Source organism: Durio zibethinus, chromosome 9 (genome assembly GCF_047325235.1).
Source record: "Durio zibethinus cultivar Kanyao isolate XHJ-2024 chromosome 9, ASM4732523v1, whole genome shotgun sequence".
Taxonomy (NCBI): Eukaryota; Viridiplantae; Streptophyta; class Magnoliopsida; order Malvales; family Malvaceae; genus Durio; species Durio zibethinus.
Window position 1 is genome coordinate 497,530 of NC_143170.1, and position 288,358 is coordinate 785,887.

A 288,358-nucleotide genomic window follows, 5' to 3' on the forward strand; every position below is an offset into this window, starting at 1 on the left:
TTTATGAGAAGACAAAGATCATAACAATTTTGATATTGATATTTGTTTAAATATTTATAACTATTTGAACTGGTTTGAAAAACAGCTTTAGTTTTTGAATCTTTTACTTATTAATTTTTGAAATATTAATAGGGTAGTATTATTTTATTTTGAATAAGTTTTTATGAACTGAAACAATTGTTTTATGACAAAACAAAAGGTTATAATGGCTTTAAATAGATAATTATTCAAATAGTCAAATCTATTTCAACTTGCTCGGTAAATAGATTTATTTGTTTAAATCTTTTGCTCATTAATTTTTTGAATGTTAATAAATTAGTATTATTTTACTCTAAATAAGCTTGTATGAACTTAAATAATTGTTTTATGACTAAATAAAAGGTCAGAACGATTTGAAATAGATAATTGTTCTAATAGTCTTAAGTATTTTAAATGGTTCAGTAAACACATTTATTTTTTAAATCTCTTACTTACTAATTTTTGGAATTTTATTAAATTAGTATTATTTTAATCCAAATAAGCTTGTATGAAAAGAAACAATTGCTTTATAACAAAATAAAGATCATAACGATTTGAGATAAATAATTGTTCAGATAGTCATAATTATTTGAACTATTTTGGTAAATATATTTACTTTTTAAATCTCTTATTAATTTTCAAAATATTATTATATCAGAATTATTTTAGTCTAAATAATTTTGCATGAACAAAAACAATTGTTTGATGACAAAACAAAAGGTCATAATGATTTGAAATAGATAATTATTCAAATGGACATGACTATTTGAACTTGTTCGGTAAAAATATTTATTTTTTAAATCTCCTACCAATTAATTTTTAGAATATTAATAAATTAGTATTTTTCATTTTGAATAAACTTGTATGAATAGAAACAATTATTTTATTACAAAACAAAAGATCATAACTATTTGAAATAAATAATTATTCAAATAATCATAACTATTTAAACTTGCTTGGTAAATGATTTATTTTTAAAATTTTTTACTTATTAATTTTTGGAATATTAATAAATTAGTATTATTTTATTTTGAATTTGCTTGTAACAAAAACAATTAGTTTATAATAAATACAAAAGGTCATGACTATTTGAAATAAATAATTGTTTAAATAGTCATAATTATTTGAACGTGTTCAAAAAACAAATTTATTTTTAAAATTTTTTTATTAATTTTTGAAATAGTAATAAATTTATATTATTTTCTTCAAAATAAGCTTGTATGAATACAATTATTTTATGAGAAAACAAAATGTCATAACGATTTGACATAGATAACTGTTCAAATAGTCATAACTATTTGAATTTGTTCAGTAAACAGATTCATATTTTAAATCTCTTATGCAAAAATTTTTGAAAAATTATTCAATTAGTATTATTTTATTTCGAATAAGGCTATATGAATCGATGCAATTGTTTATGACAAAACAAAAAGTCATAACAATTTGAAATAAATAATTATTCAAATAGTTATGACTATTTGAACTTATTTGGTAAACATATTTATTTTTAAAATATTTTACTTACTAATTGTCGAAATATTAATAAATTAATATTATTTTAATCTGGATAAGCTTGTATGAACAAAACAATTGTTTTAATACAAAACAAAAAGTCATAATAATTTGAAATAAATAATTATTCAAATATTCATAACTATTTGAACTTATTTGGTAAATAGGTTTCTATTTTAAATCTTTTACTTATTAATTGTCTGAATATTAATAAATTTGTATTATTTTAATTGTTCAAACAGTCATAACTATTCAAACCGGTTTGATAAACATATTTATTTTTTAAATCTCTTATTACTTTTTGAAATATTAATAAAGTAGTATTATTTTATTTCAAATAAGCTTGAATGATCAAAAAAAATTTTTTTATAACAAAACGAAAAGTCATAACGATTTGAAATAGAAATTATTCAAATGGCCATAACTATTTTATTCTAAATAAAATAGTGTGAATAGAACCAATTGTTTGATAACAAAACAAAAAGGTTGAAACAATTTGAAATAGATAATTATTCAAATAGTCAAAACAATTTGAAATGATTTGGTAAACAAATTTACTTTTTAAATCTCTTATTGCTTAATTTTCTAAATATTAATAAATTAGTATTATTTTATTTCAAACAAACTTATATAAACAAAAACAATTGTTTTATGACAAAACAAAAAATAATAATGATTTGAAATATATAATTGTTCAAATAGTTATAATTATTTGAACTAGTTTGGCAAATAGAATTTTTTTAAAAATCTCTTAGTTATGAATTTCCAAACTATTAGTAAATTAGTATTATTTTTTTCTAAATAAATTTGTATGAACAAAAATAATTGTTTTATGATAGAACAAAAGGTTATAATAATTTGAAATAGATAATTCTTCGAATAGTAATAACTATTTGAACTAGTCATAACTATTTAAATTGGTTTGGTAAACAGATTTATTTTTTAAATCTCTTACTAATTCTTGAAATATTAAAAAAATTAATATTATTTTATTTCAAATAAGCTTGTATGTTGAAAAATAATTGTTTTTTTACAAAAAGAAAGGTAATAATGATTTTATTTAATAAGCTTGCATGTTAGAAAACAATTGTTTTATGACAAAACGAAAGGTAATAATGATTTGAAATAGATAGTTGCTCAAATGGTCATAATTATTTTATTTGATTTGGTGAACTAATTTATTTTTTAAATCTCTTATTAATTTTTGAAATATTAGTAAAGTAGTATTATTTTATTTTTGGATAAGCTTTTATACTGAAACAATTGTTTTATGACAAAACAAAAATTCATAACGATTTTAAATATATAATTGTTTAAATAATCATAACTATTTGAACATGTTTACTAAACAAATTTGTTTTTCAAATCACTTGCTTATTACTTTTCAAAATATTAATAAATCAGTATTTTTTTATTTTGAAAGTTTTGCATGAACAGAAACAATTGTTTTATGAAAAAACAAAAGGTCAAATGATTTGAAATAGATAATTGTTCAAATGGACATGACTAATTGAATTGATTCGATAAACAAATTAACTTTTTAAATCACTTAGTTATTAATTTTTGGAATATTAATAAATTAGTTTTATTTTGTTTTTAATAAGCTTGTATGAACTGAAACAACTGTTTTATGACAAAACAAAAGGTCATAATGATTTTAAATAGATAATTGTTCAAATAGTCATAACTATTTAAATTTGTTTGGTAAACCAATTTATTTTTTTAAACTTCTTCTTATTAATTTTGGAAATATTAGGAAATTAGTATTATTTTATTCTAAATAAGCTTTTATAAATTGAAACAATTCTTTTACGTCAAAACAAAAGGTCATAACGATTTTAAATAAATAATTGTTCAAATAGTCATAACTATTTGAACTTGTTCGATAAAGAGATTTATTTTTCAAATCTTTTACTTATTAATTTTCCAATAAATTTAAATTATTTTATTTTGAATAAGCTTATAAGATATGAAACAAATATTTTTGACTAAACGAATGGTCAAGAAATAGGTAATTATCCTAATAGTTTTAACTATTTGAACTAGTTCAGTAAACACATTTATTTTTTAAATCTCTTACCTATTAATATTTAAAATATTATTAAATTAGTATAATTTTTAGTCGAATAAGTTCCTATGATCATAAATAATTGTTTAATGACAAAACAAAGACCTTAACGATTTGAAATTGATATTTATTCAAAGAGTCATAACTATTTGAACTAGTTTAATAAATAGATTTATTTCTTAAATCTCTTATTAATTTTTGAAATATTAATAAATTAGTATTATTTTATTTTGAATAAACTTGCATAATCAAAAACAATTGTTTTATGACAAAACAAAAGGTCATAACAATTTAAAATAGATAATCATTCAAATGGCCATAACTATTTGAACTAGTTCGGTAAATAGATTTATTTCTTAAATTTCTTACTTATTAATTTAAGAAATATTAATAAATTAGTATTATTTTATTCTATCTAAGCTTGTATTAACTGAAACAATTGTTTTATGACAAATCAAAATGCTATAAAGATTTTAAATAGACAATTGCTAAAATAGTAATAACTATTTGAACTTTTTTTGTAAACAAATTTATTTTTTTAAATCTCTTTCTTATTACTTTTTCAAATATTATTAATTGATATTAATTTATTTTGAATATGCGTGTATGAACTGAAACAATTCTTTTTTGACTAAACAAAAGGTCAAAATGATTTGAAATAGATAATTGTTTTAATAGTATTAACCATTTAAACGGATTCAATAAACAAATTTATTTTTTAAATCTCTTACTTATTAATTTTTGAAAAATTATTAAATTGGTGTTATTTTAATCCGAATAAGCTTGTATAGATAAAACAATTATTTTATGACAAAACAAAAAGTAATAACGATTTGAAATAGATAATTGTTCAAATAGTCATAATTATTTGAACTGGTTCGAAAAGTTATAATTATGTTTTTATTTAGTCAAATAATTATAACTATGTGAACAATTATCTATTTTAAATCGTTATTACTTTTTATTTTGTCATAAAACAATTGTTTTTGTTAATATAAGTTAGTTTGAAATAAAAGAATATTAATTTATTAATATTTAGAAAATAAATACGTAAGAGATTTAAAAAGTAAATCTACTTACTAAACCATTTCAAATAGTTTTGACTATTTCAATAATTATTTATTGCAAATTGTTATAACCTTTTATTTTGTCATCAAACAATTGGTTATGTTCATACTATTTTATTCAAAATAAAATAATACTAATTTAATTATATTTTAAAACTTAATAACCAAGAAAATTAAAAACAAATCTAATTGCCAAGCCAGTTCAAATAGTTAAGACTCTATGAATGATTATTTATTTCAAATCATCATGACCTTTTCTTTTAATGTAAAACAATTGTTTTATTCACACAAGCTTATTTGGATTAAAATAATACTAATTTAATAATATTTTAAAAATTAATAAGAGATTTAAAAAATAAATTTGTTTACTAAATTAGTTCAAATGGTTAAGATTATTAGAATAATTATCTATTTCAAATCATTCTAATCTTTTTTTTTTGTCATAAAGCAATTGTTTTAGTTCATACAAGCTTATTTAGAATAAATTAATACTAATTTATTAACATTTGAAAAATTAATAGGAAAGAGATTTTAAAAAATAAATCTGTTTACCGAAAAAATTCAATTAAGTGATTTAAAAAGTGAATATGTTTACCGAATCAATTTAAATAAGTAAGTCCATTTCAATAATTATATATTTCAAATTGTTATTACCATTTGTCTGGTCATATGACAATTATTTTTTATCATACATGCTTATTTGGAATAAAATAATACTAATTTATTAATCTTTCAAAAATTAATAAGATATTTAAAAAATATATATGTTTACCAAACTAATTCAAATAGTTATGACTATTTGAGCAATTGTATACTTCAAATTGTTATAACCTTTTATTCTATCATAAAACAATTATTTCTATTCATACAAGCTTATTCAAAATAAAATAATACTAATCTAATAATATTTTTGAAAATTAATAACTAAGAGATTTAAAAATAAATTTTTTTTAACTACTTCAAATAGCTAAGACTATATGAATAATTATCTATTTTAAATCATTATGACTTTCCGTTTTGTCATAAAACAATATTTTCAATTCATACTAGCTTATTCAAAATAAAATAAAATAAATTTATTAATATTTTAAAAATTAATGAGTAAGAGATTTAAAAAATAATTCTATATACCTAACCAGTTCAAATAATTATGACATTTGAGCATTTATCTATTTCAAATTGTTATGACCTTTTGTTTTGTCATAAAACAACTGTTTTTGTTCGTATAAGTTTGTTCGAAATAAAATAATACTAATATATTAATATTTTAAAAATTAATAAAAAATTTAAAAATTAAATCTATTTATCAAACTGATTCAAATTAAGACTATTTAAGTAATTATTTATTTCAAATCGTTTTGACTTTTTGTTCTGTTATAAAATAATAGTTTTTGTTCATTCAAGCTTACTCGAATTAAAATAACACAAATTTATTAATATTTTGACAATTAATAAGTAAAAAATGTAAAAAAAATAAATATGTATATTGAACTAGATTAAACAATCATGAATATTTGAATAATTATCTACTTTAAATGTTATGACCTTTTCTTCTATCATAAAAAAATTATTTCAATTCATATAAACTTATTAGAAATAAAATAATGTTAAGTTATTAATATTCTAAAAATTGATAACTAAGAGAATTAAAAAGTGTATTGGTTTACTAAACAAGTTTAAATAATTATGATTATTTGAATAATTTTCTATTTGAAATTGCTAGAACCTTTTGCTTTGTCATAAAATGATTTTTTTTGTTCATACAAGCTTATTTCAAATAAAATAATACAAATTTATTAATATTAAGACAATTAATAAGTAAAAGATTTAAAAAATAAATCTGTTTACTAAACAAGTTCAAATCATTAAGACTATTTGAACAATTATTTATTTCAAATTGTTATGACTATTTTGTTTTATCATAAAACAATTTTTTTTGTTCTTACAATCTTATTCGGGATAAAATAATATTAATTTATTAATATTTTAACAATTTATAAGTAAAAGATTTGAAAAATAAATATGTTTACCGAACAAGTTTAAATTGCCATGACTATTTGAATAATTATCTATTTCAAATCATTGTGACCTTTTGTTTTATAATAAAATAATTGTTTCAATTTATATAAGCCTATTTGAAATAAAATAATATTAATTGATTAATATTTCAAAAATTAAAGAGTAAGAGAATTAAAATAATGACTTTGCTTAACGATCAAGTTGAAATAGTTATGACTATCTAAATAATTATCTATTTAAAACATTATGACATTTTGTTTTGTCATAAAATAATTGGTTCTATTCATGCAAGCGTATTTTGAATAAAATAATATAAATTTATTAATATTCTAAAAATTAATAAGTAAAATTTTAGAAAATAAAGCTATTTTTTGAATACGTTCAAATAGTTATGATATTTGAAATAATTATCTATTTCAAATCATTATGACCATTTATTTTGTCATAAACTAATTGTTTCTGTTCAAACAAGATTATTTGGAATAAAATAATTCTAATTTATTAATATTCTAAAATTAATAAGTAAAAGATTTAAAAAAAAATTATTTACTGAGCTAGTTCAAATAGTTATGATTGTTTGAACAATTATTTATTTCAAATCGTTATGATCTTTTGTTTTATCATAAAACAATTGTTTCTTTTCATACAAGTTTATTTGGAATAAAATAATACTAATTTGTTAATATTCTAAAAATTAATAAGTTGAAGATTTAAAAAATTAATCAGTTTACCAAACAAGTTCAAATAGTCATGTCCATTTGAACTATTATCTATTTCAAATTGTTATGATATTTTGTTTTGTCGTAAAACATTTGTTTCTATTCATACAAAATTATTTATAATAAAATAATACTAATTTATTACTATTTCAAAAATTAATAAGAGATTTAAAAACTAAATTTTTTTACCAAACCAATTTAAATAGTTATGACTATTTAAACAACTATCTATCTCAAATCGTTATAATATTTGTTTTGTCCTAAAACATTTTTTTTTTGTTCATACAAGCTCATTCAGAGTAAAATATTGCTAAGTTAATATTATATTCTAAAAATTAATAAGTAAGGATTTAAAAAATAAATGTGTTTGCTGATCTAGTTCAAAGTTAAAACTATTAGAACAATTATCTATTTCAAATCGTTTTGACCTTTTGTTTAGTCATCAAATAATTGTTTTAGTTCATACATGCTTGTTCAAAATAAAATAATTATAATTTATTAACATTCAAAAAATTAATGAGCAAGATATTAAAAAAATAAATTTGTTTACGGAATAAGTTAAAACAGTTATGACTATTTAAATAATTATCTATCTAAAATCACTATGACCTTTTATTTTATCATAAAACAATTGTTTCAGATCATGAAAGGTTATCCCAAATAAAATAATATTACTTAGTTAATATTTTAAAAATTGATAATTTAAAGATTAAAACATAAATCAGTTTATCGAATCATTTAAAATAATTATGGCCATTTGAACATTTATCTATTTCTAATAATTATGAACTTTTGTTTTGTCATAAAACAATTATTTTTCATCATACTAGCCTATTCGTAATAAAATAATATTAATTTATTAATATTTCAAAAATTAATAAGTAAGAGATTTAAAAAATAAATTTGTTTACTGAACTAATTCAAATAATTATGACTTCGTATTTCAATTTCTTATAACCTTTTGTTCTATCATAAAATAATTATTTTTGTTCAAACAAGTTTATTCAGAATAAAATAATACTAATGTAATGATATTTTGAAATTTAATAACTAATAGATTTAAAAATAATTTTTTTTGCCAAACTTGTTCAAATAGTTAAGGCTATATGAACAATTCTTTATTTTAAATTGTTATGAAATTTTGTTTTATTGTAAAATAATTTTTTCAATTCTTACTAACTTATTTAGAATAAAATAAAAAAATTTATTAATTTCAAAAATTAATCAATAAGAGATTTAATAAATAATTTTGTTTACTGAACCGGTTGAAATAATTATGACTATTTGAACAATTATCTATTTCAAATTGTTATGATCTTTTGTTTTGTCATAAAACAAATGTTTTTGTTCAAATAAGTTTGTTTGAAATAAAATAATATTAATTTATTAATATTTTGAAAATTAATAAGTAAGAGAATTAAAAAATAAATTTGTTTACTAAACTAGTTCAATTAGTTATAACTATTTGAACAATCATTTATTTCAAATCGTTATGACTATTTATTTTGTCATAAGATAATCTTATTCAAAATAAAGTAATGCTAATTTATTAATATTTTAAAAATTAATAAGTAATGGATTTAAAAATAGAATCTTTTAGCCTAACCAATGCAAATATATATGACTATTTGAACAATTATTTATTTCAAATCATTATAACCATTTGTTTTATCACAAAATAATTATTTCTGTTCGTACAAGCTTATTTGAAATAATATAATTCTAATTTATCAATATTCTAGAAATTATTAAAAGATTTAAAAAATAAATCTGTTCACTAAACAAGTTTAAATAGTTATGATTATTTAAAAAATTATCTATTTTAAATCACTATAACCTTTTGTTTTGCCATAGAATAATTTATTCTATTCACAGAAGCTTATTTCAAATAAAATAATACAAATTTGTTAATATTCAAAAAATTAATAAGTAAAAAATTTTAAAAATAAATCTATTTACCAAATAAGTTTAAATAGTTATAACTGGTTGAACAATTATTTATTTTAAATTGTTATGACTTTTTGTTTTGTCATAAAATAATTGTTTCTGTTCATACAAGCTTATTCGAATTAAAATAATATTAATTTATTAATATTTAGATAATTAATAAGTAAAATATTTTTAAAATAAATATATTTACTGAACAAGTCTAAATAGTCATAACTATTGAATAACTATCAACTTCAAATCGTTATGACCTTTTGTTTTGTTATAAAATAATTGTACCGGTTCATATAAGCTAATTTGAAATAAAATAACACTAATTTATTAATATTCTAAAAATTAATGAGCAAGAGATTTAAAAAATGAATCTGTTTACGAAACAAGTTCAAATTGTTATAACTATTTGGACAATTATTTATTTCAAATCGTTATGACATTTTGTTCTGTCATAAAATAATTATTTCTATTCATACTACCTTATTCCGAATAAAATAATATAAATTTATTAATATTCCAAAATTTATTAAGTAGAAATTTAAAAATAAATCTATTTTTTGACACGTTCAAATAGTTATGACTATTTGAATAGTTATTTATTTCAAATATTTATGACCTTTTTGTTTTGTCGTAAACCAATTGTTTCTATTCATACAAGCTTATTTGAAATAAAATAATATTAATTTATTAATATTTCAAAAATTAATATGTAAAAAATTTAAGAAATAGATTTGTTTACCAAGCAAGCTCAAATAGTTATGATCTTTTGTTTTGTCATAAAACAATTGTTTCTACTCATACAAGTTTATTTGGAATAAAATAATACTAATTTATTAATATTTTGAAAATTAATAGGTAGGAGATTTAAAAAATAAATTTGTTTACCAAACAAGTTCAAATAGTCATGTCCATTTGAACAATTATGTATTTCAAATCGTTATGACCTTTTGTTTTATCATAAAATAATTCTTTCTGTTCATGCATAATTATTCAAAATAAAATAATACTAATTTATTAATATTTTAAAAATTAATAAGAGATTTAAAAACCAAATCTATTTACTGAACCAATTCAAATAGTTATGACTATTTGAATAATTATCTATTTCAAATAATTCTGATTTTTATTTTGTTACATAACAATTGTTTTCTTTTTTCATATAAACTTATTCAAATTAAGATAATACTAATTTAATAAAAAAAATAAATGTGTTTTATCGAACCAATTCAAATAGTTAAGACTATTAGAACAATTATCTATTTCAAATTATTCTAACCTTTTATTTAGTCATAAAACAATTATTTTAGTTCATACTAGCTTGTTTGGAATAAAAAATTAATTTATTAACATTAGAAAAATTAATAAGCAAGAGATTTAAAAAAATAAATCTATTTACTGAACAAGCTCAAATAGAGATCACTATTTGAACAATTATTTATTTAAAATCATTATGACTTTTTGTTTTATCATAAAATAATTGTTTTAGTTCAAAAAAATGTATTTGAAATAAAATAATACTACTTTATTAATATTTCAAAAATTATTAAGAAAGAGATTTAAAAACTAAAGTTGTTTTTTGAACCAGTTCAAATTGTTACAACTATTTAAACAAATATCAATTTCAAATCGTTATGATCTTTGTTTTGTCATAAAAACAAATTGTTTCTAATCATACAAGCTTATTTGGATAAAAATAATACTAATTTAATAACATTTCAAAAATTAATAAGTAAGAGATTTAAAAAATAAATATTGTTGGCCTTGAATTGATTAAAAGTTTTGATTTGACAAAACAAAATTTTGCCTAACTTGAATCAATCTCTCTTAATCTTAAATTGAACATTTTTCTAGCATTCTATCTTGCCAAAATTCATTTAGGAACTAAAACAAGACAAAATTCTCAAAATAAAATGAATTGAGGCATATTTTGCTAGAAGGGATCGATCCCCTACCTTACCAGATGAATCCCTTAGCAAAAGGGATTGATCCATTTTTTTTCCAGAAGCAGATTTCGTTAAGTTTTGGCAAGAATCAATCGATCCCCTCCCTGTAGGGATAGGGATAGTGTTTTTGTAGGTGGATGAGCATTGCTACAAAGCGAATCCAAGCAAGAACAATCCTTGGTACCTTGATAGTGGATGCTCAAAACACATGACCAAAGACAAAACTCTTTTTAAGGACTTAAAAGCTAAAAGTGGAAGAGATGTTACATTTGGTGACACGCTAAAGGCCAAATTGAAGGAATTAGCTCCATTGGTAACAATTCTTCTACTACTATTGAAAATGTTTTACTTGTAAAAGGACTCAAGCATAACTTAGTTTTAGTCAATTATGTGATAAAGGACTTAGAGTTGTGTTTGAATCCATGTGCTGTCAAGTGATTAATATCAAAACTAAAATACTTGTTTTTGTTGGACATCATTAAGGAAATATTTATGTAGTTCATCTAGATGATCTTTCCTCTAAAAATGTTTGCTTTATGGCTCAAAAAGAAAATGAAAGTTGGATTTGGCATAGAAGACTTGGACATGCAAGTATGAATGTAATTTCAAAACTTTCTCAAAATGATTTGGTTGTTGGTTTGCCAAAATTGAAATATGAAAATGACAAGGTTTGTGATGCATGTGCCAAAGGAAAACATAGAAATTCTCTTTCAAACCTAAGAATTGCATTTCAACTACTAGACTTCTTCAACTACTTCATATTGATCTTTTTGATCCTACTAGGACAATGAGTCTAGGTGAAAAACAATATGGGTTTGTTTTTGTTAATGACTTTACTAGATTCACATGGGTTCTTTTTTTGCATTCAAAGAATGAAGCTTTGGAAAAATTCATCACTTTTAGCAAACAAATACAAAATGAAAAAGGCTATTCAATTTCTAGTTTTAGAAATGATCATGGAAAAGAATTTGAAAATCTAGGGTTTAATGTGTTTTGTAGTGAAAATGGTATTAGCCATAATTTTTTTGCTCCTAGAACTCTTCAACAAAATGGGGTAGTAGAAAGGAGAAATAGAACTTTAAAAGAAATGGCTAGAACCATGCTTTGTGAAACTAATTTACGTAGATATTTTTTGGTGAAAGCCATAAATACTTCTTGTTATATTATAAATAAAGCTATGATTAGGCCAATTTTGAAGAAAACTCCCTATGAACTTTTTAAAGGAAAAATGCCTAACATAAGTTATTTTCATCCTTTTGGTTGCAAATGTTTTGTTTTGAACAATAAAAAAGATGATCTTGGAAAATTTGATGCAAAAAGTGTTGAAGGAATTTTCCTAGGATATTCTTTGAATTCAAAAGCCTATAGAGTTTTTAATAAAAGAACATTAGTTGTTGAAGAATCTATACATGTTATCTTTGATGAGTCTAATCCACCTCCGAGAAAGGTACCTCTTGATTATGATGATGTAGGTATACTTTAAGAAAATGTCTATGATGCATCAGTTGACATTGAGGAAAACAATCAAAAGGAAGATGATGAGTTTCTAAAGGAGCCACAACATATAGAGAAAGAGCCAAATCACCATAGAAAAAAGAGATATGTCAAAGATAGTGAAATTATTGGTGATCTAACTCAAGGGGTAAGAACTGGATCTTCTTATAATATGTGTAATTATGTTGCTTTCCTATCTCATATTGAACCCAAAAATATAGATGAAGCTTTAGGAGATGATTATTGGATATTGGCCATGCAAGAGGAATTGAACCAATTTGAAAGAAGCCAAGTGTGGAATCTTGTACCTAGGCCTAGCAATCATCCTATTATAGGCACCAAATGGGTTTTTAGGAATAAAAGGGATGAGCATGGGAATGTTGTTAGAAACAAAGCTAAATTGGTAGCTTAAGGCTATAGTCAAGAGGAAATAATTGATTATGATGAAATCGATGCCCCAATTGCAAGGTTAGAAGCCATTAGAATGTTACTTGCATTTACATGTTTCAAAAATTTTAAGCTTTTTCAAATGGATGTCAAGAGTGCATTTCTAAATTGTTTCATAAATGAAGAAGTGTATGTAGAGCAATCTCTCGGTTTTGAAAATCCAAAATTTTCAAATCATGTTTATAAATTGACCAAAGCTTTATATGGTTTAAAATAAACTCCTAGAGCTTGGTATGAAATATTGTCAATATTTTTAATTGAAAATGGTTTTAATAGAGGGAAGGTTGATAGTACATTTTTTATTAAAACAAAAGAAAAAGGCATTCTCATAGTGCAAGTTTATTTTCATGATATCATATTTAGTGCTACTAATAAAGTTCTTTGTCAAGAATTTGCTAAGACCATGCAATGTGAATTTGAAATAAGCATGATAGAAGAACTTACATTCTTCTTGGGACTACAAGTAAAGCAAACAAAAGATGGAACCTTCATCAATCAAGCCAAATACATTGAGGATTTGCTCATAAGGTTTGGATTGGAAAAATCAAAGCCTTGCACAACACCTATGAGCACTTTAACAAAACTTGACAAAGATGAAAGAGGTAAATGTGTTGACTCTAAATTATAGAGGTCTATGATTGATTCATTGCTATATCTTACTGCAAGTAGACTAGATATAATGTTTAGTGTATGTTTGTGTGCTAGATTTCAATCATCACCTAAAGAATCACATTTATCTACTATCAAAAGAATTTTTAGATACCTTAAGGACTTCCCTAATTTAGGATTATAGTATCCAAAAGGTTCACTTTTGCTTTACATGCCTATTCTAATGCGAATTTTGGTGGTTACAAAATTGATAGAAAGAGCACTTCCAATACTTGTCAATTGTTTGGAAATATGCTCATATTAGCGATCAAGTTCAAAAGGGTGATATTGTGCTTGAAAATGTTGATACCTTGCATCAATTAGCTGATATTTTCATAAACCCTCTTGATAAGGATAGATTTTATACAATTAGAGGTGAACTTGGTATGATGAATGCTCTTTGAAATGAATTTCTTGATGCTATGATGAATGTTGCAATCTTGATTAATCAAATGTATGTTTATCTAAATTTTTTTTATTTTAAGCTTGTGTATGATTGTATGATGCATGCTTGAATGTTCATATTGCATGGTTTTTTTTTTAATTAAAAAAAATGCTACAGTGAAAACCAATCGATCCCTTTTGGATTGGATCGATTGGTTATTCTTCCCATACCCAAATTGAAGGAAAAAATTAAGGAACCCATAGATCCCCTTTGGATAGGATCGATTGGGTTTCCATCCCGTAGCTTAACTAAGTTGAAAATGTGAAGAACTGATCAATCTCCTTTTATAATTGATCGATCGATCCAATGCAAAAACATAACTGATCGAACCCCCTCACAACTGCTTAATTAGGTCATGCATAATTGGCACTATGCCCATCGTTTTAGCTTGATAAAATCGAGTCCCTTCTCATTTGGGCAATCATTTCAACCCTTTCACCTATTCTTCTTCTTCTCCAAACTTATTTTCTTCGAACCCCAAGCATTCTCACTCCATTTCCACTCAAAAATTGATCCCTCTTAACAAAATCTCTTGCAAATTCCTTCATTTCAACTTGATTTCTTGCAAAAATCTTTCTTAAAAATCATCAAATCATTAAAAAATCTCCATTTCTTCTTCTCACTCTAAAAAGTTGATCCCTTTTTGAAACTAACACATTCATTCATCCTTCTTGCTCCTCTCAAACATATTTTACTCCTTATCACCTACAATTACCAATTCTCTCATCAATTTCTCATAAACCTACCTATTTTCATTATCCCATCATTTTCATGGTGCCCAAGACTAAAGCAAGTGTTGGAAAAAGGAGGAATCCCCCAAGGGAGGCTTTTAGCTCATTAATGAGGCCTTTTTTCAATCAAAATTTTACCAATCCAGATGCAAACAAAAAATATGAGGCACATTTTGCTCATAGAGAAGTCAAGCATGGAAGGGTAATTTCACTTGAATTCCTACAATCTATAGAATTCCCTTACTTACATACTTTTGAGAGATTTGGATGGCAAAATTACTTATGCATGGATGGACTTTTATTTAAGAATTTAGTGAAGGTGTTTTATAGCAATGCTAGTTGTATTCAAATTGAAGGGCCACAAATACTATTTTGATAAATTTAGAACATATGTAATGGGGAAAGAAATTATAGTTACCAAGCAATTGCTAGCTAAAGCATTTATGCTAGATGATGAGGGAGAAACCAATACTAGGTGTGACATGGTGGAACTAGCTTAAGATATTTTTAGAAATAATAGTTTACAAGTTTCTCCTACTCAAGCTTCTAGACTATCAATGCATGATAGGTTGTTACATCTTATTATCACTCATATTTTGGCACTGTTTGGCACTCAATACTCAACCATTAGGAAGCAAGATTATTGGTGGATGTATAAGATCAAGCATCAACAAAAACCTCAATTTGGTGCATGTCATTTTTAAAGATATGATGAGGGTAGTGCAAAATAGAGACTATACCTTGGTCTATGGATTTGCAGTCATTTTTGAGGAAATTGGATGTTAATACTAGAGGAGATAAAGAAATGATGTTCAATGATCCATTTATCATTTTTGGTGCTCCTACTTTGCACAGTATAGGATATGTTTAAAATACAGCCTATTTATGGGTTATAAAAACTGATATTGGGGCTATACAAGAAGAAGGGGAAGAGCATGAAATTTTAGATATTCTTGAACCCTAAAGAGAACCTTTTATCCCACCATTTGATACCAAAGGGGCCTTATAAATGCTTATGCTTCAAATGAACAATCTAAATTCTGTGGTTGGGACTATGAACACTCGATTGGAAAACATGAAAAAGACTCAAAATGAGCTAGTTTCCCAAGTTTGCTAAATTAGAGTAGATATTGAACAAATACGATCTATACAATAGCACATGGGGTAGCATTTTCCTTATTCTTCTCATTCTCCACCTCCTCTTCAATGATCCTTCCTAGTGCCATTCCTCATATGATTTCCCACATTTTTTTATGTTGTAAATTTGTCTTTAAAAACACTTTACATTGTGGCTTGTTATCAAACTTTGGTACTTGATGTTTATCTTAATGAAATCTATTTTTCATCTTCATTATGTTATGGCTTGTGACCTTTTGGTTTGTGAAATTGATATCTTGTTTGATGATTGGTATATTGCTTGCAATTGAGATTGGTGTGAACTTAAGTTGTCATATTGAGTTAGCGTGGCCTTGAATTGATTGTTATCTCACTTTGCTTCACTTCATCCTTTTTGCTATGACAAAAAAAGGGAGAGATAATGGTATGAAATTTTTTTTTTATGATTTTAATGGTATTGATGATCTTGATGATATTGATGATTTCTATGGTATGAACCAATTTTTACTTGATGATATTCACATTGGTTTTGTTTTTAAAAATTTATGCTTAAATTCAAAGGGAGCTTGTTTTTCAAATGGAAAAATGCTTTTAAGCAAAATTTTCACTAGGTTTTGTCATATCAAAAAAGGGGAGATTGTTGGCCTTGAATTGATTAAAAGTTTTGGTTTGACAAAACAAAAATTTGCCTAACTCAAATCAATCTCTCCTAATCTTAAATTAAACATTTTTTTAGCCTTCTATCTTGCCAAAATTCATTTAGGAACTAAAACAAGACAAAATTCTTGAAATAAAATGAATTGAGGCATATTTTGATAGAAGGGATCGATCTATTTTTCTTCCAAAAGTAAATTTCATGAAGTTTTGGCAAGAATCAATCGATCCCCTCCCTGTAGGGATCGATTGGTTGGGGTTTCAAGTATACTTAATCGATCTTTACCTTAAAAGGATTGATCACTTTTTTTACACAAAATGCTCTCCTCACCTAAAATTTCAAAAAAATGATCGATCCCCCTACATAAGGGATCAATCACCTAGGCATGGGATTGATCCCTCCCTTCAAGGGATGGATCAGTTGCTTAAACAAAATGTCTCCTTATTTGAAAATCCAAAAAAAGGGATCGATCCTCCCATGTAAGGGATCGATCACGCAATAATGGATTGATTAGGTGCATTACTTGATCGATCAGGTAAGGCATTTCATGCATGAATTTGGGCTGTTTCAAAACTAACCCAATCAATCCCCTAAAGGAGGGGATCGATCCCTTGATGCCCAAAAAGCCCCAATAGCTATATTTTGTCTGATATTTTTTATATGTTTGAAGCATTAAATGCAAGGTAATAGCTCTCAACTTCTTTTTACCTATAAATGAAGCCTTCCACTGTAGAATAAGAGTAAGAAAAGCTAAGAGAACTTATTGCTATTCACCAACCATCTTGTTCAAGCATTCAAAGCTATTCAAGGAGAGAAAAGTGTAGAAAATCCCACTTATATCAGTTTTTCTCTAAATTTCTTGTCAATACTATTGTGTACTTCAAGTTAGCAAACACCTAACCTTAAAGAGGTTCTTTAAGTTTGCAAAAAATTTTAGAAATTTTGTATTATGAGTTTGTGAGCTTAAGGGGTAGGATAACCTTTAAGAGTTTGTGGTGTTGATTGTGTAAAGCTTTGAGAAGCTAGGTTGTACTTTCAACACATAGTGGATTGAACTTCTTGGCAAGAGAGGCTAAGAGAGAGGACATAGGTGCTTAAAGAAAGGATCGAACCTCTATAAATCTTGGTGTCGAATTCTCTATCTCTATCTCTTGTTTACTCTCATTTATTGTGTTTATTTGCTTAGATAAGTTGTTTTATGAATTTGTGCTTATTAAGTATTGATTTTGAAAATTTTATTAAAACTAATTCACCCCCCTCTTGGTTTATTTCAAGTCTTTGAGCTAACAAATGTGTTTGCCAAATTAGTTCAAATGGCTTAGACTATTAGAGTAATTACCACAAATTGTTTTAACCTTTTGTTTAGTCAAAAAATAATTGTCTCAATTCATACAAATTTATTCGGAATAAAATAATACTAATTTATTAACATTCAAAAAAATTAATAAGCAAGAGATTTGATCTACTTATCGAACAAGTTCAAATAGTTATGATTATTTGAACAACTATCTATTTAAAATCATTATGAACTTTTAATTTGTCATAAAACAATTTTTGCAATTCATAAAAGCTTATCCAAAATAAAATAATACTATTTTATTAATATTTCAAAAATTAATAAGTAAGAGATTTAAAAAATAAATCAGTTTACTGAACAGTTCAAATAATTATGGCCATTTGAACAATTATCTATTTCAAATCATTATTACATTTCATTTTCTCATAAAATAATTGCTTTTCAATATACAAGCTTATTTGAAATAAAAATGTTATTACCTTTCATTTTGTCATAAAACAATTATTTTTCAACCTATAAGCTTATTTGAAATAAAATAATACTAATTTATTAATATTTCAAAAATTAGTAAGAGATTTAAAAAATAAATCTGTTTACCGAACTAGTTCAAATAGTTATGACTTTTTGAACAATTATCTATTTTAAATAGTTATGACCTTTTGCTCTATCATAAAATAATTATTTCTATTCATACAAGTTTATTTGAAATAAAACAATACTAATTTCATAATATTTTGAAAATTCATAACTAAGAGATCTAAAAAATAAATCTGTTTGCCAAACCAGTTCAAACAGTTAAGGCTATATGAACAATTATCTATTTCAAATCGTTAGAACCTTTGTTTTGTCATAAGATAATTATTTTGGCTCATACAAGTTTATTCAGAATAAAATAAAACTAATTTGTTAATATTTTAAAATTTTATAAGTAAAAGATTTAAAAAATAATTATATTTACCAAACCATTTCAAATAAGTATAACTATTTGAATAATTGTCTTTTTCAAATTGTTATTATTTTTTGTTTTGTGATAAAACAATTGTTTTTGTTCACATAAGTTTGTTCAAAATAAAATAATACTAATTTATTAATATTTAGAGACTTAATTAGTAAGAGATTTAAAAAATAAATCTGTTTACCAAACCATTTCAAATATTTTTGGCTATTTGAATAATTATCTATTTTAAATCGTTATAACCTTTTAATAATATTCAAACAATTGGTTCTGTTCATACTATTTTATTCAAAATAAAAATAATACTAATTTAATAATATTTCAAAACTTAATAACCAAGAAAATAAAAAATAAATCTAATGCGAAACCAGTTCAAATAGTTAAGACTATATGAACAATTATCAATTTCAAATCATTATGACCACTGCTTTTGTCATAAAATAAATTTTTTATTCGTACAAGCTTATTTGGAATAAAATAATACAAATTTAATAATATTTCAAAAATTAATAAGTAAGAGATTTGAAAATAAATTTGTTTACTGAACTAGTTCATATAGTTAAGATTATTAAAACAATTATCTATTTTAAATCATTATGACCTTTTGTTTAGTCATAAAACAATTTTTTATGTTCATACAAACTTATCTGGAACAAATTAACACTATGTTATCAATGTTTGAAAAATTAATAAGAAAGAGCTTTTAAAAAATAAATCTATTTACTGAACAAGTTCAAATAGTTGTTCCTATTTGAATAATTATCTATTTAAAATCATTATGACATTTTATTTTGTCATAAAACAATTGATTTAGCTAATACAAGCTTATACGGAATAAAATAATATTATTTACAATATTTCTAAAATTAATAAGTAAGGGATTTAAAAAATAAATTTGTTTACTAAATCAATTAAAAAAATTATGGCTATTTGAACAATTATTTATTTCAAATTATTTTGACCTTTTGTTTTGTTATAAAATAATTGTTTTTGATCATACAAGTTCATTTGAAATAAAATAATATTCTAAAATTAATAAGTAAGAGATTTAAAAAAATAAATTTGTTTATCGAAGCAATTAAAACAGTTAATACTTTATAAATAATTATCTATTTCAAATCATTGTAACCCTTTGTTTTGTCATAAAACAATTGTTTAAGTTCATAGAAGCCTATTCAAAATAAAATAATACTAATTTATTAATAAGTAAATGATTTAAAATGTGAATCTGTTTACTGAATCAGTTGAAATAATTATGGCCATGTCAACAATTATCTATTTCAAATCATTATTTCCTTTTATCTGGTCATATAACAATTGTTTTTGAACATTCAAGCTTATTTGGAATAAAATAATACTAATTTTAATCTTTCAAAAATTAATAAGAGATTTAAAAAAATAAATTTGTTTACCAAACTATTTTAAATAGTTATGACTGTATGAACCATTGTAAACTTCAAAATCATTATAACCTTTTGTTTTGTCATAAAACAATTATTTCTGTTCATACTAGTTTATTCAAAATAAAATAATACTAATCTAATAATATTCCAAAAATTAATAGCTAAGAGGTTAAAAAATAAATTTGTTTACCGAACAAGTTCAAATAGTTAAGACTATATGAACAATTACCTATTTCAAATCGTTATGACATTTTGTTTTGCCATAAAATAATTTTTTAATTCATACTAGCTTATTTAGAATAAAATAAAATGAATTTATTAATATTTGAAAAATTAATAAGTAAGAGATTTAAAAAATAATTTTGTTTACCTAATTAGTTCAAATAATTATGACTATTTGAACAATTATCTATTTCAAATCATTATGACCTTTTGTTTTATCATATAACAAATGTTTTTGTTCATATAAGTTTGTTGGGAATAAAATAATACTAATCCTATTAATATTTAAAAAATTAATAGGAGATTTAAAAAATAAATCTGTTTATCAAACCAGTTCAAATAGTTATGACTACTTGAGCCATTATTTACTTCAAATCATTATGACTTTTTGTTCTGTTATATGTTCATAAAAGCTTATTCGGGTTAAAATAATACTGATTTACTAAAATTTCAGCTATTAATAAGTAAAAAATTTTAAAAATAAATATGTTTATCGAACTATATCAAATCATTATGACTTTTTGTTGTCATAAAAAAAGAACTATTTTTGTTCATATAAGCTTATTTGAAATAAAATAATACTAAGTTATTAATATTCCAAAAATTAATAATTAAGAGATTTAAAAAATGAATCTATTTACTGAATAAATTTAAATAATTATGACTATTCAAACAATTATTTATTTGAAATTGCTATTACCTTTAGTTTTGTCATAAAATGATTTTTTATGTTCATACAAGCTTATTTCAAATAAAATAATACAAATTTATTAATATTAAGACAATTAATAAGTAAAAGATTTAAAAAATAAATCTATTTATCGAACAAGTTCAAATCATTATGACTATTTGAAGAATTATTTATTTCAACTTGTTATGACTTTTTATTTTGTCATAAAACAATTGTTTTTGTTCATACAAGCTTATTCAAATTAAAATAATATTAATTTATTAATATTTTGACAATTAATAAGTTAAAGGTTTAAACAAATAAATATATTTGCTGAACAAGTTCAAATATTCATAACTATTTAAATAATTATCTATTTCAAATCATTATGACCTTTTCTTTTATAATAAAATAATTATTTCAGTTCATATAAGCCTATTTGAAGTAAAATAATACTAATTTATTAATATTTCAAAAATTAATGAGTAAGAGAATTAAAAAAAGAATTTGTTTATCGAATAAGTTCAAATAGTTATGACAATCTAAACAATTATATATTTCAAAACTTATGACCTTTTGTTCTATCATAAAACAATTGGTTCTGTTCATGCAAGAATAAAATAACATACATTTATTAATATTCCAAAAATTAATAAGTAAAAGTTTAAAAAATATATTTGTTTTCTTAACACGTTCAAATGTTTTGGCTATTTGAACAATTATCTATTTCAAATCGTTATGACCTTTTGTTTTTTCATAAACCAATTGTTTTTGTTCATACAAACTTATTTGGAATAAAATAATACTAATTTATTAAAATTCCAAAAATTAATAAGTAGAATATTCAAAAAATAAATCTGTTTACCAAGCGAGTTCCAATAGTTATGACTATTTGAATAATTTCTTAGTTTAAATAGTTATAATCATTTGTTTTGTCATAAAACAATTGTTTCTATTCATACAAGTTTATTCAAAATAAAATGATACTATTTTATTATTATTATTAAAAAAAATTAATGAGTTGTAGACTTAAAAAATTAATTTGTTTACTAAATAAGTTCAAAGAGTCATATGTCCATTTGAATTATTATCCATTTCAAATTGTTATGACATTTTGTCTTGTTGTAAAACAATTATTTTTATTCATACAAAATTATTTAGAATAAAATAACACTAACTTATTAATGCTTCAAAAATTAATAAGAGATTTAAAACCTAAATCTGTTTATTGGACCAGTTCGAATAATTATGACTGTTTGAATAATTATCTATCTCAAATCGTTATAATCTTTGTTTTATCATAAAACAATTGTTTCTATTAAAGCTTCTTCAAATTAAAATATTACTAAACTAATAATATTCTAAAATTAATAAGTAAGAGATGAAAAAAATAAATATGTTTACCGAACCAGTTCAAATAGTTAAGATTATTAGAACAATAATCTTTTTAAAATCATTCTGACCTTTTAATTTAGTCATAAAATAATTGTTTCAATTCATACATGCTTATTCAAAACAAAATAATACTATTTTATTAACATTCAAAAAATTAATAAGTAAGAAATTAAAAAAATAAATCTATTTACAGAATAAATACAAATAATTATGACTATTTGAACAATTATCTATTTAAAATCATTATGACCTTTCATTTTATAATAAAACAATTGTTTCTGTTCATAAAAGCTTATCTAAAAAAAATAATATAACTTTATTAATATTTCAAAGATTGAGAAGTTTGGAGATTTAAAAAATAAATTAGTTATCGAATTAGTTCAAATAAATATGGCCATTTGAATAATTATCTATTTCAAATCATTATGAACTTTTGTTCTATCATAAAATATTAGTTTTTCATCATATAAGCTTATTCAGAATAAATAATATTAATTTATTAATATTTCAAAAATTAATGAGTATGAGATTTAAAATATAAATCTGTCTATAGAACCAATTCAAATAGTTATGACTATTTGAACAGTTATGATTATTTGAACAACTATATATCTCAAATCGTATAACCTTTTATTTTGTCATAAAATAATTATTTAAGTTCATACAAATTTATTTGAAATAAAATAATACTAATCTAATAATATTATGAAAATTAATAACTAAGAGATTTAAAAAATAAATTTGTTTGCCAACCCGATTCAAATAGTAAGGCTATATGAATAAATATTAATTTCAAATCATTATGACTTTTGTTTTATCGTAAAACAAATATTTTTGTTCAAATAAGTTTGTTCAAAATAAAATAATATTAATTTATTAATATTTTGAAAATTAATAAAAGATTTAAAAATAAATATGTTTACCAAACTAGTTTAATTACTTATAACAATTTGAACAATTATTTATTTCAAATCATTATGACCATTTGTTTTGTCATAAAATAATTGTTTCTATTAATAGTCTTATTCATAATAAAGTAATGCTAATTTATTAATATTTTAAAAATTAATAAGTAATAGATTTAAAAAATGAATTTGTTGACTTGACCAATGTAAATAGTTATGACTGTTTGAACAATTATCTATTTCAAATTGACTTTTTCTTTTGTCAGAAAATAATTATTTCTGTTCATAAAAGCTTATTCGAAATAACATAATTCTAATTTGTTAATATTTTAAAAATTAATAAGAGATTTAAAAATTGAAACTGTTTATTGAACAAGTTCAAATTGTTATGATTATTTAACAATTACCTATTTTAAATCACTAAACCTTTTATTTTGTCATAAAAGAATTTTTTCTGTTCATACAAGCTTATTTCAATTAAAAAAATACAAATTTATTAATATTTAGATGAATAATAAGTAAAAGATTTAGAAAATAAATTTGTTTACCGAGTAAGTTTAAATAGTTATGAATATTTGAACAATTACTTATTTTAAATTGCAATGACTTTTTGTTTTATCATAAAATAATTGTTTTTGTTTATACAAGCTTATTTAGATTTAACATTAATTTATTAATATTTCAAAAATTATTGAATAAGAGATTTTAAAAGTGAATCTATTTACCAAACAAGTTCAAATAGTTATAACTATTTGAACAATTTTCTATTCCAAATCGTTATGACATTTTGTTTTGTCATAAAATAATTATTTTTGTTCTTACAAGCTTAGTCTAAATAAAATAATATAAATTTATTAATATTTCAATAGTCATAACCATTTGAACTAGTTTGGTAAAAAGATTTAGTTTTTAAATCTTCTATTAGTTTTTGAAATAGTAATAATTAGTGTTATTTTATTTTGAATAATTTTGTATGAATATAAACAATTGTTTGATGACAAAACAAAATGTCATAACGATTTGAAGTCGATAACAGCTCAAATGGACTTAACTATTTGGACTTATTCAATAAACAGATTAATTTTTTAAATCTTCAATTTATTAATTTTTAGAATATTAATAAATTAGTATTATTCTATTCTAAATAAACTTGTATGAATAGAAACAATTGTTTTATGACAAAACAAAGGATCATAACGATTTGAAATAAATAATTGTTTAAATAGTCATAACTATTTAAACTCGCTTGATAAACAGATTTATTTTTAAAATCTTTTATTTATTAATTTTGAAATATTAATAAATTATTATTATTTTATTCTGAATAAGGTTTTTTGAATAGAAACAATTGGTTTACTACAAAACAAATGGTCATAATGATTTAAAATAGATAATTGTTCAAGTAGTCATAACTACTTGATTGTGTTCAAAAAATAGATTTATTTTTTAAAATTTTACTTATTAATTTTTGAAACATTAATAAATTTATATTATTTTATTTGAAATAAGCTTGCATGAACAAAACCAATTGTTTTATGACAAAATAAAATGTTATAATATTTTGAAATAGATAATTGTTTAGATAGTCATAACTATCTGAACTTGTTCAGTAAACAGATTTATTTTTTTAATTCTCTTACTTTTAAATTTTTGGACTATTAATAAATTAGTATTATTTTATTTCAAATAATCTTACATGAATTGAAACAATTATTTTATTACCAAACAAAAGATCACAATAATTTAAAGTAGATAATTATTCAAATAGTCATGACTATTTAAACTTCTTCAGTAAACATATTTTTTCAAATATTTTACTTATTAATTGTTGAAATATTAATAGAGTAATATTATTTTAATTTGAATAAGCTCGTATGGACAAAAATAATTGCTTTATGACAAAACAAAAAAGTCATAAGAATTTGAAATAAATAATTATGCAAAGAGTCACAATGATTTGAACTTGTTTAATAAACAGATTTATTTTTAAAATCTTTTACTTATTAATTGTCTTAAAATTAATAAATTTGTATTATTTTTTTAAATAAGCTCGTATGAATAGAAACAATCATTTTATGACAAACCAAAAAGTTATAGCGATTCCAAATTGATAATTGCTCAAATAGTCATAACTATTTAAACTTGTTCAGTAAATAGATTCATTTTTTAAAATATCTTGATTATTAATTTTTAGAATATTAATAGCATAGTATTATTTTATTTCAAATAAGCTTATATGAATTGAAATAATTTTTTATGAGAAAACAATAGGTCATAACAATTTGAAATAGATAATTATTCAAATAGTCATGAGTATTTCATCTACTTTGATAAACATATTTATTTTTAAATTTTTTACTTATTAATTGTCAAAATATTAATAAATTAGTAATATATTAATTTGAATAAGCTTGTATGAATAGATACTATTGTTTTATAATGAACACAAAGTTATAATGATTTGAAATAGATAATTACATAAATATTAATAACTATTTGAACTGATTTGATAAATAGATTTATTTTTTAAATATCTTATTAATTTTCAAAATATTAATATCTTAGTATTATTTTATTCCAAACAAACTTATATGAACAAAAATGTTTGTTTTATGACATAACAAAAATGTTTGTTTTATGACAAAACAAAAGGTCATAACGATTTGAAATAGATAATTGTTCAAATAGTAATAATTATTTGAACTGGTTTGACAAACAAAATTATTTTTTAAATCTCCTATTGATTAATTTTTGAAATATTAATAAATTTGTTTTATTTTATTTTGAATAAGTTAATAAGAGCTGAAAAAATTATTTTACAACAAAATAAAAGTTCATAACGATTTGAATAAAGAAGTGTTCATATAGCCTTAGCTATTTGAATTAGTTTGGCAAATAAATTTATATTTTAAATCTCTTAGTTATTAATTTTTAGAATATTATTACATTAGTATTATTTTATTCTGAATAAGCTTGTATGAATAGAAATAATTATTTTATTATAGAACAAAAGGCTATAACAACTTGAAATATATAATTGTTCAAATAGTCATAACTATTTGAACTAGTTTGATAAACAAATTTATTTTTTAAATCTCTTATTAATTTTTAAAATATTAATAAATTAATATTATTTTATTTTGAATAAGCTTGTATGATGAAAAATAATTGTTTTATGACAAAACAAAAGTTAATAACAATTTGAAATAGATAATTGTTTAAATGGCCATAATTATTTGAACTGATTCGATAAACTGATTTATATTTTAAATCTCTAACTTGTCAATTTTTATAATATTAATAAAGTAATATTATTTTATTTTAAATAAACTTTTATGAACTGAAACAATTGTTTTATGATAAAATACAAGGTCATAGTGATTTTAAAAAGATAATTATTCAAATAGTCAAAACAATTTGAACTTATTTGGTAAATAGATTTTTTTTAATTTCTTACTTATTAATTTTTTGAATGTTAATAAATTAGTATTATTTTATTTTGAATTAGTATATATGAGCTAAAGCAACTGTTTTATGACTAAACAAAAGGTCAAAATAATTTGAAATAGATAATTGTTCTAATAGTTTTAACTATTTAAAGTGATTTGGTAAACACATTTATTTTTAAATCCTTACTTATTAATGTTTAGAATATTATTAATTTAGCAATATTTTACTTTGAATAAGCTTGTATGAACAGAAATAAATGTTTTAGAATAGAACAAAGATATAAAGATTTAAGATGTGTTCAAATAGTCATAACTATTGGAATTGGTTTAATAAAGAGATTTAGGTTTTAAATCTTTTATTAATTTTTGAAATACTAATAAATTACTATTATTTTATTCAAATTAATTTTGTATGAATAGAAACAATTGTTTTACAACAAAACAATGAAATAGATAATATTTCAAATGGACATAACTATTTGAATTTGCTCGGTAAATAGATTAATTTTTTAAATCTTCAACTTATTAATTTTTAGAATATTAATAAATTAGTATTATTTTATTCTAAATAAACTTGTAAGAATAGAAACAATTGTTTTATGACAAAACAAAGGATCATAATGATTTAAAATAAATAATTATTCAAATAGTCATAACTATTTGAATTAGCTTGGTAAACAGATTTATTTTTAAAGTATTTTACTTATTAATTTTAGAATATTAATAAATTAGTATTATTTTATTTTGAATAAGGTTTTTTGAATAGAAACAATTGGTTTACGACAAAACAAATAGTCATAACTATTTGAAATAAATAATTATTCAAATAGTCATAACTATTTGAATGTGTTTAAAAAATAGATTTATGTTTTAAATTTATTCTTATTAATTTTTGGAACATTACTAAGTTTATATTATTTTATTTGAAATAAGCTTCCATGAACAAAACCAATTGTTTTATGACAAAACAAAAGGTCATAATGTCTTAACATAGATAATTATTCGGATAGTCATAACTATTTGAACTTGTTCAGTAAATAGATTTATTTTTTTAATTCTCTTACTCTTTAATTTTTGTAATAATAATAAATTAGTATTATTTTATTTCAAATAAGCTTACATGAATTGAAAAAATTGATTTATTACAAAACAAAAGGTCACAATGATTTGAAGTAGATAATTATTTAAATAGTTATGACTATTTGAACTTATTTAGTAAACATATATTTTTTAAATCTTTTACTTATTAATTGTCAAAATATTAATAAATTAATATTTTTTTAATCCAAATAAGCTCATATGGATAGAAACAATTGTTTTATGACAAAACAAAGTCATAGGAATTTGAAATAAATAATTATTTAAATAATCATAACGATTTGAACTTGTTCATTAAACATTTTTATTTTTTAAATCTTTTGCTTATTAATTGTCTTAATATTAATAAATTTATATTATTTTATTCGAAATAAGCTTATATGAACAGAAAAAATCCTTTTATGACAAACTAAAAGGTTATAATGATTCCAAATCGATAATTATTCAAATGGTCATAATTATTTAAACTTGTTTGGTAAATAAATTCATTTTTTAAAATCTCTTAATCATTAATTTTCAGAATATTAATCACATAGTATTATTTTATTTCGAATAACCTTATATGAACTGAAATAATTTTTTAATGACAAAACAAAAGGTCATAACAATTTAAAATAGATAATTATTCAAATAATCATAACTATTTGATCTAGTTTGGTAAACATATTTATTTTTTTAAAATTTTTTACTTATTAATTGTCAAAATATTCATAAATTAGTATTATTTTAATCTAAATAAGCTTATATGAACTGAAACAATTATTTTACATCAAATAAGCTTATATGAACTGAAGCAATTATTTTATTACAAAAGAATAGGTCAAAATAATTTGAAATAGATAATTACTTAAATAGTCATGACTATTTAAACTTGTTTGATAAACATATTTATGTTTTAAATCTTTTACTTATTAATTGTTGAAATATTAATAAATTAATATTATTTTAATCCAAATATGCGTGTATGAATAAAAAATATTGTTTTATAACAAAACAAAAAGTCATAACAATTTGAAATAAGTAATTGCTCAAATAGTCATAACTATTTGAATTAGTTTGATATACAGATTTATCTTTTAAATCTCTTATTAATTTTTGACATATTAGTATATTAGTATTATTTTATTCCCAACAAACTTAAATGAAGAAAAACATTTGTTTTACGATAAAACAAATGGTCATAACGATTTAAAATAGATAATTATTCATAGAGCCTTAATTATTTGAACTAGTTTGGCAAACAAACTTATTTTTGAAATCTCTTATTTATTAATTTTCATAATATTATTATATTAGTATTATTTTATTCTAAATAAGCTTGTGTGAACATAACTAATTGTTTTATGACAAAACAAAAGGTTATAATGATTTGAAATATATAACTGTTCAAATAATCATAACTATTTAAACTGATTCGGTAAATAAATTTATTTTTTAAATCTCCTACTAGTTAATTTTTGAAATATTAAAAATTAGTATTATTTTATTCCGAATAGGCTTATACAATGAAAAACAATTGTTTTATGACAAAGCAAAAGTTCATAATGACTTGAAATAAATAATTGTTCAAATGGCCATAATTATTTGAATTGATTCGATAAATTGATTTATTTTTAAAATCTCCAACTTCTTAATTTTTGAAATATTAACAAAGTAATATTATTTTATTTTGCATAAGCTTTTATGAACTAAAATAACTTTTTTATTATAAAACAAAAGGTCATAATGATTTTAAATAGATAATTATTCAAATAGACTTGACTATTTGAATTTATTCAATAAACATTTTTAAATTTTTTACTTATTAATTTTTTGAATGTTAATAGAATATATTTTTTTTACTTTGGATAAGTATGTATGAACTGAAATAATTAGTTTATGACTAAACAAAAGGTTAGAATGATTTGAAATAGATAATTATTCTAATAGTCTTAACTATTTGAATTGGTTCAGCAAATTCATTTATTTTTAAAATCTCTTACTTATTAATTTTAGAATATTATTAGTTTAGCTATACTTTACTCTGAATAAGCTTGTATGAACAAAAACAATTATTTTATGACAAAACAAAGATCATAACGATTTAAGATAAATAATTATTCAAATAGTCATATTTGAACTGGTCCGGCAAACTTATTTGGCTTTTAAATATCTTGTTAATTTTTGAAATATTAATAAATTAGTATTATTTTATTCTAAATAATTTTGTATAAATAAAAATAATTTTTTTACAACAAAACAAAATGTCATAACAAATTGAAATAAATAATTATTCACTATTTGAACTCATTCGGTAAATAGATTTACTTTTTAAATCTTTTACTTATTAATTTTTGAAATATTAATAAATTTATATTATTTTATTTGAAACAAGCTTGCATTAATAGAACCAATTTTTTTATGACAAAACAAAAGGTAATTATGTTTTGAATTCGATAATTATTTAGATAGTCATAACTATTTGAACTTATTCGATAAACAGATTTTTTTTTTACTTCTCTTTCTCATTAATTTTTAGAATATTAATAAATTAGTGTTATTTTACATCAAATAAGCTTACATGAACTGAAACAATTGTTTTATTACAAAAGAAAAAGTCAAAATGATTTGAAATAGATAATTAGTCAAATAGTCGTGACTATTTGAACTTGTTTGGTAAACATATTTATTTTTTAAATCTTTTACTTATTAATTATTGAAATATTAATATATTAATATTATTTTAATCTGAATATACTTTTATGAATAGAACTATTGTTTTATAACATAATAAAAAATCATAGTGATTTGAAATAAATAATTACTTAAATAGTTATAACTATTTGAACTGTTTTGATAAATAGAGTTTCTTTTTTAAATCTTTTTTTAATTTTTGAAATATTAGTAGATTAGTATTATTTTTTTCCAAACAAACTTATATGAACAAAAAATTTTGTTTTATGACAAAACAAAAAGGTCATAACGATTTGAAATTATTAATTGTTCAAATAGTCATAATTATTTGATCTGGTTAGGTAAACAAAATTATTTTTTAAGTCTCTTACTTATTAATTTTTGAAATATTAATAAATTCATTTTATTTTATTCCTAATAAGCTAGTATGAATTGAAAAAATTATTTTATGCCATAACAAAAGGTCTTAACAATTTGCAATAGATAATTGTTCATATAGTTTTAACTGTTTGAATTGGTTTGAGAAACAAATTTATTTTTTAAATCTCTTACTTTTTAATTTTCAAAATATTATTAGATTAGCATTATTTTATTTCAAATAAGCTTGTGTGAACATAAATAATTTTTCTTATGATAGAACAAAAGGTTATAATGATTCGATATACAATTGTTCAAATAGCCATAACTATTTAAACTAGTTTGATAAGTTGATTTATTTTTTAAATCTTATACTATTAGTTTTTGAAAGATTAATAAATTAGTATTATTTTATTTTGAATAAGCTTGTATGATAAAAAATAATTGTTATATGACCAAACAAAAGGTAAGAATGATTTGAGATAGATAATTATTGAAATTGTCATAATAATTTGAACTAATTTGGTAAACAAATTCACTTTTTAAATTTTCTACTTATTAATTTTTGAAATATTAATAAATTAGTATTATTTTATTTTGAATAAGCTTGTATGAACTGTAACAATTGTTTTATAACGAAACCAAAGGTAATAACAAATTTTAAATAGACAATTGTTTAAATAGTAGTAACTATTTCAATTTGTTTGGTAAATAAATTTTTTTTTATTTGGAATGACTTTTGATAAATGAATAAAGCTTCTCTAAATAGAGACTCAATGACTTTTTAAAAAGTAACTAAAGCTCTTCTAAGCAGAGGCTTAACGACTTTAAAAAATAAATAAGGATCATCTAAATAGAGGCTTAATGACTTTAAAAATAAATAAGGCTCATCTAAATAAAGTTTCACGACTTTTAATAAATGAATAAAACTCCTTTAAACAAAGGCTCAATGACTTTAAAAATAAATAAGGCTCCTCGAAGCAAAGGCTCAAAAACTTTGAAAAATAAATAAGGCCCCTCTAAACAGAGGCTCAATGACTTTAAAAATAAAAAGGATCCTTTAAGTAGAGGCTTAATAACTTTGAAAAATAAATAAGGCTCCTTTAAGTAGAGGCTAAATGGCTTTGAAAAATAAATAAAACTCCTCAACAATCATGTTTAAAGGTCTTATAGATTATCAAAAGAAATTATAGGAGATTATGCCTGGAGGTCTTACAAATCGTTTGTAATATTGAAAAATACTTCTTGGAACAAAGGCTTCATAACTTTAAAATTTTAAAAACTCTTTCTTGCCCATGACTGATTTTCTTGAAATATCCTTTTTCCAAGGGTCAGAATCTTACCTCATAGGTTTCTTTTCAAACAAGAATTTGAAATTCTTTCATTGGAAAGTTTTCATATCTATCTTCTCCATGTAGGATCTTGAAGTATCCTTACTTTCTAAATTCATGCACTAGACATTCTCAAATGCAATGCATGCTATGTACTAAACATTTAGAAATACAATGCATGTTATGTAAATGTCAATTAATTAATTTCTTTTCAATTGTGTACTCTAGTTTCTCAAGCTTTTTCCATGAATCTCAAACTTTTCAATCTTCAAGTACAAAGACCAAATCTATTTAATTCTTAATCATCCCTCTCATTTAACTCCCATATTCTCTTCTTAAAGAAATCTTTTTTTTCCAAATTCAATGTCCTTACCAAGAACTAAACATTTCATATTCGCCTTTATCACTCTCAACCTTTCCAAGGTAATGTTGAAATCTTTCATGCTATTATTCATTTATCAATCATTATTTCAATTTCAAAAAGTAAAAATGTAATCATACATTTCTTCCATTTTAAGGTATTAAAGGGAAAAACCAAGGGATGAATTAGGAATAAATGGGAAATAGTCAACAAAGAGAGACACAAGGAATGAAATGAAATGGTAGAACAACTTTGGTCATTAATAAGAAAGAACGGTTACAAAAATGGGCATGGGGTAATAATGCCCAAAATAAATAATCAAGTAATCATGATAATATATCTTGAAGTCTTTTTCGAAAACTTAACCACCTGATGCACCTAACAACTTAGAGCTTATCAGAACATGCTACCCTTTATGTTAGAGAATTCATAAATTCAATGCTGCACCCTTTTCATCTAAGCCACCTTTTCAGGTTTTCAACTTAAATAAACCCCATTTGACTCAAACTACCCTTTTAGGGTTTTTGATTTGAGTCCTCTTTTTGCATTTTTTCTTCATTTTTTCCTTTTTCCTTTTCTTTTTTTAAGCATAGTATTTCTTAACAACATCAAAATTTATAGGATTGGGCAAATCATCTCTATCCATTTTTACTAATATTAATGCTCTGCCTGAGAAAGCTCTTTTCACAACATATTGCCTTTCCAAATTTGAAGTCCATTTTCCTCTATTATCATGGTGGCTTGGATGAATTATTTTCAAAACTAACTCCTCTTCTTGGAAACAATGAGGTTGGACCTTTTTATCATGAGCTCTCATCATTTTTCTTTGATAAACCTGACCATGGCACAACATTGTTAATCTATTCTCTTCAATGAAATTCAACTGCTTGTAGTGCTCTTGAATCTTTTCTCTTTAATGACATGCTTATACTGAGCCAAGAAAGATTTGGCTAGGTCCTTCCACATATGAAGCATATGCCAATCTAACTAGATATACTATTTTGCTGTAAATCTAGTTAAACTATCTTGAGAACAATGTATTAGAAGCTTGTCATTATGAGTATTGCCCATCATCTTATGACAAAACATCATAATATGAGTAGATAGACACTTGGTTCCATCAAATTTCTCAAAGTTGGGAACCTTCAATTTTGCCCGTATAACCAAATTAGGCACCAAACAAAGCTCATTTACATCCATAGTCCCAAAGACATCATTCGCTTCAATAGCTCTCAGTCTTTCTTTAAACAAATCATACTTATTCTTCATCTCACCTCTCACTACTAGCGCAAATATGGCATGTAGTTTTTCTTATTCAATAGGCTCATTTGAATTTGATATAGTGATAGGATCAATTTCCACATGCATCTGAGATGGTTCAACAAAAGTGAAAGGCTAGGATTGATTAATAAAAGGTCTAGGAAAAGTTTATGTGGCTAGTGACTGTAAATAGATTCCTTGGGAGGTATGAACTTACTGTGGATTAACACATTTTTTATATTTATTTTAATGTAATATAAATATATAAAGATTACCCTTTTGAATAGAAAAATGTACGAGAAAAAAATAAATATCTACAAAGAATATAGCTATCTATAAGAACAATAAGCCATCTATTAGAAGCCATTATTCTATTGAAATTAAATTACATTTTGATTTCAATTGCCCTTGATATTTTCTTTACATGTTCATATACTCGTCAGTTAACTTGAAAAAAAATTTGGAGATCAAATTAACACAGTGAGAAGAATCACAAGTGTTGTAACATATAAGTCTATAAACTTGACTACTAAATATAAAAATAAATAGTTATCAATTTTTTTTATTTATGTGAAATTGGTCAACTGATTGAATTTATCTTATTTTAAAAAAATCCTAAGCTTAACTAGGAATATAAAAGAATAAATTATGGTTTTTTAAATAAAACTGAGTTCAAAAGTTTAATTATGTGTGAAAAATTAGTATCAGTTAATCATATATTATTCTAAAATTGATCTTAATTAAAATGATATTTATAGTCATTGTTTTTATCTTTTCTTAATTAAAAGTAAATAAAAATTCTTTTTATTGGAATATATTTTATATTTTATATTTTCTAAAAGCAATAATAATAACAATAATAAAAATAATAATAATAGTAATAACAATAAATTAATAAACAAATAATAATAATTAAAAAAATTATAAAAAAAAGTAAATGAATGGCAGGAAGGAAAGGAATGACAATACCAAAGTTGGGCAGATTTAAATTTTTAAGCTTGATATCAATTTCTTCAAGTGGACATTTCTAAGTTGTTGAATTAAAGGACTGGAAAGACAAATATCCAAGCTTTGGAGTGGCGATCAAGTTGAACAAACCTATTCCTTCATCTTCTTTTTTTTAATGATTTTGTACCTCCCACAAACTCTTGTTTCAAAGAATGTTCGTTATTCTAAAAATAAACCTTGATTTTTCTTTCCCTTTTTTCCCTTAAGTCAGATGGCACTTCCCCTAAATAAACAAAACACAAAATTCAAATTACTCATTAGTTAGACCTACTGGATCAACAAAATTTCAATTTAGTTAATGCTGAACCATACAATAAGTTTAGTTAATGATGTTTGTGTTAATCGAAGGTAAAATATGTTTATTTACTTACAAGTCAAATATGTTAATCATGTTTGTTATAGTTGTGATTTCAAATAGTGTATTTGATTAATTGAAGGTCATTTACATGTTCATATAGTCATTGCTATAGCCAGTTGTTTCATATGACCACCTTGTCTGCAAACAATAGAGAGCAGCCCATGTGGTGGAAAAAATAATTGTATGCATATGTAAAGCCTTTTATAATTGAGATCTTTCTAGAAATTTATCATAATATTTAAACTTGTTTGGTAAATATATTTATCTTTTTAAATCTTTTACTTATTAATTATCAAAATATTAATAAATTAATATTATTTTAGTCCGAGTAAGCTTATATGAATAGAAACAATTGTTTTATGACAAAATAAAAAGTCATAACAATTTGAAACAAACAATTGTTCAAATAGTCATAATGATTTGAACTTGTTTGGTAAATAGAATTATTTTTTAAATATTTTACTTATTAATTGTCTTAATATTAATAAATTTGTATTATTTTGTTTGAAATAAGCTTGTATGAATAGAAAAAATCATTTTATGAGAAAACAAAAGGTTACAGTGATTTCAAATAAATAATTGTTCAAATAATCTTAATTATTTAAACTTGTTTGGTAAACAGATTCGTTTTTAAATCTTTTACTCGTTAATTTTTGGAATATTAATAGCTTCATATTATTTTATTCCGAATAAGCATATATGAACTAAAATAGATAATTATTCAAATAGTCATGATTATTTGATCTAGTTCGCTAAACATATTTATTTTTCAAAATTTTTACTTATTAATTGTCAAAATTTTAATAAATTAGTATTATTTTAATCCAAATAAGCCTATATGGACATAAAAATATTGTTTTATAACAAAACAAACCGTCATAATGATTTGAAATAAATAATTACTTAAATAGTCATAATTATTTAAACTGGTTTGATAAACAATTTATTTTTTAAATCTCTTATTAAATTTTGAAATATTAATGGATTTTTATTATTTTATTCCAAACAAATGTATATGAACAAAAACATTTGTTTTATGATAGAAACTTATATTTCTATTAGCATAAAACTTCATTCTATGTTTTTTCAATTTGAAATAGATAATTGCCCAAATAGTCATAATTATTTGAACTAGTTAGGTAAACAAAATTGTTTTTTAAATCTCTTATTAAATTTTGAAATATTAATAAATTCATTTTATTTTATTCCAAGTAAGCTAGTATGAATTGAAAAAATTATTTGATTCCAAACAAAAGGTAATAACAATTTGAAATTGATAATTGTTGAAATTGCCATAATTATTTGCATTGATTCGGTAAACATATTCACTTTTTAAATCACTTTCTTATTAATTTTTGAAATATTAATAATTAATATTATTTTGTTTCAAATAACTTGTATGAACTAAAACAATTGTTTTATGATAGAACAAAAGGTCAAAATGGTTTTAAATAGACAATTGTTTAAATAGTCATAAGCATTAGAATTTGTTCAATAAAAAATTTATTTTCTTAAACTCTTGCTTATTAATTTTGGAAATATTAAGAAATTAGTATTATTTTATTTTGGATAAGCTTTTATGAACTGAAACAATTGTTTTATGTCCGAATAAAAGGTCATAACAATTTTAAATAAATAATTGTTCAAATGGTAATAACTATTTTAGGTTGTTTGATAGACATATTTATTTTTTAAAATCTTTTGCTTATTAATTTTTGGAATGTTAATAAATTTGGATTAATTTATTTTGAATAAGCTTGTAAGATATGAAACAAATATTTCATGACTAAACAAGAGGTCAAAATGATTAAAATAGATAATTATTCTAATAGTTTTAACTATTTGAATGGGTTTGGCAAACACATTTATTTTTTAAATCTCTTATTTATTAATTTTTGAAATATTTTTAAATTGGTATTATTTTTAACCAAATAAGCTTCAATGATCAAAAGCAATTGTTTTATGACAAAACAATTATTTTAACAATTTAAGATTGATAATTGTTCAAATAGTCATAACTATTTAAACTAATTTGGTAAATAGATTTATTTTTTAAATCTGTTGCTTATTAATTTTTAAAATATTAATAAAATAGTATTATTTTATTTCAAATAAGCTTGTATGATCAAAACAATTGTTTTATGACAAAACAAAAGGTCATAACGATTTGTAATAGATAATCATTCAAATGGCCATAATTATTTTAACTAAATCATAAACAGATTCATTTTTTAAATTTCTTACATAATAATTTAGGAAATACTAATAAATTAGTATTATTTTATTTTGTTTAAGCTTGTATTAACTGAAACAATTGTTTTATGATAAATCAAAAGGTTATAATGATTTTAAATTGACAATTGTTCAAATAATAAAAACTATTTGAACTTATTTGGTAAACAGATTTATTTTTTAAAATCTCTTTCTTTTTAATTTTTCAAATGTTAATAAATTAGTATTAATTTATTTTGAATAAGCTTGTATGAACTGAAACAATTATTTTATAACTAAGCAAAATGTCAAAACAATTTGAAATATGTAATTGTTCTAATAGTCTTAATTATTTGAACTAGTCCAACAATCACTTTATTTTTAAAATCTTACTTACAAAATTTTGGAATATTATTAAATTAGTATTATTTTAATCTAAATAAGCTTGTTTGAAAGGAAATAAATGTTTTATAACAAAATAAATATCATAACGATTTGAAATAGATATTTATTCAAATAGTAATAACTATTTCAACTTGTTTGAAAAATAGATTTATTTTTTAAAATTTTTATACAGATTTGTTTTTTAAATTTTTTATACTGATTTGTTTTTTAAATTTTTTACTTATTAATTTTTAAATTATTAACAAAATAGTATTATTTTATTTCAAATACGCTTGTATGATTAGAAACAATTGGTTTATGACAAAATAAAAGGTCATAACTATTTAAAATAGATAATTATTCAAATAGCCATAACTATTTGAATTGTTTAGAAAACAAATTTATTTTTTAATTTTTACTTATTAAGTTTTGGAATATTAATAAATTTATATTATTTTATTCAAAATAAGCTTGTATGAATATAACCAATTATTTTATGATAAAACAAAAGGTTATAATGATTTGAAATTGATATTTGCACAAATAGTCAAACTATTTGAACTTGTTTGTAAACAGATTCATATTTTAAATCTCTTACTCATTAATTTTTGAAATATTAATAAATTAGTATTATTATATTTTGAATGAGCCTGTATGAATTGATAGAATTGTTTTATGATGAAACAATAGGTCATATCGATTTTAAATAAATAATTATTCAAATAGTTATCACTATTTGAACTAGTTGAGTAAACATATTTATTTTTAAAATCTTTTGCTTATTAATTGTCTAAATATTAATAAATTTATATTATTTTAATTTGAAAAAGCTTGTATAAACAAAGATAATTGTTTTATGACAAAACAAAATGTCATAACGATTTGAAATAATTGTTCAAATAGTCATAACTATTTGAACTTATTTGATAAACATATTATTTTTAAAATTTTTTACTTATTAATTGTCCGAATATTAATAAATTTGAATTATTTTAATTGAAATAAGCTTGTATGAATAGAAAAAAAAATTATTTTATGACAAAACAAAAGGTTATAGTGATTTGAAATAGGTAATTGTTCAAATAGTCATAACTATTTAAATCTCTTTGATAAACAGATTCAGTTTTTAAATCTCTTACTTATTAAGTTTTGGAATATTAATAAATTAGAATTATTTATTCCAAATTAGCTTATACGAACAGAAACAGTTGTTTTGTGACAAAACAAAGATCATAATGATTTGAAATAGATAATTGTTCATACAGTTATAAGTATTTGTACTAGTCAAGCCAACAGATTCATATTTTAAATCTGTTACTTAGTAATTGTTGGAATATTAACAAATTAGGATTACTTTATTTTGAATAATATAGTATCAATAGAAACAATTGTTTTATGACAAAACAAATGGTTGTAACTATTTAAAATAAATAATCGTTCAAATTGTTATAACTAATTGAACTGGTTTGGTAAATAAATTTATTTTTTAAATCTCTTACTAATTTTTAAAATATTAATAAATTAATATTATTTTATTTCGAATAAACTTATATGAACAAAAACATTTGTTTTATGACAAAACAAAAAGTCATAATGATTTGAAATAGATAATTATTCATATAGCCCTAGCTATTTGAATTGGTTTGGCAAACAAATCTATTTTTTAAATCGCTTAGTTATTAATTTTCAGAATATTATTAGATTTGTATTATTTTATTTTGAATAAACTTGCAGGAACATAAATAATTGTTTTACGACAAAACAAAGGGTTATAATGATTTGAAATATATAATTGTTCAAATAGTCATAGCTATTTGAACTAGTTTAGTAAGCATATTTATTTTTTAAATCACTTACTTATTAATTTTTGAAATATTAATAAATTAGTATTATTTTAATCCAAATAGGCTTATATGATAAAAAAATTGCTTTAAGACAAAACAAAAGTTTATAATGTTTTGAAATAGATAATTGTTCAAATGGTCATAATTATTTCAATTGATTCGATAAACCGATTTATTTTTTTTTAAATCACCAACTTCTCAAATTTTAAAATATTAATAAAGTAATATTATTTTATTTTGGATAAGCTTTTATGATCTGAAATAATTATTTTAAGAGAAAACAAAAGGTCATAATGATTTTAAATAGATAATTGTTCAAATAGTCGTAACTATTTGAACTTATTTGGTAAACTTTATTTAAAATTTCTTGCTTATTAATTCTTTGAATGTTAATAAAATAATATTATTTTATTTTGAATAAGCATGTATAAACTGAAAAAAAAATTTTTATGGCTAAACAAAAGGTCAAAATGATTTGAAATAGATAATTATTCTAATAGTCTTAACTATTTGAACTTGTTTGATAAACACATTTATTTTTTAAATCTCTTATTATTTTTTTAGAATATTTTTAGTTTAGCAATATTTTGCTCCGAATAAGCTTGTATGAATAGAAACAATTGTTTTATGACAAAATAAATATCATAACAATTTGAGATAGATAATTGTCCAAATAGTCATAACTATTTGAGCTAGTTTGGCAAATAGATTTAGTTTTTAAATCTCTTATTAATTTTTGGAATATTAATAAACTAGCATCATTTTATTCTGAATAATTTTGTATGAATAAAAACAATTATTTTATGACAAAACAAAATATCATAACAAATTGAAATAGATAATTTTTCAAATGGATAAGACTATTTGAACTTATTCAATAAACAGATTTATTTTTTGAATCTTCAACTTATTAAATTTTAGAATATTACTAAATTAGTATAATTTTATTTCAAACAAACTTATATGAATAGAAACAATTGTTTTATGACAAAGCAAAAGATCATAACGATTTAAATTAAATAATTGTATAAATAGTTATAACTATTTGAACTCGTTTGATAAATAGATTTATTTTTCAAATCTTTTACTTATTAATTTTTAAAATTTTAATAAATTAGTATTATTTTATTTTGAATATGCTTTTATGCACAGAAACAATTGGTTTATGATAAAACAAAAGGTCATAATGATTCGAAATACATAATTATTCAAATATTCATAACTACTTGAATGTATTCAGAAAATATATTTATTTTTTATATTTTTACTTATTAATTTTTAAAATATTAATAAATTTAAATTATTTTATTCGAAATAAACTTGCATGAACAGAACCAATTGTTTTATGATAAAACGAAAGGTCATAATGTTTTGAAATAAAAAATTATTCAAATAGTCATAACTATTTAAACTTATTCAATAAAAAGATTTTTTTTAAATTTTGTTACTCATTAATATTTGGAATATTAATAAATTAATATTGTTTTACTTTAAATAAGCTTATATGAACTGAAACAATTGTTTTATCACAAAAGAAAAGGTCATAATGATTTGAAATTGATAATTATTCAAATAGCCATGACTATTTGAACTTGTTTAGTAAACATATTTATTTTTTTAAATCGTTTACTTATTAATTGTTGAAATATTAATAAATTAGTATTATTTTAATCCAAATAAACTTGTATAAACAGAAACAATTGTTTTATGTCAAAAAAAAAAGTCATAACAAGTTGAAATAAATAATTACTCAAATAGTCATAATGATTTAAACTTGTTTGGTAAATAGATTTATTTTTTAAAATCTTTTACTTATTAACTACCTTAATATTAATAAATTTGTATTATTTTATTTGAAATAAGCTTGTGTGAATAGAAAAAATTATTTTATGACAAAACAAAAGGTTATAGCGATTTTTAATAGATAATTGTTAAAACAGTCATAATTATTTAAACTTGTTAAATAAACAAATTTATTTTTTAAATCTCTTTATTATTGATTTTTAGATTATTACGAAAATTAGTATTATTTTATTTCAAATAAGCTTATATAAATTGAAACAATTCTTTTATGACAAAAACAAAGGATCATAATGATTTGAAATAGATAATTACTCAAATAGTCATAATTATTTGATCTACTTCAATAAACATATCTATTTTTAAAATTTTCTATTTATTAATTGTCAAAACATTAATAAATTAGTATTATTTTAATCTAAATAGCTTGTATGGATAGAAACAATTATTTTAAAACAGAACAAAAAGTCATAACGATTTGAAATAAATAATTGCTCGAATAGTCATAACTATTTAAACTAGTTCGATAAATAGATTTTATTTTTTAAATCTCTTATTAATTTTTGAAATATTAATAGTTTAGTATTACCTTATTTGAACAAAAATATTTATTTTATGACAGAACAAAAATATTTGTTTTAGGTCATAACGATTTGAAATAGATAATTACTATAATAGTCATAATTATTTGAATTGGTTAGGTAAACAGAATTATTTTTTAAATCTCGTACTTATTAATTTTTGAAATACTAATAAATTTATTTTATTTTATTCCAAATAAGTTAGTATGAATTCAAAAAATCTTATTTTATGACAAAACAAAAGGTCATAGTGATTTGAAATAGATAATTGTTTATATATCTTAAATATTTGAACTGGTTCGGTAAACAAATTTATTTTTTAACTCTCTTAGTTATTAATTTTTGGCATATTATTTGATTAGTTTTATTTTATTTTGAATAAGCTCGTATGAATAGAAATAATGGTTTTATAATAGAACAAAAGGTTATAATTATTCAAATAGTCATAACTATTTGAACTAGTTTGGTAAATAGATTTATTTTTCAAATTACTTATTAATTTTTGAAAGATTAATAAATTATCATTATTTTATTCTGAATAAGGTTGAGTGTTCAAAAACAATTGTTATATGACCAAACAAAAGGTAATAACATTTTGAAATAGATAATTGTTGACAGAGCCATAATTGTTTGAGCTAATTCAGCAAAGAGATTCACTTTTTAAATCACTTTGTAATTTTTAGAATATTAATAAATTAGTATCATTTTACTTTGAATAAGGTTGAATGAATTGAAACAATTGTTTTATGACATAAAAATTTGTTCAAATAGTCATAAGAGAAATAGATTTAGTTTTTAAATCTCTTATTAATTTTTGAAATATTAATAAAATAGTATTATTTTGTTTTGAATAATTTTATATGAATAGAAACAATTATTTTACAACAAAACAAAATGTCATAACAATTTGAAATAGATCATGGCTCAAATAGACATAACTATTTGAACTTGTTTGGTAAACCAATTTATTTTGTAAATCTCCAACTTATTAATTTTTAAAATATTAATAAATTAGTATTATTTTATGAATAGAAACATTTGGTTTATCACAAAACAAAAGGTCATAACGATTTGAAATAGAAAATTGCTCAAATAGTCATAATGATTTGAACGTGTTCAGAAAACATATTTATTTTTTAAAATTTTACTTAATAATTTTTGGAATATTAATAAATTTATATTATTTTATTTGAAATAAGCTTGCATGAATAGAACAATTGTTTTTATGACAAAACAAAAGGCCATAATGTTTTGAAATTTGAAATAGATAATTGTTCAAATAGTCATAACTATTTGAACATGTTTAATAAACAAATTCATTTCTTAATTCTCTTACTCATTAATTTTTGAAATATTAATAAATTAGAATTATTTATTTCAAATAAGCTTATATGAACTGAAACAATTATTTATTACAAAATAAAAGGTCATAATAATTTGAAATAGATAATTATTCAAATAGTCATGACTATTTGAACTTGTTCAAAAAACATATTTATTTCTTAAATCATTTACTTATTAATTTTCAAAATATTAATAAATTAATATTATTGTAATCCAAATAAGCTCATATAAACAAAAACAATTGTTTTATAACAAAACAAAAAGTTGTAACAATTTGAAATACATAATTCTTCAAATATTCCTAAAGATTTGAACTTGTTTGGTGAACAAATTTATTTTTTAAATCTTTTACTTATTAATTGTCTTAATATTAATAAATTTGTATTATTTTATTAGAAATAAGCTTTTATGAATAGAAAAAATCATTTTATGAACAAACAAAAGGTTCTAGCGATTTCAAATAGATAATTGTTAAAATAGTCATAATTATTTAAACTTGTTTGATAAACAAATTGATTTTTTAAATCTCTTAATTATTAATTTTTGAAATATTAATAACGTAGTATTATTTTATTTTGAATAAGTTTATATGAACAGAAATAATTTTTTTATGACAAAAAAAGTTAATAATGATTTGAAATAGATATTTATTCAAATAGTCATGACTATTTGATCTAGTTTGATAAACAAATTTATTTTTTAAATTTTTTACTTATTAATTATTGAAATATTAATAAATTAGTATTATTTTAATCTGAATAAGCTTATATGAACAGAAACTATTGTTTTATAATAGAACAAAAGGTCATAACAATTTAAAATAAATAATTGCTTAAATAGTCATAACTATGTGAATTGATTTGGTAAATAACTTCATTTTTTAAATTTCTTATTAATTTTTGAAATATTAATAGATTAGTATTTTTTTATTTCAAACAAACTTATATGAACAAAAACATTTGTTTTATGACAAAACAAAAGGTCATAATGATTTAAAATAGATAATTGTTCAAATAGTCATAATTATTTGAATATGTTAGGTAAATAAAATTATTTTTTAAATCTCTTACATATTAATTTTTGAAATATCAATAAATTCATTTTATTTTATTCCAAATAAGTTAGTATGAATTGAAAAAATTGTTTTATGACAAAACAAAAATGATATGAAATAGATAATTGTTAATATAGTCTTAATTATTAGAACTAGTTTGACAAACAAATTTATTTTTTAAATCTCTTAGTCATTAATTTTTGGAATATTATTATATTAGTATTATTTTATTTCGAATAAGCTTGTATGAATAGAAATAATTGTTTTATGATATAATAGAATGTTATAATGATTTGAAGTATGCAATTATTCAAATAGTCATAACTATTTAAACTGGTTCGGTAAACATTTTTTACTTATTAATTTTTGAAAGATTAATAAATTAGTATTATTTTATTCCAAATAAACTTGTATGATCAAAAACAATTGTTGTATGACCAAACAAAAGGTAATAATGATTTTAAAAAGATAATTGTTGAAATGGACATAATTTTTTGAACTGATTTGGTAAAGAGATTCACTTTTTAAATCACTTACTAATTTTTAGAATATTAATAAATTAGTATCATTTTATTTTGAATAAGCCTGTATGAACTTAAATAATTGTTTTATAACAAAACAACAAGTCATAACGATTTTCAATAGACAATTGTTCAAATAATCATAACTATTTTGATTTGTTCGATAAAACATTTTATCTTTTTTTACTCTTATTAATTTTTGAAATGTTAAGAAATTAGTATTATTTTATTTTGGATAATCTTTTATAAACAGAAACAATTGTTTTTATGTTAAAACAAAAGGTCATAATGATTTTAAATAATTAATTATTCAAATAGTCATAACTATTTGAACTTGTTCGGTAAATAGATTTTTTTTTTCACATCTTTTGCTTGTTAATTTTTTGAATGTCAATAAAATTGGATTATTTTATTTTGAATAAGCTTGTAAGATATGAAACAAATATTTTATGACTATAAAAAAGGTCAGAACGATTTAAAATAGGTAATTATTCTAATAGTTTCAACTATTTGAATTGGTACAACAAACACATTTATATTTTAAATCTTTACTTATTAATTTTTGGAATATTATTAAATTGGTATTATTTTTAACTGAATAACCTTCTATGATAAGAAATAATTATTTTATGACAAAACAAAGATCTTAACGATTTGAGATTAATAATTGTTCAAATAGTCATAACTATTTGAACTGGTTCGGTAAACAGATTTATTTTTTTAATTTCTTATTAATTTTTTAAATATTAAAAAATTAGTATTGTTTTATTCCATCTAAGCTTGTATTAACTAAAACAATTATTTTATGACAAATCAAACGGTTATAATGATTTTAAATAGAGAATTGTTCAAATAGTAATAATTATTTGAACTTGTTCAATAAATGCATTTATTTTTTAAAATCTCTTTCTTATTAATTTTTTGAATGTTAATAAATTAGAAATAATTTATTCTGAATAAGCTTATATGAATTAAAACAATTTTTTTATGAATATACAAAATGTCAAAATGATTACATATAGATAATTGTTCTAATAGTTTTAACTATTTGAACTGATTCGTAAATAAATTTATTTTTAAAATCTCTTACTTATTAATTTTCAAAATATTATTAAATTAGTATTATTTTAATTAGAACAAGCTTGTACAAACAAAAAAATTCTTTTATGACAAAAGAAAATGTCATAACGATTTGAAATAGATAATCATTCATATAGTCTTAACTATTTGAACTGGTTTAGTAATTAGATTTATTTTTTAATTTTCTTGGTTATTGAGTTTTTTAATATTATTAAATTAGTATTATTTGATTCCAAGTAAAATAGTATGAACAAAACCAATTGTTTGATGACAAAATAAAAGGTTATAATGATTTAAAATAGATAATTATTCAAAGAGTCAAAACTATTTGAAAATTGGTTTGGTAAACAGATTCACTTTTTAAATCTCTCATTGATTAATTTTATAAATATTAATAAATTAGTATTATTTTATTTAGAACAAACTTATATTAACAAAAACAATTGGTTTATGATAAAACAAAAAGTAATAATGATTTGAAATAGATAATTGTTCAAATAGTTATAATTATTTGTATTGGTCTGATAAATAAAATTATTTTCTAAATCTCTCAGTTATAAATTTTTGAAATATTAATAAATTAGTTGTATTTTATTCCACATATGCTTGTATGAGCTGAAACAAATATTTTATGAGAAAACAAAGATCATAATGATTTGAGATTGATATTTATTAAAATAGTCATAACTATCTGAACTAATTCAAAAAACAGTTTTAGTTTTTAAATTTCTTACTTATTAATTTTCAAAATATTACTAAAGTAGTATTATTTTATTTTGAATAAGTTCTTATGAATTGAAACAATTGTTTTATGACAAAACAAAAAGTCATAATGACTTTAAATAGTTAGATCAATTGTTCAAATAGTCCAATCTATTTGAACTTGTTCTGTAAATAGATTTATTTTTTAAAATCTCACGCTCATTAATTTTTTGAATGTTAATAAATTAGTATTATTTTACTCTAAGTAAGCTTGTATGAATTAAAATAAATGTTTTATGACTAAACAAAGGTCATAACAATTTGAAAGAGATAATTATTTCAATAGTCTTAACTATTTGAATTGGTTCGGTAAACACATTTATTTTCTTAAATCTCTTATTAATTTTTGGAATATTATTAAATTAGTATTACTTTAATTCGAATAAGCATGTATGGAAAGAAACAATTGTTTTATAACAAAATAAAGATCATAATGATTTTAGATAGATAATTACTCAATTAGTCATAACTATTTGAACTGTTTCAGAAAACATATTTAGTTTTTAAATCTCTTATTAATTTTCAAAATATTAATAAATAAATATTACTTTATTCTGAATAATTTTGCATGAATAGAAAACAACATTTTATGAAAAAACAAATAGTCATAACAATTTGAATAGAAAATTATTCAAATGGACATGACTATTTGAACTTGTTTGATAAATAGATTTATTTTTTTAAATCTCCTACCTATTAATTTTTAGAATATTAATAAATTAGTATTATTTTATTTCAAATAAACTTGTAAAAATAGAACAATTGTTTTATGACAAAACAAAAGATCATAACTATTTGAACTTGCTGGGTAAACATATTTATTTTTTAAATCTTTTACTTATTAATTTTTGGAATATGAATAAACTAGTATTATTTTATTTCAAATATGCATGTATGAACAGAAACAATTAGTTTATGACAAAACAAAAGGTCATTACTATTTCGAATACACATGTATCAATAGAAACAATTGATTTATGACAAAACAAAAGGTCATAACTATTTCAAATAAATAATATTTAATTAGTCATAACTATTTGAACGTGTTTTATGACAAAATAGTCTTAACTATTTGAACTGGTTCGACAAACACATTTATTTTTTAAATCTCTTACTTATTAACTTTTAGAATATTATTAAATTAGTATTATTTTAGTTTGAATAAGCTTGTATGAAAAGAAACAACTATTTTATGACAAAATAAAGATCATAACAATTTGAGATAGATAATTATTAAAATAGTTATAACTATTTAAACTATTTCAATAAATAGATTTAGTTTTTAAATCTCTTATTAATTTTCAATTATTAATAGGTTAGTATTATTTTATTTTGAATAATTTTGCGTGAACATAAATAATTGTTTATGACAAAACAGAAGGTCATAATAATTTGAAATAGATAATTGTTCAAATGGACATGACTATTTGAACTTATTCGATAAGCAAATTTATTTTTTAAATATCCTACCTATTAATTTTTAGAATATTAATAAATTAATATTATTTTATTCTGAATAAACTTGTGTGAATAAAAACAATTGCTTTATGACAAAACAAAAGATCATAACTATTTAAAATAAATAATTGTTCAAACAATTATAACTATTTGAACTTACTCGATAAACAGATTTATTTTTTAAATCTTTTACTTATTAATTTTTGGAATATTGATAAAATAATATTATTTTATTTTTATACACTTGTATGAACAAAAATAATTGGTTTATGACAAAACAAAGATCCTAACTATTTGAAATAGATAATTGTTCAAATAGTTCTAACTATTTGAATGTGTTTAGAAAACATATTTATTTTTTAAATTCTCACTTATTAATTTTTGGAATATTAATAAATTTATATTGTTTTATTTAGAATAAGCTTGTATAAACAAAAACACTTGTTTTATGATAAAACAAAAGGTTATAATGATTTGAAATAGATAATTATTCAAATAGTCATAACTATTTGAGCTTGTTCGATAAATAGATTCATTTTTTTACTTTTTTACTCATCAGAATATTAATAAATTAGTATTATTTTATTTTGAATAAGCCTATGTGAACTAATACAATTTTTTTATGATGAAACAAAAGGTCATAATAATTTGAAATAGATAATTATTCAAATAGTTATAACTATTTGAACTTGTTCGGTAAACATGTTTATTTTTAAAATCTTCTACTTATTAACTATCGAAATATTAATAAACTAATATTATTTTAATCTAAATAAGCTTATATAAACAAAACAAAAGGTTATGGCAATTTGAAATAGGCAATTGTCCAAATAGTTATAACTATTTAAATTTTTTTATAAACAAATTCAGTTTTTAAATCCCTTATTTATTAAATTTTGAAATATTACTAAATTAGAATCATCTTATTCTGAATAAGCTTGTATGAAAAAAACAATTGTTTTGTGACAAAATAAAGGGTCATAATGATTTAAAATAGATAATTGTTCAAACAATCATAACTATTTGTACTGGTCAAGCCAACAGATTCATTTTTTAAAATCCATTACTTATTAATTTTTAAAATATTAATAAATTAGCATTACTTTATTTTGAATAAGACTGCATTAATAAAAATAATTGTTTTATGACAAAACAAATGGCCATAAAGTTATGAAATAAATAATTGTTTAAATTATTATAACTAATTGAACTGATTTTATGAACAAATTTATTTTTTAAATCTCTTATTAATTTTTAAAATATTAATAAATTAATATTATTTTATTCTAAATAAACTTATATGAACAAAAACATTTGTTTTATGACAAAACAAAAGGACATAATGATTTGAAATATATAATTATTTATATAGCCTTAACTTTTTGAGCCGGTTTAACAAACAAATTTATTTTTCAAATCTCTTAGCTATTAATTTTCATAATATTATTAGATTGGTATTATTTATTTCGAATAAGCTTGCATGAACGTAAATAATTCTTTTATGACAAAACAGAAGGTTATAATTACTTGAAATATATAATTGTTAAATAGTTATAATTATTTGAGCTAGTTCAGTAAACAGATAATCTCTTAATTATTAATTTTTTAAATATTAATAAATTAGTATTATTTTATTTTGAATAGGCTTGTATGATGAAAAAAATTTGTTTTATGACAAAACAAAAGTTCAAAATGATTTGAAAAAGATAATTGTTCAAATGGCCATAACTATTTGAACTAATTCAATAGATTGATATATGCTTTAAATCTCCAACTTCTCAATTTTTAAAGTTTTAATAAAGTAATATTATTTTATTTTGGATACACTTTTATGAAATGAAACAATTGTTTTATGATAAAACAAAAAGGTCATAAAAATTTTAAATAGATAATTGTTCAAATTGTCCAAATAGTCAAAAGTATTTAAACATGTTTGGTAAATAGATTTATTTTTTAAAATTCTTTGCTTATTAATTTTTTGAATGTTAATAAAATAGTTTTATTTTATCACTAAACAAAAGTTTAGAATGATTTGAAATAGATAATTATTCTAATAGTCTTAACTATTTGAACTGGTTTGACAAATACATTTATATTTTAAGCCGCTTACTTATAAATTTTTAGAATATTATTGGTTTAGCAATATTTTACTCCAAATAAGTTTATATGGATAGAAACAATTGTTTTATGACAAAAAAAAGATCATACCAATTTGAGATAAATAATTGTTCAAATAGTCATAACTATTTGAACTGGTTTGGTAAATAGATTTAGTTTTTAAATCTCTTATTAATTTTCAAAATATTAATAAATTGGTATTATTTTATTTTGAATAATTTTGTAAGAATAGAAACACTTGTTTTATGACAAAACAAAAGATCATAATGATTTGAAATAAAAAATTATTTAAATAGTCATAACTATTTGAACTCACTCAATAAACAGATTTATTTTTTAAATCTCTTACTTATTAATTTTTGGAATTTTAATAAATTAGTATTATTTTATTCCAAATAAGCTTTCATGAATAGAAACAATTGGCTTATGACAAAACAAAAGGTCATAACAATTTGAAATTGATAATTGTTCAAATAGTTATAACCATTTGAACGTGTTCAGAAAATAGATTTATTATTTAAATTTTTACTTGTTAATCTTTGGAATTTTGGTAAATTTATATTATATTATTCCAAATAAGCTTGTATGAATAGAAACAATTGTTTTATGGCAAAATAATGGGTCATAATGATTTGAAATAGACAATTGTTCAAATAGTCATAACTATTTGAACTTGTTCAGTAAACATATTCATTTTTTTAAATCTCTTATTCATTAATTTTTGAAATAGTAATAAATTAGTATTATTTTATTTCGAATAAACCTATGTGAATTGATATAATTATTTTATGATGAAACAAAATATCATAATGATTTGAAATAGATAATTATTCAAATAGTTATTACTATTTGAACTTGTTTGGTAAACATATTTTTTAAAAATCCTATTAGTTCTCAAAATATTAATAAATTAATATTATTTTGATCCGAATAAGCTAGTGTGAACAAAAATAATTGTTTTATGACAAAACAAAAAGTCATAATGATTTGTTGTTCAAATAATCATAAGAATTTGAAATTATTTGGTAAACAAATTTGAAATAAGCTTGTATGAATAGTAAAAATTATTTTATGACAATACAAATGGTTATAGCAATTTGAAATAGATAATTGCTCAAATATCCATAACTATTTGAACTTGTTTAGTAAACAAATTCATTTTTTAAATCTTTTATTAATTTTTAGAATATTAATAAATTAGGATTATGTTATTCTGAATAAGTTTGTACGAACAGAAATAATTGTTTTGTGACAAAACAAAAGGTCATAATGATTTGAAATAGATAATTGTTCAAATAATCATAATTGTTTGCATTGGTCAGGCTAACAGGTATATTTTCTAAATTCATTACTTATTAATTTTCAAAATATTAATAAATTAGCATTACTTTATTTTGAATAAGACTATGAACAGAAAGAATTATTTTATGATAAAACAAATGGACATAACAATTTGAAATAAATAATTGTTCATATAGTTATAACTAATTGAATTGGTTTGGCAAACATATTTATTTTTTAAATCTTCTACTTATTAATTTTTGAAATATTAATAAATTAATATTATTATATTTTGAACATACTTATATGAACAAAAAAAAATTGTCTTTCGGTAAAACAAAAGGTAATAACGATTTGAAATAGATAATTGTTCAAGTAGTCATAATTATTTGAAATAGTTCTCCAAACAAAATTGTTATGTCTGGAAATAGATTATTATTCATATAGCCTTAACTATTTAAATTGGTTTGGCAAACAAATTTATTTTTTAAATCTTATAGTTATTAATTTTCATAATATTATTAGATTAATATTATTTTATTCCAAATAAGCTTGTATGAACATAACTAATTATTTTTTGACAAAAACAAAGGTTATAACAATTTGAAATATATAATTGTTCAAACAATTATAACTATTTAAACTGGTTTGGTAAACATATTTATTTTTTAAATCACCTACTTATTAATTTTTGAAATATTAATAAATTAGTATTATTTTATTCCAAATAGGCTTGTATGAGGAAAAACAATTGTTTTATGACAAAACAAAAGTTCGTAACAATTTGAAATAGATAATTGTTCAAATGGCCATAATTATTTGAATTGATTCGATAAATAGATTTATTTTTAAATCTCCAACTCTTTGAACATGTTAAAAAAATAGATTTATTTTTTAAATTTTCACTAATTAATTTTTGGAATATTAAGAAAATTAAATTATTTTATTCGAAATAAGCTTGCATGAACAAAACCAATTGTTTTTATGACAAAACAAAATGTCATAATGCTTTGCGATATTTAATTGTTCAAATAGTCATAATTATTTGAACTTATTCGATAAACAAATTCTTTTTTAATTCTCTTACTCATTAATTTTTAGAATATTAATAAATTAGTATTATTTTACTTTAAATAAGCTTCTATGGACTGAAACAATTATTTTATTATAAAAGAAATGATTATAATAATTTGAAATAGATAATTATTCAAATAGTCAGTACTATTTGAATTTGTTCATTAAATAGATTTATTTTTTAAATCTTTTACTTATTACTTGTCAAATTATTAATAAATTAATATTATTTTAATCTGAATAAACTTGTATGAAAAGAAACAAATATTTTATGTCAAAAAAAGTCATAAAATTTGAAATAAATAATTTTTCAAATAGTCAAAACGATTTGAACTTAATTGGTAAACAGTTTTATTTTTTAAATCTTTTATTTATTAATTGTCTTAATATTAATAAATTTATATTATTTTATTTGAAAAAAGCTTGTATGAACAAAAAATTTTCTTTTATAACAAAACAAAAGGTTATAGTGATTTCAAATAGATAATTATTCGAACAATCATAATTATTTAAACTTATTTAGTAAAGAGATTCATTTTTAAATCTCTTTATTATTAATTTTTGGATTATTAATAAATTAGCATTATTTTATTTCAAATAAGCTTCTGTGACCTAAAACAATTCTTTTATGACAAAACAAAGGTTGTAATGATTTGAAATATATAATTTTTCAAATAGTCATGATTATTTGATCTAGTTCAGTAAACATATTTATTTTTTAAATTTTTTAGTTATTAAATATCGTCATATTAATAAATTAGCATTATTTTAATTGGAATAAGCTTGTTTGAACAAAAACAATCATTTTAGAACATAACAAAATGTCATAACAATTTAAAATAAATAATTGTTAAAATAGTCATAACTATTTGAACTAGTTTGATAAATAGATTTTTCTTAAAAAAATCTCTTATTGATTTTCAAAATATTAATAGATTAGTATTACTTTATTTTGAACAAACTTATATGAACAAAAACATTTGTTTTATTACAAAATAAGAGGTCATAATGATTTCAAATATATAATTAATCAAATAGTCATAATTATTTGAACTAGTTAGGTAAACAAAATTATTTTTTAAATCTCTTAATTATTAATTTTTAAAATATTAATAAATTCATTTTATTTTATTCCAAATAAACTAGTATGAATTCAAAAAAACTTATTTTATGACAAAACAAAAAGTCAAAATGATTTGAAATAAAATATTTCTTCACATAGTCTTAAATAGTTAAAATGGTTCGACAAACAATTAATTTTTGAAATATTATTAGATTAGTATTATTTTATTTTGAATAAACTTGTATGAACAAAAATAATAAATTTATAACAAAACAAAAATTTTTAGCGATTTGAAGTTTACATTATTCAAAAAGTTATAACTATGTAAACTAGTTCGGTAAATAGATTTATTTTTTAAATCTCTTATTAATTTTTGAAAGATTAATAATTAGTATTATTTTATTTCAAATAAGCTTGAATGTTCAAAAACAATTGGTATATGACCAAACAAAAGATAATAATGATTTGAAATAGATAATTATTGACATGGCCATAACTATGTGAACTTGCTCAATAAACAGATTTATTTTTTAAAATCTTTTACTTATTTTTTTTTTGGAATTTTAATAAATTAATATTATTTTATTCTTAATAAGCCTATGAACAAAAACAATTGGTTTATGACAAAACAAAATGTTTTAACGATTTGAAATAGATAATTGTTCAAATTGGAATTGGTTCGATAAACAGATTTATTTTTTAAATCTCCTACTTTTTAATTTTTGAAATATTAATAAATTAGTATAATTTTATTTGAAATAGGCTTGTATGATGAAAAATAATTATTTTAGGACAAAACAAAATTTTATAACAAATTGAAATGGATAAATGTTTTAATAGCCATAATTATTTGAACCGTTTTGATAAACTGACTTATTTTTTAAATCTCAACCTATCAATTTTTGTATATTAATAAAGTAATATTATTTTATTTTAGATAAGATTTTATGAATTGAAACAATTGTTTATGATAAAACAAAAGGTCATATTTATTTTAAATAGATAGTTGTTCAAATAGTTGTAACTATTTGAACTTGTTCAGTAAACAAATTTATTTTTTTAAAATTTAATTTTCTAAATGTTAATAAATTAGTATCATTTTATTTTGAATAAGCTTCCATGAATAAAATGATTTGAAATAGATAATTGTTCTAATAGTCTAAACTATTTGAATTGGTTCGACAAACACTTTTATTTTTTAAATCTCATACTTATTAACATTTAGAATATTCTTAATTTAGCAATATTTTACTCCAAATAAGCTTGTCTAAATGAAAATAATTATTTTATGACAAAACAAAGATCATAATGATTTGAGATAGATAATAGTTTAAATAGTTATAACTATTTGAACTGGTTCAATAAACAGATTTAGTTTTTAAATCTCTTATTAATTTTCAAAATATTAATAAATTATTATTATTATTTTATTACGAATAATTTTGTATGAATAGAAACAATTGTTTTATGACAAAACAAAATGTCATAACGATTTGAAATATACATGTCCATTTGAACTTGTTTGATGAATAGATTTATTTTTTAAATCTCCAACTTATTAATTTTTAGAATATTAATAAATTAGTATTATTTTATTTCAAATAAACATGTATGAATAGAAACAATTATTTTATAATAAAACAAAAGATCTTATCGATTTGAAATAAATAATTGTTTAAATAGTCACAACTATTTGAACTTTCTCAATAAACATATTTATCTTTTAAATCTTTTACTTACTAATTTTTGGAATTTTAATAAATTAATATTATTTTATTCTGAATAAACCTTTATGAATAGAAACAATTGGTTTATGACAAAACAAAAGGTTATAACAATTTGAAATAGATAATTTTTTAAATAGTCATAACTATTTTAACATATTTAGAAAACAGATTTATTTTTTAAATTTTTACTTATTAATTTTTGGAATATTAATAAATTTATATTATTTTATTCAAAATAAACTTGTTGGAACAAAATGAATTGTTTTATGACAAAACAAAAGGTCATAATGTTTTGAAATAGATAATTATTCAAATAGTAATAATTATTTGAACATGTTTGGCGAATAGATTCATTTTGTAATTTCTTACTCATTAATTTTTAAAATATTAATAAATTAGTATTATTTTATTTCAAATAAGCTTATTTGAATTGGAACAATTGTTTTATTGCAAAACAAAAGGTCATAACGATTTGAAATAATTAATTATTCAAATAGTCATGGCTATTTCAACTTGTTTCATAAGCATATATATTTTTAAATATTTTACTTATTAATTGTCAAAATATTAATAAATTAAAATTATTTTAATTCAAATAATCTTTTATGAATAGAAACAATTGTTTTATGCAAACAAAAAGTCATAACAATTTGAAATAAAATAATTGTTCAAATAATCATAATGATTTGAACTTCTTCGATAAACAGATATATTTTTAAATCTTTTACTTATTAATTGTCTTAATACTAATAAATTTGTATTATTTATTTAAAATAAGCTTGTATAGATAGAAAAAATTATTCTATGACAAAACAAAAGCTTATATCAATTTCAAATCGATAATTGTTCAAGTAGTCATAATTATTTAAATTTATTTGATAAACAGATTCATTTTTAAATCTTTTAATTATTAATTTTTGGAATATTAATATATTGGTATTATTTTATTTTGAATAAACTTATATAAACTAAAGCAATTCTTTTATGACCAAACAAAATGTCATAACGATTTGAAATAGATAATTATTTAAATAGTCATGGCTGTTTGATCTAGTTTGGTAACCATATTTATTTTTAAAATTTTTACTTATTAATTGTTGAAATATTAATAAATTAGTATTATTTTAATATGAATAAGCTTGTATGAACATAAAAAATTTTACTAAACAAATGACCAAAATGATTCTAAATAAAAAATTGTTCAAATAGTCAGACTATTTAAACTTGTTCAGTAAATATATTTATTTTTTAAAATCTTTTACTTATTAATTATCAAAATATTAATAAATTAATATTATTTTAATCTGAATAAGCTTATATGAATAGAAACAATTATTTTATAACAAAACAAAAAGTCATAACAATTTGAAACAAATAACTGTTCAAATAGTCATAATGATTTGACCTTGTTCAGTAGACAATTTTATTTTTTAAATCTTTTACTTATTAATTATCTTGATATAATAAATTTGTATTATTTTATTCAAAATAAGCTTGTATGAACAGAAAAAATCATTTTATGACAAAACAAAAGGTTATAGTGATTCAAATAGATAATTATTCAAATAGTCCTAATTATCTAAATTTGTTAGGTAAACAAATTTGTTTTTTAAATCTCTTAGTCATTAATTTTTGGAATATTAATAGCTTAGTATTATTTTATTTCGAATAAGCTTATATGAACTAAAATAGATAATTATTCAAATAGTCATGATTATTTGATCTAGTTCACTAAACATATTTATTTTTGAAATTTTTTACTTATTAATTGTCAAAATATTAATAAATTAGTATTATTTTAATCCAAATAAGCTTATATAAACAGAACCATTGTTTTATAATAGAACAAAAAGTCATAATGATTTGAAATAAATAATTGCTTAAATAGTCATAATTATTTGAACTGATTTCATAAACGATTTATTTTTTAAATCTCTTATTAATTTTTGTAATATTAATAGATTTGTATTATTTTATTCCAAACAAACATATATGAACAAAAACATTTGCTTTATGAAAAAACAAAAGGTCATAACAATTTGAAATAGATAATTGTTTAAATAGTCATAATTATTTGAACTAGTTAGGTAAAAAAAATTATTTTTTAAATCTTTTACTTATTAATTTTTGAAATATTAATAGATTCATTTTATTTTATTCTAAGTAAGCTAGTATGAATTGAAAAAATTATTTGATTCCAAAAAAAAGGTAATAACGATTTGAAATTGATAATTGTTGAAATGGCCATAATTATTTGAACTGATTCGGTAAACATTTTCACATTTTAAATCACTTACTTATTAATTTTTGGAATATTAATAAAGTAGTATTATTTTATTTCAAATAAACTTGTATGAACTAAAACAATTATTTTATGACAAAACAAAACGTCATAACGATTTTAAATAGACAATTGTTTAAATAGTCATAAGTATTAGAATTTGTTCAATAAAAAAATTTAGTTTTTTAAACTCTTGCTTATTTAATTTTGGAAATATTAAGAAATTAGTATTATTTTATTTTAGATAAGCTTTTATGAATTGAAACAATCGTTATATGTCAAAAAAAAGTTATAACAATTTTAAATAAATAATTGTTCAAATGGTAATAACTATTTTGGTTGTTTGATAGATAGATTTATTTTTTTTCAAATCTTTTGCAAATTAATTTTTTGAATGTTAATAAATTTGGATTAATTTATTTTGAATAAGCTTGTAAGATATGAAACAAATATTTTATAACTAGACAAGAGGTCAGAACGATTTAAAATAGGTAATTATTCTAATAGTTTTAACTATTTGAATTGATTCGGTAAGCACATTTATTTTTTAAATCTCTTACTTATTAATTTTTGGAATATTATTAAATTAGTATTATTTTTAATTGAATAAGCTTCAATGATCAGAAGAAATTGTTTTATGACAAAGTAATGATTTTAATAATTTGAGATTGATAATTGTTTAAATAGTCATAACTAATTTGGTAATTTGGTAAACAGATTTATTTTTTAAATTTGTTGCTTACTAATTTTTGAAATATTAATAAAATAGTATTATTTTATTTCAAATAAGCTTGTATAATTAAAAACAATTATTTTATGACAAAACAAAAGGTCATAATGATTTGTAATAGATAATAATTCAAATGGCCATAATAATTTTAACAGATTCAGTAAACAGATTTATTTTTTAAATTTTTGACTTAATAATTTAGGAAATATTAATAAATTAGTATTATTTTGTTCTATCTAAGCTTGTATTAACTGAAACAATTATTTTATGACAAATCAAAAGGTTATAGCAATTTTTAATTGACAATTGTTCAAATAATAAAAACTATTTGAACTTGTTTAGAAAATATATTTATTTTTTAAAATCTCTTTCTTTTTAATTTTTCAAATGTTAATAAATTAGTATTAATTTATTCTGAATAAGCTTGCGTGAACAGAAACAATAGTTTTATGACTAAGCAAAAGGTCATAACAATTTGAAATATGTAATTGTTCTAATAGTCTTAACTATTTGAACTAGTCCGGCAATCACATTATTTTTTAAATCTCTTACTTACAAATTTTTGGAATATTATTAAATTAGTATTATGTTAATCCAAATAGGTTTGTATGAAAAGAAACAACTATTTTATAACAAAATAAATGTCATCATGATTTGAGATATATATTTGTTCAAATAGTCATAACTATTTGAACTTATTTGGAAAATAGATTTATTTTTTAAAATTTTTAAACATATTTGTTTTTAAAATTTTTTACTTATTAATTTTTGAAATATTAATAAATTAGTATTATTTTATTTCAAATATGCTTGTATGAACAAAAACAATTGGTTTATGACAAAACAAAGGTCATAACTATTTAAAATAATAATTATTCAAATAGCCTTAACTATTTGAACTGTTTAGAAAAAAATATTTATTTTTTTAATTTTTAATTATTAAATTTTGCAATATTAATAAATTTATACTATTTTATTTGAATATTTAATTATTTCAAATCATTATGACCTTTTGTTTTGTAGTAAAACAATTGTTCCAATTCAAATAAGCTTATTTGAAATAAAATAATACTAATTTATTAATATTTTGAAAATTAATGAGTAAGAAATTACAAAATGAATCTATTCACCAAACATGTTCAAATAATTATTACTATTTGAATAATTATCTATTTCAAAACATTATGACCTTTTGTTTTGTTATAAAACAATTGGTTCTGTTCGTGCAAGTTTATTTTGAATAAAATAATATAAATTTATTAATATTCCAAAAATTAATAAGTTAAAATTTAAAAAATAAATATGTTTTCTAAATATGTTGAAATAGTTATGACTATTTAAAAAAGTATCTATTTCAAATTGTTATAACATTTTGTTTTGTCATAAACCAATTGTTTCTGTTCATAAAGGTTTATTCAGAATAAAATAATATTAATTTATTAAAATTCCAAAAATTAGTAAGTAAAAGATTTAAAAAATAAATATGTTTATTGAGAAAGTTCAAATAGTTGTGACTATTTGAACAATTATTTATTTCAAATCGATAAGATCTTTTGTTTTATTATAAAACAATTTTTTCTAATCACACATGTTTATTTGAAAGAAAATAATACTGATCTATTAATATTCTAAAAATTAATAAGTTGGAGATTTAAAAAATAAATCTATTCATCAAACAAGTTCAAATGGACATGTCCATTTGAACTATTATATATTTCAAATCATTATGATATTTTGTTTTGTCATAAAACAATTGTTTCTATTCATACAAAATTATTCGTAATAAAATAATAATAATAATTTATTAATATTTTGAAAATTAATAAGAGATTTAAAAACTAAATCTGTTTATTGAACCAATTCAAATAGTTATGACTATTTAAACTATTATCTATCTCAAATCATTATGATCTTTGTTTTGTCATAAAATAATTATTTTTGTTTAGACAAGCTTATTTGGAGTAAAATATTGCTAAATTAAGAATATTCTAAAAATTAATAGGTATGAGATTTAAAAAATAAATGTGTTTGTCGAACCAATTCAAATAGTTTAGACTATTAGAACAATTATCTATTTCAAATAATTTTATTTATGCAAGCTTATTCAAAATAAAATGATACTAATTTATTAACATTTAGAAAATTAATAAACAAGAAATTTTAAAAAAATAAATTTGTTTACTGAACAAGTTCAAATAGTTACAACTATTTGAACAACTATCTATTTAAAATAAATATGACCTTTTGTTTTATCATAAACAACTGTTTCAGTTCATAAAAGTTTATCTAAAATAAAATAATATTACTTTATTAATATACAAAAATTGATAGGTTGAGATTTAAAAAATAAGTCAGTTTATCAAATCGGTTCAAATAATTATGGCTATTAGAACAATTATCCATTTCAATTTGTTATAAACTTTTGTTTTGTCCTAAAATAATTATTTTTCATCATACAAGCCTATTTCAAATAAAATTATACTAATTTATTAATATTTCAAAAATTAATAAGTAGGAGATTTAAAAAAAAAAATATGTTTATCGAACTAATTCCAATTTGAACAATTATCTATTTCAAATCGTTAAAATATTTTGTTTTGTCATAAACCAATTGTTTTTGTTCATAGGCTTATTAAGAATAAAATAATATTAATTTATCAAAATTCCAAAAATAAATAAGTAAAAGATTTTAAAAAATAAATCTATTTATTGAGCAAGTTCACATAGTTATAGCCATGTCAATAATTATCTATTTCAAATCATTATTATCTTTTGTTTGGTCATATACCAATTGTTTTTGAACATTCAAGCTTATTTGAAATAAAATAATACTAATTATTAATCTTTCAAAAATTAATAAGTAAGAGATTTAAAAAATAAATTTGTTTACCGAACTAGTTCACATAGTTATAACTATTTGAATAATGTAAACTTCAAATCATTAAAAAAAAAATTTGTTATAAATTTATTTATTTTTTCATACAAGTTTATTCAAAATAAAATAATACTAATCTAATTATATTTCAAAAATTAATAACTAAGAGAATTAAAAAAAATTTGTTTGTTAAACCATTTTAACTATTTAAGACTATGTGAATAAATATTTATTTCAAATCATTTTGACTTTTTGTTTTGTCATAAAATAAGTCTTTTTGAATTCATACTAGTTTATTTGGAATAAAATAAAATGAATTTATTAATATTTTGAAAATTAATAATTAAGAGATTTAAAAAAAATTTTGTTTACCTAACCAGTTCAAATAATTATAACTATTTGAAAAATTATATATTTCAAATGGTTACAACCTTTTGTTTTGTCATAAAAGAATTGTTTTAGTTTATATAAGCTTATTTGAAATAAAATATTACTAATTTATTAATAATCCAAAAATTAATAATAAAGAGATTTAAAAATGAATCTCTTTACTAAATAAGTTTAAATAATTATGACTGTTTGAATAATTATCTATTTGAAATCACTATAACCTTTTGTTTTGTCATAAAAGAAAATTTTTTGTTCATACAAGCTTTTTTCAAATAAAATAATATAAATTTATTAATATTAAGACAATTAATAAGTAAAAGATTAAAAAAATAAAATTGTTTACCAATCAAGTTCAAATCATTTTGACTATTTGAAAAATTATTTATTTCAAATTTCTTGATGTTATGATCAATAGTGCACTCTTGATTGATCAAATTGTGTTTATCTAAATTTTTTTGTGATTTGTGCATGATTGTATGCTTGAATGATCATATTGCTAGGTTTTTAAATCTTTTCATTAAAAAAAATGCTACAAAAAAAATCAATCGATCCCCTTTGGAATGGATCGATTAGTTCCTTACCCCTTAGCCAAATTAAAGAGAAAACATAGGGGATCGATCGATCCTCTTTGAACAGGATTGATCGATTGTGCTTCTAGTAGCCAATTTTAGTCGAAACCATGCAAAACTGATCGATCCCCTTAGGACAGGATCGATCGAGATTCAACCAGTAGCTAAAAGAAATTGGAAACGTGTAAAATTGATCGATCCCCTTCAAAACCAATCAATCAGTTCCATGCAAGAACCATAACTAATCGATCCCCTACTTCAATCAATCGATTGGGTCATGTCTTTTTGGCATGATAAACTCAGGTCTCCCGCAGTTTGATTGATCATTTCAGCTTTCTTCTCCTATTCGTCTTCTTCCTAAACTTATCTTCTCCAAACCTTAAACATTCTCACTCATTTCTCATCTAAAATTGATTCTTCTTAGCTACATCTTTTGCAAATTTCTTCACTCCAACTTGATCTCTTGCCAAAATTCCTCCTTAAAACCCATCAAATCCCATAAAAATTGATATCCATCTTTTCTTACTCTAAAAGGTTAATCTACCACACTCACTCACCTTCTTGCATTTCACATACATATTTTACTCTTTATCACCTACTATCACAAATTCCCTCATCAATTTCATCTCAACATGGCACCAAAAACCAAAGTCACTATCGGACGAAGAAATCCTCCAAGGGAGGCTTCAAGCTCAACAATGAAGCCATCTTTCAATCAAAATTTCAACAATCTAGATGCAAAAGACCGGTATGAGATACATTTTATGCCTAAGGAAGTAAAGTATGAAAGGGTAATTTCACTAGATTTCTTTCAATCAATAGATTTTTGTTACCTGTATGCTTTTGAAAATTTTGGATGGCTACATTATTTATGCATGAAAGGTCTATTATTTGAGAATTTAGTAAGAGTTTTCTATAGTAATGCTAGCTGTGTCCAAATTGAAGGATCAAATAGGCATTACCTTGATAGATTTAGAACTTATGTGATGGAGAGGGAAATATTAGTTACCAAACAAGTGCTAGCTGAAGCTTTTAATTAAATGATGAGGGGGAAACAAACACTAGATGTGACATGGTGCAACTTGCTCAAGACATCTTTAGCAATCACAATCTACAAGTTGCTTTCACTCAAGCTTCTAGGTTATCCATGCATGATAGGTTGCTACACCTCATTACTACTCATGTTTTAGCACCTTTTGGGACACAATACTCCACCATTAGGAAGCAAGATTATTGGTGGATGTATAAGATAAAAAATGGACAGAAAGCTAATTTGGTACACTTTATTTTTCATGGTATGATGAGGATAGTTCAAAACAAAGATTATACCTTGGTATATGGGTATGCCATAAGTAATCTTTTGAGGCATTTGGAGGTGAATACAAGAGGAGATAAGGAGATGGTATTCAATGACCCATTTAGAGTTTTTAGGGCTCCTACATTGTATAGCATGGGGTATGTTCAAAATGCAGCTGGACTATAGGTTAAAAAGGGTGATATTGAAGCTGCACAAGAAGATGAGGAAGAGCAAGAACCTTTGGATATGCCTGAACCTCAAGATGAACCCTCTACCTTACCATTCAATACTTAAGGAGCCTTAGAGATGCTTTTGCTGTAAATGAACAACTTGCATTCAGTGGTTGGCAATATGAACACTAGATTGGAAACTATAGAGCAAACTTAGAATGAGTTGGTAGCACAAGTCCGCCATCTTTGAGCTGACATTAAGCAAATGAGATCTCCACATCTGTAAATGGGGCAACCTTCTTCTCACTCTCCTTATCCTCATCAGTCTCCCCATTCTCCACCTCCACCTCAATGAGCTATACTAGTGCCACTATTTATGTTTTCCCATATCTTTGTATATTGTAAATCTATCTTTGCAAACTTTGCATTATGGTTTGTAAACTTTGATACTTGATATTTATATTAATGAAATTTCTCTTTCATTTTCATATTGCTTGTGGTATTGTGGCATGTGACATTGATGTATTATTTGATGATTAATATGAACTTAAATGGCCTTAAATTGATTGTTCTCTCATTTAGCTTTACTTCATCCCTTTTGCTATGAGAAAAAAGGGGGAGAAATATTGGTATGAAAATTTACTTTGATGATCCTAATGATATGGATGGTTTTGGTGATATGGCTTTTACTTAGTTGCCTTAAAACTTATGCTTAAATTCAGGGGGAGCTATATTGTTATTCAAGGGAAGTTTGTTTTTTATAAATTTAGGGGGAGCTTGTTTTTCAAAAGGAAAAATATTTTTAAGCAAATTTTTTCACTTGGTTTTGTCACATCAAAAAAGGGGAGATTGTTGGCCTTGAATTGATTAAGAGTTTTGATTTGACAAAACAAAAATTTGCCTAACTTGAATCAATATTTTCTAAGCTTAAATTGAACATTTTTCCACCTTTCTATCTTGCCAAAATCCATTTGAGATCTAAAATAAGTCAAATTCTAGAAACAAAACCTGATTAGTGCAAGTTTTGATAGAAAGGATAGATCCCCTAAAGGAAAGGATCGATCCCCTCCTTACCAGATCGATCCCCTAGCAAAAAGGATCGATTCTATTTTCTTCCAAAATCGAAAGTCTTCAAGTTTTGGCAAAAGCTAATCGATCCCCTCCCTGTAGGGATCGATTGGTTGGGGTTTCAAGTTGACCAGATCGATCCCCTCATTCAAAGGATCGATCACTTTTTCATACAAAAAGTTTTCATCGTGTAATTTTCTAGAAAAGAGATTGATCCCCCCCATATAGGGGATCAATCACCTAAGGTAAAGGATCAATCCCCTCTTAATGGGATCGATCGGTTGCTCAAACAGAATGCTCCCAAGTCTAAAAATTCAAAAAAATGATCGATCCCCCCACATAGGGGATCAATCGGGTAAGGCAATTTAGGCACAAAATCGTGCCTTCTCCAACATGAACCAATCGATCCCCTAAAAGAGGGGATCGATCCCCTGAAGGTCAAAAACTCCCAACAGCTATTTTTGTCTAAAATTTTTACAAGTTTGAAGCATTAAATGCAATCCAATGCCTCTCAACTTCTTCCTATCTATAAATAAAGCATTCAACTACAGATCAAGGTAACAAGAGCCAAGAAAACTTATTGCTATTCACCTACCAATTTGCTCAAGCATTCAAAGCTATTTCAAGTTAGAAAAGTGCAGAATTCATATCGGTTTTTCTCTATTTTCTTGTCTAAACTATTGTGTACTTCAAATTAGCAAACACCTAACCTTTGAAAGGTTCTTAGAGTTTGCAAAACACTTCAAAGATTTTGTATTGTGAGTTTGTAAGCTTAAGGGGGAGGATAACCCTTAAGAGTGTGTAGTGTTGAGTTTGTAAAGCTTTAAGAAGCTTGGTTTTAATCTTCAAATCATGGTGGATTAAACTCCTCGATAAGAGAGGCTAAGGGAAAGGATGTAGATGCCTAAGGAAGGACCGAACCTCTATAAATCTCGGTGTCAAATTCTCTAACCCTATCTCTTATTTACTTTCAATTATTGTGTTTAATTGTTTAGTAAAATTTGTGCTTATTGAATATTGTTTTTGAAATTTTCATTAAAACCAATTCACCCCCCTCTTGGTTTATTCCAAGTCTTTGAGCTAACATTAATAAATTTATTTTATTTTATTCTATATAAACTAGTAGGAATTGAAAATATTGTTTTATGACAAAAAGGTCATAATTATTTGAAATAGATAATTGTTCATATAGTCTTAACTATTTGAACTAGTTCGACAAGCAATTTTGTATTTTAGATCTCTTAGTTATTAATTTTTGGAATATTATTAGATTAGTATTATTTTATTTTGAATAAGCTTGTATGAACATAAATAATTGCTTTATGATAGAACAAAAAGTGATAACAATTTGAAGTATACAATTGCCCAAATAGTCATAACTATTTGAACTGGTTTGGTAAACATATTTATTTTTTAAATCTCTTACTTATTAATTTTTGAAAGATTAATAAATTAATATTATTATATTCCAAATAAGCTTGTATGGTAAAAACAATTGTCAAATGACCAAACAAAAGGTGATAACAATTTGAAATAGATAATTATTGAAATGGCCATACTTATTTGAACTGATTCGGTAAACATATTCACTTTTTAAATCACTTATTTGAATTTATTCGGTAAATAGATTTATTTTTTTTAAATCTCTTTCATACTAATTTTCCAAATGTTAATCAATTAGCATTAATTTATTCTAAATAAGCTTGTATGAACTAAAACAATTGTTTTATAACTAAACAAAAAATCAGAATTATTTGAAATAAATAATTATTCTAATAATCTTAATCATTTGTATTAATTCAGTAAACAAATTTATTTTTTAAATCTCTTATTAATTTTCAAAATACTATTAAATTAGTATTATTTTAATCCGAATAAGTTTGTATAAATAAAACAATTGTTTTATGATAAAAAGAAAAGGTAATAAGAATTTGAAATTGATAATTGTTCATAGAGTCTTAATTATTTGAACTGGTTTAGAAATTAGGTTTTATTTTTTAATTTTCTTGGTTATTAAGTTTCGAAATATTATTAAATTAGTATTATTTTATTTTGAATAAAATAGTATGAACATAACCAATTGTTTGATGACAAAATAAAGGGTTATAGTGATTTGAAATAAATAATTATTGAAATAATCAAAACTATTTGAAATAATTTGGTAAGTAAGTAGATTACTTTTTAAATCCCTTATAGATTTATTTTCTAAATATTAATAAATTAATATTATTTTATTTCGAACAAACTTATATTAACAAAAACAATTGTTTTATGACTAAACAAAAGGTAATAATGATTTAAAATAGATAATTGTTCAAATAGTTATATTATTTGACTAAACAAAAACATAATTATAACTTTCTAAACGAGTTTAAATAATTATGACTATTTGAATAATTAACTATTTCAAATTGTTATTACTTTTTGTTTTGTTGTAAAATAATTGTTTTATCCGTACAAGCTTATTTGGATTAAAATAATATTAATTTAATAATATTTTAAAAATTAATAAGAGATTTAAAAAATAAATTTGTATACCAAATTAGTTTAAATGGTTAAGACTATTAGAACAATTATCTATTTCAAATCATTTTAACCTTTTGTTTAGTCATAAAACAATTGTTTCAGTTCATACATGCGTATTCAAAATAAATTAATACTAATTAATAATATTTAAAAAATTAATAAGAAAGAGATTTAAAAAAATAAATATGTTTACCAACGAGTTTAAATAGTTATTATTATTTTAACAATTGTCTATTTAAAATCTTTATAACCTTTTGATTTGTCATAAAATAATTGTTTACGTTAATACAAGCTAAGATGGAATAAAATAATATTAATTTATTAATATTTCTTAAATTAATAAGTAAGAAATTTAAAAAATAAATTTGTTTACCAAATTAGTTAAAATAATTATGGCTATTTGAATGATTATCTATTTTAAATTGTTATGACCTTTTATATTGTCATAAAACAATTGTTTTTTATCATACAAGCTTATTCAAAATAAAATAATATTAATTTATTAATATTTCAAAAATTAATAAGTAAGAAATTTAAGAAATAAACACATTTATCAAACCTATTCAAATAATTATGACTATTTGAATAATTATCAATATCAAATCGTTAAGATCTTTATTTTATCATAAAACAATTGTTTTTGATCATAGAAACTTATTCAATTAAAAATAATACTAATTTAATAATATTTTAAAAATTAATAAGTGAGAGATTTAAAAAATGAATGTGTTTGTCAAATTAGTTCAAATAGTTAAAACTATTAAAATAATTATCTATTTCAAATCGCTTTGACCTTTTTCTTTAGTCAAAAATATTTGTTTCATATCTTACAAGCTTATTCAGAATAAAATAGTTCAAATTTATTAACATTTGAAAAATTAATAAGTAAAAGATTTGAAAAAATAAATCTCTTTAACGAACAAGTTCAAATAGCTATAACTATTTGAATAATTATTTATTTAAAATTGTTATGACCTTTTGTTTTGACATAAAAGAATTGTTTCAATTATAAAAGCTTATCTAGAATAAAATAATACTAATTTTTTAATATTTCAAAAATTAATAAGCAAAAGTTTAAAAAAATAAATTTGTTTACCAAACAAATTTAAATAGTTATAACTATTTGAACAATTGTCTATTTAAAATCATTATGACCTTTCCTTTTGTCATAAAATAATTATTTCTATTCATACAAGCTTGTTCAAAATAAAATAAAACTAATTTATTAATATTTCAAAAATTAATAACTAAGTGATTTAAAAAGTTAATTTGTTTATTGAATCAGTTCAAATAGTCATGTCTATTTGAACAATTATCTATTTCAAATTGTTATGACCTTTTGTTTTGTCATAAAACAATTGTTTTTGTTCATTTAAAATTATTCAAAATAAAAAAGTACTGATTTATTAACATTCTAAAAATTAATAAGAGATTTGAAAAAACAAATCTATTTACTAAAGAAGTTCAAATAGTTATGATTATTTGAATAATTATCTATTTAAAGTCATTATGAACTTTTGTTTTGTCATAAAACAATTGTTTCAATATAAAAGCTTATGCAAAATAAAATGATACTACTTTACTAATATTTAAAAAATTAATAAGTAAGAGATTTAAAAATTAAATTAGTTTACTAAATCAGATCAAATAATTATGGCCATTTGAACAATTATCTATTTCAAATTGTTATTACCTTTCATTTTGTCATAAAACAATTGTTTTCCAACATACAAGCTTATTAACTAAAATCGTTATTACCTTTCGTTTTGTCATAAAATAATTGTTTTTTAACATACAAGTTTATTTGAAATAAAATAATACTAATTTTTTAATATTTCAAGAATTAGTAAAAGATTTAAAAAATAAATCTATTTACCAAACTAGTTTAAATAGTTATGATCAGTTCAAATAGTTATTACTATTTGAACAATTATCTATTTCAAATTATTATAACCTTATGTTTTGTCATAAAACAATTATTTCTGTTCATACAAATTTATTCAAAAAAATAATACTAATTTAATAATAGTCTAAAAATTTATAACTAAGAGATTTAAAAAAATAAATATATTTTCCAAACCAATTCAAATAGTTAAGACTATATGAACAATTATCTATTTCAAATTATTATAACTTTTTGTTTTGTCATAAAATAATTATTTCAGCTCATACAAGTTTATTCGGAATAAAATAAAACTAATTTTTTATTATTTCAAAATTTTATAAAGAAGAGATTTTTTAAAAAATTATATTTATTGAACTAGTTCAAATAATTATAAAATTTGAACAATTATCTATTTCAAATCATTATTACTTTTTGTTGTCATAAAGCAATTGTTTTTGTTCATATAAGTTTGTTCGAAATAAAATAATACTAATTTATTAATATTTAAAAAATTAATCAGTAAGAGACTTAAAAAGTAAATCTGTTTACCAAAGCATTTCAAATAATTTTGACAATGTAAATAATTATCTGTTTCAAATCATTTTAACCTTTTGTTTTATTATAAAAAATTGTTTTTGATCATTCAAGCTTATTCAAAATAAAATAATACTAATTTATTAATATTTCCAAAAGTAATAAGTAAGAGATTTAAAAAATAAATTTATTTACTGAACTAGTTCAAATAGTTATGACTATTTGAACCGTTAAAATAATACAAATTTATTAATATTCAGATAATTAATAAGTAAAAGATTTAAAAAGAAATCTATTTACCAAATAAGTTCAAATAACAATTATTTATTTCAATTTGTTATGACTTTTTGTTTTGTCATAAAATAATTGTTTTTGTTTATACAAGCTTATTCGGATTAAAATAATATTAATTTATTAATATTTTGACAATTAGTAAGTAATATTTTAAAAATAAATATATTTACTGAACAAGTTCAAATAGTCATAACTATTTGAATAATTATTTATTTCAAATCATTATGACTTGTTGTTTCATCAAAAAACAATTGTATCAATTTGTATAGCCTTATTCGAAATAGAATAATACTAATTGAATGATATTTCAAAAATTATTTAGTAAAAGATTTAAAATATGAATCTATTTACTGAACAAGTTCAAATAGTTATGACTATTTAAACAATCATCTATGTCAAAATTGTTATGACATTTTTTTTTTGTAATAAAATAATTGTTTCTATTTATACAAGCTTATTCCAAAGAAAATAATATAAATTATTAATATTTCAAAAATTAATAAGAAAAATTTTTTAAAAAAATTTGTTTTTTAAACATGTTCAAATAGTTACGACTATTTGAACAATTATCTATTTCAAATAGTCATGACCTTTTGTTTTGTCATAAACCAATTGTTTTTGTTCATACAAGCATATTCAAAATAAAATAATACTAATTTATTAATATTTCAAAAATTAATAAGTAAAAAATTTTAAAAATAAATTGTTTACCAAGAAAGTTTGAATAATTATGATTGTTGGAACAATTATTTATTTCAAATAGTTATGATCTTTCGTTTTGTGATAAAATAATTATTTCTATTCATAAAGTTTATTCAAAATTAAAAATACTAGTTTATTAATATTTTAAAAATTAATAGGTAGGAGATTTCAAAAATAAATATTTTTATAAGTTCAAATAGTCATGTCCATTTAAACAATTATCTATTTCAAATAGTCATGACCTTTTGTTTTGTCATAAACCAATTGTTTTTGTTCATACAAGCAAATTCGAAATAAAATAATATTACTTTATTAATATTCCAAAAATTAATAAGTAAAAAATTTTAAAAATAAATTGTTTACCAAGAAAGTTTAAATATTTATGATTGTTTGTACAATTATTTATTTCAAATAGCTATGATCTTTCGTTTTGTGATAAAATAATTATTTCTATTCATATAAGTTTAGTCAGAATAAAAAATACTAATTTATTAATATTTTAAAAATTAATAGGTAAGAAATTTAAAAAATAAATATTTTTATAAGTTCAAATAGTCATGTCCATTTAAACAATTATCTATTTCAAATCATTATGACCTTTTGTTTTGTCATAAAATAATTGTTTCTGTTCATGCAAAATTATTTAGAATAAAATAATACTGATATATTAATATTTAGAAAATTAATAAGAGATTAAAAAACTAAATCGATTTACCGAAATAGTTCAAATAGTTATGATTATTTGAACAATTATCTATCTCAAATCATTATGACCTTTATTTTGTCATAAAATAATTGTTTCTTTTCATACAAGCTTATTTGGATTAAAATAATACTAATTTAATAAAATTCTAAAAATTAGTAAGAGATTTAAAAAAAAATGTGTTTGACAAACCATTTCAAATACTTAAGACTATTAGAATAATTATTTATTTCAAATCATTTTGATCTTTTGTTTAGTCATAAAATAATTATTTTAGTTCATACAAGCTTATTCAAAATAAAATAATACTAATTTATTAACATTCAAAATATTAATGAGCAAAAGATTTAAAAATGTAAATCTATTTACCAAACAAGTCGAAATAGATTTGACTATTTTAACAATTATCTATTTAAAGTCATTATGGCCTTTTGTTTTGTTATAAAATAATTGTTTAGTTCATAAAAACTTATTCAAAATAAAAAAAATACTACCCTATTAATATTTCAAAAATTAATAAAAGATTAAAAAAATAAAGCTATTTTTCGAACCGGTTCAAATAGTTATGATCTTTGTTTCCTCATAAAATAGTTATTTCTAATCATATAAGCTTATTCAAATAAAACTAATACCAATTTAATAATATTCCAAAAATTAATAAGTGATTTAAAAAATAAATGTAATTATTGAACCGGTTTAAATAGTTAAGAATATTAGAATAATTATCTATTTCAAATCATTCTGACCTTTTGTTTAGTCATATAATAATTGTTTCAGTTCATACAAGCTTACTTAGAATAAAATAATACTAATTTATTAACATTCAAAAAATTAATAAGCATGAGTTTGAAAAAAATGTGTCTATCAAACAAGTTCAAATAATTATGACTATTTAAACAATTATCAATTTAAAACCATTATGACCTTTTATTTTGTCATAAACAATTGTTTTAGTTCACAAAAACTTATCCAAAATAAAATATACTACTTTATTAATATTTAAAAAATTAATAAGAGATTTAAAAAATAAATTAGCTTATTGAATTAATTCAAACAAAATGACCATTTGAACAACTATCTATTTTGAAATCGTTATTACCTTTTGCTTTGTCATAAAATAATTACTTTTCAACATACAAGCTTATTTGAAATAAAATAATCCTAATTTATTAATATTTCAAGAATTAATAAAAGATTTAAAAAGTAAACCTATTTACTGAACCATTACAAATAGTCATTACTATTTGAATAATTATCTATTTTAAATTGTTATAACCTTTTGTTCTATCATAAAATAATTGTTTTTGTTTATACAAGCTTATTCAAAATAAAATAATACTTATTTAGTAAAATTCTAAAAATTAATAACGAAGAGATTTAAAAAATAAATCCATAGTTCAAATAATTAAGATTATATGAATAATTATTTTATTTCAAATTTTTACGACATTTTGTTTTGTCATAAAACAATTTTTTTAGCTCTTACAAGCTTCTTTGGAATAGAATAAAACTAATTTATTAATATTTTAAAAATTTATAAGAGGTTTAAAAAATAATTCTATTTACTAAACCAGTTCAAATAATTATAACTATTTAAAAATTATCTATTTCAAATCATTATTACTTTTTGCTTTGTCATAAAACAATTATTTTTGTTAATATAAGTTTGTTCGAAATAAAATATTACTAATTTATTAATATTTAAAAAATTAATCAGTAAGAGATTTAAAAAGTAAATCTACTTACCAACCATTTCAAATAGTTTTGACTATTTGAATAATTAACTATTTCAAATCGTTGAAACCTTTTATTTTGACTATTTGAATAATTAACTATTTCAAATCGTTGAAACCTTTTATTTTGTCATCAAACAATTGGTTCTATTCATATTATTTTATTTGAAATAAAATAATAATAATTTAATAATATTTTGTAACTTAATAACCAAAAAATTTAAAAAATAAGTCTAATTGCTAAACCAGTTCAAATAGTTAAGACTATATAAATGATAATCTATTTCAAATCATTATAACCTTTTCTTTTGTCATAAAAAAATTGTTTTGTTCATACAAGTTTATTTGGATTAAAAGAATACTAATTTAATAATATTTCAAAAAGTAATAAGAGATTTAAAAAATAAATTTGTTTACCGAATTAGTTCAAATGGTTAAGACAATTAGAAAAATTATCTATTTCAAATCGTTTTGACCTTTTGGTTAGTTATAAAACAATTGTTTCAGTTTATAAAAGTTTATTCAAAATAAATGAATACTAATTTATTAACATTCAAAAAATTAATAAGAAAGAGATTTAAAAAATAAATTTGTTCATCAAACAAGTTTAAATAGTTATGACTATTTGACTAATTGTATGTCAAATTGTTATAAGCTTTTATTCTATCATAAAAAAATATTTTCTATTCATACAAGCTTATTCAAAATAAAATAATACTAATCTAATAATATTTTAAAAGTTATTAACTAACAGATTTAAAAAATAAGTTTGTTTGTCAAACTAGTTCAAATAGTTAAGACTATATGAACAATTATCTATTTCAAATCATTATGACCTTTTGCTTTGTCATAAATCAATTTTTTCAATTCATACTAGCTTATTAGGAATAAAATAAAATGAATTTATTAATATTTTAAAAAATTAATAAGCAAGAGATTTTAAAAAATAATTTTGTTTACCTATCCAAATCAAATAATAATGAATATTTGAATAATTATCTATTTCAAATCGTTATGACCTTTTGTTTTATCATCAAACAAAAGTTTTTGTTCATATAAGTTTGTTTGGAATAAAATAATACTAATCTACTAATATTTCAAAAATTAATAAGAGATTTAAAAAATAAATCTATTTATCAAAACAATTCAAATAGTTATAACTATTTGAGCAATTATTTATTTCAAATCATTACAACTTTTGTTATGTTATAAAACATTAGTTTCTATTCATACAAGTATATTTGGATTACAATAATATTAATTTATTAATATTTTGATAATTAATAAGTAAAAGATTTAAAAAATAAATATGTTTACCAAATAAGTTCAAATAGGCATGACTATTTGAGTAATTATCTATTTCAAATCATTCTAACTTTTTCTTTTATAATAAAAGAATTGTTTCAGTTCATATAAGCTTATTTGATATAAAATAATACTAATTTTTTAATATTCCAAAAATTAATGAGTAAGAGAATTAAAAAAGAATCTGTTTATTGAATAAGTTCAAATAGTTATGACTACAATTATCTATTTCAAAATATAATGACCTTTTGTCTTGTCATAAAACAATTGGTTCTATTGATGCAAGCTTATTTCAAATAAAATAATATAAATTTATTAATATTCCAAAAATTAATAAGGAAAAGATTCAAAAAATAAATATGTTTATCGAACGAGTTTAAATAGTTATGATTATGTGAACAATTATTTATTTCCAATTGTTATGACATTTTGTTTTGTCGTAAAACAATTATTTTTATTTATACAGAATTATTTAGAATAAAATAATACTAATTTATTAATACTTCAAAAATTAATAAGAGATTTAAAAGCTAAATTTGTTTACCAAACCAATTCAAATAATTATGACTATTTGAATAATTATCTATCTCAAATCATTATGATCTTTGTTTTGTCATAAAATAATTGTTTATGTTCATACAAGCTTATTCAGAGTAAAATATAGCTAGACTAATAATATTCTAAAATTAATAAGAGATTTTAAAAATAAATATATTTGCCGAACTAATTCAAATAGTTAAGACTATTAGAACAATTATCTATCTCAAATAGTTCTTACCTTTTGTTTAGTCATAAAATAATTGTTTTAGTTCATACATGCTTATTCAAAATAAAATAATACTATTCTATTAACATTCAAAAAATTAATAAACAAGAATTTCAAAAAACAAATCTATTTACCGAACAAATTCAAATAGTCAAGTCTATTTGAACAATTATCTATTTAAAATCATTATGGCATTTTCTTTTATAACAAAACAAAAACTATAATATTATTTTATTAATATTTCAAAAATTAAAAAGTTGGAGATTTTAAAAATAAATCAGTTTATCGAATCAGTTCAAATAATTATGGTCATTTGAACAATTATCTATTTCAAATCACTATGAACTTCTATTTTGTCATAAAACTATTGTTTTTCTTTGTATAAGCCTATTTGGAATAAAATAATACTAATTTTTAATATTTCAAAAATTAAAGAGTAGGAGATTTAAAAATTGAATTTGTTTATCGAACCAGTTCAAATAGTTATAACTATTTAATCATTTATATATTTCAATTCATTATAACCTTTTGTTTTGTCATAAAACCATTATTTATGTTCATACAAGCTTATTTAGAAAATAATACTAATCTAATAATATTATGAAAATTAATAACTAAGATATTTAAAAAATAAATTTGTTAGCCAAACTAGTTCAAATACTTAAGGCTACATGAATAATTATCTATTTTAAATTGTTATGACCATTTTTTTTGTCATAAAACAAATGTTTTTCTTCATAAGAGTTTGTTTGGAATAAAATAATACTAATCTACTAATATGTCAAAAATTAATTAGAGATTAAAAAAATAAATCTATATCACAAACCAATTCAAATAGTTACAACTATTTGAGCAATTATTTATTTCAAATTGTTATGAATTTTTTTTTTTGTTATAAAACAATAGTTTCTGTTCATATGAGCATATTCAAATTAAAATAATATTAATTTATTAATATTTTGACAATTAAAAAGTAAAAGATTTAAAAAATAAATATGTTTATCGAATAGGTTCAAAGGGTTATGACTATTTGAGTAATTATCTATTTCAAATTATTTTGACCTTTTGTAATAAAATAATTGTTTCAGTTCATATAAGCTTATTTGAAGTAAAATAATACTAATTTATTAATATTCCAAAAATTAATGGGTAAAAGAATTAAAAAAATCCGTTTACTGAATAAGTTCAAATAGTTATGACTATCTAAAGAATTATCTATTTCAAAACATAATAACCTTTTGTTTTGTCATTGAACAAATAGTTATGTTGATGCAATCTTATTTTGAATAAAATAACATAAATTTATTAGTATTTCAAAAATTAATAAGTAAAAGGTTTAAAAAATAAATTTGTTTACCAAATGAATTCAAAGAGTTATGACTATTTGAACAATTATTTATTTCAAATCATTATAACATTTTGTTTTGTTGTAAAACAATTATTTTTTTTCATACAAAATTATTCAAAATAAAATAATACTAATTTACTAATATTTCAAAAATTAATAAGAGATTTAAAAACTAAATATATTTGCTAGACCAGTTTAAATAGTTATGACTATTTGAATAATTATCTATCTCAAATCGTTATGATCTTTGTTTTGTTATAAAATAATTGTTTATGTTCATACAAGCTTATTCGAAGTAAAATATTGCTAAACTAATAATATTTTAAAGTTAATAAGTAAGAGATTTAAAAAATAAATGTGTTTGCCGAACCAGTTCAACAGTTAAGACTATTAGAACAATTATCTATTTCAAATTGTTTTGCCCTTTTGTTTAGTCATAAAATAATTGTTTCAATTCATACATGCTTATCAGAAATAAAATAATACTATTCTATTAACATTCAAAAAATTAATCAACAAGAAATTTTAAAAAAATAAATCTATTTATCAAATAAATTCAAATAGTTAAGTCTATTTGAACAATTATCTATTTAAAATCATTATGACCTTTTGTTTTATAATAAAACAATTGTTTTCAAGTCATAAAAGCTTATGCAAAATAAAATAATATTACTTATTAATATTTCAAATTTTGAAACGTTGGAGATTTAAAAAATAAATCGGTTTATTGAATCAATTCAAATAATTATGGCCATTTGAACAATTATCTATTTCAAATTGTCATGAATTTTTTATTTGTCATAAAATAATTGTTTTTCATCAATAAGCCTATTCAGAATAAAATAATACTAATTTTTAATATTTCAAAAATTAATGAGTAGAATATTTAAAAAATAAATCTATTTATCGAACCAGTTCAAATAGTTATAACCATTTGAACAATTATATATTTCAAATTGTTATATCCTTTTGTTTTGTCATAAAACAATTATTTATGTTAATACAAGCTTATTCGAAATAAAATAATACTAATCTAATAATATTAAGAAAATTAATAACTTAGAAATTAAAAAATAAATTTGTTTGCTAAACCAGTTCAAATAGTTAAGGCTATTTGAATAATTATCTATTTTAAATCGTTATGACCTTTTGTTTTGTTGTAAAATAAATGTTTATATTCATTGAAGTTTGTTCAAAATATAATAATATTAATTTATTAATATTTTAAAAATTAATAAGAGATATAAAATATAAATCTTTTTATTAAACTAGTTCAATTAGTTATAACAATTTGAACAATTATTTATTTCAAATCATTATTCTCATTTGTTTTGTCATAAAACAATTGTTTCTATTGATATAATCTTATTTGAAACAAAGTAATGCTAATTTATTGATATTCTAAAAATGAATAAGTAATAGATTTAAAAAATGAATATGTTAGCGATACCAGTGCAAATAATTATGATAGTTTGAATAATTATCTATTTCAAATCACCCTAACCTTTTGTTTTGTCATAAAATAACTATTTCTATTTGTACAAGCTTATTCAAAACAACATAATTCTAATTTGTTGATATTCCAAAAATTAATAAGGCAAATATTTAAAAACTGAATCTATTTATTGAACAAGTTCATATAGCTATGACTATTTGAACAATTATCTATTTCAAATCACTATAACCTTTTGTTTTTTCATAAAATAATTTTTCTATTCATACAAGCTTATTTCAATTAAAATAAAACAAATTTATCAATATTCAAACAATTAATAAGTAAAAGGTTTAAAAAAATAAATCTATTTACTGAATAAGTTCAAATTGTTATGATTATTTGAACAATTATTTATTTCAAATTGTTATGACTTTTTGCTATATCATAAAACAATTGTTTTTTGTTCATATAAATTTATTTGGATTAAAATAATATTATTTTATTAATATTTTGACAATTAATGAGTAAAAGATTTTAAAAAATATGTTTACCAAACAAGTTCAAGTAGTCATAACTATTTGAATAATTATCTATTTCAAATTGTTATGACCTTTTATTTCATCATAAAGTAATTGTATCAGTTCATATAGGCTTATTTCAAATAAAATAATACTAATATATTAATATTCTAAAAATTAATGAGTAAGAGATTTAAAAAGTGAATTTATTTACTAAAAAAGTTCAAAGAGTTATGACTATTTGAACAATTTTATATTTCAAATCCTTATGACATTTTGTTTTGTTATAAAACAATTATTTCTGTTCATATAAGCTTATTCCAAATAAAATAATATAAATTTATTAATATTCAAAAAATTAATCAGTAAAAATTTTAAAAATAAATCTATTTTCTGAACATGTTCAAATAGTTATGAATATTTGAACAATTATCTATTTCCAATAGTTATGACATTTTATTTTCTCATGAACTAATTGTTTCTATTCATACAAGCATATTTAGAATAAAATAATACTAGTTTAATAATATTCAAAAAATTAATAAGTAAAAGATTTAAAAATAAATCTATTTACCGAGCAAGTTTAAATAGTTATGACTGTTTGAATAGTTATTTATTTCAAATAGTTATGATCTTTTGTTTTGTCATAAAACAACTATTTCTATTCAGACAAGTTTATTCATAATAAAATAATACTAATTTATTAATATTTTGAAAATTAATAGGTAGGAGATTTAAAAAATAAATCTATTTATCGAACATGTTCATATAATCATGCCCATTTCAACAATTATCTATTTCTAATCATTATGAACTTTCATTTTGTCATAAAGTAATTGTTTCTGCTCATGCAAAATTATTCAAAAAAAATAATATTGATCTATTAATATTTTGAAAATTAATAAGAGATTTAAAAACTAAATCTATTTACCAAAACAATTCACTTAGTTATGATTATTTGAATAATTATCTATCTCAAATCATTATGATTTTTATTTTATCATAAAAAATTGCTTCTTTTCTTACAAGTTTATTCAAATTAAAATAATACTAATTTAATAGTATTTCGTAAATTAATAAGTAAGAGATTTAAAAAGTAAATGTGTTTTTCAAACCAGTTCAAATTGTTAAGACTATTAGAACAATTATCTATTTCAAATCGTTTTGACCTTTTCTTTAGTCATAAAACAATTATTTTAGTTCATACAAGCTTATTCAGAATAAATTAATACTAATTTATTAACATTAAAAAAATTAATGAGCAACAAATTTTAAAAAATAAATCTGTTTACCAAACAAGTTCAAATAGATTTGACTATTTGAACAATTATCTATTTAAAGTCGTTATAACCTTTTGTTTTGTCATAAAATGATTGTTTTAGTTCATAAAAATTTATCTGAAATAAAATAATACTACTTTATTAATATTTCAAAAATCAATAAGCAAGAGATTTAGAAAGTAAAATTGTTTTTTCAACTAGTTCAAATAGTTATGACTACTTGAACAAATATCAATCTCAAACCATTATGATCTTTATTTTATCATAAAACAATTGTTTTTTATCATACAAGCTTATTTGGATAAAAATAATACTAATTTAATAATATTCCAAAAATTAATAAGAGATTTAAAAAATAAATGTGTTTGCCAAGCCAATTCAAATAGTTAAGACTGTTAGAATAATTATCTATTTCAAATCATTATGACATATTATTTAGTCATATAATAGTTGTTTCGGTTCATACAAGCTTTTTCTATTTATTGAATTAGTTCAAATAATTATGGCCATTTGAACAACTTCTATTTCAAATAGTTATTACCTTTTGTTTTGTCATAAAACAATTGTTTTTCAACATATAAGCTTATTCGAAGTAAAATAATACTAATTGCTAATATTTTAAGAATTACTAAGAGATTTAAAAATTAAATCTGTTTACTGAACTGGTTCAAATAATTATGACTATTTGAACAATTATTTTTTTCCAAATTGTTATAACCTTTTGTTCTATCATAAAATAATTGTTTTTATTCATACAAATATATTCAGAATAAAATAATATTAATTTAGTGATATTCTAGAAATTAATAATTAAGAGATTTTAAAAAATAAATTTGTTTACTGAACTAGTTTAAATAGTTAAGACTATATGAATAATTATTTATTTCAAATTGTTATGACCTTTTGTTTTGTCATAAAACAATTATTTCAGCTCATACAAGCTTATTTGGAATAAAATAAAACTAATTTATTAATATTTCAAAAGTTTATAAATAAGAGATTTAGAAAATAATTTCATTTACCAAACTAGTTTAAATAATTATAACTATTTGAACAATTGTTTATTCCAAGTCTTTATTACTTTTTATTGTTTCATAAAATAATTGTTTTTGTTAATATAAGTTTATTCGAAATAAAATAATACTAATTTATTAATATTTAAAAAATTAATTAGTAAGAGATTTAAAAAGTAAATCTGTTTACAAAATATTTCAAATAGTTTTAACTATTTAAATAATTATCTATTTCAAATTGTTATAACCTTTTATTTTATCCTCATACAATTGGCTCTATTTATACTATTTTATTCATAATAAAATAATATTAATTTAAGAATATTCCAAAACTTAATAACCAAGAAAATTAAAAAATAAATCTAATTGCCTAACTAGTTCAAATAGTTAAGACTATATGAATGATTATCTATTTGAAATTGTTATCACTTTTTCTTTTGTTGTACTATAATTATTTTGTTTGTACTACCTTATTCTGATTAAAATAATACTAATTTAATAATATTTCAAAAATTAATAAATAAGAGATTTAAAAAATAAATTTTTTTACTGAATCAGTTCAAATGGTTAAGACTATTAGAACAATTATCCATTTCAAATTGTTCTTACTTTTTCTTTAGTCATAAAACAATTGTATTCAATTAAAATAATACTAATTTAATAATATTCCAAAAATTAGAAAGTAAGAAATTTAAAAAATAAATGAGTTTACCAAACCAATTCAAATAGTTAAGATTATTAGAACAATTATATATTTCAAATTGTTTTAACTTTTTTGTTTAGTCATAAAACAATTATTTCAGTTCATACAAGCTTATTTAGAATAAAATAATACTAATTTATTAAAATTTGAAATATTAATAAATAAGATATTTAAAAAAATAAATCCACTTACCAAACAAGTTGAAATAAACTTGACTATTTGAACAATTATCTATTTAAAGTCATTATGACCTTTTGTTTTATCACAAATAAATTGTTTCAGTTCATAAAAACTTATTTGAAATAAAACAATACTACTTTATTAATATTTCAAAAATTAATAAGTAAAAGATTTAAAAACTAAAGTAGTTTTTTGAACCACTTCAAATAGTTATGACTATTTGAACAAATAGCAATCTCAAATTGTTATGATCTTGGTTTTCTCATAAAATAATTAATTTTGATCATACAAGCTTATTTGGATAAAAATTATACTAATTTAGTAACATTCTAAAAATTAATAAGAGATTTAAAAAATAAATGTGTTTGCCAAACCAGTTTAAATAGTTAAGACTATTAGAATAATTATATATTTCAAATCGTTTTGACATTTTTTTGTCATATAATAATTATTTCAATTCATACAAGCTTGTTTGGAATAAAATAATACTAATTTTTTGACATTCAAAAAAATAATAAGCATGAGATTTGAAAAAATAAATTTGTTTACCGAACTAGCTTAAATAATTATGACTATTTCAACAATTATCTATTTAAAATCATTATGACCATTTATTTTGTCATAAAACAATTGTTTTAGTTTATAAAAGCTTATCCAAAATAAAATAATACTACTTTATTAATATTTCAAAAATTAATAAGCAAGAGATTTAAAAAATAAATCAATTTACCAAATCAGTTTAAATAATCATGGCTATTTAAACAACTATCTATTTTAACTGTTATTACCTTTTGTTTTGTCATAAAACAATTGTTTTTTAACATACAAGCTTTTTTGAAATAAAATAATGCTAATTTATTAATATTTCATGAATTAATAAGAGATTTAGAAAAGAAATCTATTTGCTGAGTTAGTTCAAATAGTTATGACTATTTGAATAATTATCTATTTTAAATTGTTATAACCTTGGTTCTATCATAAAACAATTGTTTCTATTCATACAAGCTTATTAGGAATAAAATAATAATAATTTAGTAATATTCTGAAAATTAATAACTATGAGATTTAAAATATTAATCCGTTTGCCGAACTAATTCAAATAGTTAGGGCTATATGAATAATTATTTATTTCAAATTGTTATAACCTTTTTGTTTTGTCATGAAAAAATTATTTCCGCTCATATAAGCCTATTCAAAATAGAATAAAATTAATTTATTAATATTTCAAAAATTTAGAAGTAAGAGATTTAAAAAATAATTCTATTTACAAAACCAATTTAAATAATTATAACTATTTGCATAATTATCTATTTTAAATCATTATTATTTTTTGTTTTGTCATAAAACAATTGTTTTTGTTAGTATAAGTTTGTTCAAAACAAAATAATATGAATTTATTAATATTTAAAAAATTAATCAGTAAGAGATTTAAAAAGTAAATCTGCTTGTCAAACCATTTCAAATAGTTTTGACTATTTGAATAATTATCTATTTCATATCATTATAATTTTATTTTGTCATCAAACAATTGGTTCTATTATACTAATTTATTTGGAATAAAGTAATGCAAATTTAATAATATTCTGAAACCTAATAACCAAGAAAATTAAAAAAAAATCTAATTGTTGAATCAATTCAAATAGTTAAGACTATATGAATGGTTGTCTATTTTAAATTGTTATGACCTTTTCTTTTGTCACAAAACAATTGTTTTTTTATACAAGCTTATTCATATTAAAATAATACTAATTTCATAATATTTCAAAAATTAATAAGCAAGAAATTTAAAAAATAAATTTGTTTATTGAATCATTCCAAATGGTTAAGACTATTAGAATAATTATATACTTCAAATCATTTTGACATTTTGTTTAGTTATAAAACTATTGTTTCAATTCATACAAGCTTATTTAGAATAAATTAATATTAATTTATTAACATTCCAAAAATTAGTAAGAAAAAAATTTAAAAAATAAAATTGTCTACCGAACAAGTTCAGATAGTTATTATTATTTGAACAATTGTCTATTTAAAATCGTTATAACCTTTTGATTTGTCATAAAATAATTGTTTCAGTTAATACAAGATTAGACGAAATAAAATAATACTAATTTATTAATATTTCAAAAATTAATAAGTAAGAATTGAAAAAATAAATTTGTTTACCAAATCAGTTAAAATAATTATGGTCATTTGAGTGATTATTTATTTCAAATCATTATGACCTTTTATTTTATCATAAAACAATTATTTTTTACCATATAAGCTTATTTGAAATAAAATAATACTAATTGATTAATATTTCAAAAATTAATAAGTAACAAATTTAAACAATAAATCTATTTACTGAACCGATTTAAATACTTATGACTATTTGAACATTATCAATCTCAAATCGTTAAAATCTTTGTTTTGCCATAAAACAATTATTTCTAATCATAGAAGCTTATTTGGTTAAAAATAATACTAATTTAATAATATTCTAAAAAATAATAAGAGATTTAAATAATAAATGTGTTTGCTAAACTAGTTCAAATAGTTTAAACTATTAGAATAATTATCTATTTCAAATCGTTCAGACCTTTTGTTTATTCATAAAATATTTGTTTCATGTTTTACAAGCTTATTTGAAATAAAATAATCCAAATTTATGAACATTTGGAAAATTAATAAGCAAAAGATTTGAAAAAATAAATCTATTTACCAAACAAGTTCAAATAGTTATACTATTTGAACAATTATTTATGTAAAATCATTATAATATTTTGTTTCGACATAAAACAATTGTTTCAGTTCATAAAAGCTTATCCAAAATAAAATAATACTAATTTCTTAATATTTTAAAAATTAATAAGCAAGAGTTTCAAAAAATAAATTTGTTTATCGAAAAAATTCAAATAGTTATGACTATTTAAACAATTGTTTATTTAAAATCGTTATGACCTTTTGTTTTGTCATAAAACAATTGTTTTAGTTCATATAAGCTTATTCGAAATAAAATAACTTTAATTTATTAATATTTCAAAAATTAATAAATAAGTGATTTAAAAAGTGAATCTATTTGTTGAATCAGTTAAATATGGCTATTTCAATAATTATCTATTTCAAATTGTTATCACCTTTTTTTTGGTCATATGACAATTGTTTTTGATCATACAAGCTTATTCGGAACAAAATAATACTAATTTATTAATCTTTCAAAAATTAATAAGAAGAGTTTTAAAAAATAAATCTATTTACCGAACTGGTTCAAATAGTTATGACTATTTGAACAATTGTATACTTTAAATCATTATAACCTTTTGTTATGTCATAAAACAATTATTTTTGTTCATACAAGCTTATAAAAATAAAATAATACTAATCTAATAGTATTCAAAAAATTATTAACTAAGAGATTTAAAAAATAAATTTGTTTGCAGAATCAGCTTAAATAGTTAAAACTATATCAACAATTATCTAATTCAAATTGTTATGACCTTTTATCTTGTCATAAAACAATTTTCTCAATTCATGCTAGCTTATTTGGAATAAAATAAAATGAATTTATTAATATTTCAAAAATTAATAAGTAAGAGATTAAAAAAAATTCTATTTACCTAACCAATTCAAATAATTATGACTATTTTAGCAGTTATTTATGTCAAATTGTTATGACATATCATTTTGTCATAAAATAAATGTTTTTGCTCATAGTAGTTTGTTCGAAATAAAATAATACTAATCCATTAATATTTTGAAAATTAATAAGAGATTTAAAAAATAAATTTATTTATCAAACCAATTTATTTTTTTAAAATTTCTTGCTTATTAATTTTTTGAATGTTAATAAAATAGTATTATTTTATTTTGAATAAGCATGTATGAATTGAAATAATTATTTTATGACTAAATAAAATGTCAGAATGATTTTAAAAAGATAATTGTTCTAATATTCTTAAGCATTTAAATTGGTTTGGCAAATATATTTATTTTTTTAAATCTCTTATTAATTTTAGAATATTATTAGTTTAGTAATATTTTACTTTGAAGAAGCTTGTACAAATAGAAACAATTATTTTATAACAAAACAAAGATCATAACGATTTGAGATAGATAATTATTTAAATAGTCATAATTATTTGAACTGGTCTGATAAACAAATTTAGATTTTAAATCTCTTATTAATTTTTGAAGCGCTAATAAATTTATGTTATTTTATTTTGAATAATTTTGTATGAACAAAAATAATTGTTTTACAACAAAACAAAATATCATAACAATTTGAAATAGATAATAATTCAAATAGACATATGACTTTTTGAACTTGTTCAATAAACATATTAAGTTTTTAAGTCTGCAACTCATTAATTTTATAATAATAATAAATTAGTATTATTTTATTTTGAATAAACTTGTATGAATAGAAACAATTGTTTTATGATAAAAAAAAGATTATAATGATTTAAACTAAGTAATTGTTCAAATAGTCATAACTATTTGAACTCACTTGGTAAACAAATTTATTTTTTTAATCTTTTACTTATTAATTTTTGGAATTTTAATAAATTATTATTTTTTTATTCCAAATAAGTTTGTATGAACAAAAATAATTTGTTTATGACAAAACAATAGGTCATAATAATTTGAAATAGATAATTGTTCAAATAGTTAAAACTATTTAAACGTGTTAAGAAAATAGATTTATTTTTTAAACTTTTGCTTATTAATTTTTGAAATTTTAATAACTGTATATTATTTTATTCTTGCATGAACACAACCGGTTGTTTTATGACAAAACAAAGGTGAAAATGTTTTGAAATAGATAATTGTTTAGATTGTCATAACTATTTGAACTTATTCAATAAACATATTCTTTTTTTAATTCTCTTAATCATTAATTTTTTAAATATTAATAAATTAGCATTATTTTACTTCAAATAGGCTTATATGAACTAAACAATTATTTTATTACAAAAGAAAATTTTATAATGATTTGAAATAGATAATTATTCAAATAGTCATGGCTATTTAAACTTATTCGGCAAACATATTTATTTTTTAAATCGATTACTTATTAATTATCAAATTATTTTAATTTAAACAAGCTTGTATGAACAGAAACAATTGTTTTATGACAAAACAAAAAGTCATAACAAGTTAAAATAAATAAATTTTCAAATAATCATAATGATTTGAACTTGTTTAGTAAATAGATTTATTTTTTAAATCTTTTACTTATTAATTGTCTTAATATTAATAAATTTGTATTATTTTATTTGAAATAAGCTTGTATAAATAGAAATAAATAGAAAAAATCATTTTATGACAAAATAAAAGGTTATAGCAATTTCAAATAAATAATTGTTCAAATAGTCATAATTATTTAAATTTGTTTGGTAAATAGATTCTAAATCTCTTAATTATTAATTTTTGGAATATCAATAACTTAGTATTATTTTATTTCAAATAAGCTTATATGAACAAAAATAAATTTTTTTATGACAAAACAAAAGGTTAAAACGATTTGATCTAGTTTGATAAATATATTTATTTTAAAAATATTTTACTTATTAATTATTGAAATTTTAGTAAATCAATATTATTTTGACCCAAATAAGCTTGTATGAACATGTAACAGAACAAAAAGTCATAACAATTTGAAGTAAATAACTGCTCAAGTAGTCATAACTATTTGAATTGGTTTAATAAACCGATTTATTTTTTAAATCTCTTATTAATTTTTGAAATATTAATAGGAATAGTATTATTTTATTCCGAACAAACTTATATGAACAAAAACATTTATTTTATGATAAAACATAAGGTCATAATGATTTGAAATAGATAATTATTCAAATAGTCATAATTATTTGAACAGGCTAGATAAACATAATTATTTTTTAAATCTCTTATTAATTTTTGAAATATTAATAAATTTATTTTATTTTATTTTGAATAAGCTAGTATGAATTAAACAAATTGTTTTATAACAAAATAAAAGGTCATAACGATTTGAAATAGATAATTATTCATATAGTCTTAACTATTTAAATTAGTTCAGCAAACAAATTTATTTTTTAAATCTCTTAGTTATTAATTTTTGGAATATTATTAAATTAGTATTATTTTATTTCGAATAAGCTAGTATGAATAGAAATAATTGTTTTATGATAGAACAAAATGTTATAATGATTTGAAGTTTACAATTGTTCAAACAGTCATAACTATTTGAATTAGTTCGGTAAATAGATTTATTTTTTAAGTCTTTTATTAATTTTTGAAAGATTAATAAATTAGTATTATTTTATTTCAAATAAGCTTGAATGTTCAAAAATAATTGTTATATGACCAAACAAAAGGTAATAATGATTTGAAATAGATAATTGTTGACATGGCCATAATTATTTTAACTGATTTAGTAAATAAATTCACATTTTAAATCACTTACTTATTAATTTTTGAAATATTAATAAATTAGTATCATTTTATTTTGAATAGACTTGTATGAACTGAAACAATTATTTTTTGACAAAACAAAGGATCATAATGATTTGAAATAAATAATTATTCATAAAGTCTTGACTATTTGAACTACTTCGGCAAATGGATTTATTTTTTAAATCTTAGTTATTCATTTTTAAAATATTATTAAATTAGTTTTTTTTTTATTTCAAAAAAGCTTATATGAACTGAAACAATTATTTTATAATAGAACAAAAGGTTATAAAGATTTGAGATAGATAATTATTCAAATAGGAACTAGTTTGGTAAGCATTTTATTTTTTAAATCTGTTCATAATGATTTGAAATAATAATTGTTTAAATGGCCATAATTATTTGAATTGATTTGATAAACTAACTTATTTTTAAATCTCTAACTTATCAAATTTTGAAATATTAATAAAGTAATATTATTTCATTTCAAATAAGCTTTTATGAACTAAAACAATTGTTTTATGATAAAACAAAAGGTGATATTTATTTCAAATAGATAATTGTTAAAATAGTCATAACTATTTGAACTTGTTCGGTAAGTAGATTTATTTTTTTAATTTCTTGCTTATTAATTTTTTGAATGTTAATAAATTAGTATTATTTTATTTGGAATAAGCATGTATAAATTGAAAAAATTGTTTTATGACTAAACAAAAGGTGAGAACAATTTCAAATAGATAATAGTTTTAATAGTCTAAACTATTTGAACTAGTTCAACAAACACATTTATTATTTAAATCTCTTACTTATCAATTTTTATTATATTATTAATTTAGTAATATTTTACTCCAAATAAGCTTGTATGAACAAAAACAATTATTTTATGACAAAACAAAAATCATAATAATTTGAGATAGATAATTGTTCAAATAGTCATAACTATTTGAACTAGTTCGATAAATAGATTTAGTTTTTAATTCTCTTATTAATTTTTAAAATATTAATAAATTAGTATTATTTTATTCTGAATAATTTTATATGTATAGAAATAATTGTTTTACAACAAAGCAAAATGTCATAACGATTTAAAATAGTATAAGAACTTGTTCAGTGAACAAATTTATTTTTTAAATCTCCAACTTATTAACTTTTATGATATTAATAAGTTAGTATTATTTGATTTTGAATAAGCTTGTATGAATAGAAGCAATTATTTTACGACAAAGCAAAAGATCAAAACGGTTTGAAATAAATAATTATTCAAATAGTCTTAACTATTTTAACTCGCTCGGTAAACATATTTATTTTTTAAATCTTTACTTATTAATTTTTGGAATTTTAATAAATTAGTATTATTTTATTCCAAATAAGCTTTTATGAACAGAAAAAATTGGTTTATGACAAAACAAATTGTAATAACAATTTGAAATAGATAATTATTCAAATAGTCATAACTATTTGAAAGTGTCAAGAAACCATATTTATTTTTAAAATTTTTATTTATTATTTTTTGGAATATAAATAAATTTATATTATTTTATTTAAAATAAGCTTGCATGAATGAAAACAATTATTTTGTGACAAAAGAAAAGGTCATAATTTTTTAAAATAGATAATTGTTTAGACAGTAGTAAACATGGTTAGTAAACCAATACATTTTTTAATTCTCTTACTCATTAATTTTTGAAATATTAAGAAATTAGTATTATTTTATTTCAAATAAGCTTATTGGAACTAAAAAAATTGTTTTATTACAAAACAAAAGGTCATAATGATTTGAAATAGTTAATTATTCAAATTATCATGACTATTTCAACTTGTTCGGTAAACATATTTATTTTTTAAATCTTCCACTTATTATTGACAAAAAAGTAATAAATTAATATTATTTTAATCTGAATAACCTTGTATGAACAGAAATAATTATTTTATGGTAAAACAAAAAGTCATAACAATTTGAATTAAATAATTATTCAAATAGTCATAACGATTTCAACTTGTTCGATAAGCATGTTTATTTTTTAAATCTTTTACTTATTAATTGTCTTAATATTAATAAATTTATATTATTTTATTTGAAATAACCTTGTATGAACAAAAAGAATTATTTTATTATAAAACAAAAGGTTATAGTGATTTCAAATAAATAATTGTTCAAATTGTATAATTATTTAAACTTATCCGGTGAACAAATTCATTTTTTTAAATCTCTTAATTATTAATTTTCAAAATATTGATAAATTGGTATTATTTTATTTTGAATAAACTTATATGAATTGAAACAATTCTTTTATGACAAAACAAAGGTCATAATAATTTGAAATAAATAATTATTCAAATAGTCATGACTAATTGATCTAGTTTATTTTACATATTTATTTTTTGAATTTTTTACTTATTAATTGTCAAAATATTAATAAATTAGTATTATTTTAATTCGAATAAGCTTGTATGAATAGAAACAATTGTTTTATAGTAGAAAAAAATGTCATAACAATTTGAAATAAATAATTTGTTAAATAGTCATATCTATTTAAACTGATTTGATAAATAGATTTATTTTTCAAATCTCTTATTAGTTTTCAAAATATTAATAGATTAATATTATTTTATTTTGAACAAACTTCTACGAACAAAAACATTTGTTTTATGACAAAACAAAAGGTCATAATGATTTAAAATAGATAATTGTTTAAACAGTTATAATTATTTGAATTAGTTAGATAAACATAATTACTTTTTTAAATCTCTTATTTACTAATTTTTGAAATATTAATAAATTCATTTTATTTTATTCCAAATAAGCTAGTATGAATTGAAAATTTTGTTTTATGATAAAACAAAAGGTCATAACATTTTCAAATAGATAATTGTTATTATAGTCTTAAATATTTGAACTGGTTTGGCAAACAAATTTATTTTTAATTATCTTAGTTATTAATTTTAATAATATTATTAGATTAGCATTATTTTATTTCAAATAAGCTTCTTTGAACAAAAAAAATTGTTTTATGATAGAATAAAAGGTTATAACAATTTAAAGTATACAATTGTTCAAATAGTCATAACTATTTGAACTGATTTGGTAAACAGATTTATTTTTTAAATCTCTTATTACTTTTTGAAAGATTAATAAATTAGTATCATTTTATTTCAAATAAGCTTAAATGATCAAAAACTTTTGTTATATGACCAAACAAAAGGTAATAACAATTTGAAATAGATAATTGTTGAAACAAACATGGTTATTTGACATGATTTGGTAAATAGATTCACTTTTTAAATCACTTATTAATTTTTGAAATATTAATAAATTTGCATTGTTTTATTTCAAAAAAGCTTGTATGGACTAAAACGATTATTTGATGGCAAAACAAAAGGTCATAACAATTTGAAACAAATAATTGTTCATGTAATCTTAACTATTTGAACTGCTTTGGCAAACAAATTTATTTTTTAAATCTTTTAGTTATTAATTTTTGGAATGTTATTAAATTAGTATTATTTTATTCTGAACAAGCTTGTATGAAGTAAAACTATTATTTTACAAAAGGTTATAACAATTTGAAATAGGTAATTTCTCAAATGGGAACTAGTTTGATAAACAGATTTATTTTTTAAATCTCCTATTAATTTTTGAAATATTAATAAATTAGTATTATTTTATTTTGAATAAGCTTGTATGATGAAAAACAATTATTTTATGACAAAACAAAAGTTCATAACGATTTGAAATAAATAATTATTAAAATTGTCATAATTATTTAAATTGATTTGATAAATAGATTCACTTTTTAAATCACTTATTAATTTTCAAAATATTAATAAATTATTATTATTTTATTTCCAATAAGCTTGTATGAATTGAAACAATTGTTTTATGACAAAACAAAAGGTCATAACGATTTTAAATATACAATTGTTCAAATAATCATAACTATTTGAATTTGTTTAGAAAATAGATTTATTTTTTAAATCTCTTACTTATTAATTTTGGAAATATTAATAAATTAGTATTATTTTATTTTGGATAAGCTTTTTTGAATAAAATGATTGTTTTATGACAAAATAAAAAGGTCATAACAATTTTAAATAAGTAATTATTCAAAGCTTGTTCGGTAAACAAATATATTTTTTCAAATCTCTTGTTTATTAATTTTTTGAATGTTACTATATTTGGATTATTTTATTTTGAATAAGCTTGTATGATATGAAACAAATATTTCATGACTAAAAAAACGTCAGAACAATTAGAAGTAGATAATTATTCTAATGGTTTTAACTATTTGAACTAGTTTAACAAACACATTTATTTTTGAAATGTCTTACTTATTAATTTTTGGAATATTATTCAATTAGTATTATTTTTAACCAAATAAGCTTTTATGATCAGAAACATTATTTTATTACAATAAAAAGATCATAATGATTTAAGATTGATAATTGTTCAAATAGTTATAACTATTCAAACTGGTTCGATAAACATAATTTATTTTTTAAATCTCTTAGTTATTAATTTTTAAAATATTAATAAATTAGTATTATGTTATTTCAAATAATCTTGTATGATAAAAAACAATTGTTTATAACAAAACAAAAGGTCATAATGATTTGAAATAACTAATTATTCAAATGGCCATAATTATTTTAATTGATTTAGTAAACAAATTTATTTTTTAAATCTCTTATTAGTTTTAGAAATATTAATAAATTAGTATTATTTTATTCTGTATAAGCTTGTATTAACTAAAACAATCATTTTATGACAAAACAAAAGGTCATAACAATTTTAAATAGATAATTGTTCAAATAGGAATAACTATTTAAACTTATTCGATAAATAGATTTTTTTTTAAAATATCTTTCTTATTAATTTTTTGAATGTTGATAAATTAATATTAATTTATTCTGGATAAGTTTATATGAACTTAAGCAATTGTTTTATGACTAAACAAAAGGTTAGAACAATTTGAAATAGATAATTGTTATAATAGTCTTAACCATATGAAGTGGTTTAGTAAACAAATTTATTTTTCAAATCTCTTACCTATTAATTTTTGAAATATTATGAAATTTGTATTATTTTATTTCGAATAAGCTCGTACAAATAAAAAAATTATTTTATGATAAAACAAAAGGTCATAACGATTTGAAATTGGTAATCATTCATATAGTCTTAACTATTTGAATAGGTTCTGCAATTATATTTATTTTTTTATTTTCTTGGTTATTAAGTTTTGAAATATTATTAAATTAGTATTATCTTATTCTGAATAAAATAGTATGAATAGAACCAATTGTTTGATGACAAAACAAAAGGTTTATAATGATTTGAAATAGATATTTATTCAAATAGACAAAACTATTTAAAATGGTTTGGTAAATAGATTTATTTTTTAAATCTCTTATTGATTAATTTTCTAAATATTAATAAATTAGTATTATTTTATTTCAAAATACTTATATGAACAAAAATAATTATTTTATCACAAAACAAAAAGTAATAATAATTTAAAATAGATAGTTGTTCAAATAGTTATACTTATTTGAATTGGTTCGGTAAATAGAATTATTTTTAAAATTTTTCACTTATAAAATTTTGAAATATTAACAAATTAATTTTATTTTATTCTGAATAAACTTGTATGAACTAAAATAATTTTCTCATGACAAAACAAAGGTCATAATGATTTGAAATAGATAATTGTTCATATAGTCTTAACTGTTTGAACTAGTTTGGCAAATAGATTTATTTTTTAATTCTTTTAGTTATGAATTTTTAGAATATTATTAAATTAGTATTATTTTATTCTGAATAAACTTGCATGAATAGAAATAATTATTTTATGATAGAACAAAAGGTTATAACCATTTGAAATAATAATTGTTCAAATAGTCAACTATTTGAACTAGTTCAGTAAGCAGATTTATTTTTTAAATCTTTCACTAATTCTTTAAATATTAATAAATTAGTATTATTTTAGGACAAAACAAAAGGTAATAACATTTTGTTTCAAATAAGCTTGTATGTTAAAAAATAGTTATTTTATGAGAAAGCTAAAGGTAATAGTGATTTGAAATAGATAATTGTTCAAATGGCCATAATTATTTGAATTATTCAGTAAATTGATTTATTTTTTAAATCTCTTACTTATTAATTTTTGAAATATTAAAAGGTAGTATTATTTATTTGGGATAAGCTTTTATGAATTGAAACAATTGATTTATGGCAAATCAAAAGTTCATAATGATTTTAAATAGATAATTATTCAAATAATAATAACTATTTGAACTTGTTTGATAAACGAATTCATTTTTTTAAATCTCTTGCTTATTAATTTTTTGAATGTTAATAAATTAGTTTTATTTTATTTCAAATAAGCTTGTATGAACTGAGACAATTATTTTATGACTAAACAAAAAGTTGGAATGATTTGAAATAGATAATTATTCTAATAGTCTTAACCATTTGAACTGATTCAGCAAATACATTTATTTTTTAAATCTCTTACTCATTAATTTTTGAAATATTATTAAATTGGTATTATTTTTATCCGAATAAGCTTGTACGATCAAAAATAATTTTTTTATGACAAAACAAAGATCATGATGATTTGAGATTGATATTTGTTCAAATAGTTGTAACTATTCAAACTAGTTTGAAAAGCAATTTTAGTTTTTAAATCTCTTCCTTAATAATTTTTGAAATATTAATAAAGTAGTATTATTTTATTTCTGATAAGCTTTTATGTACTAAAACAATTGTTTTATGACAAAACAAAAGGTCATAATGATTTTAAATAGATAATTGTTCGAATAATCATATCTATTTGAGCTTGTCCAGTAAATAGATTTAATTTTTTAAATATCTTATTAATTTTTCTAATGTTAATAAATTAATATTTTTTATTCTAAATAAGCTAGTATGAACTGAAATAATTGTTTTATGACTAAATAGAAGGTTAGAACAATTTGAAATAGATAATTGTTGTAATAATCTTAACTATTTGAACTGGTTTGGTAAAACACATTTATTTTTATTATTAAATTAGTATTATCTTAATTCAAATAAGTTTATATGAAAAACAATAATTGTTCTGTGACAAAATAAAGGTCAGAATGATTTGAGATAGATAATTGTTCAAATAGTCATAACTATTTGAATTGGATCGGTAAATAGATTTAGTTCTTAAATCTCTTATTAATTTTCAAAATATTAATCAATCATTATTAGTTTATTTTGAATAATTCTATATGAACAGAAAAAAATTATTTTACAACAAAACAAAAGGTCATAATGATTTGAAATAGATAATTGTTCATGACTATTTGAACTTGTTTAGTAAACAGATTTATTTTTAAAATCTTCAACCTATTAATTTTCAAAATATTAATAAATTAGTATTTTTTTATTCTGAATAAACTTGTATGAATAGAAACAATTGTTTTATGACAAAACAAAAGATCATAACTTTGTGAAATAAATAATTGTTCAAACAGTCATAACTATTTAAGGTTACTCGGTAAACAAATTTATTTCTTAAATCTTTTACATATTAAATTAATATTATTTTATTTTGAATAAGCTTGTATGAATAGAAATAAATGGTTTATGACTAAACAAAAGGTCATAAATATTTGAAATGTATAATTGTTCAAATAGTCATAACTATTTGAATGTGTCAAAAAATAGATTTATTTTTTAAATTTCTACTTAATAAATTTTGAAATATTAATAAATTTATGTTATTTTATTCAGAATAAGCTTGTATGAATAGAAATAATTGTTTTATGATAAAACAAAAAGTCATAACAATTTGAAATAGATAATTGTCCAAATAGTCATAACTATTTGAACTTATTTGGTAAGCATATTCATTTTTAATTCTCTTACTCATTAATTTTCAGAATATTAAGAAATTAGTATTATTTTATTTTAATAAGCCTACAAGAACTAGTACAATTATTTTATAACAAAACAGAAGGTCATAACGATTTAAATTAAATAATTATTCAAATTGTTATGATTATTTGAACTTGTTCGGTAAACATATTTATTTTTAAAATATTTTACTTATTAATTATCTAAATATTAATAAATTAATATTATTTTAATCCGAATAAGCTTGTATGAACAGAAACAATTGTTTTATGACAAAACAAAAAGTCATAACAATTTAAAATAAATAAATTTTCAAATAGTCATAGCTATTTAAACTTATTAGGTAAACAAATTTATTTTTAAAAATTTTTTACTTATTAATTTTTTGAATATTAACAAATTTATATTATTTTATTTGAAATAAGCTTCTATGAATAAAATAAAATTGTTCTATGATAAAACAAAAGGTTATAGTGATTTGAAATAGATAATTGTTCAAATAATCATAACTATTTGAACTTGTTTAGTGATTAGATTCGTTTTTTAAATATCTTATTAATTTTTAGAATATTGATAAATTAGAATTATGTTATTTCAAATAAGCTTGTATGAACAGAAACAATTATTTTGTGATAAAACAAATGGTTATAATTATTTGAAATAGATAATTGTTCAGATAGTCATAACTATTTTCACTAGTTAGGATAACAAATTCTTTTTTTAAATCCATTACTTATTAAATTTTAAAATATTAATAAATTAGCATTACTTTGTTTTGAATAAGACAATATGAACAAAAACAATTGTTTTATGATAAAACAAATGGTCATAATGATTTGAAATAAATAATTGTTCAAATAGTTATAATTAATTGAACTGGTTTAGTAAATATATTTATTTTTTAATTCTCTTACTTATTAGTTTTCAAAATATTAATAAATTAATAATATTTTATTTTGAACAAACTTATTTGAACAAAAACATTTGTTTTATGACAAAACAAAAGGTTATAATGATTTGAAATAGATAATTATTTAAATAGTCATAATTATTTCAATTAGTTCAGCAAACAGAATTGTTTATTAAATCTATTATTGATTAATTTTTGAAATATTAATAAATTTTTTTATTTTATTCTAAATAAGTTAGTAAGAACTAAAAACAATATTTTACGATAAAACAAAATGTCATAACAATTTAAAGTAAAGAATTGTTCATATAACCTTAACTCCTTGAACTGATTCAGCAAACAAATTTATTTTTTAAATCTATTAGTTATTAATTTTTAGAATATTATTAAATTAGTATTATTTTATTTCAAATAAACTTGTATGAATAGGAATAATTGTTTTATGATAGAACAAAAGTTTATAAGAAATTGAAATACAAATAGTCATAACAATTTGAATTGGTTTGGTAAATAGATTTATTTTTAAATCTCCTACTTATTAAATTTTGAAATATTAATAAATTAATATTATTTTATTATGAATAGGCTAGTATGATGAAAAAAAATTGTTTTATGACAAAACAAAAGTTCATAATGATTTGAAATAGATAAATGTTCAAATGGCCATAATTATTTTAACTGATTCGATAAACTAATTTATGTTTGAAATCTTTAACTTATCAAAATTTAAAATATTAATAAAGTAATATTATTTTATTTGGGATAAGCTTTAATGATTTGAAACAATTTTTTTGTGATAAAATAAAAGGTCATGATGATTTTAGATGGATAATTTTTTAAATAGTCATAACTATTTGAACTTTTTCGGTAAACAAATTTATTTTTTTAAAATTTTTTGCTTATTAATTTTTTGAATGTTAATAAATTAGTATTATTTTATTTCAAATAAGCATGTATGAACTAAAACAATTATTTTATGACTAAACAAAAGGTTAGAATGATTTGAAATAGATAATTATTCTAATAGTCTTAACTACTTGAACTAGGTCGACAAACACATTTATTTCTTAAATCCTTACTTATTAATTTTTAGAATTTTATTAACTTAGCAATATTTTACTATGAATAAGCTTGTTTGAATAGAAACAAATGTTTTAGGACAAAATAAAGATCATAACGATTTAAGATAGATAATTATTTAAATAGTCCTAACTATTTAAATAGGTTCGGTAAAGAGATTTATTTTTTAAATCTCTTATTAATTTTTGAAATACTAATAAATTAGTATTATTCTATTATAAATAATTTTGTATGAATAGAAACAATTATTTTACAACAAAACAAAATGTCATAATGATTTGAAATAGAGAATGGTTAAAATGGACATGACTATTTAAACTTGTTCGGTAAACTAATTAATTTTTTATATCTTCAACTTATTAACTTTTAGAATGTTAATAAATTAGTATTATTTTATTCCAAATAAACTTGTATGAATAGAAACAATTGTTTTATGACAAAACAAATGATCATAATGATTTGAAATAAATAATTGTTCAAACAATCATAACTATTTGAACTCGCTCGGTAAACAAATTTATTTTTTAAATCTTTTACTTATTAATTTTGGAATATTAATAAATTAGAATTATTTTATTCCAAATAAGTTTGTTTGAATAGAAACAATTGGTTTATGACAAAACTAATAGTCGTAATGATTTGAAATAGATAATTATTCAAATAATTATAACTATTTGAACGCATTCAGAAAATAGCTTTATTTTCTAAAATTTTACTTATTAATTTTTGGAATATTAATAATTTATATTATTTTATTCAAAATATGCTTGCATGAACAAAAACAATTGTTTTATGAAAAAAAAAGTCATAATAGTTTGAAATAGATAATTACTTAGATAGTCATAAATATTTCAACTTGATCGATAAGCAAATTCGTTTTTTTAATTCTCTTACTCTTTAATTTTTGGAATATTAATCAATTAATATTATTTTATTTCAAATAGGCTTATAGGAATTGAAAAAATTATTTTATTACAAAACAAAAGGTCACAATAATTTGAAATAGAAAATTATTCAAATAGTCATGACTATTTGAACTTGTTTGGTAAACATATGTATTTTTTAAATCTTTTACTTTTAAATTGTTGAAATATTACTAAATTAATATTAGTTTATTCTGAATAAGCTAGTATGAACATAAACAATTGTTTTATGACAAAATAAAAAAGTCACAACAATTTGAAATAAATAATTGTTCAAATAGTCATAACGATTTGAACTTGTTTGATAAACATATTTATTTATTAAATCTTTTACTTATTAATTATCTTAATATTAATAAATTTATATTATTTTATTTGAAATAAGCTTGTATGAACAGAAAAAATCATTTTATGACAAAGCAAAAGGTTATAGCAATTTCAAATAGATAATTGCTCAAATAAGCATAATTATTTAAACTTGTTCAGTAAATAGGTTCATTTTTTAAATCTTTTAATTATTAATTTTCATAATATTAATAACTTAATATTATTTTATTTTGAATAGGCTTGTATGAATTGAAATAATTTTTTTATGATAGAAGCAAAGGTCATAACGATTTGAAATAGATAATTATTCAAATAGTCATAACTGTTGATCTAGTTCAATAAACATATTTATTTTTTTTATATTTTTTACTTATTAATTGTCAAAATATTAATAAATTTGTATTATTTTAATCCAATAAGCTTGTGTGAATAGAAACTATTGTTTTATAATAGTACAAAAAGTAATAACAATTTGAAATAAATAATTGTTTAACTAGTCTTAATTTAAATCAATTTGATAAACAAATTTATTTTTTAAATTTATTATTAATCTTTGAAATATTAATAGATTAATATTATTTTATTTCTAATAAACTTATATGAACAAAAACATTTTTTTATGACAAAACAAAAGGTCATAACAATTTGAAATAGATAATTGTTCAAATAGTCATAATTATTTGAATTGGTTAGGTAAACATAATTATTTTTTAAATCCCTTATTAATTTTTAAAATATTAATAAATTTATTTTATTTTATTCTAAATAAGCTAGTATGAATTGAAAATATTGTTTTATGACAAAACAAAAGGTCATAATGTTTGCCAAACTAGTTCAAATAGTCTTAACTATTTGAACTAGTTTGGCAAACAATTTTATCTTTTTAAAATCTCTTAGTTATTAATTTTTAGAATATTATTAGATTACTATTATTTTATTTTGAATAAGCTTATATGAATAGAAATAATTATTTTATGACAGAACAATAGGTTATAACAATTTGAAGTATACAATTGCTCAAATAGTCATAACTATTTAAACTAGTTTGGTAAATAGATTTATTTTTTAAATCTCTTATTAATTTTTGAACAATTAATAAATTAATATTATTTTATTTTGAATAAGCTTGTATGATAAAAACAATTGTCATATGACCAAACAAAAGGTAATAACAATTTGAAATAGATAATTATTGAAATGACCATAATTATTTAAACTGATTTGGTAAACATATTCACTTTTTAAATCACTTACTTATTTGAATTTGTTCAACAAATAGATTTATTTTTTAAATCTCTTTCATATTAATTTTCCAAATGTTAATAAATTATTATTAATTTATTTTGAATAAGCTTGAATGAACTAAAACAATTATTTTATGACTAAACAAAAGATTAGAAGATTTTGAAATAGATAATTATTCCAATAATCTTAACTACTTGAACTGATTTAGTAAACAATTTTATTTTTTAAATCTCTTACTTATTAATTTTTAAAATATTATTAAATTAATATCATTTTAATCCGAATAAGCTTGTACGAACAAAACAATTGTTTTACATTAAAAAAAAGGTCATAACGATTTGAAATAGATAATCGTTCATAGAGTATTAATTATTTGAACTGATTCAACAATTAGATTTATTTTTTAATTTTCTTGGTTATTAAGTTTTGCAATATTATTAAATTAGTATTATTTTATTTTGAATAATATAGTATGAATAGAACCAATTGTTTGATGACAAAATAAAATGTTACAATGATTTGAAATAAATAATTATTGATTAAAATAAATAATTATTGAAATAATCAAAACTATTTAAAATGGTTTGGTAAGCAGATTTACTTTTTAAATCTCTTATGGATTTATTTTCTAAATATTAACAATTTAATATTATTTTATTTCAAACAAACTTATATTAACAAAAACAATTGTTTTATGACAAAACAAAAAATAATAATGATTTAAAATAGATAATTGTTCAAATAATTATAATTATTTGACTACACAAAAACATAATTATAACTTTCTAAACCAGTTTAAATAATTATGACTATTTGAACAATTATCTATTTTAAATCATTATTACTTTTTGTTTTGTCGTAAAATAATTATTTTATCCATCTTATTCAGATTAAAATAACACTAATTTAATAATATTTCAAAAATTAATAAGAGATTTAAAAGATAAATTTGTTTATTGAATTAATTTAAATGGTTAAGACCATTAGAACAATTATCTATTTCAAATCATTTTGACCTTTTGTTTAGTCATAAAACAATTGTGTCAGTTCATACAAACTTATTCAAAATAAATTAATTCTAACTAATAATATTTGAAAATTAATAAGAAAGAAATTTTAAAAAATAAATTTTTTTACCAAATAAGTTCAAATAGTTATTACTATTTTAACAATTGCCTATTTAAAATCTTTATAACCTTTTGATTTGTCATAAAATAATTATTTCAGTCAATACAAGCTTAGATGGAATAAAATAATACTAATGTATTAATTTTTCCTAAATTAATAAGTAAGAAATTTAAAAAATAAATTTGTACACTAAATTAGTTAAAATAATTATGGCCATTTGAACGATTATCTATTTGAAATTGTTATACCTTTTGTTTTGTCATAAAATAATTGTTTTTTTTATCATACAAGTTTATTTCAAGTAAAATAATACTAATTTATTAATATTTTAAAAGCTAGTAAGTAAGAGATTTAATAAATAAATCTATTTATCGAACTAGTTCAATAGCTATGACTATCTGAATAATTATCAATCTCAAATCGTTAAGATCTTTGTTTTGTCATAAAATAATTGTTTCTGATCATAGAAACTTATTCAATTAAAAATAATAATAATTTATTAATATTTAAAAAAATAACAAGAAAGAGATTTAAAAAATAAATATGTTTGCCGAACTAGTTCAAATAGTTAAAACTATTAGAATAATTACATATTTCAAATTGTTTAGACCTTTTGTTTAGTCAAAAATATTTGTTTCATATCTTACAAGCTTATTCAGAATAAAATAATTCAAATTTATTAACATTTGGAAAATTAATAAGCAAAAGATTTGAAAAAATAAATCTCTTTATTGAACAAGTTCAAATAGTTATGATTATCTGAACAATTATTTATTTAAAATAGTTATGACCTTTTGTTTTGACATAAAAGAATTATTTCATTTTATAAAACCTTATCTAGAATAAAATAATACTAATTTCTTAATATTTCCAAAATTAATAAGAAAAAGTCTAAAAAAATAAATTTAAATAAATTTATTTGCCAAACATATTTAAATAGTTATGACTATTTGAAGAATTGTCTATTTAAAATCATTATGACCTTTTGTTTTGTCATAAAACAATTGTTTCAATTCATACAAGCTTATTCAATATAAAATAAAACTAATTTATTAATATTCCAAACATTAATAAGTGATTTAAAAAGTTAATTTGCTTATCGAATCAATTCAAATAGTCATGACCATTTGAACATTTATTTATTTCAAATCGTTATGACCTTTTGTTTTGTCCTAAAACAATTGTTTCTATTCATGCAAAATTATTCAAAATAAAAAAAAAAACTGATTTATTAACATTCTAAAAATTAATAAGTGAGAGATTTGAAAAAATAAATCTTTTTACTAAACAAGTTCAAACAGTTATGATTATTTGAACAATTATCTATTTAAAATTGTTATGAACTTTTGTTTTGTCATAAAATAATTGTTTCAGTATAAAAGCTTATCCAAAATAAAATAATACTACTTTATTAATATTTCAAAAGTTAAAAAGTAAGAGATTTAAAAAATAAATCAGTTTACCAAATCAAATCAAATAATTATGGGCATTTGAACAATTATCTATTTCAAATTGTTATTACCTTTTGTTTTATCATAAAACAATTGTTTTGCAACATACAAGCTTATTAAATAAAATCATTATTACCTTTCGTTTTGTCATAAAACAATTGTTTTTTAACATACAAGCTTATTTGAAATAAATAATACTAATTTTTTAATATTTCAAGAATTAGTAAGAGATTTAAAAAATAAATCTATTTACCAAACTAGTTTAAATAGTTATGATCGGTTCAAATAGTTATTACTATTTGAACAATTATCTATTTCAAATTATAACCTTTTTTTCTATAATAAAACAATTATTTCTATTCATACAAATTTATTTAGAAAAAATAATACTAATTTAATAATAGTCTAAAAATTCATAACTAAGAGGTTTAAAAAATAAATTCGTTTGCTGAACCAATTCAAATAGTTTAGACTATATGAACAATTATCTATTTCAAATCGTTATGACCTTTTGTTTTGTTATAAAATAATTATTTAAGCTCATATAAGTTTATTTACAATAAAATAAAATAAAATAAATTTGTTAATATTTCAAAATTTCATAAGAAAGAGATTTAAAAAAAAAATTATGTTTACCAAGCTAGTTCAAATAATTATAACTATTTGAACAATATCTATTTCAAATCATTATTACTTTTTCTTTTGTCATAAAACAATTGTTTTTGTTAATATAAGTTTGTTCGAAATAAAATAATACTAATTTATTAATATTTAGAAAATTAATCAGTAAGAGATTTAAAAAGTAAATTTGCTTACGAAATCATTTCAAATAGTTTTGACTATTTGAATAATTATCTATTTCAAATCATTTTAACCTTTTGTTTTGTGATCAGACAATTGGTTCTATTCATACTATTTTATTTAGAATAAAATAATCATGGCCATTTGAATAATTATCTATTTCAAATTGTTATGACCTTTTGTTTTGTCATAAAAACTTTTTTTCACCATTCAAGTTTATTCAAAATAAAATAATACGACTTTATTAATATTTCAGAAAGTAATAAGTAAGAGATTTAAAAAATAAATTTGTTTACCAAACTAGTTTGAATAGTTATGACTATTTGAACAATTAAAATAATATAAATTTATTAATATTTAGGCAATTAATAAGTAGATGATTTAAAAAAGAAATCTATTTACCAAATAAGTTTAAATAGTTATGACTATTTGAACAATTACTTATTTAAAATCGGTATGACTTTTCATTTTTTCATAAAACAATTGTTTTTGTTCATACAAGCTTATTCAAATTAAAACAAATATTAATTTATTAATATTTCAACAATTAGTAAGTAAAATATTTTAAAAATAAATATGTTTACCAAACAAGTTCAAATAGTCATAACTATTTGAATAATTATTTATTTCAAATTGTTATGACTTTTTGTTTTGTCATAAAACAATTGTATTAGTGCATATAGCCTCATTCGAAATAAAATAATACTAATTGAATAATATTCCAAAAATTATTCAGTAAGAGATTTAAAATATGAATTTGTTTACCAAAGAAGTTCAAATGGTTATGACTAGTTGAATAATTATCTATTTCAAATCATTATGACATTTTGTTTTGTCATAAAATAATTGTTTCTATCCACACAAGCTTATTCTAAAGAAAATAATATAAATTTATTAATATTTCAAAAATTAATAAGAACAAATTTAAAAAACAAATTTGTTTTCTGAACATATTCAAATAGTATGACTATTTAAACAATTATCTATTTCAAATGGTCATGACATTTTGTTTTGTTATAAACCAATTGTTTTTGTTCATACAAGCATATTCAAAACAAAATAATATTAATTTATTTACATTTCAAAAATTAATAAGTAAAAAATTTAAAAAATAAATCATTTACCAAGCAAGTTTAAATAATTATGATTGTTTAAATAATTATTTATTTCAAATAGTTATGATCTTTTGTTTTGTGATAAAATAATTGTTTCTATTCATACAAGTTTATTCAGAATAAAAAATACTAATTTATTAATATTCTAAAAATTAATAGGTAGGAGATTTAAAAAATAAATATTTATACTAAACAAGTTAGTCATGTCCATTTGAATATTTATCTATTTCAAATCGTTATGACCTTTTATTTTATCATAAAACAATTGTTTCTGTTCATGCAAAATTATTCAAAATAAAATAATACTGATATCATAATATTTTGAAATTAATAAGAGATTTAAAAACTAAATCTATTTACTGAAATAGTTCAAATAATTATGAACAATTATTTATCTCAAATCGTTATGATCTTTATTTAGTCATAAAATAATTGTTTCTTTTCATATAAGCTTATTTGGATTAAAATAATACTAATTTAATAAAATTCCAAAAGTTAGTAAGTAAGAGATTTAAAAAATAAATGTGACTGTGAAACCATTTCAAATACTTAAGACTATTAGAACAATTATCTATTTTAAATCATTCTGACCTTTTGTTTAGTCATAAAGCAATTATTTCGGTTTGTACAAGCTTATTCATAATAAAATAACACTAAGTTATTAATATTCAAAAAATTAATGAGCAAAAGATTTAAAAAATAAATCTGTTTATCGAAGAAGTTGAAATAGATTTGACTGTTTGAACAATTATCTATTTAAAGCCATTATGACCTTTCGTTTTGTCATAAGACAATTGTTTCAATTCATAAAAACTTATTTGAAATAAAATAATACTACCCTATTAATATTTCAAAACTTAATAAGTAAGAGATTCAAAAACTAAAGCTATTTTTCGAACCAGTTCAAATAGTTATAAATATTTGAAAAATACTAATCTTAAATTGTTATGATTTTTGCTTTCTCAGAAAACAGTTGTTTCTGATCATACAAGCTTATTTAGATAAAAATAATACTAATTTAATAATATTTCAAAAATTAATAAGTGATTTAAAAAATAAATGTGTTTGCCAAACCATTTCAAATAGTTAAGAATATTAGAATAATTATATGCTTTAAATCATTATGACCTTTTATTTAGTCATATAACAATTGTTTCAGTTCATATAAGGTTACTCTGAATAAAATAATATTAATTTATTAACATTCAAAAAATTAATAAGCATGAGATTTGAAAAAATAAATGTATCTACCGAATAAGTTCAAATAGTTATGACTATTTGAACAATTATCAATTCAAAATCATTAGACCTTTTATTTTGTTGTAAAAATATTATTTTAATTTATAAAAGCTTATCCAAAATAAAATAATACTACTTTATTACCATTTCAAAAATTAATAAGAGATTTAAAAAATAAATTAGTTTATTGAATCAATTCAAATAATTATTGCCATTTGAACAACTATCTATTTCAAATCATTATTACCTTTTGTTTTGTCATAAAATAATTGTTTTTCAACATACAAGCTTATTTGAAATAAAATAATCCTAATTTATTAACATTTGAAAAATTAATAAGAGATTTAAAAAATAAATCTATTTATTGAACCATTACAAATAGTTATGACTACTTGAATAATTATCTATTTCAAATTGTTATAACCTTTTGTTCTATCACAAAACAATTGTTTCTATTTATACAAGCTTATTCGAAATAAAATAATGCTAATTTAGTAAAATTCTAAAAATTAATAACTAAAAGATTTAAAAAATAAATCCATTTGCCAAGCCAGTTCAAACAGTTAAGATTATATGAATAATTATTTATTTCAAATTGTTATAACCTTTTGTTTTGTCATAAAACAATTATTTTAGCTCATACAAGCTTCTGCGGAATAGAATGATACTAATTTATCAATATTTTAAAAATTTGTAAGTAAGAAGTTTAGAAAATAATTCATTTACCGAACCAATTCAAATAATTATAACTATTTAAACAATTATCTATTTCAAATCATTATTACTTTTTATTTTTTCATAAAACAATTGTTTTTGTTAATATAGGTTTGTTTGCAATAAAATAATACTAATTTATTAATATTTAGATAATTAATCAGTAAGAGATTTAAAAAGTAAATCTCTTTACCAAACCATTTCAAATAGTTTTAACTATTTGAATAATTAACTATTTCAAATCATTATAAGCTTTTATTTTGTAATCAAACAATTGGTTCTATTCATATTATTTTATTCAAAATAAAATAATACTAATTTAATAATATTCTAAAACTTAATAACCAAAAAAATTAAAAAATAAGTCCAATTACCAAACCAGTTCAAATAGTTAAGACTATATGAGCAATAATCTATTTCAAATCGCTATAACCTTTTCTTTCATCATAAAACAATTGTTTTGTTCATACAAGCTTATTTGAATTAAAATAATACTTATTTAATAATATTTCAAAAATTAATAAGAGTTTTAAAAAATAAATTTTTTTACCAAATTAGTTCAAATGGTTAAGACAATTAGGAAAATTTATCTATTTCAAATCATTTTGAGTTTTTGTTTAGTTATAAAACAATTGTTTTAGGTCATACAAGCTTATTCAGAATAAATTAGTACTCATTTATTAACATTCAAAAAATTAATTATAAAAAGATTTAATAAAAAAATCTATTTATCAAACAAGGTCAAATAGTTATTATTATTTGAACAATTGTTTATTTAAAATCATTATAACCTTTTGATTTGTTATAAAACAATTGTTTCAGTTAATACAAGCTTAGATAGAATAAAATAATACTAATTTATTATTATTTCCTAAATTATTGAGTAAAAAATTTTAAAAATAAATTTGTTTACTAACTCAGTTAAAATAATTATGGCCATTTAAACGATTATCTATTTCAAATCGTTATGACCTTTTATTTTGTCATAAAACAATTGTTTATGATCACAGAAGCTTATTTCGTTAAAAACAATACTAATTTAATAATATTCTAAAAATTAATAAGTAAGAGACTTAAAAAATAAGTGTGTTTGTCGAACTAGTTCAAATAGTAAAAACTATTAGAATAATTTTCTATTTCTAATCTTTATGACCTTTTGTTTAGTCATAAAATATTAGTTTCATATCCTACAAGCTTAATTAACATTCCAAAAATTAATAAGCAAAAGATTTGAAAAATTAAATCTATTTACAAAACAAGTTTAAATAGTTATGACTATTTGAACAATTATTTATTTAAAATTGTCATGACTTTTTGTTTTGCCATAAAACACTTGTTTCAGTTCACAAAAGCTTATCCAAAATAAAGTAATAGTAATTTCTTAATATTTCAAAAATTAATAAGCATGAGTTTAAAAAATAAATTTGTTTACTAAACAAATTCAAATAGTTCCTACTTTTTGAACAATTGTCTATTTAAAATTGTTATTACCTTTTATTTTGTTATAAAACAATTGTTACAATTCATACAAGCTTATTCAAAATAAAATAACACTAATTTATTAATATTTCAAAAATTAATAATTAAGAAATTTAGAAAGTGAATCTGTTTATCAAATTAGTTCAAATAATTAGGACCATTTCAATAATTATCTATTTCAAATCGTTATTACCTTTTGTTTGCTCATATAACAATTGTTTTTTTTATCATACAAGCTTATTAAGAATAAAATAATACTAATTTTTTAATCTTTAAAAAATTAATAGTAAGAGATTTAAAATCTAAATTTGTTGATTGAATCGGTTTAAATAGTTATGACTATTTGAACAATTGTATATCAAATCATTATAACCTTTTGTTCTATCATAAAAAAATTATTTCTATTCATAAAAGCTTATTCGAAATAAAATAATACTAATCTAATAATATTTCAAAAATTAATGACTAAGAGATTTAAAATATAAATTTTTTTGTTGAACCAGTTTAAATAGTTAAGACTATATGAACAATTATCTATTTCAAATCATTATGACGTTTTGTTTTTTCATAAAACAATTTTTTTCAATTCATACTAGTTTATTAGGAATAAAATAAAATGAATTTATTAAAATTTCAAAAATTAGTAAGTAAGAGATTTAAAAATATAATTTTGTTTACCTAACTAAATCAAATAATTATGGCTATTTCAACAGTTATCTATTTCAAATCGTTACGACCTTTTATTTTGTCATAAAAAAAAAGTTTTTTGTTCATATAAGTTTGTTTGGAATAAAATAATACTAATCTACTAATGTTTCAAAAATTAATAAGAGATTTAAAAAATATATTTGTTTATCAAAACAGTTCAAATAGTTATGACTATTTGAGCAATTATTTATTTCAAATTGTTATGACTTTTATTATGTTATAAAATAATAATTTCTGTTCATACAAGTATATTCGGATAAAAATAATATTAATTTATTAATATTTTGATATTAATAAGTAAAAGATTTAAAAAATAAATATGTTTACCAAACAAGTTCAAATAGTCATGGTTGTTTGAGTAATTATCTATTTCAAATCATTTTGACTTTTTCTTCTATAACAAAATAATCATTTTAGTTCATATAAGCTTATTTGATGTAAAATAATACAAATTTATTAATATTCCAAAAATTATTGAGTAAGAGAATTAAAAAAGAATCTGTTTACTGAATACGTTTGAATAGTTATGACTATCTAAACAATTATCGATTTCAAAACATAATGACCTTTTGTTTTGTCATAAAACAATCGGTTCTGTTGATGCAAGCTTATTTGAAATAAAATAACATAAATTTATTAATATTTCAAAAATTAATAAGTAAAAGATTTAAAAAATAAATCTATTTACCAAACGGGTTCAAATAGTTTTGACTATTTGAATAATTATTTATTTCAAATCGTTATGACAATTTGTTTTGTCGTAAAATAACTATTTTTATTTAAACAAAATTATTCAAAATAAAATAATACTAATTTATTAATATTTCAAAAATTAATAAGAGATTTAAAAGTTAAATCTATTTTCGGACTAGTTCAAATAGTTATGACTATTTGAATAATTATCTATCTCAAATCGTTATGATATTTGTTTTGTCATAAAATAATTGTTTCTATTTACGCAAGATTATTTGGAGTTAAATATAGCTAAACTAATAATATTCTAAAATTAATAAGTAAGAGATTTTAAAAATAAATGTATTTACTGAACTAATTCAAATAGTTAAGACTATTACAATAATTATCTATTTCACATTATTTTGACCTTTTATTTAGTCATAAAATAATTGTTTTAGTTCACGCGTGCTTATCCAAAACAAAATAATACTATTTTAACAATATTCAAAAAAATTAATAAGCAAGAAATTTTAAAAAATAAATTTGTTTACTGAGCAAATTCAAATAGTCAAGTCTATTTGAACAATTATCTATTTAAAATGATTATGGCATTTGTTTTATAATAAAATAATTCTTTCAGTTCATAAAAGCTTATGAAAATAAAATAATATTACTTTATTAATATTTAAAAAATTAAGAATTTGGAGATTTTAAAAATAAATCAATTTATCGAATCAGTTCAAATAATTATGGCCATTTGAACAATATCTATTTCAAATCATTATGAACTTTTGTTTTGTTATAAAACAATTGTTTTTCATTGTATAAGCTTATTCAAAATAAAATAATACCAATTTTTAATATTTCAAAAATTAAACAGTAGGAGATTTAAAAAATGAATTTGTTTATCAAACCAGTTCAAATAGTTATGACTATTTGAATAATTATATATTTCAAATCATTGTAACCTTTTATTTTTTCATAAAACAATTATTTATGTTCATACATGCTTATTCAAAATAAAATAATACTAATCTAATAATATTATGAAAATTAATAACTAAGAGATCTAAAAAAAAAATTTGTTTGCTAAACCAGTTCAAATAATTAATGCTATATGAATAATTATCTATTTTAAATCATTATTACCATTTGTTATGTCGTAAAACAAATGTTTTCCTTCATATAAGTTTGTTCAAAATAAAATAATACTAATCTACTAATATATCAAAAATTAATAAGGGATTTAAAAAATAAATCTGTATATCAAACAAATTCAAATAGTTATGACTACTTGAGCAATTATTTATTTCAAATTGTTATGACCTTTTTATTTTGTTATAAAATAATAATTTATGTTCATACAAGCATATTCAGAATAAAATAATATTCATTTATTAATATTTCAACAATTAATAAGGATTTAAAAAATAAATATGCTTATCGAACAAGTTCAAATAGTCATGACTATTTGAGTAATTATCTATTTCAAATTATTTTGACCTTTCCTTTTTTAATAAAATAATTATTTCAAATCATATAAGCTTATTTAATGTAAAATCATACTAATTTATTAATATTCCAAAAATTAATGAGTAAAAGAATTAAAAAAGAATCTGTTTACCAAATAAGTTCAAATAGTTATGACTATTTAAACAATTATCTATTTCAAAACATAATTACATTTTGTTTTGTCTTAAAACAATTGGTTCTGTTGATGCAAGCTTATTACAAATAAAATAATATAATTTTATTAATATGTTAAAAATTAATAAGTAAAAGATTTAAAAAATAAATCTACTTACTGAACAAATTTAAATAGTTATGACTATTTGAAGAATTATTTATTTCAAATTGTTATAACATTTTGTTTTGTCATAAAACAATTATTTTTATTCATACAAAATTATTCAAAATAAAATAATACTAATTTATTAATATTTCAAAAATTAATAAGAGATTAAAAACTAAATAAATTTACCAGACTAGCTCAAATAGTTATGACTATTTGAATAATTATCTATCTCAAATCATTATGATCTTTGTTTTTTCATAAAATAATTGTTTTTGTTCATACAAGCTTATTCGGAGTAAAATATTGCTAAACTGATAATATTCTAAAATTAATAATTAAGAGATTTAAAAAATAAATGTATTTGCTAAACCAGTTCAAATAGTTAAGACTATTAGAATAATTATCTTTTTCAAATTGTTCTGGCCTTTTATTTATAATAAAATAATTGTCTCAGTTCATACATGCTAATCCAAAATAAAATAATACTATTCTATTAACATTCAAAAAATTACTAAGCAAGAAATTTTAAAAAATAAATCTGTTTACAAACAAATTCAAATAGTCAAGTCTATTTGAACAATTATCTATTTAAAATCATTATGCACTTTTTGTTTTGTAATAAAACAATTTTTTTTAGTTCATAAAAGTTTATACAAAATAAAATAATATTACTTTATTAATATTTCAAAATTTGAAAAGTTGGAAATTTTAAAAATAAATCAGTTTATTGAATCAATTCAAATAATTATGGCCATTTGAGCAATTATCTATTTCAAATCGTTATGAATTTTTGATTTTTCATAAAACAATTGTTTTTCATCATATAAGCCTATTCAGCATAAAATAATACTAATTTTTAATATTTCAAAAATTAATGAGTAGAAGATTTGAAAAATAAATTTGTTTATTGAACCAGTTCAAATAGTTATAACTATTTAAACAATTATATATTTCAAATTATTATAACCTTTTGTTTTGTCATAAAATAATTATTTATGTTAATACAAGCTTATTTGGAATAAAATAATACTAATCTAATAATATTATGAGAATTAATAACTTAGAGATTTTAAAAATAAATTTGTTTGCCCAACTAGTTCAAATAGTTAAGGCTATATGAATAATTATCTATTTTAAATCATTATGATCTTTTGTTTTGTCATAGAACAAATGTTTTTGTTCATTTAAGTTTGTTTAGAATAAAATATTATTAATATATTAATATTTTGAAAATTAATAAGAGATTTAAAAAATAAATCTCTTTACTAAACTACTTCAATTAGTTATAACAATTTAAACAATTATTTATTTCAAGTCATTATTCCCATTTGTTTTGTCATAAAACAATTGTTTCTATTAATACAGTCTTATTCGAAATAAAGTAATGCTAATTTATTAATATTCTAAAAATTAATAAGTAAGGGATTTAAAAATGAATTTGTTGGCCTGACTAGTGCAAATAATTATAATAGTTTGAATAATTATCTATTTCAAATTGTTTTGACCTTTTGCTTTGTCATAAAATAATTGTTTCTATTCGTACAAGCTTATTCAGAACAACAAATTCTAATTTATTAATATTCCAAAAATTAATAAGGCAAATATTTAAAAACTGAATCTGTTTATTGAACAAGTTCAAATAGCTATGACTATTTGAACAATTATTTATTTGAAATAGGTATAACCTTTTGTTTTGTCATAAAATGATTTTTTCTATTCATACAAGCTTATTTCGATTAAAATAATACAAATTTATTAATATTAAGACAATTAATAAGTAAAAGATTTGAAAAATAAATATGTTTACGTAACAAGTTCAAATCATTATGACTATTTAAACAATTATTTATTTCAAATTGTTATGACTATTTGTTTAGCAATAAAACAATTATTTTTGTTCATACAAGCTTATTTGGATTAAAATAATATTAATTTATTAATATTTTGTAAAATATTTAAAAAATAAATATGTTTATAGAACAAGTTCAAATAGTCATGACTATTTAACTCATTATTTATTCAAATCATTTTGACCTTTTGTTTTGTAATAAAATAATTGTTTCAATTTATATAAGCTTATTTGAAATAAAATAATACTAATTTATTAATATTCCAAAAATTAATGAGTAAGAGAATTAAAAAATGAATCTGTTTACCAAACATATTCAAATAGTTTTGACTATTTGAATAATTATCTATTTCAAAACATTATATAACCTTTTGTTTTGTCATAAAATAATCGGTTCTATACATGCTAGCTTATTTCAAATAAAATCATATAAATTTACTAATATTCCTAAAATTCATAAGTAAATGTGTAAAATAATATAAATTTACTAATATTCCTAAAATTCCTAAGTAAAAATTTAAAAAATAAATATGTTTTCTAAACACGTTCAAATAGTTATGACTATTTGAACAGTTATCCATTTCATATTATTATGACCCTTTGTTTTGTCATAAACCAATCATTTCTGTTCATAAAAGCTTATTTTGAATAAAATAATTCTAATTTAATAAAATTACAAAAATTAATAAGCAAAATATTTATAAAAATAAATCTATTTATCAAACGAATTCAGATAGTTATGAGTATTTGAACAATTATTTATTTCAAATCATTATGATATTCTGTTTTGTCATAAAACCAATTGTTTCAATTCATACAAGTTTATTCGAAATAAAATAATACTAATTTATTAATATTTAAAAATTAATAAGTTGGAGATTTAAAAAATAAATCTGTTTACCAAACAAGTTCAAATAGTCATGTCCATTTGAACTATGATCTATTTCAAATCATTATGACATTTTGTTTTGTTGTAAAACAATTGTTTCTATTTATATAAAATTATTCAAAACGAAATAATACTAATTTATTAATATTTCAAAAATTAATAAGAGATTTAAAAACTAAATCTGTTTCTTAAACTAGTTCAAATAATTATGGCTATTTGAACAATTATCTATCTCAAATCATTATGGTCTTTGTTTTGTCTTAAAACAATTGTTTCTATTCATATAAGCTTATTCAAAATATTACTAAATTATTAATATTCTAAATATTACTAAGTAAGAGGTTTAAAAAATAAATGTGTTTGCTGAACCAGTTCAAATAGTTAATACTATTAGAGCAATTATCTATTTCAAATAGTTTTGATCGTTTGTTTGTAATAAAATAATATTTTGATAATTAATAAGTAAAAAATTTTAAAAATAAATATGTTTACCAAACTAGATCAAGTAATCATGACTATTTGAATAATTATTAATTTCAAACAGTTATGATCTTTTGTTTTATCATAAATGAATCGTTTAAGCTCATATAAGCTTATTCAAAATAAAATAATACTAATTTATTAATAAGCCAAAAATTAAGAATAACGAGATTTTAAAAAAATCTATTTATTTAACAAGTTTAAATACTTATGACTGTTTTAACAATTATTTATTTAAAATCACTATAACCTTTGCTTTGTCATAAAATAGTTTTTTCTATTCACAAAAGCTTATTTGAAATAAAATAATACAAACTTATCAATATTAAGGCAATTAATAAGTAAAAGATTTTAAAAAATAAATCTGTTTATCAAACAAGTTTAAATTGTTATGACTATTTGCGTAATTATTTATTTCAACTTATTATGACCCTTTGTTTTAACATAAAATAATTGTTTTTGTTCATACAAGTTTATTCAAATTAAAATAATATTAATTTATTAATATTTCAACAATTACTAAGTAAAAGATGTAAAAAAATAAATATGTTTACCAAACAAGTTTAAATAGTCATGACTATTTGAATAATTATCAATTTCAAATCATTATGACCTTTTCTTTTGTAATAAAGCAATTGTTTCAATTCATATAAGCTTATTTCAAGTAAAATAATATTAATTTATTAATATTCCAAAAATTAATGAGTAACAAAATTAAAAAAAGAATCTATTTATTGAATAAGTTTAAATAGTCATGACTATTTCAAAACATTATGACCTTTTGTTTTATCATAAAACAATTGGTTTTGTTCATTCAAGTTTATTTTGAATAAAATAATTTAAATTTATTAATAGTCCAAAAATTAATAAGTCAAAATTTGAAAATAAATATGTTTTCTGAACGTGTTCAAATAGTTATGATTATTCAAATAATTATATATTTCAAATCGTTATGACCTTTTGTTTTCTCATAAACCAAATGTTTTTGTGCATAAAAGCATATTCAAAATAAAATAATACTAATTTATTAAAATTTCAAAAATTAATAAGCAAAAGATTTGAAAGATAAATACATTTATTGAGTGAGTTCAAATAGTTATGACTATATAAACAATTATTTATTTCAAATCATTATGATCTTTTGTTTTGTCATAAAACAATTGTTTCTATTCATACAAGTTTATTTGAAATAAAGTAATACTAATTTATTAATATTCTAAAAATTAATAAGTTGAAGATTTAAAAAATAAATCTGTTTATTGAACAAGTTAAAATAATCTAGTCCATTCAAACAATTATTTATTTCAATTTGTTATGACATTTCATTTTGCTGTAAAATAATTATTTTTATTCATACAAAATTATTCAAAATAAAATGATACTAGTTTATTAATATTTCAAAAATTAATAAAAGATTTAAAACTAAATCTATTTACCAAACTACAAATAGTTCTAACTATTTAAACAAATATCTATTCCAAATCATTATGACCTTTTGTTTTGTCATAAAATAATCGGTTCTATTCATACAAGCTTATTTCAAATAAAATAATATAAATTTATTAATATTCCAAAACTTAATAAATAAAAATTTAAAAAATAAATCTATTTTTTAAATAGTTCAAATAGTTATGGCTATTTGAATAATTATTTATTTCAAATAGTTATGACTTTTTGTTTTGTCATAAAATAATTCTTTATGTTCATACAAGAGTATTTGAAATAAAATAATACTAATTTATTAATATTCTAAAAATTAATAAGCAAAAAAATTTTAAAAACAAATTTGTTTAAAAATTTTAAAAAATAAATTTGTTTTCCAAACAAGTTCAAATAGCTATACTATTTGAACAAATATCTATCTCAAATCATTATGATATTTATTTTGTTATAAAACAATTGTTTCTTTTCATACAAACTTATTTGAATTAAAATAATACTAATTTAATAATATTCTAAAATTTTGGGAGTAAGATATTTAAAAAATAAATGTGTTTATCGACCTAGTTAAAACTAATTACAAATTTCAAATCATTTTGACCTTTTGCTTATAAAAAATTGTTTTACTTCATACAGGCTTATTTAGAATAAATTAATACTAATTTATTAACATTTAAAAAATTAAAAAGAATGAGATTTTGAAAAATAAATTTGTTTACCAAACAAGTTCAAATAGTTATTATTATTTGAACAATTGTCTATATAAAATTGTTACAATCTTTTGATTTGTCATAAAACAATTGTTTCAGCTAATACAAGCTTAGACAGAATAAAATACTATTAATTTATTAATATTTCTAAAATTATTAAGCAAGAAATTTAAAAATGAATCTGTTTACTGAATCAATTAAAATAATTTAGCCATTTAAACGATTATCTATTACAAATTGTTATGACATTTTGTTTTGTCATAAAACAATTGTTATTGATCATACAAGCTTATTTGAAATAAAATAATACTTATTTATTAACATTTCGAAAATTAATAAGCAACAAATTGAAAAAATAAATCTATTTACCAAACCAGTTTAAACAACTATGACTATTTGAACAATTATCAATCTCAAATTGTTAAAATTATTATTTTGTCATAAAACAATTGTTTCTGATCATTGAAGCTTATTTAGTTAAAAATAATACTAATCTAATAATATTCCAAAAATTAACAAGAGATTTAAAAAATAAATGTGTTTGCCAAACCAATTCAAATAGTTAAAACTATTAGAATAATTATCTATTTCAAATCGTTTTGATCTCTTGTCTAGTCATAAAATATTTGTTTCATATCTTACAAGCTTATTCAAAGTAAAATAATCCAAATTTATTAACATTCAAAAAATTAATAAGCAAAAGATTTGAAAAAATAAATCTGTCCACCAAACAACCTAAAATAGTTTTTACTACTTGAATAATTATTTATTTAAAATTGTTATGACCTTTTGCTTTGACATAAAACAATTGTTTCAGTTCATAAAAGCTCATCCAAAATAAAATAATACTAATTTCTTAATATTTCCAAAATTAATAAGCAAGACTTTAAGAAAATAAATTTGTTTACCGAAAAAACTCTAATACTTATGGCTATTTGAATAATTGTCTATTTAAAATCATCATGACCTTTTGTTCTGTCATAAAACAATTGTTTCAATTCATAAAAGTTTATTTGAAATAAAATAATACTAATTTATTAATATTCCAAAAATTAATAAGTGATTTAAAAAGTGAATATGTTTACTAAGTCAGTTTAAATAATTATGGCCATTTCAATAATTATCAATTTCAAATCGTTAATACCTATTGTTTGGAATAAAATAATTTTTTCAATTCATACTAGGTTACTAGAAATAAAATAAAATGAATTTATCAATATTTCAAAAATTAATAAGTAAGAGATTTAGAAAATAATTCTATTTACCTAACTAGTTCAAAAAATTATGACTATTTGAACAATTATCTATTTCAAATTGTTATGACCTTTTATTTAGTCATAAAACAAATGTTTTTGTTCATATATGTTTGTTTGGAATAAAATAATAATAATCTACTAATATTTCAAAAATTAATAAGAGATTTAAAAAATAAATTGTTTCTCAAATCAGTTCAAATAATTATGATTATTTAAGTAATTATTTATTTCAAATTATTATGACTTTTTGTTTTGTTATAAAAAAATAGTTTCTATTCATATAAGCTTATTCGGATTAAAATAATACTAATTTATTAATATTTTGATAATTAATAAGTAAAAATTTTTAAAAATAAATATTTTCAACGAACTAGATCAAATAATCATGACTACTTGAATAATTATCTATTTAAGTTCATATAAGCTTATTCAAAATAAAATAATACTAAACTATTAATATTCCAAAAATTAATGTCTAAGAGATTTAAAAAACGAATTTGTTCACTGAACAAGTTTAAATAATTAGGACTATTTAAACAATTATCTATTTGAAATCACTATAACCTTTTGTTTTGTCATAAAATGATTTTTTCTATTCATACAAGCTTATTTTGAATAAAATAATATAAATTTATTAATATCAAAACAATTAATAAGTAAAAGATTTAAAAAATAAATTTGTTTAATATTAAGTTCAAATCGTTATGACTATTTGAACAATTATTTATTTCAAATTGTTATGACCTTTTTATTTTGTCATAAAATAGTTATTTTTGTTCATATAAGCTTATTTAGATTAAAATAATATTAATTTATTAATGTTTTTATAATTAATAAGTAAAAGATTTAAAAAAATAAATATATTTACAAAACAAGTTTAAATAGTCATGACTATTTGAATAATTATCTATTTCAAATCATTGTAACCTTTTTGTTTCAGTTCATATAAGCTTATTTGAAATAAAATAATACTAATTTATTAATATTTTAAAAATTAAAGAGTAAGAGAATTAAAAAAAATGAATCTGCTTACCCAACAAGTTCAAACAGTTATGAATATTTGAACAATTATCTATTTCTAAACATTATGACCTTTTGTTTTGTCATAAAACAATTGATTATGTTCATGCAAGCTTATTTCAAATAAAATAATATAAATTTATTAATATTCAAAAATTAATAAGTACAAATTTAAAAAATAAATCTATTATATGAACAAGTTCAAATAGTTATGACTATTTAAACAATTATCTATTTCAAATTGTTATGACAATTTCTTTTTTCATAAACTAATTTGTTCTGCTCAAACAAGCTTATTCGAAATAAAATAATACTAATTTGTTAATACTCCAAAATTAATAATTAAAAGATTTAAAAAATAAATTTGTTTACCAAATGAGTTCAAATAGTTATGACTATTTGAACAATTACTTATTTCAAGTCGTTATGGTCTTTAGTTTTGTCCTTAAACAATTGTTTCTATTCATACAAGTTTATTCAAAATAAAATAACATTAATTTATTGTTATTCTAAAAATTAACAAGTTGAAGATTTAAAAAATTAATCTATTTATCGAACAAGTTCAAATAGTTATGTCCATTCGAACTATTATTTATTTTAAATTATTATGATATTATGTTTTATCATAAAACAATTGTTTCTATTCAGACAAAATTATTCGAAATAAAATAATGCTAATTTATTACTATTTCAAAAATTAATGACACATTTAAAAACTAAATCTCTTTACTAAAGTAGTTCAAATAGTTATGACTATTTGAACAATTATCTATCTAAAATCATTACGATCTATTTTTTGTCCTAAAACGTTTGTTTATGTTCATACAAGCTTATTCGGAGTAAAATATTATTAAATTAATGATATTTTAAAAATTAATAAGCATTTAAAAAATAAATATATTTGTCGAACCAGTGCAAATAGTTGAGACTATAAGAACAATTATCTATTTTGAATCTTTTGGTCTTTTGTTTAGTAATAAAATAATTGTTTTTTTTCATATAAGCTAATTTAGATTAAAATAATACTAAATTATTAACATTTAAACAATTAACAAGAAAAATTTTAAAAATAAATATGTTTACTGAACTAGATCAAATAGCCATGACTATTTGAAAAGTTATCTATTTCAAATCGTTATGACCTTTTGTTTTGTCATAAAAGAATTGCTTCAGTTCATATAAGTTTTTTTGAAATAAAATAATACCAACTTAATAATATTCCAAAAATTAATAATTAAGATATTTAAAAAATGAATCGTTTATTGAATAAATTTAAATAATTATGACTATTTGAACAATTATCTATTTGAAATTGATATAACCTTTTGTTTTGTCATAAAATAATATTTTCTGTCTATACAAGCTTATTTGGAACAAAATAATACAAATTTATTAATATTAAGACAATTAATAAATAAAATATTTAAAAATCTGTTTATCGAATAAGTTCAAATCATTATGACTATTTGAACAATTATTTATTTCAAATCATTATGACTTTTTGTTTTATTATAAAACAATTGTTTATGTTCATACAAGATTATTCGAATTAAAATAATATTAATTTATTAATATTTTGACAATTAATAAGTAAAATATTTAAAAAACTAAATATGTTTACGAAACAAGTGGAAATAATCATGACTATTGGAATAATTAATTATTTCAAATCATTATGAACTTTTGTTTTGTAATAAAACAATTGTTTCAATTCAAATAAGCTTATTTGAGATAAAATAATGCCAGTTTATTAATATTTTGAAAATTAATGAGTAAGAAAATTAAAAAATGAATCTATTCACTGAACATGTTCAAATAATTATTACTATTCAAATAATTACCTATTTCAAAATGTTTTGACCTTTTGTTTTGTCATAAAACAATTGGTTCTATTTGTGCAAACTTATTTCGAATAAAATAATATAAATTTATTAATATTCTAAAAATTAATAAGTAAAATTTTAAAAAATAAATCTATTTTCTAAACATATTCAAATAGTTATGACCATTTGAATAATTATCTATTTCAAATCATTATAACCTTTTGTTTTGTCAAAAACTAATTGTTTTTTTTCATAAAGGCTTATTCAGAATAAAATAAAATTAATTTATTAAAATTCAAAAATTAATAAGTAAAAGATTTAAAAAATAAATCTACTTATTGAGCAAGTTCAAATAGTTATAACTATTTTAACAATTATTTATTTCAAATCGATGAGATTTTTATTTTGTTATTAAAAAAATTGTTTCTATTCATACAAGTTTATTCTAAATAAAATAAGACTAATTTATTAATATTCTAAAAAAATTAATAAGTTGGAGATTTAAAAAATAAATCTATTCAATGAACAAGTTCAAATAGTCATGTCCATTTGAACTATTATCTATTTCAAATCGTTAAGACATTTTATTTTGTTGTAAAACAATTGTTTCTATTCATACAAAATTATTCATAATAAAATAATAATAATAATTTATCAATACTCAAAAATTAATAAGAGATTTAAAAACTAAATTTGTTTATTGAACCAATTCAAATATTTATAACTATTTGAATAATTATCTATCTCAAATCGTTATGATCTTTGTTTTATCATAAAATAATTATTTTTGTTCAAACAAGCTTATTGGAGTAAAATATTGCTAAATTAAGAATATTCTAAAAATTAATAAGTAAGAGATTTAAAAAATAAATATGTTTGTTGAACCAGTTTAAATAGTTTAGACCATTTAAACAATTATCTATTTCAGATTGTTTTATTCATACAAGTTTATTCGAAATAAAATAATACTAATTTATTAACATTTGGAAAATTAATAAATAAGAAATTTTAAAAAATAAATCTACTTACTAAACAAGTTTAAATAGTTACAACTATTTGAACAACTATCTATTTAAAATAAATATGACCTTTTTATTTTATCATAAACAATTGTTTTAGTTCATAAAAGCTTACCTAAAATAAATAATATTACTTTATTAATATTTCCAAAATTAATAAGTTGAGATTTAAAAAATAAGTTAGTTTATTGAATTGGTTCAAATAATTATGGCCATTAGAACAATTATCCATTTCAAATTGTTATAAACTTTTGTTTTGTCGTAAAATAATTTTTTTTCATTCTACAAGCCTATTTAAAATAAAATTTACTAATTAATTAATATTTCAAAAATTAATAAATAGGAGATTTAAAAAAATAAATCTATTCAATTTAAACAATTATCTATTTCAAATCGTTATAACCTTTTGTTTAATTATAAAATAATTGTTTCAGTTCACATAAGCTTATTTTGAATAAAATATACTAATTTAATAAATTTTCAAAAATTAATAAGATATTTAAAAAATAAATCTATTTGCCAAAATAGTTCAAATAGCTAAGACTATATAAACAATTATCTATTTCAAATCATTACGACCTTTTGTTTTGTCATAAAACAATTGTTTCAATTCATACATGCTTATTCAAAATAAAATAATCCTAATTTATTAATATTTCAAAAAATAATAACTAAGTGATTTAAAAAGTAAATCTGTTTACCAAATTAGTTTAAATAATTATGACTACGTTAATAATTATCTATTTCAAATTGATATTACCTTTTGTTTTGGTCATATAACAATTGCTTTTGAATATTCAAGCTTATTTGGAATAAGATAATACTAATTTATTAATCTTTCAAAAATTAATAAGAGATTTAAAAAGTAAATCTGTTTATCGAACTAGTTCAAATAGTTATAATTATTTGAATAATTGTAAACTTCAAATTATTATAACCTTTTGTTCTTTTATAAAATTATTATTTTGTTCATACAAGTTTATTCAAAATAAAAAAAAAAACTAATCTAATAATATTCCAAAAATTAATAACTAAGAAAATTAAAAAATAAATTTGTTTGTTGAACTATTTTAAATATTTAAGACTATATGAATAAATATCTATTTCAAATCATTATGACTTTTTGTTTCGTCATAAAATAAGTTTTTCTGAATTCATACTAGTTTATTTGGACTAACATAAAATGAATTTATTAATATTTTAAAAATTAATAATTAAGAGATTTAAAAAATAATTTTGTTTACCTAACTAGTTCAAATAATTATGACTATTTGAATAATTATCTATTTCAAATCATTATGACCTTTTGTTTTGTCATAAAATAGATGTTTTTGTTTGTATAAGTTTGTTCAAAATAAAGTAATACTAATCTATTAATATTTCAAAAATTAATAAGAGATTTAAAAAAAAATCTATTTATCAAACTAGTTCAAATAATTATGACTATTTTAGCAATTATTTGTTTCAAATCATTATGACTTTTTGTTCTGTTAGAAAATGATTGTTTCTATTCATACAAGCTTATTCGAATTAAAATAATACTAATTTATTAATATATTGACAATTAATAACTAAAAAATTTAGAAAATAAATATATTTATCAAACTAGATCAAATAATCATGACTATTTGAATAATTATCTATTTCAAATCTTTGCAATCTTTTGTTTTGTAATAAAAGAATTGTTTTAGTTCATATAAACTTATCTGAAATAAAATAATACTAATGTATTAATAATCCAAAAATTAATAATAAAGAGATTTTAAAATGAATCTCTTTACTAAACAAGTTTAAATAATTATGACTATTTGAACAATTGTCTAATTGAAATCTCTATAACCTTTTGTTTTGTAATAAAATAAAATTTTCTATTCATACAAGCTTTTGTCAAATAAAATAATATAAATTTATTAGTATTAAGATAATTAATAAATAAAAGATTTAAAAAATAAAACTGTTTATTGAACAAGTTCAAATCATTATGACCATTTGAACAATTATTTATTTCAAATTGTTATAACTTTTTTTTGTCATAAAATAATTGTTTCTATTCATAAAAAGTTTATTCGGATTAAAATAATATTAATTTATTAATATTTTGAGAATTAATACGTAAAAGATTTAAAAAATAAATGTTAGTTTTTTAGGTGAGATTGTGATCCAAGAGGGAGGCGAATTGGATTTCTCCAAATTCTTCCCAAACAAATGATTTCAATATAATTGAATGAAAATTCAAACAATAAGCACTTTTGATGAAAATATAATGCAAACAATAACAATTAATGAACCTAACATCAAATATAAACAACAATAAATTGTAAGGAGATAGGGATAGAGAAATCAAACACAATAATTTATAAAGGTTCAGTCCTTCACCACAAGGCACCTACATCCTCTCTTCTTGGTTGTCCACACCAAGGCTTTAATCAACTATTGAAGAAAAACTCATACAAGATACAAACCTATCTTGTACTAAATCTTTATCTTTTTCTCAAGGCTTAGATAACAACCTCTACCCTTATAATATCAAGAGGATACCTCACCTCTTGCTTACAAGATAACCAAAATAAATTTTGCAAACTAAAATACCTCTCAAGGTTAAATGTTTGCCTAATGAAGTACAAAGAAAATGATGAATGAAACAAAACAATATTTTGGATACAAGAAATACAAAGGATATTGAATTTAAGCTTTAAAAACTCTTGATTCTAAGAGAAAATGAAAATATAACTTGTTAGCACTTGCTCTCTTGCTTCATCAGTCCTTTTGGTGTGTTAGAGTGCCTAATTTATAGAGAAATTGAAGAAGTAGCCATTGGGGAAGCTTGGAGTGAAGAAATACCTATTGGAATCATGAAAAAGTAGCCGTTGGTGTGCTTGTGCCCAGAACCGATCGATCCCTTGCTTGAGGGGATCAATTGGTTCATGTTTTGAACCATTTTTCACTTGAAAATAGCCTAATCGATCGATCTCTTTTTGTAGGGGATTGATTGGTTAATGGGGTGATTGATCCCCTATGTAGGGGGATCGATCCCTTTTTTGAATTTTTAGTCCTAGGAGCATTCTGTTTGAAAAAGCAATCGATCCTTTCTAGAGGGGATCGATCTTGTCTATGCTGGGTGGTAGTCTCCCTTTTTGCACTCTACTTACTAATTTAATCATATCTTGAGTTATACAAATCCAAATTACAAACTGTTTGAAGATTTGAAACTAGACTTAAAGCTTTCTATCCATATAAAGTTCATCACCTAATTCACTATGTACAAATTATAGTGAATTTTCAAATCTACCCCTTGTACAGTTTTTAGACAGCTGCAGTGTGTCTAGTAAAAATTCAAAGTCTTTTCTTAGAAAATTTGGATTTGGATTTTGTTTGATCCATTAGAAAGTAGACTCAAAGAGCTTTCCAACCATATAAAATTTAAATATTAAAACTTTGTGAATTAATACAGAAAAATAAAATAAGCTCAATGTTGGAAAACTTTGTTCTTGTAAAACGGTTTTCTTAAGTTAATCTTTTTCTCAAAACCAATATTATCAAAATTGTATTAAGTCCAAAATAAATAAATTCACTTAGAAACAATAATCGGACTTTCATTTAAGCTCAAATAAATTATCTTTAAAGATAGATTTGGCTTGAGAAATATGAAACCAAGAAAGGTTTGTTTAAACTTTGAAAATCATATTATTTATTTAGTACCAAAATATAAAACTTAAGAACATGTACTAAATAAATCTTTTTCAAAATTTTGATCAAGTTTATTTATCTTTAATGTTTTGTTATTTCAAAATAAGGATCAATTCACGGCTAACAATAAATATGTTTAATAAGCAAGTTCAAATAGTCACGACTATTTGAATAATTATCTATTTCAAATTATTATGACCGTTTCTTTTGTAATAAAATAATTGTTTCAATTCATAGAAGCTTATTTAAAGTAAAATAGTACTAATTTATTAATATTCAAAAAATTAATGAGTAAGAGAATTAAAAATGAATCTTTTTATCAAATAAATTCAAAAAGTTATGGCTATTTGAACAATTAACTATCACAAAACATTATGACATTTTGTTTGTCATAAAACAATTGGTTCTGTTCATGCAAGCTTAGTTCGAATAAAAAATTTAAATTTCTTAATATTCCAAAAATTAATTAGTAAACATTTTTAAAAAATTTATTTTCTAAACATATTTAAATAGTTATAACTATTTGAACAATAATCTATTTGAAATCTTTAGTACCTTTTGTTTTATCATAAACCAATTGTTTCTATTCATAAAAGTTTATTCGAAATAAAATAATACTAATTTATTAAAATTTCAAAAATTAATAAGTAAAAGATTTAAAAAATAAATCGATTTACTAAGTGAGTTCAAATTGTTATGACTATTTAAACAATTATTTATTTCAAATAGTTATGATCATTTGTTTTGTCATAAAACATATGTTTCTATTCATATAAGTTTATTCAAAATAAAATAATACTAATTTAATACTCTAAAAATTAATAAGCTAGAGATTTAAAAAATAAATCCATTTATCAAACAAGTTTGAATAGTCATGTCCATTTGAACTATTATCTATTTCAAATCGTTATGACATTTTGTTTTGTTGTAAAACAATTATTTTTATTCATATAAAATTATTTAGAATAAAATAATACTAGTTTATTAATATTTCAAAAATTAATAAGAGATTTAAAAACTAAATTTATTTACCAAACTAGTTCAAATAGTTATGACTATTTGAACAATTATCTATCTCAAATCATTATAATCTTTTTTTTATCTTAAAACAATTTTTTCTGTTCATACAAGCTTATTCAGAGTAAAATATAGCTTGTTAGCCTTGAACTGATCCTTATTTTGAAATGAAAAAACATTAAAGCTAAATAAACTTGATCAAGATTTTGAAAAAGATTTATTTAGTACATGTTCTTAAGTTTTATATTTTGGTACTAAATAAATAATATGATTTTCAAAGTTTAAACAAACTTTTTCTTGGTTTCATATTTCTTAAACCAAATCTATCTTTAAAGATTATTTATTTGAGCTTAAATGAAAGTCCAATTTTGTTTTTTAAAGTGAATTTATTTATTTTGGACTCAATACAATTTTGATAATATTGGTTTTGAGAAATAGATTAACTTAAGAAAGTTATTTTACAAGAACAAAGTTTTCCAACATTGAACTTGTTTTATTTTTCTGTATTAATTCACAAAGTCTTAATATTTGAATTTTACATGGTTGGAAAGCTCTTTGAGTCTAATTTCTAATGAATTAAACAAAATCAAAATCCAATTTTTCTAAGAAAAGATTTTGAATTTTTACTAGACACTCTGCAGTTGTTAGAAAAACTGCACAAGGTGTAACTTTGAAAATTCACTATAATTCTTACACAGTGAATTAGGTGATGAACATTTTTTTATATGGATAGAAAGCCCTTTAAGTGTAGTTTCTAAATCTTCAAATGGTTTGTGATTTGGATTTGTATAACTTAAGTTATGGTCAAATTAGTGAGTAGAGTGCAAAACAGGAGATAACCACTCAGCTACTGATAGGATCGATCCTCTCATGGAAAGGATCGATCGGGTCATGATTTTCAAAGGCAAATTGGTTCAAAACATGAACCAATCGATCCTTTCATCCATCGGTTCTGGGTAGAAACACTCAAACGGCTACTTTTTTATGCTTCCAAAGGCTATTTTCTTCTCCCAAACACTCCCAATGGCTATTCCTTCAATTCCTCTATAAATTGGGCGCTTTAACACACCAAGAAGATGGATGAATTAAGAAAGCAAGAGTCAACAAGCAATATTTTCATTTTCTCAAATAATCAAGAGTTTTTAGAGCTTCAAAGTCTATATCTTTGTATTTATTGTATCCAAATTATTTTTGTTGTTCATTCATCATTTTCTTATCTATACTATTGTGTACTTCCAATTAGCAAACACCTAACCTTTGAAAGGTTCTTATAGTTTGCAAAACATTTCAAAAAATTTTGTATTGTGTGCTTGTTAGCTTAAGGGGGAGGATAACCCGTAAGAGTATGTAGTGTTGAGTTTGTAAAGCTTTGATAAACTTGATTGTAATCTTCAACACATATAGTGGATTGAATTCCTTGGCAAGAGAGGCTAATGGAGAGGATGTAGGTGCCTAAAGAAGGACCGAACCTCTATAAATCACGGTGTTATATTCTCTTTCCCTATCTCTTATTTACTTTCAATTATTGTGTTTAATTGTTTAGCAAAATTTGTGCTTATTGAATATTGTTTTTGAAAACTTCATTAAAACCAATTCACCCCCCCTCTTGGTTTATTCCAAATCTTTGAGCTAACATAGCTAAACTAATAAGCAAAAGAATTAAAAAATAAATGTGTTTGCTAAACCAATTCAAATAGTTAAGACTATTAGAACAATTATTTATTTCAAATCATTCTGACCTTTTGTTTAGTCATTAAATAATTGTTTCAGTTCATGCATGCTTATTTGAAATAAAATAATACTATTTTATTAACATTCAGAAAATTAATAAGCAAGAAATTTGAAAAATAAATATGTTTATCGAACAAGTTTAAATAGTTATGATACTTTGAACAATTATCTATTTAAAATCATTATGACCTTTTGTTTTTATCATAAAACAATTGTTTCAATTCATAAATGCTGATTCAAAATAAAATAATATTACTTTATTAATATTTCAAAAATTGAGAAGTTGAAGACTTAAAAAATAAATCAGTTTATCGAATCAGTTCAAATAATTATGGCCATTTGAATAATTATCTATTTCAAATCGTTATGAACTTTTGGTTTATTATAAAATAATTGTTTTTCAACATACAAGCCTATTTGGAATAAAATAATACTAATTTATTAATATTTCAAAAATTAATAAATAGGTGATTTAAAAAATAAATATATTTACCAAACCAGTTTAAATAGTTAGACTATTTGAACAATTATATATTTCAAATCGTCATAACCTTGGTTTTTGTCATAAAATAATTATTTAGGTTCATATAAGCTTATTCGAAATAAAATAATATTAATCTAATAATATTATGAAAATTAATAACTAAGAGATTGAAAAAATAAATTTATTTACCAAACCAATTTATATGAATAATTATCTATTTCAAGTCATAACAATTCTGTTTGCAGAACTATTTCAAATAATTATGACTATTTGAACAATTTTCTATTTCAAATCATTATTACCTTTTTATTTTGTCATAAAACAAATGTTTTTATTTGTATAAGTTTGTTTGGAATAAAATAATATAAATTTATTAATATCTCAAAAACTAATAAGTAAGAGATTTAAAAAATAAACCTGTTTGCCAAACCAGTTGAATTAATTATAACTATTTGAACAATTATTTATTATCATAGAGTAATCGTTTCTGTTCATATAGTCTTATTTGAAATAAAGTAATGCTAATTTGTTAATATTCTAAAAATTAATAAGTAATGGATTTAGAAAATATATCTATTGGCCAGACCAATGCAAACAATTATGATTGTTTAAACAATTATCTATTTCAAATTGTTATGACTTTTTGTTTTATCACAAAACAATTGTTTCTATTCATATAAGCTTATTCGGAATAACATAATTCTAATTTATTAATATTCCAAAAATTAATAAGATATTTAAAAAAAGAATCTATTTACCAAACAAGTACAAATAGTTATGACTATTTGAACCATTATCTATTTCAAATTATTATAACCTTTTGTATTGTTATAAAACAACTTTTACTATTCATACAAGCTTATTTCAAATTTGTTTATCGAATAATTTCAATTAGTTATGATTATTTGAATAATTAGTTATTTCAAATCATTATAACCTTTTTGTTTTGTCATAAGACAATTATTTTTCTTCATACCAACTTATTCAGATCAAAATAATATTAATTTATTAATATTTCATGAATTAATAAGTAAAAGATTTAAAAAATAATTATGTTTACTAAACAAGTTCAAATAGTAATAACTATTTGAATAATTACCTATCTCAAATCGTTATGACATTTTGTTTCATCATAAAACAATTGTATAAATTTATATAGGCATATTTGAAATAAAATAATACAACTTATTATTATTTTGAAAATTAATGAGTAAGAGATTTAAAAAATGAATATGTTTACTAAACAAGTTCAAATAGTTATAACTATTTGAACAATTGTCTATTTCAAATCATTATGACCTTTTGGATTGCCAAAAAACAATTGTTTCTATTCATACAAGCTTATTTTGAATAAAATAATATAAATTTACTAATATTCCAAAGATTAACAAGTAAAAGTTTAAACAAAAAATCTATTTTTTAACACATTCAAATATTTATGACTATTTGAACAATTGTTTATTTCAAATCGTTATGACATTTTTTTTTGTCATAAAACAATTCTTTATATTCATAAAAGCTTATTCGAAATAAAATAATACTAATTTATTAAAATTCCAAAAATTAATAAGTAAGAGATTTAAAAAATAAATTGATTTATTGAGCAAGTTCAAATAGTTATGACTATTTAAATAATTATTTATTTCAAATCATTATGATCTTTTGTTTTTCATAAAGAAATTGTTTCTATTCATACAAAATTATTCACAATAAAATAAAACTAATTTATTAATATTTTGAAAATTAATAAGAGGTTTAAAAACTAAATCTGTTTACCAAACTAGTTCAAATAGTTATGACTATTTGAATAATTATTTATCTCAAATTGGTATGATCTTTGTTTAGTCATAAAATAATTGTTTTTGTCCATAAAACTTATTCGGAGTAAAATATTGCTAAACCAATAATATTCTAAAAATTTATAAATAAGAGATTTAAAAAATAAATGCATTTGCCAAATCAATTCAAATAGCTAAGACTATTAAACCAATTATCTATTTTAAATCATTCTAACCTTTTGTTTAGTCATAAAATAATTGTTTTAGTTCAAACATGCTTATTTGAAATAAAAAAAATACTATTTTATTAATGTTCAAAAAAATTAATAAGCAAAGAATTTGAAAAAATAAATCTATTTACAAAACAAGTTCAAATACTTATGACTATTTGAACAATTATCCACTTAAAATGTTTATGACCTTTTGTTTTATCATAAAACAATTGTTTTATTTCATAAAAGCTTATCCAAAATAAAATAATATTACTTTATTAATATTTCAAAAATTGAAAAGTTGGAGATTTAAAACATATATCAATTTATTGAATCAGTTCAAATAGTTAGGCCATTTGAACAATTATCTATTTCAAACCATTTTGAACTTTTGTTTTGTCATAAAACAATTGTTTTTCATCATACAAGCCTATTCAAAATAAAATAATACTAATTTATTAATATTTCAAAAATTAATATGTAGTAGATTATATGTTTACCGAACTAGTTTAAATAATTAAGACTATTTAAACAATTATATATTTCAAGTCATTATAACATTTTGTTTTGTCATAAAAGAATTATTTATATTCATGCAAGCTTATTCAAAATAAAATAATACTAATATAATAATATTATGAAAATTAATATCTAAGAGATTTGAAAAATAAATTGAACCAATTAAAATGGTTAAGGCTATATGAATAATCATCTATTTTAAATTGTTACGTCCTTTTGTGTTGTCATAAAATAAATGTTTTTGTTCATATAAGTTTGTTTAGAATAAAATAATTTTAATTTATTAATATTTTAAAAATTAATAAGAGATTTAAAAAATAATTTTTTTTACCAAATCAATTCAATTAGTTATAACAATTTAAACAATTATTTATTTTGTATCTTTATGACCATTTGTTTTGTTATAAAACAATTATTTCTATTGATGCAGTCATATTCGGAATAAAGTAATGCTAATTTATTATTATTAAAAAAATTAATACGTAACGTATTTAAAAAATGAATCTATTCGCTTGACCAGTACAAATAATTATGACTGTTTGAACAATTATCTATTTCAAATCGTTATGACTTTTTATTTTGTTACAAAACAATTATTTTTGTTCATACAAGCTTATTCGAAATAAGATAATTCTAATTTCTTAATATTCCAAAAGTTAATAAATAAGAGATTTAAAAATTAAATTTGTTTATTAAACAAGTTTAAGTAGTTATGACTATTTGAACAATTACCTATTTCAAATCGCCATAACCTTCTGTTTTGTCATAAAATAATTTTTTTTCTATTCCTACAAGCTTATTTCAATTAAAATAATACAAATTTATTATCATTCAGACAATTAATAAGTAAATGATTTAAAAAATAAATCTGTTTACAGAATAAGTTCAAATAGTTATGACTATTTGAACAAATATTTCTTTCAAATCGTTATGACTTTTTGTTTTGTCATAAAACAATTGTTTTTGTTCATATAAGCTTATTCGGATTAAAATAATATTAGTTTATTAATATTCTGATAGTTAATAAGTAGAAGATTTTAAATATAAATATGTTTACCAAAAAATTTCAAATTGTTATGACCTTTTATTTCGTCAGAAAACAATTGTATTAGTTCATATAGGCTTATTCAAAATAAAATAACACGGATTTATTAATATTCTAATGAGTAAGAGATTTAAAAAATGAATCTATTTACTAAACAAGTTCAAATAGTTATGACTATTTGAACAATTATCTATTTCAAATCATTATGACCTTTTGTTTTGTCATTAAACAATTGTTTCTATTTATACAAGCTTATTCTAAATAAAAAAATATAAATTTATTAATATTCCAAAAATTAATAAGTAAGAATTTAAAAAAGTAAATATATTTTCTAAATACGTTCAAATAGTTAGGACTATTTGAACAATTATCTATTTCAAATAGTTATGACCTTTTGTTTTATCATAAACCAATTATAAAAGCATATTTAAAATAAAATAATACTATTTTTTAATACTCCAAAAATTAATAAGTAAAAGATTTAAAAAATAAATCAGTTTACCAAGTAAGTTCAAATAGTTATAACTATTTAAACAATTATTTATTTCAAATAGTTATGATATTTTGTTTTGATATAAAGCAATTGTTTCTATTCACACAAGTTTATTTAGAATAAAATAATACTAATTTATTAATATTCTAAAAACTATTAGATAGGAGATTTAAAAAATAAATTTGCTTACTGCACATGTTCAAATAGTCATGTCCACTTGAATAATTATCTATTTCAAATCATTATGACCTTTTGTTTTTTCATAAAACAATTATTTCTATTCATGCAAAATTATTTAGAATAATATAATACTAACTTATTAATATTTTGAAAATTAATAAGAGATTTAAAAACTAAATCTATTTACTAAAACAGTTTAAATAGTTATGACTATTTGAATAATTATCTATCTCAAATCGTTATGATCATTATTTTGTTATAAAACAATTGTTTCTTTTCAACAAGCTTATTCATATTAAAATAATGCTAATTTAATAATATTCCAAAAGTTAATAAGTAAGAGATTTAAAAAATAAATGTGTTTGTAGAACCAATTGAAATGGTTAAGACTATTTTGTCAATAAACATTTTCAAATAGTTATTACTATTTAAACAATTATCTTTTTGAAATAGTTATGACCTTTTGTTTGGTCATAAACCAAATGTTTCTGTTCATACATGCGTATTCAAAATAAAATAATACTAATTTATTCATATTCCAAAAAATAATAAGTAAAATATTTAAAAATAAACTTGTTTACCCAGCAAGTTCAAATAGTCATGTCCATTTGAACAATTATCTATTTTAATTTGTTATGAACTTTTGTTTTGTCACAAAACAATTGTTTCTGTTCAAGCAAAAATATTTAGAATAAAATTATATTTATCTATTAATATTTTGAAAATTAATAAGAGATTTAAAAACTAAATCTATTTTTTGAAATAAATCAAATATTTATGACTATTTGAGCAACTATCTATCTCAAATCATTATGTCAATTTGAATAATCATTATGAACAATTATCTATTTGAAATTGTTATGACCTTCTGTTTTATCATAAAACAATTATTTTTTATCATACAAGTTTATTTGAAATAAAATAATACTAATTTATTAATATTTTAAAAATTAGTAAGTAAAAGATTTAAGAAATAAATCTATTTATTGAACTAGTTCAAATAGTTATGACTATTTAAATAATTATCAATCTCAAATTGTTAAGATCTTTGTTTTGTCATAAAACAATTGTTTCTAATCATAGAAACTTATTCGATTAAAATTAATACTAATTTAATAATATTTTAAAAATTAATAAGTAAGAGATTTAAAAAATAAATATATTTGCCGAACTAGTTCAAATAGTTAAAACTATTTGAATAATTATATATTTCAAATTGTTCAGACCTTTTGTTTAGTCAAAAATATTTGTTTCATATCTTACAAGCTTATTCAAAATAAAATAATTCAAAATTGTTAACATTTGGAAAATTAATAAGCAAAAGATTTGAAAAAATAAATCTCTTTATTGAGCAAGTTCAAATAGTTATGATTATTTGAATAATTATTTATTTAAAATCGTTATGACCTTTTACTTTGACATAAAAGATTTGTTTCAATTTATAAAAGCTTATCTAGAATAAAATAATACTAATTTCTTAATATTTCCAAAATTAATAGGCAAAAGCTTAAAAAAAATAAATTTAAATAAATTTACTTACCAAACAAATTTAAATAGTTATGACTATTTGAACAATTGTCTATTTAAAATCGTTATGACCTTTTGTTTTGTCATAAAACAATTGTTTCAGTTTATACAAGCTTATTCAAAAATAAAATAAACTAATTTATTAATATTCCAAAAATTAATAAGTGATTTAAAAAGTTAATTTGTTTATCAAATCAATTCAAATAGTCATGTCCATTTGAACAATTATTTATTTCAAATTGTTATGACCTTTTGTTTTGTCATAAAACAATTGTTTCTGTTCATGCAAAATTATTCAAAATAAAAAAAAATAATTTATTAACATTCTAAAAAGTAATAAGTGAGAGATTTGAAAAAATAAATCTTTTTACAAAACAAGTTTAAACAATTATGACTATTTGAACAATTAAAATAATACAAACTTATTAATATTTAGACAATTAATAAGTAGATGATTTAAAAAAGAAATCTATTTAGCAAATAAGTTTAAATAGTTATGACTATTTGAACAATTATTTATTTAAAATCAGTATGACTTTTTGTTTTGTCATAAAACAATTATTTTTGTTCATACAAGCTTCTTCGGATTAAAATAATATTAATTTATTAATATTTCAACAATTAGTAAATAAAATATTTTAAAAATAAATATGTTTACCAAACAAGTTCAAATAGTCATAACTATTTGAATAATTATTTATTTCAAATTGTTATGACTTTTTGTTTTATCATAAAACAATTGTATCAGTGCATATAGCCTTATTTGAAATAAAATAATACTAATTGAATAATATTCCAAAAATTATTAAGTAAGAGATTTAGAATATGAATTTGTTTGCCAAAGAAGTTCAAATGGTTATGACTAGTTGAATAATTATCTATGCCAAATCATTATGACATTTTGTTTTATCATAAAATAATTGTTTATATCCACACAAGCTTATTTCGAAGAAAATAATATAAATTTATTAATATTTCAAAAATTAATAGGAAAAAAATTTAAAAAATAAATTTGTTTTTTGAACATATTTAAATAGTTATGATTATTTGAACAATTATCTATTTCAAATAGTCATGACCTTTTCTTTTGTTATAAACCAATTGTTTTTATTCATGCAAGCATATTCAAAATAAAAGAATACTAATTTATTAATATTTCAAAAATTAATAAGTAAAAAATTTTAAAAATAAATCATTTACCGAGCAAGTTTAAATAGTTATGATTGTTTGAACAATTATTTATTTCAAATAGTTATGATCTTTTGTTTTGTGATAAAATAATTGTTTCTATTCATACAAGTTTATTCAAAATAAAAAATACTAATTTATTAATATTCTAAAAATTAATAGGTAAGAGATTTAAAAAATAAATATTTATACTAAACAAGTTAGTCATGTCCATTTGAATATTTATCTATTTCAAATCATTATGACCTTTTGTTTTGTTATAAAACAATTGTTTTTGTTCATGCAAAATTATTCAAAATAAAATAATACTGATATCATAATATTTTGAAAATTAATAAGAGATTTAAAAACTAAATCTGTATACCAAAAAATTCAAATAATTATGAACAATTATTTATCTCAAATCGTTATGATTTTTATTTTGTCATAAAATAATTGTTTCTTTTCATATAAGCTTATTTGGATTAAAATAATACTAATTTAATAAAATTCCAAAAGTTAGTAAGTAAGATATTTAAAAAATAAATGTGTTTGCCAAACCATTTTAAATACTTAAGACTATTAGAACAATTATCTATTTTAAATCGTTCTGATCTTTTGTTTAGTCATAAAGTAATTATTTCAGTTCGTACAAGCTTATTCATAAAAAATAATACTAATTTATTAATATTAAAAAAACTAATGAGCAAAAGATTTAAAAAAATAAATCTATTTATCGAACAAGTTGAAATAGATTTGACTATTTGAATAATTATCTATTTAAAGCCATTATGACCTTTCGTTTTGTCATAAAACAATTGTTTTAATTCATAAAAGCTTATTTGAAATAAAATAATACTACCCTATTAATATTTCAAAAATTAATAAGTAAGAGATTAAAAAACTAAAGCTGTTTTTCGAACCAGTTCAAATAGTTATAAATATTTAAACAAATATCAACCTCAAAATTATTATGATCTTTGTTTTCTTAGAAAACAATTGTTTCTGATCATACAAGCTTATTCAAATAAAATTAATACTAATTTAATAATATTTCAAAAATTAATAAGTGATTTAAAAAATAAATGTGTTTACTGAACCAATTCAAATAGTTAAGAATATTAAAATAATTATCTATTTCAAATCGTTATGAACTTTTATTTAGTCATACAACAATTGTTTTAGTTCATATAAGCTTACTTAGAATAAAATAATACTAATTTATTAACATTCAAAAAATTAATAAGCATCAGATTTGAAAAAATAAATGTGTCTACTGAACAAGTTGAAATGGTTATGACATTTCAACAATTATGAATTCAAAATCATTAAACTTTCTTTTTGTTTTCGTAAAACAATTATTTTAGTTCATAAAAGCTTATCCAAAATAAAATAATACTACCTTATTAATATTTCAAACATTAATAAGAGATTTAAAAAATAAATCAGTTTATTTAATCAATTCAAATAATTATTGCCATTTGAACAACTATCTATTCCAAATCATTATTACATTTTGTTTTGTCATAAAATAGTTGTTTTTCAACATACAAGCTTATTTGAAATAAAATAATCCTAATTTATTAATATTTGAAGAATTAATAAGAGATTTAAAAAATAAATCTATTTATTGAACCATTACAAATAGTTATGACTACTTGAATAATTATCTATTTCAAATTGTTATAAACTTTTGTTCTATCACAAAACAATTGTTTCTATTTATGCAAGCTTATTCAAAATAAAATAATGCTAATTTAGTAAAATTCTAAAAATTAATAACTAAAAGATTTAAAAAATAAATCCATTTGCCAAGTCAGTTCAAACAATTAAGATTATATGAATAATTATTTATTTCAAATTGTTATGACCTTTTGTTTTGTCATAAAATAATTATTTCAGCTCATACAAGCTTCTGCGGAATAGAATGAAACTAAATTATCAATATTTTAAAAATTTGTAAGTAAGAAGTTTAGAAAATAATTTTATTTACCGAACCAATTCAAATAATTATAACTATTTAAACAATTATCTATTTCAAATCATTATTACCTTTTGTTTTGTCATAAAACAATTGTTTTTGTTAATATAGGTTTGTTTGAAATAAAATAATACTAATTTATTAATATTTAGATATTTAATTAGTAAGAGATTTAAAAAGTAAATCTCTTTACCAAACCATTTCAAATAGTTTTGACTATTTGAATAATTAACTATTTCAAATCGTTATAAGCTTCTATTTTGTCATCAAACAATTGGTTCTGTTCATATTATTTTATTCAAAATAAAATAATACTAATTTAATAATATTCTAAAACTTAATAACCAAAAAAATTAAAAAATAAGTCCAATTACCGAAATAGTTCAAGTAGTTAAGACTATATGAACAATAATCTATTTCAAATCATTATAACCTTTTCTTTTGTCATAAAACAATTGTTTTGTTCATAGATGCTTATTTGAATTAAACTAATACTAATTTAATAATATTTCAAAAATTAATAACAGCTTTAAAAAATAAATTTTTTTACCAAATCAGTTCAAGTGGTTAAGACAATTAGGAAAAATTATCTATTTCAAATCATTTTGAGCTTTTGTTTAGTTATAAAACAATTGTTTCAGTTCATACAAGCTTATTCAGAATAAATTAGTACTAATTTATTAACATTAAAAAAATTAATTATAAAGAGATTTAAAAAAATAAATCTATTTATCAAATAAGGTCAAAAAGTTATTATTATTTGAACAATTGTCTATTTAAAATCATTATAACCTTTTAATTTGTCATAAAACAATTGTTTCAATTAAACAAGCTTAGATAGAATAAAATAATACTAATTTATTATTATTTCCTAAATTATTAAGTAAAAAAATTTAAAAATAAATTTGTTTACCGACTCAGTTAAAATAATTATGGCCATTTGAATGATTATCTATTTCAAATTGTTATGACCTTTTATTCTGTCATAAAACAATTGTTTATGATCATAGAAGCTTATTTGGTTAAAAATAATACTAATTTAATAATATTCTAAAAATTAATAAGTAAGAGATTTAAAAAATAAATGTGTTTATCGAACCAGTTCAAATAGTAAAACTATTAGAATAATTTTCTATTTCTAATCTTTATGACATTTTGTTTAGTCATAAAATACTAGCTTCATATCCTACAAGCTTAATTAACATTTAGAAAATTAATAAGCAAAAGATTTGAAAAGTTAAATCTGTTTACAAAACAAGTTTAAATAGTTATGACTATTTAAACAATTATTTATTTAAAATTGTCATGACTTTTTGTTTTGCCATAAAACACTTGTTTTAGTTCACAAAAATTTATCCAAAATAAAGTAATACTAATTTCTTAATATTTCAAAAATTAATAAGCTTGAGTTTAAAAACTAAATTTGTTTATTGAACAAATTCAAATAGTTATTACTATTTGAACAATTGTCTATTTAAAATTGTTATTACATTTTATTTTGTTATAAAACAATTGTTGCAGTTCATACAAGCTTATTCAAAATAAAATAACACTAATTTATTAATATTTCAAAAATTAATAATTAAGAAATTTAAAAAGTCAATCTGTTTATCGAATTAGTTCAAATAATTATGACCATTTCGATAATTATCTACTTCAAATCATTATTATCTTTTGTTTGCTCATATAACAATTGTTTTTTATCATAAAATAATACTAAGTTTTTAATCTTTTAAAAATTAATAGTAAGAGATTTAAAAAGTAAATTCGTTTACCGAACTAGTTTAAATAGTTACGACTATTTGAACAATTGTATATCAAATCATTATAACCTTTTGTTCTATCATAAAAAAATTATTTCTATTCATACGCTTATTTGAAATAAAATAAAACTAATCTAGTAATATTTAAAAAATTAATGATTAAGAGATTTAAAATATAATTTTTTTTGTTGAACCAGTTTAAATAGTTAAGATTATATGAACAACTATCTATTTCAAATCATTATGGCCTTTTGTTTTGTCATAAAACATTTTTTTTTCAATTCATACTAGCTTATTAGGAATAAAATAAAATAAAATAATTAAAATTTCAAAAATTAATAAGTAAGAGATTTAAAAAAATAATTTTGTTTACCTAACCAAATCAAATAATTATGACTATTTGAATAATTATCTATTTCAAATCGTTACAACCTTTTGTTTTGTCAAAAAACAAAAGTTTTTGTTCATATAAGTCTATTTGGAATAAAATAATACTCATCTACTAATATTTCAAAAATTAATAAAAGATTTAAAAAATAAATTTGTTTATCAAAACAGTTTAAAATAGTTATGACTATTTGAGCAATTATTTATTTCAAATCATTATGACTTTTATTATGTTATAAAACAATAATTTCTATTCATACAAGTATATTCGGATTAAAATAATATTAATTTATTAATATTTCAATAATTAATAAGTAAAAGATTTAAAAATAAATATGTTTACCAAACAAGTTCAAATAGTCATGGCTATTTGAGTAATTATCTATTTCAATTCATTTTGACTTTTTCTTCTATAATAAAATAAATGCTTCAGAGCATATAAGCTTATTTGATGTAAAATAATACAAATTTATTAATATTCCAAAAATTAATGAGTAAGAGAATTAAAAAAGAATCTGTTTACCGAATACGTTCAAATAGTCATGACTATCTAAATAATTATTGATTTCAAAACATAATGACCTTTTGTTTTGTCATAAAACAATTGGCTCTGCTGATGCAAGCTTATTTGGAATAAAATAATATAAATTTATTAATATTCCAAAAATTAATAAGTAAAATATTTAAAAAATAAATCTATTTACCAAACGAGTTCAAATAGTTATGACTATTTGAACAATTATTTATTTTAAATTGTTATGACAATTTGTTTTGTCATAAAACAACTATTTTTATTCAAACAAAATTATTCAAAATAAAATAATACTAATTTATTAATATTTCAAAAATTAATAAGTGATTTAAAAGCTAAATCTATTTTCTGAACTAGTTTAAATGGTTATAACTATTTGAATAATTATCTATCTCAAATCATTATGATCTTTGTTTTGTCATAAAATAATTGTTTCTATTTATGCAAATTATTCGAAGTTAAATATAACTAAACTAATAATATTATGAAATTAATAAGTAAGAGATTTTTAAAATAAATGTATTTGCTGAACCAATTCAAATAGACTATTAGAATAATTATCTATTTTCAAATTATTTTGACCTTTTATTTAGTCATAAAATAATTGTTTTAGTTGACACATGCTTATCCAAAATAAAATAATACTATTCTAACAACATTCAAAAAATTAATAAACAAGAAATTTTAAAAAATAAATATGTTTACTGAACAAATTCAAGTAGTCAAGTCTATTTGAACAATTATCTGTTTAAAATGATTATGGCATTTTGTTTTATAATAAAACAATTGTTTCAGTTCATAAAAGCTTATGAAAATAAAATAATATTACTTTATTAATATTTAAAAAATTAAGAAGTTAGAGATTTTAAAAATAAATCATTTTATCAGTTTATCGAATCAGTTCAAATAATTATGGCCATTTGAACAATTATCTATTTCAAATCATTATGAACTTTTGTTTTGTCATAAAACAGTTGTTTTTCATTATATAAGTTTATTTGAAATAAAATAATAATAATTTTTAATATTTCAAAAATTAAATAGTATGAGATTTTAAAAATGAATTTGTTTATCGAAACAGTTCAAATAGTTATGACTATTTGAATAATTATATATTTCAAATCATTGTAACCTTTTATTTTGTCATAAAATAATTATTTATGTTCATACATGCTTATTCAGAATAAAATAACACTAATCTAAAAATATTATGAAAATTAATAACTAAGAGATTTAAAAAATAAATTTGTTTGCTAAACCAGTTCAAATAATTAAGGCTATGTGAATAATTATCTATTTTAAATTGTTATGACCATTTGTTATGTCGTAAAACAAATGTTTTTCCTTCATATAAGTTTGTACGAAATAAAATAATACTAATCTACTAATATGTCAAAAATTAATAAGAGATTTAAAAAATAAAATTGTATATCAAATGAATTCAAATAGTTATGACTATTTAAGCAATTATTTATTTCAAATTGTTATGACCTTTTTGTTTTGTTATAAAATAATAATTTATGTTCATACATGCATATTCAGATTAAAATAATATTCATTTATTAATATTTCAACAATTAATAAGGATTTAAACAATAAATATGTTTATCGAACAAGTTCAAATAGTCATGACTATTTAAAAAATTATCTATTTCAAATTATTTTGACCTTTCCTTTTTTAATAAAATAATTATTTTAGATCATATAAGCTTATTTGGTGTAAAATCATACTAATTTATTAATATTCCAAAAGTTAATGAGTAAAAGAATTAAGAAAAGAATATGTTTACCAAATAAGTTCAAATAGTTATGACTATTTAAATAATTATCTATTTCAAAACATAATTACCTTTCATTTTGTCTTAAAACAATTGGTTTTGTTGATGCAAGCTTATTACAAATAAAATAATATAAAATTTATTAATATGTCAAAAATTAATAAGTAAAAGATTTAAAAAATAAATCTATTTATCGAACAAATTTAAATAGTTATGACTATTTGAACAATTATTTATTTTAAATCGTTATAACATTTTGTTTTGTTGTAAAACAATTATTTTTATTCATACAAAATTATTCAGAATAAAATAATACTAATTTGTTAATATTTAAAAAATTAATAAGAGATTAAAAACTAAATATATTTACCAGACTAGCTCAGATAGTTATGACTATTTGAATAATTATCTATCTCAAATCATTATGATCTTTGTTTTGTCATAAAATAATTGTTTCTATTCATACAAGCTTTTTCAGAGTAAAATATTGCTAAAATAATAATATTCTAAAATTAATAAGTAAGAGACTTAAAAAATAAATGTATTTGCCAAACCAGTTCAAATGGTTAAGAGTATTAGAACAATTATTTATTTCAAATTATTTTGACCTTTTATTTAGTAATAAAATAATTGTTTCAGTTCATACATGCTTATCCAAAATAAAATAATACTATTCTATTAACATTCATGTTAGCTTTATAAGTGAGATGGTGATCCAAGAAGGGGGCGAATTGGATCTTTCCAAATTCTTCCCAAACAATGATTTTAATATAGTTGAATGGAAATTAAAACAATAAGCAACTTTGATGAAAATATAATGCAAACAATAGCAATTAATGAACCTAAAATCAAATATAAACAACAATAAATTGTAAGGAGATAAGGATAGAAAAATCAAACACAATGATTTATAGAGGTTCGGTCCTTCTCCACAAGGCACCTACGTCCTCTCTCTTGGTTGTCCACACCAAGGCTTCAATCCACTAATTGAAAAAAATTCTTACAAGATACAAACCTATCTTGTACTAAATCTCTATCTTTTTCTCAAGGCTTAGATAGTAACCTCTACCTTTACAAATCAAGAGGATACCTTACCTCTTGCTTACGAGATAACCAAATAATTTTTCCAAACTAAAATACCTCTAAATGAGTGTTTGCCTAATGAAGTACAAAGAAAATGATGAATGAAAACACAACAATATTTTGGATACAAGAAAAACAAAGGATATTGAATTTAAGCTCTAAATACTCTTGATTCTAAGAGAAAATGAAAATATGGCTTGTTGGCTCTTGGTCTCTTGATTCATCAATCTTCTTGGTGTGTTGGAGTGCCCAATTTATAGAGAAATTGAAGAAGTAGCTGTTGGAAGTGTTTGGGAAGTGAAAGTAGCTGTTGAATCCTTGATAAAATAGCCGTTGGAGTGATTTTGGCTTTTAGGGGATCGATCCCCTCCCTTAGGGGATCGATTGGTTCATGTTTTGAACCAATTTCCCTTTGAAAATAGCCTAACCAATAGATTCCTTTTGTAGGGGATTGATCCCTTTTCTGGATTTTCAGTCCTGGGAGCATTCTGTTTGAAAACCAATTGATCCCTTCTAAAGGGGATCGATCTTGTCCATGTTGGATGGTAGTTTCCCGTTTTGCACTCTACTTACTAATTTGATCATAACTTGAGTTATACTATACAAATCATAAACTGTTTGAAGATTTATAAACTAGACTTAAAGTGATTTCTATCCATATAAATTTCATCACCTAATTCACTATGTATGAATTATAGTAAATTTTTAAATTTACCCCTTGTGTACTTTTTTTGACAACTGTAGAATGTCTAGTAAAAATTCAAAATCTTTTCTTAGAAAATTTGGATTTTGATTTTGTTTGATCCATTAGAAAGTGGACTGAAAGAGCTTTCCAACCATATAAAATTCAAATATTAAAACTTTGTGAATTAATACAGAAAAATAAAACAAGTTCAATGTTGGAAAACTTTGTTCTTGTAAAACAGCTTTCTTAAGTTAATCTATTTCCCAAAACCAATATTATCAAAATTGTATTAAGTCCAAAATGATTAAGTTCACTTGAAAAACAACAATTGGACTTTCATTTAAGCTTAAATAAATAATCTTTAAAGGTAGATTTGGTTTGAGAAATATGACACCAAAAAAGGTTTGTTTAAACTTTGAAAATCATATTATTTATTTAGTACCAAAATATAAAGCTTAAGAACATGTACTAAATAAATCTTTTTCAAAATCTTGAAAAAATTTATTTAGCTTTAATGTTTTTTCATTTCAAAATAAGGATCAATTCAAGGCTAACAATCTCCCCCTTTTTGATATGACAAAACTTAAAGATAAATTTGCTTCATGAAAAACTTTCTTTGAAACATTTAGGATTTTGAAAAAACATTTTGGAAAACTCCCCCTTAAACAATGCATGGTGAAACTCCCCCTCAATTTGTGCATCCTAATCCAATGGCAAAACTCCCCATCAATTTATGCATCCTAATCCAACACAACTTAACAAACATATGCTAGTCAAATATATCACATAAGCACAATCAAACATATGCATATCAAGCACAAGCAAATTTGTCCATATGATATTTCTCCCCCTTTTTGTCATAGCAAAAAGGCATGAGCAAATTAATGAGCAAATAAACACAAAAAGGCATCATTAACAAATATATTCATAAAACATTTCTCTTCTTTTTTGTTTATGCTCTTTATACCAAATGTTTAAGCTCCTATATCAATTGCTATAAGCATATAAAAAGAGATATCTCTAAACTCTCTCCCCCTGTCATTTCAAAAGAAAGAGAAATCAATTCAAGGCATGGGACTAAGTGCTTGATACCAATAATATCAAGAGTATTTTGAATGCATGTAATCAAATGTAATATGCACAATGAAGTTCACATACATGTATTCAAGCACAAAAGCATAAGTGTATCCAATTTTAGCATTTTAGCACAAGTCATCAAATTTACTACATGAAATTTATAAGCAAAGGATAATGAATGATATGCAATCTACTCATAAATCATGTTATCATAAGATGTGCTTAGAACCTAAAACATCAATAGCAATTAAGCATAAATTCAAGCACATGCATATAAGCTCATACCAATTGTTATGGATACCAATTGTTAAAGATATGTTATGATAAAGCATACCAATTGTTATCGCAAAAAAAATCAAGCAAAATTGTATTCTAAGATTTCTCCTTATTTTCAAAATAAGGATTAATCAATGTAAGGCACACATAATTTTGCATGAGAGGTACAAGCTATATTAAGGATATGCACATAAATAAGCATCTAGAAAGTTAAAAGAAAATCTTTAGCAATTTTGATATCAATTGTTACCAATTGTTAGTAATTTTATTCAGCAACTTTCATAGAGCACACATACTTCAAACATATAAAAGATTCATTTAATACATGCATAAATGATAATAGTAATCTTTCATAAGCTATCCTATCCAAACAAGAACCAAAAGCTCATATGCATATAACAAATCATAAGTACTAATGAGCAATGAGGTTCAATCATCATGTACTATCAAAGATCATTCAAGCATTTTCCAAACACGATGAGCACATATGCTATAGCAAAGAAATAATAAAAGCATAATTATTCAATTATAATCCAAATTATTTCAATGCAAAGAAAAGTACTTAACTCAAACATATGCAAATTTTCAATCATATATTTCAATCAAAATCATACAAGCATATGCAAAATACATAAGCAATATACCTAATTAAAAAATTATACAAGCATTTAGGCACAATTTGGTACATGCCATCTCAATCTCAATCAATGAACATGTATATAAATTTCAAATTGTAAGTTCATAGTTCATAGTCCATGAGTCAAGGCAATTGAAAGATCAAGAAATCAATATATTCAACTCATATTCATGTTCAAAGATTCAAACAAATATTCATGCAATAAAAACTAGTAACCCAAGCATTCAAGAACTAGGCAAGAATATCAATGAAGGTGAGTTAATCAATCCAAGCTTTCAAACATATTAGAACAATATCTACCATGTGGCTCGATGATTAATTTGTGCAATGTGTTCATATATTCAACCACAAAATCATATATTTGCACATATTAAAGCAAGCATGTATATGTATTCAAACTCATACATCATATCATAAAGTTGATACATTTACCTCCATCTATGCCAAGCTTTGTTGTTGTGCTCATTTGGCTTTGAATTCTCCAATCCACTTCATTTGAGCAAAACTAAGCTTGATTGATGAGGATGACATGCTTTGCTTACTATACTTGAAATTCCAAAAATGTAGGCTTATTCATGCTCATTTCAAGTTCTCCTAGCATAGACTTAGAAAAATTTCTTGACAAAAGATTTTCATTAGAAGCACCAAAAAAATCAATTGATAAAAATTATACCAATTGTTAGAAAATAATTTCATATTCTAAGTCATTATAGGCAAAGGAAAATGTATTCACTAAGCATAAGTTGCCAATTACAAGGGAGATATATACTTAAGCTAGAGGCCATATATCAAGTTAAGCATCAAATATCACAATATTGGCACTAAAGCTAAAGTTCTCATGTAATGTGCAAAACATGAGTCCTTTCTAGATCATTTAGAAATGTTGAACACAAAGAAGACATATTCAATATTCATATATATTCAATAAATCACCAAAGAACATGCCAAAATAAATTTTAGGCCATATGAAAACTAAAAACTCAAGGAAAACATATTTATCATCAAAAACATATTCAAGAAAATTTTAGCACAAAAGCATAAATATGTCTACACAAATTATAGGCCATAATCAACAATGACTTAAGCTAAAAATAAGCATTATAAGAAATTCATTTACTTAAGTCATGTTGCAAGCATGTTAAGTAAAGATAAATAATATTTATCATATAAGGATACCCTTGACAAGAGTAATAGATGAACTAACAACATATTTCATTTACAAACAAGTAGTTCATCATATTCAAAATTACAAATCAAGAGATATATCAATTAAGCACAAAGATCTAAAAATATTTCACAAAATTAATAAAACATTTAAGTACAAAAATAAGCCTATTTCAAAAAATATCTTTCACAATCAAGAGATAAAACATTTAAGGACATGAGCAAGTATATTTAAAAATATTTTAAAAATCAAGAGATAAAAAATTTAAGTATTTTCAAATCATAAGCATTAAGGTCAAGTTGAACCAATCATCATATGAGCACATATCTCGACCAAAAACATAGATGAACAAAGAAGCAATATATATCACTTAAGCACATAAAGGTCATCAATTCACAAATAAAGAGTTATAACAATTTAGAATATAACAATCAAGTATTTTTTAAAAAAAATATTTCACACTATCCAAGCATTAAAAATAAATTGAGTAATTTTAATCAACATGGTCATATAGGCATATTCAACAATCACAAATCAATATATATAAAAATTACAAAATTATTTCCAATATGCCAAAATCATTTAAGCAAATAGAAATTTAACACCATAATCAATTTCAACATGTATCTCAAGCATACTTAATAGCAAAATAAATGCATGTTCAATTAAAGCTCACATTTTCTCATGTAAAATTGGTATATTCAATATATATCAATAAGGTATATACCAATATCCATTAAGCATTCTATGTCTAACAAGAATAGGCAACCAAAATTTGCATAATCAATCAAGCATTTAAATTTCATCTAGAACAGGTAACCAAATTCAAATTCTTTTCAAATAAAAGTTTAGAGGTTACCCATCTCCATTGTGAGTCTAGAGTATTCAATCTTCAATCTCACATTGTAGCTCCTTGCTCTAGCACACCTACAAGAGACAATCTCATTTGGTTTTTGGTACCCAAATTGCTTTGGGTCCTTGAGAGTTAGTTACCAAGTCTCTTGTTCCTTTTGGAACCCACACTTGTTTAATTCTAAATGGAACTTTTCTCTTTATAGGACAAGTATAGATAGTATGACCATGAAAATTACAAAAATTGCATTTAATCGTTTTAGTACTTAATGAACTTTTTAAAAGCTTTTGTTTTTCATTCATCAATTCATCAAATTTCTTTTTCAAATCAAAATTTTCTTTTTCTAAAATTTCATACCTATTTTGAGAGGTTTCAAAATCTATTTTCAATTTTTCATTTTTTTTTCCAAAGCATTTTTTGCATTCATTAAAAACTCATTCTCTACATTCAACTTTGAAATCATTTTCTTATATTTCCTCTTCATTGATTCACATTCAACATATAGCTCATTATAAGCATCTTACAATTCATAAAAAACATATGACTTTGAATCAATAGAATTAGAGGTTACCTTTGGATCTTCAAAAGCCATGAGACATGATGCATTTCGGTTGGATTGTTATTCAAATATTTCATCCAATTTCTCCCATATCTCATTTGAGGTTGGACACTTTGATACCAAGTTGAATTTATGGGAGTCAAAAGCTCCATATAGTAAGCACTTGGCCTTGGCATCATCCATTGCTTACCTCATATAGTTTGCATAATTTGAAGGAATTCCAAGCCCTTTTTCAATAACATTCCAAGCTCTAAAATCTTGAGCCATTATGAACATTTCATCCTCTTTCTCCATTCATAAAATTCAAATTTATCAACCATAGGAGCTTTGAGGACTTTCTCACCATCTTGGAACCAAAATTGTGCCATAAGATCTTTACTCAAGGTGGTTAAACCTACAAAAATGAGACCAAAGCTTTGATACCAATTGTTGGCATTATAGGTGAGATGGTGATCCAAGAGGGGGGTGAATTGGATCTCTCCAAAATCTTCCCAAACAATGATTTCAATATAGTTGAATGCAAATTAAAATAATAAGCAACTTTGATGAAAATATAATGCAAACAATAGCAATTAATGAACCTAAAATCAAATATAAACAACAATAAATTGTAAGGAGATAGGGATAGAGAAATTAAACACAATTATTTATAGAGGTTCTGTCCTTCTCTATAAGGCACCTACGTCCTTTCTATTGGTTGTCCATACCAAAGCTTTAATCCACTAATTGAAGAAAAATTCTTACAAGATATAAACCTATCTTGTACTAAGTCTCTATCTTTTTTTCAAGGCTTAGATAGCAACCTCTACCCTTACAAATCAAGAGGATACCTTACCTCTTGCTTACGAGATAACCAAATAATTTTTACAAACTAAAATAGCTCTTAAGGTTGAGTGTTTGCCTAATGAAGTATAAAGAAAATGATGAATGAAAACACAACAATATTTTGGATACAAGAAAAACAAAGGATATTGAATTTAAGCTCTAAAAACTCTTCATTCTAAGAGAAAATGAAAATATGGCTTGTTGGCTCTTGTTCTCTTGATTCACCAATCTTCTTGGTGTGTTGGAGGGCCAATTTATAAAAAAAATTGAAGAAATAGCCGTTGGAAGTGTTTGGGAAGTGAAAGCAGCCATTGAATCCTTGATAAAATAACCGTTGGAGTGATTTTGGCCTTCAGGGGATTGATCCCCTCCTTTAGGGGATCAATTGGTTCATGTTTTGAACCAATTTCCCTTTGAAAATATCCTAACCAATCGATCCCTTTTGTATGGGATCGATCCCTTTTCTGGATTTTTGGTCTTGGGAGCATTCTGTTTGAAAACCAATCGATCCTGTCCACGCTGGATGGTAGTTTCCCGTTTTGCACTCTACTTACTAATTTGATCATAACTTGAGTTATACAATTCAAATCGTAAAACGTTTGAAGATTTAGAAACTAGACTTAAATGGCTTTCTATCCATATAAAGTTCATCACTTTATTCACTGTGTACGAATTATAGTGAATTTTCAAAGTTACCTCTTGTGCAGTTTTTCTGACAACTGCAGAGTGTCTAATAAAAATTCAAAATCTTTTCTTAGGAAATTTGGATTTTGATTTTGTTTGATCCATTAGAAAGTGGACTCAAATATATTTTCAACCATATAAAATTCAAAAATTAAAACTTTGTGAATTAATACAGAAAAATAAAACAAGTTCAATGTTGGAAAACTTTGTTCTTGTAATACTAATTTATTAATATTTTGATCATCAATAACTAAAAAAATAAATATGTTTATTGAACTAGATCAAATAATCATGACTATTTAAATAAATATCTATTTCAAATAGTTATGATGTTTTGTTTTGTCATAAAAAAATTATTTTAGTTAATATAAGCTTATTCAAAATAAAATAATACTAAGTTCTTAATATTTCAAAATTTGATAATTAAAAGAATTAAAAAATGAATCTGTTTATTAAACAAGTTTAAATAATTATGATTATTTCAACAATTATCTATTTGAAATTGCTATAACCTTTTGTTTTGTCATAAAATGATTTTTTCAGTTCATACAAGCTTATTTCGAATAAAATAATACAAATTTAATAACATTAAGACAATTAATAAGTAAAAGATTTAAACAATAAATCTGTTTACCTAATAAGGTCAAATCTTTATGACTATTTGAACAATTATTTATTTCAAATTATTATGACTTTTTGTTTTGTTATAAAATAATTGTTTTTGTTCATACAAGCTTATTCAAAATAAAATAATATTAATTTATTAATATTTCAATAAATAATAAGTAAATGATTTAAAAAATAAATACGTTTTCCAAACTAGTTTAACTAGTCATGACTATTTGAATAATTATCTTTTTCAAATCATTGTAACGATTTGTTTCATAATAAAACAATTGTTTCAGTTCATATAAGCTTATTTGAAATAAAATAATACTAATTTATTAATATTCCAAAAATTAATGAGTTAGAGAATTAAAAAATGATTCTATTTACCGAACATGTTCAAATAGTTATGACTATTTGAATAATTATCTATTTCAAAACATTATGACCTTTTGTTTTATCATAAAACAATTGGTTTTGTTCATGCAAGTTTATTTCAAATAAAATAATATAAATTTATTAATAATCCAAAAATTAATACATATAAATTTAAAAAATAGAATGTTTTCTAAACACGTTCAAATAGTTATGACTATTTGAAGAATTATCTATTTTAAATCATTATGACCTTTTGTTTTGTCATAAATCAATTGTTTCTATTCATAAAAGCTTATTCCAAATAAAATAATATTAATTTATTAAAATTCCAAAAATTAAAAAGTAAAATATTTAAAAAATAAATCTGTTTACTAAGCAAATTTAAATAGCTATGACTATTTGAACAATTATTTATTTCAAATCATTATGACCTTTTATTTTGTCATAAAACAATTGTTTCTATTCATTCAATTTTATTTGAAATAAAATAATACTAATTTTTTAAGATTTTAAAAATTAATAGGTTGGAGATTTAAAAAATAAATCCGTTTACCATATAAGTTCAAATAGTCATGTCCATTTGAACTATCATCTATTTCAAATCATTATGACATTTTATTTTGTTGTAAAACAATTGTTTCTATTTATACAAAATTATTCAAAATAAAATAATGTTAATTTTTTAATATAAGAGATTTAAAAGTTAAATTTGTTTATCTAACCAGTTCAAATCATTATGATGTTTGTTTTGTCATAAAACAAATGTTTTTATTCAAACAAGCTTATTCATAGTATAATATTGCTAAATTAATAATATTCTAAAAATTAATAAGTAAGAGATTTAAAATATAAATGTGTTTGTTGAACTAATTCAAATAGTTAAATCTATTTATCTATTTCAAATCGTTATAACCTTTTAGTTTAGTCATAAAATAAAATTTTCAATTCATACATGCTTATTCAAAATAAAATAATACTAATTTAGTAATATTCAAAAAATTAATACACAAGAAATTTAAAAAAATAAATCTATTTACCAAACAAGGTCAAATAGTTATGATTATTTGAATAATTATTTATTTAAAATAAATATGACCTTTTGTTTTATTATAAAACAATTGTTCCAGTTCGTAAAAGCTTCTTTGAAATAAAATAATATTACTTTATTAATATTTCAAAAATTGATAAAGTAGAGATTTAAAAAATAAGTCAATTTATTGAATTAGTTTAAATAATTATGGCCATTTGAACAATTATCTATTTCAAATTGTTATGAAATTTTGTTTTGTCATAAAACAATTATTTTTATCATGCATGCCTTTTCGAAATAAAATAATACTAATTTATTAATATTTCAAACAATTATGAGTAGGTGATTTAAAAAATAAATCTATTTATCAAACCAATTCCGATTGGAACAATTATCTATTTCAAATTGTTATAACCTTTTGTTCTATTATAAAATAATTGTTTCAGTTTGTATAAGCTTATTCAAAATAAAATAATAGTAATTTAATAATATTCTAAAAATTAATAACTAAGAGATTCAAAAAATAAATTTATTTGCCAAAGTTGTTCAAACAATTAAAACTATATGAATAATTATCTACTTTAAATCGTTGTGACCTTTTGTTTTATCATAAAACAATTGTTTCAGTTCATACAAGCTTATTCAAAATAAAATAAAACTAATTTATTAATATTCCAAAATTTAATAAGTGATTTAAAAAGTGAATCTATTTACCAAATCAGTTCAAATAATTACGGCCATGCTAACAATTATCTATTTCAAATCATTATTACCTTTTGTTTTGTCATATAAGAATTGTATTTGAACATTTATGCTTATTTAGAATAAAATAATACTAATTCATTAATCTTTCAAAAGTTAATAAGAGATTTAAAAAATAAAATCTATTTACTAAACTAGTTCAAATAGTTATGACTATTTGAACAATTGTAAACTTCAAATAATTATAACCTTTTGCTCTATCATAAAACAATTATTTTTGTTCATACAAGTTTATTCAAAATAAAATAACACTAATCTAATAACATTAAAAAAATTAATAACTAAGAGAATTAAAAAATAAATTTGTTTGTTGAACCAGTTCAAATATTTAAAACTATATGAAATTATCTGTTTTAAATCATTATGACCTTTTGTTTTCTCATAAAATAGGTTTTGTTGAATTCATACTAGCTTGTTTGGAATAAAATAAAATAAATTTATTAATATTTCAAAAATTAGTAAGAGATTTAAAAAATAATTATGTTTACCTAACTAGTTCAAATAATTATGACTATTTGAACAATTATATATTTTAAATCATTATGACCTTTTGTTGTCATAAAATAAATGTTTTTGTTCATATAAGTTTGTTTGAAATAAAGTAATACTAATCTATTAATATTTCAAAAATTAATAAGAGATTTAAAAAAAAATTTTGTTTATCAAACTAGTTCAAATAGTTATGAATATTTAAGCAATTATTTATTTCAAATCGTTATGACTTTTTATTCAGTTATAAAATAATAGTTTCTATTCATACAAGCTTATTTAGATTAAAATAATACTAATTTATTAATATTTCAACAACTAATAAGTAAACAATTTTTAAAATAAATATGTTTACCGAACTAGATCAAATAATCATGACTATTTGAATAATTATCTATTTCAAATCATTGACCTTTTATTTTGTCATAAAAGAATTGTTTCAATTCATATAAGCTTATTCAAAATAAAATAATCTAATTTATTAATAATCCAAAAATTAATAATAAAGAGATTTCAAAAATGAATCTATTTACTGAACAAATTTAAATAACTATGACTGTTTGAATAATTATCTATTTGAAATGGATATGACCTTTTATTTTGTCATAAAGGAATTTTTTTCTGTTCATCCAAGCTTAATTCAAATAAAATAATACAATTTTGTTAATATTAAGACAATTAATAAGTAAAAGATTTAAAAAATAAATCTATTCACCAAATAAGTTCAAATTGTATGTTTATTTGAGCAATTATTTATTTTAACTTGCTATGACTTTTTGTTTTGTCATAAAACAATTATTTCTATTCATACAAGTTTATTTGAACTAAAATAATATTAATTTATAAAATTTTGACAATTAATAAGTAAAATATTTAAAAAATAAATATGTTTACTGAACAAGTTCAAATAGTTATAATTATTTGAATAATTATCTATGTCAAATCATTATGACCTTTGCTTTTTGTAATAAAACACTTGTTTCAATTCATATAAGCTTATTTGAAGTAAGATAATACTAATTTATTAATATTCCAAAAATTAATGAGTAAGAGAATTAAAAAGAATATGTTTACCGAATAAGTTCAAATAGTTATAATTATCTAAATAATTATCTATTTCAAAATATTATGACCTTTGTTTTGTCATAAAACAATTGGTTCTATTGATGAAGCTTATTTCGAATAAAATAATTTAAATTTATTAATATTCCAAAAATTAATAAGTAAAATTTAAAAAAATATATATTTTCTAAACACGTTCAAATAATTATGACTATTTGAAGAATTATCTATTTCAAATTGTTATGACCTTTTTATTTTATCATAAACCAGTTGTTTCTATTCGTAAAAGCTTTTTTGAAATAAAATAATACTAATTTATTAAAATTTAAAAAATTAATAAGTAAAAAATTTAAAAAAGAAATTTGTTTACTGAGCAAGTTTAAGTAATTATGATTATTTGAATAATTACTTATTTCAAATTGTTATTATCTTTTGTTTTGTCATAAAACAATTGTATCTATTCATATAATTTTATTCAAAATAAAATAATACTAATTTATTAGTATTCTAAAAATTAATAAGTTTGAGATTTAAAAAATAAATCTATTTATCAAACAAGTCCAAATAGTCATGTCCATTTGAACTATTTTCTATTTCAAATCATAATGACATTTTGTTTTGTTGTAAAACAATTGTTTCTGTTCATGCAAAATTATTCAAAATAAAATAATACTAATATATTATTATTTTGATAACTAATAAGAGATTTAAAAATGAAATCTATTTACCGAAATAGTTCAAATAGTTATGACTATAAGAACAATTTAAATCTCAAATCTTTATGATCTTTATTTCTCAAAAAACAAATTTTTTTTCACATAAGCTTATTCAGATTAAAATAATACAAATTTAATAATATTCCAAAAATTAGTAAGTAAGAGATTTAAAAAAAAAATGTGTTTGACGAACCAATTCAAATAGTTAAGACTATTAAAACAATTATATATTTCAAATCGTTTTTAACTTTTTGTTTAGTCATAAAACAATTATTTTAGTTCATACAAGCTTATTCAAAATAAAATAATACTAATTTATTAACATTTGAAATATTAATGAGCAAGAGATTTAAAAAAATAAATGTGTTTACCATACAAGTTGAAATAAATTTGATTATTTGAACAATTATTTGTTTAAAGTCATTATGACCTTTTGTTTTGTCATTAATCAATTGTTTCAGTTCATAAAAACTTATTTGAAATAAAATAATACTACTTTATTAATATTTCAAAAATTAATAAGCAAGAAATTTAAAAACTATAGTTGTTTTCTGAACCACTTCAAATAGTTATGACTACTTGAACAAATATCAATATCAAATTGTTATGATCTTTGTTTTCTCATAAAAAAATTATTTTTTATTATACAAACTTATTTAGATAAAAATAATACTAATTTAATAATATTCTAAAAATTAATAAGAGATTTAAAAAATAAATGTGTTTGCCAAGCCAGTTCAAATAGTTAAGACTATTAGAATAATTATCTATTTCAAATTGTTTTGACCTTTTGTTTAGTCATATAATAATTATTTCAATTCATACAAGCTTATTTGGAATAAAAATAATACTAATTTATTGACATTCAAAAATTAATAAGCATGATATTTGAAAAAAATAAACCTATTTATCGAACAAGTTCAAATGGTTATAGCAATTTTAACAATTATCTATTTAAAACATTATGACCATTTATTTTGTCATAAAACAATTGTTTTAGTTTATAAAAGCTTATCCAAAATAAAATAATACTACTTTATTAATATTTCAAAAATTAATAAGCAAGAGATTTAAAAAATAAATCAATTTATAGAATTAGTTTAAATAATCATGGCCATTTAAACAACTATTCATTTTAAATCGTTATTACCTTTTGTTTTATCATAAAACAATTGTTTTTAAACATACAAGCTTTTTCAAAATAAAATAATGCTAATTTATTAATATTTCAAGAATTAATAAGAGATTTAAAAAAGAAATTTGTTTGCTGAACTAATTCAAATAGTTATGACTTTTGAATAATCATCTATCTCAAATTGTTATAACCTTTGTTCTATCATAAAACATTTTTTTCTATTTATACAAGCTTATTCGAAATAAAATAATAATAATTTAGTAATATTCTAAAAATTAATAATTATGAGATTTAAAAAATAAATCCGTTTGTTGAACTAGTTCAAATAGTTAAACTATATGAATAATTATTTATTTCAAATTATTATAACCTTTTGTTTTGTCATAAAACAATTTTTCTTTTGTTAATATAAGTTTATTCAAAATAAAATAATACTAATTTATTAATATGTAGAAAATTAATCAGTAAGAGATTTAAAAAGTAAATCTGCTTACCAAATCATTTCAAATCATTATAACCTTTTATTTTGTCATCAAACAATTAGTTCTATTTATAGTATTTTATTAGGAATAAAATAATGCAAATTTAATAATATTTTGAAACTTAATAACCAAGAAAATTATAAAAAATCTAATTGCTGAACCAATTTAAATAGTTAAGACTATATGAATGGTTATCTATTTTAAATCTTTACAATCTTTTCTTTTGTCACAAAACAATTGTTTTGTTTGTACAAGCTTATTCGGATTAAAATAATACTAATTTCATAATATTTCAAAAACTAGTAAGCAAGAGATTTAAAAAATAAATTTGTTTATTGAATCATTTCAAATGGTTAAGACTATTAGAATAATTATATACTTCAAATCATTTTGATCTTTTGTTTAATCATAAAACAATTGTCTCAATTCATACAAGCTTATTCATAATAAATTAATACTAATTTATTAACATTTCAAAAATTACTAAGAAAGAGATTTAAAAAATAAATTTGTTTACTGAACAAGTTCAAATAGTTATTATTATTTGAATAATTATCTATTTAAAAATCATTATAACCTTTTGATTTGTCATAAAATAATTGTTTTAGTTAACACAAGCTTAGATGAAATAAAATAATACTAATTTATTAATATTTTCTAAATTAATAAACAAGAAATTTTAAAAATAAATCTATTTACCAAATCAGTTAAAATAATTATGGCCATTTGAATGATTATCTATTTCAAATCATTATGACCTTTTATTTTGTCATAAAAAAATTATTTTTAATCATATAAGATTATTCGAAATAAAATAATATTAATTGATTAATATTTCAAAAATTAATAAGTAATAGATTTAAACAATAAATCTATTTACCGAACCGGTTCAAATAGTTATGACTATTTGAACAATTATCAATCTCAAATTGTTAAAATCTTTGTTTCATCATAAAATAATTATTTTTAATCATAGAAGCTTATTTGGTTAAAAATATTACTAATTTAATAATATTCTAAAAATTAATAAGTAAGAGATTTAAAAATTAAATGTGTTTACTAAACCAGTTCAAATAGTTAAAACTATTAGAATAATTATCTATTTTAAATCATTCAGACCTTTTATTTAGTCATAAAATATTTGTTTCAGGTCTTACAAGTTTATTCAAAAGTTTTGAACATTTGAAAAATTAATAAGCCAAAGATTTGAAAAAATAAATCTGTTTACTGAACAAATTTAAATAGTTATGACTATTTTAACAATTATTTATGTAAAATCATAATAACCTTTTGTTTTGACATAAAACAATTGTTTCAGTTCACAAAAGCTTATCCAAAATAAAATAATACTAATTTCTTAATATTTCAAAAATTAATAAGCAAGAGTTTAAAAAAATAAATTTGTTTATCGAAAAAATTTAAATAGTTATGACTACTTAAACAATTGTTTATATAAAATCATTATGACCTTTTGTTTTGTTACAAAACAATTGTTTCAGTTCATACAAGCTTATTCAAAATAAAATAATTATAATTTTTCAATATTCCAAAAATTAATATTTAAGTGATTTAAAAAGTGAATCTATTTGTCGAATCAGTTCAAATAATTATGGCCATTTCAACAATTATCTATTTCAAATCATTATCATCTTTTGTTTGGTCATATAACAATTGTTTTTTTTATCATACAATCTTATTTGGAATAAAATAATACTAATTTATTCATCTTTTAAAAATTAATAAGTAGGAGTTTAAAAAATAAATCTGTTTACTGAACCAGCTCAAATAGTTATGACTATTTGAACAATTGTATACTTCAAATCATTACCACATTTTTTATTATGTCATAAAACAATTATTTTTGTTCACACAAGCTTATACGAAATAAAATAATACAACTCTAATAACATTCCAAAAATTAATAACTAAGAGATTTAAAATATTAATTTGTTTGCTAAACCAGTTCAAATAGTTAAGACTATATGAACAACTATCTAATTGAAATTGTTATGACATTTTGTCTTGTCAAAAACAATTTTCTCAATTCATACTAGCTTATTCGGAATAAAATAAAATGAATTTATTAGTATTTCAAAAATTAATAAGTAAAAGACTAAAAAAATTCTATTTACCTAACCAGTTCAAATAATTATGATTATTTGAACAATTATCTATTTCAAATCATTATGACCTTTTAATTTGTCATAAAATAAATGTTTTTGTTAAAAGAAGCTTGTTCGAAATAAAATGATATTAATCTATTAATAATTCAAAAATTAATAAGAGATTTTAAAAATAAATCTATTTATCAAACCAGTTCAAATAATTATGAATATTTAAGCAATTATTTATTTCAAATTGTTATGACTCTTTGCTCTCTTATAAAATAATAGTTTCTATTCATACAAGCTTATTTAGATTAAAATAATACTAATTTATGAATTTTTTGACAATTAATAAGTAAAAAATTTAAAAACTAAATGTGTTTATTGAACTAGATCAAATAGTCATGACTATTTGAAAAATGATCTATTTTAAATCATTATGATCTTTTGTTTTTTCATAAAAAAATTATTTCAATTCTTATAAGGTTATTCCAAATAAAATAATACTATGTTATTAATATTCTAAAAATTAATAATTAAGAGATTTAAAAAAATGAATCTATTTACCGAACAAGTTTAGATAATTATGACCATTTGAACAATTATCAATTTGGAAATCTTATAACCTTTTGGTTTATCATAAAATGATTTTTTTGTTCATACAAGCTTATTTCAAATAAAATAATACAAATTTATATTAACAAAATTAATAAGTAAAAAATAAAAAAAATAAATTTGTTTATCGAATAAGTTCAAATCGTTATGATTATTTGAATAATTATTTATTTCAAATTCTTATGACTTTTTTTTGTTTTGTCATAAAACAATTGTTTTTGTCAATATGAGTTTATTCGGATTAACATAATATTAATTTATTAATATTTTGACAATTAATAAGTAAAAAATTTTAAAAAAAATGCTTACCGAACAAGTTTCAATAGTCATGACTATTTGAATAATTATCTACTTCAAATCATTGTGACCTTTTGTTTTGTAATAAAACAATTGTTTCAATTCATGTAAGCTTATTTGAAATAAAATAATACTGATTTATTATTATTCCAAAAATTAAAGAGCAAGAGAATTAAAAAAAATATATGGTTACTAAACAAGTTCAAATAGTTATTACTATTTGAACAATTATCTATTTGAAAATACTATGACCTTTTGTTTTGTTATAAAACAATTGGTTTTGTTCATGCAAGCTTATTTAAAAAATAATAATATAATTTTATTAATGTTTCAAAAATTAATAAGGAAAAATTTAAAAAATAAATCTATTTTTTAAACACCTACAAATAGTTATGACTATTTGAATAATTATCTATTTTAAATCATTATGACTACTTGTTTTGTTGTAAACCATTTGTTAGAATAAAATAATGCTAATTTATTAATATTCAAAAATTAATATGTAAAAGACTTTAAAAATAAGTTTGTTTACCGAGAAAGTTTAAATAGTTATGACTATTTGAACAATTATTTATTTCAATTTGTTATGATGCTTTGTTTTGTCATAAAATAATTGTTTCTATTCTTATAGGTTTATTCAAAATAAAATAATACTAATTTATTAATATTCTAAAAATTAATAAGTTGAAGATTTAAAAAATTAATCTATTTACTGAGCAAGTTCAAATAATCATGTCCATTTGAACTATTATCTATTTCAAATCATTATGACATTTTGTTTTATCATAAAACAATTGTTTCTATTCATACAAAATAGTTTCAAATAAAATAATACTAATTTATTACTATTTTGAAAATTAATAAGAGATTTAAAAACTAAATCTCTTTACCAAACCAATTCAAATAGTTATAATTATTTGAACAATTTTCTATCTCAAATCGTTATATCTTTGTTCTATCCTAAAACATTTATTTCTATTCATACAAGCTTATTCGGAGTAAAATATTGCTAAATTAATAATATTCTAAACATTAATAAGTAAAGATTTAACAAATAAATATGTTTGCCGAATCAGTTCAAATAGTTAAAACTATTAGAATAATTATCTATTTCAAGTCATTATGACATTTTGTTTAGTTATAAAATAATTGCTTCCCCTCATACATATTTATTTGAAATAAAATAATATTAATTTATTAACATTTAGAAAATTAATAAGTAAGAAATTAAAATAAATCTTTTTACTGAATAAGTTCAAATAGTTTTGACTATTTGAACAATTATCTATTTAAAATCGCTATGACCTTTTATTTTATCATAAAACAATTGTGTTAGTTCATAAAAGCTTATTTGAAATAAAATAATATTACTTTATTAATATTATAAAAATTAATAAGTTAGAGATTTAAAACATAAATTAGTTTACCAAATCAGTTCAAATAGTTATAGCCATTTGAACAATTATCTATTTCAAATCGTTATTAACTTTATTTTTACATAAAATAATTATTTGTCATCATACGAGCCTATTTAAATAAAATAATACTAATTTATTAATATTTCAAAAATTAATAAGTAGGAGATTTAAAAAATAAATCTATTATCAAACTAGTTCAAATAGTTATGACTATTTGAATAATTATATATTTTAAATTGTTATAACCTTTTGTTTTATCATAAAACAATTATTTCTGTTCATACAAGCTTATTCAGAATAAAATAATACTAATGTAATAATATTCTAAAAATTAATAACTAAGAAATTTAAAAAATAAATTTATTTGTCGAACCATTTCAAATAGCTAAGACTATATGAACAATTCTTTATTCAAATTGTTATGACCTTTTGTTTTGTCGTAAAATAATTTTTTTGGTTCTTACTAACTTGTTTAAAATAAAATAAAACAAATTTATTACTATTTCAAAAAATAATTAGTAAAAGATTTAAAAAATAATTTTGTTTGTTGAACCAGTTCAAATAATTATGACTGTTTCAACAATTATATTTTTCAAATCATTGTGACCCTTTGTTTTGTCATAAAACAAATGTTTTTGTTCATATAAATTTCTTCAAAATAAAATAATACTAAGATATTAATAGTTTAAAAATTAATAAGACATTTAAAAATAAATCTATTTATAAAACCAGTTCAAATAGTTATGATTATTTAAGCAATTATTTATTTTAAATTGTTATGACTTTTTTTTTGTTATAAAACAATAGTTTCTATTCATACAAGCTTAATCAGATTAAAATAATACTAATTTATTAATATTTTGACAATTAATAAGTTAAAATTTTAAAAATAAATATGTTTACCAAACTAGATCAAATAGTCATGACTATTTGAATAATTATCTATTTCAAATTATTATGACCTATTGTTTTATCATAAAAAAATTATTTCAATTCATATAATTTGAAACAAAATAATACTATTTTATTAATATTATAAAAATTAATAATTAAGAGATTTAAAAAATGAATCTATTTATCAAATAAGTTTAAATAATTATGACTATTTAAACAATTATTGATTTGGAATTGCTATAACCTTTTGGTTTGTCATAAAATTATTATTTCTATTCAAACAAGCTTATTTCAAATAAAATAATACAAATTTATGAATATTAAAACAGTTAATGAGTAAAAGATTTAAAAAATAAATCTGTTTACTAAATAAGTTCTAATTGTTGTGACTGTTTGAATAATTATTTATTTCAAATTCTTATGACATTTTTGTTTTGCCATAAAACAATTATTTCTGTCCATACAAGCTTATTCAAATTAAAATAATATTAATCTATTAATATTTTGACAATTAATAAGTAAAAGATTTAAAAAATATATGTTTACCGAACAAGTTAAAATAGTCATGACTATTTGAATAATTATCTACTTCAAACCATTGTGACCTTTGTTTTGTAATAAAACAATTGTTTCAATGAATGTAAGCTTATCTGAAATAAAATAAAACTAATTTATTAATATTTTAAAAATTAAAAAGTAAGAGAATTAAAAAAAATAAATTTGTTTACTGAACAAGTTCAAATAGTTATAACTATTTGAATAATTATCTATTTCAAAACATTATGACCTTATGTTTTGTCATAAAACAATTAGTTCTATTCATGCAAGCTCATTTCAAATAAAATAATATAAATTTTTAATGTTCCCAAAATTAATAAATAAAAATTAAAAAAATAAATATATTTTTTGAACACGTTTAAATAGTTATGACTATTTGAACAATTATCTATTTCAAATCATTATAACCATTTGTTTTATCATAAACCAATTTTTTTTGTTGAAAAAACCTTATTCAGAATAAAACAGTACTAAGTTATTAATATTTCAAAATTAATAAGTAAAAGATTTAAAAAATAAATTTGTTTACCCAGCGATCATTGTCATCCTTTATTTTGTCATAAAAAAATTGTTTCTATCCATACAAGTTAACTCGGAATAAAATAATACTAATTTATTAATATTTTGAAAATTAATAAGTTGAAGATTTAAAAAAAATCTATGTACTGAACAAGTTCAAATAGTCATATCCATTTGAACTATTATCTATTTCAAATCATTATGACATTTTGTTTTATTGTAAAACAATTGTTTATATTCATACAAAATTATTCAAAATATAATATTACTAATTTATTACTATTTCAAAAATTAATAAGAGATTTAAAAACTAAATCTTTTTACTGAATCAGTTCAAATAGTTATGAGTATTGAAATATTAATAAATTTATATTATTTTATTTGGAATAAGTTTGTATGAACATAAATAATTATTTTATGAAAAAACAAAATGTCATAACCATTTGAAATAGGTAATTATTCAAATAGTCATAACTATTTGAACTTGTTCGGTAAATAGATTCATTTTTTAAATCTCTTATTCAATAATTTTTGGAATATTAATAAATTAATATTATTTTATTTCAAATAAGCCTATATGAAGTAATCAATTGTTTTTTGATGAAACAAAAGGCCATAATGATTTAAAATAGATAATTATTCAAATAGTTATGACTATTTGAACTTGTTTGATAAACATTATTTTTAACATCTTTACTTATTAATTGTCAAAATATTAATAAATTATTTTAATCCAAATAAGCTTGTATGAACAAAAATAATTATTTTATGACATAACAAAAAGTCATTACGATTTGAAATAAATAATTGCTCAAATAATCATAACTATTTAAACTTATTCAGTAAATAAATTTATTTTCTAAATCTTTTACTTATTAATTGTCTGAATATTAATAAATTTGTATTATTCTAATTGAAATAAGCTTGTATGAAAAAAAAATTCCTTTATGACAAAAAAAGGTTTAGCGATATGAAATAGGTAATTGTTTAAATAGTCATAACTATTTGAATTTGTTCAATAAACAACTTCAATTTTTAAATCTCTTGCTTATTAATTTTCAAAATATTAACAAATTAGAATTATGTTATTTCAAATATGCTTATACAAATAGAAACAATTGTTTTGTGACAAAACAAAAAGTCATAATGATTTGAAATAGATAATTGTTCAAACAAATAGTAATTATTTGAATTGGTCAGGCCAACAATTCATTTTTTAAATCCGTTACTTATTAATTTTTAAAATATTAATAAATTAGCATTACTTTATTTTGAATAAGACTATATCAATGGAAACAATTAGTTTATGACAAAACAAATGGTCATAACGATTTGAAATAAATAATTATTCAAATTATTGTAAATAATTGAACTAATTTGGTAAATAGATTTATTTTTTAACTCTCTTATTAATTTTTAAAATATTAATAAATTAATATAATTTTATTCTGAACAATTATTTGAACAAAAATATTTGTCTTACAACAAAATAAAAAGTTATAATGATTTGAAATTAATAATTATTCATACAGCCTTATTATTTGAACTGGTTGGCAAACAAATTTATTTTTTAAATCTCTTATTAATTTTCATAATATTATTAGATTAGTATTATTTTATTTCAAATAAACTTGTATGAACTTAAATAATTGTTTTAAGATAAAATAAAAGGTTATAATGGTTTGAAATATATAGTTGTTCAAATAATCATAATTTTTCAAATAGTCATAACTATTTCAACTATTTCTATAAACAGATTTATTTTTAAATCTCCTACTCATTAATTTTTGAAATATTAATAAATTAATATTATTTTATTCTGGATAGGCTTATATGATGAAAAACAATTGTTTTATGATAGAACAAAAGTTCATAATGATTTGAAATAGATAGTTGTTCAAATGACCATAATTATTTGAACTGATTCGATAAATTGATTTATTTTTTAAATCTCCAACTTCTCAATTTTTGAAATATTAATAAAGTTATATTATTTTATTTTAGATAAGCTTTTATGAACAAAAACAATTGTTTTATTATAAAACAAAAAGGTCATAACAATTTTAAATAGATAATTGTTCAAATAGTCATGACTATTTTAACTTGTTTGGTAAATATATTTATTTTTTAAAATTTCTTACTTATTAATTTTTTTAATGTTAAAAAAATAGTATTATTTTATTTTTAATAAGCATGTATGAACTGAAACAATTATTTTATGACTAAATAAAAGGTTAGAATGATTTTAAAAAGATAATTATTCTAATAGTCTTGACTATTTGAACTAGTTCGGCAAACATATTTATTTTTTAAATCTCTTATTAATTTTAGAATATTTTTAGTTTTGTAATATTTTACTTCAAAGAAGTTTTTATGAATAGAAACTATGACAAAACAAAGATCATAACGATTTGAGATAGATAATTATTCAAATAGTCATAATTATTTGAACTGATTCAATAACCAGATTTAGGCTTTAAATCCCTTATTAATTTTTAAAGTATTAATAAATTTATGTTATTTTATTCTAAATAATTTTTTATGAATAAAAATAATTATTTTATGACAAAACAAAATGTCATAATGATTTGAAATAGATAATAATTCAAATGGACATATGACTCTTTGAACTAGTTTAGTAAACAAATTAATTTTTTAAGTCTACAACTCATTAATTTTATAATAATAATAAATTACTATTATTTTATTTTGAATAAACTTGTATGAATAGAAACAATTGTTTTATGACAAAACAAAAGATTATAACAATTTAAACAAAATAATTATTCAAATAGTCATAACTATTTGAACTCACTTGGTAAACAGATTTATTTTTTTAATCTTTTACTTATTAATTTTTGGAATTTTAGTAAATTAGTATTATTTTATTTTGAATAAGTTTGTATAAATAGAAACAATTGGTTTATGACAACACAAAAAGGTCATAATAATTTGAAATAGATAATTGTTCAAATAGTTAAAACTATTTGAACGTGTTAGGAAAACATATTTATTTTTAAAATTTTTACTTATTAATTTTGAAATATTAATAAATGTATATTATTTTATTCTTGCACAAACAGTACCATTTATTTTATGACAAAACAAAAGGTCATAATGTTTTGAAATAGATAATTGTTTAGATTGTCATAACTATTTGAACTTGTTCAATAAATAGATTCTTTTTTTTTAATTCTCTTACACATTAATTTTTGAAATATTAATAAATTAGTATTATTTTAGTTCAAATAGGTTTATATGAATGGAAACAATTATTTTATTACAAAAGAAAAGGTCATAATGATTTGAAATAGATAATTATTCAAATAGTCATGACTATTTAAACTTGTTTGGCAAACATATTTATTTTTAAATCTTTTACTTATTAATTGACAAAATATTAATAAATTAAAATTATTTTAATCCGAATAAGCTTGTATGAATAGAAACAATTGTTTTATGACAAAACAAAAAATCATTACAAGTTAAAATAAATAATTATTCAAATAGTCATAACAATTTGAACTTATTCGCTAAATAAATTTATTTTTTAAATCTTTTACTTATTAATTGTCTTAATTTTAATAAATTTGTATTATTTTATTCAAAATAAGCTTGTATGAATAGAAAAAAAATCATTTTATGACAAAATGAAAGGTTATAGCAATTTCAAATAAATAATTGCTCAAATAGTCATAATTATTTAAACTTGTTTGGTAAATAGAATCATTTTTTAAATCTCTTAATTATTAATTTTGGAATATTAATAACTTAGTATTATTTTATTTTAAATAAGCTTATATGGAAATAAATAATATTTTTATGACAAACCAAAAGGTCATAACGATTTGATTTAGTTCAATAAACATATTTATTTTTAAAATTTTTTACTTATTAATTGACAAAATTTTAGTAAATTAGTATTATTTTAACCCAATTAAGCTTGTATGAACATATAACAGAACAAAAAATCATAATGATTTGAAGTAAATAATTGCTTGAGCAATCATAACTATTTGAACAAGTTTGATAAACATATTTATTTTTTAAATCTCTTATTAATTTCTAAAATATTAATAGGAATAGTATTATTTTGTTTCAAATAAACTTATATGAACAAAAACATTTGTTTTATGATAAAACAAAAGGTCATAATGATTTGAAATAGATAATTGTTCAAATAGTCATAATTTTTTGAGTTGGTTAGGCAAATAGAATTATTTTTTAAATCTCTTATTAATTTTTAAAATATTAATAAATTCATTTTACTTTATTCTGAATAAGCTATTATCAATTAAAAATTTTGTTTTATGAAACGAACAAAAAGTCATAACAATTTGAAATAGATAATTATTTATATAGTCTTAACTATTTGAACCAGTTTAGCAAAAAAATTTATTTTTTAAATCTCTTAGTTATTAATTTATTTTGAATAAGCTAGTATGAATAGAAATAATTGTTTTATGGCAAAACAAAAGTTTATAATCATTTGAAGTTTATAATTGTTCAAACAGTCATAACTATTTGAACTAGTTCAGTAAAAAGATTTATTTTTTAAATCTCTTATTAATTTTTTGAAAGATTAATAAATTAGTATTATTTTATTTTGAATAAGCTTGAATGTTCAAAAACAATTGTTATGTGACCAAACAAAAGCTAATAATGATTTGAAATAGATAATTGTTAACATAGCCATAATTATTTTAACTGATTCAATAAACAGATTCACATTTTAAATTAGTTACTCATTAGTTTTTGAAATATTAATAAATTAGTATTATTTTATTTTGAATAGGGTTGTATGAACTGAAACAATTGTTTTATGACAAAACAAAGGCCCATAACAATTTGAAATAGATAGTTATTCTTAAAGTCATAACTATTTGAATTGTTTCGACAAACAGATTTATATTTTAAATCTCTTAGTTATTCAGTTTTAAAATATTATTAAATTAGTATTATTTTATTTCCAAAAAGCTTATATGGACTAAAACAATTATTTTATAATGAAACAAAAGGTTATAATGATTTGACATAGATAATTATTCAAATAGGAGCTTGTTCGGTAAGCAAATTTATTTTTTAAATCTACTACTTATTAATTTTTGAAATATTAATAAATTAGTATTATTTTATTTTGAATATGCTTGTATGATGAAAAACAATTATTTTATGATAAAACAAAAGTTCATAATGATTTGAAATAGTAATTGTTCAAATGCCCATAATTATTTGAACCGATTTGATAAACTAACTTATTTTTAAATCTCTAACTTATCAATTTTTGAAATATTAATAAAGTAATATTATTTTATTTTGGATAAGCTTTTATGAACTAAAACAATTATTTTATGATAAAACAAAAAGGTCATATTTATTTAAATAGATAATTGTTCAAATAGTTAACTATTTGAACTTGTTTGATAAACATATTTTTTTAATTTTTTGCTTATTAATTTTCTAAATGTTAATAAATTAGAATTAATTTATTTGGAATAAGCATGTATGAACTGAAAAAAAGTATTTTATGACTAAACAAAAGGTCAAAACAATTAGAGATAGATAATAGTTCTTATAGTCTTAACTATTTGAACTAGTTTAACAAACACATTTATTATTTAAATCTCTTACTTATCAATTTTTATTATATTATTAATTTAGCAATATTTTACTCTAGACAAGCTTGTATGAACAGAAACAATTATTTTATGACAACAAAAAAATCATAATGATTTGAGATAGATAATTGTTCAAATAGTTAAAAACTATCTAAACCGGTTTGATAAATAGATTTAGTTTTTAAATCTTTTATTAATTTTTTAAATATTAATAAATTAGTATCATTTTATTTTGAATAATTTTATATGAATAGAAACAATTGTTTTACAACAAAATAAAATGTCATAATGATTTAAAATAGATAATAGTTCAAATGGACATGACATTTGAACTTGTTCAGTGAACAAATTTATTTTTTAAATCTCCAACTTATTAACTTTTAGAATATTAATAAATTAGTATTATTTTATTTCAAATAAGCTTGTATGAATAGAAGCAATTATTTTATGACAAAATAAAAGATCATAATGATTTGAAATAAATAATTATTCAATTAATAATAACTATTTGAACTCGCTCGATAAATAGATTTATTTTTTAAATCTTTTACTTATTAATTTTTGAAATTTTAATAAATTAGTATTATTTTATTCTGAATAAGCTTTTATGAACAAAAACAATTAGTTTATGAGAAAACAAATTTTCATAATGATTTGAAATAGATAATTATTTAAATAGTCAAACTATTTGAAAGTGTTAAGAAAACAGATTTATTTTTAAAATTTTTACTTATTAATTTTTAGAATATTAATAAATTTATATTATTTTATTCAAAATAAGCTTGCATGAACAAAAACAATTATTTTGTGACAAAAAAAAAGGTCATAATGTTTTAAAATAGATAATTGTTTACACAGTCATAACTATTTGAACATGGTTGACAGATTTATTTTTTAATTCTCATACTCATTAATTTTTTCAATATTAATAAATTAGTATTATTTTATTTCAAATAAGCTTATTTGAACTTAAAAAATTGTTTTATTATAAGATAAAAAGGTCATAATGATTTGAAATAGTTAATTATTCAAATTGTCATGACTATTTCAACTGGTTCAATAAACATATTTATTTTTTAAATCATCTACTTATTAATTGTCAAAAAATTAATAAATTAATATTATTTTAATCTAAATAACCTTGTATGAATAAAAACAATTGTTTTACGGCAAAAAAATAAGTCATAATAATTTGAAATAAATAATTGTTTAAATAGTCATAACGATTTGAACTTGTTTGATGAACAAATTTATTTTTAAAATTTTTTACTTATTAATTGTCTTAATATTAATAAATTTATATTATTTTATTTCAAATAAGCATGTATGAACATAAAAAATTACTTTATAATAAAGCAAAAGGTTATAGTGATTTCAAATAAATAATTGTTTAAATTATTATAATTATTTAAACTTGTCTGGTAAACAAATTCATTTTTTAAATCTCTTAATTATTAAATTTCAAAATATTGATAAATTGTTATTATTTTATTTCAAATGAACTTATATAAACTGAAACAATTCTTTTATGACAAAACAAAAGTCATAATGATTTCAAATAAATAATTATTCAAATAGTCATGACTAATTGATCTAGTTCGGTATACATATTTATTTTAGAAATTTTTCCCTATTAATTGTCAAAATATTAATAAATTAGTATTATTTTAATTCAAATCAACTTATATGAATAGAAACAATTGTTTTATAGTAGAACAAAAAGTCATAACAATTTGAAATAAATAATTTGTTAAATAGTCATAACTATTTGAACTGGTTTGATAAATAGATTTATTTTTTAAATCTCTTATTAGTTTTCAAAATGTTAATAGATTAGTATTACTTTATTCTGAACAAACTTAAATGAACAAAATCATTTATTTTATGACAAAACAAAATGTCATAACGATTTAAAATAGATAATTGTTCAAATAGTCATAATTATTTGAATTGGTTAGGTAAACAAAATTATTTTTTAAAATCTCTTATTAATTTTTGAAATATTAATAAATTCATTTTGTTTTATTTCAAATAAGCTAGTATGAATTCAAAAGTTGGTTTTATGATAAAACAAAAGGTCATAACATTTTGAAATAGATAATTATTATTATTATAGTCTTAAATATTTGAACCGATTTGGCAAATAAATTTATTTTTAATTCTCATAGTTATTAATTTTTGGAATACTATTAGATTAGTATTATTTTATTTTGAATAAGCTTCTATGAACAGAAATAATTGTTTTATGATAGAACAAAAGGTTATAACAATTTGAAGTATACAATTGTTCAAATAGTTATAACTATTTGAACCAGTTCAATAAATAGATTTAGTTTTTAAATCTCTTATTAATTTTGAAAGATTAATAAATTAGTATAATTTTATTTCGAATAAGCTTGAATGATCAAAAACATTTGTTATATGACCAAACAAAAGGTAATAACGATTTGAAATAGATAATTGTTGAAATGGCCATGATTATTTAACATGATTCGATAAATAGATTCACTTATTAATTTTTGAAATATTAATAAATTTGTATTATTTTATTTCAAATAAGCTTGTATGGACTAAAATGATTGTTTGATGACAAAACAAAAGATCATAACAATTTGAAACAAATAATTGTTCATGTAGTCTGGACTGTTTGAACACTTCGTTAAACAAATTTATTTGTTAAATCTTTTAGTTGTTAATTTTTGAAATATTATTAAATTAATATTATTTTATTCTGAATAAGCTTGTATGAACTGAAACTATTATTTTATAACAAAACAAAAGGTTATAATGATTTGAAATAGTTAATTACTTAAATAGGAACTGGTTTGGTAAACAAATTTATCTTTTAAATCTCTTATTAATTTTTGAAATATTAATAAATTAGTATTATTTTATTTTGAATAAGCTTGTATCATGAAAAGCAATTGTTTTATGACAAAATAAAAGTTCATAATGCTTTGAAATAGATAATTGTTAAAATTACCATAATTATTTGAACTGATTTGATAAATAGATTCACTTTTTAAATCACTTAGTTATTAATTTTCAAAATATTAATAAATTATTATTATTTTATTTCAATTAAGCTTGTATGAATTGAAACAATTGTTTTATGACAAAACAAAAGGTCATAATGATTTTAAATATACAATTGTTCAAATAGTTATAGCTATTTGAATTTGTTCAGAAAATAGATTTATTTTTTTAAATCTCTTTATTATTAATTTTTGAAATATTAATAAATAGGTATTATTTTAGTTTGGATAAGCTTTTTTGAACTAAAATGATTGTTTTATAATAAAACAAAAGGTCATAACAATTTTAAATAAGCAATTGTTCAAATAGTCATAACTGTTTGAGCTTGTTTGGTAAACAAATTTATTTTTTCAAATCTCTTACTTATTAATTTTTTAAATGTTAATATATTTGGATTAATTTGTTAAATGTTAATATGTTAGGATTATTTTATTCTGAATAAGCTTGTATGATATGAAACAAATATTTTATGATAAAAAAAGGTCAGAACGATTTGAAATAGATAATTATTCTAATAGTTTTAACTATTTGAACTAGTTTAACAAACACATTTTATTTTTTAAATCTCTTATTAATTTTGAAATATTATTCAATTAGAATTATTTTTAATTGAATAAGCTTATCTGATCAGAAACAATTATTTTATGACAAAACAAAGATCATAACGATTTGAGATTGATAATTGTTCAAATAGTCATAACTATTCAAACTAGTTTGATAAACAGATTTATTTTTTTAAATCTCTTAGTTATTAACTTTTGAAATATTAATAAATTAGTATTATTTTATTTTGTATAAGCTTGTATAAGCTAAAACAATTGTTTTATGACAAAACAAAAGGTCATAACAATTTTAAATAGACCAAAGGTTATAACAATTTAAAATAAATAATTGTTCAAATAGTCATAACTATTTGAACTAATTTGGTAAGTAGATTTATTTTTTAAATCTCTTACTAATTCTTGAAATATTAATAAATTAGTATTATTTTATTTCAAATAAGCTTGCAGGTTGAAAAACAATTGTTGCATGATAAAACAAAAGGTAATAGCATTTTTATTTCAAATAAGCGTATATGTTGAAAAACAATTGTTTTATGAGAAAATGAAAGGTAATAACGATTTGAAATAGATAATTGTTCAAATGGCCATAATTATTTGAACTATTCAGTAAACAAATTTATTTTTTAAATCTCTTACTTATTAATTTTTGAAATATTAATAAAGTAGTATTATTTTATTTTGGATAAGGTCTTATGAATTGTAATAATTGTTCTATGAAAAATTAAAAGTTCGTAACGATTTTAAATAGATAACTATTCAAATTGTTTGATAAATAGATTTACTTTTTCAAAATCTTGCTTATTAATTTTTTGAATGTTGATAAATTAGTATTATTTTACTTCGAATAAGCTTGTATGAACTAAGACAATTATTTTATGACTAAACAAAAGGTTAGAACGATTTGAAATAGATAATTATTCTAATAGTCTTAACCATTTGAACTGATTTGACAAACACATTTATTTTTTAAATCTCTTACTTATTAATTTTTGAAATATTATTAAATTAGTATTATTTTTATCTAAATCAGCTTGTATGATTAGAAACAATTTTTTATGACAAAACAAAGATTGTATTGATTTGAGATTGATATTTTTTCAACTAGTTATAACTATTTAAACTGGCTTGAAAAACAAATTTAGTTTTTAAATCTCTTCCTTAATAATTTTTGAACTATTAATAAAGTAGTATTATTTTATTTTGGATAAGTTTTAATGAGCTTAAACAATTGTTTTATGACAAAACAAAAGGTCATAATTATTTTAAATAGATAATTGTTCAAATAATCATATCTATTTGAGTTTGTTTGATAAACAGATTCATATTTTAAAATCTCTTGCTTATTAATTTTTCTAATGTTAATAAATTAATTTTTTTATTCCAAATAAGTTAGTATGAACTGAAATAATCATTTTGTGACTAAACAAAAGGTTAGAACAATTTGAAATAGAGAATTATTCTAATAGTCTTAACTATTTGAACTGGTTTGACAAAACACATTTATTTTTTTATTTTTAAATTAGTATTATCTTAATTCGAATAAGTTTATATGAAAAAAACAATTGTTATATGATAAAACAAAGATCATAATGATTTGAGATAGATAATTATTCAAATGTCATAACTATTTATTGGTTCGGTAAACAGATTTAGTTTCTAAATCTTTTATTAATTTTAAAAATATGAATAAATCAATATTATTTTATTCTGAATAATTATGTATGAACAAAAATAATTGTTTTACAACAAAATAAATGGTCATAATGATTTGAAATAGATAATTGTTTAAATGGATATGATTATTTGAACTTGTTTGGTAAACATATTTATTTTTTTAAATCTCCTACTTATTAATTTTCAAAATATTAATAAATTAGTATTATTTTATTCTGAATAAACTTGTATGAATAGAAACGATTGTTTTATGACAAAATAAAATATCATAACTATTTGAAATAAATAATTGTTCAAACAATCATAACAATTTGAGCTTGCTTGATAAACAAATTTATTTCTTAAATCTTTTACATATTAATTTTTGGAAAATTAATAAATTACTATTTTTTTATTTTGAATAAGCTTGTATGAATAGAAACAATTGGTTTACAACAAAAGAAAAGGTCATAAATATTTGAAATAGATAATTATTCAAATAGTCATAACTATTTGAACATATTTAGAAAACAGATTTATTTTTTAAATTTCTACTTAAAACATTTTGGAATATTAATAAATTTATATTATTTTATTCAAAATAAGCTTGTATGAATAGAAACAATTGTTTTATAACAAGACAAATGGTCATAACGATTTGAAATAGATAATTGTCCAAATAATCATAACTATTTGAACTTGTTTGATAAACAGATTTATTTTTTAAATCTCTTGCTCATTAATTTTTAGAATGTTAAAAATTAATATTATTTTATTTCAAATAAGCCTATATGAATTGGTAGAATTGTTTTATAACCAAACAAAAGGTCATAATGATTTGAAGTAGATAGTTATTCAAATAGTTTGACTATTTGGACCTGTTAGGTAAACATATTTATTTTTAAAATATTTTACTTATTAATTGTCTAAATATTAATAAATTAATATTATTTTAACCCGAATAAGTTTGTATGAACAAAAACAATTGTTTTATGACAAAACAAAAAGTCATAACAATTTAAAATAAATAATTGTTTAAATAGTTATAACTATTTGAACTTATTCAGTAAATAGATTATTTTTAAATTTTTTTTTACTTATTAATTTTTTGAATATTAAAAAATTTGTATTATTTTATTTTAAATTAGCTTCTATGAATAGAATAAATTGTTTGATGACAAAACAAAAGGTTATAGTGATTTGAAATAGATAATTGTTCAAATAATCATAACTATTTGAACTTATTCAGTGAACATATTCATTTTTTAAATCTCTTATTAATTTCCAAAATATTAATAAATTAAAATTATGTTATTTCCAATAAGCTTGTGCGAATAGAAACAATTGTTTGGTGATAAAACATATGGTTATCATAATTTAAAATAGATAATTGTTTAAATAGTCATAACTATTTACACTGGTTAGGTAAACAGATTCTTTTTTTAAATCCATTACTTATTAATTTTTAGAATATTAATAAATTAGCATTACTTTATTTTGAATAAGATTGTATGAACAAAAACAATTGTTTTATGACAAAACAAATAGTCATAATGATTTGAAATAAATAATTATTTAAATAGTTATAACTAATTGAACTAGTTAAGTAAATAGATTTATTTTTTAATTCTCTTATTAATTTTCAAAATATTAATAAATTAATATTATTTTATTTCCAACAAACTTATTTAAACAAAAACATTTGTTAACAAAGGGTCATACCGATTTGAAATAGATAATTGTTTAAATAGTCATAATTATTTCAACTAGTTTAGCAAATAGAATTATTTATTAAATCTCTTATTGATTAATTTTTGAAATATTAATAATTTTATTTTATTTTATTTTGAATAAGTTAGTAAGAACTAAAAAAATTATATTATGATAAAACAAAATGTCAAAACAATATAAAATAAAGAATTGTTCATATAGCCTCAACTATTTGAATAGGTTTAGTAAACAAATTTATTTTTTAAATCTATTAGTTATTAATTTTCAGAGTGTTATTACATTAGTATTATTTTATTTTGAATAAACTTGTATGAACATGAATAATTATTTTATGACAGTACAAAAGGTTATAAGAAATTGAAATACAAATAGTCATAACTATTTGAATTGATTTGATAAACAGATTTATTTTTTAAATCTCCTAGTTATTAATTTTTGAAATATTAATAAATTAATATTATTTTATTATGAATAGGCTAATATGATGAAAAACTATTATTTTATGACAAAACAAAAGTTAATAATGATTTAAAATAGATAAATATTCAAATGGACATAATTATTTTAACTGATTCAATAAACTAATTTATGCTTTAAATCTTTAACTTATCGATTTTTAAAATATTATAAAAGTAATATTATTTTATTTGGGGTAAGTTTTTATTATTTGAAATAATTGTTTTATGATAAAATAAAAGGTTGTTAGCCTTGAATTGATCCTTATTTTGAAATGACAAAACATTAAAGATAAATAAACTTGATCAAAATTTTGAAAAAAAATTATTTAGTACATGTTTTTAAGTTTTATATTTTGGTACTAAATAAATAATATGATTTTCAAAGTTTAAACAAACCTTTCTTGGTTTCATATTTCTCAAACCAAATCTATCACTGAAGATTATTTATTTGAGCTTAAATGAAAGTCCAATTGTTATTTTTAAAGTGAATTTATTTATTTTGGACTAAATACAATTTTGATAATATTGGTTTTGAGAAAAAGATTAACTTAAGAAAACTGTTTTACAAGAACAAAGTTTTCCAACATTGAATTATTTTATTTTTTTGTATTAATTTACAAAGTTTTAATATTTTAATTTTATATGGTTGGAAATCATTTTTGAGTCTACTTTCTAGTGGATTAAACAAAATCAAAATCCAAATTTTTTAAAAAAAGATTTTGAATTTTTATTAGACACTCTGCAGTTGTCAGAAAAACTGCACAAAGGGTAAATTTGAAAATTCACTATAATTTGTACTCAATGAATTAGGTGATGAATTTTATATGGATAGAAATCCCTTTAAGTCTAGTTTCTAAATCTTGAAACGGTTTACAATTTGAATTTGTATATCAAGTTATGATCAAATTAGTAAGTAGAGTGCAAAACGGGAAACTACCATCCAGCATGGATAAGATCGATCCCCTCTTGAAAGGATCGATTGGTTTTCAAACAGAATGCTCCCAGGACTGAATTTCCAGAAAAGGGATCGATCCCCTCAAGGAAGGGATCGATTGGTTTTGGGCGGGATCACACCAATGGCTATTTTTTTCATGCATTCAATGGCTACTTTCACTTCCCAAGCTTCCCTAACGGCTACTTCTTCAATTTCTCTACAAATTGGGACTCCAACACACCAAGAAGATTGATGAATCAAGAGAGCAAGAGCCAACAAGCCATATTTTCATTTTCTCTTAGAATCAAGAGTTTTTAGAGCTTAAATTCAATATTCTTTGTTTTTCTTGTATCCAAAATACTGTTGTGTTTTCATTCATCATTTTCTTCGTACTTCATTAGGCAAACACTCAAACTTGAAAGGTATTTTAGTTTGTAAAAATTATTTGGTTATCTTGTAAGCAATAGGTGAGGTATCTTCTTGATTTGTAAGGGTAGAGGTTGCTATCTAAGCCTTGAAAAAAAATAGAGATTTAGTACAAAATAGGTTTGTATCTTGTAAGAATTTTTCTTCAATTAGTGGATTGAAGCCTTGGTGTGGACAACCAATAAGAGAGGACGTAGGTCCCTTGTGGTGAAGGATAAAATCTCTATAAATCATTGTGTTTGGTTTCTCTATCCCTATCTCCTTACAATTTATTGTTGTTTATATTTGATTTTAGGTTCATTAATTGTTATTGTTGGCATTATATTTTCATCACAAGTGCTTATTGTTTTAATTTTGATTCAATTATATTGAAATCATTTGTTTGGGAAGAATTTAGAGAAATCCAATTCACCCCCCTCTTGGATCACAACCTCACCTAAAAAGCTAACAAAGGTCATAATTATTTTAGATAGATAATTATTCAAATAGTAATAACTATTTGAACTTGTTCGATAAATAGATTTATTTTTTTAAATTTCTTGCTATTAATTTTTTGAATGTTAATAAATTAGTTTTATTTTTATTTCAAATAAACATGTATGAATTGAAACAATTATTTTATGATAAACAAAAGATTAGCATGATTTGAAATAGATAATTGTTTTAACAGTCTTAACTATTTGAACTAAATCGGCAAACGCATTTATTTTTTAAATCCTTATTAATTTTTAAAATATTATTAACTTAGCAATATTTTACTCCGTATAAGCTTGTATGAACAGAAACAAATGTTTTAGGACAAAACAAAGATCATAACGATTTGAGATAAATAATTATTTAAATAGTCATAACTATTTAAATTGGTTCGGTAAAGAGGTTTAGTTTTTAAATCTCTTATTAATTTTTGAAATAGCAATAAATTAGTATTATTTATTATAAATAATTTTTTATGAATAGAAACAATTGTTTTATGATAAAATAAAATATCATAATGATTTGAAATAGATAACAGTTTAAATGGATATGACTATTTGAACTTGTTCAGTAAACTGATTAATTTTTTAAATCTTCAACTTATTAATTTTTAGAATGTTAATAAATTAGTATTATTTTACTCCAAATAAACTTGTATGAATTGAAACAATTGTTTTATAATAAAACAAAAGATCATAACAATTTGAAATAAATAATTGTTCAAACAATCATAACTATTTGAACTCAATCAGAAAACAAATTTAATTTTTAAATATTTTACTTATAAATTTTGGAATATTAATAAATTAGTATTATTTTATTCCAAATAAGCTTGTTTGAATAGAAACAATTGGTTTTATGACAAAACAAATGGCCATAATGATTTGAAATAGATAATTGTTCAAATAGTCATAACTATTTGAACATGTTCAAAAAATAACTTTGTTTTCTAAAATTTTACTTATTAATTTTCGTAATATTAATAAATTTAATTATTTTATTTGAAATATGCTAGCATGAACAGAACCAATTGTTTTATGATAAAACAAAATGTCATAATGTTTTGAAATAGATAATTTTTTAGAGAGTCATAACTATTTCAACAAGATCAATAAGCAAATTTATTTTTTTAATTCTCTTACTCTTTAATTTTCAAAATATTAGTCAATTAATATTATTTTATTTCAAATAGGCTTATATGAATTGAAACAATTATTTTATTGCAAAACAAAAGGTCCCAATGATTTGAAATAGATAATTATTCAAATAGTCATAACTATTTAAACTTGTTCGATAAACATATTTATTTTTAAATCTTTTACTTATTAATTGTCAAAATATTAATAAAATAATATTATTTTATTTTGAATAAGCCTGTATGAACAGAAACAATTATTTTATGACGAAACAAAAAGTCATTACAAGTTGAAATAAATAATTGTTGAAATAGTCATAATGATTTGAACTTGTTCGGTAAATAGATTTATTTTTTAAATCTTTTACTTATTACTTATCTTAATATTAATAAATTTTTATTATTTTATTTGAAATAAGCTTGTATGAATAGAAAAAATCATTTCATGACAAAGTAAAAGGTTACAGTGATTTCAAATAGATAATTGTTTAAATAATTATAATTATTTAAACTTGTTTAGTAAATAGATTTATTTTTTAAATCTCTTAATTATTAATTTTTAGAATATTAATAACTAAATATAATTTTATTTTGAATAACCTTATATGAATTGAAATAATTTTTTATGACAAAAGAAAAGGTCATAACGATTTAAAATAGATAATTATTCAAATAGTCATGACTATTTGATTTAGTTCAGTAAACATATTTGTTTTTTTACATTTTTTACTTATTAATTGTCAAATTATTAATAAATTTGTAATATTTTAATCTGAATAAACATTTATGAATAGAAACTATAGTTTAATAAAAAAATAAAAAGTCATAATAATTTGAAATAAATAATTGCTTAAATACTCTTAATTTGAACCGGTTTGATAAACAGATTTATTTTTTAAATTTCTTATTAATTTTTGAAATATTAATAGATTAGTATTATTTTATTCTAAACAAACTTATATGAACAAAAAACATTTGCTTCATGACAAAACAAGAGGTCATAACAATTTGAAATAGATAATTGTTCAAATAGTCATAATTATTTGAACTAATTAGGTAAATAAAATTATTTTTTAAATTTCTTATTAATTTTTTAAATATTAATATATTTATTTTATTTTATTCTAAATAAGCTAGTATGAATTGAAAATATTATTTTATGACAAAACAAAAGGTCATAATGATTTGAAATAGATAATTGTTCATATAGTTTTAACTATTTGAACTGGTTCGACGAACAATTTTATTTTTTAAATCTCTCAGTTATTAATTTTTAAAATATTATTAGATTAGTATTATTTTGTTTTGAATAAGCTTGTATGAACAACAATAATTGTTTTATGATAGAACAAAAGATTATAACAATTTGAAGTGTACAATTGCTCAAATAATCATAACTATTTGAACTAGTTTGGTAAATAGATTTATTTTAAATCTCTTACTTATTAATTTTTGAAAGATTAATAAATTAGTTATTTTTTTTATTATGAATAACCTTATATGATAAAAAAACAATTGTAATATGACCAAACAATAGGTAATAACAATTTGAAATAGATAATTATTAAATTGGTCATAATTATTTGAATTGATTCGGTAAACATATTCACTTTTTAAATCACTTACTTATTTGAATCTATTCGGTAAATAGATTTTTTTTTAAAATCTCTTTCATATTAATTTTTCAAATGTTAATAAATTAGTAATAATTTATTTTGAATAAGTTTGTATCAACTAAAACAGTTGTTTTATGACTAAATAAAAGATCAAAATGATTTGAAATAGATAATCATTCTAATAATCTTAGCCATTTGAACTGATTTAATAAATAAATTTATTTTTTAAATCTCTTTTTAATTTTTAAAATATTATTAAATTAGTATTATTTTAATTCGAATAAGCTTGTACAAACAAAACAATTATTTTATGATAAAAGAAAAGGTCATAATGATTTGAAATAGATAATTGTTTATAGAGTCTTAACTATTTGAACTAGTTTTGCAAATAGATTTATTTTTTAATTTTCTTGGTTATTAAGTTTTGAAATATTATTAAATTAGTATTATTTTATTCTGAATAAAATAGTATGAATAGAACCAATTGTTTAATGACAAAATAAAAGGTTATAACGATTTGAAATAAATAATCATTGAAAACTATTTGAAATGGTTTGGTAAGCAGATTTACTTTTTAAATCTCTTAAAAATTTATTTTCTAAATATTAATAAATTAATATTATTATATTACAAACAAACTTATATTAACAAAAACAATTGTTTTATGACAAAACAAAAAGTAATAATGATTTAAAATAGATAATTCTTCAAATAGTTATAATTATTTGACTAAACAAAAACATAATTATAACTTTCCAAACCAATTCAAATAGTTATGACTATTTGAACAATTATCTATTTTAAATCATTATTACTTTTTGTTTTGTCAAAAATAATTGCTTTATCCATACAGTTTATTCGGATTAAAACAATACTAATTTAATAATATTTCAAACATTAATAAGTAAGAGATTTAAAAAAAAAAATTGTTTACCGAATCAGTTTAAATAGTTAAGACTATTAGAACAATTATCTATTTCAAATCATTCTAACCATTTGTTTAGTCATAAAACAATTGTTTTAGTTCATACAAGCTTATTCAAAATAAATTAATACTAATTAATAATATTTGAAAAAGTAATAAGAAAGAGATTTAAAAAAATAAATTTGTTTAGCAAACAAGTTCAAATAGTTATTACTATTTTAACAATTGTCTATTTAAAATCTTTATAACCTTTGGATTTGTCATAAAATAATTGTTTCAGTTAATATAAGCTTAGATGAAATAAAATAATACTAATTTATTAATATTTCCTAAATTAATAAGTAAGAAATTTAAAAAATAAATCTATTTGCTGAATTAGTTAAAATAATTATGGCTATTTGAACTTTTATCTATTTTAAACAACCTTTTGTTTTGTTATAAAACAATTGTTTTTTATCATACAAGTTTATTTGAAATAAAATAATACTAATTTATTAATATTTCAAATATTAATAAGTAAGTGATTTAAGAAATAAATCTATGTATTGAACCAGTTCCAATAGTTATGACTATTTGAATAATTATCAATTTCAAATCATTAAGATCTTTGTTTTGTCATAAAACAATTGTTTCTGATCATAAAAACTTATTCAATTAAAAATAATAATAATTTAATAATATTTTAAAAATTAATAAGAGATTTAAAAAAATAAATGTATTTGCCAAACCAGTTCAAACAGTTAAAACTATTAGAATAACTAGTTTATTTCAAATTGTTTTAACCTTTTGTTTACTTAAAATTTGTTTCATATCTTACAAGCTTATTTAGAATAAAATAATTCAAATTTATTAACATTTAAAAAATTAATAAGCGAAAGATTTGAAAAAATAAATCTCTTTATTAAACAAGATTATTTGAACAATTATTTATTTAAAATCATTATGGCCTTTTGTTTTGACATAAAAGAATTGTTTCAATTTATAAAAATTTATCTAAAATAAAATAATACTAATTTATTAATATTTCCAAAATTAATAAGCAAAAGTTTTAAAAAATAAATTTGTTTACCAAACAAATTTAAATAGTTACATCTATTTGAGCAATTGTCTATTTAAAATCATTATGACCTTTTGTTTTTTCATAAAACAATTATTTTAGTTCATACAAGCTTATTTGAGAAAAAATAAAAACTAATTTATTAATAGTTCAAAAATTAATAACTAAGTGATTTAAAAAGTTAATTTGTTTATCGAATCAGTTCAAATAATCATGTCTATTTGAACAGTTATCTATTTCAAATCATTACGACCTTTTGTTTTGTCATAAAACAATTATTTTCTGTTCATGAAAAACTATTCAAAATAAAAAAAAAATACTAATTTCTTAACATTCTGAAAATTAGTAAGCAAGAGATTTGAAAAAAATAATTTTATTTACTAAACAAGTTCAAATAGTTATGATTATTTGAACAATTATCTATTTAAAATCATTATGAACTTTTGTTTTGTCATAAAACATTTGTTTCAGTATAAAAGCCTATCCAAAATAAAATAACACTACTTTATTAATATTTCAAAAATTAATAAGTAAGAGATTTAAAAAATAAATCAATTTACCAAATCAGATCAAATAATTATGGCCTTTGAACAATTATCTATTTCAAATCATTATTACCTTTCATTTTGTCATAAAATAATTGTTTTTCAATATACAAGGTTATTTGATATAAAATAATACTAATTCTTTAACAGTTATGACTAGTTCAAATAGTTATTACTATTTGAACAATTATCTATTTCAAATTATTATAACATTCTATTAAATCATAAAACAATTATTTTTGTTCATATAAATTTATTCAAAATAAAATAATACTAATTTAATAATAGTCTGAAAATTCATAACTAAGAGATTTAAAAAATAAATATGTTAGCTGAACAAGTTCAAATAGTCAAGACTATATGAACAATTATCTATTTTAAATAGTTATGACACTTTATTTTGTCATAAAACAATTATTTCAGCTCATACAAGTTTATTCAATATAAAATAAAACTAAATTGTTAATATTTCAAAATTTTATAAGGAAGAGATTTTTAAAAAAATTCTATTTTCCAAACCAATTCAAATAATTATAATTATTTGAACAATTATCTATTTCAAATCGTTATTATTATTTGTTTTGTCATAAAACAATTGTTTCTGTTCATATAAGTTTGTTCGAAATAAAATAATACCAATTTATTAATATTTAGAAAATTAATCAATAAGAGATTTAAAAAGTAAACTTGTTTACTAAATCATTTCAAATAGTTTTGACTATTTGAATAATTATCTATTTCAAATTATTTTAACCTTTTGTTTTGTCATCAAACAATTGGTTCTATTCATACTATTTTATTCAAAATAAAATAATTATTGCCATTTGAATAATTATCTATTTTAAATCATTATGACCATTTGTTTTGTTATAAAAAAAATTGTTTTTGATCATTCAAGCTTATTCGAAATAAAATAACACTAATTTATTAATATTTTAAAAAGTATTAAGAGATTTAAAAAATAAATCTGTTTACTAAACTAGTTTGAATAGTTATGACTATTTGAGCAATTAAAATAATACAAATTTATTAATATTCAACAAATAATAAGTAAAAGATTTTAAAAAGAAATCTATTTATCAAATAAGTTCAAATAGTGATGACTATTTGAACAATTATTTATTTCAAATTGTTATGACATTTTGTTTTGTCATAAAACAATTGTTTTTGTTCATACCAGCTTATTTGGATTAAAATAATATTAATTTATTAATATTTTGACAATTAATAAGTAAAGTATTTTAAAACTAAATATGTTTACTGAACAAGTTTAAATACTCATAATTGTTTGAATAATTATTTATTTCAAATTGTTATGACCTTTTGTTTTATCAAAAAACAATTGTATTAGTTCATATAGCCTTATTCAAAATAAAATAATACTAATTGAATAATATTCCAAAAATTATTGGGTGAGAGATTTAAAGTATGAATCGTTTACCGAATAAGTTCAAATACTTATGACTATTTGAACAATTATCTATGTCAAATCATTATGACATTTTGTTTTGTCATAAAATAATTGATTCTATTCATATAAGCTTATTTTGAAGAAAATAATATAAATTTATTAATATTTCAAAAATTAATAAGAAGAAATTTAAAAAATAATTTTTTTTGAACACGCTTAAATAGTTATGACTATTTGAACAATTATCTATTCAAATAGTCATGACCTTTTGTTTTGTTATAAACCAATTTTTTTTGTTCATACAAGCATATTTGAAATAAAAAAAATACTAATTTATTAATATTCCAAAAATTAATAAGTAAAAAATTTTAAAAATATATCATTTATAGAGCAAGTTTAATTAGTTATGGCTATTTGAACAATTATTTGTTTCAAATAGTTATGATCTTTTGTTTTGTGATAAAATAATTGTTTCTATTCATACAAGTTTTTTTGGAATAAAAAATACAAATTTATTAATATTCTAAAAATCAATAAGTAGGAGATTTGAAAAATAAATATTTTTATCGAACAAATTCAAATAGTCATGTCCATTTGAACAATTATCTATTTCAAATCATTATGACCTTTTATTTTGTCATAAAATAATTGTTTCTGTTCATGCAAAATTATTCAGAATAAAATAATACAAATATATTAATATTTTAAAAATTAATAAGAGATTTAAAAACTAAATCTGTTTACCAAAATAGTTCAAATAGTTATGACTATTTGAACAATTATCTATATCAAATTATTATGATCTTTATTTTGTTATAAAATAATTTTTTTTTCATACAAGCTTATTTGGATTAAAATAATACTAATTTAATAAAATTCCAAAAATTAGTAAGTAGCAGATTTAAAAAATAAACATGTTTGCCGAATCATTTCAAATACTTAAAACTATTAGAACAATTATCTATTTTAAATTGTTCTAACCTTTTGTTTAGTCATAAAACAATTATTTCAATTCTTACAAGCTTATTCAGAATAAAATAATACTAATTTATTAACATTTAAAAAACTAATGAGCAAAAGATTTTAAAAAATAAATCTATTAAAGCAATTATCTATTTAAAGCCATTATGACCTTTTGTTTTGTCATAAAACAATTGTTTCAGTTCATAAAAGCTTATTTGAAATAAAATAATACTGCTCTATTAATATTTCAAAAATTAATAAAAGATTCAAAAACTAAAGCTATTTTTCAAACTAGTTCAAATAGATATAAATATTTGAACAAATATCAATCTCAAATTGTTATGATCTTTGTTTTCCTATAAAACAATTGTTTTTTATCATACAAGCTTATTCAGATAAAAATAATAATAATTTAATAATATTCCAAAAATTAATAAATGATTTAAAAAATAAATGTGTTTGTCGAACCAATTTAAATAGTTTAGAATATTTGAATAATTATCTATTTCAAATCATTCTAACCTTTTGTTTAGCCATATAATAATTGTTTTAGTTCATACAAGCTTACTGGAAATAAAATAATACTAATTTATTAATATTCAAAAACTTAATAAGCATGAGATTTGAAAAAATAAATGTGCCAATTGAACAAGTTCAAATAGTTATGACTACTTGAACAATTATCAATTTAAAATCATTATGACCTTTTATTTTGTTATAAACAATTGTTTTAGTTTATAAAAGCTTATTATCAAAATAAAATAATACTACTTTATCAATATTTCAAAAATTAATAAGTAAGACATTTAAAAAATAAATCAGTTTATTGAATCAATTCAAAATAATTATGGCCATTTGAACAACTATCTATTTCAAATCATTATTACCTTTTGTTTGGTCATAAAAACAATTGTTTTTCAACATACAAGCTTATTTGAAATAAAAATAATCCTAATTTATTAATATTTCAAGAATTAATAAGAGATTTAAAAAATAAATCTATTTACTGAACCATTACAAATAGTTATGACTATTTGAATAATTTTCTATTTAAAATTGTTATAACCTTTTGTTCTATCATAAAATAATTGTTTCTATTTATACAAGCTTATTTAAAATAAAATAATACTAATTTAGTAAAATTCTAAAAATTAATAACTAAGAGATTTAAAAAATAAATTCATTTGCCAAACCAGTTCAAACAGTTACAATTATATGAATAATTATTTATTTCAAATTGTTATGACCTTTTGTTTTGTTAGGAAACAATTATTTCAGCTCATACAAGCTTCTTTGGAAAAGAATAAAACTATTTTATTAATATTTTAAAAATTTATAAGTAAGAGGTTTAGAAAATGATTCTATTTACCAAACTAGTTCAAATAATTATAACTATTTGAACAATTATTTATTTCAAATCATTATTACTTTTTATTTTGTCATAAAACAATTGTTTTTGTTAATGTAAGTTTGTTCAAAATAAAATAATACTAATTTATTTAATATTTATAAAATTAATCAGTAAAAGATTTAAAAAGTAAATCTACTTACCAAACCATTTCAAATAGTTTTAACTATTTGAGTAATTAACTATTTCAAATTGTTATAAGCTTTTATTTTGTCATCAAACAATTGGTTATGTTCATATTTTTTATTCACAATAAAATAATACTAATTTAATAATATTTCAAAACTTAATAACCAAAAAAATTAAAAATTAAGTCTAATCACTGAACCAGTTCAAATCGTTAAGACTATATGAATGATAATCTATTTCAAATTGTTATAACCTTTTCTTTTGTCATAAAACAATTGTTTTGTTCATACAAGCTTATTCAAATTAAAATAATACTAATTTAATAATATTTCAAAAATTAATAAGAGATTTAAAAAATAAATTTATTTATCAAAATAGTTCAAATGGTTAAGACAATTAGAAAAATTATATATTTTAAATAATTTTGACCTTTAGTTTAGTTATAAAACAATTGTTTCAATTCATACAAGCTTATTTAGAATAAAGTAATACTAATTTAGTAACATTCAAAAAATTAATAAGAAAGAGATTTAAAAAAATAAATCTATTTATCGAACAAGTTCAAATAGTTATTATTATTTGAACAATTGTCTATTTAAAATCATTATAACCTTTTTATTTGTCATAAAACAATTGTTTTAGTTAATACAAGCTTAGATAAAATAAAATAATACTAATTTATTAATATTTCTTAAATTATTAAGTAAAAAATTTTAAAAATAAATTTGTTTACCGACTCAATTAAAATAATTATGGTCATTTGAACGATTATCTATTTCAAATCATTATGACCTTTTGATTTGTCATAAAACAATTATTTTTTATCACAAAAGCTTATTTGGTTAAAAATAATATTAATTTAATAATATTTAAAAATTAATAAGTAAGAGGTTTAAAAAATAAATGTGTTTGCCAAACCAGTTCAAATAGTAAAAACTATTGGAATAATTTTCTATTTCAAATCTTTATGACCTTTTGTTTAATCATAAAATATTTGTTTCATATCTTACAAGCTTATTTGGAATAAAATAATCCAAATATATTAACATTCAAAAAATTAATAAGCAAAAGATTGGAAAAAATAAATCTATTTACAGAAAAAATTTAAATAGTTATGACTATTTGAATAATTATTTATTTAAAATAGTCGTGAATTTTTGTTTTCCCATAAAATAATTGTTTTAGTTCATAAAAGCTTATCCAAAATAAAATAATACTAATTTCTTAATATTTCAAAAATTAATAAGCATGATGAGTTTAAAAAATAAATTTGTTTACCAAACAAATTCAAATAGTTACTACCAAACAATTGTTATAGTTCATACAAGCTTATTCAAAATAAAATAATACTAATTTATTAATATTTCAAAAATTAATAAGTAGGAAATCTAAAAAGTGAAATTGTTTACTGAATCAGTTTAAATAATTATGACCATTTCAACATTTATCTATTTTAAATCATTATTACCTTTTGTTTGATCATACAACAATTGGTTTTTATCATACAAGATTTTTTAGAATAAAATAATATAATTTATTAATATTTCTAAAATTAATAGTAAGAGATTTAAAAAATAATTTCGTTTATTGAACCAATTTAAATAGTCTGACTATTTGAACAATTGTGTATCAAATCATTATAACCTTTTGCTCTATCATAAAAAAATTATTTCTATTCATTCAAACTTATTTGAAATAAAATAATACTAATCTAATAATATTTCAAAATTAATAACTAAAAGATTTAAAAAATAAATTTATTTGTTGAACCAGTTTAAATAGTTAAGATTATATGAACAATCATCTATTTCAAATTGTTACGAACTTTTGTTTTGTCATAAAACAATTTTTTCAATTTATACTAGCTTATTAGGAATAAAATAATATGAATTTATTAATATTTCAAAAATTAATAAGTAAGATATTTAAAAAATAATTATGTTTACCTAACCAAATTAAATAATTATGATTATTTGAACAATTGTCTATTTCAAATTATTACAACCTTTTAAAACAAAAGTTTTCGTTTATATAAGTTTGTTTGGAATAAAATAATACCAATCTACTAATATTTCAAAAATTAACAAAAAATTTAAAAAATATGTTTATCAAAACAGTTCAAATAGTTATGAAATTTGAGCAATTATTTATTTCAAATCACAGTGACTTTTTTGTTATGTTATAAAACAATAGTTTTTGTTCATACAAGTATATTTGAATTAAAATAATATTAATTTATTACTATTTTGATAATTAATAAGTAAAAGATTTAAAAAATAAATATATTTACCAAACAAGTTCGAATAGTTATGACTATTGGACTAATTATCTATTTCAAATCATTCTAACCTTTTCTTTTGTAATAAAACAATTGTTTTAGTTCATATAATCTTATTTCATGTAAATTAATACTAATTTATTAATATTTCAAAAATTAATGAGTAAGGGAATTAAAAAAAAATTCGTTTATTGAATAAGTTCAAATAGTTATAACTATCTAAACAATTATCAATTTCAAAACATAAGGACCTTTTGTTTTGTCATAAAACAATTGGTTCTGTTGATGCAAGCTTATTTTGAATAAAATAATATAAATTTATTAATATTCCAAAAATTAATAAGTAAAAGATTTAAAAAATAAATCTGTTTATCGAATGAGTTTAAATTGTTATGATTATTTGAACAATTATTTATTTCAAATCATTATGACATTTTATTTTGTCATAAAACAATTATTTTTATTTATACAAAATTTTTTAGAATAACATAATACTAATTTATTAATATTTCAAAAATTAATAAGAGATTTAGAAGCTAAATCTATTTACTAGACCAATTTAAATAGTTTGACTATTTGAATAATTATATATCTCAAATCATTATGATCTTTGTTTTATCATAAAATAATTGTTTCTATTCATACAGGCTCATTCAGAGTAAAATATACCTAAACTAATAATATTCTAAAATTAATAATTAAGAGACTTTAAAAATAAATGTATTTGCCGAACCAATTCAAATAGTTAAGACTATTAGAATAATTATCTATTTCAAATCATTCTGAGCTTTTGTTTAGTCATAAAATATTAGTTTCAGTTCATACATGCTTATCCAAAATAAAATAATACTATTCTGTTAACATTAAAAAAATTAATAAGTAAGAAATTTTAAAAAAAATAAATTTATTTACCGACCAAATTCAAATAGTTAAGCCTATTTGAACAATTATCCATTTAAAATCATTATGGCCTTTTGTTTTATAATAAACAATTGTTTTATTTCATAAAAGCTTATGCAAAATAAAATAATATTACTTTATTAATATTTCAAAAATTAAAAAGCTAGAGATTTTAAAAATAAATCAGTTTATTGAATCAATTCAAATAATTATGGCCATTTGAACAATTATCTGTTTCACATCATTATGAACTTTTGTTTTGTCACAAAACAATTGCTTTTCATTGTATAAGCCTATTTGATATAAAATAATACTAATTTTTAATATTTCAAAAATTAAATAGTAAGAGATTTAAAAAATGAATTTGTTTATCGAATCAGTTCAAATAGTTATGACTATTTGAACAATTATATTTTCAAATCATTATAACATTTTGCTTTGTCATAAAACAATTATTTATGTTCATGCAAGCTTATTCATAATAAAATAATACTAATCTAATAATATTATGAAAATTAATAACTAAGAAATTTAAAAAATAAATTTGTTTGCCAAACCCGTTCAAATAATTAAGGCTATATGAATAACTATCTATTTTAAATCATTATGACCATTTGTTTTGTTGTAAAACAAATGTTTTTTCTTCATATAAGTTTGTTTGGAATAAAATAATACTAATCTACTAATATGTCAAAAATTAATAAGAGATTTAAAAAATAAATCTATATATCAAACTAATTCAAATAGTTATGACTATTTGAGCAGTTATTTATTTTAAATTGTTATGACTCTTTGTTTTGTTATAAAACAATAGTTTCTATTCATACAAGCATATTCAGATTAAAATAATATTAATTTATTAATATTTTGACAATTAATAAGTAAAATATTTAAAAAATAAATATGTTTATCGAACAAGTTCAAATAGACATAACTATTTAAGTAATTCTCTATTTCAAATTATTTTGACCTTTTCTTTTATAATAAAATAATTATTTTAGTTCATACAAACTTATTTGATGTAAAATAATAATAGTTTATTAATATTCCAAAAATTAATGAGTAAAAGAATTAAAAAAAAGTCTGTTTATCGAATAAGTTTAAATAATTATGATTATCTAAACAATTATCTATTTTAAAACATAATGACCTTTTGTTTTGTCATAAAACAATCGGTTCTGTGGATTCAAGCTTATTTCAAATAAAATAATATAAATTTATTAATATTTCAAAAAGTTAGTAAGTAAAAGATTTAAAAAATAAATCTGTTTACGGAACAAATTCAAATAGTTATGACTATTTGAACAATTATTTATTTCAAATCATTATAACATTTTGTTTTGTCGTAAAACAATTGTTTTTATTCATACAAAATTATTTAGAATAAAATAATACTAATTTACTAATATTTCAAAAATTAATAAGAGATTTAAAAGCTAAATATGCTTACAAGACCAGTTCAAATAGTTATGACTATTTGAATAATTATCTATCTCAAATTGTTATGATCTTTATTTTATTATAAAACAATTGTTTCTATTCATACAAGCTTATTTGGAGTAAAATATTGCTAAACTAATAATATTCTAAAATTAATAAGTAAGAGATTTAAAAAATAAATGTATTTATTGAACAAGTTCAAATAGTTAAGACTATTAGAATAATTATCTATTTCAAATTGTTCTAATATTTTGTTTAGTCATAAAATAATTGTTTCAATTCGTACATGCTTATCCAAAAAAAATAATACTATTTTATTAACATTCAAAAAATTAATAAGCAAGAAATTTAAAAAAATAAATCTGTTTATCGAACAAATTTAAATAGTCAAGTCTATTTGAACAATTATCTATTTAAAATTATTATGATCTTTTGTTTTATAATAAAATGATTGTTTTTCGTTATAAAAGCTTATGCAAAACAAAATAATATACTTTCTTAAAATTTCAAATTTTGAAAAGTTGGAGATTTAAAAAATAAATCAATTTATAGAATCAATTCAAATAATTATGGCCGTTTGAACAATTATCTATTTCTAATTGTTATGGATTTTTAGTTTGTTATAAAACAATTATTTTTTATCGTATAAGCCCATTCAAAATAAACTAATACTAATTTTTAATATTTTAAAAATTAATAAGTAGAAGATTTAAAAAATAAATATGTTTACCAAACCAATTAAAATAGTTATGACTATCTAGACAATTATATGTTTCAAATTGTTATAACCTTTTGTTTTATCTTAAAATAATTATTTATGTTAATACAAGATTATTCAGAATAAAATAATACTAATCTAATAATATTATGAAAATTAATAACTTAGAGATTTAAAAAATAAATTTATCTGCCAAACTAGTTCAAATAGTTAAGGCTATATGAATAATTATCTATTTTAAGTTATTATGACCTTTTGTTTTGTCGTAAAACAAATGTTTTTGTTCATTTAAGTTTGTTCAAAATAAAATAATATTAATTTATTAATATTTTGAAAATTAATAAGAGATTTAAAAATTAAATCTCTTTACTAAACTAGATCAATTAGTTATAGCAATTTGAATAATTATTTGTTTCAAATCATTATTCCCATTTGTTTTGTGACAAAACAATTGTTTCTATTGATACAATCTTTTTCAGAATAAAGTAATGTTAATTTATTAATATTCTAAAAATTAATAAGTAATTGATTTAAAAAATTGAATCATTGGCTTGACCAGTGCAAATAATTATGATAGTTTGAACAATTATCTATTTCAAATCGTTTTGACCTTTTGTTTTGTCATAAAATAATTGTTTCTATTCGCACAAGTTTATTTAGAGCAACATAATTCTAATTTATTAATATTCCAAAAATGAAAAAGAAAAATATTTAAAAATTGAATCTGCTTATCAAACAAGTTCAAATAGCTATGACTATTTGAACAATTATCCATTTCAAATCACTATAACCATTTGTTTTGTCATAAAATAATATTTTGTATTCATACAAGCTTATTTCAATTAAAATAAAACAAATTTATCAATATTCAAACAATTAATAAGTAAAAGATTTAAAAAATAAATTTGTTGACCAAATAAGTTCAAATAGTTATGACTATTTGAATAATTATTTATTTCAAATTGTTACAATTTTTTGTTCTATCATAAAACAATTGTTTTTTGTTCATACAAATTTATTTGGATTAAAAGAATATTATTTTATTAATATTTTGACAATTAATAAGTAAAAGATTTTAAAAATAAATATGTTTACCAAACAAGTTCAAGTAGTCATAACTATTTGAATAATTTTCTATTTCAAATCATTATGACCTTTTGTTTTATCATAAAGTAATTTTATCAGTTCATATAGGCTTATTCAAAATAAAATAATACTAATTTATTAATATTCTGAAAATTAATGAGTAAGAGATTTAAAAAGTAAATCTATTTATCGAACAAGTTCAGATAGTTATGACTATTTGAACAATTTTATATTTCAAATCATTAGGACATTTTGTTTATCATAAAACAATTGTTCCTGTTCTTACAAGCTTATTCCAAATAAAATAATATAAATTTATTAATATTAAAAAAATTAATAACTAAAAATTTTAAAAATAAATATGTTTTCTAAACACATTCAAATAGTTATAACCATTTGTACAATTATCTATTTCAAATTGTTATGACTTTTTATTTTTTCATAAACTAATTGTTTCTATTCATACAAGTGTATTCAAAATAAAATAATACTAGTTTAATAATATTCAAAAATTTAATCAAAAAAAGATTTAAAAGATAAATCTATTTACCGAGCAAGTTCAAATAGTTATTAGTATTTGAATAATTATTTAATTCAAATAGTTATGATCTTTTGTTTTGTCATAAAACAATTGTTTCTATTCATATAAGTTTATTTGTAATAAAAGAATACTAATTTATTAATATTCTGAAAATTAATAGGTACGAGATTTAAAAAATAAATATATTTACTGAACAAGTTCATATAATCTTGTCTATTTGAACAATTATCCATTTCAAATCGTTATGGCCTTTTGTTTTGTCATAAAGCAATTGTTTTTGTTCATGCAAAATTATTCAAAAATAATAATATTGATTTATTAATATTTTGAAAATTAAAAAGAGATTTAAAAACTAAATCTGTTTACCGAAACAATTCATATAGTTATGACTATTCGAATAACTATCTATCTCAAATTGTTATGATTTTTATTTTATCATAAAACAATTGTTTCTTTTCATACAAGCTTATTCAAATTAAAATAATACTAATTTAATAGTATTCCAAAAATTAATAAGTAAGAGATTTAAAAAATAAATATGTTTACCAAACCAATTCAAATTGTCAAGATTGTTAGAACAATTATCTATTTCAAATCGTTCTAACTTTTTCTTTACTCATAAAACAATTATTTTAGTTCATACAAGCTTATTCAAAATAAATTAATACTAATTTATTAACATTCAAAAAATTAATGAGCAAAAGATTTAAAAAAATAAATTTGTTTATTGAACAAGTTGAAATAGATTTGACTATTTGAACAATTATCTATTTAAGGTTGTTATGACCTTTTGTTTTGTCATAAAATAATTATTTTAGTTCATAAAAATTTATCTGAAATAAAATAATACAACTTTATTAATATTTCAAAAATTAATAACCTAGAGATTTAAAAACTAAAGCTATTTTTTGAACCAGTTCAAATTGTTATGACTATTTGAACAAATATCAATCTCAAATAGTTATAATATTTGTTTTGTCATAAAACAATTATTTCTAATCATACAAGCTTATTTGGATAAAAATAATACTAATTTAATAATATTCTGAAAATTAATAAGAGATTTAAAAAAATAAATGTGTTTGCTGAACCAATTCAAATAGTTAAGACTATTAGAATAATTATCTATTTCAAATCATTCTGACATATTATTTAGTCACATAATAATTGTTTCAGTTCATACAAGCTTATTATGTTTATTGAATAAATTCAAATAATTATAGCCATTTGAACAACTATTCAAATCATTATTACCTTTACTTTGTTATAAAACAATTGTTTTTCAACATACAAGCTTATGCGAAATAAAATAATACTAATTTGCTAAAATTTCAATAATTAATAAGAGATTTAAAAATTAAATCTATTTACTGAACTATTTCAAATAGTTATGACTATTTGAATAATTATCTATTTCAAATTGTTATAACCTTTTGTTCTATCTTAAAATAATTGTTTATGTTCATACAAACTTATTTGAAATAAAATAATACTAATTTAGTATTATTCTAAAAATTAATAACTAAGAGATTTAAAAAATAAATTTATTTATCAAACTAGTTTAAACAATTATTTAACAATTATTTATTTCAAATTGTTTATTTCAATTATTGAACAATTATTTATTTCAAATTGTTATGACCTTTTGTTTTATCATAAAACAATTATTTAACCTCACACAAGCTTATTTGAAATAAAATAAAACTAATTTATTAATATTTCAAAAATTTATAAGAGATTTAGAAAATAATTCCATTTACCAAACCGTTCAAATAATTATAACTATTTGAACAATTGTTTATTCCAAATCTTTATTGCTTTTTGTTTTATCATAAAACAATTGTTTTTGTTAATATAAGTTTATTCACAAAAAATAATACCAATTTATTAATATTTAAAAAGTTAATCAATAAGAGATTTAAAAGGTAAATTTGTTTACAAACCATTTCAAATAGTTTTGACTATTTGAAAATTATCTATTTCAAATTGTTATAGCATTTTATTTTGTCATCAAACAATTGGTTCTGTTTATACTATTTTATTTGGAATAAAATAATAATGATTTAATAATATTATGAAACTTAATAACCTAGAAAATTAAAAAATAAATCTAATTGCCTAACCAATTCAAATAACTAAAACTATATGAATGATTATCTATTTGAAATCGTTATGACTTTTTTCTTTTGTAGTATGCTAATTATTTTGTTCGTACTAGCTTATTTTGATTAAAATAATTCTATTTAATAATATTTCAAAAATTAATAAGTAAGAAATTTAAAAAATAAATTTGTTTACCGAATCAGTTCAAATGGTTAGACTATTAGAACAATTATCTATTTCAAATCATTATGATTTATTCTTTAGTTATAAAAAAATTATTTCAATTCATACAAGCTTATTTAGAATAAATTAATGCTAGTTTATTAACATTCAAAAAAATAATAAGAAAGATATTTAAAAAATAAATATGCTTACCAAACAAATTCAAAAAATTATTACTATTTGAATAGTTGTCTACTTAAAATCGTTATAAACTTTTGATTTGTTATAAGACAATTGTTTCAGTAAATACAAGCTTAAATGGAATAAAATAATATTAATTTATTAATATTTCTTAAATTAATAAGTAAAAAATTTTAAAAATAAATTTATTTACCAAATTAGTTAAAATAATTATGCCCATTTGAATGATTATCTATTTCAAATCGTTATGAAATTTTGTTGTCATAAAACAATTGTTTTTGGTCATACAAGCTTATTCAAAATAAGGTAATACTAATTTATTAATATTTCAAAAATTAATAAGAGATTTAAAACATAAATCTATTTACCGAACCAGCTCAAATAGTTATGACTATTTGAAAAATTATCAATCTCAAATCGTTTAGATCTTTGTTTTGTCATAAGACAATTGTTTTTGATCATAAAAGCTTATTTGGTTAAAAATAATATAAAATTTTAAAATATTTCAAAAATTAATAAGTAATTTAAAAAATAAATGTGTTTGCCGAACCAGATCAATAGGTAAAACTATTAGAATAATTATCTATTTTTAATCATTTTGACATTTTTATTTAGTCATAAAATATTTGTTTCATATCTTACAAGTTTATTCAGAATAAAATAATCCAAATTTATTAACATTAGGAAAATTAATAAGAAAAGATTTAAAAAAATAAATCTGTTTACTGAACAAGTTCAAATAGTTATGACTATTTGAACAATTATTTATTTAAAATCATTATGACCTTTCATTTTGATATAAAACAATTGTTTCAGTTCATAAAAGCTTATCCAAAATAAATAAGACTAATTTCTTAATATTTTGAAAATTAATAACCAAGAGTTAAAAAAATAAATTTGTTTATTGAATAAATTCAATAGTTATGACTATTTGAACAATTGTCTATTCAAAATCATTATGACCTTTTTGTTTTGTCATAAAATAATTGTTTCAGTTTATAGAAACTTATTCAAAATAAAATAATACTAATTTATTAATATTTCAAAAATTAATAACTTAGTGATTTAAAATATAGCTAAAATCATTAGCTATTTATCGAATCAATTCAAATAATTATGGCTATTTCAACAATTATCTATTTTAAATCATTATTACATTTTGTTTGGTCATATAACAATAGTTTTTTATCATATAAGTTTATTAGGAAAAAATAATAGTAATTTATTAATCTTTCAAAAATTAATAAGTAAGAGATTTCAAAATAAATTTGTTTACTAAACGAGTTTAAATAGTTATAACTATTTGAACAATTGTATATTTCAAATCATTATAACCATTTTTCTTGTCATAAAATAATTATTTATATTCATACAAGCTTGTTTACAATAAAATAATACTAATCTAATAATATTCTAGAAATTAATAACTAAGAGATTTAAAAAATGAATTAGTTTGCCAAACTATCTCAAATAATTAAAAGTGTATGAACAATTATCTATTTCAAATCATTTTTGTTTTATCATAAAACAATTTTTTCAATTCAAATTAGCTTTTTCGAAATAAAATAAAATGAATTTATTAATATTGCAAAAATTAATATGTAAGAGCTTTAAAAAATAATTTTGTTTACTTAAGCAGTTCAAATAATTATAACTATTTGAATAATTAACTATTTCAAATCGTTATATCCCTTCGTTTTATCATAAAACAAATGGTTTTGTTCATATAATTTTGTTCAGAATAAAATAATACTAATCTATTGATATTTCAAAAATTAGTAAGGGATTTAAAAAATAAATCTATTTATCAAACTAGTTAAATAGTTATGACTACTTGAGTAATTATTTATTTCAAATCATTATGAATTTTTGTTCTTTTATAAAACAATAGTTTATATTCATGCAAGCATAATTGGATTAAAATAAAACTAATTTTTAGTATTTTGACAATTAATAAGTAAAAAGTTTAAAAAATAAATATGTTTACCGAACTAGACAAATAGTCATGAGTATTTGAATAATTATTGATTTCAGTTCATACAAGCTTATTCAAAATAAAATAAAACTAATTTATTAATATTTCAAAATTTAATAAGTGATTTAAAAAATGAATTTGTTTATTGAATTAGTTCAAATAATTATGGCCATGTCAACAATTATATATTTTGAATCGTTATGGCCTTTTGTTTCGTCATATAAGAATTGTATTTGAACATTCAAGCTTATTCAGAATAAAATATTATTAATTTATTAATCTTTCAAAAGTTAATAAGTAAGAGACTTAAAAAATAAATTTGTTTACCAAATTAGTTCAAATAGTTATGACTAATTGAACAATTGTAAACTTCAAATCATTATAACCTTTTGTTCTATCTTAAAACAATTATTTTTGTTCATACAAGTTTATTAGAAATAAAATAACACTAATCTAATAATATTCCACAAATTAATAACTATGAGAATTAAAAAATAAATTTGCTTGCCAAACTAGTTTAAATATTTAAAACTATATGAACAATTATCTATATTAAATCATTATGACCTTTTGTTTTGTCATAAAATAGGTTTTGTTGAATTCATACTAGCTTTTTTGGAATAAAATAAAATAAATTTATTAATATTTTAAAAATTAAAAAGAGATTTAAAAAATAATTTTGTTTACCTAACTAGTTTAAATAATTATGACTATCTGAACAATTATATATTTTAAATCATTATGACCTTTTGTTTTATCATAAAATAAATGTTTGTGTTCATATAAGTTTGTTCAAAATAAAGTAATAGTAATCGATTAATATTTCAAAAATTAATAAGAGATTTTAAAAATAATTATGTTTATCAAACTTGTTTCAAATAGTTATGAATATTTATGTGATTATTTATTTAAAATTATTATGACTTTTTGTTCTATTATAAAACAATAGTTTCTATTCATACAAACTTATTCATATTAAAATAATTCTAATTTATTAATATTTTGACAATTTATAAGTAAAAAATTTTAAAAATAAATATATGTACCGAACTAGATCAAATAATCATGACTATTTGAATAACTATCCATTTCAAATTGTTATGACCTTTTATTTTTTCATAAAAGAATTGTTTCAGTTCATATAAGCTTATTCAAAATAAAATAATACTAATTTATTAATAATTCAAAAATTAATAATAAAGAGATTTAAAAAATGAATCTATTTATTGAACAAATTTAAATAATTATGATTGTTTGAACAATTATCTATTTGAAATAGGTAAAACATTTTGCTTTGTCATAAAAGAATTTCTTTTCTGGTTCATCCAAGTTTATTTCGAATAAAATAATACAAATTTATTAATATTAAAGCAATTAATAAGTAAAACATTTAAAAAATAAATCTATTAATTGAATAAATTCAAATCATTATGTCTATTTGAGCAATTATTTATTTCAACTTGTTATGATTTTTTGTTTTGTCATAAAATAATTATTTCTATTCATACAAGTTTATTCAGATTAAAATAATATTAATTTATAAATATTTTGACAATTAATAAGTAAAAGATTTAAAAAATAAATATATTTATCGAACAAGTTCAAATAATAGTCATGATTATTTGAATAATTATCTATTTCAAATCATTTTGACCTTTTTTTGTAATAAAACACTTGTTTCAGTTCATATAAGCTTATTTGAAATAAGCTAATACTAATTTATTAATATTCCAAAAATTAATGAGTAAGAGGATTAACAAAAGAATAGGTTTACTGAATAAGTTGAAATAGTTATGATTATCTCAACAACTATCTATTTCAAAACATTATGACCTTTGTTTTGTCATAAAACAATTGGTTCTGTTCATGTAAGTTTATTTTGAACAAAATAATTTAAATTTATTAATATTGCAAAAATTAATAAGTAAAATTTTAAAAGAAAATAAATATATTTTTGGAACACGTTCAAGTAGTTATGACTATTTGAAGAATTATCTATTTCAAATCGTTATGACCTTTTTTTTTGTTATAAACCAATTGTTTCTGTTCATAAAAGATTTTCCAAAATGAAATAATACTAATTTATTAAAATTCTAAAAATTAATAAGTAAAATATTTAAAAAGTAAATTTGTTTATCGAGTAAGTTCAAATAATTATGATTATTTGAATAATTATTTATTTCAAATTGTTTGATATTTTGTTTTGTCACAAAACAATTGTATCTATTCATACAATTTTATTCAAAATAAAATAATACCAATTTATTAGTATTCTAAAAATTAATAAGTTTGAGATTTAAAAAATAAATCTATTTATCAAACAAGTTCAAATAGTCATGTCCATTTGAACTATTATCTATTTCAAATTGTAATGGCATTTTGTTTTGTCGTTAAACAATTCTTTTTATTCATGCAAAATTATTCAAAATAAAATAATACTAATTTATTAATATTTGGATAATTAATAAGAGATTTAAAAATGAAATCTATTTGCCGAAATAATTCAAACAGTTATGACTATTTGAAAAATTATCTATCTCAAATCTTTATGATTTTTATTTGTCAAAAAGCAATTTTTTATTTTCATTCATGCTTATTTGGATTAAAATAATACTAATTTAATAATATTCCAAAAATTAGTAAGTAAGAGATTTAAAAAATAAATGTGTTTACCGAACTAGTTCAAATAGTTAAGACTATTAGAACAATTATATATTTCAAATCATTTTAACCTTTTTGTTTAGTCATAAACAATTATTTCAGTTCATACAAGCTTATTTAGAATAAAATAATGTTAATTTATTAACATTTGAAATATTAATGAGCAAGAGATTTAAAAAAATAAATTTGTTTACCAAACAACTTGAAATAGATTTGACTATTTGAATAATTATCTGTTTAAAGTTGTTATAACCTTTTGTTTTGTCATAAATCAATTATTTCAATTCATAAAAACTTATCTAAAATAAAATAATACTACTTTATTAATATTTCAAAAATTAATAAGCAAAAGATTTAAAAACTAAAGCTATTTTTCTGAGCCATTTCAAATGGTTATGACATTTTGAATAAATATCAATCTCAAATCATTATGATCTTTGTTTTCTCATAAAAAAATTATTTTTTATCATACAAACTTATTCGAATAAAAATAATACTAATTTAATAATATTCTAAAAATTAATAAGAGATTTAAAAAATAAATGTGTTTGCCAAACCGGTTTAAATAGTTAAGACTATTAGAATAATTATCTTTTTCAAATCGTTTTGACTTTTTGTGTAGTCATATAATAATTATTTCAATTCATACAAGCTTATTTGGAATAAAATAATACTAATTTATTGACATTCAAAAAATTATTAAGTATGAGATTTGAAAAAATAAATTTGTTTATCGAACAAGTTCAAACAGTTATGGCTATTTCAACAATTATCTATTTAAAATCATTATGACTATTTGTTTTGTCATAAAACAATTGACTATCCAAAAATAGCTTACTGGATAGATGGCAGACAAATTTTTATTCTCAGATTTCTTGAACCACATGAAGATCTGGACATTCAAAATAAACCAGAAGCAATCCAGCTACTGGAAAAATTATCTAGAATGGAAGATCTAGATCATCCCACAGACTACTATACTAGTATCAAGAAGGATGGCAAATGTGAAACAAATCACATTTTGGATCTCCTCCATCACCCCAATCATTTAATGCATTGGATGAGGAATTCCATAACCTAAACAATGCTATAGAAGGATAATACTTGTGCCTATTCTAATCCAGGATAAGCCAGAACAAAATGCCGAGCTTGTCCAAAATAAAATAATATTATTTTATTAATATTTCAAAAATTAATAAGCAAGAGATTTAAAAAATAAATCAGTTTATCAAATTAGTTCAAATAATCATGGCTATTTAAATTACTATCTATTTTAAATAGTTATTACCTTTTATTTTTTCATAAAACAATTGTTTTTCAACATACAAGCTTTTTTGAAATAAAATAATGCTAATTTAATAATATTTGAAAAATTAATAAGAGATTTAGAAAAGAAATCTATTTGTTGAACTAGCTCAAATAGTTATGACTATTTGAACAATTATCTATTTCAAATTGTTATAATCTTTGTCCTATCATAAAACAACTGCTTTTATTCATACAAGTTTATTTGAAATAAAATAATAATAATTTAGTAATATTTTGAAAATTAATAACTATGATTTAAAAAAATAAATTCATTTGCCAAATTAGTTTAAATAGTTAAGACTATATGAATAATTATTTATTTCAAATTGTTATAACCTTTTGTTTTGTCATAAAATAATTATTTCAGCTCATATAAGCCTAATCGGCATAGAATAAAATTAATGTATTAATATTTCAAATTTATAAGTAAAAGATTTAGAAAATAACTCTATTTGTAAAACCAGAACAAATAATTATAACTATTTGCACAATTATCTATTTTAAATCATTATTACTTTTTGCTTTGTCATAAAACAATTGTTTTTGTTAATATAAGTTTGTTTGAAACAAAATAATACTAATTTATTAATATTTAGAAAATTAATCAGTAAGAGATTTAAAAAGTAAATTTGCTTGCCAAACCATCTCAAATAGTTTTGATAGTTTGAATAATTATCTATTTCAAATCATTATAACCTTTTTATTTTATCATCAAACATTTGGTTCTATTTATACTACTTTATTCCCAAAAAATAATGCAAATTTAATAATATTTCAGAACTTAATAACTAGGAAAATTTAAAAAATTCTAATTGTCGAACCAATTCAAATAGTTAAGACTATATGAATGGTTATCTATTTTAAATCGTTATGACCTTTTATTTTATCACAAAATAATTGTTTTGTTTGTATAAGCTTATTCAGATTAAAATAATACTAATTTCATAATATTTCAAAAACTAACAATCAAAAGATTTAAAAGATAAATTTGTTTATCGAATCATTTCAAATAGCTAAGACTATTAGAATAATTATATGCTTCAAATCGTTTTGACTTTTTGTTTCATCATAAAACAATTTTTTCAATTCATACAAGCTTATTTAGAATAAATTAATACTAATTTATTAATATTCTAAAAATTAATAAGAAAGAGATTTAAAAAATAAATCTGTTTACTGGACAAGTTCATATAGTTATTATTATTTGAACAATTATCTATTTAAAATCGTTATAACCTTTTGATTTGTCATAAAATAATTGTTTCAGTTAATACAAGCTTAGACAAAATAAAATAATACTAATTTATTAATATTTCCTAAATTAATAAGAAATTTAAAAAATAAATCTATTTACCAAATTAGTTAAAATAATTATGACCATTTGAATGATTATCTACTACAAAACAATATGACCTTTTATTTTGTCATAAAAAATTATTTTTTTATCATATAAGCTTATTCGAAATAAAATAAGCTAATTGATTAATATTTCAAAAATTAATAAGTAATAGATTTAAACAATAAATTTATTTACTGAACCAGTTCAAATAGTTATGACTACTTGAACAATTGTCAATCTCAAATCATTAAAAATCTTTGTTTTGTCATAAAACAATTATTTCTAATCATAAAAGTTTATTTGGTTAAAAATAATACTAATTTAATAAAAATTTAAAAATTAATAAGTAAGAGATTTAAAAAATAAATATGTTTGCTAAACCAATTCAAATAGTTAAAACTATTAGAATAATTATCTATTTCAAATTGTTCAAACCTTTTGTTTAGTCATAAAATATTTGTTTCAAGTCTTACAAGCTTATTTGAAATAAAATAGTTGAAATTTATGAACATTTGGAAAATTAATAAGCAAAAGATTTGAAAAAATAAATCTATTTACCGAACAAGTTTAAATAATTATAACTATTTGAACAATTATTTATGTAAAATCGTTATAACCTTTTGTTTTGATATAAAACAATTATTTCAGTTCATAAAAGCTTATCTAAAATGAAATAATACTATTTCTTAATATTTTGAAAATTAATAAGCAAGAGTTTAAAAAAATAAATTTGTTTATAAAAAAAATTCAAATAGTTACGACTATTTGAACAATTGTTTATTTAAAATTGTCATGACCTTTTGTTTTATCATAAAACAATTTTTTTAGTTTATACAAGCTTATTCAAAATAAAATAATTCTAATTTATTAATATTCCAAAAATTAATAATTAAGTGATTTAAAAAGTGAATCTATTGGCTAAATCAATTCAAATAATTATGGCCATTTCAACAATTATTTATTTCAAATTGTTATCACCTTTTGTTTGGTCATATAACAATTGTTTTTAATCATACAAGCTTATTCGAAATAAAGTAATACTAATTTATTAATCTTTCAAAACTTTATATTTAAAAGATTTAAAAAATAAATTCTTTACCGAACCAGTTCAAATAGTTATGACTATTTGAGCAATTGTATACTTCAAATTGTTATAACATTTTTTGTTATGTCATAAAACAACTATTTTTGTTTATACAAGCTTATATGAAATAAAATAATACTAATCTAATAATATTCCAAAAATTAATAACTAAAAGATTTAAAAAATAAATTTGTTTGCCAAACCAGTTCAAATAGTTAAGATTATATGAACAATTATCTACTTCAAATCATTATGACCTTTTGTCTTGTCATAAAACAATTTTCTCAATTCATATTAGCTTATTTGGAATAAAATGTAGTGAATTTATTAATATTTCAAAAATTAATAAGAGATTAAAAAAATTCTATTTACCTAACCAATTCAAATAATTATCTATTTCAAATCGTTATGACATTTGGTTTTGTCATAAAAAAAATGTTTTTGTTCATAGAAGTTTGTTTAGAATAAAATAATACTAATCTATTAATATTTCAAAAATTAATAAAAGATTTAAAAAATGAATCTATTTTATCAAACCAATTTAAATAATTATGAATATTTAAGCAATTATTTATTTCAAATTTTTATGACCTTTTTTCTCTTATAAAATAATAGTTTCTATTCATACAAGCTTATTTAGATTAAAATAATGCTAATTTATGAATATTATTTAAAAACTAAATATGTTTATTGAACTAGATTAAATGGTTATGACTATTTGAATAATTATCTATTTTAAATTGTTATGACCTTTTGTTTTGTCATAAAAAAAATTATTTCAGTTCATTTAAGGTTATTTGAAATAAAATAATATTATGTTATTAATATTACAAAAATTAATAATTAAAAGATTTAAAAAATAAATCTATTTATCGAACAAGTTTAAATAATTATAACCATTTAAACAATTATTGATTTGGAATCACTATAATCTTTTGGTTTGTCATAAATTGATTTTTTTGTTCATACAAGCTTATTTCGAATAAAATAACAAAATTTATTAACATTAAGGCAATTAATAAGTAAAATATTTAAAAAATAAATCTATTTATCAAACAAGTTGAAATCATTATTATTATTTGAACAATTATTTATTTCAAATTCTTATGACTTTTTTGTTTTGTCATAAAATAATTGTTTCTGCCCATATGAGCTTATTCGGATTAACATAATATTAATTTATTAATATTTTGACAATTAATAAGTAAAAGATTTAAAAAATATATGTTTACCGAACAAGTTCAAATAGTCATGACTATTTGAATAATTATCTACTTCAAATCATTGTGACCTTTAGTTTTGTAATAAAACCATTGTTTCAATTCATTTAAGCTTTTTTGAAATAAAATAATACTAATTTATTATTATTCCAAAAATTAAAGAATAATAGAATTAAAAAAAATAAATCTGTTTACTGATCAAGTTCAAATAGTTATGACTATCTGAATAGTTATCGATTTCAAAACATTATGACCTTTTGTTTTGTCATAAAACAATTGGTTTTGTTCATGCAAACTTATTTCAAATAAAATAATATAAATTTATTAATGTTCCAAAAATTAATAAGTAAAAATTTAAAAAATAGATCTATTTTTTGAACACATTCAAATAGTTATGGCTATTTGAATAATTATCTATTTCATATTATTATGACCATTTGTTTTGTCGTAAACTAATTGTTTCTATTAAAAAATCTTTATTTAGAATAAAATAATACTAATTTATTAATATTCTAAAATTAATAAATAAAAGACTTTAAAAATAAATCTGTTTACTAAGCGAGTTCAAATAGTTATGATTATTTGAATAATTATTTATTTCAATTCGTTATGATCCTTTGTTTTGTCATAAAACAATTGTTTCTATTCATACAAGTTTATTCAAAATAAAATAATACTAATTTATTAATATTCTAAAAATTAATAAGTTGAAGATTTAAAAAATTAATCTATTTATTGAACAAGTTAAATAATCATGTCCATTTGAACTATTACCTATTACAAATCATTATGACATTTTGTTTTGTCATAAAATAATTGTTTCTATTCATACAAAATTATTTTGAATAAAATAATACTAATTTATTACTATTTCAAAAATTAATAAGGGATTTAAAAACTAAATATCTTTATCGAACCAAGTCACATAGTTATGACTATTTGAAAAATTATCCATCTTAAATCATTGCATCTTTGTTCTATCCTAAAACATTTATTTCTATTCATACAAGCTTATTTAGAGTAAAATATTGCTAAATTAATAATATTTTAAACATTATTAAGTAAGGATTTAAAAAATAAATTTGTTTGCCGAATTAGTTCAAATAGTTAAGACTATTAGAACAATTATCTATTTCACATCGTTCTAACCTTTTTTTCGTCATAAAATAATTGCTTCATCTCATACATGCTTATTCGAAATAAAATAATATTAATTTACTAACATTCAAAAAATTAATAAGCAAGATATTAAAAAAAATCTATTTACTAAACAAGTTCAAATAGTTTTGACTATTTGAATAATTATCTATTTAAAATCGCTATGACCTTTTATTTTATCATAAAACAATTGTTTTAGTTCATAAAAGCTTATTTGAAATAAAATAATATTTCTTTATTAATATTATAAAAATTGATAAGTTAGAGATTTAAAACATAAATCAGTTTACCGAATCAGTTCAAATAATTATGGCCATTTGAATAATTATCTATTTCAAATCATTATTAGCTTTTGTTTTTTCATAAAACAATTATTTTTCATCACACAAGCCTGTTTGGAATAGAATAATACTAATTTATTAATATTTCAAAAATTAATAAGTAGGATATTTAAAAAACAAATCTGTTTATTGAACTAATTTAAATAGTTATGACTATTTGAACAATTATATATTTCAAATTGTTATAATCTTTTGTTCTGTCATAAAATAATTATTTATGTCATACAAGCTTTTTCAAAAATAAAATAATACTAATGTAAGAATATTCTAAAAATTAATAACCAAGATATTTAAAAAATAAATTTATTTATTGAACCAGTTCAAATAGCTAAGGCTATATGAACAATTCTTTATTCAAATCGTTATGACCTTTTGTTTGTTCTAAAATAATTTTTTCAGTTCTTACTAACTTATTTGAAATAAAATAAAATAAATTTATTAATATTTCAAAAATTAATCAGTAAAAGATTTAAAAAATAATTCTATTTGTTGAACCAATTCAAATAATTATGACTATTTGAACAATTATCTATTTCAAATTGTTATGATCTTTTGTTTTGTCACATAACAAATGTTTTTGTTCATATAAGTTTGTTTGAAATAAAATAATACTAAGATATTAATGTTTTGAAAATTAATAAGATATTTAAAAAAATAAATATATTTATCAAACCAGTTTGAATAATTATGAATATTTAAGTAATTATTTATTTCAAATCATTATGATTTTTTGTTGTTTTATAAAATAATAGTTTCTGTTCATACAAGCTTATTTAGATTAAAACAATACTAATTTATTAATATTTGGATAATTAATAAGTAAAAAATTTAAAAATAAATATGTTTACCAAACTAAATCAAATAGTCATGACTATTTGAATAATTATCTATTGCAAATCACTATGACATATTGTTTTCTCATAAAAAATTATTTCAATTCATATAAGGTTATTCGAAATAAAATAATGCTATATTGTTAATATTCAAAAAATTAATAATTAAGAGATTTAAAAAATAAATCTATTTACCGAACAAGTTTAAATAATTATGACTATTTGAAAAATTATCGATTTGGAATCGCTTTAACCTTTTGGTTTATCATAAAATGATTGTTTCTATTCGTACAAGCTTATTCCAAAAAAATACAAATTTATTAATATTAAGACAATTAATAAATAAAAGATTTAACAAATAAATTTGTTTACCGAACAAGTTCAAATCATTGTGACTATTTGAATAATTATTTATTTCAAATTCTTATGACTTTTTTGTTTTGTCATAAAATAATTATTTCTATCCATACAAGCTTATTCAGATTAAAATAGTATTAATCTATTAATATTTCAACAATTAATACGTAAAAGATTTTAAAAAAATATGTGTACCGAATTCAAATAGTCATGACTATTTGAATAATTATCTACTTCAAATCATTGTGACCTTTTGTTTTGCCATAAAATAATTGTTTCAATTCATGTAAGCTTATTTGAAATAAAATAATACTAATTTTATTAATATTCCAAAAATTAAAGAGTAAGATAATTAAAAAAAATAAATCTGTTTATCGAACAAGTTCAAATACTTATGACTATCTGAACAATTATCTATTTCAAAACATTATGACCTTTTGTTTTGTCATAAAATGATTGGTTCTATTCATGCAAGCTTATTTCAAATAAAATAATATAAATTTATTAATGTTTAAAAAATTAATAAGCAAAAAAATTGAAAAAATAAATATGTTTTTTGAATATATTCAAATAGTTATGACTATTTGAATAATTATCTATTTCAAATCATTATAACCATTTGTTTTGTCGAAAACCAATTGTTTCTATTCAAAAAACCTTATTCAAAATAAAATAATATTAATTTATTAATATTCTAAAATTAATAAGTAAAAGACTTTAAAAATAAATCTATTTACCAAGTGAGTTCAAATAGTTATGACCATTTAAACAATTATTTATTTCATTTTGTTATGATCCTTTGTTTTATCATAAAACAATTGTTTCTATTCATACAAGTTTATTTGGAATAAAATAATACTAATTTATTAATATTCTAAAAATTAATAAGTTGAAGATTTAAAAAATTAATCTATTTACCAAACAAGTTCAAGTAGTCATGTCCATTTGAATTATTATCTATTACAAATCATTATTACATTTTGTTTTGTCATAAAACAATTGTTTCTATTCATAAAAAATTAATTAGAATAAAATAATACTAATTTATTACTATTTCAAAAATTAATAAGAGATTTAAAAACTAAATATCTTCACCAAACCAATTAAATAGTTATGACTATTTGAACAATTATCTATCTCAAATTGTTATATCTTTGTTTTGTCCTAAAACATTTATTTCTATTCATACAAGCTTATTTGAAGCTTATTTAGATTAAAATAATATTAATCTAATAATTTTTGACAATTAATAAGTAAAAGATTTTAAAAGCATATGTTTACCAAGCAAGTTTAAATAGTCATGACTATTTGAATAATTATCTACTTCAAATCATTGTGACCTTTTGTTATTAATAAAATATTTGTTTCAATTCATGTAAGCTTATTTGAAATAAAATAATACTAATTTATTAATATTCCAAAAATTAAAGAGTAAGAGAATTAAAAAATAAATATGTTTACTAAACAAATTCAAATAGTTATGACTATCTGAACAATTATCTATTTCAAAACATTATGACCTTTTGTTTTGTCATAAAAAAATTGGTTCTGTTCATGCATGCTTATTCCAAATAAAATAATATAAATTTATTAATGTTCCAAAAATTAATAAGTAAAAATTTTAAATTAAATCTATTTTTTGAACATGTTCAAATAGTTATGACAATTTGAACAATTATCTATTTGAAATCATTATGACCATTTGTTTTGTTATAAACCAATTGTTTCTGTTCAAAAAACCTTATTTAGAATAAAATAATACTAATTTATTAATATTCCAAAATTAATAAATAAAAGATTTTAAAAATAAATCTATTTACCATGTGAGTTCAAATAGTTATGACTATTTAAACAATTATTTATTTCAAATCATTGTGATCTTTTGTTTTGTCATAAAACAATTGTTTCTATTCATACAAGTTTCTTCAAAATAAAATAATACTAATTTATTAATATTCTAAAGTTTAATAAGTTGAAGATTTAACAAATTAATCTATTTACCGAACAAGTTTAAATAGTTATGTACATTTGAACTATTATTTATTTCAAATCGTTATAACATTTTGTTTTGTCATAAAACAATTATTTATATTCATACAAAATTATTCAAAATAAAATAATACTAATTTATTACTAGTTCAAAAAGTAACAGGAGGTTTAAAAGCCAAATCTTTTCACCGAACTAGTTCAAAAGTTATGACTATTGAAATATTAATAAATTTATTTTATTTTATTTGGAATAAGCTTGTATGAACAAAAATAATTGTTTTATGACAAAACAAAATGTCATAATGATTTGAAATAGAAAATTATTGAAATTGTCATAAGTGTTTGAACTTGTTTGATAAATAAATTCATTTTTTAATTCTCTTATTCAATAATTTTTGGAATATTAGTAAATTAGTATTATTTTATTTCAAATAAGCCTATATGAACTAATACAATTGTTTTTTGACGAAACAAAAGGTCATAATGATTTGAAATAGATAATTATTCAAATCTTTATGACTATTTGAACTTGTTTGGTAAACATATTTATTTTTAACATCTTTATTTGCAAATTGTCAAAATATTAGTAAATTAATATTATTTTAATTTGAATAAGCTTGTATGAACAAAAATAATTATTTTATGATAAAACAAAAAGTCATTACAATTTGAAATAAATAATTGTTCAAATAGTCATAACTATTTGAACTTACTCAGTAAATAGATTTATTTTCTAAATCATTTACTTATTAATTGTTTGAATATTAATAAATTTGTATTATTTTAATTGAAATAAGCTTGTATGAACAGAAAAAATTCTTTTATGACAAAACAAAAGGTTTAGTGATTTGAAATAGGTAATTGTTCAAATAGTCATAACTATTTGAACTTGTTCAATAAATAGCTTCAATTTTTAAATCTCTTACTTATTAACTTTCAAAATATTAACATATTAGAATTATGTTATTTTGAATAAGCTTGTACGAATAGAAACAATTATTTTTTGACAAAACAAAAGGTCATAATGATTGAAATAGATAATTATTCAAATAGTCATAACTATTTGCATTGGTCAGGCCAAAAGATTCGTTTTTTAAATCATTACTTGTTAATTTTCAAAATATTAATAAATTAGCATTACTTTATTTCAAATAAAACTATATCAATAGAAACAATTATTTTATGACAAAACAATAGTCATAAGGATTTGAAATAAATAATTATTCAAATTGTTATAAATAATTGAACTAGTTTGGTAAATAGATTTATTTTTTAAATCTCTTATTACTTTTCAAAATATTAATAAATTAATATTATTTATTCCAAACAAACTTATTTGAACAAAAACATTTGTTTTACGACAAAACAAAAGGTAATAACAATTTGAAATTAATAATTATTCATATAGCCTTACTATTTGAACTAGTTTGGCAAACAAATTTATTTTTTAAATCTCTTACTTATTAATTTTCATAATTTTATTATATTAGTATTATTTTATTTTAAATAAACTTATATGAACTTAAATAATTATTTTATGACCAAACAAAAGGTTATAACAGTTTGAAATATATAGTTGTTCAAATAATCATAATTGTTCAAATAGTTATGTAGACACCCAATTTGGTCCAGGCCCGGATCAATCGGGCCTGGTCCAAATAGGTAAGTCTATGTTCTTTTTTTTTCTTTATTTTTTTTTCATTTTCATTTTTATTTTATTTTTATTTTTATTTTTATTTTTATTTTTATTGTTTTTTTAATATATATATATATTATTTTTATCTTAGGTATTTACTTATTTATTAATATGTATATATCTTAATTATTATTATTATTTTTTCTTTCCTGTTAATATTTATGTATATCAGATTATGTATTATGTATTATTTAATTTTAATTTATCTGTTAATTTTCTTAATTTATCTGATTTATTTTCATCTGATTTTTTTTTTTTTTTTTTTTTTATTTTTTTGGTTTATCCGGTTGGAAATTGGATTGGGATTCAATCAGAAGAGTCCATGTTGGATTCAATGATTGAATCCCGATCCAAAGAGGAATTGGGATTGATCAGAAACTCTTCTGATCAATCCCTATAAAAGGATCCTCTGGAACAGAAGAACACACAGAGAAAAACAGTGAGAAAAAAGCTACTGGTTGAGAGAAAAGGGCATATAGAAGATTTTTGAAGGCTAAGAAAAGGGTTTAGAAGTGTTGTAGGAATTGAAAAAAATTTTTTGGAGATTTTTGGTGAAATTTTTTCTAGAAATTTATGGAAAATTTCTAGATTTCGGTGACTTTTCTGGCGAACATTGAATTTTTCGACGATAATTTCAGCCAATTTTGAAGTTTTCGGCTAGCTGCCCAGTTTTCGGTGAAGATTCCCAAAAATCGACCAACTTTTCGATGAACTTTCGACGAAAAACCCAAATTTCGATGAAAAATTCAAGAATCCGGTGAATATTCAACCGGAGTCCTTCGATCGTTTTAGAGAGAAGGGAGAGAAAAGGAAAGAAGAGAGAGAGAGGGGAGAAGGCTTCTGCTGAAAAAACGAAGGAAATAGCCTTATATACCCTCCCAAAACGATGCCATTTTTGCGTTAAATAACCCAGAGGATCCACGCATTTTGCCAAGATCCGACCCGACCCGAGCATCGACCCGCTTTTCGACCCGCTTTTCGACCCGCGCATGTTCTGCTTCCCCGAGCCGTTAGCTGAGCTGCGCCGACGTCTCGAGTCACTTCTCTGAGCCGTGAGCCGAGCCGCTCCAGGTTTTTTTTAATATTTATTTATTTATTTGTTTTTTATTATTAAATTAGGATTATTTAATGTTTTTTATCTTTATTTTATTTTTATTTTTTTACTTTTCTTTATTTTTTTCTCACTTTTATTTTATTTTATTATCTTATTTTCTTTAAATAAAATCCAAAAAATATTTTTGGGGAAAAGTTGAAAGTATCAATTTTTCTTAAAAATAAATTTTCAAAAAAAAAAAAGTTTTTGAGGAAAAGTTGAAAGTATCAATTTTCCTCGAAATTAAAGATTCCAAAAAATATTTTCGGGAAAAAGTTGAAAATATCAATTTTCCTTAAAAATAAATTTTCAAAAAAAGGTTTTTTTGAGGAAAAGTTGAAAAGTATCAATTTTCCTCGAAAATCAAAGTCTCCAAAAATATTTTTGGAAAAAGTTGAAAGTATCAATTTTCCTTAAAAATAAATTTTCAAAAAATAAATTTTTGAGGAAAAGTTGAAAGTATCAATTTTCCTCGAAATTAAAGTTTCAAAAGAATATTTTTGGGAAAAAGTTGAAAGTATCAATTTTCCCTGCATAAGAACAATCATTCTTTTCTTCTTTTTTTTTTTTATTTTTTTTGTTTATGTTAAATAATCCGACGATGGAGCCTTTGCAAGTGAAATAGTAGTTTTCTTGCATACTCTTGAAGTGAGGGAATTTTTTCAATTTTTTGCTAAAAGTATTAGAGTTAATTGAGAATAATTTCCAATAATTAATTACTTGGTAAAATTTTAAGGCTCATTGGATAACACAAATTTAAGCTAGTACCATCTTTTGATGGGCGTTGTGAGGGTGCTATAACCTTCCTCACACGTAACTGAACTCCTGAACCCTGTTCTGGTTAGTAGACCTAAACCTATTCTTTTAGGGACCCTTAAACTTAGGTGTTCCCTGAAAGGACAGATTCCTTAGGTGGCCAATCGCACCTAGATAAAAAAGATTGGTGGTGACTCCCTTAAGTCAATGTCCAGTGATAGATCCTCGGATCTAGACATTATGATAGCTTGGCGACTCCACTGGGGACTTTGAGAGTCAGGCCAGCAAATAATTTGTGTTATCCAAAAGCTTAATAAAATTGAACTTTGTTGTATATATGTGTTATTATCCATTCATGTTTATTTGCTTTGTTAATTATGTCATTCATGTGCATGTGCATAACATGAGCTCCATACCCGAGCTCTTTCCCTCTAGGAGGGAGTAAAGTACCTATTGCTTTCGTGAGGTCTAATGCCTCCGCAGTGGCTAGCAAAATACTCCCACTCAAATTGAACCTTTTTCGCTTGTAGCCTGTAATGGGTGAGGATTAGGGTGCCTTACTAGTCTGTGATGGACAAGGATGTAAGGAACAATTTGAGGACCTTTAGACTTTGACCTTAAAACCGCATATAGTAAATCTTAAGAGCACCTAACCTATAGATAAAGCCATCACTCTTCCCTTTTAGAATTGACCAAAAGCATAGGATTCATCCTTTTTACTCTGTGTGATGTTTAAATTTACTTAGTTATTTATTCTTTTTCTAGGTATACTAACCTTTGTTTTATTCTTTTGCATTGGTTCATATGCATATCATAAAGTTGCATAAAGAACATTTGCTTGAAAAATGATCCTTAACAAAAAATTTTCATGGACGTCAATGAACGCTTAGTTTGTTTTTCATCCGTATTAGCACCCTGTGGAACACCCAATGAAGTAAGGGCTCAGTCAGAAAAGATTCAACTGAAGATGAGAGATTGCTTGCCAATCGAGTATGATTCTACTTTGTCTCAAGAAACATATATCCTCCTCAAACGAAATAATCTAGAAGATTTGGTTGATATCTATAAGAAGATGAGTCCGTCAAGACAATAACAGTTTTGCCAGAGACACGGGCATATAGCACACCTTCTAGCAGTAGTTGTTGATGATCAACTAATCAAAGCTGTAGCATAATTTTGGGATCCTGCATACAAGTGTTTCATCTTTAATGAAGCTGATATAACTCCCACCATCGAAGAATATTCGATCTTGTTGGGTTTACACCTCAAGACTCCTGACAAGATATATGTCAAAAAACATAAGTCAGGATTTCGTAAAAGTCTCGCTCAACTCATGGGGATAGACAAGGAAATTATGGATTCTCATAAAAAGGAAAAAATAAGAACAGGTTTGCCTACTTTAGAAGTTCTTTCATGAGTTTCTGATGTAACATGCCAATAAAGAATAGGGGTTAGATATATTTGCCTTGGCCATATACAGACTGGTAATCTTTCCAAAGGTTTTGGGACATATTGAGATAGCGGTGATTGACTTTTTCGAGAGTATGATCAATGGTTGTAATCCTTCAACAGTAATATTAATAGAAACTATCAGATCTTTGAGTTATTATTGTCAAAATAGAGAACACTTCATAGGTTGCATACAGTAATTGTACTTGTGGATGAAAAGCCATTTTGAATAGGAAAATGGTGCTTTCTCGAAGCTTTATATCCGTAATCGTGTTTCGATCAAGGAATTCTATGAAAGTGGGTGGTCAAAGCGAAAGTCTAAACAAGAATGGATAACGTTCCTACAAAAGTTGAAAAGCACCATGGATGAATCGTGAGCCTATGTTGTATCAATGTGGGGATAGTACAGTGGTCCCACTTATAGGTTTATGGGGAGTGACGAATTATGCACCACTCTTAGTGAGAAGGCAATTTGGGGGAGAACAGTTCATTCCTATGACTTATGGGCTTCATCAGTTAGATTTCTCTTACAGTGAGTCGAAAGCATTTCAGAGAATGAATGAGATGATTAAAGCATAGAAAAATCCCCAAAGAGTGAGTTCTGGACCATTTACTGATAAAGTCACCCCAAGGTACTTGGTTTGGAGAACAAAAAGAAGACAAGAAATGGTATTCACCTATGAAATCTCTCAACCACTAATAAAAGAAAAACTTGAAGAGGCACCATCAGAATTAGAGCTGACAACAAAAGAATTTGAGTCTGAAAAGGGCCAGTTAAAGCAAAAAATCCAGAAGCTTCAAGAAGAAAAAGCCCAGTGGAAAGATAGAGCTGAAAGTTATGAAGTTAAAGTTCACAAGATTGCTAGAGAACGTGATACAGCTATTGAGGATCTAGCAAAGTTACACCAAGAGCACAAAAGGGTATGTGTAAGAGAAAGGGTCAAAGAGATAACCATTATCGAGCTGACTGAGGAAAATACAAGATTGAAGCAAGAGTATGCTGAATTGGAAGAAGAAAGTACCGAAGCACTGGTAGAAATTAACATGCTAAACAGTTATTTGAGTAGGCTAAGTCAAAAGTTGGATGAACAAGGAGACCACATCGCTGTATTGGTTAGAGAACATAGAGAATTATCATACCAAGTCTAGTGTGGTAAAAGAGAGAACTTAGGAAGACAGAAATACATTGAGCACTTAACAACCCAAATCTATAAAGGGGTATGTAAGGCAAGAAAGATGGTGAAAGAGGCAGAGGTATTGAGACAAATGGTGACCCCAGTAGGAGAACATAGACAGCATCTATTGAACTTCATAGAAGAAGCCAAGGCCCAGTATAAACAGATCAAACAATTTTATGGCTATAATTCTAGGATGATAAACTCAATGTAGAAGTTTTTTTTTAGAATAAATGAAATCTTTTAGTTGAATGCCGTTTTTAAGGCAAATGTTCTTTGCATACATGCATTCTTTCATTCATTGCATTTTCATTCATCACACTTAATAAAGTAAACATGTGATAGTCATACAAATTTACTAATTCTAAGATATGGTACTCAAGGTTCAAGGATAGATCCATCTAGCGAGAACCCTGCCCATCGATACAACATAAGATCCAGAGTAAGACAAATGGAGCAAGAAAATTCTCATAGATTTGAAAAGATAGAAAAAGCACATGAGAAGATTGAAAGTGAGTTGAGCAAGATTCTAGATGCTTTTAATAGCATGAGTAAAGGAAAAAGAGTTGAAAAAAATGCAAGCCAACAAGTTCCCCCATTGCAAGAAGTGGCTGACCCTTTATATCTTCCAAGTTTTGGCCCACCTCAAGCCCAGTCTGCTCAAGAGGTTCCACCGTAACACTTCGCATATCCAACATATCTTGGAATGCCATCAGCTTCCAACCCAGGGCAGTATAATAGCTATGTAAATCTTGTCTTCACTGAAAAGGCAGTAGAACCAATTCCTGATCTAGATGATTTGAAAGAAAAAGAGAAAGAAAAGATAAGAATGGAAACTCAAGAAAGCTCCAAGATTAGTATTCTAGAGCAAAGGCTACGGGCTGTGGAAAGATTTAGTTTTTATGGGTCAATTGATGCTGCTGGGCTTTGTCTAGTTCCTGATATGGTTATTCCTCATAAATTCAAAGTACCAAAATTTAAAAAATATGATGGTACAAAGTGCCCCAAAACTCACATCACAATGTATTGCCGAAAGATGGCAGCTCATGCTCATGATGAAAAACTATTAATGCATGTCTTTCAGGATAGTCTTACAGGCTCGATCACCAGGTGGTATGTTTAGCTAGATAGAACTCGCATTCGCTCTTGGAGCGATATGGCACATGACTTCATCGATCAATATCGACATATTATCGATTTGGCCCCTGATCGTTTGTCTTTATAGAATTTGGAGAAAAAGGCAAACGAGTCTTTTAAAGAGTATGCCCAGAGGTGGAGGGATGTTACTTCTCAGGTACAACCTTCTTTGACCGAGAAAGAGACTACAGTACTATTTGTTAGCACTTTAAAACCTTCTTATTATGAAAAGATGATAGGGAATGCTACAAAAAACTTTGCTGATATGGTAATTTTGAGAGAAATTATTGAGAGTTCCATTAAGAATGGCAAGCTAGAAGGAAATGAAACATCTAGCAAAAGAGTCTCGAAGAAGAAAAAAACTGAAGCTCAAGCTGTGAGCTTTGATAGACAGTAATTTGGAGGCTATCCACCCTACTCACCACCAGAATATCTACCATATTACCCTACTATAAATAACACTTTCCTTCACCCATACCAACCATTTGCACAATCACCATACCCCCAAACATATCAAACACCTCATAGGCCTCAAAATACCATGTACAGTCCTAACACTCAGCCCACCCCAAGACCCCAAAATCACCCAACTAACCCTATTGGTAGTTCGCGGGAGCAACGAACTGCCCGTGAGAAATCGATGTTTGACCTAATTCCAATGACTTATACAGAATTATATAAAGAGCTTTACAATAGTCATTTAATTGCTCTAAGTAAATTGGAACCCCTCAAGCCACCTTACCCTAAGTGGTACGATCCCACAACCCATTGTGACTACCATTACGGGATTGCTGATCACTCCACCAAAAATTACACCACCCTGAAACACAAAGTGCAACGATTAATCAAGGATGGGATGATTTGCTTTGATACGAGAGGGATGACTACACCGAATGTTAGTGGCAATCCTTTGCCGAATCATAATGTAAATGCTATAAGTAAAAAACAAGAACACCATGTGAAGAAAAGAGTGGCAGATATTAAAACACCTCTCAGCCAACTATTCGATGCTTTACAGAAAGCTGACATGATACAACTAGTAAGTCCACATAGCTATCATGGAGCATATATAGCTGGTACTAGTTGTAAGTATCATAATGAGGCAATAGGCCATTCCATTGAGACCTGTGAGCAGTTTCACCAAGAGGTGCAAAAACTTTTGGATTCACATCAGATAGAGGTCTATGAAGAAAGAGAAGACTTAAAGAATATTGAGGTGTACATGACTGATAGGCCTGTGAAGCTGTTTCCAAAACCAGTGACAATTCAGTATGGGAATAAACCGAAGTCAATCATAGACAAACTCTTCCCCAGGCCGATAACTTTTAAGGTTTTGACTCTTTTTTCATACAAGAATGATAAAGCTGTACCCTGGAGACATGGTTATGACACTGTAGTTCAGGGGCAAGAAAAAAATGTCTCCAAAGTCTACGCTTCTAATATAATTGGTGTGGGAGGCATTACTCGAAGTGAGAGGTGTTACACTTCAGAAATGTTAGAGAAGGATAGAAGGGAGAAAGCTAAAGAAGGAGAAAGATGAAATAATCCTGAAATAGAACCTGAAAAAGATCATCCAAAGCCAGTATCAAAAAGAGAGGTTTATGAATTCCTGAAGTTGGTAAAACATAGTGAGTATTCAGTTATGAAACAGTTGAATAAAATGCCAGCTCGAATCTCATTATTATCACTGTTGTTGAACTCAGAGCCACACCAAAACGCCCTGCTGAAAGTGTTGAATCAGGCATGCGTGGCACATAACGTATCTGTTGAATATGTGAACCACCTGGCTGAAAATCTAGTCATGCCAAATCACATTTCATTCGACGATGATGAAATTCCTTTAGAGGGAAAAGGAAATGCCAAGGCTCTGCATATCACAGTCAAGTGCAAGAGCCATATCATAGCCAAAGTCCTTATCAATAATGGCTCTGCTATCAATGTCATGCCTATGTCAACTTTGGCAAGGTTACCCATTGATTACTCTCATATGAAGGACAGTCAAATGATTGTGAGAGCCTTTGATGGGACCAGAAGAGAAGTTCTGAGGGATATTAAGATGCCCTTACAAATTGGGCCATGCACCTTCAATGTAAAATTTTAAGTAATAGATATCTCTCCATCCTACAACTGTCTGTTAGGAAGACTATAGATTCACATGGCAGGAGCTGTGCCCTCTACTTTGCACCAGAAGATCAAGTTCAATGTAGAAGGTCAATTAGTAGTGGTAGTTGGGGAGGAAGATATGCTAGTGACCCAATCATTAAACACTCCATACGTAGAGGCTATCGAAGAAACATTGGAATGCTCCTATCGATCTTTTGAATTAGTCATTTCTGTAAGTGAAAGATTTCAAAATCAGCCTTTTTCAATGATAGTGATGAGCCAAGTCATCAACAAAGGCTGGTATCCAGGACTTGGGCTTGGCAAAAACATACAGGGAATAAAAGAACCTCCGATAATAATAGACAATAGCGATAGGGTAGGCCTAGGCTATGAGATGGTAGAATGGGAAATAAAAAAAAAAGCCATCAAGAAAGACGGTAAGACTGATGTTTATTCCTTACTTGTATGAAACTTTCAAACTTAGAGGATTCATGTACCCAGATACAAGAAAAAGTGTAAAAGATACTTTTGCCCAATTAGCCATTAATGTTGTTGAAGATAAAGTGGGGCTTAATCAAGAGGAGTGGGTTCACCTTTGTCCACCAGATTATGAGCTGAATAATTGAAGTGCCATCAAGATGCCTTTGACTTTTGATTTTGATACAATGTAATTGTAACATCTCAATAGCTATTGCCCAAGGCATTGGGGTGATCTTTTTTGTTTGGGCCATTTGTCTTTTATTATTTCTAATAAAAAATAGGAAGGATGCATTTTCATTCATTTCTTCTTGTGTCTTCATTATTTCCATCTTTCCAAGCACATCTTGCCAACATATCCCATTTCATTCAATTTTAGGTCTTTAAATAAACATGAAGATAATCATGATAACAATCAAGAGGTTAGCTTTAAGAATTCAATTAACACTGATGAACTTGACAATGAAGAGAATTCTAAAGAATATGCTATGCCTCTGAACCTAATGAGATTGATTGAATAAGAAAATAAGCCAATGAGCCTCATCAGGAGATAGTGGACTTAGTGAATCTAAGAGATAAAGAGAATAAGAAAGAGGTCAGAATGGGCACTTCACTTTCATCTGGAGATAAGCAACGATTGGCAGACCTACTTCAAGAATTTGTAGATATATTTGCTTAGTCTTACCAAGATATGCCAAGGCTGAGCACAGAGATAGTGGAGTACAGATTGCCCCTAAAGCCAGAATGTAAGCCAGTCCAGCAAAAATTAAGACGGATGAAGCCTGAAATGCTACTAAAGATTAAAGAAGAGGTGAAGAAATAATTTGATGCAGGTTTTCTACAAGTGGCTAAGTATCCAGAGTGGGTAGCCAATATAATCCCAGTTTCTAAGAATGATAAGAAGGTACGAATATCTGTAGATTATCGAGACTTGAATAAAGCTAGCCCAAAGGATAACTTACCTTTGCCTCATATCGATACACTGGTAGATAACACGGCTAAGCATTCGATTTTCTCTTTTATGGATAGTTTTTCAGGGTATAATCAGATAAAAATGGCTGCAAATGATATGAAAAAGACTACTTTTATGACTATGTGAGGAACCTTTTGCTTCAAAGTCATGCCTTTTGGGTTAAAGAATGCTAGGGCAACATATCAAAGGGCCATGGTAACGTTCTTCCATGACATGATACACAAAGAGATCGAGGTGTATGTAGATGATATGATTGCAAAGTCTTGTGAGGGTGAAAATCATGTCACTAGCCTCAAAAAGTTATTTGAGAGGTTGAAAAAATTTCAGCTCAAATTAAACCCAGCCAAGTACACCTTTGGGGTAAAGTCAGGGAAGTTGCTAGGCTTTATGGTCAGTGAAAGAGGAATTGAAGTCGATCCAGATAAGATACGGGCCATTCAAAATTTATCACCTCCCAGCACACCAAAAGAATTTCGAGGTTTTCTGGGGAGATTGAACTACATTTCTTGGTTTATCTCTCAGCTTACTTACAAATGTGATCCCATATTTAAGCTTCTCCGTAAGAATAATCCTAAGAAATGGAATGAAGAATGTCAAGAGGCGTTTCATAAAATTAAGTAATATTTATCGAACCCTCCGGTATTAGTGCCACCTGTTCCAGGAAAACCTTTAAATTTTATACTTAACTGTATGTGAAAATTCAATGAGATGTATGCTAGGGCAGCAAGATGAGGCTAGCCGAAAGGAAAGAGCTATTTACTATATGAGTAAAAAGTTCACGGAATATGAATCCAAGTATTCTTCATTGGAGAAAATGTGTTGTGCATTAACGTTGACTGCCAAAAGACTCAGACAGTATATGCTCTATCATACTACATGGCTCATAGCGAAACTGAATCCCATTAAGTATATCTTCGAGAAGCCTTCTTTGTCTGGGAGAATCGCTAGATGGTAAGTAATGCTCTCGAAATATGATATTATATACGTGAGCCAAAAAGCAATAAAAAGGGGTGCTATAGCAGAATTTCTTGCAGATCGTACTACTGAAGAGTATAAGCCAATGAAGCTGGAATTCCCTAATGAAGACTTAATGACTATTTGCCAACTGGAAGAAGGGGAGCATGGAGAAAAATATTGGAGAATGTACTTTGATGGAGCTACTAATGCCTTGGGACATGGAATTGAGATCATTCTGATCTCTCCAGAAAAATAATACTGCCTTGTAACAGTGAGATTAAATTTCAATGCACTAATAACATTGTTGAATATGAAGCATGTGTCATGAGCTTACAAGCTACTGTAGATAGAAGAGTGAAAGTACTAAAAGTGTTTAGAGACTCAGCTCTAGTTATATATCAGTTGAAAGGAAAATGGGAGACAAGAGATGCGAAACTCATTTCATATCATAAGTATATTCTAGAGTTGATGAAATAATTTGAAGATATCCAGTTTGACCACTTACCTCGAGAAGAGAATTTGATTGCTGATGCATTGGCTACTCTGGTTGCAATGATTCGAATTAATGATAATACCGATGTTCAACCCATCAAGTTAGATGTTAAAGATATACTAGCTTATTGCTCTAAGGTAGAGGAAGAAAAAGATGGAAAGCTCTGGTATTATGACATCCTACAGTATATTAAGGATCAGCAGTACCCAGTGTAAGCAACAAAAAATGATAAAAGGGTCATCCGAAGATTGGTTATAAGCTTTTTCCTGGATAGGGATATCCTATACAAAAGAAGCAGGGATCAAGTATTATTGAAGTGCGTAAATAAGATTGAAGCGAAGAGAATCATTGAAGAGGTGCATGATGGAATATGTGGGGCACATACTAGTGGACATATGATGGCAAGACAGATCATGAGAGCAGGATATTACTGGTTGACGATGGAGAATGATTGCATTGATTATGCTTGTAAATGCCAGATATATGCTGATAAGATCCATGCTCCGCCATTTGCTTTACGTGTTATGGCACCACCATGGCCATTCTCAATGTGAGGCATGGATGTCATTGGTCCAATCACCCCAAAGGCTTCTAACGAGCACAGATTCATTTTTGTGATGATAGATTACTTCACAAAATAGGTAGAGACAGCATCATATGCAAGTGTGACACGCTCTGTGGTTTGTAAGTTCATAAAAAAAGAGATCATCTATAGATATGGACTTCCGGAGAGAATTATTTTAGATAATGCTAAGAATCTAAATAGTAAGATGATGCAAGAAATATGTACTCAATACAAGATCAAGCATCATAACTCGGCACCATACCATCCGAAAATGAATGGGGCAGTTAAGGCAGTCAATAAGAACATAAAAAAGATTCTAGAGAAGATGACCGAGACTTACAAAGATTGGCATAAGAAGTTACCATTTGCATTACATGCATATCGAATGTCAGTTCGCACCTCTACTGGGGTAACCCTATTTTCTTTGGTTTATGAAATGGAAGCTGTACTACCAGTGAAAGTAGAGATCCCCTTTTTAAGAGTTTTAAAAGAAGTTAAGTTGGAAGAAGCTGAATGGATTCGAGAATGTTATGAGCAGTTAAATTTCATAGAAGAAAAGAGATTGATTGCACTGTGCCATGGTCACCTATATCAAAGAAGAATGACGAGGGCTCATGATAAGAAGATTTAACCCTGTTGCTTTCGAGAATGAGAGTTGGTCTTGAAAAGAATTCTCCCAGTCTAACATGATAGTAGAGAAAAATGGACTCCGAATTAGGAAGGGCCGTATGTAGTGAAACGGGCTTTTTCGGGTGAAGCATTGATACTGACTGAGATGGATGGAAATGATTTACCCAATCCTATAAATTTTGATGCTGTGAAAAAATACTATGCTTGAAAAAAATGAAAAAATGAAAAAATAAAAAAATAAAAAAATAAAAAAATAAAAAAATAAAAAAATAAAAAAAAGAAAAAAGTAAATGAAAAAGAAGAACTCAAGGCGAAAACCCTAAAAGGGCGGTTTAAGTCATAGGGGGTTTGTCTAAGTTGAAAACCTAAAAAGGCAGCTTAGATAAGAAGAATACAGCATCGAATTTAAAAGTTCGTTGACATGGAGGCTAGCAAATTCGGAAGAGTTCCAAGTTGTTAAGTACATCAGAGGGTTGGGTTTTCAGAAAAAACTTTGAGATGTGTTATCATGATTATCTGATTGTTCATTTTGGGCTTTGTCCCCACACTTATCCTTGTAATTCTTTCTTGGCCAAAGTTTGCCAATATTTTGCTAATAAAAGACATTCTATTTCATTCTTTGTGTCTTTTTTCTGATGATTGTTTCTCAACCATTCATATTCTTTTCTTCTTAGTACCCCACTATGGAAGAAATGTGCAAAAACATTCTTAATTTTTGAGTTTGAAATAATGATTGATGAATGAATAACAACATGAAAAGATTTTTACATTACATTGAATAAGTCAAGAGTGATAAAGGCAGAATCGAGATGTTCAGTTCTTGATTAGGACATTGAATCTGGAAAGAGATTTCTTATAAGAAGAATGGAAGAGACAATTAAGAGCTACACTGGTTCGATCTTAGAAGAACAGTGTAATTAAATCTTTGAAGAATCAAAAGGCTTGATGCCCAAGAAAAAAGCTTGAGAAACTTGAGTACCATACATTGAATAGGAATTAATTGGCCAACATTTGCATAGCATGCATTGAAATTCATATGCATCGCATAGCATAAACTACTTTCAGGAAAGTATAGTGTATAAATTCAAGAAGCAAGGGTGTTCCAATATCCCACATAAGGAAGACAGATATGAAGATATTTTCAAATTTGAGAAGAAACTTGTCAGGTAAGTTCATAATCCTTGAAATAGGATATCTTTTGGTATCAGGGTTGATTTATAAGACCTTTGGGCATAATCTCCTGAAATTCCTTCAAACACAATTTTCAACTCTTTTGGACATGATTGTTAAGGAGCAATTTACTTTCCAAAGTCGTGGTGCCTCTGTTTAGAGGAGCAATTTACTTTTCAAAGTCGTGGTGCCTCTGTTTTTTGTTTAGAGGAGCAATTTACTTTTCAAAGTCATGGTGCCTCTGTTTAGAGGAGCAATTTACTTTCCCAAAGACGTGGTGCCTCTGTTTAGAGGAGCCATTTATTTTTCCAAAGTCGTTGAGCCTCTGCCATTTATGTTTTTCAATGTTGTTGAGCCTCTATTTAGAGGAGCTTTGATCAAAAACAAAAAAAAGAAAGTAAAAAGGTCGAGTTGAGTCTTGATTGGTGTCTACGTCTTTACGCAATTTCTGTTTCACATAAAATGTGCAAAGAGGGGCAGCTGTAGACACCCAATTTGGTCCAAGCCCGGATCAATTGGGCTTGGTCCAAATAGGTAAGTCTATGTTCTTTTTTTTTTCTTTATTTTATTTTCATTTTCATTTTCATTTTTATTTTTATTTTTATTTTTATTTTTATTTTATTTTATTTTTATTTTATTTTTATTATTATTTTTTTTATATATTTTTTTCTTTTATTTTTATCTTAGGTATTTACTTATTTATTAATATGTATATATCTTTATTATTATTATTATTTCTTTCTTGTTAATATTTATGTATATCAGATTATGTATTATGTATTATTTAATTTTAATTTATCTGTTAATTTTTTTTATTTATCTGATTTATTTTCATCTGATTTTTTTTATTTTTTATTTTTATTTTTTTGGTTTATCCGGTTGGAAATTGGATTGGGATTCAATCAGAAGAGTTCATGTTGGATTCAATGATTGAATCTCGATCCAAAGAGGAATTGAGATTGACAGAAATTCTTCTGATCAATCCCTATAAAAGGGATCCTTTAGAACAGAAGAACACACAGAGAAAAACAGTGAGGAAAAAGCTATTGGTTGAGAGAAAAGGGCATATAGAAGATTTTTGAAGGCTAAGAAAAGGTTTAAAAGTGTTATAGGAATCGAAAAAAAATTTTTAGAGATTTTTGGTGAAATTTTTTCTGGAAATTTTTGAAAAATTTCCATATTCTGGTGACTTTTTCGACCGATGTTGAATTTTTTGATAACAATTTCTACCAAGTTTGAAGTTTTCGACCAGCTGCCCAGTTTTCGATGAAGATTCCCAGAAACCGACCAACTTTCTGACGAACTTTCGACGAAAATCCCAGATTCTGACAAAAAATTTTAGAATCCGGTGAATATTCAACCGGAGTTCTTCGGCCATTTTAGAGAGAAGGGAGAGAAAATGAAAGAAGAGAGAGAGGGGAGAAGGCTTCTGCCAAAAAAATGAAGGAAACAGCCTTATATACCCTTCCAAAACAACGTCGTTTTACGTTAATAACCCAGAGGATCCGCGCGTTTTGCCAAGATTCGACCTGACCCAAGCATTGACCCGCTTTTCGACCCACGCGTGTTCTGCCTTCTCGAGCCGCGTCGACATCCCGAGCCATTTCTCCAAGCCGTTTTTCTTCCTTGAACCAAGCCAAGCCGAGCCGTTCTCCGAGTCGCTCCAGGTTTTTTTTTATATTTATTTATTTATTTATTTTTATTATTAAATTAGGATTATTTAATGTTCTTTTAGCTTTGTTTTATTTTTATTTTTTTACTTTATTTTTTTTCTCACTTTTATTTTGTTTTATTATCTTATTTTCTTTAAATAAAATCAAAAAAATGTTTTTGGGGAAAAGTTGAAAGCATCAATTTTCCTTAAAAATAAATTTTCAAAAAAAGGTTTTTGAGGAAAAGTTGAAAGTATCAATTTTCCTTGAAAATCGAAGTTTCGAAAAAATATTTTTGGGGAAAAGTTGAAAGTATCAATTTTCCTTAAAAATAAATTTAAAAAAAAGGTTTTTGAGGAAAAGTTGAAAGTATCAATTTTCCTCGAAATTAAAGATTCCAAAAAATATTTTCGGGGAAAAGTTGAAAGTATGAATTTTTCTTAAAAATAAATTTTCAAAAAAAGGTTTTTTTGAGGACCTTAAAAATAAATTTTCAAAAAATAAATTTTTGAGGAAAAGTTAAAAGTATCAATTTTCCTTGAAATTAAAGTTTCAAAAGAATATTTTTGGGGAAAAGTTGAAAGTATCAATTTTCCTTAAAAATAAATTTTCAAAAAATAAATTTTTGAGGAAAAGTTGAAAGTATCAATTTTCCTCGAAATTAAAGTTTCAAAAGAATATTTTTTGGGAAAAGTTGAAAGTATCGATTTTCCCTGCACAAGAACAATCATTCTTTTCTTTTTTTTATTTTTTTTGTTTATGTTAAATAATCCGACGATTGAGCCTCTGCAAGTGAAACAGTAGTTTTCTTGCATACTCCTGAGGTGAGGGAATTTTTTCAATTTTTTGCTAAAAGTATTAGAGTCAATTGAAAATAATTTCCAATAATTAATTACTTGATAAAATTTTAAGGCTCATTGGATAACACAAATTTAAGCTGGTACCATCTTTTGATGGGCGTTGTGAGGGTGCTATAACCTTCCTCACATGTAACCGAACTCCCGAACCCTGTTCTGGTTAGTAGACCTGAACCTATTCTTTTAGGGACCCTTAAACTTAGGTGTTTCCTGAAAGGACAGATTCCTTAGGTGGCCAATCGCACCTAGATAAAAAAGATTGGTGGCGACTTCCTTAAGTCAATATCCAGCGATAGATCCCCGGATCTAGACGTTATGACAAGTTATAACTATTTGAACTAGTTTAGTAAATAGATTTATTTTTTAAATCTCCTACTTATTTATTTTTTAAATATTAATAAATTAGTGTTCTTTTATTTTGAATAGGCTTATATGATGAAAAACAATTGTTTTATGATAGAACAAAAGTTCATAAGAATTTAAAATAGATAATTATTCAAATGGTCATAATTATTTGAACTAATTCGATAAACTAATTTATTTTTTAAATCTCCAACTTCTCAATTTTTGAAATATTAATAAAGTTATATTATTTTATTTTAGATAAGTTTTTATGATCATAAAAAATTGTTTTATTATAAAACAAAAGGTCATAACGATTTATATAGATAATTGTTTAAATAGTCATAACTATTTAAATTTGTTCAGTAAATAGGTTTATTTTTTAAAATTTCTTACTTATTAATTTTTTGAATGTTAATAAAATAGTATTATTTTATTTTGAAGAAGCATGTATGAACTAAAACAATTATTTTATGACTAAATAAAAGGTTTAAATGATTTTAAAAAGATAATTGTTCTAATAGTCTTAACTATTTGAATTGATTCGACAAACATATTTATTTTTTAAATCTCATACTTTTTAATTTTAGAATATTATTAGTTTAGCAATATTTTAGTCCGAAAAAGCTTATATGAATAGAAACAATTGTTTTATGACAAAACAAAGATCATAACGATTTAAGATAGATAATTATTCAAATAGTCATAACTATTTGAACTAGTCCGATAAGGAGATTTAGGTTTTCAATCTCTTATTAATTTTTAAAGCATTAATAAATTAGTGTTATTTTATTTTGAATAATTTTGTATGAATAAAAATAATTGCTTTACAACAAAACAAAATGTCATAATGATTTGAAATAGATAATAATTCAAATGGACAGATGACTCTTTGAACTTTTTCAGTAAACAAATTAAGCTTTTAAGTCTACAACTCATTAATTTTATAATAATAATAAAGTAGTATTATTATATTTTGAGTAAACTTGTATGAATAGAAACAATTGTTTTATGACAAAACAAATGATTACAACGATTTCAACTAAGTAATTGTTCAAATAGTCAAAACTATTTGAATTTGCCTAGTAAATAGATTTATTTTTTTAATCTTTTAGTTATTAATTTTTGAAATTTTAATAAATTAGTATTATTTTATTCTAAATAAGTTTGTATTAATAGAAACAATTGGTTTATGACAAAACAAAAGGTTATAATGATTTGAAATAAATAATTGTTCAAATAGTCAAAAGTATTTGAACGTGTTAAGAAAATAGATTTATTTTTTAAACTTTTACTTATTAATTTTTGGAATATTAATAAATGTATATTATTTTATTATTGCATGAACAAAACCAATTGTTTTATGACAAAACAAAAGGTCATAATGTTTTGAAATAGATAATTTTTATATTGTTATAACTATTTAAACTTGTTCGATAAACATATTCTTTGTTTAATTCTCTTACTCATAAATTTTTTAAATATTAATAAATTAGTATTATTTTACTTCAAATAGGCTTATATGAATTGAAAAAATTATTTTATTACAAAAGAAAAGGTCATAATGATTTGAAATAGATAATTATTCAAATAGTTATGACTATTTGAACTTGTTCAGCAAACATATTTATTTTGTAAATCTTTTACTTATTAATTGTCAAAATATTAATAAATTAAAATTATTTTAATCCAAATAAGCTTGTATGAACAGAACAATTGTTTTATGACAAAACAAAAAGTCATAACAAGTTGAAATAAATAATTGTTTAAATAGTCATCACAATTTGAACTTGTTCGGTAAATAGATTTATAAATATTTTCCTTATTAATTGCCTTAATATTAATAAATTTGTATTATTTTATTTGAAATAAGCTTGTATGAATAGAAAAAATCATTTTATGACAAAACGAAAGGTTATAGCAGTTTCAAATAAATAATTATTCAAATAGTCATAATTATTTAAATTAGTTTGATAAATCGATTCATTTTTTAAATCTCTTAATTATTAATTTTTGGAATATTAATAACTTAGTATTATTTTATTTCAAATGAGCTTATATAAATAGAAATAATTTTTTACAACAAAACAAAAGGTCATAACGATTTAATATAGTTCAATAAACATAATTATTTAAAAAAAATTTTAATTATTAATTGTCAAAATTTTAGTAAATCAGTATTATTTTAACTCGAATAAGCTTGTATGAACATATAACAGAACAAAAAGTCATAATGATTTGAAGCAAATAATTGCTTAAATAGTCATAACTATTTGAACTAGTTTGATAAATAGATTTATTTTTTAAATCTTTTATTAATTTTTGAAATATTAATAGGATTAATATTATTTTATACTGAACAAACTTATATGAACAAAAACATTTGTTTTATAACAAAACAAAAGGTCATAATGATTTGAAATAGATAATTGCTCAAATAGTCATAATTATTTGAACTGATTAGGTAAATAAAATTATTTTTTAAATCTCTTACTTATTAATTTTTGAAATATTAATAAATTCATTTTATTTTATTCTAAATAAGCTAGTATGAATTAAAAAAATTGTTTTGTGACAAAACAAAATGTCATAACAATTTGAAATAGATAATTGTTCATATGTCTTAATTATTTGAACTGGTTCGACAAACAAATTTATTTTTTAAATCTCTTAGTTATTAATTTTTGAAATATTATTATATTAGTATTATTTTATTTAAAATAAGCTAGTATGAATAGAAATAATTGTTTTATGAAAGAACAAAAGGTTATAATGATTTGAACTTTACAATTGTTCAAACAGTCATAACTATTTGAACTAGTTTAGTAAAAAGATTTATTTTTAAATCTCTTCCTTATTAATTTTTGAAAGATTAATAAATTGATATTATTTTATTTGAATAAGCTTGAATGTTCTAAAACAATTGTTATATGACCAAACAAAAGGTAATAATGATTTGAAATAGATAATTGTTGACATGGCCGTAATTATTTCAACTGATTCAGTAAACATATTCACATTTTAAATCACTTACTTATTAATTTTTGAAATATTAATAAATTAGTATTATTTTATTTTGAATAGGTTTGTATGAATTGAAACAATTATTTTATGACAAAACAATCATAACGATTTGGAATAGATAATTATTCATAAATTCTTAATTGTTTACACTACTTTGGTAAATAGATTTATTTTTTAAATCTCTTAGTTATTCATTTTTAAAATATTATTAAATTAGTATTATTTTATTTCTAAAAAGCTTATATGAACTAAAACAATTATTTTATAATGAAACAAAACGTTATAACGATTTAAAATAGATAATTATTCAAATAGGAGCTAGTTCGATAAACAAATTTATTTTTTAAATTTGCTACCTATTAATTTTTTTTAATATTATTAAATTAATATTATTTTATTCTAAATATGCTTGTATGATGAAAAACAATTGTTTTATGATAAAACAAAAGTTCATAATGATTTGAAGTAGTAATTGTTCAAATGGCCATAATTATTTGAACTGATTTGATAAACTAACTTATTTTTAAATCTCTAACTTATCAATTTTTGAAATATTAATAAAGTAAATTATTTTATTTTGGATAAGCTTTTATGAACTAAAACAATTGTTTTATGATAAAACAAAAGTTCATATTTATTTTGAATAGATAATTGTTCAAATAGTCCTAACTATTTGAATTTGTTCGGTAAATAGATTTATTTTTTTAATTTCTTACTTATTAGTTTTTGAATGTTACTAAATTAGTATTATTTTATTTGGAATAAGCATGTATGAACTGAAAAAATTGTTTTATGACTAAACAAATGGTCAGAACGATTTAAAATAGATAATAGTTTTAATAGTCGTAACTATTTGAATTAGCTTAACAAACACATTTATTGTTTAAATATCTTATCAATTTTTATTATATTATTAATTTTGCAATATTTGTCTCCAAATAATCTTATATGAATAAAAACAATTATTTTATGACAAAACAAAAATCATAATGATTTGAGATAGATAATTGTTCAAATAGTCATAACTATTTGAATTGGTTCGATAAATAGATTTAGTTTTTAAATTTCTTATTAATTTTTGAAATATTAATAAATTAGTTTTTTTTTGAATAATTTTATATGAATAGAAACAATTGTTTTACAACAAAAAAGTCATAACAATTTAAAATAAATAATAGTTCAAATGGACATGACTATTTTAATTTGTTTGGTGAAAAATTTTATTTTTTAAATCTCCAACTTATTAACTTTTAGAATATTAATAAATTAATATTATTTTATTTCGAATAAGTTTGTATGAATAGAGGCAATTGTTTTACGATAAAATAAAATATCATAACGATTTGAAATAAATAATTATTCTAATAATTATAACTATTTGAACTCACTCGATAAACAAATTTATTTTTTAAATCTTTTACTTATTAATTTTTTAATTTTTAATAAATTAGTATTATTTTATTTTGAATAAGCTTTTATGAACAAAACAATTGGTTTAAGACAAAATAAATTGTCATAACTATTTGAAATAGATAATTATTCAAATCGTCATAAGTATTTGAAAGTGTCAAGAAAATAGATTTATTTTTAAAATTTTTATTGATTACTTTTTGGAATATTAATAAATTTATATTATTTTATTCAAAATAAGCTTGCATGAACAAAAACAATTATTTTGTGACAAAACAAAAGGTCATAATGTTTTAAAATAGATAATTGTTTAGATAGTCATAACTATTTGAATATGGTTGGTAAATAGATTTATTTTTTAATTCTCTTACTCATTAATTTTTGGAATATTAATAAATTAGTATTACTTTATTTCAAATAAGCTTATTTGAACTAAAACAATTGTTTTTATTACAAAACAAAAGGTCATAATTATTTGAAATAGTTAGTTATTCAAATTGTCATGACTATTTCAACTTGTTTGGTAAACATATGTTTTTAAAAATCTTCTACTTATTAATTGTCAAAAAATTAATAAATTAATATTATTTTAATCCGAATAACCTTGTATGAATAGAAACAATTGTTTTATGGCAAAACAAAAAGTCATAACAATTTGAAATAAATAATTATTCAAATAGACATAACGATTTGAATTAGTTCAATAAACACATTTATTTGTTAAATTTTTTACTAATTAATTGTCTTACTATTAATAATTTTATATTATTTTATTCGAAATAAGCTTGTATGAACAAAAAAAATATTTTATGATAAAACAAAAAGTTATAGTGATTTCAAATAAATAATTGTTCAAATTATAATAATTATTTAAACTTATTTGATAAACAAATTCATTTTTTGAAATCTCTTAATTATTAATTTTCAAAATATTGATAAATTGGTATTATTTTATTTCGAATAAACTTATATGAATTGAAACAATTCTTTTATGACAAAACAAAAGGTCATAATGATTTGAAATAAATAATTATTCAAATAGCCATGACTAATTGATCTAGTTAGGTAAACATATTTATTTTTTGAATTTTTTACTTACTAATTGTCAAAATATTAATAAATTAGTATTATTTTAATTCAAATAAGCTTGTATGAATAGAAACAAATGTTTTATAGCAGAACAAAAAGTCATAACGATTTGAAATAAATAATTTGTTAAATAGTCATAATAATTTGAACTAGTTTGATAATTAGATTTATTTTTTAAATCTCTTATTAGTTTTCAAAATATTAATAGATTAGTATTACTTTATTCCAAACAAACTTATATTAAGAAAAAAATTATTTTATGATGAAATAAAAGGTCATAATAATTTAAAATAGATAATTATTCAAATAATCATAATTATTTGAATTGGTTAGGTAAATTTTTTTTTTAAATCTCTTATTAGTTTTTGAAACATTGATAAATTAGTATTATTTTATTTAGAATAAGCTTGTATGATGAAAAACAATTGTTTTATGACAAAAAAAAAGTTCATAACGATTTGAAATAGATAATTATTAAAATTGCCATAATTATTTGAATTGATTTGGTAAATAGATTCACTTTTTAAGTCACTTACTTATTAATTTTTAGAATATTAATAAATTATTATTGTTTTATTTCGAATAAGCTTGTATGAATTGAAACAAATGTTTTATGACAAAACAAAAGGTCATAACGATTTTAAATATACAATTATTCAAATAGTCATAACTATTTGAATTTGTTTAGAAAACAAATTTATTTTGTAAATATGTAGCTTATTAATTTTTGAAATACTAATAAATTAGTATTATTTTATTTTGGATAAGCTTTTTTGAACTAAAATGATTGTTTTATGACAAAACAAAAGGTCATAACAATTTTAAATAAGTAATTGTTCAAATAGTCATAACTTTTGAGCTTGCTCGGTAAATAATTTTTTTTTTTTCAAATCTCTTATTAATTTTTTGAATGTTAATATATATAGATTATTTTATTCTAAATAAGCTTGTATTATATGAAACAAATATTTTATGACTAAAAAAAGGTCAGAATGATTTCAAATAGATAATTATTCTAATAATTTTAACTATTTGAACTAGTTTAACAAACACATTTATTTTTTAAATCTCTTACTTATTAATTTTCAGAATATTATTCAATTAATATTATTTTTAATTGAATAAGCTTATATTATTAGAAACAATTATTTTATGACAAAGCAAAGATCATAATGATTTAAGATTGATAATTGTTGACATAGTCATAACTATTTGAAATGGCTCGATAAATAGATTTATTTTTTAAATCTCTTAGTTATTAATTTTTGAAATTAATAAATTAATATTATTTTATTTCGAATAAGCTTGCATAATCAAAAACAATTGTTTTATAACAAAAATAAAGGTCATAGCTGTTTGAAATAAATAATTGTTCAAATAGCCATAATTATTTTAATTGATTCAATAAACAAATTTATTTTTTAAATCTCTTACTTATTAATTTTAGAAATATTAATAAAGTAGTATTATTTTATTTCATCTAAGCTTGTATTAGCTAAAACAATTGTTTTATGACAAAATAAAAGGTCATAATGATTTTAAATAGACAATTGTTCAAATAGGAATAACTATTTGAACTTGTTCGGTAAATAGATTTATTTTTTAAAATTTCTTTCTTATTAATTTTTTGAATGTTGATAAATTAGTATTAATTTATTCTCAATAAGCTTTTATGAACTTAAGCAATTGTTTTATGACTAAATAAAAGGTCAAAATGATTTGAAATAGATAATTGTTATAATAGTCTTAACCATATGAACTGGTTCAGTAAACAAATTTATTTTTCAAATCTCTTACTTATTAATTTTTGAAATATTATTAAATTTGTATTATTTTATTTCAAATAAGCTTGTATGAATAAAAAAAATTGTTTTATGACAAAACAAAAGGTCATAACGGTTTGAAATTGATAATCATTCATATAGTCTTAACTATTTGAATTGGTTCCACAATTACATTTATTTTTAATTTTCTTGGTTATTAAGTTTCAGAATATTATTAAATAGTATTATTTTATTCCAAATAAAATAATATGAATAGAACTAATTGTTCGATGAGAAAACAAAAAGTTACAACGATTTGAAATGGATAATTATTCAAATAGCCAAAACTATTTGAAATGGTTTGGTAAACAAATTTATTTTTTAAATCTCTTACTGATTAATTTTCTAAATATTAATAAATTAGTATTATTTTATTTGGAACAAACTTATATGAACAAAAACAATTATTTTATCACAAAACAAAAAATAATAACAATTTGAAATAGATAATTGTTCAAATAGTTATACTTATTTGAACTGGTTCCATAAATAGAATTATTTTAAATCTCTTACTTATAAAATTTTGAAATATTAACAAATTAGTTTTATTTTATTCGGCATAAACTTGTATGAGTTGGAATAATTGTCTTATGACAAAATAAAAGGTCATAATAATTTGAAATAGATAATTGTTCTTACAATTTTAATTATTTGAACTGGTTTGGCAAAGGGATTTATTTTTAAATCTCTTAGTTATGAATTTTTAGAATATTATTAAATTAGTGGTATTTTATTTCGAATAAACTTGTATGAATAAAAATAATTATTTTATGATAGACAAAAGGTTACAACAATTTGAAATAGATACTTGTTCATATAGTCATAATTATTTGAACCAATTCGGTAGATAGATTTATTTTTAAATCTCTTACTAATTCTTGAAATATTAATAAATTAGTATTATTTTATTTGAAATAAGCTTGTAGGTTGAAAAATAATTGTTTTAAGACAAAACGAAAGGTAATAACGTTTTTATTTCAAATAAGCTTGTATGTTGAAAAACAATTATTTTATGAGAAAACAAAAGGTAATAACAATTTGAATTAGATAATTGTTCAAATGGCCATAATTATTTGAATTGTTCAGTTAAGTGATTTATTTTTTAAATCTCACACTTATTAATTTTTGAAATATTAATAAAGCAGTATTAGTTCATTTTAGATAAGCTTTTATGAATTGAAACAATTGTTTTATGGCAAATCAAAAGTTCATAACGATTTTAAATAGATAATTGTTCAAATAATCATAACTATTTGAACTTGTTTGATAAACAAATTTTCAAATCTCTTGCTTATTAATTTTTTGAATGCTAATAAATTAGTATTATTTTATTCTGAATAAGCTTGTATGAATTGGGACAATTATTTTATGACTAAACAAAAGGTTAGAATGATTTGAAATAGATAATTATTCTAATAGTCTTAATCATTTGAATTGATTTGGCAAACACATTTATTTTTTAAATCTCTTACTTATTAATTTTCAAAATATAATGAAATTAGTATTATTTTTATCTGAATGAGCTTGTATGATTAGAAACAATTTTTTTATGACAAAACAAAGATCATAACTATTTGAAATAGATAATGTTCAAATAGTTGTAACTATTTGAACTAGTTCGAAAAACAACTTTAGTTTTTAATCTCATCTTTAATAATTTTTGAAATATTAATAAAGTAATATTATTTATTTTGGATAAGTTTTTATGAACCGAAACAATTATTTTATGACAAAACAAAAGGTCATAACGATTTTAAATAGATAATTGTTCAAATAGTCATATCCATTTGAGCTTGTTCGATAAACAAATTTATTTTTTAAAATCTCTTGCTTATTAATTTTTTTATTCCAAATAAGCTAATATGAACTGAAATAATTGTTTTATGAGTAAACAAAAGGTTAGAACAATTTGAAAAAGATAATTGTTCTAATAGTCTTAACTATTTAAACTGGCCTAGCAAAACACATTTATTTTATTATTAAATTAGTATTATCTTAATTCAAATAAGTTTATATGAAAAAAAGCAATTGTTCTATGATAAATAAATATCAGAATGATTTGAGATAGATACTTGTTCAAATATTCATAATTATTTGAATTGATTCGGTAAATAGATTTAGTTTTTAAATCTCTTATTAATTTTTAAAATATTAATAAATCAATATTATTTTATTTTGAATAATTCTATATCAACAAAAACAATTTTTTTTTGATAAAACAAAAGGTCATAACAATTTGAAATAGATAATTGTTCAAATGGACATGGTTATTTAAACTTGTTTGGTAAATAGATTTATTTTTTAAATCTCTTACCTATTAATTTTCAAAATATTAATAAATTAGTATTATTTTATTTTGAATAAACTTGTATGAACAAAAACAATTGTTTTATGATAAAACAAAAGATCATAACTATTTGAAATAAATAATTATTCAAACAATCATAACTATTTGAGCATGTTCGATAAACAAATTTATTTCTTAAATCTTTGGCATATTAATTTTTGGAATATTAATAAATTAATATTATTTTATTTCAAATAAGCTTGTCTGAAAAGAAACAATTGGTTTATAACAAAATGAAAGGTCATAAATATTTAAAATAGATAATTGTTCAAATAGTCATAACTATTTGAACGTGTTCAGAAAACAAATTTATTTTTAAATTTCTACTTAATAAATTTTGGAATATTAATAAATTTATATTATTTAATTTAGAATAAGCTTGTATGAATAGAAATAATTGCTTTATGACAAAACAAAAAGGTCATAATGATTTTAAAAAGATAATTGTCTGAATAATCATAACTATTTGAACTTGTTTGGTAAACAGATTCATTTTTTAAATCTCTTGGTCATTAATTTTTAGAATATTAATAAATTAGTATTATTTTATTTTGACTAAGCCTATATAAATTGGTACAATTGTTTTATAGAAAAACACAATATCATAATGATTTGAAGTAGATAGTTATTCAAATAGTTATAACTATTTGAACTTGTTTGGTCAACATATTTATTTTTAAAATAGTTTATTTATTAATTGTCTAAATATTAATAAATTAATATTTTTTTAATTCAAATAAGCTTTTATGAACAAAAACAATTGCTTTATGACAAAACAAAAAGTCATAACAATTTAAAATAAATAATTGTTCAAATAGTTATAACTATTCAAACTTATTTGGTAAACAGATTTATTTTTAAATTCTTTACTTATTAATTTTTGGAATATTAAAAAAATTGTATTATTTTATTTGACATAAGCTTCTATGAATAGAATAAATTGTTTTATGACAAAACAAAAGGTTATAGTGATTTGAAATAAATAATTGTTCAAATAATCATAACTATTTGAACTTGTTCAGTGAACAAATTCATTTTTTAAATCTCTTATTAATTTTTAAAATATTAATAAATTAGAATTATGTTATTTCAAATAAGCTTGTGTGAATAAAAACAATTGTTTTGTGATAAAACAAATGGTTATAACAATTTGAAATAGATAATTGTTCAAATAGTCAGAACTATTTACACTAGTTAGGCCAATAGATTCTTTTTTTTTTAAATCTATTACTTATTAATTTTTAGAATATTAATAAATTAGCATTACTTTATTCTGAATAAGACTGTATGAATAAAAATAATTGTTTTATGACAAAACAAATAGTCATAACTATTTGAAATAAATAATTATTCAAATAGTTATAACTAATTGAATTGGTTTAGTAAACAAATTTATTTTCTAATTCTCTTACTTATTAATTTTCAAAATATTATAAATTAATATTATTTTATTTCAAACATACTTATTTGAATAAAAACATTTGTTTTATGACAAAACAAAAGGTCATAATGATTTGAAATAGATAATTGTTCGAATAGTCATAATTATTTCAACTAGCTTAGCAAACAAAATTATTTATTATATCTCTTATTGATTAATTTTTGAAATATTAATAAATTTATTTAATTTTATTCTTAATAAGTTAGTAAGAACTGAAAAAATTATTTTAGGATAAAACAAAATGTCATAACAATTTAAAATAAAGAATTGTTCATATAGCCTTAACTATTTGAATTGGTTTAGCAAACAAATTTATTTTTTAAATCTATTAGTTATTAATTTTCATAATAATATTTCATTAGTATTATTGTATTCCAAATAAACTTGTATGAATAGAAATAATTGTTTTATGATAGAACAAAAGGTTATAAGAAATTGAAATACATATAGTCATAACTATTTGAATTGATTCAATAAACAGACTTATTTTTTAAATCTCTATTTTATTAATTTTTGAAATATTAATAAATTAATATTATTTTATTACGAATAAGCTAGTATGATGAAAGGCAATTATTTTATGACAAAACAAAAGTTCATAATGATTTGAAATAGATAAATGTTCAAATAACCATAATTATTTTAATTGATTTGATAAACTAATTTATGTTTTAAATCTTTGACTTATCAATTTTTCAAATATCAATAAAGTAATATTATTTATTTGGGATAAGCTTTTATGATCTAAAATAATTGTTTTTTTTTATAAAATAAAAGGTCATGATGATTTTAGATAGATAATTATTCAAATAGTCATAACTATTTGAACTTGTTCAATAAATAGATTTATTTTTTATTAAATTTCTTGCTTATTAATTTTTTGAATATTAATAAATTAATATAATTTTATGTTGAATATTCATATATGAACTAAAACAATTATTTTATGACTAAACAAAAGGTCAGAACAATTTAAAATAAATAATCATTATAATTATCTTATTTATTTAAACTGGATCGACAAATACATTTATTTTTTAAATCCTTACTTATTAAGTTTTAGAATATTATTAACTTAGCAATATTTTACTTCAAATAAGCTTGTATGAATAGAAATAAATGTTTTATTGTATGAATAGAAATAAATGTTTTAGGACAAAACAAAGATCATAACAATTTGAGATAGATAATTGTTTAAATATTCATAACTATTTAAACTGGTTTAGTAAAGAGATTTAGTTTTTAACTGTTTTATCAATTTTTGAAATAGTAATAAATTAGTATTATTTTATTATAAATAATTTTGTAGAAATAGAAACAATTGTTTTATGATAAAACAAAATGTCATAACGATTTGAAATAGATAATAGTTCAAATGGACAAGACAATTTGAACTTGTTCGGTAAATTGATTAATTTTTTAAATCTTCAACTTATTAATTTTTAGAATGTTAATAAATTAGTATTATTTTATTCCAAGTAAACTTGTATGAATAGAAACAATTGTTTTATGAAAAAATGAAAGATCATAATGATTTGAAATAAATAATTGTTCAAATAGTCATAACTATTTGAACTCGCTCGGTAAACAAATTTATTTTTTAAATTTTTACTTATTAATTTTGGAATATTAATAAATTAGTATTAGTTTATTCCAAATAAGCTTGTATTAACTGAAACAATTATTTTATGAGAAATCAAAAGGTTATAACGATTTTAAATAGACAATTGTTCAAATAATAATAACTATATGAACTTGTTCGGTAAATAGATTTATTTTTTAAGTCTCTTATTAATTTTTAGAATGTTAATAAATTAGTATTAATTTATTCTAAATAAGCTTGTATGAATTGAAAAAATTGTTTTATGACTAAACAAAGAGTCAAAATGATTTGAAGCATATAATTATTCTAATAGTCTAAACTATTTTTTAAATATTAATAAATTAGTATTATTTTATTTCAAACAAACTTATATTAACAAAAACAATTGTTTTATGACAAAACAAAAAGTAATAACGATTTAAAATAGAAAATTGTGCAAATAGTTATAATTATTTGAACTGATTTTGTAAATAGAATTATTTTCTAAATCTCTTACTTATAAATTTGAAATATTAATACATTAATTTTATTCTATTCCTATTAGGCTTATATGAGCTGAAATAATTATTTTATGACAAAATAAAAGGTTATAACAATTTGAAATAAATAATTATTCATATAGTCTTAACTATTTAAACTAATTTGGCAAATGAATTTATTTTTTTAAATCATAGTTATTAATTTTCAAAATATTACTAAATTATTATTATTTTATTTCAAATAAGCTTGTATGAATAAAAAAAATTATTTTATGATAGGACAAAAATTATAACAATTTGAAATAGATAATTGTTCAAATAGTCATAACTATTTGAACTGGTTCAGCAAATAGATTTCTTTTCTAAATCTCTTATTAATTTTTCAAATATTATTAAATTAGCATTATTTTATTTCAAAAAATCTTGTATGTTGAAAAACAATTGTTTTATGACAAAATAAAAGGTAATAACTATTTAAAATAGATAGTAATTTAAATAGCCATGATTGTTTGAACTAATTTGAAAAACTAATTTATTTTTTAAATCTCTTGCTTATTAATTTTTGAAATATTAATAAAATAGTATTATTTTATTTTGGATAAGCTTTTATAGACTAAAACAATTGTTTTATGACAAAATAAGTGGTCATAATGATTTTAAATAGATAATTGTTGAAATAGCCATAACTATTTGAACTTGTTTGATAAACAAATTTATTTTTTCAAATCTCATACTTATTAATTTTTTGAATGTCAATAAATTAGTATTATTTTATTTCAAATAATCTTGTATGAATTGAAATAATTATTATATGACTAAACAAAAGGTCAAAATGATTTGAAAAATATAATTATTCTAATAGTCTTAACTATTTAAACTGGTTTGGCAAACACATTTATTTTTTAAATCTCTTATTAATTTTTAGAATATTATTAAATTAGTATTATTTTATTTGAATAAGCTTGTATGATAAAAAATAATTGTTTTATGAAAAAACAAAGATCATAACGATTTGAGATTGATATTTATTCAAATAGTCATAACCATTTGAAATAGTTCAAAAAAATAACTTTAGTTTTTAAATCTCTTGCTTATTAATTTTTGAAATATTAATAAAATAGTGTTATTTTATTTTAGATAAGTTTTTATGAATTGAAAATAATTGATTTATGACAAAACAAAATGTTATAACAACTTTAAACAGATAATTATTCAAATAGTCAAATATATTTCAAGTTGTTTGGTAAACAAATTTATTTTTTTAAATCTCTTGCTCATTAATATTTCAAATGTTAATAACTTAATATTATTTTACTCTAAATAAGCTTGTATGAACTGAAATAATTGCTTTATGACTAAACAAAAGGTTAAAATGATTTAAAATATATAATTGTTCTAATAGTCTTAACTATTTGAACTAGTTTGGCAAACACATTTATTTTTTAAATCTCTTACTTACTAATTTTTGAAATATTATTAAATTAGTATTATTTTAATCCAAATAAGCATGAATGAAAAGAAAAAATTATTTTTTGACAAATAAAGATCATAAAGATTTGAGATAGATAATTGTTCAAATAGTCATAACTATTTGAACTATTTCAGTAAATAGATTTCATTTTTAAATCTATTATTAATTATCAAAATATTAATAAATTAGCATTATTTTATTTTGAATAATTTTGCATGAAGAAAAAGAATTGTTTAACGATAAAACAAAATGCCATTACGATTTGAACTAGATAATAGTTCAAATGGACATGACTATTTGAACATGTTTAGTAAATAGATTTATTTTTTAAATCTCAAACTTATTAATTTTTAGAATACTAATAAATTAGTATTATTTTATTTTGAATAAAATTGTATAAATAGATGCAATTGTTTTGTGACAAAACAAAATATAATAACAATTTGAAATAAATAATTATTCAAATAGTCATAATTATTTGAACTTACTCGATAAACAAATTTACTTTTTAAATCTTTTACTTATTAATTTTTAGAATTTTAATAAATTAGTATTATTTCATTTTGAAAAATCTTTTATGAACAGAAACAATTGGTTTATGACAAAACAAAAGGTCATAACGATTTGAAATAGATAATTCTTCAAATAGTCATAACTACTTGAACGTGTTCAGAAAATATATTTATTTTTTTTAAATTTTACTTATTAATTTTTGGAGTATTAATAAATTTAAATTATTTTATTCAAAATAAACTTACATGAACAGAATCAATTGTTTTATGACAAAACAAAGGTCATAATTTTTAAAATAGATAGTTGTTGAGATAATCATAACTATTTCAACTTATTCAGTAAACCTATTCTTTTGTTAATTCTCTTACTCATTAATTTTTGGAATATTAATAAATTAGAATTATCTTATTTCAAATAAGCTTATATGAATTGAAACAAGTGTTTTATTACAAAAGAAAGGTCAAAATGATTTGAAATAGATAATTATTCAAATAGTCATAACTATTGAACTTGAAATAATTGCTCAAATAGACATAATGATTTGAATTTATTCGATAAATAGATTTAGTTTTAAAATATTTTACTTATTAATTGCTTTAATATTAATAAATTTGCATTATTTTCAAAATAAGCTTGGATGAACCAAAAAAAAAATTCTTTTATGACAAAAGAAAAGTTTTTGCCTATTTCAAATAGATAATTGTTTAAACAGTCATAATTATTTAAATTTGTCCAATAAATAGATTCATTTTTTAAATCTCTTTATTATTAAAATTTGAATTATTAATAAATTAGTATTATTTTATTTTGAATAAGCTTATATAGACTGAAACAATTCTTTTATGACAAAATAAAAGGTCATAACAATTTGAAAGGGATAGTTATTCAAATAGTCATGATTATTTGATCTAGTTCGGTAAACATATTTATTTTTAAAATTTTTTACTTATTAATTGTCAAAATATTAATAAATTAGTATTATTTTAATTTAAATAAGCTTATATGAATAGAAACTATTGTTTTATAACAAAACAAAAAGTCATAATGATGTTAAATAAATAATTGCATAAATATTTATAACTATTTGAAACTTGTTTGATAAACATAATTATTTTTTAAATCTCTTATTAATTTTTGAAAAATTAATAGATTAGTATTACTTTCTTTTGAACAAACTTATATGAACACAAACATTTATTTTATGATAAAACAAAATGTCATAATGATTTAAAATATACAATTGTTTAGATAGTCATAATTATTTAAACTAGTTAGGTAAACAAAACTATTTTTTAAATCTCTTATTAATTTTTAAAATATTAATAAATTTATTTTATTTTATTCCAAAAAGGCTAGTATGAATTCAACAAAACCTATTTTATGACAAAACAAAAGGTCATAATGATTTAAAATAGATAATTGTTCATATAGTTTTAAATATTTAAACTAGTTTGGCAAACAAATTTATTTTTTAATTCTCTTAGTTATTAATTTTTGGAATATTATTAGATTAGTGTTATTTTATTTCTAATAAACTTGTATGAACAAAAATAATTGTTTTAAGATAGAACAAAAGGTTATAATGATTTGAAGTTTACAATTGTTCAATTAGTCATAACTATTTGAACTAGTTTGGTAAATAGATTTATTTTTTAAATCTCTTACTTATTAACTTTTGAAAGATTAATAAATTAATATTATTTTATTCTGAATAAGCTCAAATGTTCAAATACAATTCTTATATGACGAAACAAAAGGCCATAACGATTCAAAATATATAATTGTTGACATGGCCATAATTATTTGAATTGATTCAAAAAACAAATTCATTTTTTAAATCACTTATTAAATTTTGAAATATTAATAAATTAGTTTTATTTTATTTTGAATAAGCTTGTATGAATAGAAATCAATAATTCTTCAAATAGTCATGACTATTTGATCTAGTTCGGTAAATATATTTATTTTTAAAAACTTTTTACTTATTAATTGTCAAAATACTAATAAATTAGTGTTATTTTAATCCAATTATGCTTGCATGAATAGAAACTATTGTTTTATAAAAGAACAAAAATTCATAATGATTTGAAATAAATAATTACTCAAGTTGTCATAACTATTTAACTAGTTTGATAAATAGATTTATTTTTTAAATCCCTTATTAATTTTTGAAATATCAATAGATTAGTATTATTTTATTCTGAACAAACTTATATGAACAAAACCATTTGTTTTATGATAAAACAAAGGGACATAACGATTTGAAATAGATAATTATTCAAATTGTTATAATTATTTGAACTGCTTAAGAAAACAAAATTATTTTTTAAAGCTCTTACATATTAATTTTTGCAATATTAATAAATTCGTTTTATTTTATTTCAAAAAAGCTAACGTGTATGATAAAACAAAAAGATTTGAAATAGATAATTGTTCATACACTTTTAATTATTTGAGATAGTTTGGCAAATAAATTCATTTTTTAAATCTCTTAGTTATTAATTTTTAGAATATTATTAGATTAGTATTATTTTATTTTGAATAAGCTTGTATGAATATAATAATTGTTTTATGACAAAACAAACAGTTATAATGATTTGAAGTATACAATTGTTCAAATAGTCATAACTATTTAAACTCATTTGGTAAACAAATTTATTTTGAAATATCTTACTTATTAATTTTTGAAAGATTAATAAATTACTATTATTTTATTCCAAATAAACTTATATGATAAAAAACTTTTGTTATATGACCAAACAAAATGTAATAATAATTTAAAATAGATAATTATTGAAATAGCCATAATTATTTGAATTGATTTGGTAAATTGTTAATGATTTTAACTATTTTTTAAATCACTAAGTTATTAATTTTTGAAATATTAATAAATTAGTATTATTTTATTTTGAATAAGTTTGTATAAACTGAAACAATTTTTTCATAACAAAACAAAAGGTCATAATGATTTTAAATAGACAATTGTTCAAATGGTCATAACTATTGAATTTATTCAGTAAACAAATTTATTTTTTTAACTCTTGGTTATTAATTTTCAGAATATTAAGAAATTAGTCTTATTTATTTTGGATAAGCTTTTATGAACTGAAACAATTATTTTATATCAAAACAAAAGGTCATAATGATTTTAAATAGACAATTGTTCAAATAGTCATAACTATTGAATTTATTCAGTAAACAAATTTATTTTTTTAACTCTTGGTTATTAATTTTCAGAATATTAAGAAATTAGTCTTATTTATTTTGGATAAGCTTTTATGAATTGAAACAATTGTTTTATATCAAAACAAAAGGTCATAATGATTTTAAATAAATAATTATTCAAATAATCATAACTATTTGAACTTGTTCAGTAAACAGATTTATTTTTTTAAATCTTTTGCTTATTAATTTTTCTAATGTTAATAAATTTGGATTATTTTATTCTGAATAAACTTGTAAGATATAAAACAAATATTTTATGACTAAACAAAAAGGTCAAAATGATTGAAAATAGATAATTATTCTAATAGTTTTACCTATTTGATCTGGTTCAGTAAACACATTTATTTTTTAAATTTCTTACTTACTAATTTTTGAAATATTATAAAATTTTGTATTATTTTTAACCAAATAAGCTTTTATGATAAAAAACAGTTGTCTTATGAAAAAACAAAGATCTAAACGATTTGAGATTGATAATTTTTCAAATAGTCATAACTATTTGAGCTGGTTCGGTAAACTGATTTATGTTTTAAATCTCTTATTAATTTTTGAAATATTAATAAATTAGTATTATCTTATTTTGAATAAGCTTGTATGACCAAAAACAATTGTTTTATAACAAAACAAAATTTCATAATGATTTGAAATAGATAATCATTCAAATGGGCATAATTATTTTAATTGATTCAGTAAACAAATTTATTTTTAAAATTTTTCACTTATTAATTTAAGAAATATTAATGAATTAGTATTATTTTATTCCATTTAAGCTTGTATTAACTGAAACAATTGTCTTATAACAAATCAAAAGTTTATAATGATTTTAAGTAGAAAACTATTCAAATAGTAATAATTTTTTGAATTTGTTCGGTAAACATATTTATTTTTAAATTTCTTTCTCTTATTAATTTTTTGAATGTTACTAAACTAGCATTAATTAATTTTGAATAAGCTTGTATGAACTGAAATAATTGTTTTATAACTAAAGAATAAATCAGAATGATTTGAAATAGATAATTGTTCTAATAGTCTAACCATTTGAACTGATTCGATAAACAAAATTTTTTTTAAAGCTTTACTTATTAATTTTTGAAATATTATTAAATAGTATTATTTTAATTAGAATAAGCTAGTACGAACAAAATAATTGTCATACAACAAAAGAAAAAAGTCATAATGATTTCAAATAGATAATCATTCATATAGTTTTAGCTATTTGAATTGGTTAGGCAATTAGATTTATATTTTAATTTTCTAGGTTATTAAGTTTCATAATATTATTAAATTATTATTATTTTATTCTGAATAAAATGTTATAACAATTTGAAATAGATAATTTTCAAATAGTCAAAACTATTTGAAATGGTTTGTAAACAGATTTACTTTTTAAATCTCTTATTGATTAACTTTTTAAATATTAATAAATTTGTATTATTTTTTGTGAATAAACTTATATTGACGAAAGCAATTTTTTTATGACAAACGAAAAAGTAATAAAGATTTGGAATAAACAATTGTTCAAATAGTTATAATTATTTGAATTAGTTTCGTAAATAGAATTATTTTCTAAATCTCTTATAAATTTTTGAAATATTAATAAATTAGTTTTATTTTATTTTGAATAAGCTTGTGTGAGGTGAAATAATTGTTTTATGACAAAACAAAAGGTCATAACAATTTGAAATAAATAATTGTTCAATAGTCTTAATTGTTTAAACTATTTCGATAAATGGATTTATTTTTTAAATCTCTTAGTTATTAATTTTTAGAATAATACTAAATTAGTATTATTTTATTTCAAATAAGTTTGTATGAACAAAAACAATTATTTTACGATAGAACAAAAGGTTATAACAATTTGAAATAGATAATTGTTCAAATAGTCATAACTATTTGAAATAGTTCAATAAATAGATTTAATTTTTAAATCTCTTATTAATTCTTGAAATATTAGCAAATTAGTATTATTTTATTTCGCATAAGGTTGTATGTTGAAAAACAATTGTTTTATGACAAAACAAAAGGTAATAACGATTTGAAATAGATAGTTATTCAAATGGCTATAATTATTTGAACTTATTCAATAAATAGAATAAGCTTGTATGATCTAAAACAATTATTATATGACTAAAAAATGGGTCAGAATAATTTGAAATAGATAATTATTTTAATAGTCTTAACTATTTGAATTGGTTCAATAAACACATTTATTTTTTTAAATCTCTTATTAATTTTCAGAATATTATTAAGTTAGATTATTTTTATCCAAATAAGCTTGTATGATTAGAAATAATTGTTTTATGACAAAACAAAGATTATAACTATTTGAGATTGATATTTGTTCAAATAGTCATAACAATTTAAACTGGTTCCAAAAATAGCTTTGGTTTTTAAATCTCTTGCTTATTAATTTTTGAAATATTAATAAAGTAATATTATTTTATTTCGGATAAATTTTTATGAACTAAAATAATTATTTTATGACAAAACAAAAGGTCATAATAACTTTAAATAGATAATTGTTCAAATAGTCAAATCTATTTGAACTTGTTCGGTAAACAAATTTATTTTTTAAAATCTTTTGCTCATTAATTTTTTGAATGTTAGTAAATTAGTATTAATTTATTTTGAATAAGCTTGTATGAACTGAAGCAATTGTTTTGTGAGTAAAGAAAAAGTTAGAATGATTTGAAATAGGTAATTGTTCTAATAATCTTGACAATTTGAATTGGTTCGGTAAACATATTTATTTTTTAAATCTCTTACTTATTAATTTTTGGAATACTATTAAATTAGTATTTTTTGTAATTTGAGTAAGCTTGTATGAAAAGAAACAATTGTTTTATGGCTAAATAAAAATCATAACAATTTGAGATAGATAATTTTTCAAATAGTCATAACTATATGAATTGTTTCAGTAAACAGATTTAGTTTTAAATCTATTTTTAATTTTTAAAATATTAATAGATCAGTATTTTTTTTTGAATAATTTTTCATGAACAAAAACAATTGCTTTATGACAAAACAAATGGTCATAACAATTTGGAATGGATAATTGTTCAAATAGACATGATTATATGAACTTGTTCGGTAAATAGATTTATTTTTTAAATCTTTTACCTATTAATTTTCAGAATCTTAATAAATTAGTATTCTTTTATTACAAATAAACTTATATGAATAGAAACAATTGTTTTATGACAAAACAAAAGATCATAACTATTTGAAATAAATAATTATTCAAATACTAATAACTATTTGAACTTGCTAGGTAAATAGATTTATCTTTTAAATCTTTTTCTGATTAAATTTTTGAATAATATTAAACTAGTATTATTTTATTTTGAATACACTTGTATGAATAGAAACAATTAGTTTATGACAAAATAAAAAGTCATAACCATTTGAAATAGATAATTGTTCAAATAGTTATAACTATTTGAACGTGTTTAGAAAACATATTTATTTTTTAAATTTTTACTTATTAATTTTTTTAATATTAATAAATTTATATTATTTTATTTGAAATAAGCTTGTATGAACAGAAACAATTATTTTATGATAAAACAAAATGTCCTAATTATTTGAAATATAAAATTGTTCAAATAGTCATAACTATCTAAACTTGTTCGATAAATAGATTCACCTTTTAAATCTCTTACTCATTAATTTTTAGAATATTAATAAATTAGTATTATTTTATTTTGAATAAGCCTATAGGAACTGATACAATTGCTTTATGATGAAACAAAAGGTCATAATGATTTGAAATAGATAATTATTCAAATAGTTATGACTACTTAAACTTGTTCGGTAAACATATTTATTTTTAAAATCTTTTACTTATTAATTGTCAAAATATTAATAAAATAATATTATTTTAATCCAAATAAATTTGTATGAACAAAACAAAATTGTTTTATGATAGAACAAAAAATTGTAACAATTTGAAATAAATAATTATTCAAATAGTCATAACTATTTGAACTTATTCGGTAAACAAAATTATTTTTTAAATCTTTTACTTATTAATTTTTTGAATATTGATAAATTTGTTTTATTTTAATTGAAATAAGCTTGTATGAATGGAAAAAATTAGTTTATGACAAAACAAATGGTTATAGCAATTTGAAATAGATAATTGTTCAAATAGTCATAGCTATTTGAACTTGTTCGATAAACAGATTCAATTTTTAAATATTTGCCTTTCTCATTTTTGGAATATTAATAAATTAGAATTATGTTGTTCTAAATAAGCTTGTACGAATAGAAACAATTATTTTATGACAAAACAAAAGGTCAAAATGATTTGAAATAGATAATTGTTCAAACTATTATAATTATTTGCACTGGTCAAGCCATTAGATTCAATTTTTAAATCAATTACTTATTAAATTTTAGAATATTAATAAATTAACATTACTTTATTCCAAAAAAGATTGTATCAATAGAAACAATTGTTTTGTCACAAAACAAATGGGAATAATGATTTGAAATAAACAATTGTTCAAATTGTTATAACTAATTGAACTAGTTTAGTAAAGAGATTTATTTTTTAAATCTCTTATTAATTTCTAAAATTTAATAAATAATATTATTTTATTCCAAACAAACTTAAATGAACAAAAACATTTGTTTTACGACAAAACAAAAGGTCATAACAATTTAAAATAAATAATTATTCATATAGCCTTAACTACTTGAACTGGTTTGGCAAATAAATTTATTTTTTAAATCTCTAAGTTATTAATTTTCATAATATTATTAGATTAGTATTATTTTATTTTGAATAATCTTGTACTAACATAAATAATTGTTTTATGACAAAACAAAAGGTGATAACAATTTGAAATATATAACTATTCAAATAGTCATAACTATTTTAATTGGTTTGGTAAACAGATTTTTTTTTAAAATTGTCTACTCATTAATTTTTTAAATATTAAAAGTTAGTATTATTTTATTTAGAATGGGCTTATACGATGAAAAACAATTGTTTTATGACAAATTAAAAATCCATAACGATTTGAAATAGATAATTGCTCAAAAGGCCATAATTATTTGAATTGATTCTATAAATTGATTTATTTTTTAAATCTCCAACTTTTCAAATTTTGAAATATTAATAAAGTAATATTATTTTGTTTTGCATAAGCTTTTATGAATGGAAAACAATCATTTTATTATAAAACAAAATATCATAATGATTTTAAATAGATAATTGTTTAAATAGACTTGACTATTTAAATTTGTTCGGTAAACAGATTTATTTTTTAAAATTTCTTTCTTATTAATTTTTTGAATGTTAATAAAATAGTATTATTTTATTTTGGATAAGCATGTATGAATTGAAACAATTATTTTATGACTAAACAAAAGGTTAGAACAATTTGAAGTAGATAATTGTTCTAATAGTCTTAACTATTTGAACTTGTTCAACAAATTCATTTATTTTTTAAATCTCTTACTTATTAATTTTAGAATATTATTAGTTTAGCAATATTTTACTCCAAATAAGCTTGTATGAATGGAAACAATTGTTTTATGATAAAATAAAGATCATAACGATTTGAGATAGATAATTATTCAAATAGTCATAACTATTTGAATTGGTCTTGTAAACATATTTAGTTTTTAAATCTCTTATTAATTTCTAAAATATTAATAAATTAATATTATTTTATTCTGAATAATTTTGTATGAATAAAAACAATTGTTTTATGACAAAACAAAATGTTATAATGATTAAAAATAAATAATTATTTAAATAGTCATAACTATTTCAATTTATTTCATAAACATATTTATTTTTTAAATCTTTTACTTACTAATTTTTTAAATATTAATAAGTTTATATTATTTCATTTGAAATAAGCTTACATCCATAGAACTAATTGTTTTATGACAAAACAAAAGGTCATTATGTTTTAAAATAGATAATTGTTTAGATAATCATAACTATTTAAACTTGTTCGGTAAACAGACTCTTTTTAAAATTATTTTACTTATTAATTTTTGGAATATTAATAAACTAGTATTATTTTACATCAAATAAGCTTGTATGAACTAAAACAATTATTTTATTATAAAAGAAAAGGTCAAAATAATTTGAAATAGAGAATTACTCAAATAGTTATGTCTATTTGAACTTGTTCGATAAACATATTTATTTTTTAAATCTTTTACCTATTAATTGTCAAAATATTAATAAATTAATATTATTTTAATTTAAATACGCTTGTATGAATAGAAACTATTGTTTTATAACAAAACAAAGAGTCATAACAATTTGAAATAAATAGTATTATTTTATATCAAATAGGCTTATACAATGAAAAACAATTGTTTTGTGACAAAACAAAAGTTCATAATGATGTGAAATAGATAATTGTTCAAATGACCAAAATTATTTGAACTGATTAGATAAACTAATTTATTTTTAAAATCTCTAGCTTCTTAATTTTTGAAATATTAATAAAGTAATATTATTTTATTTTGCATAAGCTTTTCTGAACTAAACAATTATTTTATTATAAAACAAAAGGCCATAATGATTTTAAATGGATAATTGTTCAAATAGACTTAACTATTTGAATTTGTTCGGTAAATAGATTTATTTTTTTAAAATTTCTTGCTTATTAATTTTTTGAATGTTAATAGAATAGTATTATTTTATTTTGGATAAGCATGTATGAATTGAAACAAATATTTTATGACTAAAAAAAAGGTCAGAATGATTTGAAATAGAAAACTATTATAATAGTCTTAACTATTTGAATTGGTTTGGTAAATACATTTATTTTTAAAGTCTCTTAATTATTAATTTTAGAATATTATTAGTTTAGGTATATTTTACTCTGAATAAGCTTGTATGAATAGAAACAATTATTTTATGACAAAACAAAATCATAATGATTTGAGATAGATAATTATTCAAATAGTCATAACTATTTAAATTGGTTTGGTAAATAGATTTAGCTTTTAAATCTCTTATTAATTTTTGAAATATTAATAAATTAGTATTATGTTATTCTAAATAATTTTGTATAAATAAAAATAATTTTTTTATGAAAAAACAAAATGTCATAATGATTTGAAATAAATAATTGTTCAAATAATCATAACAATTTAAACTCATTTGATAAAAAGATTTATTTTTTAAATCTTTTACTTATTAATTTTTAGAATATTAATAAATTTATATTATTTAATTTGAAATAAGCTTGCATCAATAGAGCCAATTGTTTTATGACAAAACAAAAGGAAATCGATAATTGTTTAGATAGTTATAACTATTTAAACTTTTTTCAGTAAAAAAATTCTTTTTTAATTCTCTTACTCATTAATTTTTTGAATAGTAATAAATTAGTATTAATTTACATCAAATAAGAGTATATGAACTAAAACAATTGTTTTATTACAAAAGAAAAGGTTAGAATGATTTAAAATAGATAATTAGTCAAATAGTCATAACTATTTGAACTTGTTTGGTAAATATATTTATTTTTAAAATTTTTTACTTGTTAATTATCAAAATAGTAATAAATTAATATTATTTTAATTCAAATATACTTGTATGAATAGAAACTATTGTTTTATTACATAACAAAAAATCATAGCGATTTGAAATAAATAATTGCTCAAATATTTATAACTATTTGAACTGTTTGGATAAACATATTTATTTTTTAAATCTCTTCTTAATTTTTGAAATATTAGTAGATTAGTATTATTTTATTCCAAACAAACTTATATGAACAAAAACTTTTGTTTTAAAAGGTTGTAATAAATTGAAATAGACAATTGTTCAAATAATCATAATTATTTGATTTGGTTAGGTAAACAGAATTATTTTAAAAATCTCTTACTTATTAATTTTTGAAATATTAATAAATTCATATTATTTTATTCCTAATAAGCTAGTATAAATTGAAAAAATTGCTTTATGACAAAACAAAAGTTCATAACAATTTGAAATAGATGATTGTTCATATAATCTTAACTATTTGAACTGGTTTAACAAATAAATTTATTTTTTAAATCTCTTAGTTATTAATTTTGAAATATTATTAGATTAGTATTATATTATTTCAAACAAGTTTGATTGAATAGAAATAATTTTTTTATGATAGAACAAAAGGTTATAATGATTTGATACACAATTGTTCAAATAGTTATAACTATTTAAATTGGTTCAATAAATGAAATTATTTTTTAAATCTCTTACTATTAATTTTAGAAAGATTAATAAATTAGTATTATTTTATTCTGAAAAAGCTTGTATGATAAAAACCAATTGTTGTATGATCAAGCAAAAGGTAATAATGATTTGAAATAGATAAATGTTGAAATGGTCATAATTATTTGAACTGATTCAGTAAACAAATTCACTTTTTAGATTTCCTACTTATTAATTTTTGAAATATTAATAAATTAGTATTATTTTATTTTGAATAAGCTTGTATGAACTATAACAATTGTTTGGTAGTAACTATTTGAATTTCTTTGGTAAACAAATTTATTTTTTAAACTCATGCTTATTAATTTTTGAAATATTAAGAAATTAGTATTTTTTTTATTTTGGATAAGCTTTTATGAACTAAAACAATTGTTTTATGGGAAAAAAAAAAGTCATGACTATTTTAAATAAATAATTATTCAAATAGTCATAACTATTTTAAATTTTTTCCGTAAATAGATTTATTTTTTTTCCAATCTTTTGCTTATTAATTTTTTGAATGTTAATATATTTGGGTTATTTTATTCCAAATAAGCTTGTAAGATATGAAACAAATATTTTATGATTAAATAAAAGGTCATAAAGATTTGAAATAGAAAATTATTCTAATAGTTTTTACTATTTGAATTGGTTCGGCAAACACATTTATTTTTTAAACCTCTTACTTATTAATTTTTAAAATATTATTAAATTAGTATTATTTTTAACCAAATAAGCTTCTGTGATAAAAAATAATTGTTTTATGATAAAACAAAAGGTCATAATGATTTGAAATAGATAATTGTTCAAATAGCCATAATTATTTAATTGAGTCAGTAAACAAATTTATTTTTAAAATTTTTTACTTACTAATTTAAGAAATATTAATAAATTAGTATTATTTTATTTTGTCAAAGCTTGTATTAACTAAAACAATTGTTTTATGACAAATCAAAAGGTTATAATGATTTTAAATAGAAAACTGTTCAAATAATAATAACTATTTGAACTTGTTCTATAAATAGATTTATTTTTTAAAATCTCTTTCTTATTAAATTTTTGAAAGTTAATAAATTAGTATTAATTTATTTTGAATAAGCTTGTATGAATTGAAACAATTTTTTTATAACTAAACAAAAGGTCAAAATTATTTAAAATAGATAATTTTTCTAATTGTCTTAACCATTTAAACTAATTTGATAAATAAATTTATTTTTTAAATCTCTTATTAATTTTTGAAATATTATTAAATTAGTATTATTTTAATTTGAATAAGCTTGTATGAACGAAACAATTGTTTTTATGATAAAAGAAAAGGTTATAACAATTTGAAATAGATTATCATTCATATAGTCTTAACGATTTAAACTGGTTCTGTGATTAGATTTAATTTTTAATTTTTTGGTTATTAAGTTTTGAAATACTATTAAATTAGTATTATTTTATTTTGAATAAAATAATATGAACATAACTAATTGTTTGATGACAAAATAAAAGCTTATAACAATTTGAAATAGTTAATTACTCAAATAGCTAAAACTATTTGAAATGGTTTGGTAAGTAGATTTACTTTTTAAATCTCTTACCGATTAAATTTCTAAATATTAAATAAATTAGTATTATTTTATTTTAAACAAACTTACATTAACAAAAACAATTGTTTTATGACAAAATAAAAAGTAATAATGATTTGAAATAAATAATTGTTCAAATAGTTATAATTATTTGAACTGGTTTGGTAAATAGAATCATTTTCTAAACCTCTTACTTATAAATTTTTAAAATATTAATAAAATAGTTTTATTCTTTTCCAAAAAAGCTTGTATGAGCTGAAATAATTATTTTCTGACAAAACAAAAGGTCATAACAATTTGAAATAAATAATTATTCATATAATTGTAACTGTTTGAACTGGTTTGGCAAATGAATTTATTTTTTAAATCTCTTAGTTATTAATTTTTAAAATTTTACTAAATTAGTATTATTTTATTCTGAATAAGCTTGTATAAATAAAAACAATTGTTTTGTGATAGAACAAAAGGTTATAACAATTTTAAATAGATAATTATTCAAATAGTCATAACTATTTGTAATGGTTCAGTAAATAGATTTATTTTTTAAATCTCTTATTAATTCTTGAAATATTAATAAATTAGGATTATTTTTATTTCAAATAAGCTTGTATGTTGTAAAACAATTGTTTTATGACCAAACAAAAGGTAATAACGATTTGAAATAGATAGTTGTTCAAATGGCCATAATTATTTGAATTGATTCAATAAACTGATTTATTTTTTAAATCTCTTACTTATTAATTTTTGAAATATTGATAAAGTAGTATTATTTTATTTTGGATAAGCTTTTATGAACTAAAATAATTGTTTATGACAAAATAAAAGGTCATAATGATTTTAAATTGATAATTGTTCAAATAGTCATAACTATTTGAACTTGTTCGATAAACACATTTATTTTTTCAAATCTCATGCTTATTAATTTTTCTAATGTTAATAAATTAGTATTATTTTATTCCAAGTAAGTTTGTATGAACTAAAACAATTATTATACGACTAAACAAAAGGTCAGAATCATTTGAAATAGATAATTATTCAAATATTTTTAACTATTTAAATTGGTTCGACAAACACATTTATTTTTCAAATCATTTATTAATTTTTGGAATATTATTAAATTATTATTATTTTTATCTGAACAAGCTTGTATGATCAAAAACAATTGTTTTATAGGAAAACAAAGATCATAACGATTTGAGATTGATATTTGTTCAAATATTTATAAGAATTCGAATTGGTTCGAAAAATAGCTTTAGTTTTTGAATCTATTATTAATTTTTGAAATATTAATAGGGTAGTATTATTTTATTTCAAATAAGCTTTTTATGAACTGAAACAATTGTTTTATGACAAAACAAAATGTCGTAATGGCTTTAAATAGATAATTGTTCAAATAGTCAAATCTATTTCAACTTGTTTAGGAAATAGATTTGTTTTTTTAAATCTTTTGCTCATTAGTTTTTTTAATGTTAATAAATTAGTATTATTTTATTCTGAATAAGCTTGTAAGAATTGAAATAATTGTTTTATGACTAAATAAAAGGTTAGAACAATTTAAAATAGATAATTATTCTAATAGTTTTAAGTATTTGAAATGATTCGGCAAACACATTTATTTTTTAAATCTCTTACTAATTTTTGGAATTTTATTAAATTAGTATTATTTTAATCCAAATAAGCTTGTATGAAAAAAAAACAATTGTTTTATAACAAAATAAAGATCATAACAATTTGAGATAGATAATTATTCAAATAGTCATAACTATTTGAACTATTTTGGTAAACAGATTTAGTTTTTAAATCTCTTATTAATTTTTAAAATATTAATATATATGTATTATTTTATTCTGAATAATTTTGCATGAACAGAAACAATTGTTTTATGACAAAATAAAAGGTCATAATGATTTGAAATAGATAATTTTTCAAATGGACATGACTATTTGAATTTATTCGGTAAAAATATTTATTTTTTAAATCTCCTACTTATTGATTTTTAGAATATTAATAATTAGTATTATTTTATTTTGAATATGCTTGTATGAACAAAAACAGTTGGTTTATAACAAAACAAAAGGTCATGACTATTTGAAATAGATAATTGTTCAAATAGTCATAACTATTTAAACGTGTTCAAAAAAAATTATTTTTTAAATTTCTTCTTATTAATTTTTGAAATATTAATAAATTTATATTATTTTCTTCAAAATAAGCTTATATGAATAGAATCAATTATTTTATGACAAAACAAAATGTGATAATGATTTGACATAGATAATTATTCAAATAGGCATAACTATTTGAACTTATTCGGTAAACAATTCATATTTTAAATCTCCCACCCAATAAATTTTGGAATATTATTCAATTAGTATTATTTTATTTCGAATAAGGCTATAGGAACTGATACAATTGTTTTTTGATAAAACAAAAGGTCATAAGAATTTGAAATAAATAATTATTCAAACAATTATGACTATTTAAACTTTTTCAGTAAACATATTTAGTTTTAAAATATTTTACTTAATAATTGTCAAAATATTAATAAATTAATATTATTTTAATCCAAATAAGCTTGTATGAACAAAAGCAATTGTTTTATAACAAAACAAAATGTCATAACAATTTGAAATAAATAATTGTTCAAATAGTCATCACTATTTGAACTTATTTGATAAATATATTTCTTTTTTAAATCTTTTACTTATTAATTGTCGAATATTAATAAATTTGTATTATTTTAATTGCTCAAATAGTCATAACTATTTAAACAAGTTCAGTAAACAGATTTATTTTTTAAATCTCTTACTTAATACTTTTTAAATATTAATAAATTAGTGTTATTTTATTTCGAATAAGCTTGAATGATCAAAAACAATTTTTTTATAACAAAACAAATGGTCATAATGATTTAAAATAGATAACTATTCAAATGGCCATAATTATTTTATTCTAAATAAAATAGTATGAATAGAACCAATTGTTTGATGACAAAACAAAAGGTTAAAATAATTTGAAATAGATAATTATTCAAATTGTCAAAACTATTTGAAATGATTTAGTAAACAAATTTACTTTTTAAATCTCTTATCGATTAATTTTCTAAATATTAATAAATTAGTATTATTTTATTTTGAACAAACTTATATGAATAGAAACAATTTTTTTATGACAAAACAAATGTAATAATGATTTGAAATAGATAATTGTTCAAATAGTTATAATTATTTGAATTGGTTTGGAAAATATAATTTTTTAAAAAATCTCTTCCTTATAAAATTTTGAAATATTAATAATTTAGTTTTATTTTATTTTGAATAAACTTGTATAACCTGAAATAATTGTTTTATGACAAAATAAAATGTCATAACAATTTAAAATAGATAATTGTTCATATAGTCTTAACTATTTGAACTAGTTCAGCTAACGGATTTATTTTTTAAATCTCTTAGTTATGAATTTTTAGACTATTATTAAATTAGTATTATTTTATTTTGAACAAATTTGTATGAACAGAAATAATTGTTTTATGATAGAATAGAATGTTATAATAATTTGAAATAGATAATTGTTCAAATAGTAATAACTATTTGAACTGGTCATAACTGTTAAAGAATTAGTATTATTTTATATCAAATAAGCTTGTATGCTAAAAAAAAATTGTTTTATGACAAAATGAAAGGTAATAATGATTTGAAATAGATAATTGTTCAAAGGCCATAATTATTTGATCTGATTTAGTAAACTGATTTATTTTTTAAATCTCTTACTTATTAATTTTTGAAATATTAATAAAGTAGTGTTATTTTATTTTGGATAGGCTTTTATACTGAAACAAATGTTTTATGACAAAACAAAAGTTCAAAATGACTTTAAATAGATAATTGTTTAAATAATCATAACTATTTGAACTTGTTTAGCAAACAATTTTATTTTTTTCAAATCTCTTGCTTAATAATTTTTAGAATGTTAATAAATCAGTATTTTTTTTATTTTGAATAGTTTTGCATGGACAAAAATAATTGTTTTATGACAAAACAAAAGGTCATAATGATTTGAAATAGATAATTATTTAAATGAACATGACTATTTGAATTGATTCGATAAACAAATTAACTTTTTAAATCACTTAGTTATTAATTTTTAGAATATTAATAAATTAGTTTTTATTTTTTCTCAAATAAGCTTGTATGAACTAAAATAATTGTTTTATGAAAAAACAAAAGGTCATAATGATTTTAAACAGACAATTGTTCAAATAGTTGTAACTATTTAAATTTGTTTAGTAAACAAATTTATTTTTTTAAACTTTTGCTTATTAATTTTGGAAATATTAATAAATAGGTATTATTTTATTCTAGATAAGTTTTTATAAATTGAAACAATTCTTTTAGGTCAAAACAAAAGGTCATAATGATTTTAAATAAATAATTGTTCAAATAGTCATAACTATTTGAACTTGTTTGATAAAGAGATTTATTTTTTCAAATCTTTTGCTTATTAATTTTTTAAATGTTAATAAATTTGAAATATTTTATTCTAAATAAGCTTGTAAGATATGAAACAAATTTTAACTAAACAAAAGGTCAGAACAATTTGAAATAGATAGTTATTCTAATAGTTTTAACTATTTGAATTGGTTTGGCAAACACATTTATTTTTTAAATCTCTTATTAATTTTTAAAATATTATTAAATTAGTATTATTTTTAATTGAATAAGTTTTTATGATAAGAAACAATTGTTTTAAGACAAAGCAAAGATCTTAATGATTTGAGATTGATAATTATTCAAATAGTCATAACTACTGGAACTGGTTCGATACACAGATTTATTTCTTAAATCACTTACTTATTAATATTTGAAATATTAATAAATTAGTATTATTTTATTTCAAATAAACTTCTATGATAAAAAATAATTATTTTATGATAAAACGAAAGGTCGTTTAAAATAGATAATAGTTCAAATAGCCATAATTATTTTAACTAATTCAACAAACATATTTATTTTTTAAATTTGTTACTTATTAATTTAGGAAATATTAATAAATTAGTATTATTTTATTTCATCTAAGCTTATATTAGCTGAAACAATTGTTTTATGACAAATCCAAAGGTTATAAAGATTTTAAATAGACAATTGTTAAAATAGTAATAACTATTTGAACTTGTTTGGTAAACAGATTTATTTTTTTAAATCTCTTTCTTATTACTTTTTCAAATATTATTAATTAGTATTAATTTATTTTGAATAAGCTTGTATGAACTGAAACAATTGTTTTATGACTAAACAAAAGGTTAGAATGATTTGAAATAGATAATTGTTCTAATAGTCTTAATCATTTAAACTAATTTGGTAAACAAATTTATTTTTTTAAATCTCTTACTTATTAATGTTTGAAATATTATTAAATTAGTATTATTTTAATCCAAATAAACTGTATGAATAAAGCAATTATTTTCGACAAAACAAAAAGTAATAATGATTTAAAATAGATAATTATTCAAATAGTCATAATTATTTGAACTGGTTTGGAAAGTTATAATTATGTTTTTGTTTAGTCAAATAATTATAACTATTTAAAGAATTATCTATTTTAAATCATTATTACTTTTTGTTTTGTCATATAACAATTGTTTTTGTTAATATAAGTTTGTTTGAAATAAAATAATATTAATTTATTAATATTTAGAAAATAAATTTGTAAGAGATTTAAAAGGTAAATCTGCTTACCAAACCATTTCAAATAGTTTTCAATAATTATTTATTTCAAATCGTTATAACTTTTTATTTTGTCATTAAACAATTGGTTCTATTCATACTATTTTATTCAAAATAAAATAATACTAATTTAATAATATTTCAAAATAAATCTATTTGCCAAACTAGTTCAAATATTTAAGACTCTATGAACAATTATCTATTTCAAATCATTATGACCTTTTCTTTTGTCATAAAATAATTGTTTTGTTTGTACAAGCTTATTCGGATTAAAATAATACTAATTTAATAATATTTTTAAAATTAAAAAGAGATTTAAAAATAAATTTATTTATTGAATCAGTTTAAATGGTTAAGATTATTAGAATAATTATCTATTTCAAATCATTTTGATCTTTTATTTAGTCATAAAACAACTGTTTTAGTTCATACAAGCTTATTCAAAATAAATTAATACTAATTTATTAACATTTGAAAAATTAATATGAAAGAGATTTAAAAAAATATTTAAATAAGTAAGTGATTTAAAAAGTGAATATGTTTACTGAATCAATTCAAATAATTATGGCCAATTTAATAATTATCTATTTCGAATTGTTATTACCTTTTGTTTGGTCATATTACAATTGTTTTTTATCATATAAGGTTATTCAAAATAAAAAAAATACTAATTTATTAATCTTTCAAAAATTAATAAGAGATTTAAAAAATAAATATGTTTACCAAACCAGTTCAAATAGTTATGACTATTTGAGCAATTGTACACTTTAAATTGTCATAACCTTTTGTTCTATCATAAAACAATTATTGCTATTCATACAAGCTTATTCAAAACAAAATAATACTAATCTAATAATATTTTGAAAATTAATAACTGAGAGATTTAAAAAATAAAATTATTTGCCGAACCAATTCAAATAGTTAAAACGATATGAACAATTATCTATTCCAAATATTATGACCTTTTGTTTTGTCATAAAACAATATTTTCAATTCATACTAGCTTATTTAGAATAAAATAAAATAAATTTATTAATATTTCAAAAATTAATAAGTAAGAAATTAAAAAAATAATTCTATTTACCTAACCAATTCAAATAATTATGACTATTTGAACAATTATCTATTTCAAATTGTTATGACCTTTTGTTTTATCATGAAACAAATGTTTTTTGTTCATATAAGTTTGTTTAGAATAAAAGAATACTAATATATTAATATTTCAAAAATTAATAAGAAATTTAAAAAATAAATTTGTTTATCAAATCGGTTCAATTAAGAGTATTTAAGCAATTATTTATTTCAAATTATTATGACTTTTTGTTTTGTTATTAAACTATAGTTTCTATTCATAGAAGTTTATTTGGATTAAAATAATACAAATTTATTAATAATTTGACAATTAATAAGTAAAAAATGTAAAAAAAAAAATGTTTACTGAACTAAATCAAATAGTCATGACTATTTGAATAATTATCTATTTCAAATCGTTATGACCTTTTCTTTTGTCATAAAAAAATTATTTCAATTCATATAAGGTTATTCAAAATAAAATAATATTAAGTTATTAATATTCTAAAAATTAATAATTAAGAGATTTAAAAAATGAATTTGTTTACCAAACAAGTTTAAATAATTATAATTATTTGAACAATTATCTATTTCGAATTGCTATTGCCTTTTACTTTGTCATAAAATGATTTTTTTCTATTCATACAAGCTTATTTCAAATAAAATAATACAAATTTATTAATATTAAGATAAGTAATAAGAAAAAGATTTAAAAAATAAATCTATTTATCGAACAAGTTCAAATCATTATGACTATTTGAACAATTATTTATTTCAACTTGTAATGACTTTTTGTTTTATCATAAAATAATTGTTTCTGTTCATACAAGCTTATTCAAAATAAAATAATATTAATTTATTAATATTTTGACAATTAATAAGTAAAAGATTTAAAAAAATAAATATATTTACTGAACAAGTTTAAATAGTCATGACTATTTGAATAATTATCTATTTCAAATCATTGTAACCTTTTGTTTTGCAATAAAATAATTGTTTCAATTCATATAAGCCTATTTGAAATAAAATAATATTAATTGATTAATATTTTAAAAATTAAAGAGTAAGAGAATTAAAAAAATAAATTTGCTTACTGATCTTGTTGAAATAGTTATGACTATCTAAACAATTGTTTATTTCAAAACATTATGACATTTTGTTTTGTCATAAAACAATTGGTTCTGTTCATGCTAGCATATTTCAAATAAAATAATTAAATTTATTAATATTGCAAAAATTAATAAGTAAAATTTTAGAAAATAAAGCTATTTTCTGAACACGTTCAAATAGTTATGACTATTTGAACAATTATCTATTTCAAATCATTATGACCATTTGTTTTGTCATAAACCAATTGTTTCTATTCAAACAAGCTTATTTGGAATAAAATAATACTAATTTATTAATATTCCAAAATTTATAAGTAAAAGATTTAAAAAATAAATTTGTTTTCTAAGTGAGTTCAAATAGTTATGACTATTTGAACAATTATTTATTTCAAATCGTTATGATCTTTTTTTTTGTCATAAAATAATTGTTTCAATTCATACAAGTTTATTTGGAGTAAAATAATACTAATTTATTAACATTCTAAAAATTAATAAGTTGAAGATTTAAAAAATTAATCAGTTTACTGAACAAGTTCAAATAGTCATGTCCATTTAAACTATTATCTATTTCAAATCATTATGATATTTTGTTTTGTCATAAAAAAATTGTTTCTATTCATACAAAATTATTTATAATAAATAATACTAATTTATTACTATTTCAAAAATTAATAAGAGATTTAAAAACTAAATCTCTTTACCAAACCAATTTAAATAGTTATGACTATTTAAACAATTATTTATCTTAAATCGTTATGATCTTTGTTTTGTCCTAAAACATTTGTTTCTATTCATACAAGCTTACACAGAATAAAATATTGCTAAGTTAATGATATTTTAAAAATTAATAAGTAAGGATTTAAAAAATAAATGTGTTTGTCGATCCAGTTCAAATAGTTAAGACTATTACAATAATTATCTATTTCAAATCATTATGACCTTTTGTTTAGTCATAAAATAATTGTTTCAATTCATACATGTTTATTTGAAATAAAAATAATACTAATTTATTAACATTCAAAAAATTAACAAGCAAGAAATTTAAAAAAATAAATTTGTTTATTGAACAAGTTCAAATAGTTATGACTATTTGAATAATTATCTATCTAAAATCATTATGACCTTTTATTTTATCATAAAAAAATTATTTTAAATAATAACAGCTTACCCCAAATAAAATAATATTAGTTTTATAATATTTTAAAAATTGATAAGTTAAAGATTTAAAGCATAAATCAGTTTATCAAATCAGTTAAAATAATTATGTTTATTTGAACATTTATTTATTTCAAATCATTATGAACTTTTGTTTTGTCATAAAATAATTTTTTTTCATCATACTAGCCTATTTGTAATAAAATAATATTAATTTATTAATATTTCAAAAATTAATAATTAAGAGATTTAAAAAACAAATCTGTTTATCAAATCAATTCAAATAGTTATGACTATTTGTATTTCAATTTCTTATAACCTTTTGTTCTGTCATAAAATAATTATTCATGTTTAGACAAGTTTATTCGAAATAAAATAATACTAATGTAATAATACTCTGAAAATTAATAACTAATAGATTTAAAAAATAAATTTGTTTACTAAACCAATTCAAATAGTTGAGGCTATATGAACAATTCCTTATTTTATATTTTTATGACATTTTATTTTATCGTAATATAATATTTTTAGTTCTTACTAACTTATTCAGAATAAAATAAAATAAATTTATTAATATTTCAAAAATTAATCAATAAGAGATTTAGTAAATAATTTTTTTGCTAAACTAGTTGAAATAATTATGACTATTTAAGCAATTGTCTATTTCAAATCGGTATGACCCATTACTAACAAATATTTTTGTTCAAATAAGTTTGTTAGAAATAAAATAATATTAATTTATTAATATTTTGAAAATTAATAAGAGAATTAAAAAATAAATCTATTTACTTAACCAGTTTAGTTAGTTACAACTATTTAAATAATTATTTATTTCAAATCATTATGATTATTTGTTTTGTCATAAAACAATTATTTTTGTTCATACAATCTTATTCAGAATAAAGTAATGCTAATTTATTAATACTCTAAAAATTAATAAGTAATGGATTTAAAAAAAGAATCTGTTGGCTGAACCAATGTAAATAGTTATGACTATTTGAAAAATTATCTATTTTAAATTGTTATAACCATTTTTTTTATTAAAAAACAATTGTTTTTATTCGCACAAGCTTATTTGAAATAACATAATTCTAATTTATTAATATTCTGAAAATTAATAAGAGATTTAAAAAATGAATATGTTCACTGAATAAGTTCAAATAGTTATGATTATTTGAACAATTATCTATTCAAATCACCATTATCTTTTGTTTTGTCATAAAACAATTTATTTTATTCATAGAAGCTTATTTAAAATAAAATAATACAAATTTGTTAATATTAAAAAAATTAATAAGTAAAAAATTTTAAAAATAATCTATTTACCGAATAAGTTCAAATAGTTATGACTATTTGAACAATTATTTATTTTAAATTGTTATGACTTTTTGTTTTGTCATACAAGCTTATTTAGGTTAAAATAATATTAATTTATTAATATTTAGGCAATTAATAAGTAAAATGTTTTTAAAATAAAGTCCAAATAGTCATAACTATTTGAATAGCTATCTACTTCAAATCATTATGACCTTTTGTTTCATTATAAAACAATTGAACCAATTCATAGAGGCTTATTTGAAATAAAATAATATTAATTTATTAATATTCTAAAAATTAATGAGCAAAAGATTTAAAAAATGAATCTATTTATCAAACAAGTTCAACTAGTTATGATTATTTGGATAATTATCTATTTCAAATCATTATGACCATTTGTTTTGTCATAAAACAATTGTTTCTATTCATACAAGATTATTTTGAATAAAATAATATAAATTTATTAATATTCCAAAATGTATTAAGTAGAGATTTAAAAAATAAATCTATTTTTCTAAATATGTTCAAATAGTTATGACTATTTGAATAATTATCTATTTCAAATATTTATGACCTATTGTTTTGTTGTAAACCAATTGTTTCTATTCATACAAGCTTATTCAAAATAAAAAAGATATTAATTTATTAATTTTCCAAAAATTAATATGTAAAAGATTTAAGAAATAAATTTGTTTATCAAGCAAGCTCAAATAGTTATGATTGTTTAAACAATTATTTTTTTCAAGTAATTATGATATTTTTTTTGTCATAAAACAATTATTTTTATTCATACCAGTTTATTCGGAATAAAATAATACTAATTTATTAATATTTTGAAAATTAATAAGTAGGAGATTTAAAAAAATAAATCTATTTATCAAACAAGTTCAAATAATCATGTCCATTTAAAAAATTATCTATTTCAAATCATTATGACCATTTATTTTGTTGTAAAACAATTATTTTTGTTCATACAGAATTATTTAGAATAAAATAATATTGATTTATTAATATTTTGAAAATTAATAAGAGATTTAAAAACTAAATCTGTTTATTGTACCAATCAAATAGTTATGACTATTTGAATAATTATCTATCTCAAATCATTATGATCTTTGTTTTATCACATAACAATTGTTTTTTTATATAAATTTATTCGAATTAAGATAATACTAATTTAAAATAAAAAATAAATGTGTTTTGCCAAACCAGTTCAAATAGTTAAGACTATTAGAACAATTATCTATTTCAAATTGTTCTAACCTTTTGTTTAGTCACAAAATGATTATTTCAGTTCATACTAGCTTATTTGGAATAAAAAAATTAATTTATTAACATTAGAAAAATTAATAAGCAAGAGATTTTAAAAAATGAATCTATTTATCGAACAAGCTCAAATAGATATGACTATTTGAACAATTATCTATTTAAAATCATTATGACATTTTGTTTTGTCATAAAACAATTGTTTCAGTTCACAAAAACTTATCCAAAATAAAATAATACTACGTTATTAATATTTCAAAAATTATTAAGGAAGAGATTTAAAAATTAAATTTGTTTTCCAAACTAGTTCAAACAATTATAACTATTTGAACAAATATCAATCTTAAATTGTTATGATCTTTATTTTGTCATAAAAAAGTTGTTTCTAATCATACAAGCTTATTTAGATAAAAATAATATTAATTTAATAATATTTCAAAAATTAATAAGTAAGAGATTTAAAAAATAAATGTGTTTATCAAATCAGTTCAAATGGTTAAGATTAGTAGAATAATTATCTATTTCAAATCGTTCTAACCCTTTGTTTAGTGATAAAATAATTGTCTTAGTTCGTACAAGCTTATTTAAAATAAAATAATAATAATTTATTAACATTCAAAAAATTAATAAACAAGATTTTGAAAACATAAATCTATTTATTGAACAATTTGAATAGTTATCTATTTAAAATCATTATGAACTTTTGATTTGTCATAAAACAATTATTTAAATTCATAAAAGCTTATCCAAAATAAAATAATACTACTTTATTAATATTTCAAAAATTAATAAAAGATGTAAAAAATAAATCTATTTACTAAATAGTTCAAATAATTATGGCCATTTGAACAATTATCTATTTCAAATCGTTATTACCTTTCGTTTTCTCATGAAACAATTATTTTTCAACATCTAGCTTATTTGAAAAAAAAATGTTATTACCTTTTGTTTTATCATAAAACAATTATTTTTCAACCTACAAGCTTATTTGAAATAAAATAATACTAATTTATTAATATTTCAAGAATTAGTAAGAGATTTAAAAAATAAATCTATTTACCAAATTAGTTCAAATAGTTATGACTATTTGAACAATTAATTATTTCAAATTGTTATAACCTTTTGTCTATTTAAAATCGTTATGACCTTTTGTTTTGTCATAAAACAATTGTTTTAGCTAATACAAGCTTATATAAAATAAAATAATACTAATTTATTAATATTTTCTAAAATTAATAAGAGATTTAAAAAATAAATTTATTTACTGAATAAGTTAAAATAATTATAGCCATTTGAACAATTATTTATTTCAAATCATTATGACCTTTCATTTTTTTGTCATACAAGCTTATTTGAAATAAAATAATACTAATTTATTAATATTTCAAAAGTTAATAACTAAGAGATTTAAGAAAATAAATATGTTTATCAAACTAATTTGAATAGTTATGACTATTTGAACAATTATCAATCTCAAATCATTATGATATTTGTTTTGTCATAAAATAATTGTTTCTTATCAGATAAGCTTATTCAGTTAAAAATAATTCTAATTGAATAATATTTCAAAATTAATAAGTAAGAGATTTAAAAAATAAATGTATTTGTTAAACTAGTTCAAATAGTTAAAACTATTAGAATAATTATCTATTTCAAATCATTCTAACATTTTTTTTATCATAAAATATTTGTTTCATATCATACAAGCTTATTCAGAATAAAATAATTCAAATATATTAACATTTAAAAAATTAATAAGAGATTTGAAAAAATAAATTTGTTTACCAAACAAGCTCAAATAGTTATGACTATTTGAACAGTTGCTTATTTAAAATTGTTATGACCTTTTGTTTTGTCATAAAACAATCATTTTAGTTCAAAAAAGCTTATCCAAACTAAAATAATACCTATTTATTAATATTTCAAAAATTAATAAGCAAGAGATTTAAAAAAATAAATCTATTTTCTAAACAAATTCAAATAGGTATGACTATTTGAATAATTGTATATTTAAAATCATTATGACCTTTTGTTTTGTCATAAAACAATTGTTTCAATTCATACAAGCTTAATTGAAATAAAATAATAATAATTTATTAATATTATGAAAATTAATAACTAAGTGATTTAAAAAGTGAATCTATTTACCAAATCAGTTCAAATAATAATGGCAATTTTAACAATTATCTATTTCAAAGCATTATGAACTCTTATTTTGTCATAAAAAAATTGTTTTTCATGATACAAGCTTAAACAAAATAAAATAATACTAATTTATTAATATTTCAAAAATTAATAAGAGGTTTAAAAAATAAATTTATTTACCAAACTAGCTCCTATTTAAGTAATTACCTATTTTAAATTATTATAACCTTTTGTTGTATTATAAAATAATACTAATTTAATAATATTTCAAAAATTAATAACTAAGAGATTTAACAAATAAATTTGTTTATCGAAGTGTTCAAACAATTAAGACTGCAAGAACAATTATTTGTTTCAAATTGTTATGATCTTTTGTTTTGTCATTAAACAATCATTTTAGTCCATACAAGCTTATTTGAAATAAAATAATACAAATTTATTAATATTTCAAAATTAATGAGTGAATCTATTCACTAAATCATGTCAAATAATCATGGCCATTTCAACAATTATCTATTTCAAATCGTTATTACCTTTTGTTTGGTCATATAACAAATGTTTTTGATCATTCAAGCTTATTCGAAATAAAATTATACTAATTTATTAATCTTTCAAAAATTAATAAGAGATTTAATAAATAAATCTATTTACTGAACAGGTTCAAATAGTTATAACTATTTGAACAATTGTATACTTCAAATTGTTATAACCTTTTGTTCTATCATAAAATAATTATTTTTGTTCATAGAAGCTTATTTGAAATAAAATAATACTAATCTAACAGTATTCCAAAAATTAATAACTAAGAGAATTAAAAATAAATTTATTTGCCAAATCAGTTCAAATATTTAAGACTATAATAATAATTATCTATTTCAAAATGTTATGACCTTTTGTTTTATCATAAAACCAAAATTTCAATTCATACTAGATTATTCGGAATAAAACAAAATGAATTTATTAATATTTCAAAAATTAATAAGTAAGAGATTTAAAAAAATAATTATGTTTACCTAACCAATTCAAATAATTATGACTATTTCAACAATTATCTATTTTAAATCATTATGACATTTTATTTTGTCATAAAACAAATGTTTTTGTTCATTTAAGTTTGTTTAGAATAAAAGTAATACTAATCTATTAACATTTCGAAGACAAATAAGAGATTTAAAAAATAAATCTATTTATCAAACCAGTTCAAATAGTTATAACTATTAAACAAATTATTTATTTCAAATTGTTATGACTTTTTGTTCTACTATAAAACAATTGTTTCTATTCATATAAGCTTATTCAAATTAAAATAATACTAATTTATTAATATTTTGACAATTAATAGGTAAACATTTCTAAAAATAAATATGTATACTGAACTAGATCAATTAGTTATGACTATTTGAATAATTATTTATTTGAAATTTTTATGACTTTTTGTTTTCTCATAAAATAATTGTTTCAGTTTATATAAGTTCATTTGAAATAAAATAATAACAATTTATCAATATTTTGAAATTTAATAATTAAGAGATTTAAAAAAATGAATTTGTTTACCGGACAAGTTTAAATAATTATAATAATTTAAATAATTATTTATTTGAAATCACTATAACCTTTTATTTTATTATAAAATAATTTTTTTCTATTCATACAAGCTTATTTCAAATAAAATAACATAAATTTATTAATATTAAGACAATTAATAAGTAAAAAATTTTAAAAATAAATTTGTTTATCAAACAAGTTCAAATCGTTATGACTATTTGAACAATTATTTATTTCAAATTGTTATGACTTCTTATTTTATTGTAAAACAATTGTTTCTGTTCATACAAGGTTATTCAGATTAAAATAATATTAATTTATTAATTTTTCAACAATTAATAAGTAGAAGATTTAAAAAATAAATATGTTTACTGAACCAGTTGAAATAGTCATGACAATTTGAATAATTAACTATTTCAAATCATTATAACCTTTTGTCTTATAATAAAACAATTGTTTAAGTTCAAATAAGCTTATTTGAAATAAAATAATACTAATTTATTAATATTCCAAAAATTAATGAGTAAGAGAATTAAAAAATGAATCTGTTTACCAACCATGTTCAAATAGTTATGACTATGTAAACAATTATCTATTTTAAAACATTATGACCTTTTGTTTTGTCACAAAATAATTGTTTTCATTCATGCAAGCTTATTTTGAATAAAATAATATAAATTTATTAATATTCTAAAAATTAATAAGTAAAAATTTTAAAAATAAATATGTTTTCTTGACACTTTTCAAATAGTTATGACTATTTGAATAATTATCGATTTCAAATCATTATGACAATTTGTTTTCTCATAAACCAATTGTTTTTGTTCATAAAAGCTTATTCGGAATAAAATAATACTAATTTATTAAAATTTCAAAAATTAATAAGTAAAAGATTTAAAAAATAAATCTATTTATCGAGTGAGTTCAAATAGTTATTACTAATTGAATAATTATTTATTTCAAATCATTATGATCTTTTGTTTTGTCATAAAACAATTGCTTCTATTCATACAAGCTTATTTGAAATAAAATAATACTAATTTATTAATATTCTAAAAGTTAATAAGTTGGAGATTTAAAAAATAAATTTGTTCACCAAACAAGTTCAAATGTCATGTCCATTTGAACTATTATCTATTTTAAATCATAATGACATTTTATTTTGCTGTAAAATAATTGTTTCTATTCATATAAAATTTTTCAAAATAAAATGATACTAATTTATTAATATTTAAAAAATTAATAAAAGACTTAAAAACTAAATCTATTTATCAAACCAATTCAAATAGTTATAACTATCTGAACAATTATCTATCTCAAATTATTATGATTTTTATGTTGTCATAAAATAATTGTTCCTGTTCATACAAGCTTGTTTGGAGTAAAATATTGTTAAATTAATAATATAATAAAAATTGATAAGTAAGAGATTTAAATAATAAATGTGTTTGTTGAACTAGTTTAAATAGTTAAGACTATAAGAACTATTATCTATTTCTAATCATTTTGACCTTTTGTTTAGTTATAAAATAATTTTTTTCAGTTCATACATTCTTATTCCAAATAATATAATACTAATTTATTAACATTTAGAAAATTAATAAGCAAAAAATTAAAAAAATCTATTTATCGAACAAGTTCAAATAGTTAACTATTTGAACAATTATCTATTTAAATAAATATGACCTTTTGTTTTATCATAAAATAATTGTTTTAGTTTATAAAAGCTTATCCAAAATAAAATAATATTACTTTATTAATATTTCAAAAATTGATAAGTTAGAGATTTAAAAATAAGTTAGTTTATCAAATCGGTTCAAATAATTATGGGTATTTGAACAAGTACTATTTCAAATCATTATGAACTTTTGTTTGATCATAAAATAATTGTTTTTCATCATACAAGCATATTCAAAATAAAATAATACTAATTTATTAATATTTCAAAAATTAATAAGTAGCAGATTTAAAAAATAAATTTACTTACTGAACAAGCTCCTATTTGAATAATTATCTATGTCAAATCATTATAACCTTTTGTTTCAATATAAAATAATTGTTTTAGTTCATATAAGCTTTTTTGAAATAAAATAATACTTATTTCATAATATTTTAAAAATGAATAACTGAGAGATTTAAAAAGTAAATCTATTTGTTGAAACAGTTCAAATAGTTATGACTTTATGAATAACTATCTATTTCAAATTGTTATGACCTTTTGTTTTGTCATAAAACAATTGTATACAACCCTATTCAAAATAAATAATACTAATTTATTAATATTTCAGAAACTAATAAGTAACTGATTTCAAATATGAATCTGTTTATTGAATCAGTTAAAATAATTATGGCTATGTCAACAATTATCTATTTCAAATCATTATTACCTTTTGTTTGGTCACATAACAATTGTTTTTGAACATTCAAGCTTATTCAAAATAAAATAATACTAATTTATTAATCTTTCAAAAATTAATAAGAGATTTAAAAAATAAATATTGTTACCGAACTAGTTCAAATAGTTATGACTGTTTGAACAATTATAAACTTCAAATGATTATAACCTTTTGTTTTGCCATAAAACAATTATTTCTATTCATACTAGCTTATTCAAAATAAAATTATACTAATCTAATAATATTTCAAAAATTAATAACTAAGAGATTTAAAAAATAAATTTATTTGCCAAAGCAGTTCAAATAGTTAAGACTATATAAATAATTATCTATTTCAAATCGTCATGACCTTTTGTTTTTTTCATAAAACAAATTTTTTAATTCATAGTAGCTTATTTAGAATAAAATAAAATGAATTTATTAATATTTTAAAAATTAATAAGAGATTTAAAAAATAATTCTATTTACCTAACCAACTCAAATAATTGACTATTTTAACAATTATCTATTTCAAATCATTATGACCTTTTGTTTATAAAACAAATGTTTTTGTTCATATAAGTTTATTTTAAACAAAATAATACTATTCCTATTAATATTTTAAAAATTAATAAGAGATTTAAAAAATAAATCTATTTATCAAACCAGTTTAAATAATTATGATTGCTTGAGTAATTATTTACTTCAAATCATTGTGACTTTTTGTTCTGTTATATGTTCATACAAGCTTAATTGGTTTAAAATAATACTAATTTACTAAAATTTTGTCAATTAATAAATAAAAAAATTTAAAAATAAATATGTTTATTGAACTAGGTCAAATCATTATGACCTTTTGGTTTGTCAAAAAAATATTATTTATGTTCAAATAAGCTTATTTAAAATAAAATAATACTAAGTTATTAATATTCCAAAAATTAATAATTAAGAGATTTAAAAAATGATTCTATTTACCAAACAAGTTTAAATAATTATGACTATTTGAACAATTATTTAGTTGAAATTGCCATAACCTTTCATTTTGTCATAAAATAATTTTTTTTTCTATTCGTACATGCTTATTTCAAATAAAATAATACAAATTTATTAATATTAAGACAATTAACAGGCAAAAAATTTTAAAAATAAATCTATTTAGCAAATAAGTTCAAATTGTTATGACTATTTAAACAATTATTTATTTTAACTTGTAATGACATTTTGTTTTGTCATAAAATAATTGTTTCTATTCATACAAGCTTATTCGGATTAAAATAATTTTAATTTATTAATATTTTGACAATTAATAAGTAAAAGATTTAAAAAATAAATATGTTTGCCAAACAAGTTTAAATAGTCATGACTATTTGAATAATTATCTATTTCAAATCATTATGACCTTTTTTTGTAATAAAATAATTGTTTCCGTTCATATAAGTCTATTTGAACTAAAATAATACTAAGTTATTAATATTTCAAAAGTTAATGTGTAAGAGAATTAGAAAAAAAGAATCTATTTATTGAACAAGTTCAAATAGTTATGACAATCTAAACAATTATCTATTTCAAAACATTATGACCTTTTGTTTTGTCATAAAACAAATGGTACTGTTTGTGCAAGAATAAAATAATATACATTTATTAATATTTCAAAATTAATAAGTAAAAGTTTAAAAAATAAATATGTTTTCCTAACAGTTCAAATAGTTTTGACTATTTGAACAATTATCTATTTTAAATTATTATGACTTTTTGTTTTGTCATAAACCAATTGTTTCTATGTATACAAATTTATTCGAAATAAAATAATACTAATTTATTAAAATTCCAAAAATTAATAAGTAAAATATTAAAATAACAAATTTTTTTACCAAGTGAATTCAAATAGTTATGACTATTTGAACAATTACTTAGTTTAAATTATTATAATCTTTTGTTTTGTCATAAAACATTTTTTTTCTATTCATACAAGTTTATTCAAAATAAAATAATACTAATTTATTATTATTATAAAATTAATGAGTTGTAGACTTAAAAAATTAATTTGTTTACTGAACTAGTTCAAAGATTCATATGTCCATTTGAATTATTATCTATTTCAAATCATTATGACATTTCGTTTTGTCGTAAAATAATTATTTTTATTCATACAAAATTATTTAGAATAAAATAACATAAATTTATTAATACTTCAAAAATTAATCAGAGATTTAAATAATTATTACTATTTGAATAATTATCTATCCCAAATAGTTACGATCTTTGTTTTGTCTTAGTTTCTATTCATGAAAACTTCTTTGGAGTAAAATATTACAAAACTAATAATATTCTAAAATTAATAAGTAAGAGATTTAAAAAATAAATACGTTTGTCGAACCAGTTTAAATAGTTATGACTATTAGAACAATTATCTTTTTAAAATCATTCTAACCTTTTATTTAGTTATAAAATAATTTTTTCAATTCATACATGCTTATTCAAAACAAAATAATACTATTTTATTAACATTAAGAAAATTAATAAGAAATTTTAAAAAATTAATCTATTTAGCAAATAAGTTAAAATAGTTATGAGTTGAACAATTATCTATTTAAAATTGTTATGACCTTTTGTTTTATAACAAAACAATTGTTTATGTTCATAAAAGCTTATCTAAAATAAAATAATATAACTTTATTAATATTTCAAAAATTGAGAAGTTGGAGATTTAAAAAATAAATCAATTTATCGAATCAGTTCAAATAATTATGGCCATTTGAACAATTATTTATTTCAATTCATTATGAACTTTTGTTCTATCATAAAACAATTGTTTTTCATCATATAACCCTATTCAGAATAAAATAATATTAATTTATTAATATTTCAAAAATTAATGAGTAGGAGATTTAAAAATAAATCTGTTTATAGAAATAGTTGAAATAATTATGACTATTTGAAAAATTATGATTATTTGAACAACTATATATTTCAAACCTTTATAACCTTTTATTTTATCTTAAAACAATTATTTAAGTTCATACAAGTTTATTTGAAATAAAATAATACTAATCTAATAATATTATGAAAATTAATAATGAAGAGATTTAAAAAGTAAATTTGTTTGCCAACTAGTTTAAATAATAAGGCTATATGAATAATTATTAATTTCAAATCGTTATAACTTTTTATTTTGTTGTAAAACAAACATTTTTGTTCAAAATAAAATAATATTAATTTATTAATATTTTGAAAATTAATAAGAGAGTTAAAAAATAAATCTATTTACCAAATTAGTTCAATTATTTATAACAATTTGAATAATTATTTATTTCAAATCGTTATGACCATTTGTTTTGTCATAAAACAATTGTTTCCATTGATATAGTCTTATTCGAAATAAAGTAATGCTAATTTATTAATATTTTAAAAATTAATAAGTAACGGATTTAAAAAATAAATCTGTTGGCTTGACCAATTCAAATAATTACTGTTTGTTTAAACAGCTATCTATTTTAAATTATTATGACCTTTTGTTTTGTCACAAAACAATTGTTTCTATTTGTACAAACTTATTTGAAATAATATAATTCTAATTTGTTAATATTTTGAAAATTAATAAGTAAGAGACTTAAAAATTGAAGTTGTTTATTGAACAAGTTCAAATAGTTATGACTATTTGAACAATTACCTATTTCAAATAACTAAACTTTTTTTTTTGGAATAAAGGAATTTTTTTTGTTCATACAAGCTTATTTAAATTAGAATAATACAAATTTAGTAATATTCAGACAATTAATAAGTAAAATATTTAGAAAATAAATCTGTTTACTAAGTTAAGTTTAAATAGTTATAACTATTTGAGCAATTATTTATTTCAAATCGTAATGACTTTTTGTTATATCATAAAATAATTGTTTTCGTTAGCCTTGAATTGATCCTTATTTTGAAATGAAAAAACATTAAAGCTAAATAAACTTGACCAAGATTTTGAAAAAGATTTGTTTAGTACATGTTCTTAAGTTTTATATTTTGGTACTAAATAACTAATATGATTTTCAAAGCTTAAAAAAACCTTTCTTTGTTTTAATATTTCTCAAATCAAATCTCCTTTAAAGATTATTTATTTGAGCTTAAATGAAAGTCCACTTGTTGTTTTTAAAGTGAACTTATTCATTTTGGACTTTATACAATTTTGATATTATTGGTTTTGAGAAATAGATTAACTTAAGAAAGTTGTTTTACAAGAATAAAGTTTTCCAACATTGAATTCTTTCATTTTTCTGTATTAATTCACAAAGTTTTAATATTTGAATTTTATATGGTAGAAAATCTCTTTGAGTCTACTTTCTAATGGATCAAACAAAATCAAAATCCAAATTTTCTAAGAAAAGATTTTGAATTTTTACTAGACACTCTGCAGTAGTCAGAAAAACTGCACAAGGGGTAATTTTGAAAATTCACTGTAATTCGTACACAGTGAATTAGGTGATGAACTTTATATGGATAGAAACAAATTTAATTCTAGTTTCTAAATCTTTAAACGGTTTATGATTTAGATTTTTATAACTCAAGTTATGATTAAATTAGTAAGTAGAGTACAAAACGGGAAACTACCATCTAGCATTGACATGATCGATCCCTTCTAGAAGGGATTGATTGGTTTTCAAACAAAATACTCCCAGGACCGAAAATCCAGAAAAGGGATCGATCGGTTAGACTATTTTCAAAGGGAAATTGGTTCAAAACATGAACCAATCGATCCCCTAAGGGAGGGGATCGATCCCCTGAAGGCCAAAATCACTCCAACGCCTATTTTATCAAGGATTCAACAGCTACTTTCACTTCCCAAACACTTCCAACGGCTACTTCTTCAATTTCTCTATAAATTTATCACTCCAACACACTAATAAGATTGATGAATTAAAAGAGCAAGAGCCAATAAGCCATATTTTCATTCTCTCAAAGAATCAAGAGTTTTTTAGAGCTTCAAAGTCCATATCTTTGTATTTATTGTATCCAAATTATATTTGTTGTTCATTCATCATTTTCTTATACTTAAACTTAGCAAACACTTAGCCTTAGAAAGGTTGTTCTATTGTTTGCAAAATTACCTTTGATATACAAGGGTGGAAGAGAACAAAAGGTGAGGTATCCTCTTGAGAGCTTTGTAGTGAGATTGGATAAAATACTACAAAGGGTAGAGGTTTCTATCTTAAGCCTTAGAAAGAAAAAGATAGGTTGTATTTTCATTTCAATAATAGTAGATTGAAGCCTTGGTGTGGACAACTAAGAAGAGAGGATGTAAGTGCCTTGTGGAGAAGGACTGAACCTCTATAAATCATTGTGTTTGATTTCTCTATCCCTATTTCCTTACAATTTATTGTTGTTTATATTTGATTTTAAGTTCATTAATTGTTATTGTTTGCATTATATTTCCATCAAAAGTGCTTATTGTTTTAATTTCCATTCAACTATATTGAAATCATTGTTTGGGAAGAATTTGGAGAAATCCAATTCACCCCCTCTTAGATCACCATATCACCTATAAAGCTAATAGTTTTTGTTCATACAAGTTTATTTGGATTAAAATAATTTATTAATATTTTGACAATTAATAAGTAAAGATGTTAAAAATAAATATGTTTACCAAACAAGTTCAAATAGTCATAACTATTTGAATAATTATCTATTTCAAATCATTATGCCCTTTTGTTTCATCAAAAAACAATTGATTACTTCATATAGGCTTATTCGAAATAAAATAATATTAATTTATTAATATTCCAAAAATTATTGAATATGAGATTTAAAAAATGAATCTATTTATCGAACAAGTTCAAATAGTTATGACTATTTGAATAATTATCTATTTCAAATCGTTATGCATTGTATTTTTTCATAAAACAATTATTCTGTTCATACAAACCTATTCCAAATAAAATAATATTAATTTATCAATATTTCAATAGTCATAAATATTTGAACTGGTTCGGTAAAGAGATTTAGTTTTTAAATCTCTTATTAATTTTTGAAATAGTAATAAATTAGTAATATTTTATTATGAATAATTTTGTATGAATATAAAAAAAATTTTTATGATAAAATTAAATGTCATAATGATTTGAACTAGATAATAGTTCAAATGGACATGACTATTTGAACTTGTTTAGTAAACATATATTTTTTTAAATCTTCAACTTATTAATTTTTAAAATATTAATAAATTAGTATTATTTATTCCGAGTAAACTTGTATGGATAGAAACAATTGTTTTATGACAAAACAAAGGATGGTAATGATTTGAAATAAATAATTATTTAAATAGTTATAACTATTTAAACTCACTCGGTAAACAAATTTATTTTTAAAATCTTTTACTTATTAATTTTGAAATATTAATAACTTAGTATTTTTTTATTCCGAATAAGGTTTTTTCAAAAAAAACATTGGTTTATGATAAAACAAATGGTTATAATGATTTGAAATAGATAATCGCTCAAATAGTCTTCAAATAGTCATAACTATTTAAACGTGTTAAAAAAATATATTTATTTTTTAATTTTTACTTATTAATTTTTGGAACATTAATAAATTTATATTATTTTATTTGAAATAAGCTTGCATGAACAAAACTAATTGTTTTATGATAAAACAGAAGGTCATAATGTTTTGAAATAGATAATTGTTCAGATAGTCATAACTATTTGAACTTGTTCGGTAAATAGATTTATTTTTTTTAATTCTCTTACTCTTTAATTTTTAAAATATTAATAAATTAGTATTATTTTATTTGAAATAAGCTTACATGAATTGAAACAATTGTTTTATTACAAAACAAAATGTCACAATGGTTTGAAGTAGATAATTATTCAAATAGTCATGACTATGTTAACTTGTTCTGTAAACATATATTTTTTAAATCTTTTACTTATTAATTGTCAAAATATTAATAGATTAATATTATTTTAATCTAAATAAGCTTGTATGGACAGAAATAATTGTTTTATGACAAAACAAAAAAGCATAAGAATTTGAAATAAATAATTATTCAAATAGTCACAACAATTTGAACTTATTAAGTAAACAAATTTATTTTTTAAATCTTTTACTTATTAATTGTCTTAATATTCATAAATTTGTATTATTTTATTTGAAATAAGCTTGTATGAATAGAAATAATCATTTTATGACAAACCAAAAGGTTATAGCGATTCCAAATTAATAACTATTCAAATAGTCATAATTATTTAAACTTATTTGATAAATAGATTCATTTTTTAAAGGTCTTAATTATTAATTTTCAGAATATTAATAAAATAGTATTATTTTATTTCAAATAACCTTATATGAATTGAAATAATTTTTTTATGATAAAACAATAGGTCATAATGATTTGAAATAGATAATTATTCAAATAACCATGACTGTTTGATCTAGTTCGGTAAACATTTTATTTTTAAAATTTTAACTTATTAATTGTCAAAATATTAATAAATTAGTATTATTTTAATCTGAATAAGCTTGTATGAATAGAAACTATTGTTTTATAACATAACAAAAAGTCATAACAATTTAAAATAAATAATTGCTTAAATAATCATAACTATTTAAACTGGTTTGATAAACTGATTTATTTTTTAAATATCTTATTAATTTTCAAAATATTAATATCTTGTATTATTTTATTTTGAACAAATTTATATGAACAAAAACATTTGTTTTATGACAAAACAAAAGGTCACAATGATTTGAAAAAGATAATTATTGAAAGAGTCATAATTATTTAAACTAGTTCAACAAACAGAATTATTTTTTAAATCTCTTACTAATTAATTTTTGAAATAGTAATAAATTTGTTTTATTTTATTTCAAATAAGTTAGTAAGAACTGAAAAAATTATTTTATGACAAAACAAAAGGTCATAACAATTTGAATAAAGAATTGTTCATATAGTCTTAACTATTCGAAATGGTTCAGCAAATAAATTTATTTTTAAATTTCTTAGTTATTAATTTTTAGAATATTATTACATTAGTATTATTTTATTCTGAAAAGCTTGTATGAACAAAAATAATTGTTTTATGATAGAACAAAAGGTTATAATAATTTAAAATATATAATTGTTCAAATAGTCATAACTATTTGAACTAGTTCAATAATAGATTTATTTTTTAAATCTCCTACTTATTAGTTTTTGAAATATTAATAAATTAGTATTATTTTACTTTGAATAGGCTCGTATGATGACAAATAATTGTTTTATGACAAAATAAAATTAATAACGATTTGAAATAGATAATTGTTCAAATGGCTATAACTATTTGAACTGATTTGGTAAACTAATTTATGTTTTAAATCTCTAACTTATTAATTTTTATAATATTAATAAAGTAATATTATTTTATTTCAAATAAGCTTTTATGTACTGAAACAATTGTTTTATGATAAAATAAAATGTCATAGCGATTTTAAATAGATAATTGTTCAAATAGTCAAATGTAACAAAACAAAAGGTCATAATGATTTTAAATAAACAATTGCTTAAGTAGTCATAACTATTTTAATTTTTTCGATAAACAAATTTATTTTTTTAAACTCATGCTTATTAATTTTTGAAATATTAAGAAATTAGTATTATTTTATTTTGGATAAGCATTTGTGAATTGAAACAATTGTTTTATGTCAAAACAAAAGGTTATAATGATTTTACATAAATAATTGTTGAAATAGTCATAACTATTTAAACTTGTTCAATAAACAGATTATTTTTTCAAATCTTTTTCTTATTAATTTTTCAAATGTTCAAAAATTTTGAATAAGCTTGTAAGACATGAAACAAATATTTTATGACTAAATAAAAGGTTTGAACGACTTAAAATAGATAATTATTCTAATAGTTTTAACTATTTGAATTGGTTTAGCCAACACATTTATTTTTTAAATCTCTTACTTATTAATTTTTAGAATATTATTAAATTAATAATATTTTTAACCAAATAAGCTTCTATGATTAAAAATAATTATTTTATGATGAAACAAAGATTTTAACAATTTGAGATTGATAATTGTTCAAATAGTCATAACTATTTGAACTTGTTCGGTAAATATATTTATTGTTTAAATCTGTTACTTATTAATTTTTGAAATATTAATCAATTAATATTATTTTATTTTGAATAAGCTTATATGATTAAAATAAATTGTTTTATGAGAAAATAAAAGGTCATAATGATTTGAAATAGATAATCATTCAAATGGCCATAATTAATTTAACTGATTTGGTAAATAGTTTTATTTTTTAAATTTCTTACTTATTAATTTAGAAAATATTAATAAATTAGTATTATTTTATTTCATCTAAGCTTTTGTTAACTAAAATAATTATTTTATGACAAATCAAAAGGTTATAATGATTTTAAATAGACAATTATTCAAATAATAATACTATTTGAACTTGTTCGGTAAACAATTTCTTTTTAAATCTCTTTCTTATTAATTTTGTAAATGTTAATAAATTAGTATTAATTTATTATGAATAAGCTTGTATGAATTGACACAATTGTTTTATGATTAAACAAAATATCAAAATGATTTGAAGTATATAATTATTCTAATAGTCTTAACCATTTGAAATGATTTGATAAACAAATTTATTTTTTAAATCTCTTGCTTATTAGTTTTTGAAATATTATGAAATTAGTATTATTTTAATCCAAATAAGCTTGTACAAACAAAACAATTGTTTTGTGACAAAAGAAAAGGTCGTAATGATTTAAAATAGATAACCATTCATATAGTCTTAACTATTTAAATTAGTTCAGCAATTAGATTTTTTTTAATTTTCTTAGTTATTAAGTTTCAAAATATTATTAAATTTTAATTATTTTATTCCTAATAAAATACTATAAATAGAACCAATTGTTTGATGACAAAATAAAAGATTATAATGATTTGAAATGGCTTGGCAAGCAGATTTACTTTTTAAATCTCTTACTAATTAATTTTCTACATATTAATAAATTAGTATTATTTTATTTCGATCAAACTTATATTAACAAAAAAAATTGTTTTATGACAAAACAAAAGGTTATAATAATTTGAAATATATAATTATTCATATAGTTTTAACTATTTGAACTAGTTCAATAAATAGATTTAGTTTTTAAATCTCATAATTATTAATTTTTAGAATATTACTAAATTATTATTATTTTATTTTGAATAAGCTTGTATAAATAGAAACAATTGTTTTATGATAGAACAAAGGTTATAACAATTTGAGATAGATGATTGTTCAAAAGTCATAACTATTTGAATTGGTTTAACAAACAGATTTCTTTTTTAAATCTCTTATTAATTCTTGAAATATTAATAAATTAGCATTATTTTATTTTGAAAAGGCTTGTATGTTGAAAAACAATTGTTTTATGACAAAACAAAAGGTAATAACGATTTAAAATAGATAGTTGTTTAAATGGCCATGATTATTTGAACTAATTCTATAAACTGAATTATTTTTTAAATCTCTTGCTTATTAATTTTTGAAATATTAATAAAGCAGTATTATTTTATTTTGGATAAGCTTTTATAAACCAAAACAATTGTTTTATGACAAAATAAATGGTCATAATGTTTTAAATAGATAATTGTTGAAATAACTATAACTATTTGAGCTTGTTCGGTAAACAAATTTATTTTTTCAAATCTCATGCTTATTAATTTTTTCAATGTCAATAAATTAGTATTATTTTATTCCAAATAAGCTTGTATGAATTGAAATAATTATTATATGACTAAACAAAAGGTCAAAACAATTTGAAATAGATAATTATTCTAATAGTCTTAACTATTTGAACTGGTTTGGCAAACACATTTATTTTTTAAATCTCTTATTAATTTTTAGAATATTATTAAATTAGTATTATTTTTATTCGAATAAGTTTGTATGACAAAAAATAATTTTTTTATGAGAAAACAAAGATCATAACAATTTGATATTGACATTTGTTCAAATAGTCAAAACTACTTGAAATGGTTCAAAAAACAACTATAGTTTTTAAATTTGTTGCTTATTAATTTTTGAAATTTTAATAAAGTAGTATTATTTTATTTCAAATAAGTTTTTATGAACTGAAACAATTGATTTATGACAAAACAAAAGGTCATAATGACTTTAAACAAATAATTATTCAAATAATCAAATCTATTTCAACTTGTATGGTAAATAAATTTATTTTTTTAAATCTCTTGCTCATTAATATTTCAAATGTTAATAAATTAGTATTATTTTATTCTAAATAAGGTTGTATGAACTGAAATAATTGTTTTATGACTAAACAAAAAGTTAAAAATGATTTGAAATATATAATTGTTTTAATAGTGTTAACTATTTGTATTAGTTCGTCAAACACATTTATTTTTTAAATCTCTTACTTACTAATTTTTGGAATATTATTAAATTTGTATTATTTTAATCCGAATAAGCTTATGTGAGAAAAAAATTGGTTTTTGAGAAATAAAGATCATAAAGATTTGAGATTTAAATTGTTCATATAGTCATAATTATTTGAACTATTTCGGTAAATAGATTTCATTTTTAAATCTCTTATTAGTTATCAAAATAATAATAGATCAGTATTATTTTATTCTGAATAATTTTGCATGAATAGAAACAATTGTTTTAGAACAAAACAAAATGTCATTATGATTTGAAATAGAAAATAGTTCAAATGGACATGACTATTTCGACTTGTTTGATAAATAGATTTATTTTTTAAATCTCAAACTTTATTAATTTTTAGAATACTAATAAATTAGTATTATTTTATTTTGAATAAAATTGTATGAATAGATACAATTGTTTTATGACAAAACAAAAGATAATAACAATTTAAAATAAGTAATTATTCAAATAATCATAACTATTTGAACTTGCTCAGTAAACAAATTTACTTTTTAAATTTTTTACTTATTAATTTTTTAATTTTAATAAATTAGTATTATTTTATTTCAAAAAAGCTTTTACAAATAGAAACAACTGGTTTATGATAAAACAAATGGTCATAACAATTTGAAATAGATAATTCTTCAAATAGTCATAACTATTTGAACGTGTTCAAAAAATATAATTATTTTTTAAATTTTACTTATTAATTTTTGGAATATTAATAAATTTAAATTATTTTATTCGAAATAAGCTTGCATCAATAGAACCAATTGTTTTATGACAAAACAAAGGTCATAATGTTTTGAAATAGATAATTATTTAGATAATCATAACTATTTGAACTTATTCGGTAAACATATTCTTTTTAATTCTCTTACTCATTAATTTTTGGAATATTAATAAATCAGTAATATCTTACTTCAAATAAGCTTATATGAATTGAAACAAGTGTTTTATTACAAAAAGAAAAGGTCATAATGATTTGAAATAGATAATTATTCAAATAGTTATGACTATTTGAACTTGTTCAATAAACATATTTATTTTTTAAATCTTTTACTTATTAATTGTCAAAATATTTATAAATTAATATTATTTTAATTCAAATAAACTTGAATGAATAGAAATAATTGTTTTATGACAAAACAAAAAGTCATAACAAATTGAAATAAATAATTGCTCAAATAAACATACGATTTAAACTTATTTGGTGAATAGATTTATTTTTTAAATCTTTTACTTATTAATTGTCTTAATATTAACAAATTTGTATTACTTTATTTGAAATAAGCTTGGATGAATAGAAAAAAATTCCTTTATAACAAAACAAAAGGTCATATCCATTTCAAATAGATAATTGTTCAAACAGTCATAGTTATTTAAATTTGTTCAATAAATAGATTCATTTTTTAAATCTCTTTATTATTAATTTTTGGATTATTAATAAATTAGATTATTTTATTTTGAATAAGCTTATATGAATTGAAACAATTCTTTTATGACAAAATAGAATAAGCTTATATGAATTGAAACAATTCTTTTATGACAAAATAGAATAAGCTTATATGAATTGAAACAATTCTTTTATGACAAAATAAAAAGTCATAACAATTTGAAATAGATAATTATTCAAATAGTCATGATTATTTGATCTAGTTCGGTAAACATATTAATTTTAAAAATTGTTTACTTATTAGTTGTTGAAATATTAATAAATTAGTATTATTTTAATCTAAATAAGCTTGTATGAATAGAAACTATTATTTTATAATTGAACAAAAAGTCATAATGATTTGAAATAAATAATTGCTTACATATTCATAACTATTTGAACTAGTTTGATAAACAGAATTATTCTTTAAATCTCTTATTAATTTTTGAAATATTAATAGATTAGTATTACTTTATTTCAAGCAAACTTATATGAACAAAAACATTTATTTTATGACAACAAAAGGTCATAATGAT